The sequence below is a fragment of the Odocoileus virginianus genome, chromosome 2 (genome assembly GCF_023699985.2).
Source record: "Odocoileus virginianus isolate 20LAN1187 ecotype Illinois chromosome 2, Ovbor_1.2, whole genome shotgun sequence".
NCBI classification, from domain to species: domain Eukaryota; kingdom Metazoa; phylum Chordata; class Mammalia; order Artiodactyla; family Cervidae; genus Odocoileus; species Odocoileus virginianus.
Window position 1 is genome coordinate 90,591,708 of NC_069675.1, and position 230,181 is coordinate 90,821,888.

The following is a 230,181-nucleotide window of genomic DNA, read 5'->3' on the forward strand; positions in this document are numbered from 1 at the left end:
TCCTTCAGGATTGACTGGTTTGATCTCCTAGCAATCCAAGGGGCTCTCAAAAGTCTTCTCCAGCACCACAATTAAATAGCATCAATTTTTTGGTGCTAAGCATTTTTTATGGTCCAACGCTCACATCCATACGTGACTACTGGAAAAACCACAGCTTTGACTATATGGACATTTGCCTGCAAATTATGTCTTTGCTTTTTAATAGTCTAGATTTATCATAGCTTTCCCTCCAAGCAGCAAGTGTCTTTTAACTTCATGGCTGTGGTCACCATCAGCAGTGATTTTGGAACTCAAGAAAATAAAATCTGTCACTGCTTCCACTTTTCCCCCTTCTGTTTGTCACGAATTGATGGGACTCAGTGCCATGCTGTTAGTGTGTTTTTTTGAATGTTGAGTTTTAAACCTGCTTTTCCACTCTCCTCTTTCACCCTCATCAAGAGTCTCTTTAGTTTCTCTTCACTTTCTGCCATTAGAGTGGTGTCATCTGCATAGCTGAGGTTGTTGATATTTCTCCACGCCATCTTGATTCCAGCTTTTGATTCATCCAGTTCAGCACTTCTCATGATGTACTCTGAATATAAGTTTAATAAGCAGAGTTACAATATACAGCTTTGTTGTTCTCCTTTCCCAATTTTGAGCCAGTCCATGTTCCATGTCCACTTCTAACTGTTGCTCCTTGTCCTGCATACAGGTTTCTCAAGAGACAGGTAAGGTGATCTGGTATTCACATCCCTTGAAGCATTTTCCACAGTTTGTTGTGATCCACACAGTCAAATTCTTTAGCACAGTCAGTGAAGCAGAAGTAGATGTTTTTCTGGAAATCCCTTGCTTTCTCCATGATCCAGCAAATGTTGTTAATTTAATCTCTGGCTCCTCTGCCTTTTCTAAATCTAGCTTGTACATCTGGAAGCTCTTGGTTCACATACTGCTGAAGCCTAGCTTGAAGGATTTTGAGCATAACCTTACTAATATGTGAAATGAGCACAATTGTATGGTAGTTTGAACATTTTTTTGGCATTGCTCTTCTTTGGGATTGGAATGAAAAGTGACATTTTCTAGTCCTGTGGCCATTGCTAAGTTTTCCAAATTTGCTGACGTATTGATTGCAGCTCTTTAACAGCATCATCATTTAGGATTTGAAATAACTCAGCTGGAATTCCATCACTCCCATAAGCTTTGTTTGCAGTAATGCTTCCTATGGCCCACCTTGACTTCAGACTCTATGATGTCTGGCACTAGGTGAGTGACCACACTACTGTGATTATATGGGTCATTAAGATTTTTTTTGTATAGTTCTTCTGTGTATTTTTGCCACCTCTTCTTAATTTCTTCTGCTTCTGTTAGGTCCTTATTGTTTCTGTCATTTATTGTGCCCGTCCTTGCATGAAATATTCCAGTTACATGTGTATTAGGCCATTTAATACTGTCCCACAGCTGCAAGTCTTAAATCAGTCCTTTTACCATGTTCTAAAAGATGCAAGCATCTGATAGAATTTTAACCCTATTTATCACTTCTAGGGTCTTCCCAGGTAACGCCAGGTGACGCCAATGCAGGACATGGAAGAGACGTGAGTTCAATCCCTGGGTTGAGAAGATCCCCTGGAGGAGAACCCAGCAACCCACTCCAGTACTCTTGCCTGGAGAATCCCACAGACCAAGGAGCCTGGCAGGCTATAGTCCATAGGGTCACAAAGAGTCAGATGAAACTGAAGCTACTTAGCACGCATATATCACTTCCATACCTTTGTAGTATTGGTGCCATATATTTTACTTCAACATATTTTGTAAGCTCCATAAAACATTTGCAGTATTGCTGTTATAAACAGCTTTTATCCTTATATTTATCCATTTTTAATTTTTCATTCTTTCCTGCAGTACCATGTACCCGGCTCATTTTCCTAATCTGAAAAAGCTTTCTGTGGTTTGAAATTTTTTTATTTAGTATTTCTTAAAGTACAAATGTGCTGGCAATGAATTTTTAACCTATATTTATATGAAATGTCATTTTCTCACTTTTCATTTTTGAAGGCTATTTTTGTTATGTATAGCATTCTATTTTGTCACATTTTTTCTTTCTACACTTTAATGGTTTCATTCCATTGTCTTCTGGCTTCTATGGTTTCCACTGAAAAGTCAGCTGTAAGTTTCATTGTAATTCTTTGAAGATAATGTGGTAATGTGTCTCTTCCCCTTATATGTCTCTTTTCCCTTTTAAGATGATGTCTTTTGTTTTCAGCACTTTGCCTATAAAGCCGTCTCATGTGGTTTTCTTTGGTTCTGTCTGCTTGCAGTGTGCTAAACTCCTTGTATTTTGGGGTTACTGCCCTTCTGACTTTGAAAAATTCTCAGGTATTTTCTCTCCAAATATCAGAACTACCCCATTTCCTCTCTTCTCCCCCTCTTGAACTACAATTACACAGTTTTAATGAAGAGAGGAAGACTCCCTATCTTCATTGTATCTCATATGTCTTTGTTCTATATATTGCAGTCTTTCTCTCTTTCTATGCTGCTGACCTATCTGAACATTTTCTTCTGACATATTTTATAGTTCACTAATTACCTCTTAAGCAGTGTCTAAACTGCTGTTAAACCAATTTAATGGATTTTAATTTTAGTTTTCATGATTTTGTTTTAGGAGGCTTATTTGATTATATTTTTATAAATTTCAAATATCTTGAAATTCTCCATCTTTTCATTCATCTTGTCCATCTTTTCTGTGATTCAATTTAACATATTACTCATAGCTGTTAAGTCCTTGTCTGGTAATTCTAGTACTTCATCATCTGCTTGTTTGCCTCTCTTTTTAAATTGGTTATTGGTCATGCTTGCCTGCCCTTATACATGTTTAGTAATTAAAAAAAAATATGCCACACATTATATACAAAAGAATTACAGAAGCTCCAGATGAAGGTTTTTCTGACTCTCTGTTACACAAATAGAATGAGGGAACTGATCACTTCAATACAATGAGGGAATGATCTGGGTCAGGGCTGACTTGCACTTTTAGTAAGTCTCAGCCTATTTCTGATTTGTTCTTGTTCTTTGGACATGCTCTCCCTTCCCTCCACCCCCCAGCTTTTGATTGAGAGACTGGAAAGTCTTTGACTCCTCAGCTGTAAGTAATTATGAGAAACTCAGTTTTTCTCTTTGGCGTTTTGAGCCTCTTGATGATGAGAGCACCAATGTTTGTGGCAATCTCCTCCCTTTAGTGTGATAAAGTACTGTGAAAGCAGATTTCACTTCACTTTTTGGAGGTTTTTGGACCAGCTACTCACTCTCCCACACAGACCCAGAACTCAAAAAATGCTCTGTGGGCACATTGTATTGTGTACTCCTATAGATTCCAACCACCCCACTGGCTCTACAAGGTCACCAAAAGCTTTGCTGTCTTCTTTATATAGATCCTCAGCCTAAGCCAAACAAGATCCTCACACTCAGCCTAGAATTGGAAAATGCTCTCGAGGCTGATTACCAACTCATTTGGGAAAGGCTCTTCCTTCTCTGCATTTTATCTCGTCTAGACCTCATTATCACAGCTCTGTGACATTTTTAATAATATGATTTTACAATTTATCTCTTTTATTCCTATTTAATGTAATCTGGCCTGCCACAGCCTACTATATCCTACTCAGAGAGAAAATTCTCCTTCCCTTAAATGTTTAAGACATTTAAACTTACACTTTTCTTTATATGTCTAGAATTTCTCAGCATCTGTATTCTCTCTTTGAACAAGTTAAGGACACTTTCACTCCCCTTTCCCACCCTTGAATACATCCCACATTGAGGTCATCTGGGGCTTGGTTCCTGAGTGGTGGTTGTCATGGCTACAGCTGCTGTTAGACTTAGCTACAAAATTTTACTATTTTTTTCATAAGTGTTTCCTGTATCCCATGTCTTTTTTAGCCTGTATTAATTTTTGCTTTCTTTGTTGACAGTAATTCTTGAGTAGTTCCTTCAGAGAGTCTGTGAATAATACTTTTTTCAGAGAGTCTGACGCAAAGTTTTCATTTTGCTCTCTCTTGAAGGCTAGTTGGGTTGGGTATAGGATCTTGAGATCAAAACAATTTTCTCCAGAAATCTGGAGAATTCCATTGTCTTTCAAAGAGAAATTATTTGCCAACCTGATTCTTACTCCTCTGAGGATAAGCAGTTCTCTCTGTCTCCCTCTCTCTATCTTTTAAGACCATTCTCCCTGATATTTTACCACAATGTGTCCAAGGGGTGAATCTCCCTACTTCCATTTATATGTTTAGCACTTGATTGATCCTTCAAATCTGAAGACCCTTGCCTTTCTTCAGTGGAAATGTTCTCATTGATTAATTATCTTCCTTCCTCCATCTTTCTGCTTTCGGAACACCTACTAAACACTAGATGAATGTTGAAACTTCCCTATCTAGTCTCTTTGCTATTTAACTGGTTTTTTTTTCCCCCATTCTCTTCACCTCAGTCATTTTACCCAACAGTTGAGAGAATCCTTTAGCTTATTTTTAACTCATTAATTTGTTCTTTCTTTCTCTATTCTTTTTTTGACCACACTGAACATTTTCCAGGATCTCAGTTCTCCAACAAAGGATTGAACCTGGATCTTAGCAGTAAAAATGTGAATCCTAACCACTAGACCACCAGGAAATTCCCACTAATTTGTTCTTTCAAAATAAATTTTGAAATATTTCAATGATACACAAAAGTATAAAGGATTAATAATACAAAAAACATACCGGCACACATCACCCAATTTTGTCAATTATTACCATTTCCCTTATTTTATTCATATTTTTATTTTTAAGAAATAAAACATTACCAATATAATTGAAGCTCTTTTTATTCTCTTACCAATTCCATTCCCTTCCTTCTCACTTCAGGGATAACAGTTATATCAAATTTGGTCTTTATAACCTTAAAAATACCTTTTACAAAAGTGTTTCTATACTATATAATTCATTTAAGGGTGCTATGTCATAAATTGTAGCATTTGTGTAAAATTGTGTGACCACATTGCAATCCATCACTCAGAATAAAACAATTCTATCACTCAGAAAGGTATCTTTGTGCCCCTTTGCAGTTGATCCTCTGCTCTGATCCTGGCCCTAGACAACTGTTTTCTGTCATCATAACTTTGCCTTTGCAATAATTTCAAATAAATGTAATTGTATAGTGCATGGTCTTTTAAGTTTGGTCTATTTTACTTATCATAATATTTTTGAGATCCAGTCATGTTTTTGATTGCATTACTTAATGTTTTAGTACTTTTTATAGCTGGATAGTATTTCCAAGTATGGCTATACAATAATTCATTTATCTGTTACCAGTTGATAAACATTTAGATTACTTCCAGTTTGAGTCTCTTCTGTGTAATAAAACTAGGAACATTTATGTACAGATCTTTGTGTGGACATATGCTTTAATTTCTTTTGAGTAAATAACTGGAAGTTGAATTGCTGTGTTATGCGTTGTGTGTGTTTAACTTTATAAGATTCTAACGTACTGTTCTCTGAAATGACTCTGCCATTTTGCACTCCTGCCAGAAATCTATGAGAATTCCAGTTGCTCTATATCCTTGCCAACACTTGGTATTGCCAGTCTTTTTAACTTTAGTATGTAATGGTACCTCATAATTATTTTAATTTGTATTTCTCTAATGACTAGTGAAGCTGAGAATTTTTTCATGTAACTATTTCTGTTCATATGCTTTTATGGAATTTCTGTTCAAATCTTTTGCCCATTTGTTCTGTGTTGTTTATCACATCACAAGAGATCTTTATTTTGAATATGTACTTTTTATATATGTTTTCATGTAAATTTTATTGGAGTATAATCATCCATGTTACAGTGAATGCATCAAAAGTATATCTATTATTTTCATGTTTTAACTTTATATAGTAGGCATTATACCAATTTATCATTCTGCATAGCCTTTTTTTGTTTCACTCAGCATTATATTTTTGAAATTTATCCCTTTGGATACGTGTAGCTCTAGATGATTCATTTTGTCTGTTGTATAGGAGTCTATAATGTGACCAAACCACAATGTGTTTATCCAATCTGTTGGATTATAGGCTGTTTCCAATTTTTTGCTATTACAAACAGTTTTGCAATGAACACACTTATACATGTTTCCTTACACACAAACATAAGAGTTTCTCTGAGCATATACCTAGAAGTGGCATGAGAGCTGCATATCTTTAAATTTATTCCAATTTCTCTTTGGCTATATTCATTCTACTATTCAGCCAACCTACTGAGTTTTAAATTTGAACAATTATTTTAAAATTTCAAGATCTCTTAGTGATTCATTTTAGTAACAGCCTGTTCTCAATTTATGGATATGTTATCTTCTCCATTCTCCCTAGGGATGGTAATCATACTACTTTAAAGACTTCTTTTTTGTGTGCTGTCTCTCTTAAGTCATATTCTCTTTAGTCTTATGTCTTCTCTTTGTTAAGTTTTATATCTCTCTTGCACAGTGTTGATTTTCCTCAAATGCTTGGGTGTTCTTGGTTTTCTGCTCACCTTTGCTTTAAGAATCACTTTTTTGCCTGTTTCTGAAAGATGATTTCAACCATAAAATCTTGCCTCTGACCATCATTGTGGAGTTCTGCCAATGGTGTGTGATAGAAGTTGGTCTTCTTCCTACTTCCTAGGGTATCACTGGATTCCTCAGAGCACATTCTTCACTCTCAGACCCAAACATGTTCACTCCCTATGCTGGTTTGTGGGTAAATTCCCTTGACATCAGCTCCTCGGCACAAGGGGCGTGGTGGAGGGCAGCTGGGCAGCAATGGGGCAGCCTGGCTGCTCGAAATGCAGCCTCTCAATTGCTCAGTCTCATGATTGCCCCAGGTCCCCCATGCTGCTCTGGGTACCCCCTGATCCTGTTGACTCTGAGCAGGGAGCATTCCTGGAGCCACCCCGACTCCTTGCACAGTGATGCTCTCCTTGTGTGTTTTAGGCTATGGGCTCCTCTGTCAATCCAAGCCTATCTACTTTCCATCTTTCAGGAATTCCACGAAGTTTCTGGTCCACTGAGGACTTTCTTCCTTGATTTATACAACTGTTACAATAGAATACATTTACATTAATACATATATTTTCTTCTGTTATAACTAGAGATTTGAGGAGCTAGGACTGGACCCAGTCTGTCATTTTAATCCAGTCTCTCATGCTTCTTTTCTTTAAGCCCCAGCTTCTCTGTCTTCTTTGGAACTCTTGGTCCTGGGGTCTCTCTGTCTCTCTTTGTGTCTCTGTCTCTGGCAGTGGTTCTGTTTCTTTGTCTTTCTCTGACTCCAGTTCTGATTCTATTTACATCTTTCTCCTTGGCTTCTCTCAGCCTTTCTGCCTCACCATCCCCTAATCTCGGTGGCTGGTCTGCATCAGTGGGAGGCTCTGGCCCCCACGGCTGGCTGGCTCTGGAGCAGTTTGTGGGTGGGGGAGCCCCAGATTGCCGCAACGTGGAACAAGGATTTCCAACACATGCTCCCTCTGGCAGCCTGCCACCACAGCTCACTGCCTGCCAACATCACACTTCAACTTAAAGAGGGAAAACTGCCAGACCAATGTTTTAGCTACAGCCCCGTGTCAGGGTTGCATGGGGGATCTCACCGCAGGCCCTGCCAGCAGTTAGAGCTGTGAGGGGACTGGGGAAGGGGCTCAGGGCTGCTCAGTGTTGGTGGGGGGTCCTGGCTGCCACTCTCTCCCATCTCACTCACACTGAATATCAGTAGGTTTGCTTGGAATGTACTCTGAGTGTCTCCCAGGATGGGGGCTCTTCCTGGTCTTAGTTCACACCTGGGCAGGTAGACAGCTTGTGGTCCTGCTTTCTCTCCTGCCCTGTGCCATCCACAGTGCAGTCACCTCCTCCGTCTCTGGGCAGAGTAGCTCTGTGCTGTGAACTGAGACACAGTAAGCTCAGGGAATGGTCTGGAACTGACGAAGTCAGTGGAATCACTCTGGTTTTACTGGTCAAGAGTTAGGAAATGTCAGCATTTCCTAACATTTCATTCTCACCAATGAAGATGTTCCCCTCCCTCTTAGTGCAAAAATTTTTTCTTTTCTAGAAGTGTACCCCTGCCAGCCAAGAAGTGCCCATCCTTGCTAGAACAGACATGCCCATCAATTCTAGCAAACATAGGGATTCCTATTCACATCAGTGTAGAAGCACTCCTTTCTGCTTGTGAGACGCACCCTTCCCCTCTAGTTCAGACTCACCCGTTCTTTCTTTCATGAGAATCATTCCCAGTTCAGCCATTTCAAATGCTTCTGTTATGATCGGTGTAGAAACATCCACAGCTGCGCACTCTATCCTCGCCAATACAGAAGCACCCTATTGCTGACTCCTGCCAGGACTCAATTTAGATGTCTCTTCTTCCAGGCAGCCTTCTCGTTCTTTCCTGCACGTGCAGAAGCTCTCACTCAGGGCAAGGGAGAAACATGCTCGTTTCTACAATGTAGAAGTTCCTGGCACAGTCAGTGCACTATTTGTTATTTCTCCCAATGTGACTTTGTCCAGTGTTCCAGCAGGGATGAGCCCATTCCAGACCCAGGGATGATGCCTTTTACTTATTTTTTATTATCATTTGCAAAACTGGAGTGTAGTTGCTTTAGACTTCCCAGGTGGCGCTAGTGGTAAAGAACTGGCCTGCCAATGCCAGGAGACATAAGAGACATGGGTTGGATCCCTGGGTTGGGAAGATCCCCTGGAAGAGGGCATGGCAACCCACTCCAGTATTCTCACCTGGAGAATCTCATGGACAGAGGAGCCTGGTGGGCTACGGTCCATAGGATTGTAAAGAGTTGGACATGACTGGAGTGACTTAGCGCACATGCACACATAGTTTCTTTACAATGGTGGGTTAGTTGCTGCCTTACAACAATGTGAATCAGCTCTCTGTATACAATATCCCCTTTCTCTTGCGCCTCCCTGCCACCCCAGTCCTCTAGGTCATCACAGAGCACCAAGCTGAGCTTCCTGTGCTATGTAGCAGCGTCCCACTAGCTGTCGGTTTTACACACGATAGTGCACATATGCGGAGAAGGCAATGGCATCCCACTCCAGTCCTCTTGCCTGGAAAATCCCATGGACGGAGGAGCCTGGTAGGCTGCAGTCCGTGGGGTCGCTAAGAGTCGGCCACGACTGAGCGACTTCACTTTCCCTTTTCACGTTCATGCATTGGAGAAGGAAATGGCAACCCACTCCGGTGTTCTTTCCTGGAGAATCCCGGGGACGGGGGAGCCTGGTGGGCTGCCGTCTATGGGGTGGCACAGAGTCGGACACGACTGAAGCGATGCAGCAGCAGCAGCACATATATGTCGATGCTGTTCTTTCACTTCATCCCACCCTCTCCTTCTCCACTCTGTGTCCACAAGTCCATTCTCTTTGTCTGTGTCTCTATTCCTGCAGATAGGCTCATCAGTGTCAAATCCTCCTTTTAAGAGTCCAGTGGTTCTTAGAGCTTCACATATAAAATTAAGCATGCGTGTGTGCTAAGTCACTTCACTCGTGTCCAACTCTTTGCAACCCTATGGACTGTAGCCCACCAGGCTCTTCTGTCCATGGGATTCTCCAGGCAAGCATACTGGAGTGGGCGGCCCTGCCCTCCCTCAGGGGATCTTTCTAACCCAGGGATCCAACCCCTGTCTCTTATGTCTCCTGCATTGGCAGGCCGGCTCTTTACCATTAGCGCCACCTGAGAAGGCCGCATGTAAGCACAGCAGTACCCATTCTAACTAGAAATAGTGATTACTGAGAACACAGAGCTTCCCAGTCCTATCTGGGCAAAAGTGCCCAAGGGTATGGAAGCATCTCCTGGTGGGAGTGTGGAGGCTCCCAGCCCTGCCAATGCGGACACACTCCTCTGCCACGAGAGGCAGGCAGACCCTTTCAGACACCTGGCAGACCCTGAAGGAGCGTGTATCAGTGAGGGAGGGCAGCTGGAAAGGCAGGGTGGGGAGCGGGAGCCACTTGATCAAACCGACAGCCTGGCGGAAGTGCCGGCTGCCAATATAAACAGATAAGCACTAATAATCACTCTTTCCTAAAAGCCCCACTTGCGTGTCCCATTTTCCTGAAGACGCCACCTGCACAGCTGCTCCTAATCAAGGACCATTTAATTCATTCCCAGATCATTGTCTGCACTAATTGTCTTAAACAAACCGAAGTTCATTTCACCTTATTCCCCAAGGGCCTGGAGGGCTTCTAATTACCTGTAGGTGCTTCTCCACACAGCCCAGCTTCATTAAGGATCACAATATGTTCCTCTAATAGGTTTCCCATTAAAATCCAATGGGTTCCCATCAAAATGAGTTATGTCCCAAGAAAAAAAATCCACTAAAATATATTTTAATTAAAGTGAATTAGATATTGCATATGTCTGCTTCTACCAACAGGTTGCACTTGGGACAAATGCTGGCAGAAAGCTGAGGGGAGAGGTGTGAAAGAGAGGATGGGAAGGGGCAAGAAAGTTCAGTTGTGGGGAGAAGAGTTTGGAACCAGACAGTAGTGAAGCTACTGGCATTGTGACTTTAGGCAGTCACCTTACCTCTTTGAGCTTCAGTTTCCTCACATTTAAAAAGGAGATAATAATTCCTAAGCTTGCAGTTTACATTTGACTGGAATAGATATCATATATATATATATATACATATATATATATATATATAGTGCTTCACACAGAAAAAAATACTCAGTGAATGTCATTATATATAACATTATCAATAAATATTGTATTAGTCAGCCATGCTGAGTAACAAACAACCCCCCCACTCCAATCTCAAAGGCTTACAACAACAAATCTTTCTCTCTCCAGAGAAGGACTGCAGGTTAGCCCTGCCCCTTGTGTCTTCTTGTTCTTCAACCCAGGCAGGAGGATCAGCCCCTCCCTGGGATATGTCATTCTCATGGCAGAGGGCAAAGGGCAAGAGAGCAAGCTGAACTATGCAACTGTGTTCAAGGCTCATGCTACACATTTGGGTGTCACGTTACTTTCTTTCCAATGGTCAGAGAAACTCACTCATTTGAGTGTGGCCCTTGTGCTGAGAACACTACCCACCTACCAGGAGGCAGGGCAAGGGCGGGGTTTATAATCTTCCTACAGGAAAGGAATGAATAATTGTCAACAATAAAATAATATGCCACAATCCTATCACTAGTGATAATAGCAGTGTTTCTCAAGTTTGCCTTGCAATAAAAATCTCCTTGGGATCAAAATAGAGAGAACTGAGTCCCAATTCAGAGCTACTAAATCAAATTCTCGGAGGAAGGTCCTAGGAATATGTATTTTAATGTGTCTCAGATCATCTTTATCATGAATAACATTTGAGAGACATAGATTTAGGGAATAATGGATAAAAACTTTGATTCAGAGAGATCTGAGATTGCAAATTGTCTCCACCATGTATTAGCTGTGTCATCATGGGAAAGATTCTTAACCTCTGAACCTCTTCATTTGTGATAACATGTGTAAACCATATAGCACAGTGTGGTACAGGGCAATCCTTCAATAAACATTAGCATTTCCTATTTTAAAAATAACAATAATAATGATAATCAATACATTGCAATAAATAGTAACTCTAAGAACAATAGTATTAAATAATGATAATGCTAATAATAAATATACATAATATAAATATAATAATAATGTACAGGTAAGAATTCAACAGGAAGCGCTATCTACAACCATTGGCTTTTGCTCTGAACTTCTTTTTTTTTTTTTTGCTCTGAACTTCTTAGTAACTGTCCTTGACCCCAGCTACACATTCGAATCACCCTTGGAACTTTAAAACATCCCAGTGCCTTGACTCTATCCCTGGAGATTATGATTTAATTAGTCCCAGGGGTGCTCCACACTGGTCAAGCTCCCCAGGTATTGCTACTATGCAGCCAAATGTGAAAACCATTGCCCTAGGGTCTTGCTACTCAAAGTGTGGTCCAAGGACCAGCAGCATCAGCATCCTCTGGAAGCTTGTTAGAAATGTGAAATCTCAGGTACCACTCTGAACCTGAAGAATCAGAATTCAAAGTTTGACAAGACTCCTAGGTGATTTTGCACTTGCAAGATTTGAGAAGTGCGATCTCCAAGGACCTCATTCCCCAACCCCTGCCCCACCTCTGGCCCAGTGGTTGCACCCTTCATCCTCTCAGTAGCATTCAAAGCTAATGTTCCATCTTTTTAATTTTTAATTTAATTAATTTATTTATTTTTGGCTGTGCTGGATCTTCACTGCTGAGCAGGCTTTTCTCTAGTTGCAGTGAGCGGGGACTAGTCTTCATTGCAGGGCACGGGCATCTTATTTTGGTGGCTTCTCTTCTTGTGGAACTGGGTTCTAGGTGCACAGGCGTCAGGAGTTGCAGCATGTGGGCTCCAGAGTGCTGGCTCAGTAGCTGTGGTGCATGGGCTTAGCTGCTCCATGCCGCGTGGGATCTTCCCAAATCAGGGATTCAACCCATGTCTTCTGCATTGGGAGGCAGACTCTCCGCCACTCTGAGCCACCAGGGAAGCTCTGATATTCCGTCTTAAAAACCCCTCTCCCTTGTCACCTTCCATCATACTACACACTTCTGGTTTTCCACATTTTTGGCTTCTCATCTTTTCCTTCACAAACACATCTCTGTCTGCCTTTCTCTTCCTCTCATTGTCTGTCTCATTCTCTCTTCTCTGTCACTTTCCTTGTCTCACTATCCCTTCTTCTGTATGACCATCTCTCTCTCATCTTTCTTGTCTCTCCCATAAGCATGTTTCAGTTTCTCTATCGTCTTTTTTCTGCAAAAAATTCATTTTCATAAAAATGAATAGGCAACTAAATATGGCCCCCCGACTCAGTTTTATGACTCATTTCAAATAAGCAGCCAAAAAGCAGCCCAGTATTTCTGAATCTCAATACCAAAGTCACAAGAGAGAAGCTGATTGGCTCCGCTTGAGTCAGCATCCAGCCCTGGTCCAGCCAGCTGTGGTGAAGGGAGCAGAGAGATGAGGGTACTAACAGGGTCTGTGGAACTCTGCTCTGGGAGAGGGGCTGGTCTCTAAGGAGGGAGGTGGGGGGCTGCAGAAGCCCAAAAGATGCTCACCACACCTGCCTGCCCCGGTGGACCCACTTGGTGATTGGTTTTGACTTGAATCAAGTTTGACTTGCCCATCCCTTTGGCCACTGTCATCTGAACTTCTGGTGGGTCCCCATTGTCTTCATTCCAGCACAGGCTACTTCTGGTCTTGGAGCCTCAGCTTCCTCATCTATGAAATGGTGACAACAGCCCCTCCCAGCAAGGCAGTTGCAAGATCCTACATGCCATCATGTGGGCAGAGCACCCAGGGCCCTGTTGATCAAGGGACTATGACACATTCAAGTTCCCTAAAGTCCCAGAAGTTCCCCTGGTCTTTACCTGCCCACCCCCTCCTCCTTCTTCCTCTCCTGCCACCACCATGCTCCCCCACTGCCAGTGTGGCCCACGGATACCTTGTGGTCACACTCGGTGAGACACACCGCCCCCCTCACCACATATGTATCACTAATTTGGAACACACACCAGGGTACCCGCACTTAGCTATTGAAACCACAAGCTCTGATCATCCGTTCAGTCAACTGGGCCTCATGGACAGCCTGGCTGGGCTCCTTGCAGATCAACCATTGCCACCCAGCCCCCTACTTGAAATCAGGTGGGGGATACCAGATGATGAAGAAGGGAGGCAGGAAACCCTGGTGTCTATAGGACATCAAACATTCCAGGTGCCTCTGAGGGCCTCCTGGGTCACTGTCCACATCCTATGGACAGAAGCAGCTCTTGCTTTATGTTTCTTGTTGCTGGTATTATTTTCTCATCCATTGAGCAAATGTTCCCCATCATCATCTGGGTAAGGGGCTGAGCACTGGAGACTCAGAGATGCAGTCAAACAGGTGCTGAGCTTGGGAACCTCAGCCCACGATCTAAGGCTGGCCAGGTCTCACCAGCCTATGGATGCAAAAAAAATCACCTGCAGATACACACCAGTCCCCCAGCCCACCTCCTCGCCCCAGAACTCCAGTCCACCTCAAACCCCCCACCTGCCACCCCCATGAGATAGTTCTGGTTGTCCCCAGTGGAGTCTTGCATGAGCCCATGAACCTGACTGGGTTATGTTGCTCTCTGTTTCCTCTGCCTCTCTCACTGGGCCATGGTCCTCTCTGGCCCTGAGGGCACTTAGGCTGGCCCCTGAGACATTCAGTCTGCAGCACCAGGCTCTGCTCCACCCAGACCCTGCCTCGGCCTCGCCCAGCCTCAGCCTTCTTGAAGACTCCCACGCCCGGGGCCCAGGCAGCTCCTGGGTCTGTGACAAATCACTTTATGCTCAGTCAGGAGGCCCCTACAGCAGAGATGCTTAACCCTCAGAGTGATGCAGCTTCTTTAGAAACTGCTTTTTCAGTTCAAACCACACAACAGCTCTCTCCCTTGGGTGTGGCACCGACCTCACTGGGATAGTAGAAGTAGGGGGCTTCAAATCTGGAATGCTCCTTCTTGCTCAGGCCCTGTTGCATACTCCAGAATCCATGTTTTCTAAAGATTAATTCTCCCTTTGAGGCCCTGCAGCCTCTCCTGTATCCTGGCTTCCTCTGGCCATGCCCAGCTGCAAGCAGCAGAAACCCCAACCCCACTGGCAGAACGTCCCGTCTCACAGAGGAGAACCCTGCGGGGAGGCAGGGCTCCTCCCAGCTCCACGGCTCCGTGCTGGGTCAGGTGTGTCGCTCAGCAGGTTTTCACTGGTCCCCCTCCCCTGGGGGATGGGTGTACATCCCAACCTGCCATGCTGGACCTGGCCGTCAGGCTCTCTTTGGCCTTTGGAATGTGAGCCAAGTCCCTAAAAGTGCTTGTGTGAGTTAGACTGTCTTCAAGCCCCCATGATCTCCCAGGAGAGGACCTCTCTTCCGCTCACTGCGGCTCCTTCAGCCCTGGCCCCAGAATAAATACGTGTGGAACAGACCGGAACCCAACCCACAGCCTGCAGCATGGTGCCCAGCCCCGCCCGGAGTAGCTGAACCACAGTGAACCTGCTGACCTGTGACCTCAAGCACTCTCAAGAAAGCCCGGTGTCACTTGCTGAGTTTGGGGGATGTTTGTCTTGTGGCATTACCCAGCAACAGCTCGGGCACTCTGGTGGGGGATCACTTCCGTCAGGCCTGTCCGCTCAGGTCTCAGATGGCTGCAGTGGGGCCAGCAGTCACGTCCTCAGACAGCCACATGGAGAGGCAGGAGAAGGGAGCAGCTTTTCTGCTCGTGTCTCTTGGTTTTCATCGAAAGGGACACATTCCCCAGAAGCCTCCTCCCCCATCAATGTCTCCTTCTGTCTAATGGGCAGAGACACTTGTGTCTAGGGCCTGTTACCTGCGTTCTGATCCATCACTGGCAAGAAAAATGGGATCACCGAGATTGGGTCACATTAGAAAACATCTCCTCTTACCTTGTGGTAGGGAAAGCGGCTCCATAAATCATAGCGATGCTTGGCGGTCAACCAGACAGAGCGGGTTCCATTAGCCAGGAAGGAAGTGGGCCACGGCAAGTGAGTGGGAACCCACAGATGCGGCCACAGACTCCTGTGGCCCCAGGAAACCAACAATCAAGAGTACTATTTCTTAATGCATATGTCAAACACCTAATGAACAAATGCATATGTTAAAGTAGCATCCTTATTTCTTATTGTTATAAGAAATACTTGTAACTTATTTCTCTGTGTTTCCAGAAGGTCCTCTCTCCATTTGTTACCCTTAAGGCAGAGGTGAACTGCCTGATTTTTTGCAGAACCATTAAAAAAAATGGATGTTGGTATTATTTAAACATAAGACAGATAAGGACAGAACACTCTGGTTTATAGGGGATATGCGTGTGTGGCAGTGGGGGCCAGGGAGAAGGATGAGGGGAAGCCTGACCCCCATTTGCTTGGCTTCCCTCTTCAGCCCCTCCCACCCAGGATCACTGAGATACAGTCAGAGAACCTAGGATTCTGCCTAAGTCAGTTAGGAAATCGTTGCATATCAAAAACAAAAGCCACGTTTATTGAGTAGTTACTGTGTTCTAGGCAATTGTGCATACCTTTGCACCTTTAATCTGACAATATCCTTTATTCAGGGCTCCATTCCCTTCCTCCAAAGGGAACTGGCCTCAGGACCATGCCCCAGGCTGGCAGTGAGGTGTTTGGGAAGAGCATTCATTCTGGAAGCCAGCGGAGGATTTCAGGAGGCCTGGGTTCGAGTTCTAGCTGTGACTTTGACATGCCGTGTGTCCTCGAGTAAGTCTCTTAACCTCTGCTGGTCTCCGTACCCTCATCTGCACCATGACATATTGGGTTCTCGTGCTCTGACGCCCCAGGACCTACACTGAGGCCCCCTCCGCTAGCCTGGATTGACACGTGCTGAGCGAGCCCTCCCCGCAGAGGAGGCAGAAGCAGCATCGGAGGGCCTGGGCCCCCGAGAGAGGAAGTGGATCTGGAACCTCTGCACCCCCACCCGCCCCCACACGCTGCCACCATCTGACCTGATTAAAACCCAGCCGGTGGGGCCTGCCGGTGACTCAGTGCCTCGCTCTATCTGATCGTCAAAGTCGATTCCTAGAAGTTGAAAGTCACTTCTCCTCTGCCGCAGCCAGCGCCACCTCCTCCCCCGTGAGGTGAGCGCTAATTCTGTCCCTTCACCACGGAGCCAGGACGCAGGAGGTGACAGTGTAAGGGGCTTTCAGGGGAAAGTCTGGGTTGGAAATCTAGAGGTCAGGCCAGGCTGGAAGGGGTGAGAGAGGCCGGGAACCATCCTGGCTGGGGAGGAAATAGGATGTGTAAGCAGGAGGCGACGCAAGACCTCAGCTCTGTACTCACCAGCTGTGTGACCTCAAACACAGCATGTCATTTCCCTGCCTCAGTTGTATGTAAAATAAACAGGACAACTCTCCCTCCCAGTTTTACTTCTCAGAGATAACCAAGGCTAATGGCTCAGAATGTGTTCTTCTGGACTGTTCTCTTTGCAGACACAAAGCCAGAAGAGGGAGAGAGAGAAAGATGAAAATAGAGATGAGAAGATTAGAGTGGCCTTGACCATGGTAACCACAACAATGGGATCACACTGGACAAGGAAGCGGTGAGGATACGGGCATGCTAGGAAGACCCGCTTTGGGGAGCGTTTTCTGTCTCCCTCACCCACCTCCAAGAGAATCACAGGCATGACCAGAAGCAGGAACTTGGCCTTTCTTGTCACATCCCGGCACCTGGATTGGCACCAAGAGAGGTGAGAGGCAGGGGAGCCGCAGCAGTGTGCAGGGGCTGCCTCCGCATCTCATCCCCTGCACCCACCTTCTGTGGCTGCTGTTCACTTCCACCTTCCAAATCTCCAAGTCCTGAGGACACACCACCCCCGAGTTACACAGTGAAATTCTGGAAAACGCAGTTTCATTAAGTTGACACAAAGCAAAGCCACCCCCCTCCAGATGCTCAAGATCCCTTGTGACGACATTATGACAGAGAGCAGGAGAGGGAGGTCACCTGGGGAATGTCAGTGAAAGTGTATGGCCCTCTGCCCAGGTGAGTGTGAAGTGCTCTGACTCTTCTGATGAGGATGGAAAGGACCATTCTACGGGTCGACAGTCACACTAGATGCCAGAGTCTATGGCGTTCTGATGCAGTATTGGTGAGGGGGCTACCACGTACTTCAGTCTGTGGTGGTTCCCCATCATCTCTGATCTACTGGCTTCTTACAGGGGCTCCACTGCTGAACCAAATGGGGATATAATAGAAGGCACCACTCCTGTGTCCTTCCCGTCTTTGAGGGTAGTGCTAATCTCTGCCATTTCTCCCAGCTGGTGGCCCACCTCTGGTTTACTATTTTGTCTAGAGAGGGGAGGTGCAGTTTAGAGCCCTCCTCTCCCATTATAAAGTCTTTTAAACCACAGGACAGGAAACCCAGTGAGAGTTCTGCCAGCTGTTAAGGATAGCCATCCCAATGACACATGCAGGGACTGGAGAGATGGCTGTGGGTGAGCCTATGACCCAACAGACCCACTGTGAGATGGACAAAAGCCAGCACTCATCTGTGGCCTCCGTCCACCCCGCAATGGCACGTGGGTGGTTCTCTGGTCTTACATGACGCATCCATTCTCACATGTTCACCCTCTGAACCTTTTGATACCTTCTCTGCACTCAGCCAAGGCAGTTTTATTATCTCCAGCTCCCTGTAGACCAACTATGCCTCATGTCTACATGTCCCAGCAGTGTTAGGAGTGTCTCAGGGCTCCTGAGTCATTGGACAGTGGTTGTTCAGTTACTCAGCTATGTCCTACTTTTTGCAGCCCCATGAGCTACAGCACGCCAGGCTTCCCTGTCCTTCACTATCTCCCTGAGTTTGCTCAAACTCATGTCCATTGAGTTGGTGATGCCATCCAACCATTTCATACTCTGTTGTCCTCTTCTCCTCCTGCTCTCAATCTTCCCCGGCATCAGGGTCTTTTCCATGAATCGGTTCTTTGAATCAGGTAGCCAAATATTGGAGCTTCAGCATCAGTCCTTCCAATGAATATTCAGGGTTGATTTCCTTTAGGATTGGACATTAGACAGTGCTCCTTGTCAATCCAGCCCTCTATTCTCCCTGCCCTGATAGAAGACCTTTAAGACTTCCTCCCAGGGGTGTTCTGGCTCCTGCAGTTCTTTCAGTAGATAATTTGTTTCCTCTTATTAAAGAGGAAATGTGAACTCCCTCAGACCACATTGAGAACTGATTTTAGTTACTGGTCTGTATAACAAGGGGCTTCCCAGGTGGCTCAGTGGTAAAGAATTCACCAGCAATGCAGGAGATGCAGGCTCTATCTCTGGGTCAGGAAGATTCCCTGGAGAAGGAAATGGCAACCCACTCCAGTATTCTTGCCTGGGAAATCCTATAGACAGAGGAGCCTGCCAGGTTACAGTCCATGGGGTCACAAAGAGTCAGATACGACTTAGCAACTAAAGTTAAAAATTTCTGCAGAGCAGTAGGAGAAGTGGGGGATGCCATGGAGGAATCCGCATCATTTGGAGAGGCAGGCACCCCGGACCAGACCTTTGCATTGTCTCCCACCACCAGGAGACTCTAGCAAAGAGGAGAGACCATTTCTACCTTCCAGAGGTTCAGGGGACTTTGAGGCTCAGGTTTATCAAGCAAATCCGAACAGATGTTCCCATCCCAGTTCTCAGGACCCCAGCTTTCTCTGGCAGCTCTTCTATCAGCCTGAAAGACCCACAGGGGTCTTTCTAACTAACACACCAACTAACACACTAACTAATACACCCAGGGGCTGTGAAGTTAGCCCCTGTTCCTCCACTCCTCTTTCAGTTAACTCTTGGGTGTGATTTTCAGTACAGCCTGCCCGCTCCAGCTTCAGGAATTAAGGGGTTATCAAAGCACTGCCCTGGCAGCCTTCTGGCTTTCCAGCTGAACCCTACGATGGTGGTGGGCTGACGTTTTCTTCCTTAAGGGCTGTCATGGCAGTTGACCTCAGCCAAACAAGTCTGCAATCCTTCAAGTTACCATTGTGCCCCATCTGTCAAGGGCTAGAGCTACTGGATAAACCAGTGCTTTCCCTTCCATCTGTATCTCTAATCCAGGAAGATGAGAGTCTCAGCAAAGATGGGGCTACAGCATCCCAGGCACTTGCTAATGGTGTCATCCCACTTCACTCACCACCATCAATGTGGTACTGGCTGCCCTCTGGCTAGTGAAGGATTCCATTCCAGAAGCCCACCCTGAGAGTCTATTCCTAGGACCATTTGCATTAGCAACTGTCTTTGGTTGGGTGCCCCCAGAAGCAGATCCTGAGGCAAGGATGGAGTATAAGCAGCTAGTTTATTTTACAGTTCCTCCCATAGAAGGAAAGGCAATAACACATGTATTAATAAGCAGGTTCCCACTGTTAGCAGCCGAGGCTCAGGCTCCCTGGGATGCTGACAGAGCAGAACATGCCCTAGATTATCCTGCCCGAAGGGCAAGAAAGCTGGGGTATGTATCCTCCTGCTGCTCTGTACCCGTGGCTGGGTTTTGCCCCTGGGGTTGTTAACAGCCCAGTGCTTCTGGCCTCTGATAACCAACTCGGCAACAAGGTGAAGGGGAAGCACCAGGGCGGCAAGCACAGGTGCCTGCATCTGACACCATCAGCAAGGGCAGAGCGGATACAGGCGGGGCACCCACAAAGGCTGCTGCCACCAATCTGTTGAGAATCAATGTACATAGGCATTGAAACGATTCAGTTCAGTTCAGTTCAGTTCAGTCACTCAGTCGTGTCCGACTCTTTGCAACCCCATGAACCGCAGCACGCCAGGCCTCCCTGTCCATCACCAACTGCCGGAGTCAGCATACAAAGAGCTGAATTACTGACAGCGTACTATACTTAAGACCTGGACATGGTGTTACTCATCTCAATAGCACTGCTAGATGACTGTTATTAGGATCTCCATTTTACAGATGAGGAACCGAGACACAGATATTGAGCCACTGGTCCCAGATGGCAGAGCTGTAAATTACTGGATTTCAAGCTCCACCCAGGCTCTAACTGTGTCTGGTTTTCTTTAATAATGCATATGAATACATACTTAATATATTACATGAATGATAAATTAATTTCATATCTGTGTGCACTAAATTCCCTGAGGGCAGGAATAAGATTTTTTGGCTTCAGTATTCAGAGTACCTAGCCCCTAGCTGGCATTTGACAGGAACTTATTGAATAAATGAGTGAATGACTTAAGAAGAGATCAAGAACTAGCAGTTTCTTTCTCAGCTACTGATAACTGTGTGACTTTGGATAAGTCTCTTTCCTGGTGTGGCCTCATTTTCCCACTCTATAAACACCCCACACTAACCCTTGCCTCCTGGCCATCCAGCCCCTTGCTCCAGAGCCATCCTTACAGAAGTTTCTGGATTCTCGTGGAGCCTAACGCTCCGTTAGCCTTCTCACTGCTCTCCTCCAATGACCCCATCCTGGCTTCATTTCTCATCTTGATCAGCTCCGCCATCACATCACCGTATTCGCCTAGTGACACTGGACACCCATGCAATCTCACAGCACTGAATATGGCTGAAAAAAAACCCATATAACCACATTGCCAGGTTCCTTTCTAAATTCATGACTGCAGGCCTCAAATGGGCACTTTAAGTTGCCCCATGGAGCCCTCTGTGTTTCTCTCCTCTGGAGTGATTACTTCTGACTTTCTCCCTTTCTTCCCTCTGTCACACTTACCAGCCCCTGGTCACCCCTCTGGCTCTCCGTAGATGACCTCACCCCAGACATCAGTTCAAAGAGCAGGTGCCAGGAGCCATGACAGTCTCCTAGTCTTGCCCTGTCCTGTGGTGGTGGTTTGGTCACTTCAGTCGTGTCTGATTCTTTGCAACCCCATGGACCATAGCCCACCAGGCTCCTCTGGCCATGGGATTTTCCTGGCAAGAATACTGCAGTGGGCAGGCATGCCCTCTGCCAAGGGCTCTTCCCAACCCAGGGACTGAACCTGGGTCTCCTGCATCGGCAGGCAGATTCTTGACCGCTGAGCCACCGGGGAAGCCTCCTCCCCCATCCTGTGGTTCTGCTGTATCTGCTTTCGTCTTTGCTTCCTTAGGCCCAACACCCAAAGCCCACATCCCCTCTCCTCTCAGAGACTGGTCTTGCCACTTGTGCTCTGGGTCCTGTTCTTTTCACCTTTTCAAGGAACTTGAGTCCTCATGTTGCCACCTCTCTCCTCCGTCATCAGCCTCCTTGCTGGACCTCCTTGCTGGTCTTTTCCCGTCAACACACAGACCTGCTCCAGGCCCTGACCCAGCCACCCCTCCCTTGGGCGCCATCCCATCCCAGCCTCCTCCCATCTTCTCAGGAGTGTCTCCCCCTCCTCCTCCCCCACCTCCGAGCATCCTGTCTGTGGCCCAACCCAAATGGCCTCCAGGGAAGCTCTCCAGGGGTGAGGCAGGAGGCAGGGAGGCTGTGTCCACCGCTCTCTCTCCAGCTTCTGTGGCAACGTGCTTATCTGTCTGCCCTGGTCTGATCCAGTTTGAGCCACCCAGACTCCCTGTTTGATCACCCAAATGGAATCTCAGCTTCTCTTCCATTTGGGGCTCCGTTTGGGGACACACCCCTCGACTGTAGATCTGGGCCCAATTTCAGCCAGTTCAGAGAGGTTTGAGCTAGTTCAAGACGAATGCATTCAGCTAGGACCAATTCCAAAAGATTTAAATCAGCTACACCGGTTTATGTAGCTCAGAAAAATTCTGCTGATCCAGCAAGGCTAAAACAGGCCAACCCGGGGAGCTGTGGACAGGTAGGGTCATGGAGCCCCAGCCCACAGCATGTAGCTTGAGCCAGTCCAAACCTGTTTGCTGATCCCATCCAGTTTGCTCTGGTCACAGTGAGCTTTTTAAGAGGATTGGGGCCCCATACAATTTTGTTTGAAAAAAAAAAAAGCATTTGGAAACCACCAGGGGAACGATTGCTTAAGATGCCTTCCAGCCCTGTTCTTTTTTAAAAAATAATTTTTATTGGAGTATAGTTGATTTACAATGTTGTGTTAGCTTCAGAGGTGCAGCAAAATGAGTGAGTTAAACACATACATACATCCACTCTTTTTTAGCCCTGCTCTTAATGGTATCAAGTGTTAAGGAAGAGGCCAGTACTGACCTCTGCCTAGGCCGTTTTATTATTAATTTTTGGATCTTTTGTTTTAATTTCTTATTTTTAGAGCCCTTGATTTTTGGAGCAGTTTTAGGTTTAAAACAAAACAGAAAATACACAGAATTCTTATATAATCACCCACTGTCCCTATTATTAACATCTTGTGTTACTATGGTATATTTATTACAACTGATGAACCAATATCAGTTCATTATTATTAACAACTAAAGTCCATAGTTCACATTAGGGTTCAATCTTTGTGTTGTGCATTTTGTGGGCTCTGACAAACATGATATGACACGTAGCCACCATTATAGTATCATGTGGAATAATTTCACTGCCTTAAAAATCATCTGTATTTTATCTATTTATCCCTCCCTCCACCCACTGATCTGTTTACTGTCTCCATTTGTGTTGTTCAGTCACTAAGTCATGTCCAATTCTTTCCAACCCCATGGACTGCAGCACACCAGGCTTCTCTGTCCTTCACTATCTCCCAGAATTTGCTCAAACTCATGTCCATTGAGTTGGTGAGGCTATATAACCATATCACCCATTGTCGCCCTCTTCTCCTCCTGCCCTCAGTCTTTCCCAGCATGAGAGTCTTTTCCAGTGACTCAGCTCTTCACATCAAGTGGCCAACGTATTGGAGCTTCAGCTTTAGCACCAGTCCCTCCAATAGATATTCAGGGTTGATTTCCTTTAGGGTAGACTGGTTTGATCTCCTCTCAGCCCAAGGGACTCTTAAGAGTCTTCTCTAGTACCACAATTCAAAAACATCAATTCTTTAGCACTCAGCCTTCTTTATGGTCCAGCTCTCACAACTATACATGACCACTGGAAAAACCATAGCTTTGACTATACAGACCTTTGTCGGCAAAGTGATGTCTGCTTTTTAATATGCTATTTAGGGTTGTCATAGCTTTCTTTCCAAGGAGAAAGCCTCTTTTATTTATTTATTTTTTTAATTTTTTTATTTTTTATTTTTTTTTTATTAGTTGGAGGCTAATTACTTTACATCATTACAGTAGTTTTTGTTATACATTGAAATGAATTAGCCATGGATTTACATGTACTCCCCATCCCAGTCCCCCCTCCCACCTCCCTCTCCACCCGATCCCTCTGGGTCTTCCCAGTGCACTAGGCCCGAGCACTTGTCTCATGTATCCAACCTGGGCTGGTTATCTGTTTCACCCTAGATAATATACATGAGAAAGCCTCTTTTAATTTCATGGTTGCAGCTATTGTCTACATAGTTTTGCCTTTTCCAGAAGGTCATAGAAGGTCATACAGTTGGAATAATACAGTATGTAGCCTTTTCAGACTGGCTTCTTTCATTTAGCAATACACATTTAAGGTTCCTCCATGTCTTCTCATGGCTTAATAACTCTTCTCTTTTTTTTGGTAGTAAAATACACATAACACATAATTTTCCATTTTAACCACTTTCAAGTGTATAGTTCCATGACCTTTAGTACATTCATAATGATATACAGCCATCACCAGAACTACCCCTCTCCAGAACTTTTTTCCTTTTCCCAAACTGAAATTCCACTTGCCGGAAACAATAACTCCCCGTTCCTAGTTCATTTCAGTTTATTTATCCATTTACTTATTGAAAGACATCTTGGTGGCTACCAAGTTTTGACAATGATGAATAAAGTGGCAGTAAACATTTGCATGGGGGTTTTTGTGTGAACCTAAGTTTTCAACTCAACTATGTACCAAGGAGTGTGATTGAAGGACCCCTGTCTAAATTTATTTCATTATCATAATGGAGCACCTGGAGTGTGGCAAGAGCCAATCCCAGCTCTCTACAAATGTTGTCCTCTTTGAACGCCACAATAACTCTGAAAATGAGTGCTGTTATCCCCAGTTTGGGGATTTCCCAGGTGGCACAGTGGTATAGAATCTTCCTGCCAATTCAGGAGAGGCAAGAGACATGGGTATGATCCTTGGGTCAGGAAGATCCCCTGGAATAGGAAATGGCAACCCCTCCAGTATTCTTGCCTGGGAGAATTCCATGGACAGAGAAGCCTGGCAGGCTACAGTTCATGTGCCAAGAGTTGCACCTGACTGAGCGACTGAGCACACACACACCCAGTTTGTTGGTTGTGGTTTAGGAGTTAAATCATGTCAACTCTTTAGTGACTCCATGGACTGTAGACTGCCAGGCTCCTCTGTTCATGCGATTTCCCAGGCAAGAATACTGGAGTGGATTGCCATTTTCCTTCTCCATGGAATCTTCCTGACCCAGGGATGGAATCCACGTCTCTTGCATCTCCTGAATTGGCAGGCAGATTCTTTAGCACTGAGCCACCAGGGAAGCCCTACCCCCAGTTTACAGATGAGCAAACTGAGGCTCAATGAAGTGAAAAAAGAATCCTTGTCTGTGGTCATGAATCTATGAACTGGCAGAGCCAGGACACCAAGCCCAGCTTTCAGGTTTTGAGAAACACGCAAGATGCAGGGGGGAGGGGCAAAGAGATGATGTCTAGGTTTTCATCCCTCCTCATTTGCTCCTTTTCTCTTTTTGACGAAACAAATACATTTGTTTTCTGACCTGATCATTCTTGGAGGTGCGTCCTTCCCTTCCCAGTCACTCTGTCATGGGGATAGCTTGCTGATTCAAAGCCAACAACCCACATCCCCATCCACCTACACTTCACTGCAAATCCCCCTTCCTTGCCCAGCTACAGCTCTGGACTCACTTGGAACCAACATGTCGTAGTTGTGGAAAAGCAAACATCTTCAAGTTGATGAATCCCTTTCTCTTAGAGGTCCTTTCTCCCCTCGGTGTCCCGTGACTATGGACTCCCTGAGAAGACCAGGGGGTGGGGGCAAGTCTGTAGGGAGATGTTGCAGGCGTTAACTGCTGTGGGTGGTTTTCGCTATGGTCAGTGGTGGGCTCTGCAACAGAGCTGAAATTCACGGGGTCATGTCACTCCGGATTCAAAGGATTCTCAACCATCAAAAGGACTGGGCCCATCCACACCCACAGCTCGGCCCCTTGGCCCGGTTGGTACCCACCAAATGTCCTTCCTTCTCTTCCCCACACCCTGCCTATTCATGCCATCCCCAAGCCCCCTTAAGTACCAATAATGGAAGTGCTTACTAGGCCCCGCAACAATTCACCCTTATATTTTATTTATAGCTGACAAAGCTCCAAGCAGGAAAAATATAATCACACTTTAAATAATGGAAGTTGTAGGTATTAGAGCTACACGGGCAGTTACTGGAGTTGCCTCCATGTCTCCCTGCAGACCTGACGGGGCGCATGCCGACTGCATTTTTAATTTTTAAAACATATTTCTTTCCAAATTATTCCATGTTACAGAGGAGCCACATTTATGGGGGTGATAAATTACTGTAATAAAGTGCCTCTTCCTCAAATATATAGGACACAGCCACACCGAGCACAGCCCAGCAGGGGTGGCCCCGAGAGAGTGGCGGGAAGTCCCAATGCCTCGCTTCACACTTTAATTATTTGGCCGATGTGTCCTACATTTTTAATATAGTCACAATTTTTCTTTAAGCAAAGAATTCAAACCGGCCACTTATTTGTATCTGTGCGTGTCCTTGTACAGAGGGGCACACCGATGTGGTTTCCTGGGTGTGTGCCCATGGGTGGTGAGGCATGCATGGGTGAAAATAAATGTGTGTGGGGCACGTGTGTGCATCTGTCTGTGAATATGTCTGTGAATATTTCACACCTGCAAACGTGTGTGTGGCAGCAGCTGGGTGCCCTGGTGCACACACCTGTGTATAGACACAGCCCCGAGGGCATAAAGCATGTGTGTATTGGCACACTTATGTGGATGCGTCTGCGTTGGCTAAACACACACGTTTGTGTACTTTTCTTTGTGTATACACAGCACGCTGGTGTGGAAGTGTGGGTTCAGGTGAGTTATTCTAAGCTGCCCTGCCTTCTCCTCCCAGATCTTCTTGTGCATTTGAATCGTTTCTTCTGCATCACATCAGATCCCCTCCTTCCTCGAACTGTAAAGCACAGACACCAAGCCACGGGCTCTGAGGTCAGACTGCCTGGATTGAAACGCTCCTTACTAACTGTGGCACTGTGGGCGAGACTCTCAGTACCTCACTTTTCCCATCTGTAAAATGGAGCTTGGATTGAGTACCTACCTCCTAGGGCCTCTGGGAGGATGAATGCATCTAATACGTGTCAAGCAGCTCACATGGGAGCACAAGCAGTAACTGTTGTTCTTCCTGCTGGCCACATCACAGGCTGCTGGAACCATCCTTGGAAAGTCACCGGCAGAAGAAAGCCAAGGGTGGAAACCAAGAGTTGATGAGGAAGTGGCTCAGCTCAGCCCTTGCTCTAGTTCGCCTGGTGGGAGTAGGGCCTCAGGAGTGCCCCTTGGGAGCCTGTGCCTATCTCCACAAGCTTGTGGGCCCCAAAGGACAAGGCTGTGCCCATTTCATCTCAGAAAGAGTCCAGTGGAGCAGGCCCTGTGAGCATGTGCTGTGTGGGCAAATGCATGAATGGATGAACGGGGTGAGGGATGGGTGCAGGCAGTTTATTTGGGAGGCAGTGATCATGGGAAGTAGGAGTGTGCAAATAAAATGATGACTTGGCGGAAACAGGACTCAGTACCCCAGTGGCTGTATGAACTGTACCTGGAGTGCTCCGCCTGGAGACTGGCAAGCTGGGGCGCTTTGTCTTCACTCCTCCCTGGGTAAGGGCTCTCCTTGGAACTCTTCCAGCCCTGGCATTTTGGGTGCCCTGCGAAAAGCTATCCAGCTCCTGTGGTACCAGAGAAAGTTCCAGACAGGGAAGCAAAGATATGGGAGCTGGGGTGGAAGATGCCCTCTGTGGTTAGGATGGTCCCTGCTTGGCAGGGACCTCAGAAATGGATCAAAGGGATACAGGCAGTGCATGCAGAGCATCTGGCTGGTCTGGGTCAGCATTGCACGTACAGACTCACAGATGGATGTGAAGTGGACAGACACGTGGATGCCCATGTGAAGGTTGGCAAGCTTTCTCTGAACAAGGAGGAGAAAAGCTGGTTGGTGGGGTGACCCTGAAGCCCACATCCTCCCCTCCAGGACAGACAAAGGCTCCTGAATTGTCAAAGCTAGAAACACAGGAAGGGAGGCAGCCAAGAGGCTGGTGTCAGAGACTGCCTCTGACAGATGTTCCTGGTCCACTCTTGACTGTCATACAGCATGCCTGCCCCTCACAGACACTTCTCCTGCAGGACTGAAGCCCCTGCTCGGGGTTGGAACCCAAGAAGAAAAGCAGAAATCAGAAAGCTAATTCTACAGCCTCATCTGTGCTATTCCTGGCCACACCCACCAGATCCGCAATCTCCTGGCTACTTGCCCTTCCCCGCAAGCACTCTTCTGCCTCCTTGACTTTGCATGTGCTGTTCCCTCTGCCTGGAATGCCCTTCCCATGTGGTCACCCTGGAAAATTCCTCTAGGAATCCATCAGGGCTCCGTTCAAATGCCATCTTCTGCACTAAACCATCTGGCCCGAAGAAGCCCGCACTCCATTCTGCTCCCTGAGGACTTCCCTTGGGCCCCAAACAAGGATTGCTCTGGGGTTCTAATAACACACTTACTGGCACCCCTGTCCCCACCAACTTTGGGCTCCTCAAGAACAAAACCATGTATGTGTTACAGCTGCATTCCCAGAACCCAACCCGGAGCCTGACTGGCCTCCGGGGCCTCAGTTGCCTCATCTGGAACTGAGGGTGATGATAGTGATATTATCATGGTGATAATGGGGTGATAATCGCACTTACCTGGTCATATTATTGTGAAGATTAGATGACTGAAGTTTTAAAACGCTGTGCTTAGAACAGTGCCTGGCATGAGGTAAGCACTAGGTAAGTGTTGCTATCATCAATGTGCTTTGGAATGAATTTACAAACCCTGAATGGAAGGGGAAACAGAATGGCCAGTGTCCACAACTGCTTTCCATCACCCCATTTTACAGATGAGGACACTGAGGCTCAGGAAGAGCCACACAGCTTGAAAGAGGCAGAGCCCGTGTCCTCCTCACGCTGGGCTGCCCTGTCTGTGTCCCTGTCTTTCATCCTCTTGGTCTCTCTTTCATCCTCCCCAATGCCCTCCTCATCCCAGTGGGCTACGAGGGGCTGTCGAGGGGTGTGAGTAAAACATGGGCCCTGATTCATTAACAAATCTGGGGTCACCAACTATGTGACCCTGTTGGGCTGGTGGTGCCCCATCCCTTTTCCTCAGTTTCCCCATCATCTCTTGGGGACTTTGGGGGCCCTCTCCGAGGTCAAGTTTGCCAAGACGCTGGACAAGCTGAAGCTTCATGGCTCCCCAGTTACACAGGCTCTTTCTACATAAAAACTCACTTTCATAGGTAAATTTGTATTTGTGCTTCTTTTGTTCTTAAAGATGGACTTTCAAAGTACAAGCCTCAGCAACACCCCCAGCCCGAACCTGATCTTCCCCAAGATGCTCTCTCGGGGCTTTCCAATTGGATGTCAGCAACGCTGGCAGTGCATCCACTCCACCCCACTCCATTCTCCCCAGAGGTCAGTTCCTGCCCAGTGTCGGTCCTGTAGCACAAATGGTCTCGTGGCCTTGGAGGAGGAACCTGGAGAGCATACAGTAAGTGAGGCTCCGGGCTGGGCTTGAACCCCAGTCTCGCAGCTCCAGGATCAGGCTGGTACAGCTGTGGGGAAGCACGTGGGATGTTCCTCACCCCTGAGTGCTCTGAGCTGTGGCTCAGAGAGTGACTGGGTGCCTCTGAAGGGGCTCAGGCGCAGGAGCAGCTGTGGGTGGGGGTGTCCAGGGATGGCTGCTAAAATAAGTAGCAGCTTCCTCTGAAACGCCTCTGCGGTCTCTGCAGGGGAAGGAAGTGGAGGACCGGAAACAGGAGGAGGCAGAGAGGTGAGAGGCCTGAAGCTGCTGCCAGCACCTCAGACACCAAGTTGGGGCAGCCCCCACCCACCCAGATACCTCAGGGGGCCTGGGCCAGGCTGCAGCCTTAGAGCCTGGGGAGCTCAGGCCGAGACTTGACACAGCCCAGAGACTAGAGAAGCCCTCGGGCCACTCTTGGCCTCCCCCAAAGCCTCCCCAATCCCTGCCCGTGTCTGGCCTTTCCTCTACCTGGAATGCTCTTGCTCACCTTTTGCTTTAAGACCCACCACCAATGTCACCTCTTCTAGGAAGCCTTCCCCGATTGCCCCTTAGACACACACACACACACACACACACACACACACACACACACACAGACCTTCACTGTAAACAGTGTATTCGCCATGACAGCAGGCATTTACTGAGCGCTTCATGTTCACCGAGTGCCAGCTGCTCTGCCTGGATGATCTACTGAATTCTTAAAACACACGATACTACAGTTCTACCAATAGCTTCATGTTACAGATGAATAAAGTGAAGGTCAGAGAAGATGAGCAACTTCCTTGAGGTCACGCTGTCAGGTGATGGCCGAGCCAAGAGTGTAGCCCAGGTCTGACTCCACAGCTCGGTCATTTCACCGGGCGCCATCCTCTTAGACTAGGATGTGAATGGCTGCCCCCAGAGTAGTACGGCACGCCTGCACCCAAGAGTCTGAGCTGAAATGCTCAGAAAGCATAAGTTTCAGCCCTGACTTTGCCTGCTCCCTGGAATAGCTGGGAACTATCATGTGTTCTAAGTGGAGAGAGAAGGCCAGGTTGTAATCAGGAAGCATTTCGGTACAAACATTTCTGGTAAACTGTGAAGAGATCTGAGAAATAGGTGCAAGGCTTCTCTATCGAGTTGCGTTTTCTGTTGATGGATCTGCCCCCCTCAACCACACCCACCACCCTGTCAACCGTGAGCTCCTTGTGGGCAGAGGCCAAGCCTCGGTTTCTTTGTCCAATAGAGGTTGCCTGGTACCCAGGAGGCTAGGACAGACTTGTTAAATGAGGGAATAAATGAATGAATGAAGATGGGTCCCTCCAATGCCATCAGTAAATAGGAATGGCATCATTCCAGCTTAAAAATGCTAGGTTGACCTCCCTGCGTGTCAGCCTGTATAGGTGCCAGGGGCGACTGACCATTTGGACAGAGTCCAGCTCAGGTCAGTGTCTGGCCAGGAGGCCCAGGAGGACTTCCCCCAGCTTGCCCTCAGCCAGGCCCTCAGGCCAGGGTCCATGGCTGCCCCCATGGCCTTTCCAGCCTCCAAAGAGAAGGCCTCCTTGCTGCAGCTACAGCAGGTCCAAAGCCTCCTTGAGAGAAGGAGGAAGTGAAAGTGCTGTGCGGGTGAGTCATCGGGGGTCCTGGGAGGGTCCAAGGTCGGCATGGAGGGAAAGGCTGGGCTGGAAGAGACGTCAGAGTGGGAAGCCTTCCCAGGGCCCTGGAGGAAGACCTTTGAGGGTGCTCTGAGGGGAGCGGTGTGAAATCACCTCCTGCCTCTCTCCCCACCAGACACCGGGATCTTCAGCTTGGAGAAGAGAATGTGCAGGAGACACCATCCCGTGGCATGTCTGAGGGCTGTTGGGGTGCATTTGGGGGCAGACAGGGAATTCACAGAGGCCATTCCCACCCTAGGGCCATGCTGTGGTGCAGAGCGGTCTCCTGGCAGCCACAATAGCCAACAGCAAGCCAGGTGGTACTGGGCAGTGGTCAAGGCGTGGGCTCCAGGTTTGAACCTCCTGACCTGGAGTCCCAGCTCTGCCCCCCACGAGCCACACAGCTTCTCTCCGTACCCTCAACCTGCTCCTCTTTACAGTGGGGTCATGGTCCCTAACCTAGAGTGACACGATTAAATCCAGTAACACATGAAAAGTGCAGAGGGGGCCTGGTCCAAGGAAACTCACAGTGAACAGCAACAATACAAAACCATGTATCAGGCATGGTCTCCTCAGGAAAACTGAAACACTCTCAGTTTTGAATAGAGGGAAGATAATCCAGGGGTGGTGACTCAAGCATCGAAGAGCCAAGACACTATCTAAGAGATGCTGCCCCCAGAGACCAGAGACAGTGGGAAGCCTGGAGGCCAACAGGAGGAGGTGACTTATCAAAGAGGAACATGAGAGAGCAGAGACAATAGACATGGCAGTGGGGAGGGGTTATGGCCAAAGAGGGTGAGGAAGGAATCTGCAGGCAGGACAAGCCGAGAATGAAGGGGTACAAGAGAGTGTCACAGATGCAGTATAGACTTCAGTCCGTTTTACTTCCTTGTAGTCCCACCTTTGTTCAGAGCCTTAATTTTACTTCTCAGAGCCTTAATTTCCTCACTGATAAAACAGAAATAGAATAGCATGTAATAGTACCAACCATTGATATGAACTTCAGTTCTCCAGCCCTGAGTAGCAGGTCCAACTATCAATATCACTATTATACCCATTTCACAGATGAAGAATGAGGCACAGAGAGATACCGTCACACAGCTGGCAGAGTAGATGTGACCCAGTCTGTGTCCTACTTTTAACCACTAGTTGCGGTTCACAATTTTACCATCACAGGCTCTCTTCCCAGCTGGTCTCATCTGGCTCAATGCCTCTCTCCATCTCAGAATTTTACCACAGCCTCCCAACTCAGATTGATAAACAGCATCTGCTCCCAACATCTGACTTATCACTTTCCTCCCAGGCTCGGGCCCCTGGAGTCCCACTGATGTGGGTATGAGCCCTGGCTCTGGCATTTTCCACCTTGGGGGCCTGGAAGAAGCCACTTCCCTTCTAAAAACCTTGGTTTCCTTGTCTCTGGCCCAGGGAGCTTTGTCCTGAGTTTGCTGGGCTTGTGGTGGGGACGTCATGAAGCCACACTCAAGGCACCTGGGACACCGGGAAGGGTGTGCGGTCCATCAAACTCTTATCAGAAGTTAATCATATCCGCAGTCCTGGGGACGAAGCCAAGTATTTCTTTGCTTTTCCCAACAAGTCCTCTGCAGGTGCATCATGGGAAAACACAAAAATGCATTGCTCATTTGCTTTCAAGTGAGACTGTTCATCTCCTGCAAACTGCTTTTCCTGGGCTCCTTTGCCAGGTTGAGCTAAGGGGAAGTTCTGGGAGGAGATTAGAGGGTGGGAGAAGCCAGGATATCCACCCCACTGCCTCCACCCCCGAGTTCTCTGCTTAAATGAAGGGAGGGTGGGGTGGAGCACGTTTTTCCAGCACTGGCTGCCGTCTCTTGTGTCTTTAGCTCCTAAGGAACCTTTGGTTTCTGCCATGATACAAACTACCCCTAGGCAGTATCATTCGGCTTCCCTGGTGGCTCAGACCAGGGAAGAATCTGCCTGCAATGCGGGAGGCCTGAGTTCAATCCCTGGCTTGGGAAGATCCCCTGGAGGAGGGCATGGCAACCCACTCCAGCCAGTATTCTTGCCTGGAGAATCCCCATGGACAGAGGAACCTGGTGGGCTACAGTCCATGGGGTTGCAAAGAGTCGGGCGTAACTGAGCATCCAAGCACAGCGCAGAAAGTATCATCACCTTCCCCACTTGTCCCTTCTGCCCCTGCCCTAATTGGATTGCCTCACCGTTTGCTATTTGACTTTTTGGCCCTTCCTTCTCCCATGTAATCAAGTCCCTGTATTAAACTTCCTCTGTTTGAAATACCAAGAGTGGCATCTGTCTTTCTGTCTGGCTCTGACTCATAGCAGGCATCTAGGATTTTCCTTCCCCTAGAATATCCTCCACTTCTCCAAGCCCAGAGTCTTTATCCTGGAGGGCTGGAGTCAGATCCCTGAGGGCATGTGACAGGGAAGTGGAGAGGGCTCTAGCTTCTTCTAGCTCTTTGCAGTGAACCTGCTCTTAGAGGACAAAGCTTTCTGATGCTAACGCTGTCTCCTGCAGCATAAATGGTGTGTGTCATGTGCAGCGAGGCTGTCTCCTTACTGTCCTTTCCCAGAGGCTCTCCAGCACCAAGTCAGGGGAGAGGAGAAAGCAGTGAAGCAGGAAAAGAATGCCCATCGGGCCACACTAGCAGAGGACTTGGACAGAGCAGGTATTCAGCAAGCCTGTCTCATCTTCCCCCTTCAGAGTAGTCCCTGGAACTCAAGCCAAAGCCTTGAATTTTAAAACCAGCCCTAAGGAGAATGAGGGCTTCCCAGGTGATCCTAGTGGTAAAGAACCTGCCTGCCAATGCAGGAGACTTAAGAGACGTGGGTTTGATCTCTGGGTCAGGAAGATCCCCTGGAGGAGGGCATGGCAACCCACTCCAGTATTCTTACCTGGAGAATCCCATGGACAAAGGAGCCTGGCGGGCTACAGTCCATGGGGTCACAAAGAGTCAGACACACTGAAGCAACTTAGCACAAGGGGAATGAAGGTTTTCTTCAAGCCAGGGCAGCTGCCCCAGGGGCCCACTCCACCAGGAGCAAAGGACCAAGGCACAGACTCTGATGAGTGAATTGAGGGTGTGGTCCTGCCTCCCAGCCAGTACTTCGGGGACTCCCATTGAGGGCTGCTCACAGAGCTCTCTCCCTTCCCTTCCAGAGCCCTGGATAAAGGTCACTTCAGTCAGCCCCCTGACTTTATACCTCTGCAGAAACTGATCATATGGAAGACTGGCAGATCTCTCAGATCCTTCCGGGTGTTTTCTGTCTCGGACTCTGGGTTCCTGGTTTCATCCATCACTTTGAAGCCTCCTTCCCCTCATCCAGGGATCAAAGCAAATCCTAGGATTTCTGGGCTCTTACATTCTCCCTATTTGCATATTCTTTGGGGCACATGCAAAGCCCCCACAAAGGTAAGAGAAGTCCCAAAACTCCTCCTGTCCAACCTTACCCTCTGTGGTAAGTGGGAAATGAGGGCTCAGAATAGAGACCTGCTGGAAGCCTGCAGTCATTGGCATGTTGTTGGGAGCCATAGGGGTGAAGCAGGTGATGAACTAGACCAAGGCCCCAGGGACACCTGTTCTGCATCGGCATTTGGACAAGCACCCATACTTCATGTCACTCACAAGTACCAGAGGACACACACATTATATGTCCACAGAGACCACAGGCTCAGCAATTTAGGGGCTCACACTTACATAAACACAAGCAAACATGTGCACTCCAGTGGGCAGACACACCCACCCTTGATGTGTACACATACGTGGGTTTATATTCATATGCACACTCCTTAGCAAACACTCATGTACACATGTCCCTAGGGAATCATACCCACATGCATAATCTCACATGTATGCAATCTGCTACATATCCCACTATAACACGAGTGCATGCAAATAGCTCACACACACACACACACACACACATACACATATCAGCTTGCCAAGGTGCCCTCAAACAGGTGGACACACTTCACACTCTGCAGGCTGGTGAACTTATGTTTGTACACCCACGTGAGCAGATAGACACCCTTCCAGGATCGCTTCCATGCAGGTGACCCTGGGCATGACCACAGGTGCAGACACAGCGATGCTGCCCATGTGCACACACCTGGCCACACAGAGCCTCCTCCTCCTTCTCCATGGAATGGACCCTTCTTGGTAAGTCTTTCTCAAGGAATCAGCAGCCACACCTGGCTTCCCTTGGGACTAAGAAAACACCCTGCTCCCTCCCCAGTCCTGTCCCCTAAGCTGGGTGGCCTGGGTCCTAAAGGAGGCGGGGAGGACTGCCCAGTTCAAAGTCTGCGGCCAAAGTCTTGTTTGCAGGCGTGGGGCGGAAGTTGCACAACCTGCCCTGTGCCCGGCGACCTAGCTCATTGTCTCCAGCTTCCCCTTGGCCGCAGGCCCAGGCCCAGCCAGCCAACCTGTTTCTCTGGGGAGGATGGGGATGGTGGCTCCTCTCTCCTCTGCCTTGGGAACTGCTGACCAAAGGGCACTCCACTGGCCCTCAGCCATATATGCCACTCACTTGAGGTAGAGATGCACAGATCTTAGAACCTGACCTCTCCTCTACCAGTTGGGGAGCTAAAACATAGGACAGGCAGGAGGCTGGCCCAGGGTGACACAGCAAGTTGGAGGCACAACAGGGCTTGCACCCAGGCTCAATTTTCTCTCTAAATTTAAGAAAGATCATGCAGAAGCTCAATAGTTCTAATGCAGATGAGCATATGGATTTAGAAGGAGGGGACCCCAGAGTCTGTGAGTAGGAACCACCCTTTACCCCCAATTCCCACCATGGCTAAGTTAGTTCATCAGAAGATCAGTTTGCCATATCACCAACTCATTGAGCTATCCAAATTTACCTCTACTTTAAAATACTCTTTGATTTGTAAAGTTTCTAACAATGTATATGAGATGAATCAGGAAGGCTCTCAAGGGCCATGGAAAGCCAAACCCCTCTTCACCTCTGGGAGATACAGCTCAGGCTAGGATGCAACCCCTTCTCCCTCAGTCTTTATTTCCAGTTCCCTCAGCAACAGGGAGGTGGCTTAGAGATAAAGTGAACAATTTGAAAATCCCAGAAATCTATAGCTATTCAAAACCATCCCCTGCCTGCCAGCCTATTTTCTCTCCTTCCTTCCCTCCCTCCCACTTCCCCTCCCACTATCCATTTTTCCTCCTGTCTTTGTTTTTTCTCATCTCATCCAGTTGAAACTCACAAGGCAGGTCCTAGTAGGCTGGTATGGTAGCCCTTATGGGCAGAGTTAAAGTTGGGTAGGGCAGCAGCCCAGTGGGTCAGAGCATAGCTCTATACAGGGGATGGAGCAGATGAATAATCCACCATGGATTAAACAAGCCAGGTTTCTCATGGACAGATCAGTTCAGTCACTCAGTCATGTCCAGCTCTTTGTGACCTCATGGACAGCAGCACGCCAGGCCTCCCTGTCCTTCATCAATTCCCAGAGCTTACGCAAACTCATGTCATTGAGTCTGTGACACCATCGAGGCATCTCATCCTCTGTCATCCCCTTCTTCTCCTGTCTTCAATCTTTCCCAGCATCAGGATCTTTCCCAATGCGTCAGTTCTTCGCGTCAAGTGGCCAAAGTATTGGAGCTTCAGCTTCAACATCAGTCATTCCAATGAATATTCAGGACTGATTTCCTTTAGGATGGACTAGTTTGATCTCCTTGCAGTCCAAGGGACAAGGACATGGACAAGGGAGGTACAAATATGGAAAGGAGGACCCTGAAGAACCCTGTGGTGTTGGACTGAAGTTGGAGCTATCAGTGAGAGACATGCTTTAAAACGTATGTGCTTGGGTTTTCTTGGCTCTGTTCACTGAGAAGTTCTGAGAGTAGCAATGCTTCAGTAGCAATGAGCACACTTACCACCAAGATCGTATTTTCAAAATACCATTCTCTGCTAAAAAGGAATTCAGCTCTTTGGAGAAAGAGTTGATTGCCAGACTGATTTAGAGAAAGTACTAGTTGAGTCTGAATATGTTGTTGTGTCAGAAGGTAAAGAATAAGGGGACGTGTCAAAAAGATACAAGAGCCAGATGGAAGGGGCTTTTTCTGGCCGAATCTGGTGTAACTTGAACATCAAAATAAATAATAGCGCTGGATCACAGCCCATCGAATGAAACAGAAATCCATGAGTCCATACTTCTAAACAAACAAATAAATAAGTATATGGACAGAAGAGAATGCTTTTCCTTATAGCGAGTGCCAAACAATAAATGAAAAAGGAAATTCACCTTTTGGCAACTATTATGATTGTTATTTTAGGTTGGAAACATCAATGACTACTAAAACAATAGAAGTAAATGGCATGAGGAATGGGATTTTTACATCTTGCTAAAGTATCCCCACACAAGATACTTATTACTTACAAAAGTAACAAAATATCTTTACAATGGGGAAACTGGGTAAAATGATGAATTAATCAGTTAACATAACCAGTGTCAAAAGATCAAGGTTGTGCAGCATTTGAGAGGGGGCAATGAGCAAGCATAGCTTACTCCTGTGATAGTCACAAGATGTAATCACGGCATAATCAGGAGCAAACAAACACAAAGTGAGCAACATTCTCCAAAACCGTTGCCTTGTTATCTTTAAACACCAAGAGTGTGAAACTCAGGGCAAGAATGGAGGGAGACTGGAGGCACATAGATGGGATGTTAGGTTGGGTCACCCTCTACCCATGGCATCACGGGGGCAACCGGTGAAGCTTGAATGAGTGGATGAAAGGCACATGCCATTCTTTGTACTATTCTTGCATATTTTCCATAATGTGAAGCATCTTAAAATAAAATTATTTTTAATCCCATACAGCATAACTTGATGAAAGTGTTAAAGGAGACTCCTGGATGGATGTCTCCAAGAAAAAGAAGAAGCAGAAGTGTTGCCTGATGACCTCATCTCCTGAAGGAGGATTTAGGATGAACTGGAATGAGCACCCAGAAAGCAGGCAAGCGAAAAACAGGAAAATGAACAATGCTGGGAGAAAGAGAAAGACTTTCAAGAAATAGTTGTAGGGACTTCCCTGGTGGTCCAGTGGTTAAGAATCCACCTTCCAGTGCAGGGGATGTGGCTTTGATCCCTGGTCAGGGAACTAATATCCCACATGCCTTGGAGAAACTGAGCCCACAAGCCTCAACTAGAGAGTCCATGTGCTGCAACGAAAGATCCCACATGATGTAACGACCAGCTGCATGTCACAACTAAGACCTGAAGCAGTCAAACAAATATTAAAAAAAAATAGTTATAATAAAAAAGAAAATGCTCAGTCATGTCTGAGTCTTTGCGACCCCATACACTATACAGTCCATGGAATTCTCCAGGCCAGAATACTGGAGTGGGTAGCCTTTCCCTTCTCCAGGGGATCTTCCCAACCCAGAGATCAAACCCAGGTCTCCTGCATTGCAGGCAGATTCTTTACCAACTGAGATATCAGGGAAGCAAAAAAGAAAACAGTTGTAATCATAGTACTCTACATGGCTGGGCTCTCAACTGTATTTACATTGTCACAAAATAAACCAAGAATTTTTATCTAACCAAAACTTATGATATAAGGAAGATAGACCAGGAGAAGCAGGGAAGGAGATTCTATGGGAAGGAAATTCTTATTGTCCAAAGTAGGAAGATGATAGATTATATTTAATATAAATATATTTAATATAAATTATATTATATATATATTATATAAATATATATTATATATATTATATTTAAAGTTTAAAATTGACAAATAACAGTATATTTGTGATAGAAAAGAACTTTTTCTTATAACTTGTAACTTGTTTAATGATAATTGTGTATATTATGCATTAATTACCTCTGTGTGTGTATATACATATTTATATATATATTATATATAATTCAATGAAGAAAATATCAAAATAAAAAATAAATTTATATAAAATTTTAAAAAAGAAAGAACCATATGAGTCTGCTATTTAGAAGTATAAAGGAAGGAAAAAGAAACTGCTTTGTCTTGCTAAAAGCAGTTGCCTCTGGTGGCTGGGAATTGGGGACAAAGACAGATTAGACAGGACACAGCATCCAGAACAAAGTGCATGTATAAGTTTAATAAAAGTTGAAATCAAAATAGAAAAATATAATTAAAAAAATATATTTTGAGCAAAGCAGTAAATTTGGACGACTGGTGAAGCTGACTGTTTAGCAAAATCTGCAGAAGAATTCCCCAAATGCTAAAGTGCTGATGAAACGTAAAGCTACTTTTTAAGAGATTAAAAAAAAAAATCAGTCAATAATGAAAATTTCCCATGTGATACTATGGAAAAAATATTCATAGGGGATTATTTAAGAAGAATAAATGAACTAGAGAGTAAATATTTTATGACCCTTAGCTTTGGCCACATTGAATAGACCTTGAAATGCTACCAGGAAGGAAATATGTTCATTAGAAAAATGTACATTGAACATAAAAACAGTATTACTTAAACAGGTTTTTGGAAGATCAGTCAGTTTAGTAATACGGGCTAGTGGTCCTTCACTGAGACTTTGGAGAACTGATTCTGGTCAGATTGGCCTTCAGAGATTTGGCGGTTAACCCTGCGTCCATAGACCTTTCCCAAGACCCAGTCCATTCTCCCCCAGGTCCAGCACCAATGTCATCAGCAGTCTCCCTGGAGGAGAAGGTTCATACTCTTCTACACTACAACCCTCATCTACTACTCTACAACTCTGTGTAGTGTAAACTTATCACCCTATTTTACAGATGAGAAAATGAAAGCTTGGAGAAATGAATTGACTTGCCTGAAGCCTCAGAGTCAAAAAGTAGCTTAACGGGACTTGTCATATTGGTCCATGAACTCTAAGGCCAGGCTTCTCTTGCTCCCTGGCCCCTTGGCTGGCCCACCTGCTGGCGCCAGACCTAATTAGAGCCTTGCTGGCCCCCAAGATGGGCTGGAAGGCAGATGTGTCATTAGAGCATGAGATGCTGGGAGCTCGCACCATGTGTCATTATGTTTAATTACATGAGTTGAGGCTTCTGCGTGGGCTGGTGGAGCCGGAGCGTCTCTGTGCCCAGGTGACCAGGGAATTTCTGTAGCTGAGTACTGGGGCAGGGGCTGCCAGAGGTCCTTACTACAGCCCTGGGAGCAAGGCCCATGTTTCCTGTGTCTGCTGGAGAAAGCCTTCCTTCTGAGGCTACGGGGAGGGTCTTGGTGGGAAGGTGCTGTCTTTCACGCCTCTCTGGATGTTTTTATCCAGACTCCCACCTGCGCAGGCAATGGAGTAGAAGGAGATGGCTACCCAAAGGGAACAGTTTCCAGGTCCCCTCATCCTGTCCCCAGGCAGATACAGACTCCCCCCACCCCATCCCCCCCCCCCACTACATTAAAACATGGTTTTGCAACTTTTATCTGAACCTTTGAGTAAAGAGCTGACAACACATTTATCAACGGCCTTGTGTGCTTGCTTTGGGGGAAGGGCAAGTGAGAAGGAATGTGGAACAGGAAGATGGGGTTTTGTCCTCTCTGGGCAGAGTTGCCTGGTGCAAGCAACCTTTTGCATATGTTCCACAAATAAACAGGTATTGAGTTGCTTCTGTGGGTCAGGCATGGTTCTAAGCACTGATGTTATAAGGTAAAGTCCCTGATCTTAAGGAGTTTATTTCTAAGGAATAAGGGACAATAAGCCTACAAATAAATATGTAAAGTACCATATGGTGACAAGTGGTATACAGAAGCAGGGTGAGAGTGAGGAGCACATGTTCATAGATGATGATTTGGTTGGAGAAACAGTCAAGGCACTCTCCCTTGGTTTGCCCAGCCAAACCCAAAGGATAGATGGAGAAAAACATGGGTGGTAGAACAAAGGAGCTCATTACTACAGCTGCCTCTTCCTCTTCAGACTCTTCCTCCAATATTTCTTTCCTTTAGAAAATTAAATATTTTAAATACACAGAAATTACAGAAAACTTATGACAACTACTCATGTTTAAAAAATGAAACTTTAGATTTATAAAAAAAAAACAAACTTAAAACTGAATTCAAATCTCCCTATACTAGTCAGGAAAGGCTAGATATGTGGTAATAACAAACAATCCCCCAAATCCAGAAGTTTTAAATAATAAAGATCTATTTCTCTCTCATCCTCTGTATCCAAAGAGAGTTGACCAGAGAGAGCTAGTATTCAGTCAGGAACCCAGGCTGATGAATGCTCCCCATTTTATGATGCTGTGATATCAGCAGAAGACTTCAGGATTCACTAAGTAGGAAAGGAAGTATGAAGACCCACACGTTTGCTCTTGAATGCTTACAATTGGAAAGGACATATGTCACTTCTGCTCATGTTTCACTGGCTAAAGCAAGTCATATGTCTGCCCAACTTCAAAAGAGGAGTCAAACATAATCTACTTATGTGCTTAGAAGAAGACAAGAGCTGACATGTTGGTGAGCATTGTTAATATCTACCACCTTCCCCATTCAATTTCCATCTATTCCTCATTCTCAAGTATAAGCCCCACCTGGAAGTTATTGTGTATAATTTTCATTTATGAACTTTTGTTTAACTTTCGATATACCTGTGCATGCATACTGAGTCACTTTAGTTGTGTCTGACTCAAAGGACTATAGCCCACAAGACTCCTCCATCCATGGGATTCTCCAGACAAGGATACCAGAGTGGGTTGCCATGCCTTCCTCCAGGGGATCTTCCCAACCCAGGGATCGAAGTCACATCAGGTTCTTTATCATAGTGCCACCTGAGAAGCCCTAATATACGGTATGTATCAGTAAACATGTGTGTATGTGCTCAGTTGCTTAGTCATGTCCAGTTCTTTGGCACCTCATGGACTATACCGAGTCAGGCCCCTCTGTCCAGGCAAAAATACTAGAATGGGTTGCCATTTCCTTCTCCAGGTGATCTTCCAAACCCAGGGATCAAACCCCTGTCTCCTGCACTGGCAGATGGATTCTTTACCATTTGAGCCATCTGGGAAGCCCCATCAGTAAATAAAACATGGAAAGAAATCACATAGAAAATTAGAAGATAGTTTTAACTGAATGACAATGAAAACATATCAAAGTCTGTGTGATGCAGCTAAAAGTGTAACAGAGGAAAAGTTATAGCATTAAATGGATATATTAAAAAAGATGAATGTTCCAAAACCAAGTATCTAAGCTTCTAGCTTAAGAAACTAAACAAAGGAGAGCAAATGAAACCCAAAGCAAGCAGAAATTTGAAAATTAAATAGATAAGAGTAGAAACCAGTCAATAGAAAACAGAAAAACAAAAGAGAAAATAAATGAAACAATAAGCTAGGTCTTTGAAAATATCAACAAAATTGATAAATCTCTAGCCAGACTGAACAGAAAAAAAGAAAGATACAAAAGTGAAAAGGGGAGTTCCCTGGTGGTCCAGTGGTTAAGATTCCACACTTCCACTGCAGGGGGCGCCAGTTCAATCCCTGGTTAGGGAAGTTCCACGCGCCAGAGGGTGCCACCAAAAAAAAAAAAAAAAAAAAAAAACAAGGAACATCCCTGCAGATCCTAGGAACTTTAAAAAGCTGTAAGAAAATGTTTATGACCAACTTTATGAGCAAAAATTTGACAACTTCAGTGAAACAAGAAAGGGAATTCCCTGTTGATGCAGTGGCGAGGACTCAGTGTGGTCAAGGGCTTCCCTGATAGCTCAGTTTGATTCCTGGGTTGGGAGAATTCACTGGAGAAGGGAAAGGCTATCCACTCCAGTATTCTGGCCTGGAGAATTCCATGGACTGTGTAGTCTGTGGTTGCAAAGAGTCAGACATGACTGAGCGATTTTCACTTACACTTACAAGGAGCTAAGATCCCGCAAACCATGCAGTGAGGCCATAAAAGAAAAAGAAAAAAAATGAAACAGGTGAACTCATTGAAGGACATAAACTATGAAAGTTCACTCAGGAAAAAATAGACAATCCAAAGAATTCTATATCTATGAAGGAACAGGAACTAATGGCTAATAAAAGGTTTCCCATGAAAATATTTCCAGGGCCAGATGGCTTCACTGGTAAATTCTCCAAGTTAAATTCACCTTTAAAAATGTCATTATACATAAACTCTTTCAGAAAATAGAAGGGGAGGGTACTCCTCAACTAATTCTCTGAGTTCAGAATTACTAATATCAAAACATGACAAAGACAGTATAAGAAAAGATAACTATAGACTTACATCCCTCATGAATATAGGTACAAAAATCTTTAACAAAATATTAGATAATAAAATCCAGCAATATCTGAAAAGAATAATGCGTTGAGACTAAGTGGGGTTTATCTCAGGAATGTAAGGTTGGTTTAACATTAAATAATCAATCAAGGTAATTCACTATATCAACAGATTTAGAGAGAAAAAAAATGTATCATCTTAATAGACACATGAAAGACATTTGACAAACTTTGAAACACACTCATGATAGAAAAAAGAAATTCTCAGCAAACTAGGAACAGAAGGGAACTTCCACAATCTAATAAGACCTACAGCTATACCATACTTAATGGTGAAAGACTGAATGAGTTCCTCCTGAGACTGGGAACAATGCAAGGGTATCCACTGCCACCACTTCTATTCAGCACTGTATTGGATATCTCAGCCCATCCAGTAAAACAGCAAATAAATAAGTAAATAGCAAACAGACTGGAAAAGAATAACTAAAACTCTACCTATCCATGGACAACATGATCACCCACGTAGAAAAACCCCCCAAATCAACTAAAAATCTAATAGAAATAATATTTAGCAAGATTGCAGCTATAGGACTGATATGCAAAAATCAATTGCATTTCTATGTACTAGGAATAAAATTTTTGAAATGAAAGTTAAAATCAATATCACTTGCAATAATGGCACCAAAAACATGAAAAAACTAAGGGATAAATCAAATGAAATTTTTACACAGAAAACTGAAAATCACTGTCAAGAGAAATCAAAGGGGACATAAATAAATGGAGAAATATACCATGTTCGCGGATCAGAAGACTCAATACTTTAAGATATCAGTTCTTCCACAATTATGAATAAACACAATTCCAATCAAAATCCCAGTGGGCTTTTTTTGGTACATGCAGACAAATTGATTCTAAATTACATATGGAAATACAAAGGACTTGGAATTGCCAAAACAATTTTGAAAAAGAAGGTGAAGTTGGGGGACTCACACTACTTAGTGTAAAGTAACAGTAAGCATGACAATGTAATAATGGCCTAGGTTTAGACCTATGGATTAGTGCAACAGAATAGAAAGTCCTGAAATAGACCCCTACTCTTATGGTCAGTTGACTTTTGGCAAAGGGACCCAGGTACTGAAATGGAGAAAGAATAGTCTTTTTGTTTTTCAAGAAATGATGCTGAAACAATCAGATATTTATTTTTAAAAAAAGAACTTAAGAACTTTGCCTTTCACAATACATAAAAATTAACTCAAAATGGATCATAAACTTAGTGTAAAATGTAATCCTATGAAAAGTGTAAATAATGATATAGGAAAATATATCTGTGACCTTGTTGGAAAAAGATTCGTCAGGAGGCAAATAGTATAAACTGTAAAAAACAAAAAAATTGATCATTTGATAATTGATAATAACAAAAAAATTTGACTTCCTCAAAATGAAAAACTTCTGCTTTATGAAAGTCACTGTTAAGAAAGCAAAGAGAAAAGCCGAAGACTGCAAGAAAATGTCTGATAAAGAACTAAGATCCAGAGTTTAAAATCTTTTAAGTTATTTATTTATTTATACTTTTTGGCAGCACAGCCTAGCTTGTAGGGTCTTAGTTCCCTGACCAGGGATTGAACCCAGACCCTGAGCAGTGAGCGCACACAGTCCTAACCACTGGACCACCAAAGAATTCCCTTAAAGTTCTTTTAAGTTAGACCAACGACCCAATAATAAAATGAGCAACAGCTTTGAAGAGACACTTCAAAGAAGACACATGAATGGATGGCAAATAAGTGCATGAAATACTCAACGCCATTATTCAGTAGCCAATGCAAATTAAAGCCACGGTAAGTCAGCACTGCACATATACAGAATGGCTAAAATTTTAAATCCTGACAACATCAACTTCTGGTAAGGACATGGAGCAACTAAAAAGACACACTGCTGGCAGGAATGCAAAATTGTACAATCACTCTGGAAAAGAGTTTTGTGGTTTCTTATTTAGTTAGCTATATGACTCAATAATCCTACTCCTGGGTATTTACTCAAGAGAAGCACTAGTGGTAAGGAAATTGCCTGCCAATGCAGGAGACTTAAGAGATGCAGGTTTGATCCCTGGGCCAGAAAGATCCACTGGAGGAGGGCATGGTGACCCACTCCAGTATTCTTGCCTGGAGAATCCCATGGACAGAGGAGCCTGGTGGACTACATCCAAAGGGTCACAGAGATCTGGACACGACTGAAGCAACTTTAGCATGCAGGCAACAAAAACACATGCCCATACAAGAACTTGTAAATGAATATTTATAGCAATAGTCAAAACTTGGAAAGAACCCAAATGCTCAACTGGTGGACAGATAAGCAAAATTAGGCCATTTCCACATTGGAATACTACTCAGCAATTAAACACAATAAACTACTGAAACGTGGGACAAACTCAACATAGATAAATCTCAAAAGCATTATAATGATTAAATAAGTCAGACACTGAAGTCTCACACAGTATGATTCCATTTATATAACATTCTGGAAAACACAAAACTATAGGAAGTGAAACCAGATCGGTGGTTTCCAGTAACTTGAAGTTTGGGTGAGGATTGACTACAAGGGAGCGTGAAGAACTTCTGGGGTAATGGAAATGTTCCATATCTCAATTGCAGTGGTGGTTACAAGACTATATTCAATTTCTCAGTTCAGTTCAGTTCAGTCACTCAGTTATGTCTGACTCTTTGTGACCCCATGGACTGCAGCACGCCAGGCCTCCCTGTCCATCACCAACTCCTGGAGTTTACTAAAACTCATGTCCATTGAGTTGGTGATGCCATCTAGCCATCTCATCCTCTGTCATCCCCTTCTCCTCCTGCCTTCAATCTTTCCCAACATCAGGGTCTTTTCCAATGAGTCAGTTCTTTGCATCAGGTGGCCAAAATATTGGAGTTTCAGCTTCAACATCAATCCTTCCAATGAATATTCAGGACTGATTTCCTTCAGGATGGACTTCTTGGATCTCCTTGAAGTCCAAGGGACTCACAAGAGTCTTCTCCAACACCACAGTTCAAAAGCATCAATTCTTCTGTGCTCAGCTTTCTTTATAGTCCAACTCTCACATCCATAAATGACTACTGGAAAAACCATAGCCTTGACTAGATGGACCTTTGTTGACAAAGTAATGTCTCTGCTTTTTAATATGCTATCTAGGTTGGTCATAACTTTTCTTCCAAGGAGCAAGCATCTTTTAATTTCATGGCTGCCATCACCATCTGCAGTGATTTTGGAGCCGAAAAAAATAAAGTCAGCCACTATTTCCACTGTTTCCCCATCTATTTCCCATGAAGTGATGGGATCGGATGCCATGATCTTAGTTTTCTGAATGTTAATGCTTTAAGCCAACATTTTCACTCTCCTCTTTCACTTTCATTAAGAGGCTTTTTAGTTCCTCTTCACTTTCTGCCCTAAGGGTGTTGTCATCTGCATATCTGAGTTTATTGGTATTTCTCCCGGCAATCTCGATTCCAGCTTGTGCTTCATTCAGCCCAGCATTTCTCATGATGTACTCTGCATATAAGTTAAATAAGCAGGGTGACACTATACAGCCTTGACGTACTCCTTTCCCTGTTTGGAACCAGTCTGTTGTTCCATGTCCAGTTCTAACTGTTGCTTCCTGACCTGCCTACAGGTTTCTCAAGAGGCAGGTCAGGTAGTCTGGTATTCCCATCTCCTGAAGAATTTTCCACAGTTTATTGTGATCCACACAGTCAAAGGCTTTGGCATAGTCAATAAAGGAGAAATAGATGTTTTTCTGGAACTCTCTTGCTTTTTCAATGATCCAGCAAATGTTGGCAATTTGTTCTCTGGTTCCTCTGCCTTTTCTAAAACCAGCTTGAACATCTGGTTTTAGTGAGATTATATGGGAAGAATGAAAAAGCAAACATACATATAAATGTATATATTTATATATAAATACATATATATATACATTTTTTTAATATGTGGTAGAGAATGATAAAGCAGATGTGGCAAAATGCTAACATTTGGGGAATCTGAAAGTATACAGATATTCTTTGTTCCATTTTGCAATTCTCTCTAGTCTGGAATTATTTCAAAATAAAACATTAAAAATTATATTTGATTGAGACTTCCCTGTTGGTCCAGTGGCTAAGACTCTACACTCCCTGTGCAGGGTGCATGGGTTCGATCCTTGGTCAGGGAACTAGATCTCACATGCTGCAACTAAGAATTCACATGCCACAACGAAGACAAAAGTAAATTAAAATTTTAAATTATAAATGGTTGTTTTTGCATGATAAAAATGTGCATATAGGGCACTAGGCAACATCTATGCTTTTACAACTTGATTTTTTTCATATCACCTCATGGTTTTGAAATGTATTCATGTTGATACATACATATGGAGTCATTATTTTCACGGTCATAGGATAACCCACTGGGTGTGTGTTTCACACTATAGTTATCTTTCCCTGTTGAGGGACACTTAGGTTATGTCCTTTTCTCCTCCATTACAAACTGATGTAGCCAGCATCCTTACTTAGTTTTCTTGTGCGTAAATGCAAAAGTCTCTCAAGGGTTTAAACCAGGAGTGGAATTGCTGGGTCATTAGACATGTGAATTCTTACCTTCACTAGGGAACATGAGGTCGCTCTCTTCAGCGAGCCAACCAGACAGCCCTCCACCTTGGACTGCACGGGGCCTTTTGCTGCCGTACTTCATCCTGGTTTAGGCTCATCCCGTCCTTGCAGGGATTCTTCATCCCCGTAGACATAAACATTGACTGACTTCTTGAGGCTTCATGGTTTCTCTTTTGGTGATAAAAATGTCCTAAAATTGACTGTGCTGATATCACTACATATCTGTGACTATACTAAAAACTAGATTTGTAAATGCGTTTCCTTTCCAGCTTTACTGAAATATGATTGACATACTTGTTGTTCAGTCGACAAGCCGTGTCCGACTCTTTGCAACCCTAGGGACTGCAGTCCTGTAGGCTCCCCTGTCGTCCACTATCTCCCAGACTTTGCTCAAATTCACTTCCATTGAGTTGGTGATGCTATCTAACCATCTCATCTTCGGCTGCCCCTTTTTCTTTTGCCTTCAATCTTTCCCAGCCTCAGGATCTTTTCCAATGAGTTGGCTCATTCATATCAGGTGGCCAAAGTATTGGAGCTTCAGCTGCAATATCAGTCCTCCCAATGAACATTAGGGTTGATTTCCTTTCAGTTCAGTTCAGTCGCTCAGTCGTGTCCGACTCTTTGCGACCCCATGAACCACAGCACGCCAGGCCTCCCTGTCCATCACCAACTCCCAGAAGTCCACCCAAACCCATATCCATTGAGTCGGTGATGCCATCCAACCATCTCATTCTCTGTCATCCCCTTCTCCTCTTGCTCTCTATCTTTCCCAGCATCAGGGTCTTTTCAAATGAGTCAGCTCTTCCCATCATGTGGTCAAAGCATTGGAGTTTCAGCTTCAACATCAGTCCTACCAATGAACACCCAGGACTGATCTCCTTTAGGATGGACTGGTTGGATCTCCTTGCAGTCCAAGAGACTCTCTAGAGTCTTCTCCAACCCCAGAGTTCAAAATCATCAATTCTTTGGCGCTCAGCTTTCTTTATAGTCTAACTCTCACATCCATACATGACCACTGGAAAAAAGTTATGAACTATATAACACTGTGTAAGTATAAAGTACAAAGAGATGACTTGATGTATGTATATTTCATGAAATGATTACCATAATTAGATTAGTTAACACAACCACCACCTCATCCATTACCATTTGTGTGTGTTTGTGGTGAAAACTTTTAAGATCTATTCTCTTAGCAACCTTCAAGTATGCAACATGGTAATATTAACTACGGGCTTCCCTGGTTGCTCAACAGACAGAAAAGAATTTGCCTGCCAATGCAAGAGATTCTGGTTCTATCTCTGGGTGAGGAAGATACCCTGAAGAAAATAAATGGCAATCCATTCTAGAGTCCTTGCCTGGGAAATCCCATGGACAGAGGATTCTGAAGGGTTACAGTCCATGGGGTTGCAAAAGAATTGGACACAACTCAACAACAACAACAATTATTAACTATAGCCAGCATGCTGCACTTTAGTTGCACAGAACTTACTTATCTTAAAACTGGAAGTTTGTACCCTTTGACCACTCCAAACCACTGGCTTGTACGCTTTGAATGGGTGAGTTGTATGGTCTGAGAATTATGTCTCAATAAATTTGAGATTAAATTAAATTAAAAAATTGAGCCTGGTGCATTTTCCTTCTCCACTTCCTTTCTTTATATATATTTTTTCTTAAGTAATATTTCTTGACCATTCCCAAGCAATTCTTGCTTTTAATTCTCTATCTCTGCCTCTTTTTTTACCAAATGTCCTCATTATGAATCAGCCCATGAACTAAGCTGCCAAAAGAAAGGATGGTACTGGGAGGTGGTGGGCAGAAGAGAAGTTACAAGCAAACACAAAATTCTCTCATCCATGGGGAGGCTGTGGACACCAGGACCAGGGTAGAGTGAGGCAACCAGGGCACAAACCTGAGAAGACAGTCCCCCTCAAGGCATGCAGGCGCAGGTTGGCACTTGAGACGGATGCTTCCTTACATACAGTTTATCACTAAAGCCATTTTAAAGCATAAATCCAGTGGGTTTCAGTACCTTCACAATGTTGTAGAACCATCAACACTATCTAGTTCCAGAACAGTCTCAGCGCTCCAAAAGGGAGCCCCATATCCATTAGCACTCCTTCCCCGTTTTCCCCTTGTGTAGTCCCTGGCAACCACTAATTTGCTTTTTGTCTCTATCAGGTTTGCCTATTCTGGACATTTTACATAAATGGAGCCACACAATATGTGGCTAATGTTATTCAGCTAATGTTTTCAAGGTTCAAGCACACTGTAGCATATGCTAGTACTCCATTCATTTCAGTCAGTCAGTCAGTCAGTCAGTCGCTCAGTCGTGTCCGACTCTTTTGCAACCCCATGGACTGCACCACGCCAGGCTTCCCAGTCCATCACCAATTCCCAGAGCTTGCTCGGACTCAGTCCATAGAGTCGGTGTGATGCTATCCAACCATCTCATCCTCTGTTGTCCCCTTGTCCTCCTGCCTTCAATCTTTTCCAGCATCACAGTCTTTTCAAATGAGTCAGTTCTTCACATCAGGTAGCCAAAGTATTGGAGTTTCCAGCTTCAGCATCAGTCCTTCCAATGAATATTTAGGACTGATTTCCTCTAGGATTGACTGGTTTGATCTCCTTGCAGTCCAAGAGACTCTCAATAGTCTTCTCCAATACCACAGTTCAAAAGCATCAATTCTTTGGCACTCAGCTTTCTTTTATGGTCCAGCTCTCACATCCATATATGACTACTGGAAAAACCATAGCCTTGACTAGATGGACCTTGGCAGAGTAATGTCTGTGCTTTTTAATATGCTGTCTAAGTTGGTCATAGCTCTTCTTCCAAAGAGCAAGCATCTTTTAATTTCATGGCTGCAGTCACCATCTGCCGTGATTTTGGAGCCCCCCAAAATAAAGTCTCTCACTATTTCCATTGTTTCCCCATCTATTTGCCATGAAGTGATGGGACCCAATGCCTTTCAGTAGCCACATAATATTCCATTACATGGATGGATCACATTTTGCCTCCCCTCTCATCTGATGATGAACATTTTGTTTCCACCTTTTTGCTATTGTGAATAGTGCTGCTGTAAACATTCGTGTGCAAGTTTTTATTAGAACCCCTGTTTTCAATCCTTTTGGGTTTACATTTAGGAGTGGAATTGCTGGGCCAAAGGCTTCCCAGGTGCCTCAGTGGTAAAGAATCCGACTGCCCTGCTATCCAAAAGTCTACAAGTATTAAATGCTGGACAGGGTGTGGAGAAAAGGGAACCCTCTTACACTGTTGGTGGGAATGCAAACTAGTACAGCCGCTATGGAGAACAGTGTGATTTCTTAAAAAACTGGAAATAGAACTGCCATATAACCCAGCAATACCACTCCTGGGCATACACACTGAGGAAACCAGATCTGAAAGAGACACGTGCACCCCAATATTCATCGCAGCACTGTTTATAATAGCCAGGACATGGAAGCAACCTAGATGCCCATCAGCAGATGAATGGATAAGGAAGCTGTGGTACATATACACCATGGAATATCACTCAGCCATTAAAAACAATTCATTTGAATCAGTTCTAATGAGATGGATGAAACTGGAGCCCATTATACAGAGTGAAGTAAGCCAGAAAGATAAAGACCATTACAGTATACTAACACATATATATGGAATTTAGAAAGATGGTAATGATAACCCTATATGCAAAACAGAAAAAGAGACACAGATGTACAGAACAGACTTTTGGACTCTGTGGGAGAAGGCGAGGGTGGGATGTTTCGAGAGAACAGCATAGAAACATGTATATTATCTAGGGTGAAACAGATCACCAGCCCAGGTCGGATGCATGAGACAAGTGCTCAGGCCTGGTGCACTGGGAAGACCCAGAGGGATCAGGTGGAGAGGGAGGTGGGAGGGGGGATCGGGATGGGGAATATATGTAAATCCTTGACTGATTCATGTCAATGTATGACAAAAACCACTACAATATTGTAAAGTAATTAGCCTCCAACTAATAAAAATAAAAAAAAAAAAAAAAAAAAAGAATCCGACTGCCAACGCAGGAGACGCAGGAGATACAGGTTTGATCCCTGGGTCAGGAAGATCCCCTGGAGGAGGAAATGACAACCTACTCTAGCACTCTTGCTGGGAAAGTCCCATGGACAGAGGAGCCTGGGGGGCTACAGTCCATGGGGTCACAACTTAGTAACAAACCATCATCACCACCTCCTTACATTGTGTACCTTGGGCATCCAGCTTGCTTCAACCTAGTCCAGCCCTCCTACACACTTGCCCATTTATGACTTTCATCCCCTTGTCACCATCCCCGTCCACAAAAGCAGCTTCGAGGCAGAGGGATTGACATGGGCAACAAATCTAAGTCACATGCAGAGGCCAGAAGGGTGTTCTGTGAAGCTAGAACACGAAGGGAACACAGCAGTGTGGCTGGAGAGGTCAGCGGATGCCAGGTCACCAGGCTCTCACCCTCAGAAGCTGCGACTTCAAACTGTTGGCAGCAGGAGGCCAGGAGGAGAAAAGCCATCAGTGGAGGAAAGGTCACAAAGTCTACCTTAAGATGCAAGACCTTCCAGAAACATCAGGGGAGGTCATTCTAGTACTGATCTGCCCTAACTCCACTCGGGAGTTGAGGCGAGCCCCTTCCGTTCCTTGGGCCTCAGTTTCTCAGACTGGGAAATGGACGCAGTAAGCTTCTGCTGTTGATTCCAGGTAAAGAGTCTGGATGTGAGCTGCCTTCATGAGCTGTGCAGCTCCGGGTAGAAGCTTCCACTCAAAATGCCTGCCCAGGTGACTTCCAGAACATGGAGCAGGTAAACCCTACTTTATTTGGCTCCACAGAAACACCTCAGAAATGTATAGATTGAAATTCTATCAAGGGAAACTCGTTTACAACATACACGGGGGAGCTGACAACTCAAAGGAACCCAAGAGTGAATCCTCAGGCGTGACTTTTGTGTTCAACAAGTTGGGATTTTCATATATTGGGTTCAAGCTCAGCCAAATTCTGAAAAATTAGTTCAAACCACACAGAGGTGGAGGTGGCAGGACTTGGATGTCTATGGTTTTCAGAGCACAGGGACTTTCTCCAGAACAATAATCTCATCTAAAGGAGGCCCAGGCCTCCCACGTGGGCTGGAGAGAAGAGAGCTCTGGGCAGAAGAGGAAAGGGGGTGCTGTGCTTTCCCCACCCCCGGCGCACGAAGGTCAAACCAGATTATATTAAAGCAGGGGGCGTGCTGATCTTACCTGGGGAATTTGTAGATCACCGAGACTGGCAGGGAAGGAAACAAGGGACTTTCTCTGGAGAGACAGGGATATCTTAAACTCCAATTCAATCCCCACATAAAGAGAGAACTTCAGCCCCATGTTAGGCACTCGGTACTTATTATTCCATCTAATTTTTCCAATAATCCCTTCATTTACAAAGCCAGCAAGGGTCAAAAATGTCAAGTGGCTTGCCAAGCTCAGCACTGGGGCCAAGATTTGAACCCAGATCTCATGACTCAAGGCTTGGGGCTGGTTCCATCAAGTCACCTTCAAGTCCCCTTGAGAGCTGCAAAGAGTCAGACATGGGGTGACATCTGGGGCAGAGAGGACCCACATGGGCAGGGCTAATGTGACCCTGTGGGAGGATCATTTCTGTCTTCTCTTTTTGGTTTGTCCTGGAAAGCCCCACATCTTTTGCAGAACTACTTCCTAGTAACCTTATCTGGAATGGATGTCAAGGGCAGCCAAAGACCAGGCTTGCCTTGGAGGCCTGACAAGGGAGGCCCAGGACAAAGAGTCAGTCCGTCTCACATGGCCCTCCTAGTCAGGGGCCCCGCAGGTGGGTGGAGTAAGTCTATATTCGTCAGCAACCCCCTCATTGTCCTGAGCAGGTGTCTGGCAGGGTAGAACAGAGTCCCCAAGCTAAGGCTGCCCTTTCCCACACAGGGCTGCCTGGGATTCAGAGACTCCATGGAGAGAGCAGGGACTACAGGTTGAGACCTGGGTTCAAATCCCAGTCTTGTCACAAAATTGACTGTTTCCTCACCTCTCTGTGCCTTGGTTTCTCCATCTGTAAAGTGGGACCAATACGCATGAGATGGCAGGGGTGAGCCGTTATGAGAGCATGTGCAGTTTGTGGGCCCATAGGGTAAGCCCCAGGGAGACACCTTGGTGCCCCAGGCACAGTCCCGGCCCTGCAGGAGCTCATGGTCTAGGGAGGAGGCAGGGACGCAGAAGCCAGCCCAGGAGGCGGGAAGGAGAGGCTGTATGGGGTAAGGGAGACTTCACAGGAGAGTCTAAATATTTAACAACCCGCTTGCCATGGTCACTGACCAGTCAGATAGGGCACTGACTGTAAGCGATCCCTAAGACCCATCAGTGTGATTACGAATGCCCTGGCAAGGGGTATTTGACTTGGGTCCTGATGGATGAATAGGAGTTCTTCAGACAGGAAAATGGGCCCTCCAGGCAGAGGAAACAGCATGTGCTAAGCCTTGGTGACCAGAAAGGCAGGGCATACCTAGAACCATATGGTTGCAGCATGAGATGCAAATGGGGAACGGGGAGGAGAAGAGAGGGTCCTGAATACCACACTAAGTTTGGGCGGCACAGTTAGGACATTCCTGATGTGGCATTCCACCCCAGTGACCCCGATGAACAGGAACAGCAGCGGGAGTTTCCAGGGTCTGGCCACTCCTCCCAACCCAGGCCCATGGATTCTACTTGAGGCAGTGGAGTTGCTTGGGATCTGGCTCCATTCTCCCAGAAGAGGGTCCAACAAGGGTGGGCCAGGAAGAAAGCCTCAGCCAAGGGCCCCAGGGTATCAGCAAGGCCCCCTGTCTACTCAGGAAAAACTCAAGGATGCTTGGGGAATAAGGGGCCTCATTCTAGCATAAGCTCTGCTGTTTATGTACTGTGTGATCTTGAGTAAGGCACAAACCCTCTCTGGGCCTCAGGGTCTCCATAGACAGCACAAGGAAGCCTGCTGATCTCTCCCTTGGAAATTAAGAGGGTGCCAAGCTGATCCTCTCCAACCAGCCACACTGTCTGTCCTGGTGGGAAACATAAGGGATTCAGACTCAGGCAGAGCCAAGTGTGGGTCTCAGTTTGGGGATGTCCTGGATCTTTGATTTTGAGCAAGTGTTAAGCTCTGGGCCTTCATTTCCTCCTCCCTAGAATGTGGACTTGATTGGCAAGGTCAACATTGTATAGAATAAATGAGAACACTTGGGATGGCTGGGCAAGACAGTAAAAGTGTTAAAAGTCTTGCTCCCTCCTGCCACTTCCATGGGTGTCCTTTGCTTACGAGTCTGCTGAGGCTGGAGGTCAGCGGGGAATGGGGAGGAGGGCTGTACCCTTCACCGCTCTCCCAGGACACTTCTGAGTACTGAAGGAGGCACTATTAGTACTAAATAGATATAAGCCAAGTCTGTCCTGAGGAAGCGGGAATCTATGACCCGGGTGATGAGACGAGATACAGAAATCAAGAAAGAGCTAGCTACAGTGGGGAGAGGAGGAGAGGCGGTCACAGGCACTGTGAGAAGAGGGCGTCAGGTCTCAAGCTGGCTTTAGGACATTTTTCTGCAGGCTGTGCTGACTAGCCTGTGTTTAGCTCCCCTTGCCAGTGTTCTAGAAGAACTTCAATAAAGAGCTGCTCCACTTTGCAGCAATTTAGGAATTGGTGGATTTGGGCTGGATGATTTTTTTTTTTAATCTCATGCATTTGCTTGCTGGTTGATTGCTTTGTTTTCTTCTTGGACATGACTCCCTGCTGAGCCTGCTCTAGGGTTGTGGGCAGGAAAACCTGGTTACAGCTGGGCTCTGCAGGTAAAGAGCTTTATGATGCTCAGAAAACACTCACTGCTCAATGCATATCCTTCTCCTTCCCTCTTCAGCAACAGTGCCCTAGCACCGGGACCCTGGCCACGGTCCTGGCAAACCCCCAGACTCACCCATTCCTGCCTGCCCTGCAAGTGGTCTGAGTCCTCCTGACTCTCCCACCCCTCCCCACGCAAGAATCCTGAACTCCGAGAGCCGGCTGGATTGCTGTCCTTTCCGCTTCCTTTCTCTTCCTCTCTGGTGGGGGCTGGGCTGGGACGCAGCTGGCGGGGTTGGTGGGGGGGGCTCTCCCCTAGACTGCTTCTCTGCACACCCGGGTCTGCATTCCACCATCCTTAATGCCTCCTCTGGGAGCACAGGCTTTCAGAAATCTGAGAAGAGCAACCAGCCGGTGCAAGCCAGAGGGAGGTGGGCCCAGACGGGTTGCGGTGGGGGGGGGAGGTGGTCTTGGCTTCTGCCTTCACTGCAAAGAGAAACCTCAGGGCTTCCCATCCCCTTTCAGCTGCTCTAGGCTTCCAGGCCAGGGAGAAAAGAGGCTTGGCTTTTGCTCAGTTCACTTGGGGAGATGAGGGCCAGAAAAGAAAGGAAGTTGTGAGAGTTTGTAAAGGTACAGGGACTTTGCCACATCTACTGGTGCAAAGTTTTCCACATCAGGGACCCTTCACTGTCCCTTAGGCTTCCAGAACAATGGGGAAGACTACTTGCGGGACCAACCAGAGAGGCAGAGCTACTAGTCTGTGGTCACACAGCCAGGAAGTGGAGGTGCTGGAGTTCAAATCCAGGCTGATTCTGTAGCACTGCACCGACTCCAAGTGCGTGTGCTCCAGGCACAGCTGGAAATACGTGTGCACCACCCCCGTCAACCAGCAAAACTCTTCCCTTTAGGTATTTATTCATTCCATTGATGTAAGTCCCCACCTCCATCTCACTACATTCTTGGACTCTCAAAATGACGACTCAATCCAGAAAGGATGGTTAGAAATTGACTTGTCCAACTCCTTCTTACAGATGGGGAAACTGAGGCCCAGAAAAGTCCAGGACTTGCTCATGTCAGACCCAGAGCTCCCAAGACACAGTCTGCTTAGGTGGAGTCTTGTCAGGCAGACTGACTTTGAATCCTGACTCTGCCATTTATTCTCTGGGTGACCTTGGCCAGTGGATGCTACCTTTTTGAGCCTCAGTTTTCTCACCTATAAAATGGGTATCATTATACCTTCATTGAAAGGTTGCTGTAAAGATTAAATGGGGTTCTAGGTTCAGACACAGTGGCAAAGTTCCTGGCACACAGTAGGCACTCAATACAGACCAGCTGCTGCCCTTCTTTCCCAGCGAAGGAAAATGGAACCTTAAAGCACTGAGACTAGGGCTACCCTTTAAGGGCCCTAAGTGCAGGATAATGGAACCCAGTGATGTATGAGAGCCAGTTTGCATGGGCTGGTGAGAGCTAACTGTTAAATGAGAGCAGGTTGTTAAATATTTGGGAATTGCGGGGAGTTGTTGATAGGTTTAAATTAGCCATGCCTGGAGCGCTTTACACCACTGAAATTGGCAAACGCAACATTACAGATTTTACTTTTTTCTAGTAAAAGCATATAAGCATGGGATTTGCCGGAAGTAGGAAGTGACTCATGGTATCATTATGCTTATGTTACAGATGAGACCCTGGAGCTATTAATAGCTGTGCCAGCAAAACGTTTCTGCCTATCACTTATAAATTACAGCCTCACTATTTCCCCCCGTGTGACCTTGAGCAAGTCAATGACCTCTCTGAGCCTGTTTTGTCAGACAGAGAAACCAAAGCAAATAGCTGGCTATATGGGCTTCCCTGGTAGCTCAGTTGATGAAGAAACCGCCTGCAATGCAGGAGAGCCCGGTTTGATTCCTGAGTCGGGAAGATCTGCTGGAGAAGGGATAGACAGCATATTCCAGTATTCTTGGGCTTCCCTTGTGGCTCAGCTGGTAAAGAATCGGCCTGCAATGCTGGAGACCTAGGTTCGATCACTGGGTTGGGAAGATCCCCTGGAGAAGGGAAAGGTTACCCACTCCAGTATTCTGGCCTAGAGAATTCCACGGACTGTATGGTCCATGGGGGTGCAAAGAGTCAGACACGACTGAGCAACTTTCACTTTCAAAGAAAAGTAACCCTGGCACCCACCTTGCAGGTTTGTTGAAATTATTAAAAGAAATGACAATTGTAAAAGGTAAAGTGCTAGTTTCTGAGCCTGACAAACAGTTGATACTAATATTCTTTTCAGCCAGAAGCCAGCTTGGCGTCTTCATCTCATCATAATCTGGTGAGGAACTTTCTCCATGAGGAAACTGAGGCTCTGGTTGGTGAGGTGGCTTGTTCAGGGCTGCGCTGCTTGGAGGCGGCAAACCAGACTCTGAAACCTGGTCTGATTGGCTCCAAGGCTGGGTTTCTGCCAAGGGTCTTGGCCCCAGCCCAGTTCTGGGGGGCTGATTGCACAGTTGGGTTGTGGTATTTGGCAACTGGCTGTAGACAGTATGTGTGAGGTCAAAATGGCTGCCTAGCTCAGGTCGGCCAGAGCAACTCCGGCTCAGAACCCAAAGTCGGCAGCTTTGAGCCAAGCAGCGCCCAAACATGCCTCTTTCTTCAGGGGCTCTGGAGCTCCCCAGAACTTACTGCCTGGCCTCTGGTGCACCTCTCGACCCATACATCTTGGCATGGGGGAAATCACCCTAAAAGAGCAATGGCCACCCCAGACCAAGTCCCTCAGAAAGCCCCTGAATGAGGAAAAATGGATTTTCTTTCCTAAGGATGGGTTAGAGCTTCTCTGCCCCGACTCCTGGCTCAGAGGGCTGCTTTGGGGCTGGGGGTAGGGAGTGGCAGTGCAAGCCTCTCCCCAGAGAAACTTAAACCAGCCTTTCCTGATTCCCGCCCCTTCCCTCTGCCTCTTCACTCCCACTCCTGTTCTGCCAGCCTCCAGTCTCCATCTGGTCCCTCCTCTCCATGCCCCCCGAGACAATCCTGGCAAGTCCTGATGCCTGGAAAAATTACACCCATTCCCAGCAAGCCGGGGGCAGGGCTGGGAAACCCAGCAACCAAATGCCCATGTCGTCCTTCAAAGCTTCCCTCACAGGGAGGATTTGGGGTCAATGGATAGATGGTGTCATCAGCCCTAAATCCAGAGGTTCCCTTGCTTCCATCTGCTCTGAGAACAGGCAGCCCTGAGTGGGTCAGGGGAGCCCTCAGGCCCAGAGGAGACTTACCTTAGCCCTATATCCCAGAAGTTTCAGAGAGGGGCAACTGGGCCCCCAAAGTCAAGTGGACACTTGGATGCTTCAGGGAGAAATATGGCCAGCATGAGACCCTGCTGACTCAGTTCAAAGCAGAACCCTGGACCCATTAGATGTCCCCTTAAACTGTGTTTTAGACAAACTGGTTAACTTCCCTATATTAATTTTCTCATCTGTAAACTTTCTCACCTGGGACATCGACACCAGTGTGACAGAGCCAATGCTTGGACTACACCAGGGCGTGGCTCAGTGCCCCACTGAGATGATCAGCTATTTATTTACCTGGCAAGTTATTGTTTTATTTCAGCTGAACAACAGGGTGACCATATCATTTATCATCCAATCCAGGACACTTCTGAGAGTGAAAGGGGACGCTACCATTGATGCCAGGACAACAGGCATAGCCCAGAACCGTCCTGGGCATGCAGGAACTTCCTGTCACGCCACGAACATGAAGGCTTTCTTGTGCCAGGCTCTGGGCACCTGTAGGCAAATTCATCACCACTGCCCCCCAGGGAAGAGAGAAAAGAAGTCACAGCCAGAGAATCGCTCAGCTCAGTATCAGGAGGAACAAGCAACCAGAAAGCCAAGTCCCAGTGTTTTGTGAGCTTATGAAAATCCTTCAGAGGCCAAAATGACATTCCCAGGGATCCCCCTCTCCACGTCTGATGCCTCTAGGCAGCCACAAATGCCAAACCTTTTATATAGGTGCGCAGTGGTAGGGACTAACAGAGCACCCACTCCCTTGTTATATTAATAACTCTGAGGGTGTTTCCTCATCTGCAAAGTGGGCAAATGGGCATCACTAGCTCAAAGTGTAGCTGGCGAGGTCAGTTAAGAGACCACACACGAAAGGCTCAGTTCTTGGTGATCATTAATAAGTCAGGATTTTAATCTGTTCATTGAAATGCCAACCACTGGAGGTCGGTGGCCGGAGCTGCAGGAGGTACAGGGGTGTAGTAACATCATCGAGAGCATCTCTGCCTCTTATTATATGGCTGCATGGCCTTGAACCCGTCCCATCTGTAAAGTGAGAGTTGAAATGACAGGGTTAGGGTTATCAAAAGGACACCCCCACCCTCGCCCATCTTAAGGATGACAGTTAACTTGTATTGTTCCCACATCCCGGGGCCTCCTGAGTGTAGGGTGTACCATGTTAAGCCTCTAGCAGACTCAAAGCTGGCGACTAAGGCTGCCAAAGGCTGGAGGAGAGAACCTTTAGCAGGTCCTATCACAGGATCAGCTAAGCTGAAAAGCAGGAAAAGCTTACAGACAGCAAAAGGCAGAAGAGCCCTGACACTTACTGTATGGTTCCTTAGAACCTCATCTGAGCCTCCCAAGATCCTCCAGCCCAGGGGGAACAGCGCTTAATTCTACAAGCATTTTCAGAAATACAATTTCATGCGACCACTGTCATCCCATGACAGAAGCTAACTGCCCCCACTTTACAGAGAAGCAAACCGAGGCCTAGAATGAAGACATGGGCTGCCTGAACTTGCACAACTGAGTTTTCAACTTTCAGAAGAACCCATGTCTGGGCTCTTTCATTGACCCAACCTATCTCTGGAGCTGAGAATAATAACGGAAAAAATTAGCCCCCAAAGCCAAGCCTCACAAATGAACTTGGGTCCACTGGAGAAATGGCCCTTCTAAGCCCCTCCAAATGTTTTCTGTTTTTCTTGTTCCCAAATCAGACTGTAAATTCATGAGGGCAGAGCCCATGGCTGAAACTTCTGTCATCTCCCACAGTGTTTAGAACAGTACACAGAGCAACTGCTGGCTAAATGTGGATTAAATGAAAATATTTTAAAATACTATGCAGTCATAAAAAAGGAAATAGCTCTTTGTGGAATGATAGGAAGTTAGCCTCCAAAAATTGAAGGAAATACAAGGGGTATAGCACTGTAGATCAGATGCTATCACTTGTGCGAAAACGAAGAGAAGAAAAAATACAGACACACATGTATACATACACACCCACACAGTGTTGGGGAACAGAGTGTGTTTGGCAACACTTGTTCCCTCCAGGGAAAAGAAGATAACTGGGGACTAGGCTGGAGACTTTCTACCGTTTTTTCTGCACCTCTTAACTTTGAACTGTGGGCACGTATTACATATTCAATTAAATAAATAAATATTTAAAAATTCCACTAGCTAAAAATAAAGTTTGTTATTTCGTTATTTTTTTGCTTTTTAAAACTTTATTTCAACATAGCTATGCTTATAGGAATACACTCATATGGGTTAATAAAAAGCAATTCAAGTTTAACTTATTCTACACAATTTAGATAAAAAAACCTGGTATGTGATTTGCTTAAAAAAAAAAAAAAAAGAAAACAATTTACAATCTGGTTTATTTTTTATCTATTAGAAATGTATGTAAAAGATCCCCCATCAAATGCTGCTAAAGCAAACAACAAGAACCTAAGAAATTAACCTTTGTCTCTGAAAAATAATGTGTCTTGCACTGTAAACGTTTATAAAACTGGTGCAACAAAACATTGTTGTAAAGGTTTGCTATTTTCAAAAGTGAGCCATACAATGTCAAGGAGGGGTGTGATGCTTCCTGAATTCCCGGTCCTTACCAAAAGGTTCGATTGGTTTCCCAGCTTGCGCTGAGCAACGGGAAATCCTACAAGGTCAAGGTCGCATTTGGCCAGTCAAGAAACTGACATTGGGTCACACCGCGAGTGAAGGGCAGGGCTGGGGTGGGCCGGAGCCTTGACTCCAGTCCCGACTCCCTCGCCAACTAGCCAGCTGGGGTTTGCTGCTCTTGAAAATCCCCGTAAACGCTTGTGAAACGTCTTGGTCAGACACACAGACGTCAGGAGGTGAGGAGAAACCCGGCAGAGAAGCAGCCCCAATTTCATAAGGTACAGTCTGAATCCCCGCAAAGCAGTGACCTTTGCAAGTAACCAAGGTGACCCTGAAGTTTATCATCTAAACCAAGACACTTTTGAAGTGAAAAGGCATGCTATTAATAATCACATTCTCAGAGGACAACAAGTGTAAAGAAGAGTTTCTGGGTAAACCCAGACCATCCCCCACAAATGTCCACCACTGGGAAGCTGGCAACAGAACATTTTGGACAAAGGGCCTTCAAAGAAGGTAGTCTGATCCTAGTACGTTATGGCTCCCTCTTCCCCGACTACCACCCTCCCAAAATAATGACAACGGTATAAGCTTTGGGTAAACCCAGTATCCACCTGAGCTGAGTCCAAACCACCTTAGACTTTCTACTCTGAGCTTTAGCTGCTTTATCTGTAAAGCACAAATCCTGACCCCCGCCACCCCCACCCTCACCACCCCTTGCCTCGAGGGATACAGGGAGGATGCAGAGAAGGATGGAGAAGGTGCCCAGCAAGAATAGTTTCTCTTCCCCTAACACCAAGAGATAATGAAACGACACGGGCTTAATCCTGAAACCCTTGAGGGTGAACAGAGAGCCGGATTCACAAATGCCGTGGGAGGAAGTGTCAGGCACCGTGTGTGGGGAGACGTTGATTCTAATTCTGGGAGTCATTTTGCAAAGCACCTCTTCATGGTGACTCATCTGGGGACTTGCAGAAAAATCCTTTGCATTAAAAACAAAAGTCGTGTGGGGCTCCGGCTGCACTGTACCCTTTCTACCAATCTCTGCCGTGTCTGGGGTGATGAGGCTTGAGGCAGGGCATTTGCAGCGTCTCTGGGCAGAGTTTAACCCAATTCCCTCCCCAGCATGTCACCAGGGGCTGGGTCCAGGCCAGAGGGAAGGAAGTAGGAGGTGAGGAAGAGGAAGGACAGGAAAACCGGGTGGAGATGACTCTCCTCCATGCCCCCAAGTCCTGCCGCTACATCCTCCTGTCTCTGGAAGCCTACAGCGATGCCCCAGCCCCTCCGGTTCCTGACTGATATGCCCAGATGGAGGGAAGGCAGTGAAGGACTTCTTCAGTCTCCTAACACTCAGCAGCAGTCAACAGCTGGCCTGCAGCCAGACCTATCTCTGCTACTGGCGGCTGGCTGTGTGACCTATGGGCCCATGTCTTGACCTCTCTGAGCCTCAGTTTCCTAACTGGCAAAAGAGGACATTGGGAGTATCTGTTACAGGGGCTCTGTGAGGATGGGAACAGACTTTACAAATGATAGATTCTTACACAGATTATGTGTGAGGTGCTTCTTTTTCTTTTTAATAAGACTTTTTTTTGGGGGGAGGGCTGCATCTGGTCTTGGTTGCAGCCCATGGGATCTTCATTGTGGTGTGCAGGCTCAGTAGTGCCTGGACTCAGCTGCATGCAGGATCTCAGTTCCCTGACCAGAGATCAAATCTGTGTCCCAGCATTGAAAGGTGGATTCTTGACCACTGGACCACCAGGGAAGTCCCCTCAGAGCTTCTTTTCTCAGTGGTCTGGTGCTGCTCTCGGTTTCCTTCAAAGAGGAATTTCAGGTTCTTGCTCCGTAGCTTACTAGCATGATCCTTTAGGTCCTTGGAACATGGGGCCTGTCCTACACACAGAAGACCATTTTCCTCACTCCCTCATACAAACCTCCATTCAAATGTCACCTCATCAGAGAGGCCTTCTCCCAGCACTCTCTATGAGAAAGCACCCCTGGGGGGCTCTCCTCCCTCTTCCTTGCTTTATTTTTTCCACCAAACCGATTTTCCTTGCCATTCCAGACACTTTTCTTTCTTCCCTACCCTTCACCCCTAGATTGAAGCCCCATGACAGTCCGGGTTATATTTTCTTTATCACAGTATCCCAGTGCCTAGAATAGCATCTGAGCCATAAAGGCACTGGAAGATATGTGTTGAGTGAATGAATGACTATTTGCTGCACAAATATAGCCAATATCATTCACCTACTAGTAAGACTGCCATATATTGTCTCAGAACTTCTAATACTTTCTACTGTTTTATGCAACATTTATTTTTTATATTTAACTCTTTAATCTACCTGACACTTATTGTGAAGTATATCATGTGAGGTAAGCCTCTAGACAGATCCCCAGCTAACTGCTAACCAATCTGTAGAATGATCCACTCATTGCTGTCGGCTTGTGGAAGGGCTGGTTCCTCTGGACCGGACTGACTGCTGTCCCTTCTAGTATCAGCAGCACCAAGGTATGCTGCTAGATTGGGCGCGCAGACACTGGACTCAGACCGTCTACAGTCCAGTTTCCACCTCAACCACTTATCAGCTGGGTGACTCTGGACAAGGGAATTTGCTTCTCTCAGTTTCAGTTCTGATTTCCCAGGTGTCTCAGTGGCAGAGAAACCATCTGCCAACGCAGGAGACACAAGAAGCATATGTGTGATCCCTGGGTGAGGAAGATCTCCTAGAGTAGAAAGAGGCAACCTACTCCAGTATTCTTGCCTGGAGAATCCCATGGATAGAAGAGCCTGGTGGGCTACAGTCCATGGGGTCACAGAGTCAGACACGACTGGACACACACACGTAAGCTTCAGTTCCAGGCCTCATTTACCCCATCTGTAAAATGGGCATGAAAGCAGCACAAAGCCTCCTTCAAATAATGGTTGTGGGATTGAACAGCACCAGGCTGGCAGAGTGTGCAGCCCTCAGTCCAGCACACAGTGGGTGTTCAGTTGTTGTCAGAGATTCCAGCCAGTTGAAACATGCTCACTCACTGGGCAAACAGACCCAGTGGGCATCCCCTGGTGTTCAGCACAGCGACCAAGCTGGGCAGCTGGCAGGCAGCCAGTATCAGGCCTTGGTTCCTGCCCTCCTGGGGGACACAGCACAGTTTTGCATGTGGAGGAAAAGCCCAGAGTGTGGAAACAGGAACTGTTTGGGCCAACTTGGTGGGGTGGGGTCCTCCAAGGAAGTGAAGCAGGGAACTGAGCTGCTGCCCTTGGGCCCCCAGGTGGACTCTTGTCTCCTCAGAGGGAGTGTTAGGCATTAATTAATAGCGTCTCACTTCTTTCAGAAATCTTTGCACACTGACCTTTACTGGTCTTGGGGTCCACAGGAAGTGGGGAGCTACAGATGAAGAGACCTTGGCCGTCTGAGGGCAGAGAGCAGCGTAGTCACCACTTGAAGATACCCTTGGAGCCTCCTTCAGTGCCCGCATTCAGCAGGCGTGAAATAAGTGCTTGTTGATTAGCCAGTTTCAATAGGATCAGGGCTGTGACTGAGCAACGTTAAGTGGTGGGTACCCCAAGATGCATGGGAGGGTCCACCGGGCTGACTGACTGCGGACCCTAACCCTAAGTGTCTAGAGTCTGAGAAGAAGGGGAGACGCTGGGCCCGACTCACAGTGAGAGTCTGGGCCTCAGTTTCCCCAGCTTTGAAATGGGGAGGGGCTCCTAGGCTAACCCTGCCGTGGAGAAGGCGCCGCCCGGCGCGCCCCCAAGCCTGCGTGGCGGCAGCGCGCACGAGCACAGGGGGCGGCGCGGGCCCGCGGCGGGGAGGGGCGGGAGCGCGCGCGCGAGCCCGCGCAGGAGGCGGCGGAACCCAGCGGACGAGCGTGCGGCCGCGGCGCCGCCAACTCGTGTGGGACCCACCGCTCCCGCCGGCCGCCCGCCGGTCTGCGCGCCGGTCCTCCCGCCAGCAGCCGAGCCCGCCCGCGAGCCGGTGAGTAGCCTGGGGCCCGAGGCCCAGCCGGATCGGGCCGGGGAAGGGGCGGGGGCCGGGCCGCAGGGCCGTCACCCACACGGGCCGAGGGAGGTGCGCGTGCCCGCCCGCGCGCCCGAGGCTCCGCGGGGGAGAGCGGGCGGGTGTGCACGCGGGAGGTCGGGGCGAGCGTGAGCGTGCGAGTCTTGAGTGTGTCCCGGGCCGTGCGTCCGAGCGCGCGTGGGCGGCGTGTCCCTGTGCCACTCCGGGCGTGTTCGCAGGAGTGTGCGCGTGCCTGTGGCCGAGTTGGTGCCTGTGCACCGCGGAGCGTCGGGGTCGTGGGGTTTGGTGTGAGTGAGTGCGGGGCAAGCGGGCCGGGCTCCCACTTAACCCATTTATTGAGTGTTTACTATGTGCCAGGCGCTTCATGTGAGATCTCATTTTCGTGACCGAGAGTGTGTGGATTCTGGGGGGTATGTGCGCGCGCGCACACGTGTGAGTGTTTGCAAGTGATTTGTGTGCGTGTTCATGAGCCTTTGAGGACAAAAGCGTGCATGTGTGGGTGTGAGGGTGTAACTTGTGTACAGGAGTGTGAGTGTGTTTGCTGTAGAGGCCGAGGCCCCCTTTGCGCCCACCAGGCCTACTGCCCTGATGTGCCCGCCGCTGGCTCCCATGCCACCAACCCTTGGAGAGAAGTATGCTTGGCCTGGGCGCCCAGTGGGTGCTGGGCCGTCGCTGGTAAATGAGAGGAAGGGGTCAGACGTCACCGCCCAGCCCGGCCTGGGCAGGGCCACTGGCAGGACCCTCCATGGGGCTCCAGGCGGAGCTGGAGCCTCTTGGCCTGGCCCTAGAGGACTTGTGTTCAATTTTCCTAAATACTCTTCTGGGTCCCCTGGCTTTATTCTCGCCCCTCTCTGGCCCTGGTGCATTTTAACCCTTTACCCAGGCCTGGGGTACAGCTGACCCTGGGGAGATCAGTGGGGAGACCAGGGGTCCCGGGATACTTGTCTGTGTATGTGGGGATCTCTCTCTGCCTGCCTTGCTAAGTAGATAGATCTTCATCTAATTTATTTGCATGGAGCCTGGGCTCCAGGAGGGAGCCCTTCAGATGGTGACAAATTGATCAGAGCAGGCTTGGGACACAGTATTCTGAGATCTGTCCTTGAAGTTTTGATTGACAGGTTTTGTGTGTGTGTGCTTTATAAAAGTTGAAAACCTCTGCAGTCGAAAGTCTTAACTGCTTTAAGGCAAACTTTAAAAACTGGAGCTCCCTAGTTCCTCTGGAGTGTCAAAATTCGGCTTGCTTTTCTGAGGGGAACATGTCGTCTTAGGAGCTCAGTGTGTGCGCAGGCAAACCTTGGAGGCACATTTAAAAGCTGTGGCGTTAATGGAAGAAGAATTTCATTGAAAGGGATGCAGAGCCGGCCGAAAGCGCCTGTTCCCCACGCAGCAGCTTACCAAGTGAACTTTGGACGTCTTCTTTTAGCAAACAAAACCTGGAAGGAAACAAAAACGACCCACATTCTTTTTCTTTTTTGTTCTAAAAAATGAAAAACAAAACCCACCTCTGGGTGTGCTGGAAAAGCGGCCTCCCCTTCCCCCGGCAAGGCCAGGCCCTCCCCCGATCCCCCACCCCCAAATAAAATATGCCTGTGGGGAGCTGTGGATGAGTCACTCGCTGGCAGAGAGCCCCACGGGCAAACATTTGGGAAGGTTCTTGCCTAACTTCCCAGAAGAAAGGCCCAGGATTTAAAATGGTCCCTGTGGTTTGTCAGCCTCTGCCGTCCCGTCTGCTTCGGAAATGACTAAAAAGTAGTTTCTACCTCCACAAAATAAAGTCTCAGACTTAAGCAGCAGCCCAGGTTGATATGGGTAGAGGGCCGCTCAGGTTTGAAGAAACAGAGCTCCTGGGCATTGCCAAATGGCACTTCTGGAGGCTTCGGACAAGAAAGCAGGGGAAGGGAAGTCACATTTATGAAGCACCCACTGTGTGCTGGACACTGTTCTGGGCACCGTAATCCTTCCACAAGTTAGGCTGTGGAGACAGCTATGGCTTTAAATGCACAAGGAAATTAAGGCTCTGAGAACTCAAACCATGTCCTGGGACCACAGTGGAGATAGAGGCAGAATCCTCTCCCCTGCCTGATTTCAAGCCCATCCTGTTTCCACTGGACCAGGTGCTGAGTGCTTTTGCGTACATACACTTAGTTTTCACTGTGAGGTAGGGGTTATTATCTCCATTTTACAGATGAGAAAACTGAGGCTCAGTGATGAAATGATGTGCATAATTTTATGGAAGTTATGCACTATGGCTAATGGCCACTGTTTGTTAAGGGTATTCCATGTGCTGAGCATGGTATTAAAAGCTTTAAGTGCCTTATTTCGTTCAGTCCACTCACCAACACCATGAAGTGGGAACAATCTATGATGCCTATTTTACAGATGAGGGCACTAGGGCACAGAGAAATTAAACAGCTTACAGAAGATTCCATGCTGATATGCTGTTGACCTTGAATTTGAACCCAAGCTTGACTGAGCAGAGCCCTTCATCTTCCCACTGAACCTGGAAAGTCACAGTGGCTGTGTACCACGTGTCTGGCGCAGTGTGAAAGTTTGGGGTTGTTATTCTGATCCTACAGAGAGGAAGATGGAGGTTAAGTAACTTGAGCAAGGTCATTGACTGGCAAATGGCAAAGTCAGGATCCAAACCCACATCTCTGATTGAAGAGTTGAGGTTCTTAATTTTAAACCAGGTCTGTCTGCCTTTGTCCTGCTGCGGTTGCTTGCTGGGCTCCAGACTCCTGGGAGAAGTCTTCCTGGGGGAATTGCCAGCCTTGCTCCTCCCTTCCAGCCCTCTGGTGCAGGTGACCAGCACCCAGGGCCAGTGCTATCAGATAGAAAGGGCCACAGTTCACATTTCTTCTTTCCTCTCGAAGCGCCAAAAATTGGTTTCAGAAGGGAAGTGTCAAAACAATTGTCAAAAAGAGAAGAGTATTCCCTTCCCCTTCTTGGGTCTGACCAAGCCAGCGAGCTGGAGGGTGGAGAGTGGAGGGCCCTGGTGAGTCATCCGAGATTAAATATGGGTTGGCACCTCCAGTCTTGTGTGGGGAGGAAGCAAGCTAGGACACTGCCCTCAGGAAGAGCCTGGCATGCTGACCGCTGGTGATGGCAAGTTACCTCAGCGGGGCCTGACCCTCAATTCTGAATATCCGACAACAGCATCATTTCTACGTAGGCTTCTTGTCACTTGCCATTTCAGTCCGTGTCTGTCTCTCTTCCCAGTTCATTTCCAATTTACATCACGGTTTATACGACACTGTACTAGAATGGAATGCTGTGCGCGAAGATCTGTGTGGTTTGGGGTGTGGGTTGCTCCTGTGCGTGTCCTTTGGTATTGAAAGGAAAGGTATCTCTCTCCCTTCTGAGTGTGTTCTGCAAATTGATGAACAGTTGCAAATTGCCTTGAGATGCGTTAATTTAAGGTGTGAAATAATAGATCTTGTGCGAAGGCCCAGCCACATTTCTGGCATGGTGGATTTCTCTCCCGTCTGGCCTGTGATTTAGGGAGGTAAAAATAGTCCCTCTTCCTACATTTTTATCTCTCTCTCTCTTTTTTTTTTTTTTTGCTGATGTCATTCTTAAGAAGCAGTTTTGCCCATGCCACAGGTCTTGCCTTGACCATTGCTTCGGATGGTGGTCAGAACTTGGAGCTCTGGGGAGACGGTGCTTGTGGAATGAGGGGTTGTCTGCGTGTTTGTGAAATTGGTTTGAAATGAGCAGGGCAATGGATGGCCCAGTTTGGCCAAAGACCCTCAGTGGCTTTTTGGTACTTGGCCATTTTCTCACTTCTGACTCTTGGGTAGTGACAAGATAATCTTTGGGAAAATGTTAGTTTAAAGAGGAAAAAATCAGGCCAATGGCTTTATCCACCCCTGCCTGATGTGGGTGACATCCACACAGTCCCTTCCTCTGGCCCAAACTGAATTAAGCCAACGTCCTCCTCTGACTTGACATCCAGACAGAAGCTGACACTGGGGCAAATCGGTTGGTGGTGTAATTTCCTGTGACGTTCAGTTTGGGAACTTGGACTTGCAGAGTGATCTAGCGTTTTGACATCTGTCCCTCTAACAAGACTTGCTTGTGTGGAAACAGACCCTCATACACAACCTCTGCCGTTGTCTCCAGTTCTGGATTTTTCCACAGACCGCTTCTCCGGTGGTCTGGTGGCAAAGGCCGGGTCTCCGTGCCACGCCTTCTTGGCGTCTACAGCAGGATCACTGCACCCCAAACCGACTCAGCGCTGAAGCTGGCTCTGTGTGGGGGGTGCGGTGGGGGGCGAGTGACAGGCCTGACGAATTGAAAGGTGGCCAGCTGGGATCTGAAAGGCATTCAGTTCCAACGGCCTTGATCCGCGTGGAGCCGGTCTTTCTCTCTCTTAGACATCTGTGTGATGGTGACCTCACAGAAAAGAAAAAGGGGCTTTATGTAGGAATTCCATAGAGTGTGAAGGAATTCGACAAGGGAAGGGGGAGGGAGGCGGCCATTGAGAGCCTGCAGACCCTGTGTTTCCTTGGAGTTGTTTAACCCTCACACTTCAGAATTGTTCTGGGGGAAGGGACGGTGCTTATTTAAGGAGAACTTCTCGAGGCCCCTGAGTTGTAGTTGAGGCCACTAGTGTTTAGTCCCTCTCTGGTTCCTGGTTGTCCTCAAAGTCTTGGAAACTGCGGATTGTTGGGAAGAGACCTGCCTCAGTCGTGTCTGACTCTTTGCGACTCCATGGACTATAGTCCATGGAATTCTCCAGGCCAGGGGATCTTCCCAACCCAGGGATTGAGCCGAGGTCTCCCGTATTGCAGGCAGATTCTTTACCAGCTGAGCCACAAGTGAAGCCCTACATGGGGACACTGTTACTTTATAAACTTGGCTGTCATCAGTCCAGGCTGCACATGAGGAATTCAGTAGGCTTGCCATCCAGAGAAGACCTGTGTGCCCATTTTACAGAACGGAAACTGAGGCCCAGGGAGAGGAGGGCACTCACTCACAATCACATTGAAAATGTGAGCTTTGGCACTCAATGAGTGTGGTGGGAGGCTCAGACCTGCCACTTTTGAAGTCAGTCACCTCTGGGGGCCTCAGTTTCCTCATCTGGAAAACAGGGATAGTGTTATGACCTCATAAAATGTGAGGGAAGAACTAAAATAATGCATACAATATGCACGGCATGTGGCTAATATCACCTAAGTGTTTAATGAGAGACTAGGAACTATTTAATTACCAAGGACCTGCCCAGGGTCACAGGGCCGGGAAGGTCATCTCTTTGTCAGAAACAGTTTCATTGCCCCTGTATCTTGAGGCCTGAAACAAGGCTGAAAGGGAGGTTGTCAGGGGGGCCCCTGCAGGTGCCGCTGAAGCAGTTTTCTCTGACCATGACCCTCAAGATAGATCGTGGGGGAGACAGTGACAATTTGGAAAGACGCAGGATTTAAATGTCAGGGTGGCCTTGGGCATCTCAGGGAAATGTTTTGAAGTCAGTATTTTGCTTTCTTGTCTACCTACCGCCCCTCTGCTGTTCCACCATGGTGAGGAAAGTGAACCTTACAAGTTTTTGGTGTGTCTTCTTGGAGTTGGAGGGTCTTGGGAGGTCCGGAGAGCTGTGTCAGCCTCAGTGTGTTATTAAGCGAGGCATATGTTTTGTTAATTATTTACACAGTGTCAGCCCCATCAGAGGTCTGTGCGGACGGAGCAGCTGTCATAGACCTGGGCCGGGACAGGTTGTTCTCGGTTGGAAGTGAGCAGGTGGCCCTCTCTGCCGGCAGGGTCCTCACAGAGGGTCTGCGCAGCCAGGGCTGAGGGAGCCTGTGCATGTTTGGCGCCCCCTCTTAAGCTTCCCTTGTGGTTCAGCTGGTAAAGAATCCGCCTGCAATGCAGGAGACCTGGGTTCAAACCCTGGGTTGGGAAGATCCCCTGGAGAAGGGAAAGGCTACCCATGCCAGTATTCTGGCCCGGAGAATTCCTTGGATTGCATAGTCCATGGAGTCGCAAAGAGTCGGACACGACTGAGCAACTTTAACTTCAGTTCAATTAAGCTCCTGGGGTTCCCTCAAGCTGGATTTTCTTCTCTGAGAGGAGAGATTTCGTCTCTTGGGACTGGCCACCTTCCTGAGGTGGCTCCTGTGGGCCTTTGTCCAGCTCTTCACATCCGAGACCCTGCCATGGTGTTTTTTGGGGAGGGAAGGGCCTCAGCGGGCTCTGGAGATCTCTGAATCCCGCACCTCCACAGCAGTCGCCTCAGGCTGGGACTTCCCATGGCCCCAGCCTCTACTTTCTCATCTGGCAAATGGGCCAGTAACACCAGGAGCAAGGCTCTTGATTCTGGGGCACTGTTTGGGGGTGATTTGCCTTAGAAATCCAAGTTTAGGATTAGAATTCTGAAAAGGAAGGTCTTGGGATCAGAGCTTCCCCTGAGAGGCCACTAGGATGAGGGATATCACTTCTCTGAAGGGGGAGGGGGCAACCCGAGACGTCTTAACCTGTTTTATATAAGGAGGTTTTGCTCAGGGGTCATTTTAATAAGAGAAGTTTCTTATATGAAATATTCAGAATCTATAAATCCTTAGAGACAGAAAGCAGATTGTGGTATGGGGTGTGTGGGGGAGAATGGGGAGAAACTGCTTGATGGATACCAGGTTTCCTTTTGGGGTGATGAAGGTACTCTGGAGCTAGGTAGAGACTGTGGTTACACAGCATTAGGAATGTACTAAATGCCCCTTAAGTTTTAATTTTCAGATGGTTAATTTTATGTGGAAAAACATTTTTATAAGGAAAGTTTCTGATGCTTAAAGGTAAAAACTTAAAAGCCTCTCATTTTACAGATGGGGAGAATGAGGCCCAGAGAGAGGCTGCGACCAGCCTAAGGTCTCCCACACAGGCTGTGGCGGTTCTGTGGCTGAAATCAGATCATGCTCTCAACTTTCAGGCCACGGCTCTGGTCGTGGCACCTGGGCCCAGGCTAGGGTGAAAAGTTCAATACGCAAACAGACCACTCACTGTTGTGTGGGTTGAGTGGACTCCATTTTGTTAACCAGATACGCCCTTGCTGGCTGCTGTGTGGTCATCCGTCCACTCATTCACTGAAGAAATATGTCCTGACATTCTGGGTCAAGTGTTAACCCTGGGAGCTGGCATCGAGACCCTCTAACGGCCCCGCCCCTGGGCCTCTCACCACCGGGTAGGGACAGAAGTTGCGTCATGACCCCATTGTGGGTGCTTGTGAACAGTTTGCAGCAGGCACCCTTTGGGACTCACTATCTGGGGAAGTGGGCGGTGGTGGGGGGGAGCTTCAGGAGGGAGGGGCTCCCCAGCCTTGAGAGAGACATGAGGTTTGCCAGGCAGGATGTCCAGGCCTGGAGGCCTGAGAAGGCTGAGATAAAGGGCGGGTAAAACTAAGGGTGAGTGGGTGGGTGTGGCCATGGGACGGGGAGCTGGGAGCCTGACTGGGGTCCAGGGTTGCGGGCAGACCCCAGGCTGTGCAAAGCCAGGAACTTCCTGCCACTTCCTCAGCCTGTGAGCCCTTCAATAGAGCCTTTGTCCCAGACACTCACTACATGCTACATTCTGTTGTAACCCTTTATGTGGATTAACTCACTTTATCCTCCTGCGGTTCTGTGACTCAGGTACCGCTATGCCCATTTGATCGACAAAGAAACAGAGAAGCCAGGTTACGTGGTGCTAATCACCATCAGCCTTCGTGTTGTGAGAAGCCTGTGTCATGTGGCCTGGTCTGAAGGCTGCCCTCTGGAAGTGCCCGTTGTGTGGGTTGTGAGTTAGTGGCCAGGCCCAGGGCATCGGAGAGGGCCTCTGGGCAGCTAGAAGGAATAGTATGAACCAAGAGACAAATAGCAGGAGAGGAGGTCCCCCGGAGCCAAGTCCCCCAGGATCTGTGAGGTTGGGTCTTCATTGCAAGAGCAGGAGGCCCCTGCTACTTCTGCAGCCTTGCTCTTCACCAGTCTCCCCCTCATTCACTCTGCCCCAGCCACACAGCCTTCCTACTCTTCCTCAAACATGCCAAGCGAACTCCTACCTCAGGGCCTTTGCACTTGCTGTCCTGGCTTCATGAAACCCTTTTCCTCCTAATATTCCATGACTTGCTCCTAGCCTTCAGCAGGACACTGAAAAAGTCACTTCTCCAAAGAGACCCACCATCCCCACCCTGTCAGAATTAATCCCACGTCCTTCACTCCCCATTCCCTGGATGGGCTTGATTTTTTTTCAAGGCCCCTACCTGTCCCTGATATCGTGTGTTTGTTGTGTTTGTGATCTGCCTCCCAGGATGGACCATGACTCCATGAGGGTACGACCTGGCCTGTGGACTGCAGATAAACCTCAGTGTCCAGCACTGTGCCTAGCAGTAATAGGTGCTCAGTTAACATTTGTTGAATGAATGGAGAGTTTTAAGTGGGTGAGTGGCAGCATCCTCGAAGGATGTTTAGGGACTTCCCTGTTGGTGCAGAGCTTAAGAATCTGCCTTCCAATGCAGGGGGCATGGGTTCGATCCCTGGCTGTGTGGGGTCTTATGCCATGGGGCAGCTAAGCCTGCACACCCCCACTCGAGAGCCCACAACTTGAGAGCTTGTGTACCGCAAGGAAGAGCCCACACAGCCCCCCCAAAAAAGAATGTTTATATGGAGTTACCGAGCTGGTGGCAAAGTTGACTGGCTTTAGGGACCCCACCTCATTCCTCCCAGTGGGCAGCAAAGGGCTGAGTTGTGTGTGACAGAGCCTCCCTGTGCAGAGAGGTTTCTTGCAGAAAGACTCATCCTTGGATTATTCCAAGAAGGAGGAACCTAAACACAGAGGTTCCCTCCCAGAGTTGGGGGGGGTTCTCCTTCCTCTGCCCCTTTTCTGCAGAGGTGGCTCCCGTTCTGCTGGTAGTCTGTAGTCTGTAGAGGAGGGGCTTTGGGTAGGACTGGGTGGGCACCTTGTCTTAAAGCTGTGTTTTCTGTCAGGCGCGCTTATTTTTGTTAAAAGGTATATCTTTTGGGGGCTGCTTGGGGAAGGGGTAGAGATTAACTCTCCCAAGCACCTCAGGCACAGACATTTGCTGTGTAGCAAATGAACAGGAGCTCCAATTCTGCACCCCCGTCCAGAAAGCAAGGAATCCTGGGTTGAAAAAGGAGACAGTTCCCTAGCTTGGTGTGGCCTTGGTGGGCCACCAGAGTGGGTGCCCAGATGGCAGGACCACTGGGCACCACATGGCAGACAGACTGGAAGCCCACCCCATGTGTTTGGCAGGTCCAGCCAAGTCTAGCTGGATTTAGTTACACCGCGATCTCAAGCGTGGACTTGGAGTGCCTGACTCAGTGTGTGTGCATTTCCTTTGTTCATCTCCCCCAGGAATTTTAGTGGCCTTTTGTGTTTGTTTTAAATGCCAACCTCCTCAGCCAACCCAAGAGGAAATGAGGACTGGGTTTTTGTGCCAGAGGCTGGGGACAAAGGTGGGGCCTGCCCGCTCTCGATGGTGACAGCACGACATTTGGAGAACACACAAAGAAAATACTTGTGCTCTAAGCCAACAACTTTCATTTGCGAATATTTTTATGATCTCCTGAGACATCAGACGTTGATCGTCTATAGGTTGGACACGTGACCACTGTTTCCAAACACCCAAGATGGCAGTGGTCTGTAAAAGCATTTTAGTGACATTTGGGGACAGAAGAGGCAGTTTGCAAGAAGGTGTTTGGTTGATGGTGTGTGAGAAGTTCTGGATGCTCGCATGGCTTAGGGGGTGGCATCTTTGAAACTGCACAGTGCTGAAAATTCCGGGACATATGGTCACTGTGATGTGCTAATGTTAACAATCGAGATATTTAATTACCCAGAAAAACCCCTTTGCCTACCCACTATGAGTTACTGGAGAGCTTTTATTTCTCAGGAGGAGGGTCTTACATAATATAATTCGGACCAGCAGACAGGGAGTCATTATCCCTCATTCATTTATTAGCTAATTAAGTGATTTATCTGGTCACACATTTATTCCTTCAATTGCTGTTCATCCAGCAACATTCACTGGATGCTACTCCAGGCCAAGCCTGATGCTGGGCACTTGCAGGGGGTGGGGAATGAAACAGGGGAGCAATTATAACTGAATCCCTGCTGGGTGCCAGCCCATTGGGCAGTGCTGTGGGCAGCAGGTGAATTAACTTACATCCCAGTGGATATTTGCCGAGCACCTACTACGTGCAGACCTGTGAAGATCCAGAAAGGAACATGAGAGCATCCAAGGGATTTGAACTCTAGGCCCATCTTACGGGGCTTTTTTTCATTCCTGGCCCTCCACTTGCTATGATAAACCTGGTCAGCCACCGTTCACAGGCCACACAGTGACGTCCCCGGAATGAACCAGAAACAATCCAGAGGCCTCAGGAACCGACGTGAGAACAAGGCATCCCCTTCACACGTGACGTCTCAGTTCAGCGTCTTGCCACCACCCAGCGTTCTGAGACAGAATGTGAGATCTCGTGGTTGGCTAAATACATAAATATTTTATGTCTCGATATTCTGAAAACGAAGCCCAAATGCGCAGAACTGCAGCACATCAGTGCTATAGATCATATGTTATAATAATCTGATGACATGTTGTTTAAATATTTATGGACTGATGTGACATGACAATGGGGGGAGAGAGCAGTCTCGGAGCAGAGTCGTGGCAGATGCTAGGAAGGAGGGAGCAGACTCGCCTGGTCCCGAGAAGCGCATGCGATGCTCAGATTTCTCATCGGGTGATCTGGGGTTTCACGGCCACGGCACTAGCTGTGTGCTGCGTCCTGCACTCACATCACCTCACTTACCCCTCACAGCAGCCCCCTCCAGGATGGGACTTTTATTAACCCCAAGTTACAAATGAGAAACTGAGGCCCAGGGTAGGTCAGATCCACCCCAGGGGCACACAGCTGGGAGTGGCCCAACTGTGTGGTCTGAGCTCTTAGTTGCTATGAATTCCACACTCGCCGTGACGAGTCATGTCAGAAAAACCTGGTTGACCCCAGGCTCAGTACCAACTGGGCTTTACAAACTGCAGAAAGGAAGGGAATGTCTGTAAGATGTCAAGTGGGAATAGAGACCACAGGAATAAATATCTGCCCCAGGAGGGGGCCAGTGGTAAGGTTAGGCCACTGCAGCCAGAAGCCTGGCACACGGTAGGGGCTGGGAATATGGCCTCCACCTTGTTTTTGTTTCCCTGTTGGCTTTGCAGTCAGCTGGCGAGCTCACTGCTGGCTGTCCTGCTTCAGGGTCTGCCTGTGCTGTTCCCACTCCCTGCACTGTCCACGCCGACTGGCCAGGGACACCCCTCCAGCAAGGGAGCCCCTTTAGTCTCCAGTAGCCCCAGGCAGTGAGTCAGGGGTCCCTGCCTTACAGATGAGGGGCCCCTTCCCGCCTCCCAGAGCCAACCCCGTGCCCCTGCCTTTGGGAGGCAGCCTGCCTATGCCAGCTCTTCCCTCCACCCCCTTCCCTGCCTCTCTGCTGGACCTCTTACCAGAGGCTGCCCTGCGATCTGGCTGATCGTCACCTCCCCGGCCTGGTCCACAAGACAACCATAAGTGACCAGTGATGGGACTTCAAAGGACAAGACCGGGAGGCAGGGTGGGTAAGGGGTGGAGGGCCTTATTCTAAGAAGCTCCTTAGGCAGTGATGGCCTTAGACTTGGCAGTGGTGTCTTCTAGCTCTGCTGAAGCCCAGGGATGTCCCCAAGGGTCAGGAAGTAAATGGAAGACAGGGCCAGCTATGTAATTTGGGGGCCCCTTACAAAATGAAAATGTAGGTCCCCTTATCCAGAAAGCAGGAAGAAAGCTTTTTCCTTCCCTTCTCAGTCTCTCTCCCCACCTGTCGTGATGTTTTTAATTTGCTTTTAATGCCACAATACCTTGGGCACAGGGACCCTCACAGAGCAAATACAGATCCTAGCAGATGCCCCTGGCCCTGCCCTGTGGCTCGGCAGGAGATGCGCCTGACCCCACCTCCTGCCTGCCTGCACCCAGGCCCCTGTCAAGAGTGGAGAACGTCAGAAGTTACTGGGGGTTGGGGGAAGGGAGGATGGGAGCAGGCAGCTGTGACCCTGGGCAAGGCAGGACCACTCCAACACTCCAAGCTGAAGCTCCACACCCCCAGCACGTGCAGCATTACTTCACTTAGAAAATGCCAAGTTCAAAGATAAAGTGGGCTTTCAAGAGAGTGAACACAGAGCATTGAAACCCCAAGCAAGGGGCTTCCTGCTGAGGACAGGGCCAGATACGACGACGTGGCCATTTGCCTATGAAGCTGGCCCTGATGGGAGGACTGTAACCTTTCAGAAAGAACACGGTCCCTGTGTTGGATCTCGGCCCAGGACTGCGGCCAGTCTTACTGGAAGGGAGAGTTCTGCCTGCAGGTACCTTCTGCAGACCGCTGGCCCCGGATGTGACTGCTGTCCGGTGGCCTGCTGGCCTCCGTCCTCACCCTGGGCCTCTCGAGAAGGACACTTCGTGATCATGGGCCCCCTCGGAAATGCCCCCCTCCCTGCTGTAATCCCTTATGTCGTTGCCGGACGTTCCTGCATTGACAGACCCATCCCCTCTAACTTCCTGAGTGACAAGGGTCAGAAATCAAATGATAAGGCTGCTGACCTGCTTCCTCGGGAACAACGCCAAGCAGGTGGTGCCCCGGAGATCAGAGGGGGCTGGGCACCCACACTGTTCCCAGCCCTGGAATCAGGAGGGTGGGGGGGGGTGGGGGGTGGCGGGGTGCAGCTTCAGGACGTCTATCTGGCCACTCCCAAAAATATGAGTGAGGGAGGCTCAGAAAGTTAACTAATGCTTAGTATTCAGTACCTCCTGTGGACTGGCAATCTGACCAAGTGCTTTATCTGTGATGCCTTAGTTAACCTTTGCAACAATTGCTCTCCCCATTTTCCTGATGAGGATAACTGAAAGATTCAGAGAACAAAGCCATCAGTACAAGGCCATAAGCCACTTGGTTTGAAAATATATTTGCACCCAAGCCCAGCTGACCCCTCAAACCACTGCTCTGCACACAATCCCAGACACGGCTGGGTGACTGGGTCACTGCCTGGCTGGGACAGTGCCCCCACCATTTTGTGTGCGTGGGACGGGCAGGGAGCTGGACCCCAGCAGCTGCTGTCTGCAGGCTCCTGCCTCTGGGAGGTCCCCCTTCTTGGCAGGGAGCCGTCCTGAAGCTGCAGCTCCATCTCTTCTCCTCTAGGATCCAGCCAGCCCTGAGGCTACTCTTAGGATGGGAGAAGGAGGCAGGAGAAGGTAGGTTAGACACACCCGGATGCAAGTCACACCTCTGCCTCTTGCTCACTGTGTCTCCTTGGCTTGTCGCTTCCCACTGGGTCCTTGGTTTTCTCACTGCAAATCAAGGGGTAATTTCAGTTCCTGTCTCTGGTGGGTTTTTGTGATCCCAGAATACAAAAAGGGCATTTGGCAGTTGGTGGCTGTTTCCGTATTGGCAATTCATGACACTGTGGGGTGAAGACTGCGTCTTGGTGGCACCTGTGAGCCTTGGGAGCACTTCTCCACGTTGGGACACGTTGGAAGTCCCTCAGCCCAGAGCCGCCCTCCCCAGGGAGTTCATCCCTTTCTTGCTTTGCTTGGTCACTCATTGATTCCACAGATCTGGACACTGACCTAAGACACATAACGAGCAAGAGACAGGACTGAGCTGGCACTTCCATGGGGAGAACAGCCAGAAAACAAGAAGTGGGGGAAGTAGGTCACTGACCCAGGGGTTGGAGACAGGTGACCGGGGGCCGTGGGGTTGGGGGCTGCCTGGTGGAGTGATGGTCCCCGAAGTCTCCCGGAGAAGGCACTTGCTGGGGATTTAACATGCTGCCTGTTGTTCAAGGTCCCTGCTCTCCCAGGGGGCCTGGGTTGGCCTCTTGGGGTCGTTTTACTTCAGATGTCTTTGAGAATGTGGTTTTCCCCGGTGGGAGGTGGGAGTGTCTCTCAGGCTCCCCCAGCACTCTCACCGGCTTCCTCTCAGGGCTGCTGGTCCCTGGGGCCACCCCAGGCAGGCCCTGACCAGTTATTATCACACTGACTCCCCTTGGTGACCCCGTGATGCAGGTTCTTTTGGGCCCATTTTACAGATGGGGAGACGGGGACTGAGTCCTCTGCCTAAGGCTTCATAGTAGGTCTGTGCCTGAGCCAGGATTTGAACCCAGGCCTTTGACTCACAGAGCACCCACCCTAAACCACCCGGCTCTAGTAGGAGTGGCCTCCCATGCGTCTGAGCGGTGCTGAGAATAGAAAGACCATGAGTGCTCTCAGTGGACTGAGAAGTGACCATTTCCCAGTGAGCTGGGTTTGCACTTACTCCTGCTCCTAGGCTCTGGTGGGTGGGGGGAGCCTTGTGTTAGGGATGAGGAAGCTGAGGCCCAGAGAGGTGCATGGCTTGTCGAGGTCACTCAACCCCAGCCCGACTGCATGACCACTTGCTGTGCCCCTCGTTCACCTTGGCTGTGTCCATCCTAGCTTTGACCTGCATACGTATTTTGCATTTGGACAAACTAAAGCCCCTGGGCTTCCCAGGGGGTACTAGTGATAAAGAACTTTCCCGCCAATGCAGGAGATATAAAAGATGTCAGTTGCATTCCTGGGTCGGGGAGATCCCCTGGAGGAGGGCATGGCAACTCACTCCAGTCTTCTTGCCTGGAGAATCCCATGGACAGAAGGGCCTGGCGAGCTGTGGTCCATAGGGTCGAACTCAAATGAAGTGATTTGGTATGCACTTAAAAAGCCCCCAAGACAATTTAGCAGTGTGATCCCAAACTAGGGAGAGGGTGAGCCGTTTGGGTCATTGTGGAAATGGACACCCCTTCCACAGTGAAGTTGCATTTGAGATGCTACTGATTCTCAGGGTAGGAGAAGCCAAGAGAGATTGATGGTGGTTATGACGGCCTGTGGGTGTGAATTCCCCTGGGGACTGATGCGAGGGCCGTAGGGCTTTATGGTATCTGGGACATCAGCCTTTTAAAAGAAAACGTTCCCAAAGCTGTCCCATCCCACCAAAGGCAAGCAGTCCTTAAACGGCAAAGGAATAGCCGTGTTCCGTGTTCACAAAATGGTTGAGCTGGCGTTCAGGCCCATTTATTTAAACCCAGAGTCGACGAGGCTAAAGACTTCAGCTGTGAGTGGCAGCTCGCCGCCTCGCTTGCAGCAGGGGAGCGTAATCTTCAGGGTTTTCTTCCCATTTACGGGTTTTTGTGTTGTTGTATATTTGTAAAATGAGGCTTCTGCTGGCAAAAGCAGGTTTTAGCGCGCGCGGCAGCTCTTTCAAGACCTAATAAGGCCCCAAAGGAGGGTGTGTTCCGGCAACACTTTCCTCCCCCCCAGGGGCGGCCGATTCCAGCTCGCTTCATACACTTTGGGCACCGGGTACCATCCGTCTTGCCTCCCATTAACGGAATTACCGCCATCACTTCTTCGGGACAAGATGGGCCCTTTGGAACCGCCTTGGGGACAGAGGCAGGAGCAGCTGCCAAGCAGTTTTGCTTAGAGGGGAAAGGAAAGGAAAAAAGATACAGAGAGAAAAAACCGATCTCCTGCACAGATGGATGGTTCCCTGGGTCCTGAGAGCCCGGGCCGAGGTGGAAAGGGCTAACAGGCTGCACTGGGACAGCACCCGGAGGAAAGTGGGCAAGCTGGATGGCTCCTGTCCCCGACACATAAGGAAAGGGCTGGTCAGCCTGAACTGACAGCTTGAGTTCAGAGGAAGGCAAGGAGGGGGACCCAGCATTTGGGGGGTCCTTCCGTATGCCTGAGCCTGCACTGCTGCTTTGGGCATGTCATGGGAAGCGGGTGTCACTGGCTCCATACACAGATGAAACAGAAGAAGCTCAGAGAGTCCAAGAACTTGCTTCAGATTATTTCATACGTGGTGGCCCTGGGTTCGTTCGTTTTCCTGGGCCGCCCTCTGGAGAAGAGCAGCGCCCCTCCGAGAGGTGACAAAGTAGCAGAGTGAGGACTCCAAGTCCAGACGCCTCTGCTTCACCCCCCAACACCCCCAATTCCACACGGCTGAGCCAGCATCTTGGGGGACTTTGCTGTTACGCAATGATGCTGAACCTGTCTCTTCATCTTTGTGAAATGAAGTCCCTTGTGGGACTGTGGTGAGGGGTGGCTGAGGAGGTAGCAGTCGTGGAGCCCAGAGCCCACAGGTGGGCAGATTGGCATTCAGAACTGTCCATGCCAGCTGCCCCCCGCCCCCTGCTTACCAGGCCCCCTCCCTCTGCCATGCTGAACTCAAGGCTCTCTTGGCCTGCAATGCCTTGCTTCTCTCTTCTCAAACTTCACCACCTTCTGGAGGCTCCTTTGACCTCAGGATACTGCGTAGGACTCCACTTTGGGCCCCACGCTCCCCCTGTGCTTCCCCCCTAGGCATGTCCCCTGTCCCCTTCAGGCCCACCAACTGGTCAGTCCCTTGACTCGAAGCCTCTCCAGAGCTGAAAGTCCCCTTCCCTCCGTGGTCCCAGGGCCCAACCCAAGGCCTGGCCCGGCGAAGGTCTGGGTGACAGAGAGAAGTGGCGCACCCTTCGTTTGCTCGTCGGGCCCTGCTACCATGGAGACAGCTGCAACTTGGAGACTGTCTAGAATCCAGGCCTCTGCTGTGGGCAGATGGGTTGGCTGGCTGGCTGGAACCTGTCCTTTGGGGTGAAATTTTGTGACTCCTACACCCTGTGGGCCTGCTACAGGTGATTCCTTAAAGAAGGGTTTGATCCTGTGGGTGATGACCCTGTGGTCCTGTGATGACCCAGAGTTTGGTCCTATCAGCGATGGGTGTTTGGAAGGGTCTTGAGTGGGGGACTGGCTCCCTGAAGCCCATGGGGGAGTGTGCTACAGAGAGGGGATGGGGGCTGGCCTGGGGGAGCGGGGGAGAGGTGGGCAGCCTGGAGCAGAGATGAAGAGGGGCCTGGTGTCAGCACTCTGGGCTCCTACCCAGAGACCCCTGTGTCAGGGAGCAACAAAGTCAAGGATGCCGGTTCGAAAGAATGTTCTGTTGTGGCTTGAACTGCTTCAGGGCCTTGGGAATGATTCCCAGAGCTCGGGAGTGATTCCTCATGGGCCCGGTCTCAGCGCCCTCCTCAGTGAAGAAGGGGTGATGAGCTCTTGGCCCTTGGACCCTATCCGTGGATCTGGGGTGGGGCTGGGGATGGGGTGAGACCTCGGCCTGCAGGGGGTCAGACTTGAGAGTGAGGGAGGAGGGGAGAATCAGGAAGCAAGAGTGAATTCCTGCCAGAGACTGAAGGGGCTCTTGACTCCCCAGTCGCTTCGTTGTGAGCAGGGGGTCTGCGTGTGGCTGGGGCGTGTTGGGAGCGGAAAGGCCCGGCTTGGGTGGAGGCTACATGCCACGTGCCCGGGGCCTCCTCTGCAAATGCCAGTCCTTTTTTCTTAACAGTATGGAATTATTTACATAGATTTATCAGCTATCTTTTAAAAAAAGCAACATCTCCTCCTCCTGCTACTGTTTCTTTTTAACAGGGCGTCGCGTCCATCAGGGGTTTACATGTGCTTTCATCTTGTAGTCTTCACCTTGTAAGTGGCTTCATTTTATAAGTGAACCCAGGGCTCAGAGAGGTAAAGTGACTTAGCCAAAGTCACCCAGCAAGGATCTGAACCCAGATCATCTCCCCTGGAAGCACCTGGGGATCCGTAGGGGTTAACCAGTTTGGGGGTGGGAGGGCTAGATGGAGGACGCAGGGTATGCAGGGGCTGGAGGTGTGAAACCTCCAGGCGGCAGGAAATGCTAAGAGGCTCCATGGAGTCCGTGTGTCGGCTGGGATTAGGATCAGAGGTCAGGAGGCCTTGGATGCTACACTCTGGAATGATGACTTGATCTGGAAGCTTTGAAGGTTGATAAAGGAGGGAGATATAGTCAGGACAGTGTTTGTGGTAGAGTGTGTGGAAAATGGTCTGGTGTTATGGAGGGTGTTCAGGCCAGGAGACTGGGAGGCTGTTGTGGTTGCCCGTGTGGGCTCCTCCAGAGCCTCTCACCTGCCTGCAGCTGAAATTCCTCCCCAAAAGAACCTCTGGCTCTCTCCCGCCCACCACCGCAGCCCCTCTGCTGGGTGATGAGGTGGGAGGCCCCCTCACCTCCACACCCTCAGCCTCTTTCACAGTTTTCTTGTGAAAAACAAGGCCGACGCCTATCAACTTGCTGGGGACAACGTGTGAATAAATGATAAAATATGTAAAGCTCACAGCAGCTGCTTTGGGAAGGGGAGAAAAAGTGCCATGGATGTGTTATTTCCCCTAAATCCGGATTTCTGCTTTTTTTTTTTTTTTTCTTTTCCGGGGATGAGAAGCTGGAGTTAATGGGAGTGCGTCCACCCGGGAATACATTTATTTCCCCCGATTTCCAGGCGGTCTCATTAATCTGCTAGAGACGTGGTTTTCTAACGTGCTTCCTGGGAGCCCATCGTATCGTCACTGTGATCGAATTCCGACTCTCTCCTTATTGATTGATTGATTGGTCTGGAGGAGTCAGAGGTGAAGCTGTTCATATGAGCAACTCTGAGCTTTAATGTTTGTCTGTGGCACGTTGTTGTAGGGTTGTGGGGGGAGTGGGCTGGGGTCCGAGGTCCCCCTGACCCTCCTGGTCATCAGCCTGTCTTGCAGGTGCCCTGTGGCACACAGCGAGGAGCCACTGTCAGGTTTAATGTGAGGCTGCATGGAAGGGTTGGTGGTGCCCGGAGGGTGAGCTGGCTGCTCCTCAGAGCTGTCCGGGCATCATTTCCACAGAGGGTGAGCCTAGCTTGGCCCAGAAGCCCTTGCACGCCCCCTCTCAGAGCCAGGTAACGCCAAGGTGGTTCCAGAGGAGATGAGTCTGTCCCAAGGGGCTGGGCCACACCCCTCCCACCCTGGTCCCTCACAGAGCCCAGCACTCACTTGCGATGCAATTCAAATACTTTTATCGTGAATGGATGAATGAGGGTGAGTGGACTAACGCGTTAGTTACTGTCTGGGTGACTTCATGTGTCCGGGTGGGGTCTCATTTCATCATGACCAGAACCCATTTTTCAGTCAAGGAGACTGAGACTCAGAGAGGTGAGGATCGTGCCCAAGACACCCAGCAGAGAAGCCTTGGCCTGCTTTTCATGAAATGTGTCTGCCCCTCCACTCTGGTTAGAGCACCAGCCCCTCTACTTGTTAGCCTTTCCCTGTTTCTTTAAAAACTGTTTATTTATTTATTTGGGCTGTGCTGAGTCTTAGCTGTGGCACATGGGATCTAGTTCCCTGACCAGGGATCGAACCCCGGCCCCCTGCACTAGGAGTGCAGAGTCTTAGCCACCGGACCACCAGGGCAGTCCTATAACCTTTCCCTCTTGATGCCAAGCTCCCCAAGGGCTGGACCCAGCTGCCCAGACCAGGGCCATGCTCCCCGCTCCTTCTTCCTTTCCCTGAGCTGTGTTCTCGCAAGGGAAGTGGGGAGCCAGGGCAGGTGGGCCTCCCGTGTGCCAGGCACACCCTGAACACTTTGCCTCCACGGTCTCATTAAACCCGTCAAGTGAGCTTTTTAAGGAGGGCTCCTTCCCCTCTCTCACCTCATGAAAAGTGAAGCTCAGAGAGGTTATGAAACTTGGCCAAGATTTCCCAGCAGGTGGGTGAAGGACCCCAGCTTTAGATTCAGGGAGGACAGTCGCCTGCTGAAACAGACCTGCTGATGGAGGTGGTTTTTGTGGGCTGACCAGGCGCGTGACAATTTAGAAGGCTTGGCTTTTTCAGCGGTCTAACCTGGGGCATGATGACATCAGAGGCTTTTTCACCAAGAAAGAGCAGGGAGTCCGCTCGGGTCAAGCAGCGCAGCCGGGCGCTCCCTCAGCCCCCTGAGACACATGGGGCCGTAAGGCCCCCAAACCACACCAGTCCTTCGACCGCCTGCTCCAGCCCTTCTCTTTCTGGCTTTGGTTGCCCTACCGATTGTTTGCTAAGCAATTTGCTGCACGATCTGATTTAATTGTCCCAGCGACCCCATGAAGCCTTATTTGTTCCACCGCAGCCCGCTCCTCAGTTGCGTTTTCCCCGTAGCACTTATTGAGTCTGAAATGGCCATGTCTGTTTGCTGCCTTGTCTGGATCCACCTCTTGACCACACACCTCTAGAGGGACAAGGCTCTCTGCCTTGCGCCTCAGACAGCCCTTGGCTCCGTGAGCCTCTCAAGAAAAGCCTGGCAAATGATGACGGAATGAAAGAACCTCGTTTTCTTGGAAAGGAAACAGAGGCCCTGCGGAGCACAACTCTGTGCCCTCGGTCACCCACCGGGGCAGCATGGACCCCCTGCCCATCGGGGGCCAGCTGGGGCCTCTCTTGCTGACCAGCCTTCAGCCTGGAATTCCAGGTGTGCCTGGGTGCCTGCAGGTTCACGCCGCCCAAAGAAACTTTCAGACTGCGCCTGTGGCTTTGGATCGGCTCAGAAAAAGCGTGTCCTGTGACTGCTCAAGGAATCTGGGCATTTAGCCCAGAAAAGAGTGTGTTTCCTGGCTTCCTGAGAACTGGGGCCCACCCTGCCCCTGGCCTGGGCGTGTAGAAGGGGAGGGAGGGAGAGATGGACGCCAGCCCTGGAAAGGCGAGGACGTCTGGCCTTATCATCTAAGGTTCCTGAGACTGTCCAGGCAAGGCCACCCCGGCATGGTGGGGCAGAAAGTTTCCCAGCATTGGGGCATCTCTAAGATGGGATTAGCACTCTTGAGTTACTGGAAAAGAAACATTCCTTGAACTCAGACAGCTTGTGATCCTCAGCGGCTCTGCTGGCCACCTCACTGGTCACCACACGGTAGACGTGGGCGCAGCGGGCACAGAGCTCAGGGTGACTGGCTTCCACTGGGTCATTGGGCCGCCCCCCGGGGCCAGATGTTTCGAAAGCCCCTCCCTGCAGCGCCAGGCATCTGGCCTCTCCCTCCAAGGCTGGGCGCGGGTTTACGAGGTGTCTTTGAGGAAGGCTGGAGTCATCCGGCCCGTGATGTCTGCTCGTTGCATAATTTCACAATTCAGTTTTCTTTTCACAAGAAGGGTCAGTGCTTCTCTCTCCTTCTCCCTCCTCCTTTTTCCTCTTTTATTTTCTTTCCCTCTCGATCCTCCCTCATTGACTGGCCCGGAATGCCTCCGCCCTCTGGCTGGGAGATCACCGAGTCCTCAGAGGAGATTAACTGGAATTACCCACAGGTTAACTGGAATATACTTGTCAAGTCTCTGAGATGGAGAAACCTCCTTTTCGTAGTCAGAGGAGATTAGAGGAGGCCAGCCTCCCTTTTCCTCAGCGAGGATTAAAAAAAGTCACCCAGGAGGGGCACAGCGGCAGGAATTTGGTTCCCAAACCACAGACCCAGGCCAGGTCTGGGGCTGTGCGGCTTTCCCGTGATCCTTAGTGACATGAGAACCTTAAGGACAGGTCTGGCCGCAGCCACTTTCTTGTGTCGGGTGTCCTTTTATGCAGGATGGTGACGATAGATAGAAATTGCATTTTAGATGTCAGACAACGCTGGCAACCTTATGTCCACCTTCAGAATTTGGGAGAATCTTTACAGTCCTGTGAAATCCCTAGGCCTGTGCTCAGTTGCCCAGTTGTGTCAGACTCTTTGCAACCCCATGGACTGTAGCCCACCAGACTCCTCTGTCCATGGATTTCCCAGGCAAGAATACTGGAGCAGGTTGCCATTTCCTCCTCCAGGGGATCTTCCCGACCCAGGGATCCAACCCACATCTCCTGCATCTCCTGCATTGGAGGCAGATAATTTTTCTGATGAGCCACGGGGGAAGCCCATCACTAATTAACGTCCTCTGAAGCACCCGAAACAGAAGTTGAGTCTGAGGGAGTCTTTGATGCCTGGAGAACCCGGGAAACCTCGGCTACACGGGGAAGGCCAGCTGTGCTGGCGGGGTGGGGGTGGGGGGGCGGTGGCGGTGGTGGGGAGCGTGTTCATTTCCTCGACGCTGCTGTGACAAATCCCCGCCAGTGGGGTGGACTGAAACAACAGAAACTGATTCTCTCACAGTCCTGGAGGCCAGAGGTCCAAAATCAAGGTGTTGGCAGCGGTGGCTCCTTGTCGAGGCTCTGAGGGCGAGTCCGTTGGGTGCCTTGCTCCCGGCTGCTGCCGGTTACCAGCAGTCCTTGTCGTTGCCTGGCGAATACACACACCTCTCCTACCTCTGCCTCTGTCACCAGAGGCCTTCTCCCTGTGTGTCTCTGCATTCAGGTTTCCCTCTGCTTATGAAGATGCCAGCCATTGGATCTAGGGCCACCCTAATCCTGTGCGACCTCATCTTAATTTGATTGCGTCTGCAAAGACCCTGTGTGAGTTTTGTAGGGATGCTGTCTGACCTGGTCCAGGGGAGAGGGTAGGGCATAGCTGAGCCATAGTCCTCTGGACTGTCTGTGGCCATTTGCTTGGGGTTAACCAGGGTACCCAGGGGTCCCGCCAGCATTCCCACGGAGGAGACAGATGTGCACAAGGACCCCAGACCAGGAAGGAGAGTCATAGCCCCCCACTGTATAGACTGAGAGACCCAGGAGGGACCCGGGCAGGGCTCGCTGACCCCACTGCTCTGCATCCTGGACTCGCTGGCCACAAGCATGTAGTCCTTCGGTGGCACCAGCCCGGGTAGCTTATAGCCGAGAGCGGCTCCTTGTCCTGCACGAGCCGCCAGCCATGTCCGGGCTCCCCGGGCTGGAGAGGGGCCCCTCCCAGTGTGACAGGGCCCCGCCACTCTGGGTGGTGCCTGCCAGTGTGGCCTCTGCCTGCTGTGTGGGTAAAGGGCAGCCTGCAGGGCATGAAGGAGGGATCCCAGGCTCTTTTGTTTCCCCGGGGACTCTTATCTCTTTTGGCAAAGGCCCTGTGACCAGTCGTTTCCGGAGACATGTCCCAGCCTGACACCTCCTGGCCAAGTGATCTTGAGCAAGCGAGTCCCGGGCCTCTCCGCATCTCTCTTGGCCTCTCCTGGGCAATAGGAGTAGTTTCCAGCCCTGCCCGTTTCTGAGTTAGGGGACACAGTACAAGAGTTTGTAACCACCTTTCGTGAATCCTTCTGGTGCCTAGCATGGAGCCTGGCACACAGTCGGTGCTCAGTGAATACTCAGCGAATAGGAGGGCATGTCTTGGAGCCCAGAATGTACACTCTGTGGCCCTCGTGAGATACAGCCCCAGAAGGGTATCTCGAGAGGGAGATTCTGTAGGCATTTCCTTCCTCCTGTCTGTGACGGTCACCGGAGATGACCAAGGCAGGGGTGGGGAGGTCAGCGTACGTGTAGCTGGCAGAGGCTTGATGCTACTGAACTGTGACGGGGGCTGTCATTCATCATGTAACTCATTGAGTAAAATCATACCTCAGCTTGGTACCGTGGGTGGTAGAGTGTGCAAAAGAACCCGGAAGGGGAGCCTGGAGACCCGAGTTCTGGTGCTGGCTTTGCACACCTTACTGGCTCTCTGTGCTCATGGTCGCTCCCCGCCACCTCCCCGCCCATTTGCAGAGCTGAGGCCATCGCTGTTGTTAGGGCCTCTGTCCCACACCTAATGCCAGGCCCACCCAGCTTCCAGGCCTTTGCACAGGCTGTGCCATCTGCCTGGAGTGCCCTCCTCCTGCTCCTCTGCTCAGAGCAGCTTCCTCTTCTGAAGAAACACCGCCACCCCCCACCCCCCATTCTTCGGGCAGACTGCAAGACCCTTCCTTGTGTTTCCACACTCTGGGTGTGCAAAGCAGCTGTCACACTGGCTTGTAGGTGTGTTGGCTTGTGAGACTCCTCTCTCTCTCTAAATGGGGAGCCCCACTGAGGATGGACACTGGTTCCAGTTGATTGAACAAATGATTGAAGGTCCTTGGGCCCATCACTTCTCTGCTCCGAGCCTCAGTTTCCTGTCCTTCTGCTTTCAAGCACAGGAAGTGGGCTGGTGGCTTCTTTGGGAGGTTATTCTGAGGTCTCTGGTGAGACATGAGACCTCAGATGAGTGGATTCGGGGTTTTTCCTGCTCCCGGGAATAGAGCAGTGGTGTGGTGGCGGCTGGAAGCGTGTTTGTTGGACGATCGCCTGCTGCTGGTGCAGTGGTAGAACACTACTTGGAAGATGTCTGGGTTCTCTGTGCAACATTCCCGCTTAGTGGATTCCAGTGTCTGGGGAGAGCCTGGACGGCAGCAGCCTCGACGGCATGGTCCTGACTGCCGTTGCGTCAGCCCTCCCCACCTGTCCTTCCACAGGGGTTCTTCCCACTTTTAGAGGGAAGTGTGTGTCTTCCTCTAAAAGTTCTCTGTCCAACACCTGAGACTCGTATGCACCCACCCCGCAGAACTTCCCCTGTGCGTCCTTGTCTGGCTGGAGCTCCCCTTCATGATGTGGACACCAGGCTCCACCAGGTTCATCCCCAACTCCCCACATTCCAGGCAGGCACAGGATTTCAACCTCCACCTTTCCCAGCTGTGGGAATCGGCACCTCTCTGAGCCTCAGCCTCCCCACCTGCAAAATGGAGATAGTAACGCCCACCCTGGGAATGACCCAGCGGACCCAGACATGTGATACAGCTCATGGCTCGGAGTGGGAGCACGTTCTCATCGTGAGTGCATCTTCCTGGAGCGACCCGAGTGACACAGAGATTAGCAGTCTGTTGTCGAGGCCAAAAAATGTCCGTTGTCTGAAGAACTCTGTTTTGGAAGGCAAGTCCAGGTTTTGGGTCAGAACCTTATTCCCTCAGGAATTTCACGGTTGAGCATCCAGACAGATTTTATAAGCTTGGTGACTACCCAAGCCTTTGAGCCTTCCACGTGGATGTTCCCAGGTCAGGCTTATTCGGGAATCTCTTGCCCAGCTGGGCTGCTTGTCGCGTTGGTAGCATCATTTCCAAAGAGCAGGTTCTGTCTGGCTGTGAATAGATGTTTTTCTCTGTCTTTCTTGGATGTCTGAATGGCAGTCTCCCTCCTGCGGTCCCAGAGGCCGACCTGAGTGTAAAACTCCAAAATGGACATCAGAGCAGGGTCGTCCATGCCTGCTTGGACTCTGGGCCCCCAGTGAGCCTCAAAGAGGTGGGTCGATGGCTGCTGTGACCTGGGAGTTTCCTGGGGGTCTCCCGGGCTGTGGTTATAAAGGCTGCTGAGCAAAGCGAAGGAATCAGAGTTCGTGGACAAGGTAGCAGCTGAGAGCAGCAGGCAAGTTAAGAAGGATGGCTCGGGGTCTCTAGAAATCTGCCTTCTGGCATCCAAGACACAGATGCAAAGCCCTTGAGGGCAGAAGGGAATCTGGTGATACACCTTCTGCAGGCTGAGGACTTTGTTGCTCAGTGGTTAGAGCCACACTACGTGGGTTCATACCCCAGTTCTTCCACTTATGCTTGACAGCACACCTGACCTTTTTGTGCCTCAGTTTCCCCCTTGTGTAAAATGGAGCTAATCCTGTACTATAAGGGGATCAGGAGGTTAACCTCACTTAAGTGCATTAGAACAAGGCTCAATGCATAGTAAACTGTTGTTGTTGTTCAGTCACCAGGTCGTGTCCAAATCTTTGTGGCCCCATGGACTGCAGCACGCCAGGCCTCCCTGTCCCTCACCACCTCCCAGACTTTGCCCAAGTTCATGTCCATTAAATCGGCGGTGCCATGCAACCATCTCATTGTCTGTCTCCCTCTTCTCCTTCTGCCTTCAATCTTTCCCAGCATCAGAGTCTCTTCCAATGACTATCGATAAACTGAGGCCCTGAGAGGGCAAGGGGTTCGTCCGTGGTCATCCAGCAAGTCATCAGAGCAGCCAGGCAGAAACTCATGATTCCTCGTCTCGTGGACACTTCCCCCCTCCCTCTGCCCCCTCAGTCAGACTGTTTCAACTCGCCTTCTGCAGAGGAAATCGCGTGACCCCTCAGCCCACAAGAATTCAGACTGTACAGAATTTCGGAAACCTCTTCGGGCTGGCCAGGGGCCTTGTTGCAATTCCATTCAGCTGCTAGTTCTTTTTCCTTCCCTTTTTTTCTTTTGAAAGCTGCAGAAGCTTTCCTTTTCTATCTCCCCAAAGAGAAAAATTAACCTTCTGGCAAAGGAATTTGAACTTAGGTACCTGCTCTGTGTCTCTGAACCAACCCCTGTCCTCTTTCTGAGCCTCAGTTTCCTCATCTGTAAAATGAGAAGAGTTCCCTCCCTCCACCCCCTGCCTTGACTGGACGGCCCCCACCTGCCAGCCTGTAATTGCCTTGGGGACAAGTGAGCTGAGACATGCCACCCAGAGCGTGGATCCGCGTTGACGGTCGGGTGAGCGCTGACTAAACTAAAGCTGGTGACGCATCCTTCTAGGAAGTGAGGTGAAACCCACCAGAAATGCTGCCCACTTCCGCCCACCTCCTAGTTTCAAAGGTTATTTGAGTCATCAAAGTTGCCTGTACTTTTCTTGCTGTCTTGTTTCAGCAAAATGCTCCTCAACCCCTCTGGGCTGAGGCCCGGTGGCCAAGACTGTCCCATCTGCAGACGTCAGGACCGAGGGGCTTGGCGGGCACCCCAGCCACAAGCTCTGGAGGCTGCTAGCCCAGGGGGTGAATCCCAGTTCCCAAGCTGGTGACACCACCCCTCTCTGAGCTTCAGTCTCCTTATCTGCGAAATGGGTGGGTGAGCCTCGCCAGCAGGGTGAGCTGGCAAGCCCCAAATAGGTGGACGGGAGACCCCACTCATGCTCTCTTCTCTCCTGCTTAAGAGGCTCTGGTTCTTCTGGGCTCCGGCTAGGGCACCGGAGATGTTTATATGCATGAGTCCTCCCTGACTGTGGGGGACAGAGGGACATTCAGCCAAGCCAGGAAGTCTGGAGGCAGACCCTCACCCATCAGGGCCAACAGCACCCTGAGTGCAGCCCTCTCAGCCTTGCGATGGGGAACCGCAGGCCCAGGTGGGGAAGGACCCAGAGCAGGGAGGACATGGAGCCAAGACTAGAACCCAGGATCCTAGACCAGGAGTCCCTTTGCCCTGGGTTCTCCTGGCACCATCAGGGGGCCAGCCTGGCTGAACCTGAGAATTTAGAGATGGGTGCCATCATGGGCCTGGAGTGGAATTGGGACTGAGCCCTATTTTGATAGGCCCTGGCAGGGGCCTCAGGCAAGTCACCTCCAGCCCTGAGCCCATATTTCCTCGTTTCAGAAATGGGCATCTCTCCTTCTGTGCCCACCTCTCAAAGTTGTCCTGAGGCTTCATAAGATGGTGTGGGTAAAAATGCATCTGCAGAACAGTCAAGAACTGTCCAGATGTGAAGAATTTTATATTTGTCATCCTGTGGGGCGTTCTGTATCCCTGTCACTCAGGGCCTGGTACAGAGTAGGTGCTCAGTAAGTGTGAATCAATGAATAACAATAGGTATCGTTTATTAAGCACCTGCTATATATACTAAGCATCACCCAGGGAACTTGCTGTGAGGTGCTGTAATCCTTACAACAACCTGGGAATTCAGGTATGTCCCCATTTTACAAATAAGAAAGGTGAGGCTTAAAAAAGTGAAGTCATTTACCTAAGGTCACACACTAGTGGAGTGTGAGGAAGTCAGAATTCACACATGACTTTTAAGTCCGTGTGTCCTTCCTGGTGCTCACAGTGGCCTGCTGGGTCACCCTCTCCCTGGGCTGTGCTGGTGTTTAACAAATAGGTCCCCAGGCCGAGGGGTGGTGGGATGGGAGGGAGGGGGATTTGCACAAAGCCTTGATTTGTAGCATTTGCCAATTTCCATGGAATAAATATCCTGCCATGCCTGAGTGCAGGCAACCGACGTGATAACTGTCTCACAGAATCCCTGAGAATTTAGCCAGCAGCCCCCCACAAGCCAGGACTCATGGCTCCAGTACCCCGTGCACCCCTCCACTTTGCAGCCCCTCCCATGCCCAAGGAAGGCCACAATGTTGGTAGTGTCCCCTTTGTGGGACGACAGACTGGAACCAAGCAGATGGCTTGGGTGGGCATACCTAGACCCCTCCCCACACCCTCTCCCTTTAGAACCCCTGGAGCTCCCTGGGGTCTCAGTATCACACAAAGACTTGGGGAGAGGGGGATGGATGAGATGCGAAAGCTGATCTGCAGCACCGAGACCGGAATATTAAGGCCTGCCAGCCCCACCGTGTGTGATATTCCTGCCAGGCCCGGAGCAGAGCCCTGTAAACGCCGGGATATAATGGACAATAAAAGTCGCTGGAAAATAGTGAGTCTCCTAGGACCACTGTCATCCCTGCCACACGCTGCTTGCTGCAACCACGAGCCCTGTGATCATGAGGCACCATCGTCATGTAAATATATAGGGTCTCTCGCCAGCCGTGGGCCAAGATTTATTTTATTGAGACAGTGCGGGGAGGGAGGCAGCTCAGGTTCATCGTCCTGGTAACTTTGTAAAATGCTTTGCCATCACTTCCAGCTTTCTGGAGAATACAGCAGGAGCCAGTGTGGTCTCTCCCATTTCCCCCCAGAAGTGCAGAATCCCCAGAGGCGGAGGTCACCTCCTGCCACGTTCACAGGTCATGAGATCAGGGACCCCTGAGGAATGAGGACCAACCTTATTGTGATGGTTGGTTCACAGACAGAGTTGCTGGAAGTAATTGTGGAAACGTTGCTGTTGAATGAGTGCTGGTTCTTTATGGTGATAATGGTAATCATAATAGTAGCAGCAGCCACATTTATTGAGCTCTTGTGTATGCTTGCTTCGTCCTGCTGGTCCTGAGCTGCATCTCCTCCACTCTGTCCTCATGACAACCCCATGAGATGGGTCCTACCCAGCCCCTGTTCACAGAGGAGGGAACTGCAGAGAGGTAGCCGAATTCCTGTGGTGGACAGAGGCAAGTGCAGGATTTGAACTTGGGGCTGTCAGAGCCCAGAGTCTGTGCTGGGCTGCCTCACCTCACTTCTGGGCCCTCAGGTCCCAGATCCAATGCCACCTGCAGATCCCTGCAGCCCCCTTGATTGGCCCAACTTGGAATCGGTGGCCCCTGATTTGATTCTGCAGTGCAGTTAAGCACTTTGGTCTGGTTTCCCCATGACCACAAGGACTCAGGCCCACCTTTCCATCCACGCTTTGTCTCTCTCCAGCTGGGACATGTCCAGCGAGTCATGTGACCTCGCTAGCCTCAGTTTCCTCATCTGTCAAATGGATGCACTGTCTGCCTTGCAGGGTAGCTTTGTAAGCACACATACTTCCAACACCCCTCAAGGATCTGGCCTGCACCTCTCATCTGAGGGGTGCTCTGTGTGTGGATGCCCCGTGCGCACATTCCACCTCCGCGGTTGTATGTCTGAGAGCCAGGAGGCCTCTGAGCCGTCTCCCCACATGGCTGTGACTTGTTGCGAGGGAGTGTGACTTGTGGGGAGGGCAGTGTGCAGGGCCTGGGGGCTAACAAAGCCTTCCAAGGCCAGAGAGAGAGAGTCCCTTAGCAATCCCAGACCCAGAAGTTCTGGTTTTCTTCCCGGACCTGAGCCCGGGATTAGATAGAGGCTCCCGGAGTTCAGATATAGTCCGCGCCAGTGAGTCGCAAATCCTCCGTCAGCCTCATAAAAATTGTTGGCCCATGAAGAGCCCTCCTAAGACTGCAGAGCCTGACCCACCCTTGTTGAAGGTGGGGAAACTGAGGCCAGGAGAGAGGCCATGACTTTCCCAAGGCCACGTGGCCCTTTGAGATTTCCGCCACGCCACACCCCGAGGCTCAGAGCAGGATTCACCCTCGAGGAGTTAAAAATGGCCCCATAACTTCCCAGACCAACTCAGGGACCGCAGGGGTCCTGGGGGTGGAAATGCGACACAGGCAGGTCCAGGGCCGCACCAGAGATTATGTGCTGGCCCAGAACTCCTCCAGGGGTGGCAGGACTAGAGGGAGAAGACACTGTCGCCCACAGACTGAGCCACACTGAGCCGCACGGAGGTCATGCTGGAGGCTCACGGTGACCCGGGAGGCTCTGAGAGTCTGGGGGCCACTGGGACGATGCCCCTCAGCACAGCTCTGCCCCCTCTTCCGAGTCCCAGGTGGACAGGTGGGGGGTGACTGGCAGTGCCTGTGTGCCCACAGGCATGGAAACTCATCAGAGCCAAGGTAGCCTTCTGGAAGGTTCTGGCTACTCCGGTCAGGAGGAAGAGAAAGACTCCCACAATCTGTGTTTCCCCAGGGCGCTAGCATGTCCTAGATGAGCATCCTGGAGGAAATTTGTCTCCAGCAGACAGGACACCAGAAGCAGGAGAGAAACAATGGTTTGGCAGAAAGCGCCCAACCCGAGGGCCTGACCGGCCTGACCTCTACTGTGGGTGCAGGCGGATGCCTCCCAGCTCGCTGGGTCATGAAGGACAGTCCTCAAAGGGGTGCCCTGTGCACTGGGGCTCCGTCCACCCGCAGACCTGTGGACAGCTGGCCAAGGGCCCAGCCACAGCCACCCAGGGGGCCGACACCTGGCATATGCCCGACAGTTGGGCCCGGCTGGTGGGGAAGGTGCGCTGGCAGGTGGCCGAGCCCCGGTGCCAGGATCCAGCTCCTTCTGTCCTCCGGGGCCTCAGCTGCCATATGCCTGTGTCAGTCCCAGCGGTGGAGCTGCAGATGGGACGCGGGGGGTGGCTGGCCCAGGGTGGAACTGGCTCTCATTCTGGAGAAGGAGGCAGGTGCCGGCCATGGGAGCTCTTTTTGGAGACGGAGGGCTGGAGCGGGCCTGGAGGCGTCCCTGCCTTCTCTCACGTGCCCGCAGGTCCGCCGGCCTCCAGGCCTTTGATCCCACTGTGTTCTCCGCCGAACTCACCTCCCCTCTGGTGCTGACCTTGCTCATCCTTCCAGGCCCCCCACAACCCCAGACTCCACCTCACGTAAGGAGCTGGCCGTGACCTTGCCTGGGTCACAAAGTGAGGGTCTATCCGGCCTTTTCTTGGGGGCTTTCTTACTGCTCTTTTCTGGCTTGTGGTTATCTGTCCGTGGGTTGCTGGGTGCTCTCCTGCGATCCCATAAGAGCAAGGGGGTTTCCATCTGTCTGCTCTTGGGGTCACCAGTGGTCAGCACTGGCCCTGAGCAGAGACGGCAGCTGGAAGGACGTGTGGAAGGAAGGGAAGGCAGGAACTCTGAGCTCTCATTTCTGGATGCACCCAGCCTGGTTTAGGGGAGCATGGGGCCAGAGCGTAAGGATGTAATGACATTGACTCCGTGACTGGGGCTCTGTTGTGTGTCAGGCCTGGGGCTAAGCACTTCTGAGTCCCGTAATGTAGCCCCCCACAGTCTGGGGCACTGGGTACTCTTGGTGTGTCCCCGTTTTACCCGTGAGGGCCCCAGAGCCCTCGCAGCTGGGGTGCTGCTACCTACCAAGGCTCTCTCATCTCTTAGGCAACAAATCTTTTTGGCTCAGCTCACAAAAGAGAGATTTCCTAGGAAGGGTTGAGCTTTTTTTTTTTTTAATTTGTTTGGCTGCACCAGGTCTTAGTTATGACACAGTGGTCTAGTTCCCTGACCAGGGATCCACCCAGACCCCTGCATGGAGTCTTAACCACTGGACCACCAGGGAAGCTCCTAGAAAGGGTTATGCTTTTAAAGAGACAGTAAGAATATTGATGGTTCTTCATGTTTGCTGGGCCCCAGGGGGAGTGTGGAGGATGCAGCACCGGGGCTGAGGGCAGGACCCCTCATCCCTCTGAGGCTGGTGTAATCTCCGTGTCTGCATTCCGGTTTCTGGGTTCTGGGTTGGGAGTGAGGGGGTGGTGGAGTCTGCAGGGCAGATTCTGCTGCCTGACCATGTGGGTGTGTGGAGTGGGTTTAGGAGAGCGAGTCCTGGCCAGGACTGCTGTGCCCGTGGCCCCGGGCCAGGCTCTTGCTCTCTGGTCTCAATTTCCTGGAGAGTAAAATGGGGGAGCAGGACCGAGTGATCCCAGAGTGGACTCTGGTTGCATCCAAAGCCCGCCCCCAGCTTCGGGTACACACAGGTGCTCTCTCTTAAGACTGGTGGCCGCTGCCATCAGATTCCAGTCCCTGGTGAGCAGCGGGCTCCCTGGTGGCAGTGACAAGTTCCTTTCACCACGGAGGTGGCAGCCGGAGCTATTTTTGGAGCAGCTCGTGGTGGGGGAGTTTCCTTTTGGCAGTGGCTGGGGACGGGAGTCTTGGGCAGGGGAAGTCCCGTGCGGAGACCGGGCTGGTCCCTCTTCCTCCACCAGCCCTGGCACAGAGAGGCCACCCAGATCCCCAGAGGTCCCTGGACTGTGTGAGCATCTGCCTTTCAACCCCGAGCCGAGACCTTCCCGGAGCTCCACAGAAGCCACTTTGCAAGGTACTGGCCTCTGCCCTGCCTCCGACTGTCGGGATCCCCTCACCCTCTCCAGCCACCTGGGGCTGCTCTCTTTGCCCTTGAGGGTGTGCCTAGCGAGTGATAGGGAGACAGGCCCTAGAGACCTCTGGGGTCTAGACCTTGGCTGCCTCTCTGCCCCCGCCGTCCCCTTGACAACACGCCTGGTGGGGGCTGCCAGTGGGCCAGGGCCATCAGCCTGGCATGGCCTCTGTCACTGCCCAGGTTGGAGGGGTTCACACTGGGTGATCCCGGACTTTCCAGAACTCCCAAGGTTACGAGGGAAGTGGAAAAAGTACTGATAATTCTTCTCTCTCTGGTGTGGGTTTTGGCTTCCTGGGCCCTTCCTGATGCCTGAGCAGTGAGGGCTCCATGGAAGTTTCTCCTGCGGGGAATAGCCATTCTTTCAAACCTTAAAATGAGAGCAGGAGAGAAAATTAGGGGAGGCCAGGGGTTGAAGAACTTCCCCCGTGGAGAGGCCACCTGTGGGATTGCGGATGTCCTCCTGGGGCCCAGGGCGGGCTTTTTACAAGCACTGAGCCTACGTCTCTCCGAGGGCAGCTCTGCTGGGTTTCCCCCTCAGCTGTTGGTTGGCAGGGCTGTATCCGTGGCCTGAGACAGGACACGGGACCAGAGGAACTTCTGCTCTCCCAGGCTTCCTCCTCCTGGCCCCCGGTGTTTATGTACTAGATCACCATCCTCTGTGGCCTGCTGGGGCCACAAGGAGAGTGATTTGGTCTCTGCCCTTGAAGAAATTCTCCATTTGAGGGAGAGGAAAACGTGGGAACAGGCAGTGATGGCATAGAGACCAGGCCAGTGGAGACTGGGAATCACTCACTCACTGTCTGAGGGAGTCCAGGAAGGCTGCCTGGAGGAGTTACCCTAGTTTGTGCCCAGAAGGAGAATCCAGGTTTGCCAGGAGGCAGTTCATTCCAGGCCAGGGGAAGCGGAACCTACCAAGGCCTTGAGGAGAGAGCAAGTTCGTTTCTCTGGTGGACTGGGGTCCTTGGGATGGTGGGCCCACCCAAGGGTCCTGAGGCTCCTTGCAGAGTGAGACCACCAGCTTCCCCCAGCTCCATGGTCTCCAAGGATGGCACTAGGCAAATGAGATTAAAACCCAGACTTCAGAGAGTCGGAGCTGGGTTCTGACACAGGTGCACTCCGTTTACCAGCATCACTGGCTTGGCAGGTCACTTGGCTTTTCTGCGCCTCTGTTTCCTCATCTGTAAGAGGGTGGTGCAGACTCATGGGGGAACGTGCCAGGGTGCTGCGGTCACTCCCCGGTGCAGAGCATGGGCTGGGCAGATCTTCCTTCACCAGGTCCTGGCGCCAAAGGCCCTCCCGGGGAAGAAACCAAATACCTCATTGCTCTGAGAGATGCTGAAGTTTCCTACATTTTCTTTTGCTCACAGAATTGGGTTTTATTACCCACGGAGGAGAAAGTAAAAGGTGATCCGGAGCCTCCTTGATTTTAAAAAGGCTCAGGAAATCCCCGCAGTGCAGGCGTGGTGTGTTTTCAATTGCCTGGTGACCTCTGCCTGATCTGAGACCTCGGGGAATCTGAGCGTGGAGGCAGGTGTTTCTTGCTTGGGGCATCAGGAGGATGCGAGGAGCCCCATCTCCACTGACTGATCAGAATTTTACTCAACCAGCTCCCACTGGACACCCGTTTTGTGCCTGGCCCTGGGCGAGGCCCTGACAGTTTTGAGATGACTTCTGAGCTCAGTCCCTGCCTTGAAAGGCCGGCAGAGGAGGAGGGCAGAGTGACAGAGGGAGCAGTTTACCTGAACAACTAGACTTCAGGGGAGAAGCCTGTGTGAACGCCGTCAGATGGGGAGGGGGGCCTCGTACACCTGACTGCCCCGCAGGGTCCAGCTGTGTCCACTTTATGGATGCAGGAGGGGGCGGAGCTTTCCCAGGGTCCCACGGGAAGTCTGAACCTGATTAGGGCCCAGAACCCGGTCCTGATGCAGGAGACGGACCTCATGGGTGGTCCTAGGTTCCGGGCAGAGGCTGGAGTGTGGAAGGACCTGGAAGGTTCAGGGTGCTGTGTGGTTGGGATGAGAAGGTCCTTAACGTGCAGGGGCCTGCGGCAGGGTAGGCTTGCAGGACAGCAGGCCGGCGCCAGCTGGACAGAGTTTGGGATGCCTCGCTCAGGCGTGTGGGCCTCTTTCTGGGGAGTTTTTTTGGGGGGCTGGGTGGGGAGCGGCAGGTTGGGATTTGTGTCATGTTGATGGGGGGCACCTCCCTTGATGGGAGGTTGGGTCATCAGGCAGAGCCGACTCCAGGGACCCCACTGAGAAGGGCCCAGGCCAGCAGAGGGCAGGGTCTGTGGGTGAGTGCAGACTTGTTTGGGCAAAGAACCAGCAGCCTAGATGAAACCCCAGTGTGGGTTGTTAGGGAGGGCGAGGCATCCGTGGGCTGCGCCTGCATTCCTGCTGGTTCCTGGGCAGACAGGAGACCCCATCGCCGACATGGGGACTCAGGGAAGGGCAGGTGAGTCCTCAATGCTTGGGACTTTTGGTAGTTGGGGTCTGGAGCTCTGCAGAGAGGCCCCGGGCTGGAGAGAAATGGGGGTGGCTGGTGGGTGAGGAGGTGGCAAGCTAAAAGAGAAGGATGGGATAGGGGTGCCGGAAGGAAGGTGAGCTGAGTGGGCAGAAAGACCCCATTGCTGGGTGGGCACTGCGTTGTCCCCTCAGCCACTGGCCTCCAGGTTCTGCAGGCCCACTCTGTGGGGGAACCCTGCTACCCTGAGGAGGGGGCTTAGGGATCTCTGTGCACAGGCTGCACCGCCCTTCCAGGGGCCGCAAGTGGTCCCAGGTCTCAGAGGAGCCAGCCTCCTACTGGTTGTGGAGCCATGGAATCTGAGTAGCGAGTGTGACCTTGGGGGTGGGATGAGGGGACCCAGGACCATTCGGGAAGCCAGACACCATCTGTGGTTCTTCCCCTGCAGCTCCCCGGCCCCTGTAACTCTGGCCTGAGATTGAGCTGCTTCCTGTCAAGTGATGAATGGGCAACGTCTCCTTATCTCAACCCCAGAAGGGAAGGGGGGCCAGGATGGGGGAAGCAGCAACCAGAACCACACTCCTGGGCCGGAATTCATTCATTCCCTCCCTCACTGTCAGAGGAGGTATGGACCAGAGGAGGCAGGCACACTTGGTTTCAAATGTCGATTCTGCCCACTGCCTACTGTGTGACCGTGGGCCGGTCACTTAACCAGTCTGAACTTTCGTTTCCTCCTCTGCACTATGTGGTTAGCAGCCCCTGCACAGAGTGGCTGTGGGGTGGAACCAGGCGTGCACAGCACTTGGCACGTCCCTGGCGCACACAGTGAGGGCTCCACTAGTGTGGGCTGTCATTAGGACTGGTCCGTGTCTGGGGGGCGATCCTTACTGCCCAGGCCCCATGCGAGGACACCAGGTCATCAGTGGTGTCTCTTTCCCTCGTCGGTCACAGCCTCCCTGGTCTGAGGAGCAAATGGCAGACTACACCCAAGCATCCCTCTCCTTAGGGTCGTGCCCCACTTTAGTAAGAGCCCTGCTGAAGGCCAGGGTGGGAGGAACTGGTCAGGGGGCTTTGCAAAGGCACCCCAGTTCTCAGAAACACTGAGGAGGGTGTTTGCTTTGGCAAGTCACGTTTTCCCTTGGAGCTTTGGTCTCCTCATCTGCAAAATGGACTTTGTGGCACCACTTGGGTTTCCTGGAAGATGTCAAATTACTCAGCCTGGGGAGGCATTGCTGTGGGTGCTGGCTGATGCTGAAGCTGGTCTGGCCTTGACCTCCCCACTGGCCAGCCTGTGAACTGCCTGGTCTCCTGCTGGGCCTCAGAGCTCCGTCTGTGTAGGGGTGTGTTGGGCCATGCCAGCCTGTGGCACCTCTCCTCCCCCTGCCACCCCAGCCGTGGGCACCTTTCCTAAGCTTCCGTGGCCAGGAGCTTGCTGGACCAGCAGAACTAGGCCCTTGTGCCCGTTCTGGTGTCGGGCCACTCCTTCTGTGTATGTAGGAGGGTGGGGAGTCACCAGGTTGGTTTCCTACTTTGGAAAAACGACTTGTGAAGCTTTTCACTCAGCTGGCAGGAATAGAGAGGGGCCTTCCCCAGAGAATGGGCAGAGGGTACGGCGTCCAGCTGAGACCGAGCCTCCAGGGTTGTCGGTGAGGTCCTTCTAAGGCCGTGGCAGCCTCTCGGCCTGGGAGCCACACAGGCCTTCACCAGCTTCACCCCCAAACCTGGGGTAGTGAAGACCCTGCCCCAGTGGACACGCCAAGAACGTGGCTCTGCTTAAAATCTGTGACCTGATCATATACGTGCACATGTGCACATGCACACACATGTGCAGAGAAGGGCAAGTGGACACTCGCTGTTCCCACTTCAGGGTTGAGGAGCATGGTGCGGTGTAGACAGATACTTGCACCCCCACGACCCTCGCACACTCAGGCCTCCATTCCTGGCCCAAGCTGGGTCTTTGGCCTGAGCCTTCCTGGTGTCCTGCGTCATTTTTCCTGGGAGGATGAGGCCTCAGTGAGCCGCCATCCTTCCCGAAGTGTGGTATTTGGCAGGAGGCAATGGAAGGACGTGACTTTGCCCTAGAGGAAGTTCTAGAAATTGGGAGACAGCGCCAGGTGACAGTGGTGCTCAGAAAGGCCTCTTGGGGAGCCTCGGAGCCCAGTGTGGGAGCCGATCCCTTCCAGGGATTTAGTCCCAGACTAAACCCACGCACCACCTCCTTAGGCTCATGCCCCACATTAGTAAGGGCCCTGCCAAAGGCCAGGGCCAGAGGAGCTTGTCAGGGGCTTTGCAAAAGCAGCTCCAGGTCTTGTAAATGCTGAGGAGGGTGTTTGCTGCAGAGTCACCCCAAAGAAGCCATGCAGTGCAGTAAAGGGCATGATCTCGGGTCCGGCAGCCCAGCTCTGTCTTTTACTGGCTGTGTGACCCTGGGCAAATCCCTGCCCCTCTCTGAGCCCCAGGTCCCATGTCTGTCGCATGGAGTCAGGCCCTCCTCCACTGTCCAGGGGTGGTAAGTGGAAACGACACTGGTAGCAGCTAAAGCCTCAGCGGACCCTCCTCTGTCCTGAGGAGTTTACATCTGTTAACGCATTTAATTCTCAGTGACCCTCAAAGGTAGATCTTAGCCCCATTTTCCAAATGAAGGAGTAAAGGCAGCCAAGCCAGGGTTTGAACCCAAGGCAGGTCGGGCTCCCAAACAGGCCCTGGGCCTTCCTCACCGGGCTCGTCCCCATCCAGTCCCCATGTACCTGGGGGACAGACACATGTGTGAACCCGGGGCTGGGGAGCCCTGGAAATGCAGGGCTCTCACCCCCTGCAGAAGAAAGGCCCTCTGTGAGGTGGCGCTCAGTGTGGCCTGCGGCTCCGGGTCTCACATTCCACAGATTTTTGGCTCCTGACTTGGGCTTGGCAGCCTGGGCCCCATTGTTCTGTGACTTGGCAGGAGCCATGAGACAGGCAGCTCCCGGAGGTGCCCTGTGTGCAGAGTCTTTACCCTGCTCTTCGCATCTCATCCCTCCACGTCCCTTTGCCTTGGTCTTTCTGCAGCTGAACCCCCTAACGAGGGGTTTCTGGCAGGAATTTCCAGGGGTATGAAAAAAAGTGAAAGTGTTAGTCGCTCAGTCGTGTCCAACTCTGCGACCCCATAGATGGTAGCCCGCCAAGCTTCTCTGTCCATGGAATGCTCCAGGCAAGAACACTGGAGTGGGCCTCCATTCCCTTCTCCGGGGGATCTTCCCAACCCAGGGATTGAACCCCGCTCTCCTGCATTGCAGGCAGACTCTTCACCATCTGAGCCACCAGGGAAGCCCCGAGATAGAGCCAGACAGAAGTAAATCTGCTGAAATCCAACACCCTAGAAAGCCTCGAGAGGCAGAGGCTGTCTTAAGCCTGGGTGGCACGTTGGAGTCAGAGTGGGCTTCAGAGCGTCCCTCTGTAGCTTATTCCCAGCATGACATTTTGTGTTCCCTCTCTGAGCCTGAGACTCCGTCTGTAAAATGGGTCTTTCGACAGCCCAGGCTCAGTGGAAGAGATCTGGCCACTGGATGACTCGGAGAGAACCTTCACTTCCTTCCTTCCTCCCCATCCCTCCCCCTCTGCCTCATCCTCTCTGTTGTGGTTCTCTCTGGCACTTGGGGGTGCTATGACTTGCAGACTCCTTTCCTGGAACAAAGGCCCTTCCTCCTCACAGGGACATGAGCTGCAGCCAGTTCTGTTAGGTTCTGGGCAGAACCGCTCTTAGGAACAGGAAGTTACCCCAGGGGGTTGGCAGACCAGGCGTGCAGATGGCAGTACTGCATCCACTCGGTGCCATCCTGAAGAGAGAGAGCTCTGGGGTCCCTGTGGGGGAATGACCCTCATGGCCCACCGCCCCTGGGATCACCCCTGCCCACGCAGCACTGCCCCATTCGTGAGCCCTGTTCGTGAATTGGGGGGCAGGGGTTGTTTTGTGGGTACTGCTGGAAAGGAAGATGATGTTCTGCTGCTAAGAGCCTTGGGGGTGCAGAACCAGGGGTTTGGGGCAAAGATGCAGTCACAGGTCTGCGCCCTGGCTCTGCTACCTGTGATCTGGGCCAATCTCTTAACCTCCCTGGGCCTCAGTTTCCTTGTCTGTTAGGTGGAACAGTAACAGAATCTGTCTCGTGGAGGTGGTGTTAAGAGGCGATGGGCTAACAGAGGTGAAGGGTATGTGGGGCCCAGCATGATAAGGACACTCTTCAGTTCAGTTGCTTAGTCGTGTCTGACTCTTTGCGACCCCATGGACTGCAGCACGCCAGGCTTCCCTGTCCATCACCAACTCCCTGAGTTTACTCAACATCATGTCCATCGCGTCAGAGATGCCATCCAAACCCCTCATCTCTGGTGCCCCCTTCTCCTCCCGCCTTCAGTCTTTCCCAGCATCAAGGTCTTTTCCAATGAGTCGGTTCTTTGCGTCAGGTTGCTGAAGTATTGGAGTTTCAGCTTCAGCATCAGTCCTTCCAATGAATATTCAGGACTGATTTCCTTTAGGATGGGCTAGTTGGATCTCCTTGCAATCCAAGGGACTCTCCAGAGTCTTCTCCAATGCCACAGTTCAAAAGCATCAACTCTTCGGTGCTCAGCTTTCTTTATTTTTAATTTTTTTATTTATGTTTTTACCTGCACTGGGTCTTCGTTGCTGCACATGGGCTTTCTCTAGTTGTGGCAAGTGGGGGCTACTCTCTGCCTGTGGTGGGCAGGCTTCTCATTGCAGTGGCTTCTCGTTGTGGGAGCAGGGGCACAGGCTCAGGCTCAGTAGATGTGGCATGCGGGGTTAGTTGCCCCTCAGCATGTCGAATCTTCCCGGACCAGGGATCGAATACGTGCCCCCTCCATTGGCAGGCAGGTTCTTAACCACTGGACCACTAGGGAATTCCTATTACTGTTATTTCTGATAAGACCAGGGCCCCTTACTTTTGGGGCCTGTGTGAGAAATGGGGTGAATTTCTGAGAGCCTGCAGACCACCTCTGGGTACAGATATTAGATGATCGCTACATGGAGATGTGGGAGATGACACTGACAAATACCTCCTAGGCTTCTGCCCAGCGTGACTTGCCCACTGGGGAGTGACAGAGCCAAGCTATAAACCCAGGCCTGCTGGCCCCAGGAGGCTGGGTGAGGCGGGACTTGGGAACTAGAGATGCCTGTATTGTGGTTTCTAACCCACGTGGTCTCTGAGCACCAGTCACACAAGGACCTGGCCTGTGGGCCGCGCCTGGTGCCTTCTGAGATAAAGACAGAACCTTCTTGCTGAAGACAGTTGTGCTCCAGCCTCCCCCCGGAGGTCTCCCTAAGGGCGGAGGACGGTGAACATGTCACCCCGAGGGGTCTAGGGGTGCAGCCCGAAGCAGCTGCAGAGCCTGCAGGAGTCTCCGGTTTTATCTTAAAATTCATGCGCATTTTACATTTTGTTCCCTCTGTATCCGGCTTAATGTCGCACACATTTCCCTCCTGAATAACAGCACTGCCTGGGGAAGCCACTCATGTTTATTGTTTATCCCGGGGCTTCTCGTACCCAGGTCCTCACTGTGTCACCCGGGGCGAGGGGGTCGGGGTGTGTGCACTCCAGTGCAGACGCCCAGGCACAGATGGTTGGGAGGTGCTGAGATGCTGGGAGCCCATCTGGACTTGAGGAATCCTCCTTGGAGGCCCTTGTGGAGGAGGTAACCCAGAGGTCCAGGCAGAGGGAGGCCTGGGCTGGGTCAGAGGCGGGGGGGATGGGGTGGGAGAGACTTCAGACGTACAGGCACACCCCGTAATACCCTCCAAGGGACTTACATCAAGAGATGAGCAGAGAGTGATATCAAGAGATCCACCTCTTTATCTACACACACACATTAGGATGAAGATCATAAAATGCCATGAAAATGAAAAGTGAAAATGTCTGTCTCTCAGTCATGTCCATCTCTTTGTGACCGTGTGGACTCTAGCCAGCCAGACTTCTCTGTCCTTGGAATTCTCCAGGCAAGAATACTGGAGTGGGTTGCCATTCCCTCTTCCAGGGGAATCTTCCCAACCCAGGGATCAAGCCCAGGTCTACCTCATCGCAGGCAGAATCTTTACCGTCTGAGCCGCCAGGGAGGCCCCAAAATGCCATGAGTGGGGGTCACAGTCAGGAGAGCATTGGGCCAGGCCATGCTGGGCGGGTGTTCTCTGCCCGAGGCTTCCTGCTTGGCTGAGGCAGGCACCACCTACAGGCAGTGCCATGCCCCACGTGGCCTTGCTTTCTGCCATCTACTAAGAGAGGGGTGCGAGGGAGGAGCTGGGCCTGCCCTGGGGACACAGGAGGGTCGGGCGCTGGACGCCAGTGTGCACATTCTAGGGAGGCTCTTGGAGGGCAGAGCCATGGAGGCCAGGGGTCAGGCTCAGCGGGTGATTCAGGGCTTGGTGGCCACACTTTGACAGGTGTTATAGGCACCTTGGAGCCTGGGAGGGCTGGCCTGTTGACTGCCAGAAAAAACTACAGTGGGGAGAAAGGAAGAGCAACTGTGACCAGGTCTGCAGGGCTCTGACCGTGCCAACCCCAGTTGTGAAGGGAGTGGGTTCCTTCCCGCTGCCCAGACCACCCTCTTCACGTGGGGCACGTGTGCACTTAGGAGACATGTGCAGCCAGGCTTGCCGACCCCCTGGACCAGGAGAAGCCTGTCCGCTTGTGGTTCGGCTCGTGGGGATGGCCGGGGATGACCAAGTTACTCATAGGTGGCGAGAGGCAGAGTCTGTTCAGAGAGAAAGATGGTGTCCGGGCTCAGGTTCTCCAGAAGCGGATGCTGAGACGAGGCCGTGTGGGCGAAACCATGAAGGGGTAGGGGAGCAGACAAGCAGGGGCTGTGATCTTAGACCAGCTCACCCCGCTCGGGCGTCTGCACCTCAGAGTTGTCCTGCCCGGGGGCTGGGGACTGGGGTGCACACTCGTCCCCCAGGCCACTGCTTTCTGGGGACGGGGACTCCAGCACTTTAGAGGGTGTAGACAGTGCTGCTCCAGTAGCCTAGCCAGTCCTTCCGGGTTCTGTTTGGGGTGGGTCAAGAGAGAGGTGCCCACGGGAATGCCAGGGCCGCGCCAGGTGGAAGGAGCAGCAGCCTAGTTGGGGGCACCCCATCTTCCAGGGTGCCCGGGCCTGGCCCTCAAGACCGCGGTTTAGGTGCTGCAGAAATGCTGGTGCGTGAGTGGAGGGCTTTCCTCCTGAGGAGGAAAAGGGGCCATACAACCTCTTCTGTGTGCCTGGGCCTGGGTCCTGCCCAGGCCATGCCTGTCTGCTGCTGGGAGTGATGCTGAGATGGCCTTCAGCTCAGACCTGGGCACATGACAGGTGCTTCATCAGGGACAGCTACTGTGGCAACTGGTGGCTGGCATCCTTGCCTCTCCTCTCTGGGGGGGCCTCTGATGTGGCAGCGCAAGCCCTGGAGGTTGGGGGGTCTGCTCCCGTGTGCCACGGGCTCTGCCCCTGCCTGGAGGTTTGTACAGGACTGTGAGTGGGACCCTCGCCCTTCCCGGTGTCTGGTGCGCCAGGACCCAGCAAGGGCGGGATGGGTGGTCCTTCTTGATCTGAGACTTGCAGTCTGACTCAGGGTTGGTCTCTCCTGGCCACTAGGCTGCCAACCTGGGATTGTTTGGGGTGAGGACAGGGGGTCAGGCATGGGGGACAGAGATGTGGAAAGAACAGGCTGTGGAGTCTGGCCCGTGTGGTGTTGAATGTGGCGCCTCTCTTGCCGGCTGTGAGGCCACCTTTGGGCTTTTCCCGGCACAGAGCCTGCTTCTGCCTCTCTCCAGTGGGGCCAGTCCTAGGAGCATGGTCAGGAGAGCGTAATGGATGGAGGTGTGTCACGTGGGCTGTCGAGCCCCAGTGCTGCCACTTCCAAGCCACATCACCATGGGCAAGTTACCCGACGGCTCGGCACCTCAGCCTGCACGTCTGTAAAAGGGGGCAAGTGAAAGTGCGCGGGCCTGTGTGTAAGAAAGCCCTCATTTTCTGTTGCAGCCCGTGCCCTCGCGAGGCTGGCATGCAGGATGGCAGGACAGCCCAGCCACATGCCCCACGGAGGGAACCCGAACAACCTCTGCCACACCCTGGGGCCCGCACACCCTCCTGACCCACAGGTAAGCCCTTCTTCTTCACCTGCAGTGCATTGGAGAGTCTCGGAGGATCACTGATCCCTGAGGCTGCTTCATCCCGGCCACAGGAGGAAGCCCCTCGGCAGCCCCCAGACACCTTGAAGGCTTCCCGTAATGGGGGCAGAGTCACCACCTGACCATTCGGCCCTCCACCTGTCAGCCACACTCACAGATGCCCTCTGGGCTAGGACGCCAGGCGCTGGACCTGCCCCTGGGGTTTCCATGTGAACGGAAGGGCTTTATTTCAGAGGGATCAGCGCTGCTTAGAAGGACAGACGGAGAGGGAGTCCTGGAGGCCTGGGCAGAGTGAGGGGCGCGGGGGAGCAGGCAGGGTGCACCTGGGGTCGGAACGTGCTCCCTGACTCTGAGCCGGGCTCCTCCTTTCTGGTCTCAGCTGTGCTCTGGCCCTGCCTGTAGCCTCTTTGTCTGGAGGCAGCAGAGTTTCAGGGCCACTGGGTCCCTTCTACCTGCCCCACCCACCCTCTGTGTCGAACCTCGGAGAGCCAGGCAATCTTTCGCAGCTTTTCAGAAAGTAGCTTCTGGGATTCTGGGCTGCTCGTACACCCCACACCTTTCACTTTGCACCTTTCCCTGGGGCTGGGGTGCCCTCCTCAACTCTTCCAGGCCTCAGTCCAAATGCTGCTGCCCCTGAGGAGTGTTCCTCTTCCCCTCCCTGCTCTGTGCTGCGTCCAGACCTGTGCACAGGTGCTGGGTCAGGGCCACGATCGCATGTGCTGGGACACTGCCTCCCGGGTCTGCCTCCCTTCCTAAACAGAATCTTCTGGGTGGGGCTTCACCTGCCAAGTTCGTGAGCTACAGATGTGTGGCATGCATCCACCCAGGACACGGTTGTGTGCTAACAGAGCCAGGTCTGCTTTTAGGGAGCACACTGCCTCACGGGAGAGAAAGACAAGAAAGAAAGCAGAAGAAACTGGGGGCCATGGAACTCCAACAAGGCACGTGGTCTGAACTAGGGGACCAGAGAGGCCTCCTGGAGGAAGTGGCTTGCAGAGACCTGGAGGGGGACAAAGAGCTTGGCTGGACAGATTGGCCAGTGCCAGATGCTGTTGGGTGCTGTGGGCAGCTAGGAGTAATGAAAAGTAATTGTTGAGGGTTGGCTTTTGTCCCAGGCCTATGAGACCTAAATCAGGAGGAGACACAGAGAGAGCTACCTTCCTGAGCCTTGTTAGGATTGTCACAGCTTCTAACTGCCTCGCTCTGTTGGAAGACTTCAGGTGGACTGGTGTTTGACCTGCTTGGGGGCAGGGATGCCATGTACAGTTGTACAGGTTCTACACTGCCCAAAGGTGCCTGGCCAAGGAGGCAAGATGAGTCTGAAATCCTTTTCCTGTACCTGAGCTGTAATTCAGCTGTGCTTCCTGGTGTGAGACTGCATCAGCCCAAGGAAAGGGGCACCTCTGTAGATTCACACAGAGGTGATGTGTGAAGTATAAACTGCATACGTGTGTGCACACAGGAGGTTCACAGACAACCATGCTGTTCATCCTCCCCATCCCAGTCACTGGCTGGGATGTAGGGGCCCATTTCCTCAGTGAAATGTGGGGAGGCAGGTCCTAGAAAGCTGGGAAGCCAGTAGACACTGCTGGTCCAGGGTCCACCAGGACACCTCCCCAATGGCTGGGGGCAGCGGGCCTCCCCGGGTAATGTAGCAATTTGTCATATTAAGTCATTCACTAACAATTGAGTCCCCCTTGATTAATCTCCCAGAATTAGCCAGTTGCATTTTGAGCAATTAGGGTTAATTACAGCCTCATTTGGCAGAGCAGAGAGGCCCGTAATTATTTCATGAACAAGGCAAGGAGGTGGTGGGCTGCGATGGCGGCACCGTCCGGGTGTCTCTTTGCACATGTTGGAGTGGGTAATGACGTAGTTAAGTGTAATTAGATACGATTACTCAGCATTGGCAAGCGGCTGGCAGGGAAGATGCCCCCGGTTCACCAGTATCTGGCCGGGTCTGCGGAACCGGGGCACAGCCACATTGACGCTGGGGCTGCTGCAGGCTGGGGCTGGAATGAAAAGAGTCAAGTGCTTTCTCTCCCCTCATCTCAGGGAGCACTGGTATTTAAACACCGTCTGGGGAGAGATCATGGCTCGAATCTTGTCTGTTTCAGGACATAGAAACACCTCAAATTGATGGCACAGGCATTTTCCTTTATGGCAGGAGGCACTGCTGTTTCCCTGAAGTCATCCTTAGAGAAAAGAGCCAGGCTGCATGATGGCAAGAATGCTCTGCTCTGGACCAGGCAGGATGTGGTTCTTCGCTCCATTCCCTCACTAGCCAGGTGACATTGAGTAAATGACCTCTCTGAGCCTCAGTTTCTTCTTCTGTAAAATGGGGCCACAAAGAGAGTGAGATGGTATGTTTTAAACACCCAACATAGTATCCAGCATTATGGGTGTTAAGGAAATGGTATGTGATTGATCTTACTCTTATATCCTAAAAATCATTTTCGTTTTCCCAGCTCAAGAGCCCAGGGCTGGAAATATCCCCAGTGCAGAAAAAACAATTTAGTGAACATGCAAACTCTGACTTTTGTTAACCTTCTGTGTCCAACGCTAGTGGTTTGTTCATCTCAAGGAGCTTTCTAGCTCTGGGTGCTATCAGCCTAAGAAAATAAGTTTGCTGAACCGGGTAGAATTGTATGTGAAATTCATATAGACTTGGAAAAGCTGAACATGCTTGCTTTTATGGAGGTTTTGAATGAATGAATGAATGAATGGGGTTGAGAAACAGAGCTTAAAATGCCCCTTTGGTTTATGATTTTTACCAGTTTGCTTCACAGCATTTTCATCAGGAAAGAAATGCAAGGCTGAGCTGACCCACTAAGAACCATATGAATTTCCAAGAAGGAGAAAGGTGTTCTTGTCTGAGAAAGCCCCAGTTAATGTGTCTTCCATTCTGGAAAGTCTTTGCAAACCTGCTTGGGACATGCCAAGTTCAGTTATATTCGTCACTGTTCCGAGAGAGGAACGTGTGTATGTTCAGGGGATGGGGACAGCTGTCACTAGTTCTGCATGGCACCACAGTCTTCATGAAAATCTTCCTAAAGCAATAATGGTAGATAAAATTTAATGATCAAATATTAATGACCATTAAAATTGAAGAAGTGTTTGCCAAGTGTTATAAATTCAGCAAATGCTTGTCTCCTTTCTGCCTTGGGTCTGCCGGGGAGCCCTACACATAAGTAGACAAAGGCCATGTAGAGGTAAGGCTCCGAGGGAGGGAGGAACTGATGCAGAGAGAGCCTGGAGAATGGGGTGGCTTGTTCTGCCCCAGGGATCAGGGTTGATAAGGAAAGCTCTAGAAAGGAGATGACATGTGGGCTGATGATGATCAGGAGTGTGGGGTATGACAGAGAGAGGCGATGTTCAGGAAGAACCAAAGCTGAAGGTGCAGGATCAGTTGGGTTAGGGAAGCATTTAAATACCTGTGCTTAGTTAAGGTGATGGGCTTCCCTGGTGGCTCAAGATGGTAAAGTGTCTGCCTACAATGCGATAGACCTGGGTTCGATCCCTGCTTCGGGAAGATCCCCTGGAGAAGGAAATGGCCACCCACTCCAGTACTCTTGCCTGGAAAATCCCATGGACAGAGGAGCCTGGTAGGCTTCAGTCCATGGGGTTGCAAAGAGTCAGACACAACTGAGCGACTTCACTTTCACTTTAGGTTAGATAGCACAGCAGGTGTTTATGAAAGGTCTGGAATCCACGCTGTTGTTGGTATTGAACCTGCAGCAAATGGGAAGCCCATTACAGATTTAAATTGACAAGGGGTTGGGGTTTTAGGTCCCTGGTAGCTGGTCACAGGTTAGGTGAAGATAGGAGGTCACATGATGCTTTGACCTTAAATGGGCTGGACATGAGGAGGGAATATTCCCAAGACTTCCAGGAGGGAGAAACCAACTGCCCTCAGTAACTGAACGGATGAGGGGGAGAGAGAGGCCAAGGACGTGGCCAGCCTGCTGGCGTGGGAGCTGATGCTCTTCATGGTTTGTTTCCCTTCAAGTCTTTGCTTGTTAGTTGTTGGAGCCGGTTCCAAATTCTCTCATCCGTGTGTTTAAGCTCAGCCTTCCCAGAGCTTGGTTCCTGAGGCTCGTCCTGGGGGCGCCGCCACAGCCAAGATGATGTTAGGTTTTGTCATCAGGCGTCTAGATGTTCAGGCGTCTTGCTCACCGTTCCAGTGAGCCGATGGCACAGAGCTGAGTGTAGACAGACTTCCAAGTTGAGACAGTCACCGTGGTGGTTGTACCTACATTGCAATGCCTGGCACTTACCTCATTCCATCCTGCTACCAAGCCAGAGGAGGAGATCTTATTTAAAACTCCTCTCTGCAGGGGAGGAAATCGAGATGCGTGGTAAGTTATCCGTCTTGCTATCGAGGGGAAAGCCAGCAGGGCTCCAAGTCTGGTGGCCACACAGAGCCCTTATTGCCACTTGGGCTGCAGGAAGGGAGGCTGGCTTCAGGTACGAAATTAGCCAGATCGTGAAGAGCTGAGTGGGTCTGGCCTCGTAAAGAGTCTGACAATATGGACTCTGTAAATCGTGCCCTTCTTTTCTGCCACGCAGATTTAAAACACATCGCTGTATACACATACACTGAATCCATTAGAAGTTCCCGGCACACAATGTCAGATGTCTTTAAAGGTGAAGTTCGTTTACAGGAAATGTCATTCTGATGAAGTGTGCTTTTTAAAATTGTAGAAGCGGTTGCCTTAAAATTAATGATGCATTGCAAATATCAGGGAAAAAAGACCCATCCAGTGTAAAGATGATTAAAATTCAGGTCAGAAGTCTGACTTAGTCAGGCTAAATTTTTTAATGAGATTTCAGAAAATTAATTGGGCGGATGCATTTTTATTCTTTTAACATGTAATTTTATGCTCCTGTTTTTTTTTTTTTTTTAAAGGATTTGTCGATGGCTGAGGATTACTGTGGTTCAAACATTTTAAACTCAAATTAACGCAGGGTGAAGGGCGTTTGTGGCCTAATTTGATCTGACTTGGGGAAGAGAATTGGGTTTCACCGAGCTTTCTGGGGTGGCGGTACCCTGGGGTGGTCCAAGACACCGGGTCCCCCTGCTGTTTGTCTGGTGTTGTCCTCCTATCTCTTGGGAGAGTGGGGTCAGGGCTAGAAGTGACTCAGGATCTTGGCCATGTCCTTGACTCCTGACCCCACCAGATTCCTCCTGCTGCCCAAGGAGTTGTTCCCAGGGGCTCCTCCTCTCTGAGATCATGGGCCCTCTCAGGCCCCCTGCCACCTCCCTGTCCCTCCACCCCATCTCTTCTACCTTTGGGGGAAAACTAAGGGTCTCCCACCATGGGGAAGGGGGATGAGTAGTCAGAAATGGCCCCTGGTGCCCACAGCACAGCCTAGAAAATGGGGCAAGCCCATCATCTAGTTCTTTGTCCTTGGCAAACAGCCCTGCGTGACTGATGGAAGGACAGTCAAGTCAGAGGCTGCAGGTACATCCACCTCACCCCTTAACTGTAGCCAGAGGATGTTGGGCAAATGACCTGTCTGAGCCTCAGTTTCCTCATCTGTGAAATGGGGCTATGAAGACCTATTTAAGTGAGATGGTGTACTTTAAACACCCAGCACCATGGGTGTTAAGGAAATGGGATGTCATTGATCTTAGTCTTGCATTTTAAAATTCATTTTAGTTTTTATAGCTAGAGGACCCAGAGCTAGAAATATGCTCAGCACAGACCCTCCGTGGGATGGGAATGCAAGTGGTATTGATAACACCAGTTGTTAATTCCCTGTGTTTATTCCCTGGGCCAGGCTCCCACCTGGCTGGGCGCTTGGTGGGCTGGGCACACCCTGCCTTTGTTTCTCCCCACCCCCTGGGAAGTATGTGCTGCATTCTCCAGACATTCCAAACCAGCAGTAATAATAACAACAAACATGATAATAACACCAAATATGCAGCATTTCCTAAATATTGGGCCCTCTTCTAAGTGTTCACTGATTAACTTATTTAACCCCCGGCAACCCTCCGGAGGGTTGTTGGACAACCCTCATCTCACTTAAATAGGTCCTCATAGCCCCATATTCACAGATGAGGAAACTGAGGCTCAGACAGGTCATTTACCCAACATCCTCTGGCTACAGTTAAGGGGTGAGGTGGATGTACCTGCAGCCTCTGACTTGACTGTCCTTCCGTCAGTTACCCAGGGCTGTTTGCCAAGGACAAAGAACTAGATGATGGTTGGGTAGATGATGGTTGTCGAACAGATCCCAGGTGGACAGATGAGGAAACTGAGGCCCAGAGGGCTCACTGGGAAGTGGCAGAGTCAAGACTTGAACCCAGGCCTCCAGGTCCCAGTGTCAGCATTTCAGCAGACTGGCAGTCACCTCTCTGCCACCCTGGGCCCTGGGGTTGTGTGTATTCTCCCTAGGAGGCAGAGTGGGGTCCCCGACGTAACGGGACAGTAAGTGTCAGATGAGCCGTTTTCAGAAAGGCCGCCAGGAGGGGTGACTGTCGGCCCCACCATCGTGTGGGCTGTTCAGGGCCATCTCTGCGTTTGCCCAGCAGCTTAGAGCTCCCAGACCGTCTTCTCCTGGAGGTCCTAGGGCTGGGTTTCTAATAGCCTCCATCATGGACCGCCTCTCTCCCCTGCAGGAACTTGCCAGGGGCCCACCCAGGTGGTGGTGGGTGGCAGGGAGAGGTCTGGCCTTTGGGGGCAAAAACTCGGTTCAGCTTTTCCTCTTCTGCTCCGAGTCCCCGAGTTAAATTGGTGTCAGGACTCTGCTGGCTCAGGCAGCTGCACCCCCAGGAGCCCTGTGTCCCGTAGTGACCCCCACCTGAGTAGGGGTCCCCCAGGGACAGAGCCCTGTCCTGACCCCGGTGAGGGTGGCAGCGGCCCCTGAGCGCCCTCACCGCTGCACTGCCCCCTGGGTAACCTGCCCCCTCCTCGGAGCCTTCCTCTAATTAGGTTGGATGGGTTGTGATAGGAAATGCAAATCTGGGTCATCGCATATTCAGAAGTGCAGGGCGGTCAGTCAGGCAGGAGGTCCCCATCCTTTGGGAGCTCCCAGCTGTGGAGCTGGACCACATGGCCTCTGGGGAATGTCCTTGAGGTGGGTGGGAAGTGCCCACTCATCATTCCACGTTGGCAGAAGCAGGACCCTTAGAGAGCACACCCTTCAGACCCTCACTGTCCCCAAGGAAACAGGTGGGGTGGAGAGACCCTGCCTCATGTCTCCGGGCAGCATGCCTGGCTTTCCGTCATTTGGGAGTTCAAGTCCCAGCTCCCATTGCCTGGCTGTGCCTCAGTGCCCTTAATCATAAAGTGGGATTGATAAGCCTTGTTTTACAAGCTGTTAGGGGACTTCAGTTGTTAAACCTGTCTGATCAGGGACTTCCCTGGTGGTCCAGTGGCTAAGACTCTGAGCTCCCAGTGCAGGGGGCCCAGGTTCGATCTCTGGTCAGGGAGCTAGATCCCACATGCTACAACTAAGACCCAGAGCAGCAAAAAAAAAAAAAAAAAAAAACCTATCTGATCACCTAGGACACCAGCAGATGCATGGTCGGTGCCTAACACACAAGAGACAGCATGGCGTTATTGTCCTGACCACGTGTGGTTCCTCCAGGGGCCGAGAGCGTTGCCTTCTTCTGGGGTGTGTGGTTTCAGCTGCGCCCACAGAAGTGACAGTGGCCGGGTCACAGAGTCCCTTGTGCTCCCAGCTGTTTTGAGCGCATTTCATTGTGTCCTTTGACACGCATGCCCTGAGCACTTGCTTGGCAGGTCAGAGCCTCAGTTCAGGGGACACAGAGGGGACTAGGGCGGAGGCCCATGGTGGGGGCACAGGTGGGGCTCAGGTGGCTGAAGCTGGAAGGCCTGACTAGTCACAGAGTCTTGACGGGAAAGCAGAGCTGGGTGGTAACATGTACGGGGCGAAGGGAGTATCCCATCCTGGTTCAGATCCCCAGTGTTCCTCACGGTGGGGTCTGGAGCCTCCCCCTGAGCCTCAGTTTCCTGAAATGGGGTTGCAGTGATGTCTGCTCACAAGGTCCTGGGAAGCTACCCGCACGGTGCCTGGCACATAGTACATGCTCAGTAAATGCATGCTCGCTCCTCTTAGGTGGACACTGGGTGTGCATGTAGGTCCGTTGCTGAGACTAAAGAACTTACCTGGCAGAGACTGGCAGGTGGTGGGCAAGAGCACCATCTTCTCCTCCATCAGCCCAACCCCCTGCTCGGGTCCCCAGGCAGAGTGTCTTCAAATCTCCCATCATGGGGGTAATTATGTCTGGAGACTTGAGTCAGGGTGGGCCCAGCGATTGCGAGCTGCAAAGCTGAGTTCCATCTCTCAGTCCTGGCAAGAAGATGCCCGTGAGGCTTTCCTTGGTGCAGAGCTGGGCCTTGGCAGGTGCAGAGGTGAGGAGTAGCAGCCGCTCAGGCCCCAACCCTCCAGCTCCGACCTCCTCATTCCTGCCCCGCCCAAGCCTGTCTGTAACATGGCTGCAACCGCTAAGTACTTACTGTGTGCACGGCTTAGCAATCTTGCCCAATTCTCGTAACCACCCTACCTCCACCCTACGGACAGGAAACCGAGGCTCAGGGTAGCTTGTGTAACCACCAAGGTCACCAGCCAGTGACCCAGGCTGACCGGCTCCTCGGCCAGTCACCCGGGGGTTCCCAGGGCTCTCCAGGAGTGACCTGTCTGCTCTTGGCATTCCTGGTGGGGAGAGTTCCAGAACACAGGACGGGGGAACTCCTGACCTTCGGCTTCTCAGAGGCTCTGGCCAAACTCTGGAAGAGGCATTTCTACTTCCGAAAATACAGCAGCTTGCCCTGCTGCGGGGGTGGGGGGAGGGGAGGAGGCCGGGGGGGGGGCCCTCAAGGTTTCTTGCCTCACCCCTGTTCTCCTGAAGGAACTCCACACACATTTCTGCACACCTACTGTGTGCAAGTCATCAGCAGCAACAGAGACTGTCTTCATGTCAGCACCCAGTGGGGAGGGTCCCCATAGGGGGCGATCCCCCACCTGCGAGTGGGCTATAGCAGAAGGGAGGGCCCACCCTGCCAGGCTGTCGTGGGGCCTCCTCTGCCCCCCCACCCCGCCTTGTGGGGGCCCAGCAGTGGCTCCCCCTCCTCTCTCTTCCCGAGACCACCTTTGCAGGTGTGTTTTGGGCAGAGGGTGGACCTGGCCACTGTGCCTCACCCGTTTGGCTCCAACCTGGGCAGGTCCTGCAGCTTAATCCTTGCCTTCAGCGCTGACCCCTGGAGAGTCATCACGGTGCCGAGATTCTTCATGTTGCCATAAAGGAGACAGTTTATCCGAAGAATGGGCTCCGAATGTCAGGCTGCAGGTTTAACCTGCATGTGCCCATCTCTGCAGTGGCAATGCTACCCTGGGAGGGGAGGTTGCCACTTCGTGGGATGACTTGAAGGATAAGGGTCGGGGGTGCGTCTGGGGAGCCCTGGGGCTGACGGGACCCCACAGGGCTTCCCTCCCCCTGGTGCTGTGAGTTGGCTAGTTGCTGCCTTGGATGTTGATTGCACCTGTTCTGCTGGCCGGCTCTAGCAGGGACAGAAAGGGTTCAGGAGTGACCAAGGCAGGCCTGGCCCACGAGAGTGGAGACAGAAACGAACAAAGAACAAGTGATCCGATACTGAGGGCTGGAGACAAGTGTGTGGAGGAGCCCAGGTCTGCAGAGGGGCGTCGGCTGGAGACAAGTGTGTGGAGGAGCCCAGGTCTGCAGAGGGGCGTCGTCAGAGCTGGTGTGGACAGCACCAAGGGGAGAGGGGGGCTCTGATAGTGAGGGGGTGATCAGGGTTCCTCCTTCACCCTGAAGGGGTGTTGCCGGGGCTGGGGAAGGGGTAGCGTCACCCCCGAAACCCCACCCCAGGTCTCGGCCCTCCACTTTGCCTGGCTGGTCACTGATGCCCTCTGTCCTTCCCCTCCAGAGGCACCCCACCGCCCTGTCTTTTCGCTGCTCACTGGCTGACTTCCAGATCGAGAAGAAGATCGGCCGAGGGCAGTTCAGTGAGGTGTACAAGGCCACCTGCTTGCTGGACAGGAAGACAGTGGCTCTGAAGAAGGTGCAGGTGAGCCAACAGTGCCGTGGGGTCAAAAGCACGTGGCAGGAGCTGGCTAGTGTCTGAACATTGTGGCCCTGGGCTAGTCCTGCCTCTCCCCTGCAAAAAAACCCCTGAAAACTGGTACTCTCCTCACTCACAGGGCTGTGGGAGAATCAGGTGGCCTTGCTGTGAACCATAAAGGAAAACAAGGATGAGCACATGCTGAGTGCCTGCTGTATACTGGGTCATGCTGGAGCTCACAGAATCTTGACAGCGGCTCTGTGGGTGGGAATTATGACCCCATTTTTTGGAGGAGGAAAACTGCAGGCACGTGAATAATTTACCAGGGCTGGTGGGGGGTGCTAAGTGGGATCTGAGGCTCAGATCTGCAGCTGACTGACCCTCTTTGGTAGCTCTGGGCTGGAGTGCCCTGCCCAGCCTCCGAGTCCCTCCTAATCAGAGGAGTGGGGTCAGGCACATGTATTCTATGCAGAAAGGCCCAAGGAGGAAGCTGCTCGTGAGAGCCTTTGGGCCCCTCTGAATGGCTCTTTTCTGCAGGAGGTGACCTTGAGTCCTCCAGCAGGGCTTCCACAGCCCCTCGACTTGCTCATTTACCTTAAAGAATGAGATTAACCGGCTGGGCAGAGGAGGCCCAGGAGAGGGAAGGGAGTTCAGACACAGTCACGAGGTGGGGAGACAGGCGAAGAAGCTCCGCCTGGAGCCGGACAGCGTGATTCTGTCCTTGTAGATCCGGGTGCTGCACACGTGGCCTGGGATGGCCGGAGGGGACACGGGCTCCTTGGTTCAGAAAGGGCCCGTGTTCTGCCCTTTGTCTGCCAGGGACGGGCTCACCTGGGTTCTCTGTTGATTTTTAGTGCCAGGATGGGTTCTGTGGTGGGGCGGCTATGTCGCCCTCCGGTTTGTTCCTGTAAGTCAGGAGGTGCTGAAAGGACCCACATGGAGTGAACACAGGGCCTTGGGGGCATCAGGAGGCACATGCTGTACCCTTTCTTCTATCTTGGTCCACATGACTGCCCAGTGAGGTCGGGCTGTTGGCCCCATTTATAGACGTGAAGACTGAGGCTCCAAGGGTGTTTCCTGTCCTACCCCTTACCGGTGCATGACCTTAGCAAGTCACAGGACTTCTCTGTACCTCAGTCTCCTCCTCTGTAAGTTGGCCAGCAGTAACCCCTGCCTCATGGGAGCGGCTGAGATGATTCGGTGGGAATCCGTCAGCATAGTTCCTGGCACATGGTGGGCACCCAGTTATCTGAACCATTGTCCTTATACGGTTTCCTCAGCAAAGAGGCGTGAGAACCCAGGCTGGGGTCCCAGGCCTTGTGCTTCCTCTGGGGCTCTGGGTGCTGGTTTTAACCACTTTTTCTCTGTCTTCTCTCACCCAAGATATTTGAGATGATGGACGCCAAGGCCAGGCAGGACTGCGTCAAGGAGATCGGCCTCCTGAAGGTGAGTGCCCTGGGCCGAGCAGGAGCCCCACGCTTCCTTGGGCCAGGCCAGGCCACGTCATGACCATCATAGCCCCTCAGCCCTTTAAATTCAGAAATGACATACTTTGGAGGAGGGCAGCGGCTGATTTATCCTCTTGTGGCTGAATGGGGACCCCGCCTCACCTCTGCCCAGTCCTCATGGTGCCCCCAGACCGGCTGTCCTTGTCCCGTGTGGATCCTGGATGTAGTGGCCGTGGACCAAGCTGTTGGGGAAGGAGAGAGGGTGGGCGTTGGGTCAGACTGCGGTTTGTCTGTCTCTGTCTCCCTGTTGGTCTCATCCCATCTTTGTTCTCAGCCTTGTGTTCTTGTATTTCCACGTGGCAGCACACACATCTGAATATTCAGTCATGGTGTATTCTCTTTTTTTCTCTCTGATTCTTGTGCTCCCTCCAGCAGATGCTCTATGCCAGGGAGACAGAGCCGAGCCAGTCTGGGGCACTGGGCAGAATTAACAGCTAAGCATGAGGCCCCGGGTTCTGGGAGCTGGAGGGGCTCGGTGCCCCTGAGTTGTCAGCCTGTTGGACTCTTGCCAGGCCTCCATCAGGGAGGAGGCAGGATGCACAACTGGGGATGGGTCCCCGCCCCCCAGGGGTAGCTGATGTGCCTGCCCCGTCTGGGCAGAAGTCCTTGGTTCCACTAGAGCTGGACAGGGGCGTGTAAAGGACAGGCAGGGTGAGGGATGGTGGTGGTGGATGGTGTCTATGGTCATCCTTTCCCCCTTCCTGCTGGCTTCCCCTCTGGTCTCCTAAGAGAGATGACAGAACTTTCTGGACTAGACATATATCCCTCCCTGGTCTAGGGGTTGCTGTCCCTGGGGCTCCACCCTCCTCCCCAGGTTCAGGATTCCACCTGAGAATTAGGAGGTGATGGAGGAGAAAAAAAGGGATGAGCTTTGGAGGCCCAGAATCCTGGGTTCAAATGCTGATGTCTTCGTTTACAAGATGTGCGACCTTAAGCATATGACTTAACCTCCCTGAGCCTCAGTTTGCCCATCGGCTCAATGGTGAGAATGCTGGCCTCACGGGATATGGGCAGATAGAGAGAATTAAATAAAATAGTATCAGGGGAGTTCCCTGCTGGCCTAGTGGTTAGGATCCCAGGATTTCATTTCCATGGTCTGGATTCAGTCTGGTTGAGGAACTGAGATCCTGCAAGCAGTGTGGCATGGTCAAAAAATAAATCAATGAAAATGTTTCAAAAATAAAATAGTGTCTGAAGAGGGCCTGGCACAGGAGAGCACGCAGTCAGCACTGACTTGGTGTCCTCTGTCTCCACATAGAGAGAGAGCTTGGTTGGCAGCTTCCTGTAAAGTGGGGCTACTGGTACAGTCAACCATGGCATCCCCCCCCCATCACCCCACTGCCCAGGGATTCCCAGGCAGGAGGGGGAATAGATAGGCAGCAGATGGTGATTGTTGGGTAATGCTCGCAGACCCAAGGACCCCCAGGAGACTGTGCAGGGCCCAGGGCCTGGTCTCAAATCTGGAAGGCTGAGACGAGCCTGCTGCAGGAGCCCCGACAGCGTGGATGGGAGTGCAGATCATGGTGGACTTGAATGCCACATTCAGGATATGAGACTTGAACGTGGGGACAAGAGAGGGGGCCCCGTAGTGGCTGAGAGCGAGATGCCGTGGCCATATGGGAGTTGTGGATGCGTGCTGGGGTGGCCCGTGGCTGTGATGGGGCTCAAGGAGGAGGCTAGAGGCTTGTAGGGAGGTATCCTTAACTCCAGCCATCACAGGTCCTAAAATACTCTTCAGGTAACATTTTCAAAGTTTTACTAAATGGTCAACTTTGGACCCAGTTGTGATCCCTGAAACTCTGGTTCCCCAGCCCTGGGGAGCGGCTGTCTGGATCACACACCCCTGTCTCCCTTCTTGTGGCCAAGAACACACATGTGCTGCTCACATGAGTAAGGGATTGTACACGTGTGCACACCTAGCCAGCCTGTTTGGTTCCTGGGCTCAGAACTGTGTGACTACGCATAGCCTCTTCGGTGAGGCCGCCCCAGGTTGCATGACCCGAACCTGCCTGGAGTGCGGGCTCTGACCCTCCCCGAGGCTGCAGTGCCACTGAGCGCGGTCAGCTGTGGGCTTCGCAGACAGACACACCCCTTGCTCACTAGCTTTGGGGCCATGGGTAAGCTGCTGACCACTTGGGGTCTTTATGTTCTCATCTGTCTTAGGGTTGATGATGAGAGTGCTGTCTTCAGAGGTATTGTCATGGAACTAGTGAGAAGATGCATTGGAAGGACTCAGTGTAGCATCTGGTCAGAGGCAGCCCTCGTTGCCATGCTTATAACCTCTGCCGCCAGGCCAGCCCCTTTGCAGAACGTGACCCACCTCTCCAGCCTGCCCGTGGGAAGTCAACAGGATGTGCCAGGGTGCGGGGTGTTTCCTACAAAACAGAAAGAAGCACGGTCCTCAGAGGGGCCACTGGGCGGCATTGTTCATGCTGTTCATGCCAGGACCAGTGAGAGGCTGCCAGGCGGGGTGGGACAGTGATACACAGCATAGATACACGCCCCTCATGCAGCACCATCCAGGCCTTTGGGAAAATGTGCTTTCAAGTCGCCTCTGGATGGGATCCCCCCTGGACGGGCTGACCATACTGTGGCAGAATATTTGAGTCCCTCTGCCTTCCCTAGATCCTGGAGTCATTTTGATACAGGCTCAGTTATAAGGAATGCCAGGATCTCCTGTCAGCCAAGCAGGGGCTGACTTCCAGGCAGTGGGGCGCAGTCCTGATCACCTGGGCCACGGTGATCAGGCCAGAATCAGGGCTTCATCACTGAGCACCGTGCTCAGGGTGGCTCTCACACCAGGAATGATGTTTTCTCAAGATTTCACAAAGGGTGGATCAGAAACTGAGAAAGTGGGAAGGAAGAAGGAAGGAGGTAGACACTTCTAAGTACTCCAGGACCACTGAGTGCAGAGGTGGAGTGGTGGGGGCCTGGCCCTGCCCTGGAGGGGCCTGGGTGGTGGTGATGATGAAGAGGATGAGGGAGAGGAGGGTCATTTCCACAGTGTCTGTTGAGTCTTAGCTGCGAGCAGTCACCATGTAGACATTTCAGAGGTATCAGCCCGTGTAATCTTCACAGCTTCTCTCTAAAAGATTATGCCCATTTTACAGAGGGGGACACTGAGGCTCAGGGATGCAAAATGGCTTTCCTGGTGTCACCCAGGTCTGCAAGCTATTCCCCCCAGATACTCACCTCTCCAACTGTATCATCTCTCACTGGCTCCATCTCCCTCTTTTTCTCTCTTCTGGCAGCAACTGAACCATCCGAACATTATCAAGTATCTGGACTCCTTCATTGAGGACAATGAACTGAACATTGTGCTGGAGCTGGCGGACGCGGGCGATCTATCACAGATGATCAAGGTGAGGGTTCCTGGCGGGAGAGCTGGGTCTGGGGGACCTGCCCAGGTCAGGTGCTCCCCGACCTCAGCTCAGATTCCCCAGTGTTCTGGCCTCAGGCAGAGGCAGCCACTCAAGGACACTTGCCCCCTGTCCACCCTTGCTGATGCCCAGAGGCCTCAGCTACAGTCCCGTCCACACTTGCTGGGAGAGGGTCAGCCACGGGCAGAAAAGACCCATCTGCAGTCCCTCACCACCCCAGCCCACCCACAGGCTTGTGGCCACTTTTGCCTCACAGAAGGGATGGAGCATAATCCCCTATAGGTCAAACCCCAGGTCTCAGAATCTGGGAAAGTATCTCTGCCTCATTTTATAGATGGGAAAACTAAGCTCAGAGAGGTTGGAAGAGTTACCTGAGGATCCCCAGCAACATGGGGACAGACCCATGCCTGTGGCCCAGGTCTCTGCTTCCAGTGGCCTTCCGGTGGCATCATCCCCAGGGGACCTTCCTGAGCCCCTCAGCCCTTGAGAGACATCTTCCTTTCCATGTAATGGCCAAGGTCAGGGATCTCAGAGATTTTGAGCAACCTATCAAGTCCCACAGGCAGCCCCCAGACTGCCCGCTCACCCCCCCATCCTTGGGCCCAGGACCAGGTCCACCTGAGCCTGGACACGGGGACCAGCACAGCTCCACCGATGGGGCACCTACTGCAGGCCACAACCGTGCTGAGCATACGCCTCACTGCCTGAGTCCACACTGTCCTTAAATAGCGAGGCCCAAAGAGGTTTTGTCACCTGCCTGCGGTAGCACAGTCTCTTAAGTGGGATTCCTGGGCCAGCACTCTCAGCTCCCCTCACCCCTCCTCCCTCAACGTCCTCACTCCCCGGCGGGCTGGACCCTCATCCACAGACCGTGTCAGGGGGCCTGCATCACTGCTCCCCCGAGCCCAGTCTGTCCCTGAGCTGGGCTGGGCCATGCTCGAGCCCCCGCCTGATCCCAGCCACACTTGCAGACAGTCATAGACGCTCTGTCTCTCCCACCACGCACTGGGGATTGAGTCATTGCTCGGTGCCTGCTCTTCTGAAATTTGGCTCCTAGGAATACGGTCGTCTCTGGGAAGCAGCATTGCTTGAGCTGTTATCACCTGCTTTTATACTTTCGTTGACATATTAATGCGTTTGCAGGGATGTTAATCTCCACACAGATCCCTGGTGGAAACAGATGTGCTATATCACGTCTCACTTCTCCCTCGCTCCCCGCACTCTTTTTCTCCTGCCTGTGTCATTCTCTCACTGAACACCATACATCCAGACCCGCTCTGTGCCCACCCCCATGCTGCTGGCCTAGGCGCGGCCCTCAGGGAGCTCGCCTTCTGATGGGAGAGCAGAGCTGTGAATGAGCAGTCATAAGTGGCCGTGAACAAGCCAAGTTCAGGGTCTGTGGGAGCCAGGGAAGGCTTCCTGGAGGAGGTGACGCGTTAGCAGAGACCTGAGGGGAGACCCGCAGCCTAGAGGCAGAACCGCTTGTGCCAGGGCCCAGAGGGATGGAAGCCCAGGGTCCACGAAGCACTTTGTCTGGTCAGGGTGCTGCACCCTGTCAGCCCCCGTGGCCCTCAGACCCCTCACAGCCTCTCAGCTCATGGAGGGGACTGGAGTCAGATGGTGGGGAGTTGAGGGTGCTGGGCAAATCATAGATCCCTCCCCTTCCTGAACCTCAGTTTCCACTGCTGTCCTGGGGGCCTCATCAGGGAGGGCTGCGCGGGAGCTGCAGGGCCCGGATGCAACTGCTTCCAGCCAGAAGAGGCAGGAGGGAGGCATGGTGGCGTCCAGCACTCTTTGTGCCTGGCCTGGGGTGGTGCCTCCCCTCACCCCGGCTTCCCCGGGCCAACCCTGACCCAGGGTTCAGGTCGGTTACTCACACCCTTGGTTTCTGGGGCAGTGGCCCAGCTTCCAGGTGCTTCAGGCCCTCCTGTCTCAGGAGCCTTCCTCCTCACATGGCCTGGCACCTCCCTGCCTCTGTCACAGGCCCCTCACCCTCCCCTTCCCCTGCTAAGCCTGTGGCCCTGCAGGCAGAGCAGCTCAGACAGGCAGGCAGGGCAGTAGGAAGACCCTGGGCCCAGGGTCAGACACACCTGCGGGATGACCTGGCCAGCTCTCCGTGCCTCAGTTTCCCATCTGTAATGTACCCAGCACAGTGCTTGGGGCCTGGGAGCAGCTGTTTCTCTGGCCTTTCCTGCTCTATAGCTGCCTGCGGCTTTTGGAGAGAACGGGGACCTAGGCAGGGCTCAGCCTGGGGGCCACACTTGAGTCCTGGCCTGACAGGGAGGCAGCTGGCCAGCAGACCCTCCGTCCCAAAGGCCCCCAGCCTCCGGAGCCAAGCAGTACCGCCAGGGCCACGTGCCGGCATTATTTACGATGGATGGTGAAGCCGGGAGCTGCTGCCACCCCAGAACCCACCAGAGACTCTGCGCCTTCCTGCTAAATGTCACCCGCACCGATAGGACGTGACATTTAGAAAATCACCACGCACAGCCGCTTACGTCCCCGTTTAAATGCTGTAATGAGGATTAGCTAACATCAGGGCACAAATAATACTGCAACGTGGCCCACTACGGAGGCCTGAGGTGGTAGGAGTGGTAGGAGGCCTGAGTGGGGGGTCTGTGCCGGGAGCCAGGGGCAGCTGATGTGTGAGGTCCCCTCCCAGAATGGAGCCTTAGAAGAGCCTCATGGGGCTTTAGAGCCAGTCCAGGGGCTTCCCGCTGTGACTGTCCCAAGGTTGGAGGTGCCCGCGTCCGATCCCAGCTCTGCTGCCCCGGCTGGGTGACCCTGGGCGAGTTCCCGAACCCCTCTGACCTTGGGCCTTCATCAGGTGGTGACTGGTACCATTAGAAGTGGGTTAAGAGCTTGGGCTTCCCAGGTAGACAGCCTGGGGTTGAGCTGTTGACACTGCTCCCATGTGGCCCTCAGTTTCCCCATCTGTGAGCTGGGTACAGCCATCACTGTGGGGCCCAGCACAGAGGCTGCACATGGCAGGTGCTTAGCAGAGGTTAGCTCGGGTCCACCTTCCTACCTCAGGCCACAAGTGTGTCCTGGGTCTTGTGCCAGTGCAGCTGCCCTGACATGTGGGTCAAGCCTTCATCTCTGGCTGCTTCAGGAAAAGAAGATTGCTCTGTAGTGAACAAAAACTAGATTTCAAGTGACGGGTGTGAGTTACGCGCCCCCCATCCTGAGCCCCACAGGCCTGGCCCACAGGATCCCCTCCCGGAAGGATGCTGATCTGAACAGTGGTTGAAGGCATGTTCCTGGCTGAGCTCTTGTAGAACCTTTGGTTACTTACAGATCACTCAGTGCAACCTGGGTAGGTTTTGGGCTTTTTTTTTTTTTTTTCCTGGAGCATTAAGTTTGATTTTCCAGGCAACAGAGTAGGTTGTGCCTGTTGAAACTGGAAGGTCTATTTGAGAACATCAACTCCGCTTCCTGGGTCCTTGCCACGCTCGTTCATGGTTATATGTGCTGGCTTCCAGGAAGGGAGCTGGGATTTAACCACCAAGCAGGTCTTAGATGCTCCCATGCTGGGCCAGGCCCAGGGCAGAGAGCCTGCACCAGTCACTCCTGCAAGGAACTAATCCCTGTTGGGCAGTGGGAGGAGATGGACGTGTGTCCAGGAGACTGCGGGTAAAGGGTCATAGAGAGCAACTTTCAAGATGTGGTCCCAGCATCCCTTCAGTGAAGCCGTCAGGAAATCCCCCTGGCCAGGCCGGCCCCGCCTTCAGGGAGCCCCATGCTGCTGCTGGGGGCGGACGCGTGACCCCTGGAGCCGGGACCCTACAGCGGCCCTCCCAGGCCCGTGACCCAAGCCTGTCCGTGTGTCTGTCTCCCCCTCCGCAGTACTTCAAGAAGCAGAAGCGGCTCATCCCGGAGAGGACCGTGTGGAAGTACTTCGTGCAGCTCTGCAGCGCCGTGGAGCACATGCACTCGCGCCGGGTCATGCACCGCGGTACGTGCCGGGGGCTGCCCGGGGGCCGCGGGGCCCAGGACACAGCCTTCTCCTTGGCTCCTCCCGGCTCCTCGGGACAGCCGGAGGAGGGGCGACTGCCTCGTATCCCCATCCGGTGGGTGGCCAGCATCTCGCCTCTCCTTACAGGGTCAGAGAATGGGAGCGGGAGGCCTCAGGCTTGACGGCACCCTGGGCCTCGTGCCCCTGTTAGGGGCCTCCCCAAGGTGAGAGCACCGAGCGCCATGTAGTTACAGGGACCCCAGGAACAGGGGCCGTGCTCAACACATAATCTCCAGCCCCCAAAACCAGCCCGGAGCCAGCAAGAGGGGGCTGCAGCGAGATTAGGGTGGGTGGGGAGGCTGGCAGGGAGGGGGCCCAGTCATAGCTAGTTCCAGTACTGTCACCAGCTCTGCCTGGGAGGGCAGGGAAATCATCCCAGAAAAGGGAACTTTTCATCTGGGCTTTGAAGTCTTAGTAGGAGTTGGCTAGACAGTGGAGATGAGTGTTTCTGAGAGCTGACATCATCCTAAACTCTGAGGGAAGAGCCCGGTGGGTGCCTGGCAGGGTGCTGTGTGCTTTAGCTAGATGACGTCACTGATTCTTCCATTTGTTCATTTTGTCTGCATTTGTCAGTGTCCGCTGTGTGTGAGGCACTGCCCTGGTGAGCGGGGACCAGTGCAGGTTACCTCCCTGAGCGCCACCTTCGTCTGTTACACAGACCTGCATAGAGTACCCGCTGTGCTGAAAAGAAGAAATGAGAGCACAAAAACCCCTGCACTCTAGACCTCACAGCAGCCCTGAGCTGGAGTGAAGTTAGACCCATTTTACAGATGAGGAAACTGAGGTCACATTTCTCAAAGTCCCACAGCTGGGCAGAGACAGGGCCAGGGCCTTGGCCTGAGAGAGCAGGACTGGGGACTAAACCCGCATCACCTGAAGGGCCCCACTCTGCCCACACCCAGGCCTCCTCCCTTCTTTCCCCCCGCCACCAGCCAGCTTCACCTCAGACCCCACACCAACCCCCCTGTCCTTCCCCTGCAGACATCAAGCCTGCCAACGTGTTCATCACGGCCACGGGCATTGTGAAGCTGGGCGATCTCGGCCTGGGCCGCTTCTTCAGCTCAGAGACCACTGCGGCCCACTCCCTAGGTAAGGACGGGCTATTCACACCCGAGTGACCCCCGAAGTCCTGGATGACATGGCGAGATGCGAACCCTGTCCCCAGGGTGCTTTTGGTTAGACCCTCAGACGTTCTTCTTCAGAACAATGACCGGAGGGCAGTAAACCAAGGGCTGGAGGAGCCCAGAATGGGACCACCTGCATTCTCACAAGGTCATGTTTTAGGGGTAGGGAGGTGTGGCTCCGTGGTTGCAGAGACCACCGTGCTGTTTTTCTCATTGCGGCATGGTGTCCCATTGTGTGTGGGTGAGTGAGTGTGTGTGTGTATGTGGTGGTTTTGAAGTTCTTATCCCCATCTGACCCCAGAGCACCCCTGGCCCGGCCCTCCCTAGCAGCTGGTGCACCGTGGCTCTTCTGTTAGGTCAGAACAAAAGGATGTTCAAGGACCCGCCAGCACATGAGATCGTGACACTTCATTCATTCATCTACATTCAGCCCGTTCCTCCTGCTGAGGATGTTTGGGCTGTTTACAGCTTTTGGCTTTTAAACCGGCAGTTTCAAAGCTGCAGGGGCCCAGTGCTCACATGGTGGAGGTGACTTTGTAGCTGAAGTGTGGGGAGTGACTAGGAGCCGGTGAGGTATGGAGGAAAGGATGGCATGGGGAGGGTGGAGGGCCCGTGGGTGGCAAGGAAGGCAGGTGGGGCCTTGAAGGCTGAGCTCAGTGGGAACACCATCCCAGGAGTGCGGGGGCGCTGAGGGCTGGATGCCAGAGGAGACTTGGAGGTCAGATGTGTGTTTCGGGTCATGTTAAGCACTGTCCAGCTTCAGAATCCAGATAAGTGAGTGAGTGAGTAAAGTCACTCAGTTGTGTCTGACTCTTGCGATCCTGTGGACTGTAGCCTACCAGTCTCCTCTGTCCATGGGATTTTCCAGGCAAGAGTGGGCTGGAGGGGGTTGCCATTTCCTTCTCCAGATATGTGAGCAAATGTGAAACTTGGACTGCTGGAGAATTTTACATTTGATTAGAAACCAGCGAAGTCCCCAGTGTGTGTGTAACACAGAAGTAGGGTCCCCTGGGTGCTGTGACCAGGGCTGCGTGGAAACGTTTCAGGCCAGGGCGGGGTGCAGGGGCATTTCCCCGACCCCCAGCAGTTCCTGGCTCTCTGTGGTGGCGTCTGCAGGGGATCGTGCCTGAGACTCACCTCCCACATTGGGTGCCGCATCCACAGGAGGGAGCTGGTCCCGTGCACAGTCCAAGCCCCTCGAACACCACTCTGTTGTCCGCTCGTATCCTCTGCCCTCTGTGGCCCAGCCAGTGCATCTCCGGTCTTTCTGTGCGCTACACCCCTGAGAGCCTGTGGCGTGCCAAGAGACACACAGCGGCCTTCTGGAAGACACGCTTTCCTGGTGGAAACTGTCACTGTTCATACAGGTCCTGATGGCTCGAGGCTCTCAGGGTATAGCACACAGTCTGGAGAAACAGGCTAACTCAGAGATCAACAGCTCCCAGCTGGGAACTGGAGAGACTGTGTGTGTGACTGTGGAAGTGCTTGTGTGTGTGTGGTTGTTTTGAAACCGTCGTCCCCGCCTGACCTCAGAGGACCCCTGGCCCGGCCTCCTTAGCAGCTGGTGTGCACTGTGGCTCTTCCCTTAGGTCAGAACGAAAGGATGTTTAAGGACCCGCCAACCCTTGAGTTGGCGATGCTTCGTTCATGCCTCAAGCAGATGTCAGGGTCCGTAGGCTCCTTCCTCTGTGCTGATGAGGAATCTGAGACCGAGGGAGCTTGAGGGACTCCTCCGAGTTGCGTGGTGGCAGAGCCGGGCCCCGATGCAGCCCTCCTGGTCCAGTGCCTGGTTCTTCCAGGAGCCCAGGGTCGGGGACCCCAGAAGGACCTGCCTCCGGAGCTCGGCCACCGACTCCCCGTACCTGGGAGGAAGCTGTCTCTTTCCCACTCCCCCATATTCTTCTCTTTGGGAAAATCATTGTGTCTTGTCAGCTTGGGACTGTTTACCTTTCTGGTGCAAGGCCTTCAGAAAGGCCAGAAATTCAAGGGAAACCGTCAAAGAGCAGAGTTAAAGCCACTGCCTCCTGTCCCCTGTCAGTCAGGTCCCAACCCTCCTCTGTCCCGCCGGGGAAAAGACTGCGGCACAAGTCAGAGCCAGTTAAGATCACATCATTAGGAGCGGGCAGAAATGCGGGCTCGTCCGACAGTGTGAGTTTATTGACTTGGACTGGTGCACTTATTATATTAATGAGAAGGAATTGGAACTTGGGAAAAGGCTGCCCGGGTAAGCCAGGCTCTTCTCACAGCCTCTGAGCGGCTGTCGGGCCTCGTGGTGGGTGGAAGGAGCCCTCCTGGGGCCGCGTGCCCACCAAGCTGAGAGGCCCGCACGGGCTCAGCAAGGCCCTGCGGCCAAAACCAAGGGCCAGGCCCCACGAAGGGGACAGTGCCAAGCCAGAGCCCAGGTCTGAAGTCTCGGAGACCAGGAGAAAGACCCCCCTTCCATAGCGAGGTTCCGCAGACAGCTGTCTCGCACACACATTCAACGGGGCAGAAGACTGCACTAATTGCAGTTGCCCTGTGACTCAGGAAGGACTTGGGGGGTAGAGCCTCCCTCATACCCCATGCATGGGTATGAATTATGCATCTGTTGCCTCTCTGTGCACCTACTATGTGGGGGATGTTCCAAGGCAGCCACGTTGCCCCAGCAACCACCTTGTCTCCAGAGGCTGCTGACCCAGGGTGGGGCTTATGCAAATCCCATCTCCTCCAGCCGCCTCCTCCCCTAGCCCCCTCCCCGCCTCCATATTTGCTAACACGAGACTGGCATGAAAGGGCATTAGTCATGCCATGGCCGGGCTGACAGGTGCGGTACCCAGCGGTGGCAGAGCGGCTGCCTCAGTGTCAGGAATAGGAGCCGTAATTAGAGCGCGGAACAGAATGAGCGTCAGACGAATTACCAGGCAGCAGATCATATTTGTCAGGAAGGATTGCATACATAAAAATTAAGTGACAGTACACGCCGGCATAATGAAAGAAAAATGAAAGATTTGCCTACACACAGCTCACAAGCTACAAGCAAGTGTCTCGCTCCGAGCAACGGCAGCAGCTGCAAGACAAATTGTGGGGCTGGGAGAGCAGGCCCTGCCCACTCTGCCGGGAGACCTGGCGGCCTCGGGCTGGAATCAGAGTGGGAGCTGAGGCAGGCTCAAATCCAGGCCACTGCCGCACCCCACCCCACCTTTCAGGGGGCTGGAGAAGACAGGTCTGGTTTGGGGGCGACCCTTGTCAGGTACCCACAGTCAGGGCATGCCATTTTCCAGGTCGCCAACCCCTGGCCTGGCTGTGGGGCATACAAATCCTTCCTTCTCCTTTCCCCAGGCCAAGTGTCCTGGTCCTGGGCTGGGCAGGAGACGTGAGGTTATGGGAACATGAGGTGATACAGCCTTCCCTGCTCTCGGGGTTCCCAGACATACCCAGGGTGACACTGTGGGGGAGGGCAGGCAGAACGGTATGCGGCAGGCCCACTGTGTGCAGGCATAGTGCTGGGCTCTCTGATTCAGCTGCGCCTGAGGAGCAAGGGTCCACTGGGGACCTGGAGCTACCTTGGCCCCTCCCAGGGACTTTATTTCCGTTTTCTGAAGTCATAAACTGACCAAGGAGGTGTGTTAACAAAGAAGACAAGGTTTAAAGGATGTTTGAAAAACATGTTGCTTCTTAAAAATGTGGACCAGTGAGGCTTAAAATCTTCTTTTGACACATGAGGAAACGGGGGCACAGAGCGATGCTGCCATATCCCTGTGGTCCAGGGCAAGCAGGGGCTGGAGGCCTTTCAGGGCTGGAAAATGTGTTTAGCATCTTCACCACCAGCCAAAGCATCATCATGTCCCAGGTGGTACCTTGCTTAGTGCTCCAGGCATTCAGCGGGTGGGAATCCTCAGAACTTGTTAGTAGGGGAGGAAGCCCAGGTGCAGTGAGGCGAGCACCTTCGCGTTGCTGGGTGGTGCTCCAACCAGAGCCACGTGGCAGGGGGTGGGGGGCGTGACCACATGTCAGGTGTGGCGTGGCCACGTGGCAAGAGGGGGCGTGGCCACAGGAGAGTTTCCGTCCAAGGCTTCCTGTTCCATCTTGGGATGAGCCCCTGATACCTGGGAAGGCGGGGTGCCGCATAGCCTGGCCGAGTCGTGCTCCCTGACTCTTAGATCTGTTAGCAGTCCTCCACGGGGGAACTACTAGTAGGCAGATATTTGTAGGGATGTAAACAATCTGGAATCAAGTAGACACTGATAGAAGTACAATGTTTCGTCAACATGGCTGCTTCTTGGGAGGGCTGAGTGTGGCCTGGCCTCAGGTCGGCTGGTAACTTAGGAGGACTTGGTGACAAACAGTGGCACACGGACAGGGTGTTCGTGTGTTGCGGTCCCGGTGTTGGGCAGAGCAGGGAGAGTCTGAAGAGGCCCCGAGAGCTGAGGACCTGACTTTTCTCTCTTGGGGGATGAGAAGCCGTCGGCCCGAGGCAGAGACATGGCGCCTGCCCTGGGGTGCAGGACAGGGTGGGGGCTTGGGGTAAGAATGGGCAGGACAGTGGGGCACGGGAGAGGAGTGCAGCACGGAGGAGTCTGGACCTCACCGGCTCCCCTGCCCTCTTGGGCACCCCCAGCCCTCCTTTCCTCCGACCACCCCCGTCCATTGCCCAGCCCCCGGGGTCTGTGGGGAGCAGAGCCTTCCCAGAGCTGTTGCTTCCTCCTGTCCGTGTGCCAGGACACCGACTGACCCCATGTTTCTGAGACGGAGACAAGGTTCCAGAGTGTGGCAGGGAAGACCCCACGGACCATTGAGTTCACCCCGTGTTCCACTGGAGGCAGAGAGAGAGGGTCCGGTTCTCTGCTCGCCAGTGGCTGCAGCGGGTCCAGGCCTGGCTGGGGTACCGCTCTGGGCATGCGTGTCAGCACCCCCACCCCCTTTCCCAGCCGTTTTCAAAACCACCATCCGGGGAAGAAGTGCAGCCCACAGATGCCAGCCTCCCCTTCATGTGAAATCTTTGCCTTTTTCATATCTAATGAACATGTTTCAACCACCGTGAGCATTTCAAAACACGGCAAAGTTTGTTTTGACAGGAGTGGCGCATCTCCGGAAGCGGGGCCCTTTAATCAGCCTCCGCTTTGAGGTCCCTCGTTCTCTGATATCTGCCGGGTTTGAAATCTGGGAGTTCTAGGTGAAGACACGGGGAAGGTCAGGGTTTGTTGGGCTCCTCTTTCATATGCAGAGCTCCGTCCCCAGAGGGGAGGGTGGGGGCAGGGCTGGGGGCTGCAGGGCTGATGGGGAGATTGCTGGCAGGGGATTTGAGGCCCTGGCTGTGCGCTTTCTGCATCTGAGCGTCTCTGCGAAGGCTGTGTCGCTTCTCTGCCACTGGAAGTGCCCACGGAGGTCCCTGCCTGGCTTTTAGGGCCCCTGTCTGCGGAGGCTCCTCCCCCTGCCAGCTTCTCCCTCTCGCCCCCAGAACTCCTGGGGGTCGGGGTCACTTCTTCCAGGGCCTGCTGCAAGCTTGGAACTTCTTTGAAGTCTCTCATTTTATCTTTAATAAAACTCAATGCAAGTTGTGTGTTATCTTTCATAATGTCCGAGCACTTACTGTCGGTGTGAAGGTAGAGTTTTACAGACTTCATTCCCTGGAAAAGCTGGCACAACTGGAAGAGGTGCTGTGTTCACCCCCTGCAGCTTTGTAGTTTGAGGAGCCCTCCAATGAGGCAGAGCACCCCAACTTTAAGATGCAGAGTCCCCTCCCCTGGATCAGGGGACAGGCCACACTTCCCTCGGTTAGCACTTGCTGGATTCATGGCTCCACAGCGTTTCTGAGCAGCTGAAAGGAGGGCAGGTGTGGGAGGCCGCAGAGCTCCTCTCAGTTGTATGAAACTCTCCGGGAGCTTGTGGGAGATGCAGGGCTCCAAGTTCCAGCGCTGGAGCTTCTGGCCCCACAGGCCTGGAGTTGAGCCAGGGGTCCAGATTTTTAGCAACCTCTTTCAGGTGATCTGGTTACAGCCATCAGTCAGTCGACCCTTTCCTTGTTCAGCTGCCTCCTCCTGGACACTTGCTGGGACAGGCAACTCACTACCTACTGATAGACCCACACCTGGGAGGGTTGAGCAGAGCGTCAGGGCTCAGTTAACATTGGATGCTGAAGGATGGATGGATGGACAGACAGAGGGATGATGCATGAATGGAAAGACAGATGAATGGATGGAGTGTGTAGCCCTGGCATTTTAGAAGAAAGTACAAATCTCATTAGGACATATTTGCCTTTTCCCCCTTATACCTGGTGGAAATGAGTAAAAGCTGCAGGAGCAATAAAGAGGTAGAAGGTTGAGAGGAGAGTGGAAGGTGATGCCCCCAGCTTTCTCTCCCCGGTGCCTCCAGGCTTTCACCTCAAGCAGGGCCGAGGCAGGCATCTGGAACCTCAGCAGAGGGGACAGGGAGATAAAGGAAAGGCCCCAACTCCACTGAGTAGCTGACCCTCCCTGGCCAGGGGAGGGGGCACTTTAAATGACCTTGAAAAGCCCACCAGGAAGCAGAGGCACAGACTGAACTGGAGGGCAGGCTGGGGTGGCCAGCAGGGGAACTCGAGCAAGGGGACCAGCTACTCACTTCACTTTCAGATGGGCCTGGCAAGGCAGCCCCACCCAGACCAAAGCCTGATCCCTCAGCAGGTCTTCTCTCCCCCGAGTCCCTCCTGTGGGGGCCCAGGAGGATTGAGAATAAGCAAAGGGGAAGACAGGGTGGTAAGAGGTGTCAGGGCCAGCCAGCACTTCTGGCTAGGGGGTGGGGTGGGGGGTGGTTGGCCAGGGGTCTTGGTGCAGTGCAGCCAGACAGTGGACCTGCTGTCCCCTCACTGAGGACAGGGCCTGTGACCGCCGCCATCTGTGTGCACCCCATCAGCCCTGTGTGGTGGTTCTGTGCGGGAGACGGTCCTCACCTGGTAAGCATGTCCACCCACAGCACCCTGAGTGCTGCATCGCTTGCCATTTGGTCTGAGGTTCCCACTGTTACGTGAGAACTGTTTGGATTTCATCCTGTGGTTTGGATATGACAGGTCATCCATTTCACACTTCCCTGTTCATTTTCATTTTGCTCCCTTGTGACCAAAATATACAAGGGGTTGCTACTAGAAGTGCAGTTTGCTTATAGAATCCCACATGGGTTCATTTGCTAACTGACAGCTCTTTCTGCTGAGTAGCAATTAGCCCCCTGATTTCAGCTATAAAGTATGCATATAGGATGACACAGTTCTTAAAACTATTTAAGTGATAGCTGCTGTCCTGGTTTAAAGATTATTGCCATCAAACAGTGCTTGGTAACCCAGTAAAGCAATAATCAGCTAGTCCCTCTTGGACAGGCATGAGTTAAGTAAATAGTGCATTAGACTGTGAGAAAAACAAGTGTTTATCTGATATATACTGTCTGATACCATGCAGATGGGTTCATTGACTTGGTGACTAGATGCTTAGAGAGCTCCCGCTGTGACCTGGTCCTGGGGAGGGCACTGAGACACTTTGGTAACAAGATCCCGCTCCTAAAACAGAATTCATCAATCATCTGCTTATTTTATATAATTTGGTTATTAAATTATAATAAAATTATGGTAAACTTAAAAAAAAAAAAAGATCCCGCTCCTAGGTGCTCAGGCCAGGAGCAGGAGTTTCCAACACTGTTCATGGCCTCCACAAGACGGGCATGACAGAATTTCTCACCCATCTCCAAAGAGAGGAGAAAAGCAAGAAGATGATAAGTTTCAAACAGCTAAAGTTTTTCAATGTAAGGTACCGTCCTTGACCTTGAGTTTTCTTCTTGTTTTAGTGTTAAACTGAGAAGTAGTGACATGAAGTGGTAGTTGAGATTTTGTGTTTAAACACCTTTACTTGGCAAAAATAAGTTGCCTTGAAACGCCTTTGGCCCATGGCAGCCTGAAGTCTGGGCCCCTGCCTTGGGGCAGCCATCACTTTCCTAGTCCAGGTCATCAACAGGCCTCTTCTCCCCCCAGGGTCCCCTGTGTTCCCACATGTGGTACTGGACACCCCTCCTTCCTAGGGTCATCAGTCCACATCTCAGTCTCAGCCTCTGACACACGGGACTGTGGCTGCCTTCATAGACTCTGTCCAGAACAGCCCCGGCCACCGTCACATTCACATGGCCAGTGTAAATGTCCTCTGTGTAACAGTCTTTAAAGTCTGACCTCCTGAACAGCTGTCCTTCAAATGGACTGATATAAGAATTTCAGATTGTAAATCTGTGGTCACAAATCCAGGTTCCCACACCTCTGCTCAGCCCCGCCAAATCAGCCCCTCTGTTGCAACTTGCATGCCTCTGGTGATGGGGAGCTCACTACCCACCAGGAAATCCGTCCATGCTTGCCCAGCTCCAGTCTTTAGGTGTGCCTCCTCTGCTTTTTAACTGAGACAGGATATGCATACAGGAAAGCTCTCTCAAGCCCTTTCCTGATCATTATCCCCATAAAGTAATTTTTCCTGTTTTGGATAAAAATGAAATCAGATAGTGGTATTTTTGTTCCTGGCTTCTTTCCCTCAACATTGCATCTGTGAAAATGATCCCTTTTGTGGCATGTACCTGAGATTTGCTCTTGTTCATTGCTGTTTAGTGCTCCCTTGTGTGAATAGACCACATTATCAATCTATCCTTTCTACTGGTGATTACCACTTGTTTCCAGTTTGGGGCTATTACAAATAAAGCCATTCTGCAAATTCTTGATCATGTCTCTTGATGGACGGAGTACTCTTCTCTCAGGCATATACCTAGGAGCAGACTTGCTGGATTTTAATGTCGGCAGTGTGCAACTGTAGGACAGTAGACACTGCCAAATGGTTTCCCAGGGTGGTTGTGTCATTTTATGGCCCCGTCAGCAATGCATGAGCGTTCCAGTTGCTCTGCACACCACCACCTTAGTTATCTCAGTCTTTTAGCTTAAACCATTCAGGTGGGTAGATGGTAGGTAGTACCTCACTGTACTTTTAATTTGCATTGCCGTACTCAGTAATGAGAAATATATCTTCGTTTCACATGCTTATTGGTGACTTGGATAGCCTCCTCTGGAAATGACCCTTCAAATACTTTGCTAATTTGAGGGAGGGTGGATGTTTGTCTTTTATGTGTTGATTTATAGAAGTTTAAAAATATATTCTGTCTATGAGATCATTGTTGGGACAATTTTCTTCCTGTCTGTGGCTTGCCTTTTAACTCTCAGTGGTCTTTCATGAACTGAAGTTCCTAATTTTAATGAAATCCAGTTAATCAGTCTTTTCTTTTATGGTTAGTATCTTTTCTGTACTGGTTAAGAAATCTCAGGCAGGACATGTTGATTGGTGTTAGTAGCCAAGGGTCGTGGCTAAGAGTTCAGTTTCTGGAGCCTGAAGATCTGGGTTTGAACCTCAGTCCTGCCATTTTTCTGAGCCTCAGTTTCTCCATCTATAAAATGGGCTCACATGCCATGGTTGGTCAGCAGTCACTGTGGTGGTTTTCACTGCTGAGAACCTTATCTGAACTCTTCTGGGATTTAAGCAGTCACTTTTAGAGGATACTTGTTCAGTTGCTTCCCAGAGCCTGGCCTCTGTGTCCCCCTACCCTGGGTAATTAGAAGGAACACCAGTCCTCCACCACCCAACCCCAGAGTGGATTCTCAGGTCTGGGTGGGTCCCTGTTTCCAGGAACTTTTAGGGCCCTACGAGCATGGGACCCTTCAGTCTGACCCAGCCCTCTCACTTGTCAGAGGAAGGGGCAGGAAGAGAGGGCAAGGGGGCTGCCCAGGATCCCAGTGAGGCTGAGGTCAGGCCTCTCCCCTCCCCATACCCTCCCTGCTCACCCCTGCTCAGAGCATGAGCACCTACCTGTCCTTTTGCTGTGTTTCAGTGGGAACGCCATACTACATGTCACCGGAGAGGATCCATGAGAACGGCTACAACTTCAAGTCTGATATCTGGTCTCTGGGCTGTTTGCTGTATGAGGTGAGCATATGGCCCGTGGCTCAGCGGCATTTGGAGGGGTAAGCGTGGTGGGCACCCAGCTGGGCAGGGCTCACCTCACCAGCTCGCTGGAAATCTGGGATGCACGTCTGCCTGTGGCATTGGTACCATGTGGGTCTGGTCCTTCACCAATCCGCTCTGCCCAACATCAGCCTGATGAGCACTGTTGGACAGGAAGGGGTTAGAGGGATGGCCAGTGGCAGGCTGGGTGCCATCTCGCCCCTGGGCTGCTCAGATCTGGGAAGGGAGACAGACTGGAACCAGACAGAGTATCCAGTGTCTGCTTGTTGATGGAAGGAGCACAGGCAGGGGGATCTGGTTGCCCCAGTTTCCCTGGTAACCAGGGTAATTCTGTTCAGTGTCTTTCCTTTACCCGTAGGCTGGACCCCACACAGGGCCCCTGTCAGTGCGGGCCCATGCCTCTGAAATGCTCCCCACCAAGGGGTGGCCATGATCTTCTAGGTTCAGACTGTGGGTCACACTGGAGACCACCAGCCTCTCTCCTGAGCTGTGAGATGGAGCCACAGATGGCCATTTCCAGATCTGGTGGCCAACCTGGATGGAGGGACAGGAGAGTTTCTGAGTCGTCTTAGGCTCAGGCATGAGACAGCATGAACTTTTGCAGCTGCTGGGGGAGGCGGGGTACTCTAGTATCTCCAAGTTGGCAGCCACACCCTCCTGCTGCTGTGGCCCACCCTCTGCTGGGCAGGTCTCCTGTCTGTAAAATGGCAATAGTAGCATCCTGCATTGTCACAGGCCAGGTAAATGAAATAACATTTCATTTTATTTCAGGCTTTGAAGGGCTGTGAAGACCCTCCAGGGCTGAGAGACACCAAACATGCTTTGGGTTTAGAGTTGGAACCTTGATTATTTTTCTTCTTTCCTTGGGGTGGATTTGAGCATCCCTGAAATCTGGCTTAGAACTGATAAGCTGAAGTGTCTCCCAGGGCAGCGACGTGTTGGGGTAGTGTCAAGGGGCCACCAGGAGTATTTTGGCATTGCAGAGACTTCTTTGTTTCCTTGGGAGTGCTGGCCCTGGGAATTGACCTCGTGGCCCATGGGTATAGACCTCAGGAGTCAGTGGCCCACTGCTGAAGCACCAGGATGGGGGTGGCTATGCCATTGGAGTCTCCTGGCGCTGAGATACCTGCTCGCTGCATTACAGATTAAGGCTATGAGATCCAAATGCTGATCCCTTTACAAGGTTTAAACTTCACAGCATCTTTCTTTTTAAGCCAGTGGCCTGCTGTTAATAGCTGACATTTCATTTTAAAGAGCGACCTTGTGGTTGAAGATGAGGCCAAGTGGAAATGTGGCCCTGGTGGCGTTTGTGCCTGAGTCCCCTTCTCCTGGAGGTGTGCCGTGTGGGTGTCCCACTGAGTCCTCCTGATGGTCTGCGGGTGAGCCAGGCCCTGGCAATCAGAAGTGGGGAGCAGACCGTGTTTCCTGGGCCTCAAAGGGGCATCTGTTGTAGGTGGAATTTTTTATAAGCACCAAACAGGAGTAGCCCATCGACGTGGTGCCCCCCTGGGAACTGCAGTGTATCAGGGTGTCGGGGCTTCTGGCCCTGCCCCAGGGATGAAGAGGGCTGAGCTGGACTGCTTCCCACGTGGGGAGCTGTGGTGGTGATTGGGTGAGAGAGACGCGGGGCCCCGACCTCAGTCTTCGCCCATGAGGGCCCAGGAGCTGCAGGTGCCCACGTGTAACGGGCTCACACCTGGCTCATGAGGTGTGGACGGCACCTGGCTCGGAAGGCCCTGGGTGGTCGGGGGACAGGTCAAGGAAGTGCTCTCACTGCCCCCCTTGCTGCCTCTGAGCCCCTCAGCCAGTGCACGTGAGCAGCGGGCCACATTTCCCTTTGCACTTTGGCCAGCGGGGAGCCAGAGTCCAGTTGTCACGCGTCCCCACGGAGATGTGGCTTTGTCCTCCTGCCCCCATGGATACTCACCTAGTCCAGGTGGTTCTTTACTTCTCTGTGCTGCGTTCGGGATTTCTGTAAGCCCCTTCCTGCCTCTGAACCACGCGAGTCTCCAGATGTAAACAAACAGGCACGCAGGTGGCCGGGATATAACGGCCCTGCTTCTGTCCTCAGGGCTCCCGAGCTGGTGCCGAGCCGCCCGCACCGGTGCCCGCTCCCTAGAGGCAGACGCTGTCCTCGAGGCCCTGCCTTGGGTGCGTGAACACACGTGTAAAGAGGCAGCATCTGTAGCGCCTCCCCAGCCTGGCGGGGCTGGTTTATTTTAGTATTGATTTGCTGGCACTGTGTGGGGCTGTGTGACTCGCAGCCAGGCATGGGAAGTCAATGAAATCAGACGAGTCCTGCGTGCGAGGGGACAGCTGACCTAAACCCAACGGCCCCGGGTCTCTGACAAAGGAGGACTGGTGTGGTTGACGTGGTGGCCCCCCTGAGGGCAGAGGGCAGTGGGGGCTCTTCCCCAGGCTGCCAGCCCCAAGCCCTGTGGGAAAACAGAACTGGATGTTTTCCCAGCAGACGGGGAGGGAGACGCACCTGAGCCCAGGGCTGTGGTAGTTGGAAGGAACAGCTCCCCCAGACATGGCTGGAGCCCCCAGCGCACAGCCTGTGGGGTGCCCCGAGGGCGCCAGCCTGTAGAGCTGCAACAGGCTCCCCCACCCCCATTGTCCCCCCCCTCCCCCACACCCGCAGATCACTTCCAAGGCTTCTGAGCGGACCCAGTGGAGCACCCCTGGGCCAGGGCGGCAGGCGGCAGCACAGAGCCAGAGGAAACCTGCGCGCGATGGAGACAGGCTTGCCCTTCCCTCCGAGCCCCAGTGTGGACTGGGAGTATCAGGAGTCCCTGTGACAGATTATTGGTTGGCCTGATACAACATAAAATTATTGTCCTCCCCTTTGGAAGCCAGAAGTCCACAATCTATTTCCCTGGATGCAAGGCAGGAAAAGGAAAAGGCCACCTGCATTCCTTGGCTTGTGACCTCTTCATCGTATCACTTAAGTCAACGGACCTCTCTCTGCTCCTTATAAAGATACTGTGTTTACGTGTAGTAGGGCCGACCTGGATCACGTAGGACACTCCCCCTATCTGGGATCCTTAATTTCATAACATCTGCCAAGTTTATTTTGCCATACAGGCAACACATTTGCCAACTCCAGGGATTAGGATGTGAACATCTTTGGGGACCTTTATTCAGCCCACCACCGTCACCTTCCACCTGGGCATCCAGATGTCCACTGAAAACCTCCTGAGGTCACCTTAAGATGCTGATGTTGCCCCATGGCTAGTGAGGAACCCGCCACAAAACAGTACACCTGGCCTGCACCCCTCTGGTGGGTGCCAAGTGGGATCTGTCCTGAAGAGGTCAGCATGGGACAAACAGGCCAAACAGCTCAGCAGTTGGGAGCCACACTGCCCTGGACACTGGAGTGGATCCCAAGAATGACACCAGGCCAGTCCCAGCTTTGCTGTAAGGGAGGAAGCGGGCTGAGAGGAGGGGAGAGACCTTCCAGGGTCACACAGCAAGGAAGTGGCCTACATAGGCAGTGGTACCCGGGCATAGATACCCGCCCTTCTGTGAACAGGAGCTAGGGAGGTGGTCCTTGTGGAGCCAGGGCCTCATGCCTTCTCCCCAGCCAGCAGGGGAGGTAGAGAAAGTGGAGAAAGAGATGCAGGGCCTCGGCTCAGAGCCCCTTTCTGGGGGAAGGACTGGCTGTGAGGCGCCCCCAGCAACTGCAGTGGCCCCTCCAAGAGCTCCCAGCAGGGATGCCTGAGCTTGGCCTGTTGGAAGGCCTGGTGCTTTGTTTTCATTACCTGGCACGCCCGTGGAGGCGCTCAGCAGGCTGCCTGGGCTCTGCAGAATTTACTTATTTACATGGGAGCTCAGCTCTGAGCGCGGAGCTGAAGGAATCAGGGTCCTCAGTGGGGGGCCTTCTCACAGCAGCCTCGAGGCTGAGACCAGCAGGAAAGTGGGCCAGAGGGGGAGCAGGGAAAGACCAGGGTGGAGCTATGCCTTGTGTGGAATCTGCTTTATTCTGGCTTGACCCAGAGAAGGGTTTGGGGAAGCAGGGCTGCAGACTGCTTGGCAGCTAGCCCCTGGGGTCAGCCTTCATTCCCAGACGAGCTTGGGAGAAACTGGTGATGAGATGGATGTCTGAGGCCCTGACAGGGCCGGAGTCAAAGGCAGTTGCTGTCCCCTCTGAGTCAGAGACCACTTCTCCTTCTGACATCTCAAATCACACACCAGTTTCCCTGAGCCCTCCCAGCGGGGGCAAGCGCCCATACTTGCCCATCTCTCTGGCCATGTGTCATCCCAATGATGCCAGGGAGCAAAAGTTCTGCATCTGAGGAGCAGCGCTGAGAGCCGAGGCATTGGCAGCTCTAACGAGGCAACCAGTGTCAGCCCCAGCCAGCCAATCCTCCTCTGCTTCGACCAGTCAGAGGTGGGTGGTCGTCGGTACGAGATCTCGACATCCGGCCTAATCGTTCTAATCCCAGTGTCTCCAGCAACCCCAGAGGTTCCTTCACAGCGCGATGCTCTGATCCGGGTGGAAGGCCCGTGGCCAGCAGCTGGAGGGGGAGCGGCCTGGGGAGGGGGGCAGGGGGACGCCACTTCCACTAGAATCTGCATGTATGGATGTAGAAGTGTCTGTGAGCCGGGGAGGCTGAGAGGGCTCCTCTGGCAGAGCTCACTGCTGACCCTGTTCAGAAAGTGTTTCTCTAACTGGGGAAGGCGCTTGGAAGGGATGGAAAGGTTATCTGCAGAGGACGGCATGTATGGGACTCAGGCGTCACCATTCTGGGGCCCTTCTGTGCAAGTCAGATCAGGCTGGCTGGTTGAAAGGATCACCCAGTCCCTCTCCCAGGTCAGACACATGAAAAAACCAGAGCCCGTGTTAGTGGGGCCAGCATTTAAATGTCCTTTCTACTTTGGACAGAAACACTTTCCAGGAAAATCCGTCTTAATCCACCTGCCTTGACTTGAAGGGCACCAGATCACTCTGAGTGACCGCCCTGGAGCCTCAGCTGCTCTCTGCCGTGGCAACAGATGTCCCTTTGAAACTGCCCAATTAACCCTTTGCACCTGAGGTTCTCGTTTTAATTACTGGAAATACATCACCCAAGCGATGCCATTTTGCACGCTGGTTGGTAAAGCCAGTTCCCGGTTTCTGCACACCCCTCCTGCTCTGCCAAGTGCACGGCCACTCCCTGCAGCCTTCCCATGGTGGGTTTCATAGTCCAGGTGGTCCGCAGCCCTCAGAGGCCCAAGCCCCTGGTCAGGTGGAAGACAGCAGTAAGGCTCAGCACCCCTCTGAAATCACTCAGCGCAGGCCCTGGGCCCACAGGTGCTGCTCTGGGGAGACTCCTGATCTGGGTCAGAGGAAACCCCAGGTCTCCAGGCCACACCGCCTCTCCAAAGGCCATTTGGAAGCCCAGTGACACTGTGTGGGGTCTGAAAACTGCCGTGCCCCCTGAAGGAGGCAGGCTGTGCTCTCAGGGTCAGCTGACGTATTCACAGGGCTGAACAGAACACGGGGGCAGGCCAGGAAACTAAAGCTGATGGGCCACCTACCACGTTCTGCCCTGAGATGGGGTTCACTGGCCCACCCCCGGGGGCCCAACAGGGAGCAAGGATTCCTCAGGTGTCCCAGAGGCCCTGGCTGAGGTGCGTGTACAGAGTGGCCCTGGCACCAGCTCCTTGAGGGGAACCAGGGCTGAATGGCCAGGCGGGCACAGGTAGCTGACGGCACTTGAGTAGCAAGAGGAGTTGGGCCGTCAGCTGGAGGCAGGAGTGACAGGCAGCACTTTAATCTCATTACAGCTTCATCAGCAGATGGGGCCAGTGGGGGCCTCACTGGGCCGCCTAACACGGCCACTCCTCAGTTCCTGTGTCCCCTTTGAAGACACCCCCAAGGGTGCTGAGTGGTAGGGTGGGAAGCTTGGCTAGTTCCCTGACGGGGCAAGAACCCGCCAGGGCCTCCACAGCCCCCAGGAGAGGGCCTGCTTCCAGAGTGGAACCAGAGGATGACAGCTCTGGTCGGGACCCTCCTCATGTGCTGGCCAAGGCTCACCGCAGCCTTGCATAGGGAGCTGTGTCCATCTCAGATGAGGAGACCGGGGACCAGGCCCGCAGCAAGTGAGTGTGGAGCTGGGTGGGATTCAGGAAGCTTCTGTCTGGAACGTCTGTGAAGCCCAGGGTCCCAGGCCCCGCCTTCATGGGCAGCCAAACAGCCCTGCGCCCCCTCTTGATGATGTCTGGGCGTGCAGCTTCCAGGCGGCAGCGGCCACTGCCCTGAACCCTGGGCTTCCACAGCAGCTCGGTGACGGGCTGGAGCATGGCCAGAATGAAAGTCAAAAATGCCTCCCCATCCCCTCCACCCAACACTTCAAACGTTAGTCCTTAGGTAAGTAGTTTCCTAAATTTATTTCTCAAATAGACATCCTCCCATGAGTGTCAGAATTGCTCTTTAGAAACATAAGACCACGTGACAAGAGGAACCCACCAGTCCCAAGCACAGCTCCTCCTGAGCAGGGCCAGTCTCCCCATGCCCTGTGTACTTAGGACCAAAATCAGAGCTGTGGGCAGGCAGGCACCTGCACATGGCTGGCCCTCAGGATGCAGATGCGCCTTCTTTGTTGCCCTTAGTGTTGTCACTGAAACCTTTGTCCCATTAACTTGCTTATGTAACAAGGATCATGTTAAAACTGCCTCTTGCTGTTGTACCCCAGCTTCCTCAGGATGTGGGGGAGCCTTGCTGGACGGCTGCTGCAGCGAGGACCCGGAAGCACCACCCCCCACAGGAGCAGCCCCTTCTCCCCTGGACCTCAGGGCTAAAAACTCCTCTTTCACCCCTCTCCTTGCAGATGGCAGCTCTTCAGAGCCCCTTCTATGGAGACAAAATGAATCTATTCTCCCTCTGCCAGAAGATCGAGCAGTGTGACTACCCGCCTCTCCCTGGGGAACATTACTCTGAGAAGGTGGGTCTGCTGCCCCCAGGGTTAGGCCTGGTGAGCTCCAGTGAGGCTCCAGGAGGGGCTGAGCCTGGGTTCAATTAACAGGGTGCAGAAGGAAGCGACTTCTCCACTTCCTGGAGTGAGGGACTCAGGGTGGGGGGCAGATTAAGAGGCAGGTCTCAGGGACCTGGTGTGGCCCCCAACAGCAGGGCTGCAGCCCACCCACCGGATAGGAACTGGCGGGAGCTGCCCCGTCGGCCCGCTTCTGACCCTTTGGCTCCCAGCCCGGGGCTAGAGTGAGGCTCTCTGCTCTGGGACCCCGAGACGGGCACAGACACAAGGGGTGGCAGGGCCTCACTGGCCCCACGCTACCATTGGCAGCCACTTCGCTCCCGTGACGGGAAACCACAGCAAGTAGACCGGTCTCCTTGCCGTCACAGACCTGCATCGGACCCTTTGGTGGTCTTATTTTCAACATTCTACACTGAGGGCAGGGGCTCTGGATACAGACTCTGACAAGTCTGGCAGTCAGGCTGTGATGGATAAGGCTGTGAGAGAGCGTCTTCTGCCTCAGGTTCCTCTTCTTAAAAGCAGGGCTGATGTTTTGCCTTCATGGATAAAAGGTGAGGAGGAGAGGACAGGTTTACAGCCCAGAGTGATTGAGAGTGTAACATGCTCACCTCACTATTCTTGGGCGAATCACTGAACTAAGTCTGTTTCCTCATCTGTAAAATAGGGGTAATCCTGGAATCTCCCTCAGAGGATTGAGGTAATGCAGGGGACGTGCTCAGTCCAGCACCAGGCTAATGTTTACCACCATCATCAGCCAGAGGAGCCACTGGCTATAGCAAAGCCTGGCTCAAAGGAAACGCTCCACGGGTTGTGTTCAGGGTCAGCACTAGGGGGTGTGACAGGGAGTCTGATCTCCCTGGGCCCAGCCTGCAGGCCATCGCCTCACAATAACAACAGCTCACATTTATGACTGTTGAATCCCCCTGCCCCTAATGCCATTTTACCAGGAAGGTTAAATGACTCAGAGGGGTTAAGGAACTTGCTTGTGATGAATGCAGGGTTTGACCCAGATGACCCTGCACCTAGCTGCCGTGCCAGCCTGTTTCCTGAGGGTGTAGCCCTCTTCCATAGCCAGTCATCCAGCCAAGGTGAGGCAGCGTCTGGGCTGCTCACTTCACCATTGTGAAGGTTCTGGAAGCAGCAGTCCTTGCCCACCAGGCTATAGCGACCAGGTGTCCCAGTGTGTGCTAAACCTGCATCCAGGCCGGCTGACCAGAAGGGGCCTCGGCCACCCTTCTCCGGCAGCCTTTGTTCCCATGCCTGCTGGCTCTGTGGACTTCCGGCAGCAGCCAGAGTGAGGGCGGAAGTGCACATCCCTAGAGCTGCTCACTCAGTCTCTTGTGGCTGTTGCTTCACTGGCTTGCAGAGTTCTCCTGTGTACCTTTGGAGGAAGTACTTACAGTCTGGGGTGGAAGTTGGTAGGAAAGGAGAAACTAGTTGAGTTGTTCACCAACTTAATAGTTGCATTGGTTTTTCTTCCCCTCGTTTTGTTTGGATTTTTAAATTTATCTATCCATAGGTATTTTGGCTGTGCTGGGTCTTAGTTACTGCGAGGGCATTTCTCTACTTGTGGTGAGCGGGGCTTCTCATTGCGGTGGCTTCTCGTTGCAGAGCGTGGGCTCTAGGGCACGCAGGACATGTAGGCTCAGCAGTTGCGGCCCTCGAGCACAGGATCAGTACTTGTGGTGCAGGGGCTAAATTGCTCTGCAGTATGTGGGATCTTCCTAGATTAGGGATCAAACCCACGTCTCCCTGTGTTGCCAGGCGGATTCTTTCCCCCTGAGCCACCAGGAAAGCCCTGAATTTGGAATTTTGTTGGACATTGTTAAGAAGGTTGGAGTCACACCACCTGGAGCAAATGACAACTTTTCTGGGCCTCAGTTTGTCGATGGGAACTGTCAACTCTGCCTCATGGTTATGAAGCTGGAATGAAGGAATTCTCATAAAGCCTTTGGCCCTCTTCCCTCACGTCAGTCCTTCCACCGTCCAGAGCGCCTCCACCCCAGAGCACCTGGCTTTCACCAGCTGTGTGCAGCTCCCAGAAGTGTTAATTCTTAGCACTGGATCTCTTCTGCACACCTCATTTTTGAAGTTATATCTCCTTTTAGGAATAAGACCCTGTTTCTCTTTTGAAATTTTCAGGCAGGCACTTCTTGCCAACTGTGTGGTCTACTCACAGACTACCTTAATGTGGTTTTCTTGGGCACTTTCACACATCAGAGGCCAGCCACAGCCCCCAAACACTGTAAGGTTATGGAGTTTGGTCTTGCAGGCTCAGCTGCATCTGGCCAGGAGCTTCCCAGTGTTTATAAAGCAGTGAAATCCCCAGTAAGGCAGCACACAGGCTGGAGCCTCTCCCAGGGGAGGAACCCCAGATCCCTCAGCCTGGAACAGCTCAGGAGTGAAGCAGGAAGTGTGCAGCACCACCACATGACCCCTGTGCCCACCACCAGACCCACTGGGCCTGGCCTGGAGTCCGTGTGAGCCCCCTTAGTCAGGATCTCCCTTCTCCCTGCTGTGTCTGGCCAGCCCTTCCAGCAGCAGGTATTTAAATGAAAAAGAAAAAACTGCAGTGAGCCCAGTGATGCAAGTTAAGATGTAGGCTTTCTAAGGTCATTACTTTAATTACCATTAAAATAATTGGCACTCTGGCTATCAGAAGAATGGAGGTGATCAGAGGCTCAAGGTACCCCTCCCCCACCCGGAGGCAGGAGCAGCCTTCAGTGTCTGTATAATTAAAAGCTCCGTCTTTCATGAGCACAATAAAGAGGCCAGGGGGTGGGCAGACTGCAGCTCTGCTGCATGTTAATGCATTTATTATGATCAATAAGCCCTTGCCTTGAGTTTTGTCCTCTGCTTTGGGCATCTGCATGACTGACAGGAGACACACACACACACACACACAGTGCACAGATTTACCCAGTAGTGGAGACAGCGTAAGTTCAAAATTCTTTGGAGGCAGCACTCTCAGGGTCTCCAAGACCTGGTCCTTGGGACCGGACAAGCCAAACACTGGCCCTGCTCACCCACCACTCACCCCATCTTGAGTGTCTTTGCTCATCATGTAGGTACTGAGAGGGTTAATGAGTTAATGCAGAACCTCAACAAGGCTGCTTAGGAGTAATACGCATCATCTGTCTTTTGCAGTTAAGAGAACTGGTCAGCATGTGTATCCACCCTGACCCCAACCAGAGACCCGACATCAGCTATGTGCACCAGATTGCCAAACAGATGCACGTGTGGACTTCGAGCACCTGAGCGTGGATGCAGCGTGCCTTCTCAGAAGCCACACCTTACCTGCCTTACCTGAGTCTTCTCCAAAGTGGCCACCTGGTAGCTGGGACCAACTAAGACTAGAGAGTTCAGCAGGTTCCCCAAATAGGGGCCCGAGCTTCATAGCAGATGCTGAATACAGGGCTGCTGGGGGGAGGGGCACTGGTCATGTGTTACTGGTGGTCACATTCGAAACTCCTTTCTTTAAACTGTTGTGAACACTCTCAGCTGGGTCGCAACGGGTGGATGATTCAGTGAGCCACTGACACACCCCTTATATCTGGACTGTAATGTGAATCTTTCGGATAATTCCTTCAGTGACCTATTAAGGTTTCTAGTAACAGGAAAATACAGGAGACTCTCTGATTTGTAGTGAGCCTTTTTAAATGGATAGTGGCAAGTTTAGCTCTTAGAATCTTTTCAAACAATCAAGCTGTGTGCTTAATTTACTCTGTTGTAAGGGAAGAAAGTGGAAATACTTTTTTTTTTAAGTAGAGTGGAGATTTTCCTAATATTTTTCTCTATGTTTATAACTTGATAAATGACGATGAGGTGAACCCAGCATCTGACATCGAGGCAAACAGTATTTGAAAGCCATGAGTGTTCTCTGTGCAGTCAGCTCAGGCCGCTTCTGAACACCTGCCAGCACCAGGCCCTTGTCACCGGCTTGAAAGCGGGCAGTTCACTGAATGACCAGTGTCAAGTGTTTTCGTCCCTGAGGAGGAGGCATAGGAAATAAAAACATACAGGCTTTGCGCTGGTTCTGCACCTTCCTGGCATGACCCTGGGCAGGCTTCTTAACCTGAGACTGTTGCCTCATCTATCAAATGGACTTAATAACATCTATCTTCAGGGTTGCTGACAGAATTTGAGATAAAATATGTAAGTTATCTAGCTCATGGCAGATGATCCAAAAATGGTAGCTACTCACCCCTTCACAAAGCTGAAATCCAGAGACCATGCAAGTCAAGAGTTAACGTACAACTGTATCATTTGTAGAAAACCAGAAGTATGTTCACTTATTTCTTGCTCCCAAATAGGATTAACTGTGAAGATTAATTTATAAATGTGAACTTAAGGAAAACTGAAGCTCTGAAGGAAGTGGTTTGAATTTTGTTTTTACACTCAAGTTAATCCTCAAATGGTCTACATTGTCGCCCACTGACTTGGTGACAGTTCAGCCCTCAGACAGAGAGCACATACGTCCGCTCCACTGGTGTCCTGGTCAGGCCTCCCTGGGGACAAAGGATTTGGGTCGGGCCAGTGTGCCGATTTCTCGTGTGAACTCTGTTCTACTGTAATACTGTCGCGTTTGAGAGATTTTCTTCAGATGCAGCCTCTGCTTTGTACTCATCCTCCATGGTTGAAATAAAATGGGTAAGAGGGGTTCCTTCTGTGAATGAGTATGATTCATGAGTTCTTTTAAAACAGCTTCACACTGCAGCACAATCTCTAAAGCTGCTTTTAAAAACACAATTTCTCAGGCCCCAGACACTGAGTAATCTGGGAATTTTTTTAAGCTCTCCAGATAATTTTGATAAATCGTCAGCCAAGTTGCTATCCTAAATAATTGCATTATTCTCCCCACCCCACTCCTGGCAGTTTAACCAGGACGGCTTGCCCAAGAGTGGGTTCACTCTGGGAGACCATGGCACCGGGCCTCTTTCTTGTGTCCCCCAGATGAGCATGCCCTAGGAGACAGACTCTTTTGTCTGTCTGGCACTTTGCACTGGAAGTTTTTCTGATTCCAGGCAGACTTTTTGCAAATATTCTCCTTATGGCTCTCAGAATCCCTACACTGTGTCTGTCTCCTTTGGCAGTATCAGCTTTGGACACAGATGAACTTGCTTTCTGCATGCCATCAACTTTTGACCCCTTGAGAACAATTCTGCTTAGTATGAGGACCCTCTGGAGGTACACAATTTCAACCATTCAGCAGGCCTGAGTACTGGAGAAACAGTCATTTCCTAATTATTACGGATAGTAAGTCCCAAGCATTCTTGGGACGTCTGTGAAACTGGGCAAAGCAGAGCTCACCCCGGGTCACGCAGCTAGAGCAAAGCAGCACTGTCCACCTCCCCGCTTGTTCTTGGGACTGAGAACTGATCAGTGGTTCTTTCCTACTTGGCTGTTAGGGTACAAGGCTGTGCTGCACTCATCCTAAATAGCAAAGAAAAAAGAAGAAACCTGGGACTACCCTGAACAAAGAGAAAAGTAAGTTAGCAAAGGGGTGGGAAACCCCAGCTCCAACTTCAGCCACTTAATTTTGTTTTCATTTTTTATTGGGTTCATTCAGCAAACACTGGCTGAATGTCTTACAGGGGGGAGCCTCCATTGTCCCTAGTCTGCCAGAGCAGTAGCCAGCCATCCACCGACACCATTCAGGACGTGTCCATGGTTTGGACTGTTTCTTCCAGCACCTCAATTTCCAGGGTCGTGACTTTTTCAGTGAGGACAGCAGTGGTCCCTTTCTCACACCTGTACCGGCCAAACCTAGTGAGACAAAGACAAAAGCAGAGATTTAGGATCCCCCAGGGGCCTGATGGAGGACTGGAGATAGGGACAAGTACTTAGGCGGCAAGCCGGCCTAGACTGGAGTCCTGGCTCTCCTAACCCCCAGTTCTTCAAAGTTGGGGGGATTCGGCCCCCGCAAGGGTCACTTTCTTCAGCTCTCAAGTGCTACAAAATGGGGCTACAGGAAGACAGGATGCACGTGGAAAGAGGTAAGATCGAGCACCTGGCACTGAGTGGACACTCTGATTTCCTTCCCAACCTCCCCATCCCCAGGAGACACATTTGTTTCTCTGCCTTCAAGCTTCAACCTCCCTAAAGCATTAATACCCTTTGGCCAGCAGGAAGCCAATTCTTTCATTAAGATGCTACTGCCCCAGATGACATAAACGTAACCTTCAGTTCAGTTCAGTCACTCAGTCATGTCCGACTCTTTGCAACCCCATGAATCGCAGCACACCAGGCCTCCCTGTCCATCACCAACTCCCAGAGTTTACTCAAACTCATGTCCATTGAGTCGGTGATGCCATCCAGCCATCTCATCCTCTGCCATCCCCTTTTCCTGCCCCCAATCCCTCCCAGCATCAGGGTCTTTTCCAATGAATCAACTCTTTGCATGAGGTGGCCAAAGTATTGGAGTTTCAGCTTCAGTGTCAGTCCTTCCAATGAACACCCAGGACTGATCTCCTTTAGGATGGACTGGCTGGATCTCCTTGCAGTCCAAGGGACTCTCAAGAGTCTTCTCCAACACCACAGTTCAAAAGCATCAATTCTTTGGTGCTCAGCTTTCTTTCCAGTCCAACTCTCACATCCACACATGACCACTGGAAAAACCATAGCCTTGACTATACGGACCTTTGTTGGCAATGTAATGTCTCTGCTTTTTAATATGCTATCTAGGTTGGTCATAACTTTCCTTCCAAGGAGTAAGCTTAAACATGGTAAAAATATCTGGAAGCATTAACAGTACAAAAATGACCTGCAGCCAGACTCTGGGCTTCTCACTGTTGACCACACCCAAGACTCAGGAAGGGAGAGTTAACTGTCCCTAAAGGGACACAGTATATCACCACTAAGGCCCACCCAACACCGCTTTTCTTAGGTGAATCTGAAAGGTTTCTCTGAGCATGGCAGCCTATAAGATAAAATCTGAATCGCTAATTTCACAGTGGGGCCAGGAAGACAACACTGTCAAAGCAGCACCAGTCAACTGTTCCTCTCGTCTGTCTGCAGCTGAGACACTTTCTGTCCACCTGACGTGGACTAAGGAGGCTGTTGGCTGTGCCATGACCATGTGGCTCCTTGAAAAGCCATCCTCTCATGTGGGAGCTTGTGCTCAAAGAGGGCAGGAGACAGAAGAAGGTGACATAACAGAGCTCTGTACAAAACCAGGAGTTTGCACAGCCAACAGCAATGGGGCCTTCAGTTCTGTGAAACCTTCCCACAGTCCCCACCGTGCTCTTAAACGACCCGCGCAGCAGCACCTCCTCCAGGTGTTCCCCACCCCCAGTACTGGTGTGGAAATGCTGCTCCTTCCCTGACCTGGATGGACCCTTGACGGCTTGTGGCTTTGGAGCCAGAGCCCCATGTGACTCCTCTGAACCACAAAGTCTGTGGGAGGAGTGGAGAGCCTCCTCCCCACCCTGGGTTACAGCACCTGGTTTCAGCAGCACGAAGGGAGCACTTCTACCAGAAGCAACAGTGGGCTGCAGTATGCACTGCAGAGGAGCCAATGCGAACGTGCAAGGCCAAATCCAACACAGCCCAGGCCTGAAAGGTTGCTTCCCTTCCCATGCGGGGCCCAAGGGATCCCACGGGCTCAGTAGAGATCACCTTGTCCAGCCCCAAAGTGATCCAAGACAGGTGCCCAGAGTCCCCACCCCAAGCCAGAGCTCTTCTCTGCTGTGCTGTCCTACCCGTCTCAAACACCCCGCGGGTCCACGATGCTGAGCACACACTGCACTGAACACCTGCTACTTCTCAATGTTCTTTCCTTTCCTCATGAATTACCTGACCTGGAGTTGACTACATGTGGTGGGAATGGAAGCAGCACTGAGGAAGGAGGTGTGCTTGTTCTCCTCTGGCCAAACATGGGGCCGAGTTTCTAACTGCTCCTTCGTACATTCAGATGAAGGTCGCTGGAGCAGAGGTCAGGAGCCACGTTTTGAGTGGCTCAGCCTCCAGGAAGAGGTTAGGCAGCTGGACAGCCATTCGAGACTGCTGCTGAGCGGCTCACCTGCCACCAGGGCTGGCCACTTTCCAGTTACATAATCAAATCAATGTGCACCTCACCCCCCTCACCCATTCTGAGCTGGGCCGCAGCGCTGGCTCAGCACACACCACAGGCTAAGGAAGTAGCATGGCTCCCTCCACAATAGGAAGAAGCACCAGTTAGCTCCCAAAGGCTAACTTCTGGAGACCTTTTAACCAATGGCTGATAACCATTTCAGACTCTTGGGCCACTCAGAAAAAGCTATGGGCTGGCTGCCCTGGAAAATGTACCTTCTCACTGAACTTCATACAGAATTCAGAGGCATCTTTAAGAAACCAGAGGAAGGCTGGCACAGGCTGAATTCAAACCTCTCCCCATAATCCGCAGTCTAGGAATCTGTCCACTCAATATCTCCCATCAACATTTTACAGATTACATCACTTTCCTATACTTGACAGCAGCTCACAGTCACAAATACTGATTCAAAGGTCTGTTGAGCAAAGCTGGCCTGGGTACACTGGCTTAACATGGGTATGAATCAAAGAAAGCCCTGTTCAGATGCCATGAATATAACAAGGGTGGCCACAGGGAGAAGGCTTCACTTACCTGGTCCCCTTCTTATTGGGCACTGAGTACGGACGGAGAAAATCCAGCTTGCTCTTGCTGATGACACACAGATCAATGTTACTTCCAGACCCCAGGTCATTGAAGATCCCGGCTGCTATGGCTTCACTCACCAGCTTCTTAGCTTCCTCCTCCTAAGAAAGAAAATAGCAACAATAGTGTTCCCAGTTGAATGGAGGGCCTGCTCTGATGTCCAGAGTGCTGTCACAAGCAGTAAGAGAAAAGGGGAGGGGAAAAGGCCAGCCTGTGAGGTAGGCATTATTTTTAGTGCCCATTTTATTAATGAAGGAAAGGTCTCAAAAGTACCTCAATGATCTGCCCGAGGTTCTTCAGCTGGTAAGCAAGAGAACCAGGCCTTTCAAACCCTTTATGCACACATGCCCTCTTCAAAAAACTTTCACATCAGACACACCACATAACAGGACTGTGGGCTGACAGCAGTTTTTTTTAATCTAAAACAGGGGTTGGTAAACTTTTCTAACAAAGGGCCAGGTAGTAAATATTCTGGGTTTGTGGATATAGTCTCCATCATAACTACTCAGTCACGGTAGCACAAAACAGCCACAGAATATGTAAACAAGTGGGTGTGGCTGTGCGCCAATACACCTTCATCAAACCAAAACAGGTGCTGGGCCACATTTGGCCCATGTGCTGTAGTTTGCAGACCCTTGATCAAAAATGTCAAAAATGGTTGGAATCTGCTTCCTGGTAACGTAATAAAGAGTCAACATCATGGTGAAAAAATGAACACCAAAACACAATTCTGGGGAAATGCTAGCAGAGCCAAGGCCGAGACCTCTTGCACCAGAGAAGCTTTCCCCTCCCACTAATAAGTCTTCATGTTCACTGAAGTGATTCCTTTCTGGGAGTCACTCTCTTGCTTTTCCTTTAAGAGCAAGTCTTAAGTCTCCAACAATTACTGGTAAAAAAAAAAAAAAATTTTTATTTCTTATTCAAAAAGTACCAGATTCAAAGTAACTACAACACAGAATATTAAGGCGAACAGCTAACTGAAAAGGAGCTGTGAGAACACTGGCTGGGTCAGCAAAACTTTGAGGAGGACATGCACACCAGGCTCTCAGAAAACAGAAGGCAGGTGCCACAGGCAGCAGGGCAGGACCTGGCGAACACCAAGTTCAATCTCTTTACACAAGGACAAAAAAAATGCACCAATCTTGCAAAGAAGAGACTTTAACTTGAGCTTCAGCCCCCTTCCCCATACATGAGGGCATGGAGTCCATAAACTGGCAAGCTGAAAAAAAGAGCTCATCTAAGCAACATCCTTGGAGATACTCGGATGCCTGGCCCAAATTCCAGCCTGAGATCAAAGAGAGCAAGTTCACTGTCTTTAAGTCCTGAGAAGAGGGCTCCTGCTCCTCAACCTGCCCAAAGCCAGTAAGTAGGATTCCAGTGACATGAGCGCCCTCTACAGACTCAGAGAAGGCCCTGCTGGAAGTGGGATCCTCAGCAACCCAGTAGCAGGGGTTGGGGTATTCTGATCTTTATCCCACCAGGTTTTCCCACTTCCTGAGTGGCACCTATGTGGGCTCAGTAAAATAAGTTATTCTCTTGTGCATATTCAGCCCCACAGAATTCATTCAAACAGGATCCTCTCATCAGAAGTTCTCTCCTGGGATTCATTCCCAAGTCTATGGAGGTCAAAAGCCTTACCAGAAATCAGTGAAGGTAGGAGCAAAGAAAGCATTTTAGAGGGGGAGATGGCCGCTGCTACCACAGAAACAGCAAAAACCAACCACTAACTTAACAAATGCAAAACCATTCCAACTTGTTTAGGGGGGGTGGTGCCTGGCGGGGGGTGGGGGGGTGGGGTCTGTATATCAAAGCACCTTGCTTATACCTCTGCTCCTGACCTACCACCTCCTCTCCTCTCCTCTGCTGTTTCATTTCACTGCTGTTCTCATCACTGATGCTGGTGCCCTGAGCCAGCCAACAGTACCCAGTGGTTGTCACAAACACTGCTGGCAGCACTCAGGCCTGCAGATTTCAATTTCCCAAATTATTTAATACTTGAGGATGGGGATGGAGATGACTTACAGAACCTGAAATATACACAATATGAGGCATGCACATCTAGCACCAATCCATCACAATCTGCTGATGCCAAGGTGCCAACAGTGCTGAGATTACAGTTGAGACTTCCTCTAGTTTACAAATATTCTTTAATGTGAGTAGATCAACTTACAAAACTTAAAAATGTGCAAAATATATTACATACAACCTGAGTTACTCATAAAATGCTTTTAAAAATTGGGGAAATAAACCTTTTAAATTCCTCCCACTACCACCCCTTCAAATTCTAGGGAAGACAATTCATTATAAAAGGAAATATCACAAGTCTCTGATTTTGTTTTTTTCCTTTCTGTAGTCCTACCCACCTCTCATATACACAGGACTGAAAACGTTAAAGCACCTACTATAGCGTGTCAAGTACTGAAGTGGACTTTGATGATCATCATCATTTCTACCCCTGCCCTTAACTATCTTCTGAGGTTGGTACTGTCAGAAACTAAGGCAGAGAGAGTCAATGACCTGCCCAAGGTCACACATAATTAAAACAGGACCCTGGGCTCCAGGGCCAGAAGGCCACACCACCACACCAGCTCATAGGTAACCTGTCTCAGGTGTGAGCTGGGGGCTCCTGAACAAGTTGGGAACAGACAGCAGCCCCTTGATTCAGGGGGTCATTCCTCATCAGCAAAGATCTTCAGAAGCTAAGCAAGCATAAGAGAAACAAGAAAAGTAAAAGTTGCTCAGCTGTGTCCGACTCTTTGCGACCCCATGGACTATACAATCCATGGAATTCTCTAGGCCAGAATACTGGAGTGGGTAGCTTTTCCCTTCTCCAGGGGATCTTCCCAAGCCAGGAATCGAACCAGGGTCTCCTGCATTGCAGGCAGATTCTTTACCAGCTGAGCTACCAAGGAAGCCCAAGAAAAAATGGTGGTTGCCAATTTCTCGTTGAGCCAACTCGCAGACCCTCTGATGGTCACTTCCATGGCCCACACACCACCACCTAAACATTTCTACAAGGTGATATGGCAGAGATGAACATTAAGAGCCAAAGTCTTATTTCACATATTTCTCACCTCCACCAAAAACCCTCAAAAGACAAATAGGATGAAAATTACCAAGGCTCTTCTGTCTGCCCATTACTTACATAGTTAATGCCTTCAACAAATATTTGCAGACACCTACTATGTTCCAGGAACTATATCTTATGACAAATATGGTCCTTTACCATGGTATCTCCATACGCAGAATTCGAGACACATATGCAAATATGCTACTGGGCATATTCATACTGTGTTTTCTTTATAGTGGAATATCACTATTAAACAAGTCTTGTCTTTAACATGTACTACCAAATATTTAGGAAAAACTATTGAGAAAAACCACAGAATAAAAGCAAGAGGTAGGGAAAACACATTTTTATCTGTCTCTGGGTCACAGTAAGTGCAGAAGCATTGTTTCTTCCCTTAGGATTCATTCTTCATAGGGAAACCACCTCACTTTTCTGGAAGAGGTGAAGGGACCAGAGTTCTAGGCAGCATTCACCTGGGGATAGCTGCTACACACAGGCTGTGACCCCAGCTGGTAAGGCCCAGTGTGAGATGCTCTCCCACTGCCGGGCCAGCAGCCTCCCCTGCCCAGCTGCTTGTGGATTTACATTGCTAGTCACAAGGGAACTTGGATTCAATGTGGACTCATCCAGGCTACCTCCCCCCCTCACCCCCACCCCCCCAAAAAAAAGGCTCTGCAGGTCAATGGCAGCTTCCTTTTACTTTGAGCTGCTCAGCCAAAAGATCACCATCATGATCCCAGTGCTCAAAAGTTAGCTGAGCAACCCAGGTTCAAGGTCAGGTATCTGGCAGGGTTGGAGGCAGACATAATGCATTTCATTCTCCAGCCTCCAACTTACTTATTGCTGTGCACCCTTGAGCAAGTTATTTCACCTCTCTGAGTTCACTCTCCTCCTCTGTAATATAGTGATAACTTAAGATTTATCACACAACTACTGAAAGAATCATGGGTCTGGCACATGGCTATTGCTTAAAGACTGGTAGCTTATTTAATCCAGCAAGCCAGAGGGCTCCAAGGGGCATAATTTATCTCTAAGGGGTGACTGCCTGTACCAAACCCCAGACCAGGAGGAGGTCCAAACAAACCTGCTGACAAACCTTCACATAATGCAGTGGAGAAGTTCCTATAATAATTAATCCAAGCAGAGAGCACACTCCCTAAAAGTTCAGAGAATATAAAAGGAGCACTTCCTGCTTTACGGCTACAAAGACCAAACTAACTGGGAATATCAGTCCCCCGGGCCACCCCCGCTTCTTAAATGAGATTACAATAAGAGTGATGTACTGTACTACAAGTCAGCTGTGACAAGCAGCACTTTATAGAGCTATCTGTTTGTCTCCATCACTGCATCGCACAATGTGTCCCTGGACTCCAATGTGCAGCTCCATTTACCGCTACATGACAAATGGGCAGCACTTGTAAAAGGCACAAAGAGGTCCGCATCGGCCATGTAATGGTCACCACAGCTGCACCCGAGTGCTTGAGGGGACAAAACAGACCCCCAAGTTCATTAAACTGACCAGTAATGGGTCTTTCAAAAAGTGCCTTAGGAATCGTACAGAAAAGGCTAAAATAAATAACTCAGCATGGAAGGCTAATCTGAAATGGTGTTTGATAAATTATTTATAACACAGGCGATTGTCTGCATTTAATATTGGAGCTACTAGTAGCATCTTTAAAAGATGATTTATGGGTTGTAATGCTATTAAACTTTATATTGGCCCACTGCTAGCTATAAAGTCTGCTGAGATTTAGAGAATGAGTTTTAAACTGTCACTGCAACATCAGAGGAGATGGAGACTGTATTAAATCTTTACTTTAAACCTGTTATCTAGAGAGTTGCATTTTGTAGACACTCACAAACTGATAGATTACCTCGGCATCTGCAGTGGTACAGGTCCAAAATAGTATTGCAAAGAAACTTTTCCACATTATTCTTGTCTACAGCAACAGTCAGATCTCTCTTCTCACTTAAGTGACTTTTAGATTAGAATGTCACCAGCGTAGGGGATCTAGCCAATGGGCACCCTGGACAGTTCAGCATCAAATTAATACTCTTTAAATAAACCCTCGACATGCTACTGTTCAGTTGTGCATTATGAACAGTGCTCTACTTATGTTGGGGGCAGGCAAAATACTAAATATGCATCTGACTGAAAACCTAACCTACTATTTTAGATACAGCTGCAGAATCTGAAAACACACATATACGGCAAGTCATTTGAAACAACAGATTCGTAACTAAAAATTTTTAAAGAAGTTAAAATAAAACTGGTTATTTCCTGGAAAATACATTCCATTTATGTGGCTGAGGTGCAAATGTTAAACAGGTTGAAAAAAAGAGGAACACTCAAGCCTTTTTCATAACGAAGGGCGCTCCCTGGCGCCCTTGTTTTCTAGGGCGTTTCAGAGGCGTCCCCTTGCTTTCTGTGCCACTGCCATACCAAGAGCCGGGGGCGGTGGCTCTCCTGCCTTTGCTCGAGGGGAATAAGGATGTAGGTGGCATCACAGCTGAACTCTCCCACAATTTTCATCGATTTTCCTATTAAATCTACAAGGACCATTTAGTTCATAACAGTTTGCTCCTTTACTAAAAACTAATGATTTTACTCAGTAAGAACTGAAGCAGTCCAAACTCCATCTTGGAAAATCTGCATAATCTTTTGTCGCTCTGACTTGAAACAGTAAAAAAATGTTATTTCTCTGATGATCGCAGCAGAACAGATAAAAGTCTGGGTGTGACAAGAGTCTGGACTCTAAAAAGAGGACCAAAATCATGCCGTTTCAATCTCAGCAGCTAGCACAACGCTTGGTGTGAATATCAACAAATGAAAAAATGAAACACTGACTTCAAATGCATTCACAGCTCTGCCAAAACTAAAACATGAAACTGACTATGAAACAAAGATCAATAAAAAAAAAAATCAATACAAAATGGGGGAATTCCCTAACTGCATAAGTCCAAACTGGGGACCAGGGAGCAAGAGCATTCAAAGACAGTCAAAGACACAAGAGGAAGAGGTTTGGGCAGGACATTCTGCAGTGGCCTCCTGAGAAGCTGAGGCTCTGACTATGCCACTGATGTGGCCTGAAGGAGTCATTCATGGCTGACGGTTGAATAAAATTTAAAGAGCTCAAAAAAGTGTTTAAAACAGGTCCCCCAAAAGCAGTGTGCTTCCTGTACCTGTAACAGGCCTGATGTATCCCCCTGTATAGCCACATACCTTGTAGTGGAAAAGGTTAATTTTTTTCAGACTGGACTGCGTGATAAAAGCAAAAGTGTCTGAGTCTTTGTTTTCGGCTTGAGCTGTTTGGGTACACACGGTCTGCCTGTGTAAATATCTGAACTGTCTGGTGTACTGAGTTGCAGCTGGTGCTGAGGGTGCCCAGAGTGGGGACTGATTTAGTGACCATGTCTTTAAGGTCTAGATGGTGCTGCCATTTCTTTCCTCATGGCATCCAAGAACTGTGTGATGCAAACAATGAAGGGCAAGCTGCTGAGGATTCACGAGTGATTAAAAAGGATTTTGCCTGAGATGGCGAGGGGAGTTCATATTTAAGGAACTGCCAGCCAAGTCCCTGCCAACTTTGTCTGTCCCAGATCACTGAATGGTGCAGAAGTCTGAGCACGGCTCAAGCTAGGAGAGATGTGCAAGGCTGCACAACTACAATGGGCCGAGAAAAGACGAGAGAAGCCTGGGAGAACTGGGTTACTAATGAAGACAGTACTCAACTCTCTCTGAGCCACAAGGGCCATCGGAAGAATAGGGACAATGCCTCTGCCCAAAGGCTGCTGGGAGAAATAAAGGGATGGGAATGCCCTGACACACAGACTTTATAAACAGAATTGGCACCAAATTCAAGGGCAGAAGGAAAAAGACGAGGTTGTGAGAGAACTAATATGGGCACCCACCACATCCCTGGGTCTTAGCCAAACACTTACTTAATCCTCATCATTTCCGCCTGTACTGCAGAGGAAACGGAGGCACAAGGAAGGGTGGCTGGTGCATTCAAAGCACACAGACATGCTAAGTTGTGTCCAACTCTCTTAGACCCCATGGACTGCAGCCCACCAGGCTCTTTTGTCCATGGGATTTCTCCAGGCAAGAATGCTGGAATGGGTTGCCATTTCGTTCTCCAGGAGATCTTCCCGACAAAGGGATTGAACCCATGTCTCCTGCATCTCCTGCACTGCAGGTAGATTCTTTACCACTGAGCCACCTGGATGGCCACTGAAGGCACACAGCTCTGTATAAGTGGGACTTGGGGGTCGGTGCCAAGTTAGTGCCTGGCATCACCAAAGCCTGTGTCTTCCTATCCCACCACAGGAAAAAAGATGGTGGGCAGGAGGCTCTGCTGGATTCTGAGACAGCAAATGGAAGGAAAAATACCTAGGCTTCCAGAGGGAAAAGGACCAAGAGAGATGGGAACATACTGCTATCCACAAGGAGAGGAAATCAGCATTCACAGCATATGAGTATACAAATATATATTTCCAAGGCCACACTGAATCAAATATAATCAGGGCGGGGGGGGAGGGGACGACTAGGTTTAAACAAAGAGTGAGAAATATGTTCAACAATCCTTCAAATGAAAACCAAGTTGCCCCAGGTAGTAATAAGATCTCTCTCCATAAAACAATGTGGTCAGTGATAACTCTGCCAATAAATTCCTGCAGATGCTTCAAGGGCTATCACCAGAAAAGCGGGGAGGCAGGGATCAGAGTGGGTTTGTTCCTTGGGTCTCAACAAAGGTAAAAAGGAGCCACGTTCACATCGAGCCTATCTACCTCCAAAGTCTGGAGGGTGGGAAACCAGTGCAGAGTGTAAAGTGCGTGGGAAGGCTATGGGCACTGTTACACTACCAGATGCTGCTTCTACAGCCTCACAGGGATTAGGAAGGACTAGAAGAAGGTCCAAGCAAGCTCAGAGCACTCTTGAGAGCATTTAAAGATGACCACAAATGAAGCAAATTTCAAATGATGCAAAACCCCTGAAAGAAAGGTACAGGTTAGCTTAGTTCAGCACACATTTACTAATGCTCTGCTCTGATACTAATACACTCCAGGGACAGTGTGCTGAACATTGGGTATAAGGCCTAAACAGATCAGATCCTGCCCACGAAGACTGCAGAGTCCAGAGAGGAAACAAGTACAACACGGTAAGAGTTCTTAGGAGACAAGGCTGACAATGGAACTATGAGAAGGGTACAGAGGTCTCACAGGACGCAGGTGATAAAAGACTGGGCTGAGGCCTGACACACATGAAGACGGCAGCCAAGCCGAAGGGTAGAAGTGATGGCAGGGGTACAGCCATGAAAACGGACGGACACAGGTGTAGGCAGGCAGCTAGTGCCACGGGGCTGAACCCCAGAGAGCCTCATGGGCCACACAGAGAGCTGACCCTTCATTCTAGTGGGAAGACGAGGAAAACTTTAAGCTGGCAAATGACATAGTTAGATTTGTGCTTTTTGAAACTGCAGGCTGGAAGCAGTGGGGGAGGAGAGGCCAAAGGCGGGCAACAGGAAAGCAGGTGGCTGGAGGGCCCGAGCAGACAGCAGGGAGATCAGCAGATGAGGGGGAGGAGGAAGGAGCAGCCAGGCGGGAGCACAGGACAGGGAGCAGTAGAGCGCCACCTGGGCTGTCAGCATCAGTCACGGACACTGACCAACGCGGCCCAAACCCGGCCTTCACAGAAAGGCCTCTGTAACTTCCTGGAAGCTATTTTTCTGGTGGGTTGATGGGAGACAATAATTAAGTTAATTACATATCCTGTGGCAGGAATTCCAAAGGGTGTCACCATAAAGGGACAAGATAAAAGGCAGAGCCAGTGAAAGTATACTGAGGTTGTTCTGGAAAAAAATAGCCTGGGCTAGAACCAACCTGTAAATGCCACTTCATTGGTGGTAGGGGCTCCCAAAATACTCCTGCCTGGCCCCTGGAATGTAGTAGAAAGAGTAGAAGGGACTGGTTGACAACGGGGGCAAGAGCAGAAAGACTGTAAAGAAGGAAGCTCTAACGGAGATGTATGGTCGTGAGGGTTTGGCCTTGTTTGAGGAGCAGCTCTGAAGAAGCAGAAATGGACAGGCGGAGAGCAGACAGGGCAGGTGAGCCGATCGAGGCCCATGCCCATCACCTTTTCCCGGGACCCCGGGCACACACAGTCTGCAGATACACTGCTTCTTGTGGATCTTGGGGAAGGGAAGCCTTCCAAAAGGGCATAAGGAGACTTCTGGAGCCATTGCATATATTTGCTATATTGATCATGGTGATAGAGATGGGAGGAGGGGGAGGGACAAGGCAGAGGCAAAGAATCTGAGAATGAAGATTCAGGAGATTCAGCTATGAATCAAGTCTTCTTACTTACAAGCTACACAGAGTCACTCAACACTTTTTTTAAGTCCCAATTTCCTCATCTGCAAAAGAGGCCTAAAACCACCAGCAGCAGGGTAGCTGTGAGGATTCAAAGACTCCATGCACAGAAGCTGCGAGCACAGTGTCTGGTATGCAGGAAACCCATGATGACAGCTAATTTGGTTCGATTCTACCCTCTTTCTTAGTACACACAAGCGGTTATCAAAAGCTTAACCCTAACCCTTTCAGAACTACCAATGCAGTGGGCAACTGAAAATAACTTAGTACTTTTATAACTTCTAGTTCAAAGCAAATCAATTATGAAAGAAGCACTTACACTGTAAATGAAATTCAAAATGATACCGTAAGACTGTGCTCACATGTGCAACTTCCACACAGACTTACTGCCATGTCAATAAGAAGTGTACTAAATAGCACATTTTCACTTGTTATATGTCACTAGGAATTCTACTCTAAAAGGAGAAAAGAGAACTTTACACTTACTGTTTGCAGGCACTGTGCCAAGTACATTCTTCCAAATAACCCTTTAAGATAGGTACTACCCTTTCGCCATTTTACAAATCCAGGAAACCAAGGCTCAGGGAGGGAAAATGATGAACACAAAAACATACAGCCAACAACTCGAAGGTCTGAGATTCAACATAGTTTTGTCTGACTTCAGAGCCCACGGATTTTTGACTCAAGACAGTAGAACCTCCAACAATTAGTATCCAAAAACAGCAATGACGCTCATTTAGTCCTTAGATATAACTGATTACTCACTCGTGAGTTTATCTTTTTAAAGTACTTTACTTCTATAATTCTTCAAAGTTGCAAAGATATTGCTTAAATAACACTACTTATCATTCTATTATTCATCTGGCTTAAGAACATCCTGATGAATTTTTATAAAAAATTCATACATTAAAAAAAATTCATACATTCATCAAATTCTAAAGCAAAAGCCTATCAAATTCACTGCATCCAGCTACATTTAAAGGTTGATATCTCCCTAAAATATCTTCTCAGATATTTTATAAAATATAAAATAAAAACTTTTCAGCAAACAGAATGAATCAAACTGCTCTTTAAACCACCTTGTACGTCAATAAAAAAAGATAACCATTTAAGTTCATTTTCCCATCAGGCCATTTGTTGATTGTAAATCTTAATTAAAACGGGGACTTCACTGGTGGTCTAGTGGTTAAGACTTCACCCTCCAATGCAGGGGGTGCAGGTTTGATCCCTAGTCAAGGAACTAAGATCCCATATGCCTCATGGTAAAAAAAAAAAACAAAAAAGAAACAAACATAAAACAGAAGCAATACTGTAACAAACTCAATAGAGACTTTAAAACAGTCCACATTTAAAAAAAAAATTTCTCTAAAATAAAAACAGAGTAGGCATGTCAATTATACCTCGATCTTCACTAAAACAGACTGAGAAAAGGCACTTTAATTTTCTTTTAACATTCTGAGACATGAAGTAGTCAGGGTAAAAGAGCAAACTTTTGTTAAGCCTGACTGTAATTTACAAATATGATCCTCCTAATAATCCCTTCAGGTGCTGACTTAAGCCCATTTTACAAATGAGTTTTCTCTCTTACAAACTGGGGCCACAGGGGTTACAGAAGAGGCAAAAACCAATCTTAAACCTAGACCTCTTCAAAGTTTATGCATACACTTTCCACCATGCCCTGTTCTTACTCCTGTCACTCTAATTTAATTTATCTTCATTAAGAAGACACCAATCTATTTGTCAAGGAATTAAAGTTAATGTGTCCTTAAATCTTTTCAGCATTCCAGTATCACCACAGTTCTGATTTTAGGGGAAAAAACTACATTCCAACATTTATGGCAGGGTGACAACAACTGTGAGTGTGATTGTGGTCTACAGACACAATGTTCATTGCAAATATTTTCAAAAACCTGGACTACTAGGTGGAATTTTAAAATATCTATTTAGCACAATTTCATACTTAAAAATTTTTTTGTTTGTGCACAATTTCAGGGTTGGGGAGAGTGGTATAAATTACCTCACAGAAACCCACAAGTAACATTATCTGCTAAGGTTAAAACTTTAACTACCTTCCTGAGGTATGCTGCTGGGGTCTCATTACAGCAGGTAATCTCACATTCTGCCATGCACAACACACTAAGTACCAGCATCTCCCAATTACACTGCAACGTAAATCTCAAAGGACATTTGAAAAGTCTACACAGCTCCTGCACCCACTGCCGAAACACAACAACCCCTAATGGAACGTGGCAGCTTTCTAAACTAAATATTCACACGCAGGGACAGGGCTGCTTAAGCTCGGCCCTCTCCCACTGAAAAACGGATGCTAATTAAAAGGCCACACTGACTCGGGAAATGACCGCTCAGACAACTTGAGACACTGTCTGGAGTTTTGTTTTCCTATTTCCAAACATGTTCAGCTGCCTAAACTTCCAGGGTTACAGCACCAACAGAAAGTTAGAGCAGGAGTCTGCACATCTCTGTACATGGTGATGCCCCTCTCCTGGAATAGTTTCCTCTTCTCTTCAGACTCCCCACTCCACCCTTTCCCTAATCCCCAAGACAAAAACAATTTCAAGTGAGGAGTCACATGCTCTTTGAGGCCACCTTAAAGGCTCTCAGACAGACTTTACCAATTCCTCTTCTGCATCAATCCTACGCCCCCCTTATAAGCACCGTTCTCGCACTTTCAGTACTCTTTATGGGCCTGTTCACCCAGTAGGCTGTAAATGTCACTAAGAAAGATACTCTGCCTCATAAGCAGGCACAGAGCTTGGTGCCTGGTTGGAGATAAGTAAGACTCAGGTGAATGGAACTCAAGGCCACTCTTCACATCTCAGAATGACCATCACCCTCAAGAGTTTACAGAAGCCTAACGGCAACTCTAATGGGGACAGAGATGTGCTGGTGGTGTAGGTACCAAGAAACTTCTGGTTTCTTTGCCCACTGCTCTTCTGCCTTTGCCAACTTTTATTGTGTCTGAGAAGTTTTTGAGAAAGCACTTTAAAAAAAAAAGCCTTCATAATAGCAGAGGTATCCAAGGTACATTTGTTCTTACCGTAATCATTTGGCTATTTTTGGAACTGTCTTTTACTTCAGCTAGCAAAACCTAGACTTGATATAGGCTGTGATGCAAGAAAAATAACTGTCATAAGAGTAGTAATGGCTTTGAAATATCTCATCTAAGCCAACTTTCTCATGCCTCTTAAGAACTGCCAATCCCTTCAAATATTGGCAGTTCCATTTATTCAGATCTTCCGATACATAAAATTTGCTGACTCTCCCGCCCCCCTAAGTTAATGCAGATATACGAAAACCATAAAGTTTTCTTTTTTTGGCTAGAAACGAAACTTCTCTGCCTGCGCAAATTATAGGGGCATTTTAAAATTACCATATGTTTTAGATCAGAAGGTAAAAACAGTATAGCAGCCCATGACAACTTTCCAGCCCAGGAAAGCTTACAATTAACTCATTAAAATACAGTTCAAGCCCTCAAGTTCCCTTACTCTTATAGGTAGTGGTCCCTTTTAACATTTAAATATCCTGTGTCAGTAAGTATACCATTTTTGTGTTCATTTATGTGTACAATGTAAACACACATCGGTACCTCATTTAAATATTTAGCTCCAAATGTTATTTTAAACTTAATTTTTCCACAGAGCTATTTGATTTTTTAAAAACAAGAAGATGAAACTTCCCCCAAATTCTTAATCATACTTCAGTGTACATTAACGAATGTGTAATGTGTAGCTGCTTTGCACGCCCACATGCCCACCACCTCCCCCTTTCTGATACCGCACACCACACAAGTATAATAAACCATGTTAATATTTCATACCACCGTGAAATATGCTGGAGTATCAATTCAACATCTGCTGTCTTTAGGGTCCAGGAGTCCCGCAGAGACACTTTCAATTTGTAATTGAGTTCTATGCTGAATTAATCAGCAGTTTATCTTTTTTACTAAAATAACGTCTTCACCACTAACCCAGATTTACATTAACAATTTATGCCAAATTACCTGCCAAGGCAAAACTTATAAGATTCTAAGCTACCATCTAGTAACACTCAGTCCTATATTTCATTTCTTATATTTCTCTAACCTGTACACAAGAAAAGTAGAAATCCATTGTTCAAGAGCTTGCAAGCCTCCACCACAGATGACCTCTTGGATTTGTGACAAGAGAGCTTCACTTCTGACAGTGAAATACAACCAGGAGAAGTGGAAGGTGTGCGTTCGCATCTTCTCCTTATGATTCAAAATTTTTATGAAGTAAGATTTCTAGAATGGCATGAAATCAGTAAGAAATAAAAGAGCTTCTTTTATGTCTTTTCCCAAGGAGCTGTGACATTCCAAATCCTGGCTTGGCGTAAGTAACAGAAAGAGACAACCCACATAAAAGGAGCATTTTTAGTACCGTAAATTATATCCCTGAGACCCAAGTCAGCAAAGGCAATTCAATTTGATAAAGAGATGGATAAAGAAGTTCATTTTCTCTTTGACACCATGATGCCGAATATATAAGCAATAACATCTTCCTTTTAATTCCACCTGTGTAGTTGAAAGTCACCAAACATTAATTTCTATTCAACATTCCCATAGCTCTTGCCTCTCTCTGGTTCAAGAGACTCTGGTCACAGAGAAGTTACATTCTGTCTGCTGGATCTTTGCCACAGGTGTAGCAAGCAACACACTTTGTGAAGTATTTCTCCTATGTAGTATATGTTCCCCCAGCTTTCACAGTTACAGGAAATATGTAAAGTGAAAACATCTCAAATGGAACACTTGCTCCAAAGAAATGCATCATAAATAATTACCTATCTACTACCAAGTAAACTAATCCCTTGTTTTCAATCTACTTTGCCAATAACTGTTTGAAGAATTTCCACCATCATACAGAACAGCCTCTTTCAATTCAACCCCTGGACTACAGCACCAAGTGTATGCATTCAGCTGGTACCCAAATAGCACCTGCTGACTGATTACATATTATTGATTATTTAAGAAAATGAAATTCAGTGTATATACAGCAGAGTAGAAGACATGGAAAAATTTTTACACAGAAATATTTTTGGTGGAAAAATCAACAATGAATTCTGAAATCAGTAACTACAGAAGTACACCATCTGCAGTGTTTTCATTACTCTTCAAAGAATCAGAAATGGAGACCTTCAAATTTTACACAGGGTCACTTCCCTAAGACTTGTTGATTCTTAAATTCCCGCGGCCTGGCCCCAAGTAGCCATTTCTCTCTCGCTCTAATTTTCTGTGTTTTACTGCTTTTACTACATCCTATTCTCATTTAAAGAATTTTATGAATCTATGTATTATTTTAAGAAACAGATTAAACTGAAAGGACTGAAAGAATAGACTTTACTGATGCTTTATTAAGCAAGACTCATAGCCAAGTGGCCATTTCTAAATCAAGGAAGACTAGGAATCCTAGAGAATCAAAGGGAGAGAAGTCATATGCACCAGCAACACTCCAAACTCTGCATATGTGTGTGTGTGTGTGTGTGTGTGTGTGTGTATGAAAGTCGCTCAGTTGTGTCTGACTCTTTGCGACCCCATGGACTGTAGCCTGCCAGATTTCTCTGTCCATGGCATTCTCCAGGCAAGAATACTGGAGTGGGTTGCCATCCCCTTCTCCCAAACTCTGCATGGTGAGGAGCAAAGCCCTGCTCTTGAATCATCATGTGAAAGACCAAAGAAAACTTCCATGTGCCTTGCAAAACACCATACAATGAAAATGTGAGCAAGAAGATTCAAAGGAATAGCCTTAACTCAAGAAGCCCTCTTTTGCCTCTCCAAAACTGGCCCACCAGTGTTCTCAAATTCAGGAAAACAAACTCACATTTTAGAAGGGGATCAACTCAAAATACCTGATTCTGGTGAGAAGTTTAAACCATCAACAGTGCCTCCTCATTATTTATTCCAAAGGTTTCAACAGTAATTCTCCAAATCACTCACTGAACTGTAAGGCCAACTTTAAATTTGTTTACTTCTAAAATTAAGTCTTTAACTCTACTACAAATAATTCTATACAGGGCCCCAGGGATTGTATCTTCAGATTCTAACATCTTTTAAAACTTTTTTCTTTCATATTAAATACAATGAGAGAAAACTATTGGGGAAAATTAATATATTTTTGATCTAACAACAAAGACACAATTTACTATGTCTAATGCTTCAGGTCTTAAGGAAAGCCAATAAGCAGGAATTATGACCAAAAGCAAATGACAGAAACAGTCTCAAGGAAAGAAAGCCTCTAAAAGGGAACTTTGAATAGTTAAACAAATACACAACCATCCCAATTACTGCCCAAATCCAGGGCATAAAGAAGTGTGTCAAGTGTTTCAATAGTTACATTTCAACATATCCATAGCTGCACTAGTTGTTAACCAATAAGGAATCCATCAAATCAATGAGACACCAACTCACACCCACCAGAATGGCTGTAATCAAAAAGCCAAATAATAAATGTTGGCAAGGATGTCCAGAAACTAAAATCTGTACATACTGCTAACCCAGCCACATTGTAAACCAGTCTGGCTCAAAAGGCTAAACACAGAGAGTTACCACATGACTCAGCAATTCTACTCTTAGGCATACAGCCAAGAGAAATGACAATATATGTCCACACAAGAACTTGTACACAAATGTTCATACCAGCACTATTCTTAATGGCCAGAAAGTGAAAACAATCCAAATATCCATTAACTAATGAATAGGTAAATAAAATGTGATATATCCATATAATGGAATATTATTCAACCACAAAAAAGAATGAAGTATCAATCCATGCTACAAAGATGAAATACTACAAAAATACTTTAAGTTAAAGAAGCCAGTCACAAGACATACTGAATGATTCCTACCATAGAAAATGTCCAGAATACGCATGTCTGTAGAGACAGAAAGTAGGATAGCTGTTACCTACAGCTGGGAAGGCTGAGGGGAAATGGGGAGTGACTGCTAATGAATATGGCATTTCTTTTGAGGGTGATGAAATTGTTCTAAAACTGATTATGGTGATAGCTGTACAACTCTGTGAACATAAACACCACTAAATTGTACACTTATGGTAGGTGAATTGTATGCATGTAAATATTATCTCAATGAAGCTGTTATTAAAATAATAAGGCATCCAACATTTTTATACTAGAGAACCTAAAAACAAAAAGTCAAAACACTAGTGATATGTCACCCATCAATCAAAGAACTCACATTCTCATAGTAATTTTTTTTACAGACAGAGATCACAAGAGACAAAAATGTCAGCAAAGATTCTTAGGAACATCTTGTAAGAAAGAATTCTGGCTTTAAGTATTTTTTGTTTTCCCCAGATACACAAGACACCTAAACAGATATAGCAGTACCCAAACAAAACCTTAAAATCTAAAAACCTGGAGAAGTGAGTCAAGCACAGCTTATCAAGCTGACACCTATTAAACTGCTAAAAGCAAAACAGTCTTAAACACCATCAATATCAATACAGACACCCCCCCAAAAAAATCATTGTTTATGATAGCTATCAAGGGTCAGTGTATTTTTTTTTTTTAATTCTGCATTTACTTAAAACTCTGTTTGATGCTAGCAGGGTTCAAGTCACACAGGAAGGTGCTTCAGCTAAACACTGATCGTCTTTCTTGATCTCCATTGTCTGCTGTGTGGGTTCCGCCAGCCACCTCCCAGCGAGTGGTCACCTTCCTATGGAGTCATTAAACCTCTGACTGTCAGCTGGTGGGATTAGCCCGCAGCTTCCACACCTGAGCCCCCGTGGCAGGGACAGAGGCATGTGGATCAAGATCACTAATGAATACAGAATTCACATGCCGCTTGTCAGGGCTCCTGCGCTCCGAGTCGCACAGATGCAACCTAAATAAGACGGAGGACAGAACAATTGTTGACGAAGATTAAAAAGTTTTGGCAGTTGGGGTAAAAAGAACACCTCATTATTCAAATATGATAGTCTTGCTTATTTTCTATATTTTTGGTTCAAGCTATTCATGATTTGCCTCAAATGGACAAATGCCATTCACCAATATTTAAAGGCTTTTTGGTCTCATTATTAAATCTGAAGAAGGCTATGCCATCTGAACATTAGCTATATAGAGAAAAACAGCTCCTCTGTAAATACTTGAAAACTTTGGGGAAAAAAACAATCTCAGGATATTTCCAGGAGAGGACAATTAAAAGGTGAAAATAAATTCTGATAAAGTCAAAGAGAAAAAAAAATCTTCCACAGCCAAATGACTTACTTATATTTCCCAATATCTCTATATTTCTAACTTTGTCTGTTTCTATCCCTGGGGTCCTTCCACTCGCTGAGCTCATCAAAGAGGTTAATACACCTCCTCTGACACTCATCTGGCTTCCCGCCTTTTTCACAAGACCTCATCAGAGAAAAGGAATAGCCCAGGCAGCCCACACCTCTGCCCACCTGGAGTAAGATGTCTTCCCCACTCTGTTGTCAAAGAATTACAGGCCTACAAAGAGGCAGAAGAGCATGGTGACCAATCTCATCGGAGGGCCAGACTGACCAGGGTTCAAACCATGATTCTGTCACTGCCTGCCTGTGGGGCTTCAGGTGAAATATTTCACCTCCCTACACCCCATTTTTCTTCTCAACAAAACAGGGATAACAAAGTACAGACTCCACCCAATTGCGGAAAAGTAAATGAGACAATGCAGAGAAAGCTGTTAGAAAGAGCATGGCACAGCATAAGCACTCAAAAAGCATCAGTTACTATGACTGCTCTGTTTTCAATGCCTTCTTCCTATAGCAAAAAGGTGAACACTTCCACAACCTGTGTTATGTGTTAAAGAGGCTTCTTCTACTGCCATTATGACCACTAGCTAAGCCTGGCTCCTATTTTAAGCTTTCAGATGAAAAAGAAGAATCAAATCTATCTACACCATGTTATAAATCATCAAGCCTGACACTGAGTACAAATAATCATGTCAGTCATTGCTATGTGATGTTTGTATCCTACTACTGAATTACTTTAAAAAAACAAAAGAAAAAATAGAAGCAGCTGCCATATTTTAGAGGCAATTTTGTGTGAGCCATCATCTGAAGTGTTTTACAGACCACACCTAATCCTGACAGCAACCCACAGACAGGTCTCTGGGTCCCCAACGTCTGGATGAAGAGTGCTGGCCGTGGCTCGCCCAGAGTCATGTGGTGAGCAGGGCGGAAACACACTCACAGTCCAATCCTCCAGCTCCTACGCTCCCGTGACCCTGTCCACGTGACCACACTGAATTCACGCTCTGTGTTCCCCTTCGGGATTAGTCTATGTGTCAAACTGAACAGATTTTTTTCTTTTTTTAATCAAAATAATGAAGTTCTCTTACACCACTGTTCATCTGCAAAATACAAATAAATCCGAAACTTCGGTATCTTTCTACTATTAGACTTAAACACACAAAACAAGCATTTACTTATACAATTTGCTATCAGAATACCATATTGGTATCAACTGTTTCATTAAAGTGGATTTATAGCTGCCTGCAATGACAGATTAATTCTGTTTCCTCCATAGCTAGGTGTTTGGCATCACATTTGTGAGGTAACCACAAGCCTTTAGGGCGATAGCAGCTCACATCTTTAGCAATCTATAAGGGCTTCTCCAGAGGCCAGCGCTTGCCGAGTGATGAAATATGACTCCATAAATCAGATGGCTGAAGTGGCACTTGTATACGTCACCATCTATCTTTGCAGCCTCCCTCTGAAGGGTACAGGGTAAGAGTTTATGCCTCGGTATCGCGACCAGAGAAAGCACCATCACAGTTGGCACTGACTAAGCATGTGCTACTTAAAACTGAAGACACACTAAGACTGGAGGGGAAAAAAAGATCCTGCTGGTGTTAGCATGCCTCAGGCAGTGGTAGAAGCTTCAGCAACTCATCTTCAAAAGGCAGAGAGCCAGAGCTCTAGAAACCTGCAAAAATTGGCTAAGCCTGCAGTCTTCATTTCTTTAAGTTGAGCATCTTCAAAGTCTAGAATTCTAACTGTAGGGCACAGCAGCTGCCACTGCAGATCTGATCCTCTCAGCTTTTGGCAGCTCTCAACTTGAGATTCTAGCAAAAGAATTTTTCAAGTTGCTATTATTGCCTGTCACGGATTTATAAATATTGTGCACTATCTGCTGTGGCACGGCTCTCATGGGACGCCGGAGCATGCCAAATGCATAACAGAATGAAAAACAGTTTCTATTCTTCAAATAAATGCTAATTTTTTTTAACTGTGCTCACATGATGTGTTTGGTGACCAACTTCAATAGTACAGAATATGTATCAGAGAGGGGGAAAAAAGCTGATTGTCTTTTCCAGCAGCATTCAGCTGCTACTTTCATTAAGCTTGTTTAATTAGATTCCAGATGCTAATTTGCAAGTCGATACCAGAGGGTGCAGGACAGTTTGCCTTTGAATCATCTCCCTATGATGTGAGGGTCCTGCCGCACCACCACTACCCTTCAGCGGCCCTCGCTCGCTTTCTGACAATTAGCGCAAAGAGGGGACAGTATTGATCTTGACAGACTAAATATTCATCTTCTACCCATTTTAATGAATTATAATCTTCAAGAGTTTAAATTTCTCACTGGGCCAAATGAAAACATCCCTTCTTATAAAGAAACATGGAAGGAAAATGAACCTGTTATCAGATTCATTTCCTTAATTCTTTCCCCATCCTAAAATAAAATTTTTTATTTCAGCAATTTTCAAGATACAGATTCGCAAGAAGCCAATCTCGTATTTCCAGGTACAGTGATCAAATTCCTTATACTTAACTGGAAACTGGACTCAGAATGCCAGTGTTTATCACTAATTTCCTGTCTAGCTAGCCTGTGGATAATAACCAGGATAAGGGGCTCAGTTCTTATGCCAGCCTTAACAATAGGGAAAAAAAAATCCTATGGCAATGGCTCCACGGAATGCATCATCACCTAAAAAAAAAAACTGACCCACTTCTCCGCTAATACAGAGGTACAATGTCTGAATAAGCACCTTTGCTGGTAAAAACAAAGCATGAGATTTATCAGTAGTAATATAATTTTTTAATGCCTTCATTTATATCAGCCTGGTAACACTAAAGGTGAAGTTATCAAACTGTTTCAAAGGAAGGTAAATCTGGGACAACCTAAGTTAAGTTGCTTCTGATGCCTTTTTACCCACTCATTCAACTACTGGCAGACTACCTACTACACATCAGTTACCATACTATGCGTTGAGGAAACAGCAAACAGTAAACACAGCTCCTGCCCTCAGAGAACTTCCAGGCTAACAGCAAGGAGAAAAACAAGAAGACAAGCATCCCGGGACCAGGAAAGGCAGTGTCAGGGGCACAAGTGGACAAGAACCTTAAAAGGTTTTTCATGGGCCTTAAATGCACAGAGTCACCAAAAGTTTATCTAAAACCTTGAGTCAGGGCTTTTGCCCACGAAGTCATTGATTTAGACTACTTCAAACAGCAGAGGCCCATCCCAGGCATTTATGAATCTCAGCTGGGCTTCACTGTTCTGGTTTTGGGCCTGTAATTTCCCAATGAGCATCTGCCCTTTGCCCCATCTTCGCCTCGCCTGTGTACTTAACAGGGTGTCTGCTTTGTTGACTCTGCCCTCAATATTATGTGTTACTTGAAAAATATACTAGTTATCGTCTTCTGTTATCTAAAAAAAAAAAAAAACCACACACAAAGGTTCAGCACTTTCCAGATGGGAAGAAGAAAAAGTCCCCTCCAGAAAAAGTCCCCTCCATTTTCCAGGTGGTTTCTGATGACTCAGACTTTGCCTTAGCTCCAGGTTATCCTGTCTCGACTCTACAAACGTGGACTGAACATAAGGAGCTGAAGAAGAGAGATGATTTAATGACCCTGCCCTCAAGGGTCTCCCTTTCTTGGTCAGTACGGTAGATGGCCCTGAAAACAGCCATAAACAACAGTACGGGTGTGTACCATGCAGCCCAGAAACACAAGTGAGGGAACAGGTGAGAGCATGGCTGGCAGACACAAGAAGCGGGAAGGATTCGTCCACAAGCAAGTCCACACTGTATTCAAAGACGAGCAGGCAGGCGAGAAGGACTGAAGTGGAACAGGAATGCAGACCTGTGTTTCCTAAAGTTTAATATTCATACCCCTGGGCTTACTCATGATGGTGATACGTGAATACATTTTTTATTTATATTAATAGTGTGCACTCATTTTCATGTGTCTTGGGGGGAAAAATAACCAGCACATCAAACCCAGGATTTCATGGATATAAACTGTATTTTAAAAATAAATTTAAATTAAAAAGGTGAACTAGAGTGGCTGGAGGGAAGCGAGGAAAGTGAACTGACAGGAAAGGAGCGCTTCTGCAGTGAAGGAAATGCTCTGTCTTGATCTGACTGATGGTTACTTGGGTAATTACAAATGCCAACATCTATCGTACTGCATACTTCATCTCTGTGTGTTTTCTTATGTGTAAATGATAACTCAATTTATAGAATAGTGAGCTGATGAAAAAGAAAATTTTCAAGAGAAGTTAACAGTACAGGCGGCCCCCAGACATGGCAGAACTCTTAACTGCAATGTGCAAATGACAAGTTCAAGACCAGCCCTGTCCAATGAAAATACGTGAACCATATATGAAGTTCACAATTTTCTAGTAGCTTCATTTAAAAAAGTAAAAATAGGTGGAAAAATGGATACTTTCACTTAACCCAACATACTTAAAATAGTATTGTTTCAACATGTAACCGTATTACTAACAAGACATAGTTTAAAATTTTTTGTTCCAAGTCTCTGAAATCTAGGATGTGTTTTCTATTTGCCGCACCTCTTACTCCAGACGAGCTACCCTCAAGTGTTCAACAGCCACGTGTGGTTGGTGGCTACCGTACCAGACCGTGCAGCTGAAGACAATGAGAAAATATTAAAAGTTTTCAAGGAAAGAGGAACTTCCAGTCCATAAATACTATAGTTGAGACCCAGCACTGTCTAAGGCACAGGTCTGTAGTCTAAATGAAAAAAAAAAAAAAAGACTATTGGCTTTTTCTAATTTGTTTTAACAATAAAGCCAAGAGTTTGTTTCATGAGTTTGGCCTAAAAATCACTGTTTGGCAAACAACTGGTAATTATGATAGCCTAAAACTGACCCCTCCCAATGCAATTCTCTGTGAAGTGAGCAGCAGTTACTGTCCTGGCAATCCATGCAAGACTTGAGATGCAGAAACACTCTCCTGGGTTTCTATTTGAGACACATCCAGAATCCTTTCCCCTACTGAAGGGAAATAAGCAGACTTAGTCATCTAATCCTGCAGTCTCAAAATAGGCAAGAAAGAAAAGTTATGGAGGGCTTCTTGCCACAGAAAGCAAGCCTCCCTGGAAAGAAGGAAAATAAAAAGTTTGGAAATTTGAAACCAAACGTTTCCACGAGTTCTATGCAAAACAGAGCCAGGAATGACACCCTGGCCGAGCTCTCCTTCACAACAGAGTCACTAAAACAGGGTCTTCTCGACCTCTGTAAGCTGTCTCAGCTTCCGCTGAAACCACATCACCTAATCTTCACCAAAAGAAAGCAGAGTGACCAGTTAGTTGCTTGGTCTTCATAATAATTTCAGTTTCTATTAACATCCTTTTATATTTGTAAAGTACATTATTGTCTCTGCCTTCTATTTACTTTTAAACTCACTTCACTGGAGAAGCAAGTATTACTACCTTCTCCTTAAGAAAAGTGTTTTTTGTTGACTGTCGGTCTGTGTCAAGTCCCAACAACTTCAGGGAGTAAAAACCACTCACTTGAAATAGTAAATTTAATTAACAATATGAAATGGGAACTTGGTCAACCTGTTTCAAAGTGTCACAGCTAATACAGAAGTGGTCTGAACTACAGATAAAATTGATCTAAGAAACACTCTTCAGATTGATAATATCAGAAATTTTATTGAAGGGATGATTCACATTTCCCTTCACAGAAATATTATATTTATGGCCTTTGAATCACTTCAACTCCAAACTCTAAATAAATGATATAAAATTACTTTGGCAGAGTGTTAAAGTCACTTTTAATATACCTCATGCTTTCAACTTTTTCTGCAATTCTCATTTTTCTTTAACATATGGAAGTCCCAATCAATTGGAAAAAGACACAGCTTTCAAGAACATTTGAAAAGATGAATGTGGTTTAAAGGAGGGCCTGACATTACTGAGGTGACTTTCTAAACGAAAATCATCAGAGCCTTTCTCCCTGTACCTGTGCTAATTCTAACGGATTTGTGGAGACACAGGAATTCCTCTCCTTTAGTTTGAAGCTTAGGAGATCATTTTTTCTTTTTAAGTGACTGAGTATACCTTATTTTTCCTCTGTACTTAAGAACCCCAAACAGAAAATAATGCTGATATGGGAATAAATGTTCACACTAAGAAATGAGAAAGGAATTCTAATCTCATTTAGAGTTGATACCTGGAACTGTTTACTATTCTTAATTGGAGCAAGACTATTGTTTCTAGAACAAAATACCTAGCTGAATTCTATCTTTAATCACATGCTTTAATTCCTGCAGATATCCAAGGAAGGAAAGAAAACCAGCCATGAGTGACCACGTCACTTATGTGTGCTCTCCTCAACACACCAAGGGTGTGGTTAGCGGCTTCTGGCAGGTGACCCTGTCCTGGCTGGTCAGCGTCCACGGCCCTACATCCTCCACTCTCCTGGCACGTGGCCCAAACCTGAGATGAGGGACCAAGGACACTCGACACCGATGCCAGTGAGCCAGAGAAGGACAGGAGTTTTAAACATGCAACCTTCTCCAAAGATGATTCGGCAAAAAGCAGTGTCAAAAGTAATTCCCAGGAACACCCTCTGGTGTCTAGAGAAAACACTACTGCAAAAGCAGGAACAGCAGAAACCTACACATTAAGGAACAATGTAAACCACTCATAAAACAGCCTAATAATCGTTGAAAACAAGTTGATACTCTCCATGAAAAAATTTAACAGCTATCAAAAAACCAAGGGCAGATAATGAGGGCTGCCTTCAGAATGTAACGTGGCTGCGAGCTGGTTCAGCAGCGAGGATAAAGCACTGCAGAGGAGTAATGTGGGACCACAAAGTATCCAAACACATGGAACACTCCCTCAAAACTGACAGTGAAAGACCGGTGGCTTGTTCCTGGAGATCTGGGGGGGCTGCTGAGTGGGGGGTACATCTGCCATTAAAGCAGGCACAGGTGGAATGTCATTCAGAAGATACCACCCTCCCCATCACCCAAGAAAATAAAAGGATCTCTTTATATGTGAGACAGGAGACACACCACGCTCTGAGAATAGACCTACATACAGGGTACTGTCCCCATCCTCTGCCAGATGCAGAACACTCTAAGGGGTTTTTCAAACTGTCCCCATTTCCAGGCCAGGTGTGTGCAACAGGATGTACAGACATACACAGTTACTCTATTCTTGAAAACCTGTTTTGAGACATTGTGAGAGTGCATAAGAAAACATCCTACATCGCCACACATTTACAATCAAGAAAATGCCCAGACAGCCCAAAGGCCAGCAGAAAAAACTCAAAAGTGCAGCCTCCCTGAGCCTGAGGGGCCACTCCAAAGTGAGGCTTTCCCGAGTAACCAGTTTTCTTAGCAAACACAGTACCTGTGACAAAGAGCATTCCAACTAACAGCAGCAGTGCTGTTCAAACTTTGGAGGAATCAATGATCAATTCGTAAATGTCCAACATACAAGAAAGATCATCTGAAAGAGAACAGAACTGTAGGGACTTACATACCTCCATGTCTGGCCTAAATTTATCTTCAAACACAGCCATCGCTGCCAAGGAGCCAGAACCTATAGGAAAGAAAAGATGCATGTTTATTTAGCATATTTACCAACTCTCAGCTTCTCCATCTCAAGTTTACGGTGGGGCAGCGAAAATGGCAAAACATACCCAATGTCATGTTCAAGCACAGTATAAACATTAATATGACAGGGCCACAAAAATCAGACAAACACTGCTCTTCAAAAGCCTGGGGTCTCACTTACCACTATCTCAGGTAAACCTCCAACTGGCCCCACTTCTAACCTACTCACAGGAGTAACTGTAAATTATTCACAGTAAAGTTGTATTTGTTCAAAAAAGTGAATGCCACTTAATTTCATATATCCTGTGCTGCGACTCTTGTGCTCCACAACTGTGCCTTGGCAGGCTTCTGGGTATAGTGCTAAATACCAAGCCAGTTAGAAAGAAGAGATTGTTTTAATGAGCTGGCCCTGGTAGAGTCACCCTGACACACGGGGAAGAAACTACAGCACCAGCAATGGTAATAGGACTGCACGTTGCAGCCACCAGGTTATTCCAGCTACATCTGTAAAACACTTTATTATGTGGCATTTATTTAGAGCTATTATTTTTAGTTTGTACTTTGAAGAGTAACAGCTGAGTAGACAAAACGACAAAGAAACAAAAATTTATTATCACAATAGCAAATGGCTGAAAGGTTACGCTGCATAGATATTAACAGATAGCAAATTTCTCCCTACAAAAGCAGGATGTAAAGGCATTACAAATAAGGATGGGCTCCCTTTGAAGGGATGCAAAAGGCAGCTCAGCACCACTGGAAAATTTAAACTTGCTTTGTTCAGAAACCAGAGAATCTTTAGAAAACCATCATCTTGTCTTTACAGGGTTCTGGCAATATTTCAGGATACTCTACTTTTGGAGAGAGGCTAGAGTTGCCCACAATTTTTTACTCCAATTAGAAGATTTTTTTGGCATTTATTACTTTTTAACTTGTTTTGCATAACACTATCTATTTAGCTGGGTCACAGAGAAAACCATATTTTCTATTTAAAATGATTTGTGTACACCGCTTGACCACCTCAATGGTTTAGCAAAGGAAAAAGGCAGCGATTAAACAGTTTCAAATGAGGTGTCCTGCTGATTTTATCAAGTCTGCTGAATGTATAATGAAAAAGGAGAAGCTGACAGCATCGCTGCATTGAGAAAATACAGACTAGCTTATCTGAACCATTTAAGGAGGTCCAATTATAGATCAAATTTAAAGGGTAGAAACAGCAGATTTACAGACACAAATCAATGAACATGGTAATCCCGATGAATATGACAGATGCTCCTGTTAGGGAATATTGCTGCGGTTGAGGATCATTACCTTCACAGCACCGGATACATCACATCCGAAGCAGTGGGAAGCGACGAGTATAGACGGCATTACAGGCAATGACTATTCATTTAGGCTTTGGGAGCAAAAGGCAACCCCATTTTCCCTCTCACAATTTTTTTCTCCTCAAAAGAGAAGGGAGAAAAAAAAAGGAACCTAAAGAGATATTAAAAGCCCTTTGGAAAGGAAACAGGAATTAGATATAAAACTAGTGTGCTCAAATAAAACTAGATATAGCTACACAAATTTACCAAAATCAAGCCTTGGAATTTCATAGTATATGTGTCCTGGAAAACCTGGAAACAAAGTCCACCAGTGCTTTAAAACGTACAAATTTACTCTGAGTTTCAAGGATCAAGGGGGAAAAGTAAGCTAAGCTTCTGTTTTAAGGCATGAGTGAGAACCAATCTCGAACTCCACAGTAAAAAACAAGCTGGTTTTGTGTGGAAAACAAAGGACAACTATCACGAAGAAATGAGAAAACTGCAAATAAGGAAACCACAGGGAAAAAAAATACTTCTTTCCCAGCCTGGTCCAAGAATACCTCTGCAAAGAGCCCAAGGATACACACACCAGAGGCCAGAAATACATGTTGGAAAAAGACAGGGGAAAGATGGCTATTTACTAAGAGCTAACACATTTGTGGAAAACTGTATTCAATTACTATAAAAGGAAAAACTCAACCTACCTTGAAGGCATCTTTCCCTAAAGGCTACAGGCTCTGTATTTTCTTCTGGGCCACCCTCTGACAGTTTCACAGTAAATTAATTTTACTCTTACTTTTCCTGAGCACATATATTTCCTTCTGCTTAGCTTCATCTAAAATTTTAAGACATGAAAAATATTTCCCTCCCAATATAGTAATTCTTCCTTTATCGAAAGCTTTTTTTTTTTTCTTGAGAAACAGCACTGAAGACAAAATTTCTCTAAGTGGAAGTACATACTAAATCTAAACTCATAGAAAAGAAAATGTCTATCAAGGTAGTTGATGCTTCTCACACTATCAGAGACCCTAATTTTTAGAGCTGGAAGGTGTGAGAGAGGTAAACACAGAAGAGACACAGGGTGCTCGCTTCGGCAGCACATGTACTAAAATTGGAACGATACAGAGATTAGCATGGCCCCTGCGCAGGGATGACACGCAAATTCGTGAAGCGTTCCATATTTTTTTAAAAAGAATTCATCTGAATCAGTTCTAATGAGGTGGATGAAACTGGAGCCCATTATACAGAGTGAAGTAAGCCAGAAAGAAAAACACCAATACAGTATACTAATGCATATATATGGAATTTAGAAAGATGGTTAACGATAACCCTACATGCAAGACAGAAAAAGAGACACAGATGTATAGAACAGACTTTTGGACTCTATGGGAGAAGGCGAGGGTGGGATGATCTGAGAGAACAGCACTGAAACATGTATATTATCAAGTGTGAAATAGATCGCCAGTCCAGGTTGGACGCATGAGACAAGTGCTCGGGGCTGGCGCACTGGGATGACCCAGAGGGATGGGATGGGGAGGGAGGTGGGAGGGGGGTTCAGGATGGGGAACACATGTAAATTGAGTGATTGTTCAGCAAATCTGTACACAAAAATAAAACTATTAAAAAAAAAAAAAAAGCAGAAGGGACACAGGGATCCTTATTACGTTGTACTTCTGCTTCTCCATTTATATCACACTCCCCAACACACACACTCACCAACTTACACGCACACAAGCAGGTGACACACACATGTGCACAGAGTTGAGAAGTTTTCAGGAAAACAAGAGCTTGATAAACTGCCTGATGCTGTTTCCTCTGAGATCAAAGATAAGCAGACTCTAAATATATCTGAAAAGAAAGGGAAATTCAACACTAAAAACAATTTCTAAATCACTTGCAAATTAGTTCATGCTCCTAGCATTTTAGGAAAGGAAGACTTTGGCGCCCCCTTCTCAGAAATACACAGAAGTGCTAGGAAGTGTAGTGTACTGACTTGGTCAACAGGTTTCTAGGAAACTCTGAATGTGTGTCTGCTATGCAGAAGAAAGAAGACAGAATTTCAAATATGACTGCAATCACCCAAAATGGCACGAGAACAACATGCAAACCCTCACATAATTTTAAGGCAATGCATCCAGGGGAAGGAACAAGGAGCTGGCCATTAAAAAGAAAAAAGATGGTAAGCTCAGTGAGACTTGTCTTTTTAAATATAAGTTCATTCAAGTTTCCTAGATTTTATTTCAACGCTACTTAAAACTATATACGATAAACCATCAAGACAAATTTCATGTTAATAAGACAGCTATCTGACTCACAAAATGCTTAAATATTTTATCCCATTTTTCCTATAAACCATTATAACGTCTGTAGACATTCTAATTATTTCAGCATCAAACCTACTAACCTCTTATTCTCATACCCAAAACCAAGGCAAAAATCCCTCTGAAGGAAAAATCCTCTCATTTTTTAACTCCATAAGTAAGGCCACCTTAGACAATTAGTCAGAACGGCCTGGTTTCCCATCAAGGAATAAACAAACAGAAAAGCCAGGGGGCAGTGGACCAGGCACAGGGGCCACTGCTTTAGACAGCAGGCCTTGTCAGGTGAAGGAAACCGATGTCAGAGGGCCTGTGCTTTCCACAAATGCAGGATGGGCTCTAGAAGCAAGGGACAAAAGGCCTGCCCCAACTCCTCTAACAGGAGAGAGGAGGCAGCCAAGGAGAGGAAACAAGAGCCTTCTGCTTGAGCACCCACCATGGGCCACACATCCTATGCTGTCATTTTGTCATCCTCCTAACAAACCGGTGAAGTGATAAAGCTTCCCGTCTAGCATTACAGGACTAACAGGCACTGGCCAGGATTCCTGTCTCAGGTGCGACCCTACATCATTCTCTCAAACAGAAAGTTCTCCAGGCCACAATACAGTTCAAAGCAGACACGCGTGACCTTCCATGACCAGGTCTCTGGCTTCCTCGGCCACCCCCACGTCCCCAGTATCCACACACACTTGACACTCCACCAACACTAAGCTGACAATAATTTCCTAAATGCCCAGACCACTTCAAGTCTACATTTGACACATGCTTCTCCCTCTGCCCCCTCACAATCCACAGAACTCAGAGACACCCGTCCAACCTCAGCCGAGAGATGACTTTTTCCCAGAAGCCTTTCTTAAGCACCACACCACATCTTAAGTGATGAGAGTTGATCACTTTCATCTTTGCCAACTTGCCCATCCCTTCACAGCTGCATCCCCAAGACCTAGTAGTTCCTGGCACACAGTGAGCACTAAAAAAAAAAAACACAAAAAAACCCCTGCTGAATTAGGCTTGGCTGATTTCAGTACAACTGTTCAAATGGAGGAGCTGGGGAAAGAGTGGGCCCTGAAAGAGTGACTACAGCACTAAATGTCTTGATAAAGTGAAAAGGAACATGTATTACCTAATTTACCATACTAAAACGAACATAAGACAACTCAACAGTAAAGCAAGTCAATTTTCAAAAGGAAAAAAATGCTTTAAACCCACAAAACCATGTCCTATTCTAGGTCCCAGGCAGGTCTGAGCTCTATGATATTCACAGGAGAGAAATGCCCTCCCTGGATTTCTGCCTCCTTCCATCGGAGCTCTGTCTCCTCAGTAGTTTCCAGGTGGCTGCTCCTTAGCAACCTCCACCAAGTCTGCCTTTGTCAGCCCACCCTCAGTTACTGAGTGGCCAGTGTTGCTTCCAGAACAAAGCTCTTTAAAAAATCAGAAAAACCAGATACAATTCAGGGACTGGCATTTAGAAAGGGTGTGCACAATGCTGAGATGGCCACCTAGTTACTCACAGACTTATCTCTGCATCCTCTGTCCTTTCCCAAGCTCTTCCCATGCCATCCACACACACCCACCTGCTCAACCACCACCTCCCAAACCACTCGGCAGCCAGCCATAGGGAGAGACCGGGAGGGAGGTCAGGGTACCCAACGCCACCCTGTCATCCATGGGGGACAGAGACAGCTAGCTCTGCACTGCCAGATCCACTGCGGCCACCTGGGTGGCACCGCCTTGCCCTGGCTGTCCGGGTTTGGTGTTCATCAGAAAGAACTCAAGAGATGCCCTGGAAAGCATGGTCTGCTCCCCAACCTCTGCCAGGGCCTGACTCTCCCACAGACCTTCAAGGTGACTCCATGGGGCACCCAGACTCAGACCTCCAGGAAAAGGGGGCTCAGGCACAAACACCACAAGGGTCACATCTCCAGCCACTCTTTCAAAATGAAGTGTCTGTCTTATTAATAAGATTTAGGCCACTGGCTTAAAAAAAAAAAGACTAGCATCTGTAAACAATGTAAAATATAAGTCCTGAAACTCAAGAGATATGTGCAACACAAAGAGCATTAAAAATTAAAGAGTTCACAGATAAATACTATCAATACACCAACAGAGAAGATGACACAGCAGTTTACAAAGAAGAAAAAAAGAGGTCTATACACGTTTAGAGACATTGTTCAAGTTCAATAGTCATCAAAGAAATAAATACAAATGGAAACTAAATAGTCTTTTTTTTAATTTCTAGATTAGCAAACATTAGAAATAATAATATCCAGTGCTGACAAAGATGTAGTAGAAAGGGCAATCTAACATATTCCTGTAGAAGCACAAATGGAACTTTTTTAACCCACAATTTAGAAGCATCGATCAGAAAGCACAGAGCTACAGGTATCCACCAAACCAACAATTCTACTGCTGGAGATATATCCAAAAGAAATAAATAGTAACAACCCATATGACACTTTGATCAGTTTAGATGACAAAAAAACAAAAAAATAACAGCAAAGACTGGAGGTAAATGTAAAGGTCTAGTACCAACAATCAAGATAGGGAGAAACAAACAAATTCATATACATGGTGATTAAACACAACAATAATTTTTGGCAATGTCCATAATACAATATTACTGAGGGAAAAACATTCTGAAGCAAAATTAACAGATATGCTTATACAATACATATTATACACACATGGAAGGAAAGTTTTTAAAATTATGTTTATTTCTGAGTGGCGCTATATTCTTTTTGCTTACTTGTGTTTTCTTATTTTCCTTCAAAGATAATGTATTACTTACAATTTTTTAAGATACACACTTGAAGAATTCGACATCGTGAAGGGATGAAAAAAGATATTCCAGAAGACCAAGACCTTGCCAGCTGTCACAGTCCTGCTGTGCAGCAGCAGCAGCAGGCAGCTTGGTCCTGAAATCTGCAGAGAGCGGCCTGCAGGTCAACCCACGCAGGAGTCAACAGTCCCAATGAACAACAGCAATCAATTGTCACAGATAGATATACATGTCTCTCTACCGGTCCTTAGGAGGGCTTCCTTAGGACAGGCACCAACATCTTTTAAAAAGAGGTAAAATCATCTTAACAATGAAGTCCTCTGAGCATACCAGCACCAAGCCAGATCTCACTTATCCAGAAGTCTGCTATGTGACAACCAACTTCCTAAACGGACCCCAACAGACACAGTCGACCTGGTGTTTATTAAACTTCAAAGCACATTCAGAAGAGTTTTTTACGCTCCTCAGACATGGCAGGTAAGTGCAGCCCCGTTTCGCAAAAAGGAAAACTGAATCCCCAAGACAAGGAACTTGCCCAGATCACAGAGCAGACGATTAGCAAATCTGGGAACATGAGCCCAATCGTTTGAATCTAAAGTGTCCAACACAGCTTCTGTTTCCCATGCTGTCTCTCAGACTGCAAACCCAAATGCCTGAAATTAAGATTAGCAAGTAAGCATGAAAACAGCTCTAGTTTTCTCAACTCCCTTAGCCCCCAAATCATGCTAACTTTTTGCTTAGATTTCAGCAGAACAATTAACACACATCTGGAAACAGTTAATCTGTATATAGCTTGGAAATTCAAATGAGACTGGGATTTTAGTTAAATGTTTTAAATGATTAAACAGATGCCATTCACTATTTACCAATACTACTCAAGTACCGAAGTATTTATTTTTAAATAGCCCCATTTAAAAAAATTAAACAGTGAAGTTACTCTTCATTTCGTAAACCCTCTAAGGGTGTCTCTGATCTTAGTTTATCAACATTACTTTAGTAGTTCAATTTGAACCTGTTTCTAAGAGAACAATCCATCTCAGGACAAAACTAAAAATGCATCAAGAAAATTTTACTGAGATACTGCTTTTACCTGTTCTGTATGTTTAAAAAACATCCACATTAATATGGCTTAAGGACAGTGGGATTAAAAAAAAAAAAACATGAAATTTCACTTTTATACATGTCAGGGTTAACTACAAGTACGAAATCAAACCCAGCAATTGTAGACTCTATTAGACATGCTGAAGAAACTATAAAAGACAATTTTCTAAAACCTGCCGCTCTCTCAAGTCAAACTCTCAGAAAGTCGGCAGGTAGAAATCTGCTTTTTCTAATCATGTCTAGGCTCATAAATTCTCACATTGAGGAAGGGAAAATAATTACCAAGGGTTTTTCTGTCCCTGACCCTAAACTCATGTGGTACAAGTAATTCCTCATTTTACAGACAAGGAAACTGAGGCTCAGTTAATTTAAAGGCAGTAAGGGTAGCCAAGATTCAAACCTAGGTCTGGTGGCTCTCCCTTGTGGCTCAGCTGGTAAAGAATCCAGCTGCAATGCAGGAGACCTGGGTTAGATCCCTGGATTGGGAAGATCCTCTGGAGAAAGGAAAGGCTACCCACTCCAGTATTCTGGCCTGGAGAATTCCATGAACTGTATAGTCCATGGGGTTGCAGAGAGTCAAGACATAACTGAGCAACCTTCACTGGTGGCTCCAGCCCATCCACTTTTCAGAAGGTGAAACTCCCCACTCATTGTTTCAAACCAACCATCCCAGGTGCCCACTGGGCGGCAGGCCCTGGGACACACAGATGCACAGGACGTGCACAGCTCTGCGCTTCCTCCCTGCTTTCCCCCAGCACCTCACTGAGGCCCTCCAAGCCCTGCAGGGCTGCCAAACTGCTCCAGGAGGCACCACCTCATCAAGACAAGGTGAATGACGCCCCAGAAACGACAGGACGGCGGCCCTACTGCCCTGGCTGCCTCCCCAACACAAAGGGGAGGATGACACAATGTGTCTTCCTCATAGGTTGGCTGAGACCTGAACGAGATGGCACATGTAAGACAGGATGCCTGGCACACGGTAAAAAGCTCAGTATAAGAGCTAGCTATTACAAATACTCTAGGACAAGGTTCCTGTCCTCTAGGGGCTCTTTTAGACAATCATTCTCAACAAGTCTCAGGGTTGGCAGCTTTAACAGAAATGAAGGTCTTTAAAATTTCTTCCCATGAAGTTCCAAGAGGAGCAGGAAATGGATTTCTACTGCTTTCCCTCCAAATCAATTTAACCACATCTTTTCAGGAAGAAAGTTGCTCCTTTTGCTAAGAAGCAGTCCATTTTAGGCACCCAAGGACCTGTTTGCCACTGTGGCCTGCCAGGGTGTAAGATGTATGCAGCAATAAAAGAGCAACGCAGAGAACTTTCTCATCCATCAGTGTCAGCTCTCCCTGACAGAGCGCTTACTCACACCTGCTCATTGTTAGTCAACTGGCCACTCATCCTGGGCAAAATTCGGTGCTTTCACAGACCCTTGGACTGGGATCATTTTTCACTGTGTTCTGGTCTACAAGGCCTGGTCTCCTGGCATTGGTGCCTGCTTTGCAGGCCAACACCAACAAAGTGTGAAGAGCTGACTTGTGAAAATAAAACAATGATGGTGCTGGGGGAGCACAGTCAGCCACTAGAGAGCAGTGGAACTCCTCTCAGTGCCTGGGAAAACTCAGACACGGACTTGAAATGGTTTAATTGTATGCATGCATTTCATTATAAGTCTTGGTCAAAGCTTCGTGGAGAGGCAGGCCAAGCAATCAGACAATCTTGCATGGGTTGCGGAAATCCAGAATCGTCCTTTGTCAGCATAAACAGTTTAATTTGATGTTTTCACTCCTGAGTAAGCACTGAGTATTACATTTAAACCCCTCGTGAGGGGAAAGAATGCTTCCTTTTCATCAGCAAATGAACCTCAATGTCAGAGTCTATCTTTTATCCCCAATGAATAAAATATATATATATAGTATTTAATATGCTAGAAAATAGATTTTAAAGCATCTAACAACATTTTCACTCAGAAAGTAATTTCTCAAATAATGCAGTTCCTTTTCTAAATGTAATGTAGTAAAAAAGGAGTTAAATTTTATTCTAAGTAAATCATTTTAAATACCACTTAAAGGGAACAGGGATTTTTCTTATAACTGCAACTGCCAACATCTCATTGACATGACAGACTATAAACACTTATTCTTAAGAAAAGACTAACATTTGGGGCATTCAGGCCTGAAATGTGAAGGCTGTCTTTTATTAATGTAATTCAATGAAATACCACAAGGTGTTAAGGCCAGAAAACTCAAACAGAGGAGTCAACTAACCCTATGTTGAAAGGATAAGATGGAGGATGAAAATTACCTTAAAATTATACTGCCTCTCCAAACCAGGCTCCCACCCTCATCAGGCCCCGCCAGGAAACAAGCTGCCCTCAGCACGGCCGACCGCAGGGCGCGCACGTCACTCTCCCACTACGGGAGCTTGAGGTAGTCGGAGCTGACAGTTCTTCAAAGGCACCTTGGCACCTTTACACCGGTCCACACTTCAAAACAGCTTCCCAAATAGCAAGTTAATCCCTTTGCAGGCTTTTTCCAAGTTTCCCTGTCCCTCAGAACCCTCAAGGACAAAGGGCCACAGGGTTTAATAATTGATAAAAACACACTTAGTCTTAAGTGTAAGTAAAGGTTTATCTTGTCCACAGAGCCTTGGGTGAATAATAAATCCTATATACTGGGAAAAACGTGTAAAGGCACTGTTGCATATATTTTTTCACTTTATTCATCTGTATTCTCTCCATTTTATAGATAAAAACAAACAAAAAATTAAGATCACGGAGGTAAAGGAACCTAACCAAAACCACACAGCTAGTAATGGTAGATCTGGTTGCCAGCAAGTCCCTAGCTATACGACCTCCACATGAAAAGTCTTCTGATATATAAAATGACTTTCCTCTTGGTCTGTCCAATAAAGAAGTAAGATGACCAAGCACCAGATTATACTAGCAAGAATAAGAAAGTACTTTTTGTAGTAGGGCCAATTTTGAAACAAGAGCAGGTAAAGATGAACTAATTAATAATTAACCTCACTCTCTCTGAAACAGTGTTTAAAGCAAAGGACTCAAAACTGTGTGCACTGCATTTCACTCCTGAAATGTTCTCCTGGCAAGGGCTTTTTTTTGGCTGTAAACTAAGGACTAAATTCAAACTACAAAAGATTTCGCGATAAAATGTCAAAGAGCAGAAAAAAACAAGAGGAAGAGCACCCTAATATTAATTCAATACCTCACTACTTAACCTACAAAAAGAAAATATTTAATATTTTTTACACAGAATCAAGAATAAAGTCCACACTAATTAGAACAGATGAAGAACCAGCAAGGACTGGCTCTGTTACATTCCCTGAAACAACATGATGAATTGTAGAAGTAAATATTTTCTCATTTCCTAACATATCGGCACCATCTATTGGCTTAGTACCACCTTTGCAACAACCAGGAAATCAAGATGCATAATCCAACTTTCATGGGCTTTTGGTTCTCAGTTACTTAATTCCTGGCATCCCATAGTGGTATAAACTTTAAGACATAAAATCCATGCATCACACATTTTAAATCTTCTGAAATTCATCTTATTTAATCAAAGCAAGAAAAACTGCCAGGAAAATCTTAGTACACAGAACTGTACATAGAGAATGTGTTAGCACTAAAATTATCAAAACACCATGCACCAAACATCAATGATGTTCCACACACAAAGATTTTTACATGTGGTATCTTGCTTAATCCTCACACATTTCCCATGGAACAGACCTTAGAACCTCCATTTTCCTGAAGGAGAAATCAATGCTCAACAGCTAATAAACGTTGCACTTGGATCTGAACCCAGTCTGACTGCAAAGACCAGCTCTTTTCACAACCCCATCCTACACTGAAAAATTAAAAATGATGCCATAACACATGTGCAGGGGAAAGCACATAGTGCTTTACAGAGCGTGTTCACATGTGATACTGCAGCATCCCAATGACCCAGTGACATCAAGTAAAAAAAAGTCAGCTTCTTTTTAGAAATGAGGGGTTTGAGGTTGAGAGAGGTTAGATGACTAGCTCTGGTCAAGCATGTGCCCTCTGAGAAGGCTTTTACACGGGCCACTGAACTAAATACAGTGCTAAATCAGAGTTTATATCTGATTGCAGAGTTGAAAATTAATGTGGAAGAAATATTTGCCATCTTGTAGTGCACTGGTCTGATATACAAAGCACAAGAAATTTTTTCAAATCGAGTCATGTGGAGGTAATAAAATGCCTGCACGAAGGTTGTACTTCAGTGTAAAAATATGGAGAAAAACGGCAAGTCTGAATTCCCTACTGATGTTCCTAAGTTTCAACTTAATTCTAAGACTCTTCTTTGCCCACAAGGTGAGACATCTGGTATGTTTACTCTGTCCCGGATCTTTTTAATTGCTAGGGGGCTCTGTAAACTGGGACTTAAGAGGTACATTCCAGTAATTAGGCAATTGCATAGCCAGTTCATCTGGAGAGAGAATTTTACCTGGACGGCCCTGGCAGTGACCCAAAGCCTTCCCTAATGGTGCATATCAATGTTTATTCCTTAAGTTAGTATTCCTAAATTGTCCAAGGGCCTCATTTCCAGGAATGTCATGCTTTAAATTTCATTCATATTAATTCTCTATGTGAATAAGTGGGCAAAATAAAAATTTTATATACGCTGCCAATGCAGTTACAAGGAGCACTGCCAAACTAATAGCAAAAGATGGTCCCCAAGCTTCTCCTGACACTATTTCAGTTTGCTTAATAAAGAAAAGCTGGCAAGTTAAAAGAATAAGCTAATTAATCTGAGAATTAAAAGAACCCACATTTTGTCTATTAAAAAAAAAAAACAACAAAACCATTTTCCCTTTCTTAATAAAGAAAAGTCAAAAAATCTTGCCCAGTTTTCCACAATCCCACTAATCGATCACCTGCAGTCTCCTGCAAATTATGTTCTTAAAGAAGAAAATAATTAAATGAAACCTAAGGAGTGCATTTTTCTTTTTTTGAGAATGGATCAAATCACATTTGGTCTGAACCACTTGCCACACACCACTCAGCGACAACCAAGCCAAGGGGGGAAAAGCTACAGAGACCCGGGGTTCTCAAGCCAGACCACGCACGTCCAGGCTGTGTGACCTCGGCACACCTCTCTGAGCCTCAATATCCTCATTCGTAAGACAGGGATGATGGCAAACACCTCAGAGCAGTGCAAAGATTCTGTCAGTAAAGGACCCCTCACAGTTGCCGGCACTGCAAGCTGGAAAGCTGCCAGATGAACGCGGCTATCCTTATGGTCAGCATCCCATCATAAGATAGGTTTTAGGACAGAAGCTGTCCGCGAGGGCCACACCATGAGGCGTTTGATACCTTCTTCTCTTAAGCAAACCCTCAGGAAGGTGAGCCCTCAGCGAGGAGGCTCCTGGACCCGATGCTCAAGGAGCTGTGCCAGAACGTTAAGAGACGCGCAAGACAAGACAGGTGTCTTCTGTTCCATGTAAATTAAGAGTAGCCTTCAGGCGCCTGGCTAGTCACCAATACAGGCCCATGAGTAGACAAAATTTAGACACTCCTGTCTTATGGGTAATTTGTAGCTTCCAGCTCTTACTGTCAAATAACTCAGAAAAAAAAAAAAAGATCTATTACAAAGTTGTATTTTTATTTTTCATAATAAAAAACTCGGTAATTTCACTAAAACATGAGAATTCACATGAAATACTCATTTTCTCACAGCACACTTAAGGAAAGCCTCAGTTGCACATGGAATGTTAACGCTCAGTGGGCACATTTCAGTTAGGAGGGCCCTCTATTTCATCTGTAGCTGGAGGTTTGCTTTGTAGCTCACCCGAAGTCAGTCACATGAATTAAGACAAAAACCACCACAGTTTGGCATTTCTGGGGTTCTCTCTCAATATCAAACTCCCCATCCCCTCAAAAAAAAAAAAAAAGAGAGAGAGAGAGAAGAAAGGAAAACAACAACCACCTCCATGGGAAGCCAGAACAACTCCTTCATCAGGAAGAAAGGCAGCCCAGCACAGCTCCCACCACAGGGAAAGAGGCGTCAAGCCCTGCTCAAAAGTGAACAATGGCTGAAAGAAACGAAGAGAATGACAAAGACAAAACCAGGACAGCACAAAAACTGTTATTTTATTTCACATTCTCTGATAAAAGGCTGCTCTTCACAATGGACTTGGATTAGAGAGAAACAAAATATAAAATTCATGTTGTTTTCGGGTGGTAGAATTGTGTATAATTTTGAAAAGTTTCCTTTGATACTATAAAGCTGTTTCAGTAAATACTGTTTTTAATATGCAGGATAGAAAATCTTCACAAAGAGCAGTCAAAAATATGCCAAACAAATAAATGCCCCTGGGAATTTGTGTAAATATTTTTAGTATTCAGAAGCAAGGCTTAATAGCTTAATGAAGAAACATCTGTAAGATGATAAAATCAAAGCAGCTGTGGTAAGCTCAGGCTTGCCTGGGCTGAAGGACAAGGGTTCAAATCTCAGCTTTGCTGCTCCCAGGCAGGGTGGTAAGGGGCAGGCCAGTAAATCTAAGTTTCAGGTTTCTCATCAGTAAGAAGGCAATGACAGCATCCCCTGCATGGAATTAGAACTAAAAATAATGTGACAGCAGCAGCAGACACTGGCACAGAGACACCTCCAAATAAGCTTTAAATTTAAAATAATACAAAGCTGAAAAAAAAGGACCTATCGTATATGCAATGCTTTGTACTGTTCTCTTACGGCTCAGCTGGGGCCACACAAACGAACACAATCTAAACCAACTCTCCCCTAGGGGTTCCATAACCTGTTTACAGACAATAAACAGCAGTTAAGCCTTCTAACACTAGGTTTCATACATACACAAACAAGTTAGAGAATCCGAAAGTTAATTCACCATCTAATAGTCATTGAATCACACAGACTCTGGGAGTAAAACCAATTCTACTGACAGAGATCTCAGACTCATGCAGGGGCAGGAAGGACAAGGGCTGGGACAGTAGACGATGGACAAGGTTGAATCGTGGAATCAAGTCTCACACCAAGTGCCTGGGGAGGGACTTGCTAACAGCCTGAGGCAGTCACGAGGAAAAGGCTTCTGGGCGAGGCCCTGGATGACGAGCAGGAACACTCTGGGCAGAAAAGGCATTTCTGAAAGGAGGCAGCACAACAGTAGTGGGGAGTGGGGGCAGCTCACAGGAGGGCGAGGGGCCTGTTGCCACAAATGCCTGAGGTACGAGGGGAGGAGAAAGAGGAAATGAAACAGGAAAAAGGGTCCAGAGCAGGAGTGGAAGGGAGGTGACCCCAGCGGAGGAGTTACCGCAGACTGAGGTCGAGAGCGGGGAAGGAACTGGCACTGAGGAGGGCAGGAGAGGATGGTCAGAGGCTGCAATGGGGCCACGCGGCTGGTTTCTGAGCAGTCTCCAGGACAATCATGGTCACTCCTGGACCCATCCACACTCTCAACATTCCCGGCCAGATGTGACCTCCCTCTCGGCCTCGACTTCCCCATGCCAATCCTCCTTCCCACAGCTGTCAGCCTGCTCCAACGAGGAATCTTATCCTATCATCCCCTGCTTGAAAACAGGGACATCCACGACACAGACAACTCAGCCTGTACGATCGGACTCTCCTCCACCCTCCTGAAAGCCCAGACATCCTCATCCCTCCCTGTCTTTGCTTCTGCTGTGTCCCTCCCATGGAGCACTCCCCTCACCCACTGCACTCACTTCACCCATCCAGCTAAACTCTGGCCTTTGACCATACTGATCCCTTGTGCACCGTAAGGCCTGAAAAATCTTTCTCTGGCAGGTAGGGAGCAGGGTGGCAAACTCCTGGCTAATTCCTAGTTACCATTCAGGTCTCAGTTTAAGAGCTACTTTTCCCCATCTTTCACCTACCAGACTGGCAAGAAGACCCAAAGTAGGAGAGCTTATAAGAGAAAGGCATTCTCACATTCTCCTGGTGGAATACAAATTAGTGCAATCTTTTTGGAGGGCAGTTTGGCAACAGCTCTCAAAAGGTTAGATGCACTGTACAGTCATCTGTCACTTTTAGGGGCTGCCCAGTAGCTATACTTCCTGTGTCTAGGGGACCCCACCACTTCAAGAACAGATGACTGAACTTTACCCACCATCAGCAATCTAGCACCCACCCTTTCCTGGAAGGAGCTCTCTGACAGTGAATGAGATGGCAGGAAGCCTCAGTTCTGGACAAGGCAGCTGGGGCAGCAGAGAGGGGAGTGAGCCAGGCCTGCGCCAGCCAGGCCAGCAATGCTGTCTGCAGCATTCTACCTTTGCTTACAACAGCCCATGCGGCAGCCTTCTTTCTGATACTGTTCTCAGCCCCAAACCCAGTTCTTGCCGCCCCAGCTATTCTGTGAGTCATCTGCTATCCTTTTAAAAAAAAAAAGGAAATTCCTCCTTTCCTAAATCATCCGGTGATTCTAGTGCTTTCAACAGAGAATTCTGAGCAATAAATGTGCCACCCTAATCCAGAAACTCCACTACTAGGAATTTATCATATATATTTATACAAGTTCACCACAACACACACTCATCAACAGGACAAATGGTCACTTAAGTCCTGGTACAGACATACAGTAACAATTCTAGGACAGTGTTATTATAGATTTGATATTGATCTATAGGCACTGATACAAAATTTTCTTTGAAACAAGTTAAGAGGAATGGAACAATATTTACAGCATGACTTCAGCAATGTTTTTTAATAGGAATACACAGGTAGATGACAGATGATAGGGATATAAAAGGTGGATCATAAAATACCTCCTGAGAAAAAACACAGTAAACTCTTAACAGTGGTTACTATGAAAGAGGGACTTAACTTTCACATATTTTTCCACATTTGAATGTTTTGTCATGTTCTTAAATTACTTTTCATTTGAAAATGTTTTCCTGTCACTTGTCCAAGAAGGACTTTCCAAACATCCATTATCCACATACTCCTTCCTGTTAGAAATTCTTCCTTATAATTGTTCTTTTCCTCCAGGGCACTTAGCACAATGTGTTCTCTCAGATTAATGTGTATCTATTAATGTGTATCATTAATGTGTAACTGTCTAATTCCTGTCTCACACCCAAGGCTATAAACCCTGAGGATAAGTGCTGTGCTGACCACTACATTCCCAGTGCCCAGCACATGTATGCTCAGTGGCTCAATCGCGTCCAATGCTTAGAGACCCCAAGGACTGTAGCCCGCCAGGCTCCCCTGTCCATGAGATTTCCCAAGAAAGAATACTAGAGCGGCTTGCCATTTCCCTCTCCAGGGGATCTTTCCGACTCAGGGAGTGAACCAATGTCTCCTGCATCTCCTTCAAGGGCAGACAGATTTTCAACCACTTCGCCACCTGGGAAGTCCCCCAAGCACATAGTAGAGGCTAAATAAATTTCTAATAAATGAGTCAAAGTAACTTATCCTTCTTTTAAGATTCAGCTCAAGGGAAGTGAAGCTCTCCCTGAAATCTTCCAGTTTAGAAGCAACCCTTCCTCCCTCGGGCCTCCACTGGCAGTACCTACTGCCCTCGTCAGTTCATACATCTATCTCCCCCACGACACTGAGAGTGTGTGGAGGGCAAGGATCCAGACACTCACCGCTCCGTGAAGCCTGCTACAGTGCTGTTACACAGAAGGCACTCAAGGAAGTGTTGATAAATAAATGAACAGATGGGAACAGACACACTAAACCTCAAAAGCAACAACTTACTTGTGCATCTAAAATCGGATGTTACTGGTATCTTGCTCTTCTTAATCTTCTGTGAAAGCAAAGCCAGACTATGGAGAGTAATGATTCCTAAGCGGAAGTGTGGAGCCATCACCGTGGACTCACACTGGACTTGGAAGGAAGCAAGATCACTGCTGGCCAGGACAGAGCACAAAGCAGACTTACAGGAATGAAATGAGCAGACACAAATCTGCTTTACTCACTTTCAACACCTTTTCTAAGTTCGGAATGATGCTCATAAGACAAATTACTACAGTTCAAAAGCAACAGAAACCAACTCAATTTTCCCATCTTAAAAATGAAAAGGCCTTGTATCAATGTTAAATTTTCTGATTTTGATGATGTCATCAAGGTGATGTAAGGGAACATTCTAAAGGATTTTGAGATAGAGGGTTATAATGTTCACAATTTACTCTCGAATGGTTACATACACACACACACACATAGCAAAAATGCACCAGAGAGCGAGCAATAATGTGGTAAAATGTTAAGTGACAAAAATGAGTAAAGGGTATATATGACTATTCATTGTACATTCTTGTTACCTTCTTGCAAGTGTGAAAATTCTTTTAATTAAAGAAAGAAGAAACGAAACTACTTAATAGAAAAGACTATTCCACCTTTACTACCATTTAAAGGCATCAGATGGGGAGAAATAAAAACAGTATCTTGATGGAGCTAACAAATAAAATGGAACAAAGAATTCAAAACAATTCTAAAATTACTGTATTTTCATTTTAAAATAATTATTCCATATGGTATCTGGGGGCAAATCATTCTTCTCACAAACAGGGAACATCTGTTGTATACAAACCTCATAAAAGGCTTGAGTATTAAACGCAATGAAATAGCAAAGTCTCACACTAACAATTTTCAGACTATTCAAGGCAGCAGTTATCCCTGGCTCTGCAGAGCCAAGATACCAAGACAAAAAAATGTAACAGGTAAACAACATCTAGAAAAACGCCAGTTACACAAGGCCTGTTCAAATTTCTGGACATATGCAATTTCACTCAGAAATTTAGCATGAGAGTTAAATTCAATAATCCCAACTCTTCTAAAGTAATTTTATCTTTTTTTTTTTCTAGTTATTAAAAAAAATATACTCATCTAGCATTTAGAGCTAAAATACAAATGTACAAAGCTGACCTAAAAAGTGTAGCTACTATTTGTAGACCAGGCACTGGGTCAGGTGGTTTATGTACATTATTTTTAATCATCATAACCTGGTACACACGTGGTAGGTATTACTGATACCATCTCAGAGTGAGGAAATCAAGGTTCAGAGAGGAACCCTAAGTGTCCAGGATCCCTCAGAGATTAAATGGCAAACAGAGACTCAGGTCACAAAAAAATCTCTGCATGTACCAGGCCTATTGCCCCAGTGAGGCCTCCAGTCTAGCGTTCCTTCCGCCTGGGAGCCCCTTTCACTCAAACCTCACCTTCACGAACCTATGTAACCTTCCTGTTTAACACTACTATCTGTTTTAAAATAAAAGAAGTTCTTGACTTAAAAAAAAAAAAAAAAACAAAAAAAAAAAACCACTACTATCTGGCTTCCACCCCAACACTCTCAAGTCCCCTTATACTGCATTAATTTTTTTTAACTTTCTGTTTTGAGATAATTGTCAATTCACAGGCAGATGTAAGAAAAATAATAAACCAAGTTTTTGTACACTGTTAACTCAGTTTCCCCCAAAGGTAGTATCTTGCATAACTGTGGTATAATATCACTTACATTATGTTTTTTTCTCCTGGTATTTATCACTTTCTAACATAAAGCTGTTGTTACTGTCTGTCCACCCCCACTAAAATATAAACTCCTTGTAGGCAAGACATTTGGTCTAAATTTTGTTCACTGCTATATCCCAAGCACACAAAATAGGCCTAATCTCCAGGAGGAACTCAACAGATATTTGTAGAAGGAATCAAAGCACACTGGGCTGCCTCCTCTATCAGGAAATAAACCAGTTCTTTTAGAGACTACTTTGGTAAATAAGAGGATTCTGAAACAACAGGGAAACATTATACTCACCCATGGTGACATAAGGCAACTTATCAGTTGATCCATGAGGATAGATGCTGTAGAGGTGAGGTCCAGTAACATCTACTCCCCCCAAAACTAGGGCTGCACCAATGTAACCTTGATACCTGGTGATCAGAGCATGCATAAGAAAAAAAAATGAGTCTACACTGCATCACTATAACTTATTCAAAAGCTGCATGGGAAGTCAGACAACAAAAGTTTTTCTTTCACTACTATTGCTTCATTAAATAGCTACTGTTCTGATGGGGAAAAAACAGGGAAGGGAGCAAACATACTTGAACATCTATCAGTTAAAAAAACAACTGTACATTGTAGGAAGCACTCCACGTGCCTTCCATCATCTCTGCCTCCCAGCCCCCTTCAAAAGAAGACACTACAGTTCTGGTTGTAGAGACGTCAGGAAGCCTCAGAGCCAAGCGCGGCTTACTCCGAGATCACAGCACCCCTCCCATCAGACCTCGCTGTGATTAGCAGATGAGCTCCCTTCCAAGTCAATGGTGAACTGTCACTAAACTAAAATTGTTCAAATTATCAACCTCACTGCAGGAAAATGACCTGTGTCAAAATACCTTTCCCTTGAATAAATCCACAAAATTATGGCAGCTAAGAGCTCATACTGAGCAAAAGAAAAAAGTATTTCGTTATGCAGGGAAGTGAACCATGAAATAACTCCATGACAGTTTATAAACCCATTGCTACTGTCCACAGTTTAAAGTCATTTCTCTCAAGAACGTGGGAGAGACATTTTCCACCTGACCCCAGCTGTTTAATTCTGTACATATTTGCTCCTTTGGACTCTCTACTTGGTTGGTTTTACACTTCTATAGATTTCTTTCCCTACATATAGTTCAATTTTTTTACCATTAGAACTGCTATATTGGACAAACATGCTGGATTTAAAGTTCTCCAATGTAAGCCTTTAGCTATTTGGGAAGAAAAATGACACTAAAACATGCTGAATTTGCCTGATGATACAATCATTAAAATTGATACAAATAAATTAACACAAAAGCCAAAGTCCTAATTTTAGATTGTTTGAGACACAGTTACCCATCAGGAAGTGCTCTAGGTCAAGTCCAATACTTCCTGCGTCCCTTGATTACCAACTGATTACTTCAAATCTTCCATTTATAAGTGAAAAAATAAAGAGCAGGGAAGGATTTTAGAAGCAGTCTCAAGAGGGAAGAGAGGCCCAGACAGAGGAAGAAACTGGTCCTAAGCCACATGAGCTGGCAGCAGGTTCAAGAGTAGATCTAAGAACTCTGGGGTGAGAAACCAGAGAATCACCAGACCCACCAGTCCCACCCCAGCCCAGTGCTTGATCCACTATATATATCCTATATATATAATATATATATATATATCCTGCCAAACAAACTGTTTAGTTAAAGTCAATAATAACCAGCTAGTTCCCGTCCAAGATAAAACATAATCTGCTTGATGCCTTTAAAAGAGTCTAAGCTATTTTGGCAAGTCAATGAAATCCCTAAAATTGAACCAGAAATTCTATTTCCAGGAATCTAATTCTAAAGATATAAAAGGACAAATATGCAGAAATGAATCATAAGAATGTTTACTGCAGTAACTGTTTATGATGCTAGAAAAGTGGAAACAGTCAGAATTACCTAAACTAAGACAGCTAGTTATACAACAGAACACTACACAATCATTAAAAATCAGGCCACGTTTTTCATAAACAACTGATGGCAGTACAACTTAGAACAATCTTTCTCGGCTACAATTTTGGCAATATGTATTAAAATGTTAAATGCTCCTATCTTTGACCCAGCAATTCCACTTCTAGGAATTTATTTTAGAATACAGCCTAAAGAATTAATAACACAAGCACCTAGAGATTCTACACTCCAAAGGATCCACAGAATACCTTATAATTAAACATCTTAAAACAGGCAATATTGTTACTCTTTAAAAACTGGTTAATAATAACTGTGATCCAACAAAAATTAGGATGTTGATCAATGGCTGTTAAATTTTTATGGGGCACAGACCCCTCTAAAAGAGTGATTAAAACTGTAGAATTCTCACCCATAATAAGTGTACACACACAAATTTTTCACTCTTTCAGGAGAGTTACAGGTCTATAGAACTCCTCCACAGGCTCAAGGTAAAATCCCTAGATGCTGAGCTAGCTCATCTACTGGTAGGAACAATACCACAGTACACTATTATGTGAACAAGGTCAGTTATAAAACAACAGAGAGCAGTATTCCACTTTTGCAAACACATATATGAGTATGTATATATGCAGAGTATAAAAGGTCTCAAAAAACAGATCTCAAAGTTTCATACTACATGTGCTTCAGTGGCAGAATGTCAGTTGAAATCTACTTCCTTCCTGTCACATTTCTGTAGTGTCTGAATTTTTACAATGATTACTTTTATAATAACTTATAAAAAGAGATTATTTTCTTTTTGAAGTATTCCAACATGGAAACTACTCAAGATGCACTGGTAGGTGAAAAGATTAGGTTATATGCACAACTAGCATCCCATTCTTATAGAACAAAACATGTATTATTAAACATAGGAAAAACCCCGAAGAGTGTACATTAACCAATTAGCATCAACTGCTTATGGGTGGTAGAAATTCAGATAATTTCTATATTTTTTTGTTTATCTATCGAAACATATATTAGTTTTTTTTACTGTGAACATGCACTTATGGAAAGAAAGGCAGAAGAAAGGATCAAATGAATGGACAAACAAATAAAAACATTATAAGTATCAATGTATATACAAAGCCAAAATGTGATTCTCCCTAAATGGCAAAGTTTCAATTTGTTCTTTGGGCTTTTCAGTATTTTCAAAATTTTCTAGGATGAATACACATCTTTTGTTAAGGGGGAAAAAAGTACAATATAATAAAATCAATTTTTAAAGCCTCTACATATTCAAATAGTTTCCAGAATATAGACTAGTATATCAAACATTTCTGATAGACTCAATAAGAAGGTTCCATGTTCAGAAGGAACAAGCATTATTTACATCTTCTACATATAGTCAAAGAAGAAAAATAAAAATACTGTTTAAATAAGGAAAGAGATGCTCACTTCTGTTTATCAAACCCTCTTTTCTCACTGATTCACATACAAGAAAATGGATTATTTAGGAGGAAAAAAATAGCAATTTTTTTAGAGTACACCCTGTACTCTATTTCAGCCTCTGAATGAGTATCTAACTGTGTATCAGGCCCTGTACAAGGCACTGCATAAGCTTGGTTCTTTATTCATTTTCTCCCAAAATTTAGAGAAACAGAACTATTATCCACATTTTATTTTTTTTATCCACATTTTATTGAGGTAGAAACTGAGGCTAAGAAGAGTGAACAGGCTAATGTCATACAATGTAAGCACTGTAGACAAGATCTGAAGCAAAGTTCTAACGTCAAAATCTATGCTTTTTTCCCCTTATACTAGTGACTCACTTTATGTAACTAACAAAATGTCAAAAGACAGAACCATAATAATCCTGGCATAAATTTTTAAGTTTTCTTCTCAAAACTTTGATAAAATTCAACTTTTACACAGTATTTAACCAAAAGATAAAATACTGAAACAAGAGATTTTAGAATTTCTGAAACATTCTAAAGAGATCAACAGAAACATCTGCTAGATTTAAATGACACTGCAAGCAATCTTGAAATAGGCTATTTACTGCAATTTTACAAGCTTAAAAATTGTTTTAAATGTAATGCACCACACAAACCACGAGAGGGAGCTTTGCATTTAAAATCAAATCACAAGTGTCCAGTTATCCTGACAACAGTACTTTAACAAGCTCTCACACTGTCCTGAAAGAATCTGATAGGTGATAATTCTCTAGTATTAGGATGATGATTACATACATAAATAAATGGAAATTGCCGACATAAAGACTCAGTACAGTCAGGGTAGGAACTGGATAAGTATGACTAGGCTTCCTGCCATATGACTCACAAACTCTGGTATCTTCCACTGTATAAAAGGGGGAATTATTCCACTGGCCTTGCTGCACAGCTACGTTAAACCTCATATCCACTTACCGAGGGCCCAGGGCCATGAAGACGAAAACCTACAAGTCACGGGAAGGTACAGGCAGACAGGAAACAGGGAAGTGACTGACACACCAGAACACATGCTCTCACCTCCAAAGGCAACAATAGCCACTGAGTCCCAGATTATAGCCCACTTTATATGAGTTTTTATCAAAAAAAAAAAAAAAAGGCTGGAAATCCATATTTTAAATTCAAAGCTCCCAACTTATAATTATTTGCCACTACTTTTTAAATACACTATGTGACCCAAATGAAATTTCTCTATAAGCTGAATATGGCCTGTGAGCTTAGAATCTTTGCTCTCTGTTCCTGCTCCCCTTTTAACTCTCATAGGACTGGCTGCAGCTGCTACCAGTTGGGGCAGAGAAAAAGAAAATGTCTTGTGTAGGCTGCTTAATGAATGATGAGGGCCAAAATAAAGGCCTCTTGATCAACTTTTCAAAAAAATTTTAAAAAGATACCATGGTGTCCATTCTATAAAGAAGGAAAGAGGAGAGAATTTGTTAAAGGTTAAGGCAGTCACAAAAGGAGAAACCAATTGTTACAACTCAGGACTAAATGCCTAGGCTATTTCCACTATACCACACTACCTCTCTTCTCTTTATGAGCAAATGAAAAATGGACTTAAAATGTGGAAACTGTCAAGACCTATACAAACACCAACTGATGGTGTGATCGTTAAGGACGAAAGAGAAACAAAACCACTAAGAGGAACTCTCTGTGGGAGTCAGCAGGGAGTGAAGATAAGGCAGGAAATGACTGCACCTCTTTAAAAGCTCAGTTTGTTCACTTATAATTAGAGATGTTAACAGCCCCATCACAAGGCTAAAAGGATAAAGTGAGATCATGCATAAAGCACTTAGCACACAGCCCGGCACAAACAAATAAATGTTGGTTGATATTAACAGTATTATACTGACTCACAGCCAACTACAAATTATCACTTTTCATTTCATTGTTACCTTGCCCCTAAAAGAGGGAGAGGAAACAATCATCTGTGCGTGTTCACAAGATGAACTTAAAGGTTCCTTCCACTTCCAGCTCTAACTTTCTAACTAAGAACAAAAAAGGTTTTTGTATCTAGAAATACCCTAAACTTCAGGAAATTACTCAGTTGGTCACATGTGATTAATTTATGGGGAAAAAAAACAGACCCCATAAATTCAAATACATTATCAAAAGCCTTATGAAATTAGAGTAGCTTTTCAGTAACAACTGATTTCTGGATTAAATGTGTATTTCTGAATGCTTTTTCTCTAGCTTCCAGGGCTCCCTTGGCTGAAAATCTAAGACATGATGCTATAGAAAAATCTAAGAAAGATGCTATAGAAATCCCCATCCTGAAACCTTACCTGAAAAGCATCTGCTTCAGCATCCGATTGGCCGTCACAACTCTGGGAAGGCGGCCAGTGGAAAGGGAGTGGAGCTCCAAGTTGGAAGAAATAAGCTGGGTTGTCATGTCTGTGTCTGCAGCTGTCCCAGCACCACAACAACTAAAAAATACAATTAGAAGTGTAGCTGAAATTTAATTACCAAAGGGCTCAATTAGAAGTGAAGCCTCTTGGAAAACATCCACAAAGGTGAGGGATAGAGAGAGATGTTTTTGAGTATACATGCACTGTAACTACTCTAACCAATCTTAAATAAACATAAAATTAAGAATGCACATCTAATTACATGTAAATATATTTCTGTAGTGCAGCAGAACCTTGCAAATCATTAGTTTCTATGTTCTTAACAGAGTGTGCATTTCATGATACGAGAAAACACTCAAGTTGTACAGAAGAGCAAGGAAATGTTACAAGTCTTGCAATTTACATCTACCAAGTATCTACTACTAGGTACCAGTCATTTCAAAGTGCTGAGGATAAAGAAAATACGACACAGTAATAGCACTTGATTTCAAAGTTGAGTATAAGAGACATATACTACAATATAGTAGCACAGGTAGAAAATGCTACAGGAAATTGGAAGAAAGAGCAATTCATTCTGATCTTCGAGGTTTCATTTGAGCTGGATTTGGAAGCAAAGAATAAAAACATTATACAAACAGAGAAGAAAGGGCATTTCTAAGCAGAGGGGCTCCAAAAGCAAGGGTGAAACAGTTTGGGCATGAGAGGAACAGGGACATGAAGGAGATAAGAGACAGTCCAGGTATAACTGGAACACAGGGTGACACCAGCTAAATAGGATGAAAAGATAATCTTTTTGTGAAATTGTACATGACTTTAAATATCATACTAGAGTTTCAATTTTATCCTGAAAGCAGTGTGGAAATGTGAAAAATCTCTTGAAAAAATTTTAAAGAGGAAAGGGAGATCTATGAGATCTGTGTTTTACAAAACCCAATATGCCAGAAAAGTGAACAATAGAGATAAAGAAAAGACCAAAAGCAGAGGGACCATTTAAATGACAACTGCAATAGTCCAGCTGAGAAAAAAGAATTCAAACCAACGCCTCAGTAGAAGGATAGGAGGGACTGGATTCAAAATGCACACAAAAGGCAGAACTGGGTCAAAACTGAACTAAAGCAAAAAGAGGACTGGAGGATAGCTTCTTTATGTCAATGGAAATGCCATTTAAAGGAGACAGAAAATACAGACTTAACAACAGGTTTTATTGAGAAACAGTAAATGCAATTTTACCCCTGATATGTTTAAAAATGAGTTATTTGAACTAATCAATACTTACTAAATGTTAGGAGATATGAAGTGTATTTTTGAACAGTTCTTGTCAGCAACAACCATCCCTTCAGTTGCCCTTGTATCTGCTCCAAGAACTATGCCATCCTGTTTTTTAAAAATACATACTTTTAAACAACTTCACATATATAAACAGAACTCTAGTTCAGTAAAAAAAAATAGTGACCACACCCTGTTCCCTGAACCACTTCCCCACCCACTGAAATATTGTGTTATACTTTCAGCATTCAAGAAAAGGCTTATTTAATAAACATTACTGGCTGAACCCTCAGTAGACAGTAGGAAATATCACTCCTGTTTTTAAATGAGGCTCAGAGATTTAGTAAATTCCTTACAGATCACAGAGCCAATATGAGAAAAGTCTGGATTAAGATGCAGAAATCCTTCCATTAAATTAGCCAGGTCTGTCCATTTCTTTTTAAAAGATGTCGCTCTAAACCTCTCACAACGACAACAACCAGTTATCTCTTTTGACCCTTACAACAATTTAGATCAGGAGTTATTATGTCCACCTGGACGGGAAAGTGTGGTTGTGAGAATGAAAATGACCTGCAAGTGAGAAGCAACAAAAAAAAGCTAAACGGTTAAACAAACCCCGTTTTCTCCCAGTACATCATTCTGTTTCCTCAAGTAGTAACGTTAAGACAGAAAACTGGCTTCCTATCGAAAACTGCAAAGCGAGGTAAGAATATAAACTGTCGATAAGTGCACAAAAAACTGACACACACAGTCTCTCCTAAAAGACCTTTTCCTGATGTAGTACGCTGTAAGATGTGTCTTTCCTCACACAGCCGAGAGAAGTAAAAGAGACCAGGTGGCCTGGTTCCTCCTGCTCTCAGCCAGCTCCGGCTTACCTTATAGACCACACCTGCGATGGTCGTCCCAGTTTTCCGGGCCGTGGGAAGCTTGTACCCTTTCTTTGCAAAATCGGCTTCCAAGACGGCATTTCTGAGAGCAAATGAAAGAATAAAGCATTGAAGGCCAGGGCCACATTGTGCCGCACTGGCAGGAAGAGTATCTTAACAGGGAACTCAGGAAAAGGAAGAACGACTAGCATTTGTTTTCACGCCCATGTTGACTGGTTCCTCTCCAAAAGAGGACGACTGTCCCGTTTTTCTGCCAATAGAGCGTCTGAGAGGACCCGCACCACGCTAAGGAGACGGAGATGGAGGGTGTCCCGGTGCCCTGGGAAAGTGGACGAGCGGACCCGACCTCAGGAGAAAGCCACGCTCGGGCCCAGATTCCCCTGAGTCACAGGGGCCGCGAGCCAAGGGCCCTCTCTGTCCACCCTTCGTTGGGACGTCCTGGCCCAGACCGCAGCCCAACTGCGACCCCGACACCGCACTCCTACTCCCGCCCTGAACCCGGCCCCGGGCAAGGCCACACCTTCGGCAGTTATCGAAAGAGAAACCTCCAACTGGTGCCTCATACACTGACACAGCCGCCATCTTCCCGAAAAAGTACTTCCAGGCCGGGGGCGGGAGCCAACAAAATGAACAAAACACTTCCGGCGCCACCAGTGAGCTAAGGCTGCACTGGCGAAGCAAACTCCGGGCTTGGGCGATTGATCTTAGAGTAACGGGCTCCTAGAGGAGCCTGGAGATGTTTGGAATAGAGCGCCTCAAGTGGAGTGGAGGAGAAACTGACTTCCGGAGTACGGAGAAAGGACTTTTTATCTAAGGTGGACACGCCACAGACCCGGCATCCTGCGGTGTCTACTGAAAATTCGACTACATGGGGATTCAGAGACAAGCCCATCCAATTTCTAGGCACAGCCCCACCGCCTCCTTGCAACTCTGAATTTGTTTCCTCTGCTGCCAAATGGGGGAAACAGCTGCCTCAAAAGGCTACTGTAAAATTAAAAAAAAAAAAAACGCTTAACATCATTAGTCATTAGAAATCACAGTGCGATACCATTGCACACCCACTAAGATGTCGATAATCAGAAAGACAGAAAATAACAAGTGTTGACAGAGATGAGGAAAAACTGGAACACTCATATGTGCCTGGTGCAGCTGTCCAGAAAACAATTTGGCAGTTTCCCCCCCAACCCACACACACAGAATTAAACATAGACCTAGCAATTGTCTCTTAGGTATATATCCAAGAGAATTGGAAACAGATGTTCACAAAAACTTGTACACAAATGTTTATAGCAGCATTATTCATAATAGCCAAATAATGGAAACAATCCAAATGTCCATCAACTTGATGAATGGATAAGCAAAATGTGGTACATCAGTGCAACAGAATATTATTCATCCATTAAAAGGAATGAAGCATTAACACATGCTACAACAGAGATGAACTTAGAAAACATGGTACTAAATGAAAGAAGCCAGGCACAAAAAGCCACATATAATGGGTTCCATTGCTATGAAACGTCCTCACTAGACAAATTTATACAGCCAGGAAGTAGATTGGTGGTCACTGGGAGATGGGGTGGGGCTCCCTAGGTGGCTCAGTGGTAAAGAATCTGTCTATTCAGGAGACACAGGAGACTCGGGTTCAATCCCTGGGTGGAGGAGAGCCCCTGGAGAAGGAAATGGCGACCCACTCCAGTATTCTTGCCTGAAAAACCCCATGGACAGAGGAGCCTGGTGGGCTACGGTCCCTGGGATCGCAGAGTCGGACACGACCAAGCATAAGCACAAGGAGATGGTGCAGGAGGAGAAAATGGGAGTGACTGTCTGATGGATACTGAGTCTCTTTTGGGATGGTGATAATGTTCTGAAATTAGATACTTGTAATGGTCACACAACATTGTGAATGTATGAAAGCCACTGTGCTGCACATTTTTAAATGGTGACATTTTTGTTATGTTGATTTTATTTCAGTTTTTAAAAAGCTCCTGTGAAAATTGAAAGCTGTACATAGAGAGCATTTATCCTGGCATGCAACAACTTCTCCATAAATTGCTATTATTGTTAATACATACATTTCATCCTGCCAACAAGCCTCAAAAAGTAGCTATGTAATTCAACTCATTTTATTGATGGAAATTAAGATTCATTAAAGTAAAGTAACTTGCTCAAGTTTACATAGAAATAGATCACAGCCCCAAAAATTGTGAGATGAATTAATTTACTCATTCAGCAAATATTTAAATGATTCAACTATGTAATTAAATTATTCACTCAGCACCTACTATGTGTAAAGCTTGTTTCTAGGAATGAATAAATGAATGTCATCTCAGTCACCCAGAATCATGCCTATCACAACTATGTGTTCAATAAATATTTGTCAAAGGTTAAGTTCCTTTTTATTACTTCTCTGGGTCTTTTGTGTGACATTAGGAAAATGACAAACCTAGACAGCATATTAAAAAGCACAGACATCACTTTGCCAATAAGGTCTGTATAGTCAAACTTGTGGTTTTTCCAGTAGTCATGTACGGATGTGAGAGGTGGACCATAAAGAAGGCTGAGTGCTTTCAAACTATGGTGCTAGAGGAGACCCTTAAGAGTCCCTTGGACTGCAAGGAGATCAAACCAGTCAATCCTAAAGGAAAACAACCCTGAATATTCACTGGAAGGACTGATGCTGAAGTTCAAGCTCCAATACTTTGGCTACCTGATGCGAAGAGCCAACTCAGTGAAAAAGACCTTGATGCTGGGAAAGATTGAGGGCAGGAGGAGAAGGGGACGACGGAGGATGAGACGGTTGGATGTCATCACCGACTCAGTGGACATGAGTTTGAGCAAACTCCAGAAGACAGTGAAGGACAGGGAAGCCTGGCATGCTACAGTCCATGGGGTCACAAAGAGTCACGACTTAGTGACTGAACAAGAACCAAGGAAAATGAAGCCTCACTCATCTGCCTCCACGGGAATCTACTAATGAAAAAGCATGAGTATCTCCTGGCTCACCAAGTTTCTGCTTTGTTGAATGTGAAAAGTAAAAGGACAGGCTTTGTTCTAGAGATGTCCCCCTCCTGATGAGAGAGGCTCAACTCCGTAAGACCTGGATAGGACAGGTCATAATTCAACATGCCCCAGATGCCATAGGGTCAGTAAGTAGAAATAGTAATAGAATTTAGGACCACTTTCACAATGTTCATCACACTCTCTCACACCTGCTCTGGACTCAGCCTTGAGATAATGAACACAAAGGAATCCAATGGAGTTCCTCTCCTTCTTATTATGGATTGAATTGTTCCCTCTCTCCAAAATTGATACACTGATGTCTCAAATCCCAGTACATCAGAATGTGATCTTATTTGGAGATAGGAGGTAATCAAGTAAAAATGAGGTCATTGGAGTAGATCTTAATCTAGTAGGACTGAGGTCCTTTTCAAAGGGGCAATTTAGAGACAGACCTTCAAGCATGGAGAACACCATGTGAACACGAAAACCACCGAAAGCTATGTAAGAGGCCTGGAATGGTCATCAGAAGGACCATACCTTGCCAATACCTTGCTTTCAGACTCAGACTTGTAGCCTTCAAAACTGTGAGACAACAAGTTTCTTTTCTTTTCTTTTCTTTTTTTGGCCACACCTGTGGCTTGCAGGATCTTAGCTCCCCAACCAGGGGTGGAACCCGGGTCCTCAGCAGTGAGAGTCTGAGTCCTAACTGCTGGACCACCAGGGAATTCCTGACAATGCCTTTCTGTTTTATCTGTTACTTAAGCCACCCGGTTTGTGGTACTGTTACAGCAGCCCTAGGAAACGAACACACCTCACGAGTTCACTGTCCAAGGGAGGAGAGTCGGCCCCAGAAAGACTCACACAGCCCGCTGTGCTAAGGGTTGGGTGGAGGACGGATGCTGCGGAAGCCCAGAGGCTCAGGACAGAGCAGGAGCTCGTGGGGTGAGAAGGCAGGAGGGACAGACACGCGAGTGAAGGCCTGGGGTATGGGACACACAGAACCAAACAAAAGCCCTGGCACGCTTTGTTTTCAGGAAACAGTGATGAGGCTGCCGAGGCTGCAGCAAGAAGAAGCAGAGCCCCCACCCTCACCCCCCCGAGAATGGTGGCGGGGCATCTGTGTCCAGCCCTGGAGTCTGGACGGGAGCTGGAGGAGCCTGGGAAGGATGTGGAAATGACCTGTGATCTCAGTTTGTCCTGGGGCATTTCTCTTCCTAACTGGGTCTCCTTGGTATGGTTTTCACACCCAGACGAGCTGAAGAGGTGGCGTTGTCTTCCATCTTCTGGAAGTGGCTCAGCAGAGGCAGCCGGAACCCAGCAGAGGGCGACAGAGAGCCTCCAGGCAGCCTGGACCGGCCCCTGAGACAGCCAGCCCAAGGCCCTGAAAACTCCACTCCGCCTGGGGCAGGGCTGTGGGGAGGCAGCTGTAGATAGATCCCCGGCACCAGAGACCCTGCGTCAGCCTCCCTGTCCAGCATGACTGCTGCGCCCTGGGACACAGCCCAGTCCTGAACCTGGGCCTGGACACAGTCCCAGCTTAATCCCTGGCAGTGCCACCAAACCTAACTGACAAGTAGAGTTACCACTTCTGCTCTGGATTTGGCTGTGTGACCTCAGGGAAGCCATCAGACTCTCTGTGCCTTTTTCCAAATAATATAGTAACAACCAACATTCCCTGTGTGCCTCCCACGACCTGTTCTAACCACTTTGTGTACCAGGTCTCATGGTCATCCTAGAATATGCCGACACAGAAAACAGATGATCCAGGGACAGACACAGTGCCTGCCTTCTGGGAGCTGGCAGTCCCTACAGGCCAGGCATCACCGCCCCACTTTACAGGTGAGCAAACTGAGGCCCAGAGAAGCGAAGTCGTGGGCTCAAGATGATAAGTGGCACACAGCTAAGTAACAGAGCCACAGTTTGAACCACATGCCTCCCAGCCCCAGACCAGACCCAGCACCGCTTCCCCGACCCCTGGCAATTACAGTCCAGCTGGAACCCAAGCTTCCGTGTCCCTCAGGGTTTTGCTAGAACAAAAGCAAGCCAAGCTCAGCTCGTTCCCAGCTGTGTGATTGGAGGCTGGTCTCTTCATTGCTCATCTGTTTCCATGTATATAAAAGGAGAGCACATTACAATGTTCCTCTTGCCTCGTGCATACCAAGTAAGAACATGAACTGTGAAGTGTAAAGCACTTCATTCATTCATTCACTCACTCACTATTTATTAAACCCTTCCTTAGTGCCTGACTCTGTGCCACATCATAGCCTCAGAGTCCTCTGGTCTGGGAACTGCCTCCCGTTCACCGAGCTACACGCCCTGAGTGCCAGAGCATGGCCAGGAAATGGCTCCCAAGAGGGCCTGAGGCAGCAGGGTGGGCACCCAGAGGACAGGAGTGAGCACTGAGGCCAGGAGACCAGAGGAGGGTTCAGCTGTGCATGGCCCCTGCACCCGCCCAGATTTTCCAAGGTCCTGGCAAGCACCCTCCCCCAACCTGCAGGCTGCTAGGAGCCCAGCGTGGGATGGGCCCTGGAAGGCTCACCCCCATCCTCTATCAGGATACACACACATCCGGGGGTGCCCTCCACAAGGAGACTTGGCCATCTTCCCATCGCAGGGAAAGCAGCCCATGATGCTCCCGGTTGCTAAGGCAACTGGGCCCTTGTTTTTCCTTCTTCATAAATAAGCTATAAATAGACAGGGCAAACCTGGGCGCCTTCCTTTGCATGAATTAGAGCAGCTGCTCCCGGCTCCAGGGTCCTGGCACAGCATCCAAGTGCCAAGTCTTGCTGCACAGGCCACAGAAACACAGCTCTGGTGGGAGGGCACGGCAGCATCGGATGTGAATTCCGCCCACCCTCTCCAGACTCTTCTGGGGCATTTAGCAGATTCTGGGGTCCTGCCAAGACCCACAGAATCCCAATCATTGCAAGTGAGGTCTGAGATGAACGTTTAACTACTTAGCCCCAGCAGATGAGAAGAGCCATGAGTTTGCCGGCCCAGCTGATGGTGAGCAGGAATGGGCGTCCTCCCTTCTTCCCATCAAGGGTCTGCGCAAGTCACAAGGAAGTCATGAGAATACATCCCATTTGGAAGGGCTTCATAGGTTGACTCAGAAGCTGGGCCTGTCCCGAGGGCACTGGGGAGCCATGGGAAGTGTGCAAGCAGAGAAGCACTGCGACTTCTCTTGGAAGAATGGGATTCCCACTTGACAAAGAAAGTTTGAGCAGGGTGTGTCACCCAGAGACAGGGTATCCTGACGGTTGCTGGACCACAGTGACAGATGCTTCCTCAAACCAAGCCTCTGACTGTGCCTCCCAAGAACATCTAGTTCCCCATCTTCACTATGGTCTGGACATGCCATGCCCTCCCACAGCAAAGCAAATGCCACCTCATTCATGCATTCATTTAGACATCCCTTAAACTCCAGTTCTGTGTGTGGCACTGTGCTAGGCTTGGGAACACAAAGACTCTGCCCTCAAGGGAAATGGATACAAGAATCAATGTAAGAAGCCTAAAGAGCCAGAAAGTTCTGATAGAAATTGCACAGGATACAAAGAGGTTGGAAAGGAAAAGCAACAGTAAGTGCATCACAGAGAACATGGGTTGTAAACAAAACTGAAAAGATGAGTAGGAGTTGGCTAGCTGGGGTTGCAGGAAAGAGAATGGGAGCTCCAGGAGGCAGAGAGCCTGAGCAGACACGTGGAGGCATGTTGGAGGGCGTTCAGTGAGAGGGAGTGAGAAGCCAGAAACTCAGCAGGAACCTAGGCCGGCAGGACCTCCTGTCGGCGTATCGTGCAAATCAACTTGGCAGCTGGTCAAGGGTGGGGTAGACGGGGAAACTCTGGAAATAGGCCATCCAGGAGGCAGCTACAGTCATAGGCCAGGGAGGAGGTGAAGATGATCTGAGTAAGGGTGGTGGCAGTGATGATGGTAAGAAGGGAACAGTCTCAAGAAACATTACAGAAGGTCAAACAGGAGGTGGTCAGAAGTGAGATGGGAGGAGCAGAAGAAATGGAAGAGTTGATGTTCTCCAGGGGTCTGACTTGGGTGGCAGGATGGGTGGTGGCAGGAAGGCCCACGTGGGTCCCTTTGGGATGTAATGCATTAGAGGTCTGGGCTGGGGAGGGACGTGCAGGACAGCAGGGAGAAGGCCATGCAAGGCCTGAGTGTGAATGAGATGCTTCAGGAGAGCATCTCTCCTGAAGAAGAAGGAGAAGAAGCAGGCAAGGAGGCAGGCAGGGCCCAGGGGAGAATGACGTCACAGCCACCAAGACGGGGGAGGGGGCTGGAGACAGGGAGAATGGCCAAGTGCCAACAGTCCTGTGAGAGAAGGATGAAAACACATCCATGGGAACGTTCTCATCAAGCTACTGTCATCAAATCGATCAAAGAATTTTTTCTAAGAATAATCTTCAGTGTTGGCGATGATGTGACAAAATGAGCACTTTTGCCATTTGCTCATGAGCACAACCTTTCTGGAAAGCCACTGGCCAAAATAGTTCAAGATCCCATACAACAAGTACCTGAATTAGCAACATTGTATTGTGCCCTTCAAAATTTGTTGAGGGCAGCTCTCATGCTAAGCAGTGCAGCTTTTTGTATATCAACTATACTGCAATAAAACAGTTCCCTTTCTCTCTCCCTCTCTCCCCGCTGAATCAACTGAAAAATCACGCAACACTCCACCCTAAATTCTAGAGGACGAATCTCCCGAAAACAAAGGACATTCTTTTATATAAACACAATACCACTACACAGATTTAGTTTTACTTAAGGATTCAGTTCGCTGATTCCTAGAATGTCGACATTCACTCTTGCAATTTGCCTTGATTCATGGACCTAACATTCCAGGTTCCTATGCAATATTGCTCTTTACAGCATCGGACCTTGCTTCTATCACCAGTCACATCCACAACTGGGTTAGTCAATGACCTCAGATATGCAGATGACACCACCCTTAGGACAGAAAGTGAAGAGGAACTAAAAAGCCTCTTGATGAAAGTGAAAGAGGAGAGTGAAAAAGTTAGCTTAAAGCTCAACATTCAGAATACTAAGATCATGGCATCTGGTCCCATCACTTCATGGGAAATAGATGGGGAAACAGTGGAAACAGTGTCAGGCTTTATTTTTGGGGGCTCCAAAATCACTGCAGATGGTGATTGCAGCCATAAAATTAAAAGATGCTTACTCCTTGGAAGGAAAGTTATGACCAACCTAGATAGCATATTAAAAAGCAGAGACATTACATTGCCAACAAAGGTCCATCTGGTCAAGGTTATGGTTTTTCCAGTGGTCATGTATGGATGTGAGAGTTGGACTGTGAAGAAAGCTGAGCTCCAAAGAATTGATGCTTTTGAACTGTGGTGTTGGAGAAGACTCTTGAGAGTCCCTTGGACTGCAAGGAGATCCAACCAGTCCATCCTAAAGAAAATCAGTCCTGAGTGTTCATGGGAAGGATTGATGCTGAAGCTGAAACTCCAATACTTTGGCCACTTCATGCAAAGAGTTGACTCGTTGGAGAAGACCCTGATGTTGGGAGGGATTGGGGGCAGGAGGAAAAGGGGATGACAGAGGATGAGATGGCTGAATGGCATCACCAACTCGATGGACATCAGTTTGGGTAAACTCCAGGAGTTGGTGATGGACAGGGAGACCTGGCATGCTGCAATTCATGGGGTTGCAAAGAGTCGGACATGACTGAGTGACTGAACTGAACTGAACTGAAGGATTCAGTATTACTATTTAATATTCAATCCACTTTCAAATTCCCCCAGTTATCCCACTAAAACCTCAATGATTTTTATGATCCAGGATCCCATCAAGTTCTCACACTGAATTCAGTTGTCAGGTAAATACTCCAGCAAAGTCTCCTAATAACCAGGGCTTTCTCCTACAAAACCGCAATACCATTGTCACATTCCGGAAATGTGATATGGGCTCAGGATTATTATCTAATATCCTGTCTACCTTAAAAAAAATAGTTCAGAATCCTTAAAAAAGTTTGGAACATTTAACTCAGATATTCACTCTACAACTCTATCCTCAGACAAAGACAGGGGTGTGAAACTGTGCATTGTGACATTATTTATGATAGCCCATATTGGATGTTATAGTGGATTATATATAGGATCTATATTGGACAATGTATTATATACATTGTATATATGTTGGCTAATGGATCACATACATTGGATATTATAATAGATTATCATAATAAAAATCTAGAAACCACTTTAATGTCAAACAACGGGTGAATGGCTAAATAATTTATGATGGAATATACAAAGCCATTAAAAATTATGCTTTCAATGTATGTTTAATTGACACAGGAGAAAGAATGAGAAATGGGGCAGAATACATATGGTTCCAACTTTATAATGTATGTGGATGTACATTATATATGTGAAAAATCGTATTACAGTCATAATGTTGTGATAGCAGGATATCAAGTCATTCTTTTTTTAATGTTTTTAGAGAACACTATTTTACTTATTTATTTTTGGCTGAAGCACACAGAAGCATGCCTCCTGCAGTGGAGGCACAGACAGTTAACCACTGGACCACCAGGAAAATCCTCAAGTTATTCTTATTTTCCTCTTTGAGCCTCTCCCTTTTTTTCCTCAAATTCTCTCTCCCTATGCATTATTTTTTCTCAACTTTTTTATTTTGAAGTTTTTCAAGCCTTCAGAAAGTTGCCAGAGTAGTACAATGAACCATTCTCTCTCAACTTTCTCTCCCTGCTGAATCAAACTGAAAATCACACAATGCTCTATCCTAAATGCTACAGGGCAAATCTACTGAAAACAAGGGCATTCTCTTACACAAACACAATACCACTATAAGGATTTAGTATTACTATCCAATATTCAGTTCACTTTCAAACATCCCCAATTATCCCAATAAAACCTCTATGACTTTTATGATCCAGGATCCCATCAATTGTCCCAGCCCAGTCTCCTAATAAGCAGGGCATTCCCTACAAAACCACGATACCATTGTCACATCCCAGAAATGTGGTATGTGTTCAGGATTATACCCTAAAGTCCTGTCTACATGCAGTTCTCTGATATCATGATTTTTGTGACCAGGATCCAATCAGGGAGCTCCACTGAATTCAGTCTCCGTGACTCTTTAACCTCCTTCAATCTGGAACAGTCTCCAGGCTTGCTTTTTGTCGATCATGAAAAGGCCAGGCTAGTTCGAAAGAATTTTCTTCAACGTGGACTTGTCCAGTGATTTTGGCAGGTAAGCATTTTTGACAGGAGGTCCTTATAAGTGATGTGTCTTTTCTCCGGGCACCACATCAGGGGGCACTGATATTGGCTTATCCCAAAACTGGCGGTAAGTTTAATCATTTGGGTAAGGCGGGGTCCGCCAGGTTTCTCCATCTGTAAAGCTAATTTCCCTCTTTATAATTAAAAAGTAATTTGCAGGTGGTGCTTTAAGACTGAGTGCAAAGCCTGTTCCCAGTGGCCTTTGACCCAGTGGCAATGGCACTCACTGATGATTTCTACCCAAATCCATTTTTATGGATTTATGTTGATTATAAGATTTCATTTTCTGTTTGCATCACTCCTCCTCAGTTGGCACTCTACTAAGAAAGAGCTTTGCCTTACCCTGACTTCTCTGGGTCTTTTTTTTTTTTAATTCAAGAATTTTTTTTCACTTTTATGCATTATGATCCTTCTTGTTATTAATCATTTTGATCTCCAGCTGTCCCAAATGTAGCCCTTGGAGTCTTTTCAAATGAGTTCCCCACCACTTTGAGATCTCCTGGGTGTTCTGGCATGATGATATATTCCAAGTGTGGAATGGAGAGCTTGCTGGGTCCAACCAGCCCTCTCAGCCGCAGAAACAGCCACTTACCTCTGGACCCATAGGCAACTTGAAGGAGATCAGCGGGCAGCAAGGGACGCATCAGGGGCTGCGTGGACATGCAGGGTTCTTTCTCTCAGAGCAACAGCTGCTGGGGTTTTAATTAATGGCCCCACTCCGGGGACCCAAGGCCAGATGCCTTGAGCTTAGGAACAAGACACCAGCCCACTTGGGTATCTGATTTCACACCCCACCCATGTACTCCTTCCATGTGGAAGGGTATCAGTCATAGTACAAAGATGAACAAAACCTGTGTGTTCTTTTGCAACTTCACCAAGGAAAGGAAAAGGTAAGGAATAAATGTTCTGATTTTAGAAGGGAAATGTGTGTGTGTCTGTCTGTCTGTCTGTCCCCAGTTCTCCAGGCCTCTGCATCCCCTTTCTTACCTTTTATCCTCTCTCTTTGAGGTAGAGTTTGCATACAGTAAAATGAACAGCTTTGAAGGACACAGTTGGATGGGTTTTGACAAATGTGTAATCAGCACCCAACCAAGATACATAGCATTTCCAGCCCCAGAAAGATCCCTCATGCTTCCTCAGGTCTGTCCCTCATAAAGGCAATCACTTGCTAATATCTCAAAATTCCACAGCTTCACACAAACGAAATCATGCACTGAGCACATGTCCTTTAACTGCTAAATAAAACGGTGGTGGAAAGCCTGGCAGCACCACCATTTCCCCCCAAATGTTTCCGAGGCTTTCAGAGAGAGAGAAAAGTCAGGACACTGGTGATCCTCAGTGGGCTCTTTCCCCAAACCCCTGCTCCCAGGCTGGTGACCGAGAAAGGGACGCAGACCAGGCTCATCCCCCCCACCCAGAAAAAAAGCATCTTCCATGGCCCAGAAATGATGGCTGAGAAACCCCACTGGACGTGGCAGGAGGCTCTGTACTCAGCGTGAGGCTCAGACACGCTGATGGCCCCCGGCCTCCTGACTGTGGGGACCCCCAGGGGACTGTGGTCCTGTCCATCTGCCCGCAGGAGTGGTGAGCAGCACCAGTGGCCAGGCGGCCCCCTGCATTTCTGCTGTCAATCTGCCCACTGCTCTGGGTTGTTTACTGGAAGCTGGCCTCCCTGCCAGGGTTCAAAGCCCTGGCCCTGGGCGCGTCCGTGGCAGGAAGCAGGCCGGGCGGTAATTGGCAGCGCGGCTGATCTCGGCGGCCAGCACTGACCCGCATCCTCCCCCAGCGTTGCCTTTGAGTCGCTTCATACTGACCTTCCAGGCCTGCAGGGACTTCCTGCTGAACACCGAGCCCGAACCAGCAACAAATTACTCGTTCCCCAAGAAATCTATTAAAAGGTGACAGCAGTTCGGGGGCCGGGGGCTCCCCGCACAGGAAGCCTAATGTCTTCTGTTCTCAAGAGCCACTGGCCGACTCCTGCCGAACTTGGAGGGAACTGAGCTAGAACTTGAAATTTGGGGGCCAGGGAAAAAGAATGCAGACATGAGGAGACGCCGCCACCCTTGAGGCCTGTCTATGGCTTTACTGAGGGATAAGGGTCGGGATCTGGAGTACCCTGGACCTCAGGTCCTATCTGCCACTTCCACTTGTTGTGACCTCGAGCAAGCCACGTGGCCTCTCTGAGCCTTTCATGCCCATAAAGGAGACAGAAGCCCACCCTGTGGGTCAGAAAAGAGCCAGTGAAGTGCCAGGCACGTAGCAGATGCTATGCTCTCTGAGTGTGGCTGGCTCAGAAGCAGACTGATTTATTGCATTCTGCAGCCAGAGAGAAATAAGCCTAGAGTGACCCACATGTGTCTGCCCACGTCCTAAGTCAGGCAGTGGCCAAACCACGAGATCATGTGAAGAGGATCACATACAGCTGGAGGGTCTGGGGTGGAGGCAGGACCATCAGGAGGATGGGGGCTCTTACCACCTCCAGCAAGTTTCCAGCTGATCGATCACCAAGTCATTGTATGGAGGAAAGGAATCAATGGGTGAATGCCCACATCATTGGTAGGTGCTGTAGGCTGAATAATGCCCACCCCCAAAGATGCTGATGGCCCAGTCCCTGCAACCTGTAAAGATGTTACCTTACATGGTAAAAGGGACTTTGCAGATACCATTTAAGTTAAGAATCTTGAAATGAGACGATTATCCTGGATTATCCAGGTGGGCCCAGAGTGATCGCAGGGGCCCTTGTAAGAAGGAGGCAGCAGGCTCAGGCACTTCACTGGTGGCTCACAGAGTAAAGCATCTGCCCCCAGTGCGCGAAACCCAGGTTTGATCCCTGGGTTGGGAAGATCCCCTGGAGAAGGAAATGGCAACCCACTCCAATATTCTTGCCTGGAGAATTCCATGAACAGAAGAGCCTGGTGGGCTACAGTCCATGGGGTCGCAAAGAGCTGGACGCGACTGAAGCAACTAACATTTTCCCTTTCAGCAGGCTCAGAGTCGAGGCCTGAGGTGCGAGTTGAGGGAGAGACATCTGCAGTGGACCTCGATGACATCGAAGCTGCAGAATCACATAGATTCTGTCCTCTAGGCCTCGTTGGGCTCAAACTCCAATGTAGTGTTTTTGCCATAGGGTGAAGTACTGCTGGGCCCACTGACCTGATGACTTGGAGGATCAGAAAACACCAGTTCACAAGGTGTTAAATCTCAGGCTACTCGATGTGTCATGGTCATCAGTCTCTTCCAGGGTCCAATAGGTTATCAGGTGCTGATTTTCTAAAGGTGAGTAGCTCTTGGCAACAGAGGTCATGGATTTGATAGTTAAAAGAAATAATTTTTAATAGATATTTTGATTCATTTGGCAAATTGCCTACTTCTTAAGTGACTTAATAATTTTAAATGGAACTGGCTTTTGGAGAACTGGTTTTTAGCAAAATTGTTCAGGGCTGGCTGGATTCCAGTACACAAAGATGCCCTGGAGAAGGGAATGACAACCCATTCCAGTATTCTTCCTGGAGATCCCATGGACAGAGGAGCCTGGCAGGCTACTGTCCATGGGGTCACAAAGAGTCGGACACGACTGAGCAACTAACACTTGCACTTTTTTTTTCTCTACTGTCTGAGCCACCACATAAAAGATGGCCTAAAGATAGCCTCCAGAACTCCGTCCTGGTCGTGAATTTGCTCTTTTCTGGGCTGGCTTTGCTTTCATTTGGTTTTTCTCTAAATTGTGGCAGAGATGGCCACCACTCCTCTGGTTTGGCTGTCCCAGTTAGAAGAGCACAGGAAAGTTTCCCAGAAATTCTAGTAGAAGACCCAGTGGGCCACCTGTCTTGTGTGCTCATCCTAGGTGACTAGCCTTGGCCAGAAGCATGGATACCCCGACTGGGGTATCCTGGTAACCTGGGCTACATGCCCACGTGGGGTAGGGAAAATTATAAAGACATCCCTTCTCCTGATTTTCATTCTTGGTTATTCAATGAAATACTAACCTAAGCACTATGTGATATTGATTTTATGTGTCAACTTGGCTGAGCCACTGTGCCCAGATGTTTGGTTAAACATTATTCTGTTTAAAGATGTTTTTAGATGAGATTAGCATTTAAATTGGTGGACTTTGAGTAAAGCAGGAACTTCCTTGGTGGTCCAGTGATTAAGACTCTGCCCTTCCACTGCAGAGGGCACAGGATCAATCCCTGGTTGAGGAACTAAGATCCTGTATGCCACCCGAAAGGGAAAGGGGGCCAAAAAAATCTGATTACCCTCTGTCATATGGGTGGATCTCATACAATCAGGTGAAGACTTTAATAGAACAAAAGACTGACCTCCCCAGAGCAAGAAGGAATTCCCACCCCAGATTGCAGACCCACTTAGGTCAGGGGTCTAAGCTCCTCTGCTCGTGCCCATGACCACAGCCCCTTATGACAAGGTGGCAGCTGTTTTTTCTGTTCCAGGAATCTCTCCAGCTCTCCCTCCATTTGTCTCTTCATTTGCGGGCTTCTGTTTCCATCCCACTACTCAGGTGACTTCCTTGAAGCTCAGATGGTAAAGAATCTGCCTGCAATGCAGGAGACCCAGGATCAATCCCTGGGTCAGGAAGATCCCCTGGAGAAGGAAATGGCAACCCACTCCAGTATTCTTGCCTGGACAATTCCATGAACAGAGGAGCCTGGCAGGCTACAGTCCACGGGGTCACAAAGAGTTGGGACATGACTAAGCAACTAACACACACACACTCAGGTGTTTGGAAAACTGCCCCGAGTCTAGCCAGCCCCCCGGGTCAGACGTGGAGTCGGTCCCATGTAAACCCCCAGCAATCATGGAGCAGAATCCCTGGAGCTGGACAGGAGGAAATACTTGGACGAAGAGCAGGGCCTCAGGTCACCAGGCTGGGCTCCCTACCTGGAGCCGGGCAGGTATCATCACAATTAGTCCTTGTCACAGCGCCACCTGGTGAGCAATAGGATCCTCACTTCTTGGAAGGAAAAATCAAGGCTCAAAGAAGGCAAATCCTTGTCCAAGTTCAGCACCCTCTTCCAGTTACAAGTGACAGAAACCTAATTCATCCTGGCTGGAGGAAAGGAAGTGCTTGCTGATCCACTCAACCTGGAGGTTGAGGGGTGGGGCTGGCTTCAGTCACCCTTCTGCTTGGGGGATTTGGTGAGGTCCTCATCTCCCCCTGCCTCTCTGTCCTTGCATCTCTTCCTGTCTCCCACTCTTCTTCTTTCTCCTTCCACCCCCACCCCACCCCATTCTCCTTCATTCTGTCTCCTATCTCATGAATGCTTTGCTCTCAACTGACTTTATTCCCTCCCACTTCATATGGATAGAACAGAAAAGTAGCCTGTGACAGAGACAGAAGCCCAGTTTTAAATATTTGAAGCAACAATGCACCCAGGTGATAAATGAGCTTTTTCAAACTCCCTTGCAACCAGTGATACACAAAAAGAAATATTCTATAGTAATTCTGGAAAGACTGCCCAAGGGAAGGCAAGCTGATTCAGCTGGAAGAAGTACCTCTTTTGCTTTTCTCCCCTTTCTGCCTTCCTATTGCTTAAAATGTGGGTGTAATGGCTGGAGATCTGGCAGCTATTTTGGGCCATGGGGTGAGGCTGGATGCCAGTGCCTGTCATATGAGCCCTGAACTGGCCACCATAAGTCTTCTTTTCATGCAAAAAACCCCAAATAATTGTATGTTTAAACCACTTTTATTTGGAACTTTTTGTTATATGCAGCCAAACTTAACCCCATGATATGTGACCACAAGCAATTCCAGGTTCACATCTTCCAACTCTGAAACTCCAGAGTCAGGACCCCTGCTCTTCTCACTCACAAGGCATCTAGTGAGCTCTGAATGGCACAGCAAGGGTCACACACTAGAGGAATGGCCAAACCATGTCCCAGGCCCATTCTTGGTGTGCTTATGTTGCCTATTTTCTTTTAAGGAGAGACAGCTGGAGTGGAATCAGAGGAATGGTGGGCAGAGGGGCATTCCCCAAAAGAAATGGGTGTATTGGACCCCTAGGAAGTGACAAGTGTCCACTACAGCTAGTGTACAGTGAACCCTAGTTTGCCTGACTCCCAAGCTGGACACTCTCCACCCTACTCTCAGTATTTCAGAATTAACAGAAGAGGCTTCCCTATCTGTCCTCTTGTGTGCAGGACCATACAGGAGCCCACTGGGGTTGGCCTGACCTCACTCAAGAAAGTTCATCTAGAGGCCAGTGTGTGGGGCTGAGAGGACACAAGTATAGAGTGCTCCAAGGTCAACCCCGGAAAGCGTGTGTCAGGTTAGCACTGCTAGTTACTTGTGGGAGACGAATGTGACTTAGAGCCAGACAGAATCAAGATCGAAGCTCACTCAGCCACTCCTGCTGTGTGTCCTCCAGAGAGTCCCTTCACCTCTCTGAGCCTCCATGCTAATTCCCCAATTTCCATCTCCAGGCCTGTCTTCACCCCCTCCCTCCCAGCCCTATACACACCTAGAATTTCATCTCCTTCCTCTGACCTTACCTACCCACCTTCCCCCAAAGGGCCAACCACAACAGCTCCCAACATCCCCAGCCAGAGCCTTAGCATGGACATGCTGGCACAGCCTCCTTGATGCCAGGATAGTCTACTGTGGCCTAAGGAACAATTCAATTGTCGGATTTGTCCAAATTGCCAAACATGCAAAATAAACAACCGCCACCAGTCCAGGGTCCTGCCCCTGCAACCCAGAGACAGAGGTGGGCATCACAGATGGGCTGGGGGCTCAACAACAACCACCCCAGTTCCCCCGGTGGGGGTGAGGAGGTGGTGATGACCTAACGTCCTGGTTCTTTGTCCCTGGCTCTGTCTCTCTCCTAAGGGTGCAGGCAAACTAAATGACCTCCTGGGGAGGCAGGCCTTAGAGACTAAGTCAAGCAAAAAGGTCAACATTAATTTTTAAATTATTGTTATTATTATTTCCATTTTTATTATTGAAACATTTATTGTCAATTTGATTATTAAAGCACTACATGCTCATAAAAAGAATAAATGAGTAAACTATAAACGTAAGTCTCTTATAATCGGAGTGGGGGGTCAGAAAGGTTTCTTGTGTCAGAAACAGTCCTTGATTCAGAAACAAAGAAGGAAGAAAAGAAACATACACAGAATGTCCTTGGTGGTCCAGTGGTTAAGAATCCACCTACAGGAGACACAGGTTCAATCCCTGATCTGGGAGGATTCTACATGCTATGGGGCAACAACTGCTGACCCTGGGCTCTAGATCCTGTGCTTGGCAGCAAGAGAAGCCACTGCAATGAAAAGCCCGCACTGCATCTAGAAAAAGGCCTTGCAGAGCTTCGAAGACGCAGCAGAGAAAAAATAAACAAGATTTTTTTTTTAAAGAAAAAGAAACATCCAGAAATATGATTCCTCACTTTGTCATCTGTAAGTGGCTGTTTCTGGGCAGCTCTGTTGCTGTGCTGTGTCCGTGGCCAGAGACTCACCTGTCCTCGAGCTACAGAGACTGACTGGGGTTCACACCTGTCTGGGCGCCCAGCACAGGGCCTGGAGGAGAGAAGGGCTCAGTGCGTTCGCTGGAAACACAGAAGAAGAGAGGGATAGAAAGATAGAGAAGGAAGGGAGGGATTCCTTCCTACCCACTCCCCTGTGAAAACAGAGGGATATACAAAATCCTGCAGGGACCCAGGGAGAGCATCTCACTCCGCCTGGGGTGGGGCGGGGGGCAGCGGGAAGCAGCCAGCAACCCTGAGTCTTAAAGCATGACTAGGAACTTTCTAGAATTTGTAGACATCCACCAGGCAGAGAAACAAAGAGAAGGCAGAGTAAGTGCAAAGTTGGGGAGACGTGAGAGGACACGAGTCTGGGCCTTCGTGGAGAGCCTGGGACAGCCCGGAGGAGGGGTCTGGAGAGGAGAGGTCGAGGACATCGGAAAGAACTTCCTGAGCTGAGCTAAAGGGTATCCTCTCGACTTCGGGGAACCCACACTGGGCGCTCACCGAGCCTTGGCTGAGCCGATTAGGAGCCGGGGACCCCAAGTCCAACGCTGGAGGGGTAGCGGCCCCAGGATCCCACCCCCTGCCAGGCCCCCGGGCAGCTAGGCCTCCCCTCCCGCATACTCTAGCCTGGTGTTTTTCTCTGCGCTTGATGAAGTTAAAATGAGCCCTCTCTGGGGTGACTCGCAGGCGTTCAAATTGGATTGGCACACAGACATCGAGCAGTTGGTGGCAGGAGCCAGGGGACCCGGAGAGCAGGTTTTCGCTGGAGGGGACGTGAGCTTTATTTCCCTCTTGGTTGCTGACAAGGAAGCAGCTGTCCTTCCCTGATTATTTTTACCTCGAGTCACAGCCGCCAATGCCGAGCCTCCCTGGCGCCTGCCCGCCTGCCGGGCCAGGTGAGGAGTCCCACGCCCCAGCCTGCTCTGCCGTGAGCCACGAGCTCCATCTACTGCCTCCGCACGAGACCAAGAAACAGCCCTATGCCTTGGGTGCAGGTCCTTCCATGCCAAGCTGGGGTCACTGCCCAGAGAGAGAGCCAGAGCAGCCTCGAAGAATACTCGAGACAAAAAGAAAAGAAAAAGAGAAAAAAACTCATAACCAGTTCCCCTCCTCTAACACACTAGTCACACTAGCTCCTTTCTTTTTGTTTGACCTCTAGCTTTCAGTTTGATGAGACTAAACCTGAATACCACCTTTCTGTTAACTAAGCACTTCCAAATCTGTCATGTCATTCCATCCTTGAAAAGCCCAACAGGTGGGTGTCATTAGCTGAGAAAACTGAGGCCCATGGGGGAAAAGGCTTGCCTGAAATCAGACAATAGCATAGTGGGGGGAATAGGATTGGAACCCCAGTCTGTCCAACTTCAAATCTTGTACACTATCCACTATATTTTCAAGTCTCAGCCCATTTAACAGTTAAGAACTTTCTTAGCAGCAGCTAAAAACAACAATGCTTTAAATAAAATGGGGGTTTGTTTTCCTTGTATACCAAAAGGCTGGCAGCAGGTGTTTTCCAGGTTGGGAGGCAGCACAGTGATGTGACAGACCCAGGCTCTTTCGATCTTGATGCTCCATCATCCTTGATAGGTTAGCTTTTAACAAGCTTGCTGCCTCATGGTCCACAAGAAGGCTGTTGCAGCGCCAGGCATCTTGTCTGAATTCAATGCAGAATGAGGACAGAAGGGATGATGAAAGTTGTGACAATCCCATTTATCAGTAAAGAAAGATACTTCCCTGAATTCGTCCAGGAGACTTTGGTTTATATCTTACTCATAACATGGCTAATCACAGCTCAAGGGAAGCTGAGAAAGTAAATATTCTGAGAATAAAGGAGAAGGACAGTGACCAAAATGCTGTGTTGGTCACCAATAGTATCTGTCACAGTCTACACAGAGTTGTATTTAGTTACCATGTCACATTTATTTTTTTCCTCCTACTTTTTTTCTTTTACTGTTAGGTCATTTGCAGCTTCTTTATCACTATGTTGTTTTTATAATTCTCTCTCTGTCTCTCTCTCTTTTTTCTTTTTTTAACATTTTGGCTGTGCCACATGGCATGCAGGATCTTTGTTCCCCAGCCATGGATATTACCCATGCCCCCTGCAGTGAAAGGGTGGAGTCTTAACCACTGGACCACCAAGAAAGTCCCATAATTCTCATTTTTAACGGCTTAATAGTATTTCTCAAGGGGATAAGCCATAATGTATTTGTTGGGCATAGGAACTTCCAATGTTTTCACTATTATATATAATGCTGTGATGGACATTTTCATGTTCATTTAGTTGGGTGCCTCCCAAACATAAATCCCACACAGTAGAATTACTTAAATCAAAGATGCTAATATTTTTTGAATCAAAAATGTTAATTTTTTAGTCCCTTGGACAGCAAGGAGATCAAACTGGGCAATCCTAAAGGAAATCAACCCTGAATACTCCTTGGAAGGACTGATGCTGAAGCTGAAGCTCCAATACTTTGGCCACCTGATGTGAACAGCTGACGCTGAGATGGGCTTCCCTGGTGTCTCACCTGGTAAAGAATGTGCCTGCAGTGTGCAAGACCTGGGTTCGATGTGGGTTGGGAAGATCCCCTGGAGAAGGGAACAGCTACCCACTCCAGCATGCTGGCCTGGAGAATTCCACGGACTGTATAGTCCATGGGGTAGCAAAGAGTCAGACACGACTGAGCCACTTTCACTTTCACTGACGCTGGGATAGATTGAAGGCAGGAGGAGAAGAGGGTGACAGAGGATGAGATGGTTGGATGGCATCATCGACTCAATGGACATGAGTCTGAGCATGTCTCACTCCAGGAGACATGAAGGACAGGGAATCCTGGTGTGCTGCAGTCCATGAGGTCGCAAAGAGCTGGACACGACTGAACAATTGAACAACAACAAATATTACTGCTTATTTCTTCTCTTAAAACTCTATTGATTTCCAAGAGGATTATGCTATTTTATATTATATCATAAAATCTGGATGTATTGATTTTACTTCTGTGAGCCCACACAGAGTATATTATCACTTTTTAAAGGTTTTTACGAAATTGATATCCTAAAATGATACTTTAACATTGCTTCTGTTTTTATTCCCTTGAATAAAAGGAACAAACTGAGAAAGACTATTTTTCCCCTTATATTTTTCACTCCGTATTTCCTCTTTGGTGAAGTATTTGTTCATTTCTTTCTCCAGTTAACATCTAGAGTAAGAAAACTATTTTTAAGGGAACCATACTGGTACTGGTCATATTACAACTCAACTTTCCCACCTGATCCTGCAAGTTCATGCAAGGAAGGCAAGGTAGGGAATAGGATCCAAGTCACAGATGAGGGGACTGGTCTCAAGGAGTTTGTGCAGCTACTAACAGACAGAGCCTCCATCTCTAAACCAGCACTTTTCTTGTACAGCATTGCTTTTTTAATTGGGGGAAGGGAGTTGCTTTGCTTTATTTTTGTTTTTTTGTCACACTGGGCAGCATGTGGGATCTTCGTTCCCTGACCAGGGACTGAATCCGCCAGTCCTGCATTAGAAGTTCAGAATTCTAACCACTGGTCTGCCAGGGAAATCCCAAGTATTGCTCTTTTTAAAAAATAATAACAGCTTTATCGAAATACAATTCACAAAGCATACAATTCACTCATTTAAAGCACCCAACTCACTTGTTTTTCGTACATTCATTGGAATTGTGTAACCATCACCGTAACCAATTTTAGAACATTTCATTGCCCCCAGGAGAAACCCTGAGCCTACTACCTATTCACTGTCACATCGGGTGGAGGTAAAAACATGTTTAAGCTTGGAGAAAAGAGATGGGAGGGACAGGCTGTGTGAGGAAAGTGAAGCAGACAGGTGGTGCCAAGAACTTGGTCTGTGACCACACATCTATCCCCTCTGGTTTCTGGTTCCCTCCTAACACTAACAGGTATTTACTGAGCACCCACTGTGTCCAGGCTCCAGGCATCTCACAGATGTTCCTGATCACTCTCTCTAAAGTGGGGTGAAGGGCCCCATTTTACAGAGGAGGGAAGCTGAGTCCCAAAGCAGAGACTTGGAGTCTTCTGTATCCCTAGGCTGGCTGGTGGCAGAGGGGCCTGGAGTGCGGGTGAGGGCAGGGAGGGGGCCTGACTTTCAGCTCAAGGCCACTACATCAGTGGCCTCCAGCTCCCCGCTTCTGGAGCTGCCCCAGTGACAGGTGGGGACAGGTAGGGGGAGAGGAAGGATGGGGGTCTCTGAGCACTGGCCACAGCTGGTGGTGCGATGTCAGGCCCTGGGAGCCCATTAAGCCAAGTCCTCTCCCCACTGCCCCTCACACCAATCAGAGCACCGGCTCACACACAAATCTCAGAGTCACAAGGTGTGTGTCCAGGTGTGTCGAGATCTGTGGGATTGTTTCTGTCAGGCGAGTGTATGCTCCTCGGTTCTTTGTCTCGTCACAACAAAAATTTGGAGTGATGGACATTAAAGCCCCCTCGGTGGGTCACAGCTCTCGGGTCTTGGACAGACCGTGTTATAGCTCTCAGGTCTCAACTGGACCATGTTATAACTCTTAAATAAATCAGTGTTACAGCTGTATTTTATTTAGATAATAGCAGGAAAATCCATCTTCGAGGCGTGAGGGCAAGCCGATCCAAAGATGCGAAGAGAAGAGCGCCCCATTGCGCGGGAGAGAGAGAGACAAGAGAGCTTTGGCTCCTTTTTTATATGTTTCTCTGTCCCTGGGCCTGTCCTATGTAAATTGGTCCAGCCAGAAGTGTTGTTTGTTTTACCTGAGGTTCTCACTCCGGTCCTCGGACCTTCCTTTGTTCTATTTTCACAGGTTTTTCCCTTTCAGGTCTTTTAGCCACTGCCATTCTGGACTCCTTTTCCCTATTCTAACTACCTAACATTTCTTTAGTGCTTCAACAAAGTGCTTGCTCTGTCAAGCTTTTGCCAGGGGCTGGGGACGTGGAGGGAAGGCAGACAGTTCCCCGGCTTCTGTAGGGATTTAGGAGCCCATGAAGCAGCTTAGGATGCAGGGAAAGCATCCTGGAAGGTCTAAGCAGACACCTGAGGGATGAGTAGAAACAAGCCAGCAAGGACTTGGAGGTGGGGTGCTCCTGCCTAGTCCTGGGCAGAGGGAGGACTAGCAAAGGCCCGGGGGTGAGAAAGGGGAGCTATTCAGCCTGGCCACAGACTGGGCTACTGAGTGAAGGGGAAGAGGCCCAGTGGGGAGTAAGGAGGGCAGAGATGGGTCAAGTCAGCCAGGTGCCCAAGGCTGGATTTTCTCCCGGAGCACTGGGGAACCACAGAAGGGTTTTACGCAGTGGATGGGAATTTTAGACAGACTGCTCCGACTGCCCAGGGGAGAAAGGATTGGAGCAGGTGAGAGGGGAGGCAGGTTCCAAGCTTGTCTGGGTTTCTCAGGACCCCGAGTGTGCGGAGGTGGGGGGAGGGCAAAGGAGCCAGTCTGCACAGCAGAAGCCCATCCTCCCCAGAGAACAATGACAATAGGTCCAGGTTGTGGGGCTCCTCCAACGCCAATTCTCACATAGCTCTTCTCACAGCCACCTTCTACGTCCCTGAGAGGGAGGAGTCATTCTCCACCTTTGGTGCAAGAAGACATGAAGCGCAGAGACTTGCCCAGGTCACATATCAGTTGGTTGATGGCCAAATTCTCAATCTGGGGGGTGTGTTGTCACCCCAAAGTGAAAACATTCCAGCTGCTGGCCTCCTTCTAAAACTCTTAGCCCTGGACCAGGAACAGTTTGGCTGAGGGGCTGGCCCAGGGCCAGGCCCCAGGAAGGAGGACCCTGGCTGTCCTCACCACCCTCCTACTCAGACAATGAGCCCAAGGGCCCCATGGCTACTATCACTCACCCACAGCCTCTGGGCCTTGTCTATGGAGACAAGGGGCCTGTCAGAGCCGCCTGCCCATAAAGCCGATGAATGGCCCCTGGCTGCCGGTCAGACAATACCCAGGCTCTGGGGAGGCAAGATTAGGCAGGGCCACCGCCCAAGCCAGTCCCAATGGCTCAGGATCCATGAGCACAGCCCCCATCCTACAGTACGTGGTCATTTCCAAGAGTGACTCCTGGGATATGTGACCCCAAGGAAGGGAGGGAGTGAGATGGGAGCCCCAGGAGTGAGGGCATTGCCAAGGATGAGTAAGGTCATAACTTTGGTTACAGGGGGAGATTCGACATGGGACAGGAAGGCCAGTGACCAGAAGGCAGACAAAGGAGGCTGGGAGGGGTGAGGTGTTAGTGTAGTGTTAGTTGTTCAGCCGCATCCTACTCTTTGCAACCCCATCGACTGTAGCCTGC

General features: G+C 48.5%; 2 protein-coding genes and 1 non-coding gene across 4 annotated transcripts; 2 read left to right on the top strand and 1 right to left on the bottom strand.

Moving 5' to 3' along the window:
- The first annotated feature begins 65,204 nt into the window (after positions 1-65,204).
- NEK6 (NIMA related kinase 6) lies at positions 65,205-149,950 on the top strand. 2 transcript variants are annotated; one of them, XM_070452637.1, is made up of 10 exons: positions 65,205-65,350; positions 108,100-108,218; positions 118,166-118,306; positions 119,684-119,746; positions 123,060-123,170; positions 127,035-127,143; positions 128,185-128,292; positions 138,180-138,274; positions 145,129-145,242; positions 148,438-149,950. In XM_070452637.1, the coding sequence occupies exons 2-10, from the start codon at positions 108,129-108,131 to the stop codon at positions 148,546-148,548; spliced, it is 942 nt and encodes a 313-aa protein (XP_070308738.1). In that variant the 5' UTR covers positions 65,205-65,350; positions 108,100-108,128; the 3' UTR covers positions 148,549-149,950. The 2 variants fall into 2 exon arrangements, with proteins under 2 accessions (XP_070308738.1, XP_020727738.1); XM_020872079.2 differs by lacking the exon at positions 65,205-65,350 and adding an exon at positions 97,504-97,587.
- Positions 149,951-150,827: 877 nt separating this feature from the next.
- PSMB7 (proteasome 20S subunit beta 7) lies at positions 150,828-206,765 on the bottom strand. Its single transcript, XM_020872084.2, has 8 exons — positions 206,647-206,765; positions 206,115-206,208; positions 205,250-205,347; positions 203,911-204,051; positions 198,493-198,608; positions 179,154-179,212; positions 153,893-154,044; positions 150,828-151,056 (listed from the first exon to the last, which is right to left on the bottom strand). The coding sequence occupies exons 1-8, from the start codon at positions 206,706-206,708 to the stop codon at positions 150,945-150,947; spliced, it is 834 nt and encodes a 277-aa protein (XP_020727743.1). The 5' UTR covers positions 206,709-206,765; the 3' UTR covers positions 150,828-150,944.
- LOC139031582 (U6 spliceosomal RNA) lies at positions 181,609-181,712 on the top strand. Its single transcript, XR_011484076.1, has one exon. It is a non-coding gene; the product is annotated as a U6 spliceosomal RNA (small nuclear RNA).
- Positions 206,766-230,181: the final 23,416 nt, after the last annotated feature.

Excerpts from the sequence above, each read along its gene's own strand:
- NEK6 (XM_070452637.1), top strand. The coding sequence starts at position 108,129 with ATGGCAGGACAGCCCAGCCACATGCCCCACGGAGGGAACCCGAACAAC. Across the intron at positions 119,747-123,059 it reads AGGAGATCGGCCTCCTGAAG|CAACTGAACCATCCGAACAT; the intron begins GTGAGTGCCCTG and ends CTCTTCTGGCAG. Across the intron at positions 123,171-127,034 it reads ATCTATCACAGATGATCAAG|TACTTCAAGAAGCAGAAGCG; the intron begins GTGAGGGTTCCT and ends CCCCCTCCGCAG.
- PSMB7 (XM_020872084.2), bottom strand. The coding sequence starts at position 206,708 with ATGGCGGCTGTGTCAGTGTATGAGGCACCAGTTGGAGGTTTCTCTTTC. Across the intron at positions 154,045-179,153 it reads AATTTAGGCCAGACATGGAG|GAGGAGGAAGCTAAGAAGCT; the intron begins GTATGTAAGTCC and ends TTTCTTTCTTAG. Across the intron at positions 151,057-153,892 it reads CCCAATAAGAAGGGGACCAG|GTTTGGCCGGTACAGGTGTG; the intron begins GTAAGTGAAGCC and ends TTGTCTCACTAG.